The sequence below is a fragment of the Protomyctophum bolini genome, assembly GCF_963924005.1.
Source record: "Protomyctophum bolini genome assembly, chromosome: 2".
Taxonomy (NCBI): domain Eukaryota; kingdom Metazoa; phylum Chordata; class Actinopteri; order Myctophiformes; family Myctophidae; genus Protomyctophum; species Protomyctophum bolini.
This window is the reverse complement of record NC_137863.1, coordinates 23657524-23945881: the sequence shown is the minus strand read 5'-3', so window position 1 is coordinate 23945881 and position 288358 is coordinate 23657524. Positions and strand designations below refer to the sequence as shown.

General features: G+C 41.3%; 22 protein-coding genes and 2 long non-coding RNA genes across 45 annotated transcripts; 17 read left to right on the top strand and 7 right to left on the bottom strand.

Annotated features, from left to right (window-relative positions):
• Positions 1-335: 335 nt before the first annotated feature.
• b4galnt1b (beta-1,4-N-acetyl-galactosaminyl transferase 1b) lies at positions 336-9435 on the top strand (the record flags this gene model as incomplete). The annotated part of the gene is made up of 10 exons (XM_080783980.1): positions 336-550; positions 1030-1206; positions 5646-5752; positions 5928-5965; positions 6259-6439; positions 6672-6764; positions 6904-7091; positions 7984-8124; positions 8438-8675; positions 9218-9435. 10 exons carry the CDS (start codon positions 336-338, stop codon positions 9433-9435), a joined length of 1596 nt encoding a protein of 531 aa, XP_080640106.1.
• Positions 9436-18849: 9414 nt separating this feature from the next.
• Positions 18850-54972, bottom strand: arhgef25b (Rho guanine nucleotide exchange factor (GEF) 25b). Of its 2 annotated transcripts, XM_080783928.1 has the most exons (17): positions 54871-54972; positions 53700-53799; positions 36992-37314; positions 36774-36872; positions 32621-32748; positions 32261-32327; positions 30823-30926; positions 30202-30271; positions 26818-26907; positions 26597-26689; positions 26179-26229; positions 25967-26044; positions 25115-25306; positions 24298-24478; positions 23727-23941; positions 23195-23326; positions 18850-21568 (listed from the first exon to the last, which is right to left on the bottom strand). In XM_080783928.1, the coding sequence occupies exons 1-17, from the start codon at positions 54955-54957 to the stop codon at positions 21461-21463; spliced, it is 2118 nt and encodes a 705-aa protein (XP_080640054.1). In that variant the 5' UTR covers positions 54958-54972; the 3' UTR covers positions 18850-21460. The 2 variants fall into 2 exon arrangements, with proteins under 2 accessions (XP_080640054.1, XP_080640055.1); XM_080783929.1 differs by lacking the exons at positions 53700-53799; positions 54871-54972 and adding an exon at positions 50396-50824.
• Positions 54973-59125: 4153 nt separating this feature from the next.
• On the top strand, positions 59126-64195 carry ankrd33ab (ankyrin repeat domain 33Ab; the record flags this gene model as incomplete). The annotated part of the gene is made up of 4 exons (XM_080789621.1): positions 59126-59395; positions 61182-61311; positions 61488-61628; positions 63387-64195. 4 exons carry the CDS (start codon positions 59126-59128, stop codon positions 64193-64195), a joined length of 1350 nt encoding a protein of 449 aa, XP_080645747.1.
• Positions 64196-67052: 2857 nt separating this feature from the next.
• LOC308329581 (activin receptor type-1B-like) lies at positions 67053-76260 on the top strand. 2 transcript variants are annotated; one of them, XM_080783961.1, is made up of 9 exons: positions 67053-67198; positions 71129-71374; positions 71853-72119; positions 72560-72790; positions 73118-73285; positions 73746-73902; positions 74443-74567; positions 74676-74806; positions 74938-76260. In XM_080783961.1, exons 1-9 carry the CDS (start codon positions 67108-67110, stop codon positions 75061-75063), a joined length of 1542 nt encoding a protein of 513 aa, XP_080640087.1. In that variant the 5' UTR covers positions 67053-67107; the 3' UTR covers positions 75064-76260. The 2 variants fall into 2 exon arrangements, with proteins under 2 accessions (XP_080640087.1, XP_080640088.1); XM_080783962.1 differs by lacking the exon at positions 73118-73285.
• A 2095-nt stretch (positions 76261-78355) lies between these two features.
• LOC308329638 (5'-AMP-activated protein kinase subunit gamma-1-like) lies at positions 78356-87294 on the bottom strand. 2 transcript variants are annotated; one of them, XM_080784089.1, is made up of 13 exons: positions 87087-87294; positions 86020-86071; positions 85621-85721; positions 85455-85536; positions 85295-85353; positions 85136-85181; positions 84993-85047; positions 84551-84677; positions 83901-84066; positions 83770-83807; positions 81744-81890; positions 81137-81236; positions 78356-80970 (listed from the first exon to the last, which is right to left on the bottom strand). In XM_080784089.1, the coding sequence occupies exons 1-13, from the start codon at positions 87093-87095 to the stop codon at positions 80960-80962; spliced, it is 993 nt and encodes a 330-aa protein (XP_080640215.1). In that variant the 5' UTR covers positions 87096-87294; the 3' UTR covers positions 78356-80959. The 2 variants fall into 2 exon arrangements, 1 of the variants encoding a protein (XP_080640215.1); XR_013965417.1 differs by lacking the exon at positions 78356-80970 and adding an exon at positions 82592-82637 and having other exon boundaries at positions 81138-81236.
• Positions 87295-89454: 2160 nt separating this feature from the next.
• LOC308325500 (limb region 1 homolog-like protein) lies at positions 89455-91069 on the top strand. The gene is made up of 4 exons (XM_080778016.1): positions 89455-89601; positions 89922-90006; positions 90378-90409; positions 90938-91069. The coding sequence occupies exons 1-4, from the start codon at positions 89536-89538 to the stop codon at positions 91013-91015; spliced, it is 261 nt and encodes an 86-aa protein (XP_080634142.1). The 5' UTR covers positions 89455-89535; the 3' UTR covers positions 91016-91069.
• Positions 91061-96547, top strand: LOC308325492 (limb region 1 homolog-like protein). The gene is made up of 14 exons (XM_080778003.1): positions 91061-91077; positions 91552-91655; positions 91791-91865; positions 92992-93060; positions 93155-93228; positions 93317-93389; positions 93582-93662; positions 93747-93817; positions 93931-94008; positions 94486-94559; positions 94726-94816; positions 95030-95096; positions 95213-95374; positions 95471-96547. Exons 3-14 carry the CDS (start codon positions 91799-91801, stop codon positions 95554-95556), a joined length of 993 nt encoding a protein of 330 aa, XP_080634129.1. The 5' UTR covers positions 91061-91077; positions 91552-91655; positions 91791-91798; the 3' UTR covers positions 95557-96547.
• A 3426-nt stretch (positions 96548-99973) lies between these two features.
• On the top strand, positions 99974-105017 carry LOC308323932 (GTP-binding protein Rheb-like). Its single transcript, XM_080775807.1, has 8 exons — positions 99974-100426; positions 101070-101141; positions 101251-101318; positions 101508-101590; positions 102278-102334; positions 102434-102481; positions 103047-103128; positions 103215-105017. Exons 1-8 carry the CDS (start codon positions 100375-100377, stop codon positions 103305-103307), a joined length of 555 nt encoding a protein of 184 aa, XP_080631933.1. The 5' UTR covers positions 99974-100374; the 3' UTR covers positions 103308-105017.
• Positions 105018-106818: 1801 nt separating this feature from the next.
• On the bottom strand, positions 106819-117108 carry LOC308327253 (uncharacterized protein). 5 transcript variants are annotated; one of them, XR_013965175.1, is made up of 13 exons: positions 116920-117108; positions 116328-116554; positions 113569-115589; positions 113320-113411; positions 112847-112910; positions 112489-112584; positions 111793-112083; positions 111278-111389; positions 111109-111207; positions 110396-110682; positions 110077-110173; positions 109548-109634; positions 106819-108370 (listed from the first exon to the last, which is right to left on the bottom strand). XR_013965175.1 is itself a non-coding variant. In XM_080780529.1 (13 exons), coding segments are annotated over exons 5-8 (306 nt in total). In that variant the 5' UTR covers position 112584; positions 112847-112910; positions 113320-113411; positions 113569-115589; positions 116328-116888; the 3' UTR covers positions 106819-108370; positions 109548-109634; positions 110077-110173; positions 110396-110682; positions 111109-111207; positions 111278-111387. The 5 variants fall into 5 exon arrangements, 4 of the variants coding, with proteins under 4 accessions (XP_080636655.1, XP_080636652.1, XP_080636654.1 ...); XM_080780529.1 differs by lacking the exon at positions 116920-117108 and having other exon boundaries at positions 111793-111889; positions 111972-112083; positions 116328-116888; XM_080780526.1 differs by lacking the exon at positions 116920-117108 and having other exon boundaries at positions 116328-116888.
• Positions 117109-117267: 159 nt separating this feature from the next.
• LOC308327223 (zinc finger protein Eos-like) lies at positions 117268-131153 on the top strand. Of its 6 annotated transcripts, none has more exons than XM_080780472.1 (8): positions 117268-117703; positions 119856-119903; positions 120038-120142; positions 120965-121219; positions 122752-122919; positions 124467-124613; positions 125362-125487; positions 126575-131153. In XM_080780472.1, the coding sequence occupies exons 1-8, from the start codon at positions 117685-117687 to the stop codon at positions 127417-127419; spliced, it is 1713 nt and encodes a 570-aa protein (XP_080636598.1). In that variant the 5' UTR covers positions 117268-117684; the 3' UTR covers positions 127420-131153. The 6 variants fall into 6 exon arrangements, with proteins under 6 accessions (XP_080636598.1, XP_080636599.1, XP_080636597.1 ...); XM_080780473.1 differs by having other exon boundaries at positions 119856-119912; positions 124485-124613; XM_080780471.1 differs by having other exon boundaries at positions 119856-119912.
• Positions 131154-133235: 2082 nt separating this feature from the next.
• On the bottom strand, positions 133236-134826 carry LOC308326768 (small ribosomal subunit protein eS26). Its single transcript, XM_080779791.1, has 4 exons — positions 134728-134826; positions 133682-133859; positions 133448-133578; positions 133236-133328 (listed from the first exon to the last, which is right to left on the bottom strand). The coding sequence occupies exons 1-4, from the start codon at positions 134728-134730 to the stop codon at positions 133293-133295; spliced, it is 348 nt and encodes a 115-aa protein (XP_080635917.1). The 5' UTR covers positions 134731-134826; the 3' UTR covers positions 133236-133292.
• Positions 134827-135006: 180 nt separating this feature from the next.
• drc2 (dynein regulatory complex subunit 2) lies at positions 135007-140348 on the top strand. Its single transcript, XM_080779683.1, has 10 exons — positions 135007-135363; positions 136201-136431; positions 136584-136751; positions 136897-137066; positions 137165-137303; positions 137604-137801; positions 138625-138843; positions 139221-139373; positions 139462-139782; positions 140215-140348. Exons 2-9 carry the CDS (start codon positions 136285-136287, stop codon positions 139753-139755), a joined length of 1488 nt encoding a protein of 495 aa, XP_080635809.1. The 5' UTR covers positions 135007-135363; positions 136201-136284; the 3' UTR covers positions 139756-139782; positions 140215-140348.
• fkbp11 (FKBP prolyl isomerase 11) lies at positions 140108-142172 on the bottom strand. The gene is made up of 6 exons (XM_080779696.1): positions 141786-142172; positions 141605-141667; positions 140876-140963; positions 140701-140734; positions 140464-140534; positions 140108-140353 (listed from the first exon to the last, which is right to left on the bottom strand). Exons 1-6 carry the CDS (start codon positions 141924-141926, stop codon positions 140154-140156), a joined length of 597 nt encoding a protein of 198 aa, XP_080635822.1. The 5' UTR covers positions 141927-142172; the 3' UTR covers positions 140108-140153.
• A 1850-nt stretch (positions 142173-144022) lies between these two features.
• arf3b (ADP-ribosylation factor 3b) lies at positions 144023-146541 on the top strand (the record flags this gene model as incomplete). 2 transcript variants are annotated; one of them, XM_080773763.1, is made up of 4 exons in its annotated part: positions 144023-144170; positions 145289-145399; positions 145696-145820; positions 146380-146541. In XM_080773763.1, 4 exons carry the CDS (start codon positions 144023-144025, stop codon positions 146539-146541), a joined length of 546 nt encoding a protein of 181 aa, XP_080629889.1. The 2 variants fall into 2 exon arrangements, with proteins under 2 accessions (XP_080629889.1, XP_080629890.1); XM_080773764.1 differs by lacking the exon at positions 145289-145399.
• A 5142-nt stretch (positions 146542-151683) lies between these two features.
• erbb3a (erb-b2 receptor tyrosine kinase 3a) lies at positions 151684-182842 on the top strand. 3 transcript variants are annotated; one of them, XM_080786377.1, is made up of 29 exons: positions 151684-151966; positions 160733-160893; positions 163328-163514; positions 165350-165475; positions 165667-165732; positions 165828-165946; positions 166110-166251; positions 166418-166531; positions 166853-166970; positions 167508-167581; positions 168261-168351; positions 168774-168791; positions 169683-169900; positions 171048-171180; positions 171626-171719; positions 172457-172611; positions 172956-173009; positions 173125-173263; positions 173361-173480; positions 175795-175893; positions 176046-176231; positions 176717-176872; positions 177135-177210; positions 177809-177955; positions 178295-178392; positions 178620-178808; positions 179718-179786; positions 180367-180640; positions 181631-182842. In XM_080786377.1, the coding sequence occupies exons 1-29, from the start codon at positions 151882-151884 to the stop codon at positions 182383-182385; spliced, it is 4263 nt and encodes a 1420-aa protein (XP_080642503.1). In that variant the 5' UTR covers positions 151684-151881; the 3' UTR covers positions 182386-182842. The 3 variants fall into 3 exon arrangements, with proteins under 3 accessions (XP_080642503.1, XP_080642502.1, XP_080642504.1); XM_080786376.1 differs by having other exon boundaries at positions 180364-180640; XM_080786378.1 differs by lacking the exon at positions 168774-168791 and having other exon boundaries at positions 180364-180640.
• Positions 182843-186215: 3373 nt separating this feature from the next.
• Positions 186216-188280, top strand: LOC308324116. The gene is made up of 4 exons (XR_013964883.1): positions 186216-186252; positions 186353-186379; positions 186834-186856; positions 187940-188280. It is a non-coding gene; the product is annotated as an uncharacterized lncRNA (long non-coding RNA).
• On the top strand, positions 187191-187686 carry LOC308324121. Its single transcript, XR_013964885.1, has 2 exons — positions 187191-187312; positions 187344-187686. It is a non-coding gene; the product is annotated as an uncharacterized lncRNA (long non-coding RNA).
• Positions 188281-189489: 1209 nt separating the features above from the next.
• crbn (cereblon) lies at positions 189490-202626 on the top strand. The gene is made up of 11 exons (XM_080779663.1): positions 189490-189577; positions 190052-190164; positions 190497-190699; positions 191532-191681; positions 192466-192628; positions 194692-194754; positions 194880-194964; positions 195131-195246; positions 196298-196362; positions 198098-198229; positions 200459-202626. Exons 1-11 carry the CDS (start codon positions 189505-189507, stop codon positions 200640-200642), a joined length of 1347 nt encoding a protein of 448 aa, XP_080635789.1. The 5' UTR covers positions 189490-189504; the 3' UTR covers positions 200643-202626.
• Positions 202627-203501: 875 nt separating this feature from the next.
• Positions 203502-205485, bottom strand: avpr2b.1 (arginine vasopressin receptor 2b, tandem duplicate, 1). The gene is made up of 3 exons (XM_080773323.1): positions 205471-205485; positions 204133-205087; positions 203502-203874 (listed from the first exon to the last, which is right to left on the bottom strand). Exons 2-3 carry the CDS (start codon positions 204989-204991, stop codon positions 203693-203695), a joined length of 1041 nt encoding a protein of 346 aa, XP_080629449.1. The 5' UTR covers positions 204992-205087; positions 205471-205485; the 3' UTR covers positions 203502-203692.
• A 714-nt stretch (positions 205486-206199) lies between these two features.
• vhl (von Hippel-Lindau tumor suppressor) lies at positions 206200-210405 on the top strand. The gene is made up of 3 exons (XM_080784856.1): positions 206200-206685; positions 207302-207424; positions 208154-210405. Exons 1-3 carry the CDS (start codon positions 206466-206468, stop codon positions 208354-208356), a joined length of 546 nt encoding a protein of 181 aa, XP_080640982.1. The 5' UTR covers positions 206200-206465; the 3' UTR covers positions 208357-210405.
• A 4885-nt stretch (positions 210406-215290) lies between these two features.
• tatdn2 (TatD DNase domain containing 2) lies at positions 215291-222028 on the top strand. Its single transcript, XM_080773415.1, has 7 exons — positions 215291-215373; positions 216741-217050; positions 217153-217647; positions 218583-219638; positions 220643-220770; positions 221073-221256; positions 221676-222028. Exons 2-7 carry the CDS (start codon positions 216751-216753, stop codon positions 221814-221816), a joined length of 2304 nt encoding a protein of 767 aa, XP_080629541.1. The 5' UTR covers positions 215291-215373; positions 216741-216750; the 3' UTR covers positions 221817-222028.
• An 896-nt stretch (positions 222029-222924) lies between these two features.
• Positions 222925-229162, top strand: ccdc174 (coiled-coil domain containing 174). Its single transcript, XM_080779706.1, has 11 exons — positions 222925-223031; positions 223264-223368; positions 223603-223703; positions 223953-224011; positions 224207-224360; positions 225549-225647; positions 225869-226005; positions 226261-226355; positions 226683-226833; positions 227614-227760; positions 228409-229162. The coding sequence occupies exons 1-11, from the start codon at positions 222990-222992 to the stop codon at positions 229023-229025; spliced, it is 1707 nt and encodes a 568-aa protein (XP_080635832.1). The 5' UTR covers positions 222925-222989; the 3' UTR covers positions 229026-229162.
• Positions 229163-243236: 14074 nt separating this feature from the next.
• fgd5b (FYVE, RhoGEF and PH domain containing 5b) lies at positions 243237-284866 on the top strand. Of its 7 annotated transcripts, none has more exons than XM_080792260.1 (21): positions 243237-243438; positions 244743-247320; positions 252995-253136; positions 254605-254663; positions 255590-255620; positions 258191-258342; positions 258807-258963; positions 262117-262204; positions 262742-262792; positions 264177-264235; positions 264851-264922; positions 265515-265583; positions 268005-268088; positions 268196-268275; positions 268477-268573; positions 269577-269714; positions 270230-270332; positions 270772-270908; positions 273026-273154; positions 274969-275144; positions 283778-284866. In XM_080792260.1, the coding sequence occupies exons 1-21, from the start codon at positions 243429-243431 to the stop codon at positions 283812-283814; spliced, it is 4449 nt and encodes a 1482-aa protein (XP_080648386.1). In that variant the 5' UTR covers positions 243237-243428; the 3' UTR covers positions 283815-284866. The 7 variants fall into 7 exon arrangements, with proteins under 7 accessions (XP_080648386.1, XP_080648385.1, XP_080648388.1 ...); XM_080792259.1 differs by having other exon boundaries at positions 273023-273154; XM_080792262.1 differs by having other exon boundaries at positions 262114-262204; positions 273026-273127.
• LOC308335297 (ATP synthase subunit delta, mitochondrial-like) lies at positions 276167-276815 on the bottom strand (the record flags this gene model as incomplete). The annotated part of the gene is made up of 1 exon (XM_080792314.1): positions 276167-276815. Exon 1 carries the CDS (start codon positions 276647-276649, stop codon positions 276167-276169), a length of 483 nt encoding a protein of 160 aa, XP_080648440.1. The 5' UTR covers positions 276650-276815.
• Positions 284867-288358: the final 3492 nt, after the last annotated feature.

Genomic DNA, 288358 nt, shown 5'->3' with positions numbered 1-288358 from the left:
TATTCCTTTACAGATATGATATAATAACAATTTCAAGTGAATTGAATTATAGAGAAATTGAACTGCTCTACATTCAGCTAAAAACCACCTGGAACCACTTCAGGTGCCCCTGAGGGACCCAGGAACACTGGCCTATAATAATTATCTATTCTATAAATGGTTCGGCAATCATTTAATCACATTAACGAGGTTCTGCAACACGTAATTGGACAATATAGGACAATACGTGATTGTCCTATATTTATACAGATCATGTATATACAGTACAATTACACAGTTAGTGATGATACTGTATCTCTTGTTTGCTTTTGTGGGATATAGCTTTCAGGATCATGATGCGCTCCCTGAGAAAGACGCTGTTGCTGGCCATCTTGGTGTCAGTAGTACTGGTACTGGCCCTCCTCCATTCATGGTCCACCCGGGCGTACACAACGGTGGATGTGCGACAGCGACCGGGGCCAATAGTAGAGCGTCACCAAGAGGAGAGGCTCCCAGAAACGGACCACAGATTAGGCAACATCCCCTATCGCTTGAGGGAGAGTGTGGCAGGGTAAGGCTTAATAAGAGGTCCCTTTTTAAGCAGCGTTGGACTTTGGTAAAACCTTGGATTATATAGGCTAGCTGTACCTGGCCACAATTCTAAAAATCATACCCGTTTGAAGTGAGAGGCTCTCTTATCATCATGCATCGTCATACATCGCATTACGTGCTCAGCCAATCAAATCATTAGAAATTTAATTCCGGCCAATCACTTTTGGCTTCTTCACTTTTCTGTATATCTTCAATATGTACTTTGCTCCGCTATTGACAGCCAATGAAATCATCTCTATGGGGTGATCAGCCAATCACAACTTAAGCCAATGTTTGTGTTCGCACAAACCCGGAAAGCTGGGTTTGGGTGGTCAATCATCTTTACCTCTTTCTCCTGTCTCCTGACTAAAAACTTTACTGAAATATTAATTTACTTACTTATGATTTCAGTTCTAGTCTATACTAAATTCTGTCCTTTGTTTCTGATTAATCCTCCAGTCTGCTGTCACTTAATGGATGCATTTGTGAGGGTGAAAACAGCGGTGTTAATCTACCCTTTGCCCAGCTGTTTTTTCCACGGGTGTCGGCTCATCCTCTACACACTGCCTTTGAGGCTTCTGATCTGGAGGAAATGAAGAGAAGACGGGCAAAGGAATATCAAAGCTTTCAGATGAGGTAAATAGCCGGCTAAAGTGAAATGGTTCAGGTATCATTATGAAGCTGATCAGTGGATTACTCTTGCCAGAATAAAATGGTAATCGAACGATTAATATCAATCTATTCTCTATTAGTCCGGAGGCTTAGTGAAAGGATGGTGCAATTGCGGATAAAAGTGTAATTTTTTGCATGATTGTTCGTTAGGGTCAGTTATTGAATTTTAGCCTAGGAGCCCTTGTCAAATATTTATTTTAAATATGAAATTTCAAGACTATCAATATCAATGAAATATGTGAAATATGTGAAAATCCGCCTAGTATTTTTCAAACTATATGGATCATAAAATGATCAGATTACTTCCAAATGTGATAAAGTTGACTTATTTTGACTTTATTAAAGTCACAGAACATAAAATATCATCAATAACACATTTATTGCAATGAAGAATACACATTAATATGCATCATAGTGCGAAACATGTTATAGATCTGTTCATTCTGTCTTGCTGTCACAATTGCATTTGCAAAGTGGGGAACAGTCCAAATTTGCATTGCTGCATTTGCAGGTACTACAGTCACCTTTACAGGTACATCAAGATTGCCCTTTTTCACCTTAGAAATATTGCACGAATCAGAGCCTATTTGTCCTTGGACGATGCAAAAACGCTAATCCATGCCTTTGTTTTTTTCTCGGCTTGACTACTGCAATGCACTTTTTTCAGGACTGCCTAAGAAAACAACTGACAGATTACAACTTGTCCAAAATGCAGCAGCCAGAGTTTTAACTAGAACTAGGATGAGAAAACATATTACTCCAGTTTTGGCATCACTGCACTGGCTTCCGGTTGTTTTTAGGATTGATTTTAAAATTATTTTACTTGTCTATAAAGCTCTCAATGGTCTCGCACCTTCCTACCTACATTACTGCCTGACTAAATATGTCCCAAACGGCCCCCTGAGGTCTTCCACTGCTGGCCTGCTCGCTTTGCCAAAATAAATGGCAACTAAAAAATACGGGGAAGCAGCTTTTTGCTTCTACGGGCCGTCGGCATGGAACAAGCTCCCACTGTACCTTCGTCAGGCAGCCTCTGTAGACCCACTTCTACAACATTGCTTTTAATTGATCTTTATTGCATTACTGCTTGTTTTTTAATGTCGTTGCCTTGCTTTTCTTTTATTCTCCATTGTTCTGTAAAGCACTTTGAGCTGCATTTCATGTCATGAAAGGTGCTATACAAATAAAGTTTTATTATTATTATTATTATTATCTGATCAGCTCTCTGCAAGCTCTGGAAACCTCTGGAATGGTCAGCCAAACTGGCACCCATGACCCTTCTTTCTTGGCCCATCCATAGTTCTGTGGAGAAGGAATCACTTGGTGGCTTTGTGTGCTGGTGGCCCAGACGCCCGCTTGGTAGACTGCAAGTTTCACATGCTGGAGGAGTGCATACTGGGTGGGAGGTAATTTCTCCATCATTCGATTTCGTTCACAGAAGCGTTTCTTTCTTTTTTCGTTGATGGAGCTCAAAGGACTGGATTTGTCGTACAAGATGACCGTCAGTCTTTCAAGCTCCCAGAGGTGCTGGCAGTCAACATCTAGTTGCTGGAAGGGATGCTTTGCCAGATTGACGAATGTTTCTGTCGCAGTATCATAGGCTTGCCAGGCCCGCCAAGCTGACTTCTTACCCTTTCCATTAAAGGCGGATGTTGTGTCTCATCCGGAATATGCGGGAAACATAGGCAGGGCTCGAGATTTGGGTTCCCCTAGGCTTTTGCACATACTGTTGATGTGATCAAATCTGTATTTTCTGCCCATTCCAAAAGCCACCCAGATGTCAGTCAAAGGTTGAAGTACCACTAAATCATGGAACATGCCAGCAAGGATGACAATGACATCAGTGTCCACAGTGCGCACAAGGACAGTTTTTGCTCCATGCTCCAGTGCATGTTGTACATGAAGCCTAGTGTCTGCCTCCTCATGATTGCAACAGTCCATGCTACTGGAACCGAAAGATGACACAGCTTGCCCTGATGTGACATGCAAAGCTTTGGTGGGTGGCCAGCAGAACTGTTCAATTCTGGATGTCAAAAAGTCAAACAGCTCCTTCTTATTGATTGGGTCACGAAGAAAATCCATCCAATTTCCTGGCAGCTTTGTCTGTCCAGACACTTTCCTGCGAACACCTTGTCCTCTCTTTTCGCGGGTGGACTCCTTCAAACTGTCTGGGATGTATGAGTCCCATACAATATCCAACTGCTTGGTATCCTGTAGCTGCTTCTCCAAGTAAGGGATGAAAACCTCATCTGCATAGGCATCAAAGGTGCTCACTCTCACAGTGGGTAGGCAGTGACTGCCCCATCAAGGACTTTGGAGTCATAGGTTGAAGGTGGCTCTGATTGCCCTGGCTGCTCAAGACATTGCAGCAAGTCCGATTTGGTGCCTGTCAGGTGAAGTTTCCCAAAGTCGGAGAGGGAAGGAGGGAAGGACTGTACCTCATGTGCAAAGAAATGCAAAGAAATTCCTGATATTGTCTCTTCCCTGTCTTCTCCAAGATGAGCACTGTATTTACGACTGATTCATCTGCACATCTAGATCTTTGAAATCATGAATCACTAGATCTTTGAATTCATCCAAGAATGGATTTCCCATCCTTCACATGGTTTCAGATAGACTGAGGACCTGTCTCTGAAAGGTCTTCTGTGTTTCAAGACCCTGCTCATGGTGCTGGAAGCTCTCTTTGTCATCTTGGAGGTATTCTTTTTCAAATTATTTTAGCAATCTTGCCATCTCTGGGCCTGAGAGCATCCATCTTCGGAAAGCATCTGGATTTTCTGTGAGGCCAACTGCACCACCCGAACCTTTCAAATTCTTGTTCTCCTGTTCATGCGTTTGATCGAATGGGATTGCAGAGAACTTGTTGTAGGTCTTTGAAAGAACCCAGTGTGAATTATTCTCAAAATCATCCTTGACAGTGATGGGCAAAGACTTCATGTCCCTGATATGGACAGGCAACCATCTTGAATAGTTCACATGGTCCAAGGCAAAGAATAAAGGGGCCAGCGCTTCAAGCACTTTCCGCTGTCTGTGTGCCCTGATGAAGATGAGAATGAGGGTTTCATATCTCATGATCAGATCCCAAAACATGAAAGTAGGACTCTTCTTCAACATATAATTTCTCCAAGCCAGATCATCTTTGGGGCCTGCACTAAGCCTGAAAGCCTCCTGCTGTAGATTGTGCAGTGTCAAGACAGTTACCTGGTGTGCATGCCTGGTTCGAGTTAGATGCGATGCTTTCAGATATGATGCTGCCATGCCACTTCCTGCCACATCTGCTTCTGTAAGTGCTGTTGTCCAACCAGAGCCTTCCAGCAGATCACCCAGTGTATTCCAGAGGGCCATTTCTGTGTGTAATCCACCGAGCATGACTACATGAACTCTTTCACCGTGTGTATCTGGCCATTTCCATCGTACTAGCTTTGCCAGAGCAAACAGAGGCTGGTCAAACGTTGTGACGGGGATCTGCCCCGGATTCAGATACTCAATAGCCTGTCTCTGAACATCCATGCCATGGATGGTGTGGCTGATTTCTCGTAGAAGAGAGGAAGGAGTGCACTTCGTGCTGGGGGGTCTTCCACTGAAGGTTGTTTAGAGGCATGATAGGCTGCCCATGCAATTGCATCTTCAGAAGTCAGATCTGTCTTCTCTAGAAGTGGCAATGCTTGTTTGGCAATGAGCCTGTAACTGTATGTATTTCACACGCTGTCACAATCACAGAGGTGTTTTTCAAAGCTACAGCTGGTACACAGGTGTAACTCTCAGGAAGGGTGAGTTTTTTATTTTCAGTAGGTGGGATTTTAATGGGTGGTCTACACACAGCTCTTTACATAAACATAACACCTATTTTTTCACATTTTCGCCTATATTGTGCAGTACTTTATTGTGTGTGTACAGGTACCAGGTGTCTTGGTACTCTATTTTACACATCATTTTGGAGGTTTAATACTCAGTGGACAAATTAAAATCAGAATCACCTTCTTAAGTGGACAAAAAAAACCAATCTATCACCAATGTTCTTCTTATGACTCAAGAATGTATTTATTTCCTAATAAAAAAACTATAACTATGTTCTATATGGCTATTTCCAATATTTGCGTTGGGCTCCTAGGCTAAAATCCTTTAGTATGTTCTAAGGAAGCCTCATAAAAAAATTGGCGCTTTTATCCGCAAGTGCACCATCCTCCTAAAAAAGTGCACTAAGCCTCCGGACTATATAGATTGATCTGGAAAATATCTTTATCTTCTCTAAAATTATGTTATAATGTTGCTGTATCTGCACCAGATGGTTTTACTGCAAGTGATGATTTACTTGGTTTACTCTTACAAATCTTTTTCCGCTGTTCTGCAAGGACCTTTAGTCCTGCAGTATTGACTCTCTTCTGTAAATGCCTTCCCTTAAGGTCTCAGACCCCTGCAGACATACTCATAGTTGCAGAAGCCAACAATCCCTTGCAGTATCCAACACAGGGAGTAGAGGTGCGGCCGCTGAAAACAATCATCATTCCAGGTATGATTCCAGAAAGGAAATGTTGGCATCATGATGGCGCTGTAACATGTGTGTTGATTTTTTAATTTAACCAAAACTATGTTTAAGTGTAAGTAATTCATTGCTGCCTGTTTACTTAAGTGGAACTACAATGTTCTAGTAGCCTTACTAAACAATAATTCTCATATGCTTTTAGGGTTGTCCTTACAAGACCTCCACAGAGAACACTACTCAGTAAGTATTAAAAAAATCACACCCGTGTGAAGTGAGGGGCGCTCTTATCATCATAAGTCATCATACATCATCTCATTGATAATCACAATTTGCGTCCTCACTTTTGTTTTCATTTTTGTGTTTACACATGTTTGTGTTTACACAAACCCTCAAAGCTGGACATATGAGGGGCTAGCGCCACTCAATACATATTCTTGTAATTTACTGTATGTCAGTGTGTATGATAGAATATAGATTTTTAAGTTTGTTTGTGACTGCGCTTGAGTCCCAATAATATTTTTTCTGTATTATAGTTAAACATCAGTGCCACATTAGGAACGCTAAATGTGGCCGCAGAAGTCGAGGGGGTGAAGGTCAAAGGTGACGGTGAGATGCACATGGCCTTAACCAGCAGTCTCCTGCCCAACTTTAACCGGCAGCTGCAGTTTGTCACCTATACCAACACACTCTTTCATCCCAGCACAGCTGATACAGGTGAGGCCTCAGACCTTAGCCCTTTTTGATTGCAGCAAATAAATGTTTTTGTTTCCGCAGGGAAAAACTAAACAAACCCTTTTCAAAGAAAATAACTGAGCCTATAAATATAAATAAATTAGCCTTCCATTTATAAGCAGCTGTATCCAACAACTAATGCATAAATGCACTTAAGTTCTGCAGTAGTCGTTTTCTGCAGAAAGTATCGAAAGTATGTTTTGCTGTCTTGTAGTGCAGCTTGAGACAGAGGGACATCAAGCCACGTTTGTCATCAAGATCCGTCATGGTGTTACCCCCAAATTGTACAACACAGGACCAACAGGAGGTACAAAACAGTACTGAAATATGTACCTCAGCAAAGTGCCAAATAAAACACCTATGAATTTCTTTAATTGAAAATCTGCTGCTCTTCCCCAAAATACATAACTATTTGTGTTTTGTTTTCTGACCCTCTTTCCTTTTAGAATACAATGTCAGTGCCCTTGTTACCATAGCTACTAAAACATTTCTCCGTTACAACAAGCTCCAAGATCTCATCGACAGTGTGAGAAGATACTATCCAACAGTCACCATTGTCATTGCTGATGACAGTGAACATCCACAAGCTGTCCCTGGACCCTACATTGAGCATTACATAATGCCTTTTGGAAAGGTATGTTATTGACTGTATAGTACATACTACATGATAGTTTGCAGAAACGCAAGATGAACGTACTATTTTCGCCTCACAGCTGAGTATATATCAGGCATTTCAATGCCATACATTTTAGTGAACTAAATCAACTGTAGATTTGTCAACTACAATCTTATGGTATTTAGTCAACTAAAACTGAATGGAATTTTATTCAAAAGACTATGACTAAAACATTATATTCACATGCACGTGCAGGACTGGAGTGAAAACTCCACTATAATAGCAGTCCAATGAAAACTGCTTGCAGGAGCGTATGAACCATGATTTCTTTCCGATTCTACAACATCCGTGCACTTCATTTGAGAACACCCATGCACAGAATGGAGCGACGCAAAATATTCTGTGATTTTTCAATGGTAGGAAAATAATGAGTTAAAGTTAATTCGTACCCTTGCAGCATTTGTTCTCGAGCAAAATCACAAATGTGATGGTTATTAACAACAGTCGGACATGTGGTCGAACATGCACTGCTCCCGTGCTTGCGGTTAGGGTTAGGTTAGGCGTTATGGTTTGAGGTAGGTTGTCGGTCTAATGACAATAGTATGTCTAAACAAAAGCCTGTACCCGGTTATTATTTTTCATGCAAAACAAATGCTTACAAAGTTGCAATGGATTCAGAATCATGAAACCCCCCTAGTTTGACACATCACATGCTACTTAAATCAGAATTCAATTTTGAGAATTTGTTTTGTTCCACCACTAGGATTTCTTAGGACTTTTGTTGTTACTTGTTACTAACATATTTATGAAACAAAAAAAGTTTAAAGAGTTTGTTTCAATTTGTTTGAGGTTGACCCCTTTTTTCTTCCATAGATTGCCTATACTATATTGTCTGTCTGCTGTGTCCTAGGGCTGGTTTGCAGGACGAAACCTGGCAGTTTCCCAGGTGACCACAAAGTATGTACTTTGGGTGGATGATGATTTCATCTTCACATCCAACACCAAGTTGGAGAAACTGGTGGATGTTTTGGAAAGGACCACTCTCGATCTGGTGAGGGACACCAGATTTTACCTCAAAATGGGAATCAAGTTACACACATGGCATTACATAATAACATAAGTAAATACAACATTACTTGGCTCAGCTTTATTGTTTGTTTTGTCCTCGATTATGTATGAATGTACTTGTATTGTCTTGTATTTGCTGTATGTTGCTGGACCCCCTCGAAAACGAGATGATACATCTCAAGGGGATATCCTTTCTCAATAAAGGTTCATATAGAAAGTAATGTTGTAATGTAACTCATTACTACTTGACATTTTTAAAATAACCCTTCTTTTTTTTTTTTGTACCTGTGTGGCAGGTGGGAGGTGCAGTGCGAGAGGCAACAGGATATACTGCCACCTACAGGCAGACTATATCCATTGAACCAGGGGAAGAGGAGGGGGACTGTTTGCACATGAGGAGAGGATTTCACCACATCATCGAGGGCTTTCCAAATTGTGTCGTCACCGATGGGGTCATTAACTTCTTCCTGGCTCGCACTGATAAGGTCCAACAAGTCGGCTTTGATCCGCGTTTGGCCAGGGTGGCACATTTGGGTGAGAACTAGAGCAGGGACTGCTTCGGCCTACATTTTAATCATCAGCCAAAGTACTCACATTGTTTTTTTGGGGGGTTTGTTTTATTACATGAAAGTATTAATACTGCAATGTTACAAATTAAAAGTCTGTACTTGAGTAAAAGTACAAAAGTATGTATATTTATATATTTAGAAAATAACACAATGAAAATAACACAATTGTGAGCTTGTAGATCTGCTATTTTCAAATGGCCAAAATGTATATAGTAACTAACTAAAGTTTTCAAATAATTGTAGTGGAGTAAAAGTGCAATACTTTCCTCTGAGATGTAGTGAAGTAGAAGTATTGAAAATTGGAAATACTCCAGTAAAGTAAAAGTACCTCCAAACTTCACTTAGGTGCAGTACTTGAGTAAATGTACTTAGTTACCTTTCCACCACTGCAAACACTACAGTCAATGTGCATGGGATGGATGAAACCACAGAACAATATTCAAGTATTAAAGTATAATTTGTAAGATGTTTTAGCTAAACTTTTGTTTGTTTGTTTGTTTAATTAAGAGTTTTTCATTGACGGCCTTGGTTCGCTGCACGTGGGATCCTGTGATGACGTCATAGTGAATCACGCAACCAAAATCAAGCTCCCATGGGTCAGCCAGTCGGAAAGCGACAAGACGTACGCAAAGTTCCGCTACCCGCCAGCCTCCTCCGATGCCACACACACAAAAAATGGTCTCCTGTTCTTCAAGAATCGATTTCAGTGTTTGACTCATAATTAAAGAGGCAAGTGCCGCAGTCCTATTTCCTCCTAAATAATGATAACTGGATATTATCATTATTAGTAATATTATTATATGGAGGAAGATTTATTTTTTTTAAATTCTGTTCTTCTGTTGGAGACATTAAGAATTCATGTTGGGACCTTAGGACCACTCACTACATACATATTTGATATCTGCTGCTACTTGCGCAACACACTGAGGTACTCGGCCTTTATTTATTTATTTATTGCACACCACACATTTGTATTTAATTTAGTTTAGATATTTGTTATTAATATTAATAAATCTTCATATTATTGGTCCTCACTCCTCACTGGTCCTCATCTTGTAATGTAGACAGGAATGCCACCATTCCTGTCTAGTGTCTACTGTCTCTCTGAAAAGAGATTCTCACCCTTTTTAATTTAAAGGACTCCCAGTTTGACATGAATTGGGCTACGGCCCCCCATTTAATGGCATTTCTATCTCTGGGACCCCTATTTATATTGTAAAATCAGTGTGAATTTAACTCTGAGAGTACAAATGGAACCAAATGGGGTTCCATTTAAGTTAGACCCATAAGGGTCCATTTGGTTCCAAACGATCACTTAGCTGGGTAGTGGGGACCCTCTGGAACTCCCTCAAGGACCCCTGGGGGTCCCCGGACTCCAGTTTGGGAACCACTGTTATAATGGACATTAGTGAGAACCAATTCTATGAACATAATGTTGAAGATTTGTGAAGTGCTCATTTAATATGAAGGGAGGTAGTGGTACATGGCCCTCATACGTCAGAATACATTCTGTTTCTATTCACCTGTTGTTCGACAGAGAAGCTTGCAGCTTACAAAAAGACAGTGGAAATACACAGACATACTGTAGACTCCATAGATAGACAAGTGAAAAGCAGAAAAAGGTCCAAAATTGTGGCATTGCCTCTTGAACCATTGTTACCACCACACTTTATCTTTAAGATTCCTGCTGTTGCTGAGTTGCCAAAGAAGCTCTCTTACAATGTGTCTAGCCCATAGACTGTAAAGGTCTAGCCAGATAAGATCTCATACAACCATGTTATGCATCTCTCTTTGACAACGGCCTTGGAGGTATTACTTGAGATATATTGTTAAAGCAGCTCCGCAGAGCTTGTAAAAACAACCCTTCCAACAATTCCCCAAATGGAGTGGACTGCAAAATCCAAATACAAAACATTATAAAAACAAAGAAGATGGTACAATTCACTGTAAAGTGCAAACATTGTGTCATTTACATAGCTCTAATTAGCTGTTAACTGATGTCATCACCCTTCTCTTCTACTCCCCTGTGTATTAATGCAATAGCTCCCCATACAGTACTCTTGAAGGATTCCAAGATTGTAAGAAGATTATGCGTTGTGTGCCTCAAATCATATCTTCCCAAACTACACCGAGTACATTTTCTTATAGCAACCGAGAATGGAGAAAAGCTAAAACCCAACAGAGAGCCCAGTCCATTGACATTTTGGAAAAGGAATCATAAGTCACTTGAATACTGTTTTGAAGAGATCAGAGGTGGGTATAGTATGTCCTTCCTCATTCAGTTTGCACTATATAAAAAAGACTGAGTTGGTAGAAGCCACAGAGGTGGGTGCCGGGGTCTGAGAATGAGGACTGACCATCCACTCGGACAAGGATGCATCCCACTTAAGTGACAATCTGCAAGTCACAGAGCATAGGTATCCTTTTTACCAATGCCATATGAAGAACGCATTCATGCCATTCAAAACATAATGTATGTATGGGACCTAAGCTATGTGGATGGATGTGCCAAAGGTTTTGATGGTAGATTGGGGTTGTTTTAGTTTTTTTGCTCTGATTTCTTTGTGATATGGTTTTCTGCCCCTTCCTTCACCAGAATCCTTTGTGACATCCATGAGTGTTTTATGTTTAAGGAGGAGAAACGTATCACACCCATCTGGACCTGGTGTTGGCTGATCTCAGAAATAGCCTTGTTTTGTACTTGTCTTCCGCTGCGCTGCCTGTCATGTCCGCTGCCTGTCCAGTTTCTTCAGCAGAGTGGAGGAGTGTTTCTATCCATGCACGCCAATGTATGATGTTGAAAGTGATTGCATTTTTATGCTGCATAACAGAAAAGTTGGATTGACCAAAGTGCATGTATATATTTCCTCATCTTAAAAAAAAAAAGAAAAAAAAAAAGGATAGCAATGGAATGGAAAATATGAATGGTATTATGTTTGTGAGAAATGAGTACAGTAAATGGAAGGTTACCTGCGAATGACACCTAAATGAGTCAATTAGGACAGACTGGCAGGTACTAAGGCTGAAAAAAAAACATGTTTTATACTGACATTTCCTCTTATCAAGTGTTTGCTACACACACTCATACCTGGTAATATGATTATGCGTTTTTTTTATATCATGGCCTATGGATGGCTCAACTTGTATCAGAATATTGTTTCCTATAGGTCAAGTTAACTTAACACTAACCACTTTTTAAACCGTCATTATGAGCCGGAGGAGAAACAAAATAGAAAGTATTTTTTTCATTTTTAAATCAAGGATATTTTGAAACTATTTTGTGTGATATTTCTGTCTGCTATGAACATATTTTGCTTTAATCTTTTTATCCCAAAATTGGGATGCTAGCTCTGCACTCAAAATAATGAACCGATGGGTTTGTTTAAATTAAAGTATCTTGTGTGCACATTATGTAATGGAATTGTCTTTGTATGGTCTATATATTATATATACTGTGTGTGTGTGTGTGTGTGTGTGTGTGTGTGTGTGTGTGTGTGTGTGTGTGTGTGTGTGTGTGTGTGAGACTGACGTTTTGTGGCAATGTACAGTAGGCAGCGCTCAGCTATATAATACTTAAAGGTTTATTATTGTAAACATTATAACAGCTACATTATTGATTTAAGATTGTGCGGGTGTTTGGGTGGCATGGAGGTAAGTCACACTATAGGCAGCATAGGGGCATTGTCTACATATTTAGGGACATAAATAGAATAGAAACAACCCTATGGAAAGCCTGGCCGAAGGCCGGATGCTCCATAAAGTAGACAGGTCCACAACTACAGTCTGGGTATTTTTTTCTCTCCAATGAATAACAGACAGTGCAAGCAGCGACAAATACAAAACTACCAGGAAACAGAAATTAGGACTTGAAAATTACATTACTAAAACAAAACAGGAACTTCAGATACTGCTAACAGGCTATGCCTCCTTCCATGAGGCCCTGGCAGCTCTCCCCTGATCTGTAGCCTCAACTTTTCCTCACCTGCAGCATGAATGCCTGCTCTTAAACAGGTGGGACAAACCAAGCACAATCACAGTAATTGGTATCAATAACTCAAACAACAGACAAGGCCCCTGAGCTGATCTACAATTACATACTGCTTTTCAAACTTTTTTCAATAAATACAATCAAATACAAACACACACACACACACACACACACACACACACACACACACACACACACACACACACACACACACACACACACACACACACACACACACACACACACACACACACACACACACACACACACACACACACACACACACACAAAATATAATTCATTTTGCACCTTAGGTGCACACAGTCATGGAAAATGTTTTGCACTTTTGCAGCACCTTGTATGAATAATGTCAACAAATTTGAGGTGCAAAGAAGGAAAACATAATTTAGGACTAATTCTACTAGGGACATGTTATTTCAGCTGGTCCTAATTCCTGAGAAAGTGGTGCAGATGGTGTGATCCAGTGAGTTCCAGCTGTTCTGATATGAAGTTGTGCAGCATTATAATATGAGACATGAACAGGATGAGTGGACAACAGATGCATGGTTTTTCACAGTTCAAAGTGAAAGCAGGGCATTATTGACACCGTCTTCAAAGTCTCCCAATCAGGGAAGGTCGGGGGTGTGAGGGTGTGTGATGACTTGTCTTAAAGGATAATTTAGTTATTTTAGTACACACTGTACTCTACACCAAGAGCACACATTTACGGTGCACACATAAGTGACTCATAAACAGCTCTAATTGGAATCAAACACACGTATACGTTGTGTTTAAATACGTTGTGTTTGTATGAATTTTAATGTCTTAAATTGTCTTAAATTTAGTCAATTGTTCTGAATGATTAATTACAGTAATTTTGTAAATTGAGTGTTTACCAAGACATGGTCCTGAGCCAGCACACAAAAAATAAAAGTCTGTGCACACGTAACTTTGTAAAGCTATTATAGATTAATGTTTCAACACAGTCTTCATCATCATCATCATCAGAAGCTACTTCCATTTTTTATATTGCCTTATCCACTGCTTGGTCCTCCACCTCCACCCCATGTGCCAGTTATACTCTTCTCTCATGGTCCTGAGCACAACCATCACCTTTTCCTGCACTAGAGGTCACTATATACTAGCATAATATCAGTTGGAAATTTACACAATTGACTTGTAGCATAATATTATCTTAAATTATCTCCTGGACGAATTTCTTAACTTGCTCAATCACTCAGAAAAGAAGATAAATTCCTATGTTCTTGTAGGGTTCAAATTAACTGGTGGGTGATGATGTGAAGTTCCCCATGTCACCCAGCATCTGGCTGACATGGGCTGAACTATCAACCAAATAAATGATGAAGCCACAGAAGCCGAAACGTTGTTTTTTCCCCGCTTTGGTAATACCAGCATGGTGTGCAGACTTCTTCCTTCTCTTTAGTTTATCCCTTTTGTTCGAGCACCCGTTGATTTTTCTTGGATTATGCATACACCTCGATCCTGACCATTGAACCATCAATTCTTATATAGTCAGACTCATAATCATACAATTTCCATGAACACAGTGTCATGAATGTAGCCTACTACTAAATAAATTTTGGTTTGCTCCTGTACGCTGCATGTCTTTGGGGTCTGTGGTAAAATGAATGGACTGTGTGTCTGCTATTTTACAAACAGTAACAGCAATTGTTCTCTCACACACTGTTTAGGCAAATTAGGCAGTGTGGTGATATTTGATGTGGCTTTGTTTCTCCAGTCAAATATCTGAGAGAAAGAGGAAGAGTGCAGATGCAAAGGTTAAAGAATATTTGCGGGGGAAAAAGGGAAATAAAACAACAAACACTTTGTCTAGTGGACATTCTGAATGGCTGGTATATGAATCTAATTATTATTAAATATTTGACTGGTGATCCCAAAAGAGACAGCAGACCTACTGGAAGTGCTAGTTTGTCAGCTTTCAACCTTTTCCATAACAAACTCACTGATGCACCCATTCTTTGGGTTTAGGTCTACGCAGTTAGGAAGAACGTCATTGTCCACTTGGTACATTCATTTTGCTTTGCGTTTATTTCAAGTAAAGTGCATGGTACAAACGTCTTCCATGTTACTGGAAAAAAACATGTATCCACAAGGTGCATGAATTCCCCCCACAGGCTGTCCATAATTAACCCCTAGGCCTGGGAGGCGTGCCCGTCTGTGCCCACTGCCCAAACCAATAACCCAATTAACCAAGTATCTACAGAATATTCTAGGCTAATAAGGCTAAATAATAACAGAAATAATAATCAAAAAACACAGTGAAATGGCTTCTACACACTGGCCCCTAATTGTGCATTATATAAACAATTACTGCTAAAGAAGCCATTCACAAAACTAAACATATGGTATGTGGTATGTGCCATGTAATTTATCTTGACTGATTCTTCTGATGACACTGCAAAAGAAAGAAATAAGGGAAAGAGTAGAGAAAGAAAAGTCAGTTATCAGTCTTTATTCTTCGGTCCGTTGCCTCCAGTAGCAAACAGAGAAGGTAGGTAGGGCTTTCGGTTTACAGTGTTCATCTTTCTGGAGGGAGATGCAGTCAGAGTCCTGTTTAAGCTCCTCAGGTATCTTCTGCCTTTTGATAATTTTCTTTCTGGAGCTCTGCCACCTTAGTTTCCGCAGAGTCCGTTCTTTCCTGCCACCTTGGTACAATGGTACATGGTCAGATGTTTGTGTGGTTCCATTTATTTTACCACCACTGGCCTTTTGTGATGGGGAAGGATGTATTTCTCATTGAATGGCTCTCTCACCACTCTACACAGCCCTTTTGCAGTGGCATCCTTCTTTTCCTGCATCCTCTCTTTTCCAAACTTTCTTTTCAGGCTACCAAGATGCTGCTCTCCTATACAGCAGTTGTTTGGCAAGATGGGAGTTTCATTCCTGAAAGCTAAGTCAGAGGAATAATGACCACACACAGAGGGTCTGCGGGTTAAACCATTATGAACCCATTTTGGTCCTTACTGCATAGTGAACTGAAAGCCATTTCCATATATGCAGAAGTGATTTTTTGTTCATTTCCAAAGTGCTCTTTCAAAAGATGTTTTGCTCTTACTGTAGATATCCCTGTTGAGGAGGCAGATGCTGACAGTGACAGCTATGCACCATCTCCTTTGTCTGACCCCTGGTGTATTGTTCGAGGAAGTGCAAGCAGTCACCAAAATTTAATTTCAACACCATTTTCAAAAGCTCGCATAAAGGCATAATATTGCAGAGGATCACCATCAAACACAGGAATAGTTCTCACTGGAAGAGCAGATGAAAGATTTGGTTGAACTTGAACTAATAAAGAGGTTATTTCATTCTGTTTTTGCATTATATTGACGGAATTGACCATGTCGTGCGGTGCAAATGTGAACTTCAAAGAAAGCGCAGCCGCGCTGTTGATAGTTCACAGTGTCCGGTTCAGGTGCAAAAATCGCAAACCAAATGCCAAAATAAATAAAGGCAGTTTGTGTCATTAATAAAAGTCCGGCAATAATAATAACGGACGGCAATGCAGAAAACTTGTAACCAATAAAAGTCCGACAAAACATCAATAATAAAACAATGGACAGCAGTGCAGCAATAAAAGGTAGCGGTGAGTGACACACGAAAAATAAAATAACTCTGTAACCTGTACAGCCTTTTCGGTGTTTCGTTACATACCATACCATGGGCTTGATATTGATGAGGCTTTGTGCTGCGTGCTGCGCGTCCACTTGTTAATATTTTGAGTTTGTCTCTTGTCGTACTTGCACTCCTTCCAGACTCCAATCCTCGATCCGTAGGGCCTTTTCAAATGAATTTTCTTTGGGAGTCATCACGATGCCCTGTAGTTCCTGGTTAGAGTCCTCTTCGAATGGATGGGTTTTTACTGTTGTAAGTGCTATAGTCAGCTTTCAACCTTTTCCATAACAAACTGCACTGATGCACCCAGGGTTTAGGTCGTCTATGGTTTAGGTCTACGCAGTTAGGAAGAACGTCATTGTCCACTTGGTACATTAATTTTGCTTTGCCTTTATTTCAAGTAAAGTGCATGGTACAAACGTCTTCCATGTTACTGGTAAAAACCATGTATCCACAAGGTGCATGAATACCCCCCACAGGCTGTCCATAATTAACCCCTAGGCCTGGGAGGCGTGCCCGTCTGTGCCCAAACCAATAACCCAATTAACCAAGTATCTACAGAATATTCTAGGCTAATAAGGCTAAATAATAACAGAAATAATAATCAAAAAACTGTGAAATGGCTTCTACACCTACTAACCATCTATAAATACACAAGCCATGCAGCTTTCAAGTAATATGGCCCCTAGCCAATACAAGAGGACAGTTGATCATGGCCATACATCCATCACCAATCCTGCAAACTTTATGTATAGGCCTACTACGAAGTAGCCTACTCTTTTGTCTCTTGCCAAGTCTCCTCTTGGACTGGAATGTGGAAATAAATTGAGGTGAATCATTCAAACAAGATATAACATGTCAGCATTTCTTAATCACTTGTTGACGTCATTGCATGACAAAATAGGAAGCAGGTTTCTTCCGTTTCATTTTTACACCATTAACACATGTTATGACAAAGTGTTGATTTCAACACTTTTAATGACCTTGCAGGTATTGTTTCATAAGACCTCCTTCAGAGGCATGTGTGACCTGACCTCTCAGTATACTGAACCGCTTGTTTATTATTGTACAAGGACTAGTTATAGTCCTGAGTTTGACATCAAATATTGTTCATGGTACTATTATTGGACATAAAAAATTCATAATTCCTGAACATTTCAGCAATTTGATGGACCAATAACATTTAGCTGTGTATAATTTATGGAGTTAACAAAAAAAGGCCCTTTCCATAACTGCAGCATGCTCAGATTCCATCATATGTTTTTAATAAATCATGTAAAATGTAATGAAGGATTTGTGGCTGTGACTTCTAAAAAGAACGGCAATTATCACTGAAGAGAAATAAAACAGTCCCTGTTCTGTTCCAATTTTCCAAATCCTCCTATATATTAAATTTGGCCTAAGGGAGGACTTGCGGACCACATTGTCTAATGTCACGATGACGGAACCATGACCACCTAAGGGTCCATTTGGTTCCATGTGTACACTCTCAGAGTTAAATTAACAGTGGATTTACAATATAATTTGGGGTACCAGAGATTCCATTAAATCGGGGGTCCGTAGCATAATGTGTGTGAAACTGGGGGTCCATGAAATTAATATTTTGGAATCACTGCGAGAGCCGTAAAAACCCTCCCTTATCGGGGGTCACTGGCATATGTTTTCAAATGGGGGGTCCGTGGCCTAATAAATGTTGATTTGGGGGTCCTTGACACGAAAAAGTTTGGGAACCACTGACCTAAGGAGTTGCCAATGCAGCTACACCCAAATATGGAGTGTATTGTCTAACCTCAATGTGTCCTCATGCCATAATCAGTAAGCCCAACATACAGTATATATATATACTGTATGTATGCCTATATATATGCCTATATATATATATATATATATATATATAGGCATATGGATGACATCATGGATCTGACCAAAACAGATATCACAATATATGGGCAAGGGCATATCAGTTGGTTCGGTGGTGTGACGTATAGGTGTGAGGGCCACACAATTTGTTATGTGTGGTCTACTAGTTAATGTCAAATCAACTCCCCTTTTTGCTGCTTGGTAATTGTACTAACTATCATTACTGTACATTGTTACAACATCATAATATTGGCCTACAATCCATACTGCAATCCACCTCATTAACATCCCTTTATGAATGAATGAAGAATGAAGTTTGTGTTTGATGTCAACAAGGCTACAACATATTTCTATTGTCATTGTTGAAGTGAAGACCAACCAGTGTGTGTGGAATCTGGTCAAATATGTAGAAAACCTAAAACTCTATATTTGGATATTTGGGGCAGATGATTTGTAACTCCGGGTAATTGTCCTGTCTTGTTGTGACTATCACAGATATCACACAATGCAGCATTGCCTCATTATATATAAAATAACCTGCTTTCGGTAGCTTTTCGATATATATATATTTTTTTTCAATGGACATTCTCTTTATTTGAACAATGTGTGTTTCTCTTTGTGTGTACAAGGACAACATCACTCATAACGACACACTTTTTTATTGATACTGTATGATCCACTGCACATTATTTACATTCAAGATGACATTGACAGATGAACACCTCTCTTTATCTTTGTTGCCCTTTTCCTCCTTCTACTCCACAGTGAAGAGTGCTTTGTCTGAGATTGCAAGCCTGTTTTCTTCAGATAACATTTGAACAATGGCAGGGTTAAAATAGACCCTGAGAGGGAAACCATATTTATTGCAGGCACTGTAAAAATCCTGAGTATTCATTTAACTCTCTTGAGAGTCAAGAGTTAAAAGCACACTGAAGGTTTTACGGTTTTCTCAGATGCACAGATTCAGATCCCACAGTTAACCACGTGAACCACAATGCCCCGTATTCTGGGAAGAACATTCGCCAGAAATAACCGATCTACAAGTGCACAGGCTTGTAGATCTTCTATTTCTGGCGAAGAGATTTATAGAAGGAAACAAGAGAATAGTATAGGGTTTAAGTGGTTACGCCGTAATGAGTGTAATCTAGACTAAAGCTTTACACTTTGTTTTCGCCGAGCAACACCATCATGCAACATACGTATTAAGTTTAAATTAAGCATGACTTATAATTCTCCGAAAATAGCAGATCTACAAGCTCACAATGTATCTGCTATTTTCATGGCCAGACAAATATCACTGTGTAGATATTAGTCTGGAATCTGTGTGTGGAACCTGCATTTCCAAGGGGCGAATAAATAAAAAAGCCTCAGGTGATAAGCCCGCCCCATATTTGCATACTGGGCCCTGATTGGTGGACCGCAACCTTGAGGGCAGGGAAATCCAATCAAAACCGAGCGGGTCCAGACCAAATCTGTTGAGGGGCTATATACTTCCTTTACACTGGCAGAATCGTCTGGTTTCCAGGCTACACAACACCATCATACAACAGAGCGTCATTTGGGTATTAGGCTTGAGTCCACGCAATACTTGTCCAAGTGGTGGACAAGTATTCATAGACAGAACTGTAGCACTGTAGTCGTGCTACAGAATACTACCGTGTACACCAGTGGTTCTCAAACTGTTTTGGCTCAGGAACCCGTGTAAGTAACATTTTAATCCACGGCACCCCTACATCACATCATTACTTTTAGCACCTTACATTTACATCATATTACGGTACGCAAATATGTAACCCCAGTATCCCTATTCTTGGGGGAACATTCACCAAAAATAGCAGATCTGTCACTGTTGTGCAGCCTAACACACACATACATATTAACTGTATGATGATTTCAGGTGTATCAGTATAGTACAGTACAGTACAGTACAGTAGAGGGACCCCCTGGGGACCCCCACATGGTAACTCTGTCATTTCTCGACCGTTTCGGATGCGGGGCGGCTCGCCGGAACCAGCCCGGCACCCTGGGCGCGTTCCTGCGGGTCTGGAAGACCCCCACATGGAGTTGCACCACTTACTTCACACGGGTGTGATTCTTTCAGATTTAGGTGGAGATTCAAAATATTATCAAAGTATTGTGGAGGCAACCCTGAACATCACGGCACCCACTTAATTGAGAAACCCTGGTGTACATTAGGTTTAGCGTATAGCTACTGGACTAATACTGTACATACGTGGAAGAAAAACTAAAAGCTGAATAAAATCACTGCATGGTCCCTTATGAGAAAACAGCACACACTACCGAATTATGTGACAGGAAAAATACATCCAAGTAATTTTCAGTGGAAAGAATATAAGAAAATGTACAGTATGAAGGGGAATCCTTTTTTCACACATTTTGTCTGGTTATCACAGATAGATTACCGTCTTTCACAGACGAATGTATGTTGCATACATACACTGCACAAATGCTCATGTCTGCACATGTGCACAAACAAAGAATCACACACACACACACACACACACACACACACACACACACACACACACACACACACACACACACACACACACACACACACACACACACACACACACACACACACACACACACACACACACAATATGAAAGGTTGAAATTTCGATTCATAGTCTGCAGATTCTGCACTATAGTTGTAAATAAAGGTTTCAGCTGAAATTCAGTACAAAATATCATAACAAAGATATAACAATATCACAACGATAGCTGAAAACAATGATTTACAGTATAATTCTATCAACGCGGAGCACTTTCAGCTCCACCACGGCTCGTTGACAGGGGCCGATTAGGGTTGGGCAATATGATTTCCAATCAATATCACGATTATTTCAAACTTTTGCCTCAATTACGATGAATAAAAAAGTATATCTACAAGTTAACAATGAGTTGCGATGTGACATATGAGCTTGCTTTTTTGTACATCCCCATTGTACAACAAAATATCAAACAGGGTTAATAGTTTAATCTGACTAATTGATAAAACAAATCTGTTAGTATGTTTTCATGAAGATTTGTTGAAAGGGGAAAAAATAAATCAACCTTCTCAATTACTCGATTAACCTGTACGTGAGCAAGATTAAGTCGGTTATTGGTTATTATTGGTTCTAAATATCAGTTTCAATGTATTTCTGATTGATTGCTCAGCCCAATAGGGCCGACGTGCTTCTGAGACAGAATGGATAAGAGAGTTCAGGGGATCATTGCAGGTCATCTCACTGCTCATGCTCTGTCAGCTTATCCAAGTTGCTGGGGCGATGCGTGGCGTAGCCCCCAGTGTCGCTCGCTGTGGATCCATGGACACTGTCACTCACACCCTGACCCTGAGGAGGAGCAGTGTTTGATTTAGAACGCTGCCAACAGTGGGAATGGATTGATTGATTTTTGTCAAATTTACAAGCCAATAAGTTGATGACCGGCGGAGTCTCCGGTATAGTCGGAGACTTAAATATACCGATATACCATCCTACACCTCCTGTTCAACATCATCCGCTGACAGGTGCCGCCCTAGCCTGTAGGACTATACATATGACAAAGATCACCCTCGCCGCCTGGCTTACCTCCCAACGCTGGGCCACCAGATGCATAATCATGTTTTTGACCTGTGTGTAATTACGCAGATACCTCTAACTAATGCATCTGGCTTTGTCGAGCATCTACACACACAATTGGCCCGTGTTCTGGGGAGGGAAGCCAGGCAGGGAGGGTGATACTGGTCAGTGAATGTAATCCTACTAGCGGCAGCTGTCAGCACTGAGGGAGTGTTGGGCGGGAGGAGTAGGACGAAGGGTCTACGTCCTCCCGGTGGCATGGGGGCTCCTCACTGGTAGTTGAGTCAGTAGGATACAACAGCAGTGATAACACAGACATGTGTGTGGGGAGGAATCATAAATATCTGGCCTACACCTGAAACATGAAAATTGTTACATTTGGTGCATCAACAAAACAAAAATGTCTTCATTTCTAATCCACTCCAAAAACTTGTTGAAAAAATATAAATAATGAATAATCTTCTACTGTACATAACACAGGATGGAAAGTGCTCTTATAAAGAGACCTGATACACTTGTTTGATAGGAGAACCCATTTCCTCCTGATGGGGGAAGTCTGAGCAAATAAGATAAAACAGTAGATCACTGAGTTATTTTTTCTTCCATAAACTGAGCGGTCTATAGTACGCTGTCTTTGTGGACACAGGCAAGAGATCAGTTTGACCGGGTTTGTAAATCCACTTGGAAACAACAACAGGATGAGGCAGAGGACTGCCAAAGTTACAGTACTTCCCCTCATTATCAGTGATGATGAATCATGGTAACAGCTTCTGGTCAACACTAAACAATAGTTTCTCGTCTACATGGTCTAAAAAGCAGTATTCCATCTTCCACAGACAATATGATAAGATAAGCAGAATTTTACTGTGGACGACAGATGTTCAGCTCTCAACAATGAAACAATAATTAGTATACACTGGCTAATCATATCAAAAGTCCGACTCCTATTTCTGTATTAGTAGCAGAGTAGGTGACTCGGTGTTATTAGTATTAACCCATTTAGGACTGAGGAATATTCTAGAAACGCCTTCTAAATCCTGAAAAACTTCAAATATTTATTCAAAAATTACAAAAATGTTATGTTGCATAATTATGTATATAGCAATAAGAAGGGTAAAACACCAAAAGGGGTTCCCGACTTCCCGTCCTGAATTTCACCTCCGGGCTCCTGTGCATCCTATGGAACGCTCTATCTGAGCCTCTGAAAACTCACCTCTATGTTACCGGTAAGTCCTTTTCTTAGTATTCTTGCCACTTTAGTGTTCTTATTGATTTTATGTGTTAATGTTGTATGTATGTTTCTGTGCTATTTTGTTTTATATGATGTTACTATAAGTTACGTATAAGTTCATTATCACTATTCACAATACAGTAATAGCTGGACTACATGTACAGTACCTGTATGCTGTGCTGGCTGAAGCCATTGGGCATTCCATGGCGGTGTCCCATCTCTAGGGACAAACTGAGCTGATCAGGGATTGACAGTGGCAGGCGATTCGGGCGGGATGGCGGGCAGCTGGAGTTGGAGACCTGAATAACAAAGTGAATAACATAAAGATGAATAATTAATAATGACAGGTTGGAGGGTTTAACCACTTAAACCCAATATATGGCATTGACCACGGTACCCTAGGGGTCTGTACGCAGCCCCCTCCTTTTTCATCATAGGACATTTAACCACTTGAACCCCAGCATCCCTATTCTGTGTGGAACATTTGCCCAAAATAGCAGTTCTATAGAATTTATGTAGATGGGGGAAAAAAGTACAGTGCAACTGGGGTCCATTTGACAAACTATAGACTAGGGACTAAAAGTGGTTAAACTGAAGAGATATTGATAACTTCCAAATATTATCATAATATTCTGCGGCACCCCTGGATTTATGTCATGGCACCCACTTTGAGAACCCCTGTTTGTAGTTTACACATACCTTCCTAGCCGTGCTCGAGGGCTGGCCTTGGCTGGGCAAATGCAGAGAGGGCAAGGAGGTGTTGTAAGACAGCAGGCAGGGTGCTTGCTTCCTGTCCATGGATGCAGAGGAATGCGGCCGTAGGCCAGAGCTGGCTGCCGTGGGAGGTCTGATGGCTCTGCCAAGGCTGTGTGACTTGCTCTCCCTACGCTGGTACTCTATCGGGGACTGCAGGGCTGCGGTGGTGCAGAAGAGGGAGAGACAGAATCAACTTTGTTTCTCAACCTTTGAACCTAATTTTCACATTAATTTCAAAAACCTCTTCTAGGCCATTTAGACCTGAAGCCGATTTTGAAAAGGCCTTCTAAGACCTAAGGCAAAGACACGCTAAAACCTGAGGTCTTTCTGAGAAACTTCACAGAATTTAATCTGTTAATCCGGGATCGGGAAAATACAGACTACAAAACTACAAGGAGACGTTCACGAATTCCCGGCTTCAGAGATAAAGAAACGCTGCCAGGCAGCCAGTCTTAAGGGGAAAGTAACGTGGCGGCGGCAGCCAGTCTAAACGGGCTAGACTAGTCCGGGGTACCGTTAAGGAAGTTCCTCTGAGACTCCAGGATCTGGACCACATCGTTGGCCCAAGCCAGACGCTTCTCCCTGGACTCGGCCTGCATGATGAAACGTATGATGCTCCCGTTAGTCCTCCGGGAGGTCAGGACCAGACGGCATGGATCCTCCTCCGAATGTTCCTCCATGCCCAGGCAGCTGACCTGTAACATTATTATAGTTAACAACCAAACAAATGAACTAAATAAAAACTACAATAAAAAAAGTAAATGATAACTAACAGAAACTGTATTGTATGTGTTTTTACAAAACGGTGTAGACAAAATGCCCTTAGTTTTCGGTTGTTGGTGGTTCATCTGTAATGGAATACATTATTAAACCCTCTTGATTTTATTACACAATACCTTTTCAATCATGCACCTGACAAATAACCCAAAGTATAAAAAACTTAAAGCGAACACTAAAAATAATAAAAACTAACTAATACTATTAGCATTAAAAATATATATATAATAAAATAAAACTGAATTAAAAAAAGGGGGGAAAAAGATATTTCTTTTAAAGATAAACTGACGATGGCCCTGTGGCCCTGTGCATATACTGACCAATGGCCCTGTGCATATACTTCATTCTATAAACGTCATTGACCGGGGTCCTCCAGTGAGTTTCCCTCTACACCACATGCTGACTGATGTGCTATTTTTGCTGAATATTTCCCTATTATGACATGCCCAGAAAGGGGACTCTATAGCGTCCAAGTTAAGCCCTTAGCAAAAGTAGCTACCTCTAGCTTTCACCTCTAATGAGAGTAGGGTTTAAAATGCCAGTGTTGTTCGCACCTTGATGCTGTTTTTAAACGTGTACCCCGGCAAAGAGAAGCCCTTCTTCTTGTCGATTGGTTCACTGAAGATGGCCAGCTGCTCAAACAGGAAGACCTTCCTCTCCTTGGCTCTGGACTGGACACCGCCGTCCTGATCGCTGACCCAAAAGGTATCCTGCTGTAGCAGCTTCCCCTGAGCTGTGATCTTCCCCTGTAGCAGTAACATCATATGAATATTGATCAATGATCAGAAAGGATATCAACATTCACTGACGAAAACTAAAATAAAAATCACACCATAATGTGAAGTCGAGCGGTGCGGCACATTTGGAGTCAAGCACAGTTGTTGACTTAAGCACAGGGTTGTATTTACCCTTCCTTCCTGGTGTGTGTATGTATGTGTGTGTGTGTGTGTGTGTGTGTGTGTGTGTGTGTGTGTGTGTGTGTGTGTGTGTGTGTGCGCTGCAGTGGTCAGTGGGTGAGTGCTTAGTGTGAATGGCCCAGCATCTGTAGGTCGTAAGGTTTCAATACGTCCTACTCTAAAAATCTCCGAAAATAGCAGATCTACAGTACAACCTCACAACGCTTGTGAGCTTGTAGATCGGCTATTTTCTGCAAACAACCAAGTGAAGAATCTGGTATTACGACACCATTAAGGCCCACCAAAATACATTTTCATAGACAAAATCAACTGTAGATTTAGTCGACTAAAATCTTATGACATTTAGTCGAATAAAACTAGACTCAAATTAAAACCTTTCAGATTACTAAAATAAGACTAAACAAAATTTTATTGACTAAAACTAATTCAAAATTTGCTGTCAAAATCAACACTAATGCTAATAGACATTTTTATTTACATATGCCTCACCTCAAAGCCTTGGAGTCTGCCCACATTCATCATATCGTTGCAACGTTTAGGCACAAAACACATAACCTCCACCGCTTTCTGATTGAAAGAAATGGGAAGGATTATGACAGATAAACAACAACTCTAATCTTAAATTTACACAGAATAATTTAGCAACTGCATACAGTATATTCCAACGTGACGTGGGTGTGTTAAATTAAGAGGCCTCTCACCTCTAACTCGTCAACATCCATCCCTCCTTTGGTGTAGTACTTCAGAAAGTCCTTAGAGGGCCAATCAAACAGAGATTAATGTGCTGTAGGCCACGGTTTCCACAAACCTCTTTAGTTCCAGACCCAAAAGAGAAATTATATGTCTCGCTGGGACGTCTTTTCAATGCCTTCCTAAAGTTTTTATAGCCTCACAAGTATAGTAATAAAACGTGTGTGTGTGTGTGTGTGTGTGTGTGTGTGTGTGTGTGTGTGTGTGTGTGTGTGTGCGCGCGCATGCGCATGTGTGTGTGTGTGTGTGTCTATGTCTACAGTTTAACACAGTGCACATTACAGCCTCACAGTGCACATTACAGGTGGAATGTTCACAGTCATCCTAACTATGGACACATAATATACATACAATGCATAATATTGTTACCTTTAGAAGGAGCTGGTACTTCATAATCCTCTGGACAGGTTTGATGAGCAGGTCATTGAGTTGGAGTCTGTGGCCTAACTGCTGTCTGAGCTCCTGCCAGGTCAAAGAAAAGCGTTACGCACTAAGTATTGTTATATCATTTTAAACTCAAACGGATAGTGATAAAGAAAAAACGAAATACTATATACTATTTTTATGAGGAACAGAAGTTGAGCCCTCACCTCAAAGTAGTTCTCAATATACTCTGAGACAATGTGTTCTGACTTGGGTTTGTTCTGGCAGTACACCACATACATGTGAAGGCGCCGCTCCTGCATGTTCAAGAGGAGATGTCAGTGAAATCATTATTTAATTATTTAGTCGCGTGTGTGTGTGCATGTGCTGTAAAAAGAGAGACAGAGTGACATTGATCAAGAAGGGGGACAGGCAGAGAGTGAAAAGAGAGACAGAGTGACATTGATCAAGAAGGGGGACAGGCAGAGAGTGAAAAGAGAGACAGAGTGACATTGATCAAGAAGGGGGACAGGCAGAGAGTGAAAAGAGAGACAGAGTGACATTGATCAAGAAGGGGGACAGGCAGAGAGTGAAAAGAGTAAGACAGTATTAGGGTTGCTGAATTGAGCCTTTTGTTTTCCTCTCAGTGTGACTGTGTTCTCTAGTCCGCTAAAACAAAAAGCTTTTGAAGTCTGTTAAATAGGAGCAGGAGATTTTACTCCTTAAATAGTTCCAGTGGCTGAAAAATAATGGTTTATTCACCCATGGGGCAATAAAACATACTGGGGGCTGGACAGCAGCAACACTGAGCAAAGAGGAGCTAGCTTTCATTGTTTCAACGGTGTTATTTTGGGTCGTTACCCGTGCTGTATCTTGCAGGACTTCTCTTACTCTGTATCAGTAATTTAACTGATGTGCTGCCTCCTGCAGGACCAATAAAGGTCTATCTGTCTTAATACTGTACTAGCAACAAATCAACCATTCTCCATCTTTTATCTTACTTTATATTATTTTTAATGCTGGATTAATGCTTATTAATCAAATCTCGTAATCTGGTGAATGGCACCGTTGGATACAATAGCTTATTTATACTATAGGCATAACATGGATTGTATTATAGGGCATCGGCTAGGAATGCCCATATATGGAGATCCCTGATGTCATCAATATTAAGTCCATAAATGGGAATGTCAAGATATGGCCATATCGTGACGGTCTCATGATAACCAGTGTGGTTGCCGCGACACGAGTCACACTTGCAAAGGAATGTTGGTACAACACATGGATCATATGTGGAGCCGACTATCATCACCCGGATATATGAAGATCACGACACTGACCTCATCAAACCCTGGATAGCCATACATGGTTTGACATACTAGATCTGCATACAGTATATGGAGCCGGCCAGCAACTCTACATCTGAGCTCACTGACACCAGATTAATAGTTTAGCTCCTGCTTCTCAACTGTGCCGTATTAAGAATCTCTGTTGTTTCAGCACAACCTCGCCCTTTAGGGTTAGTATTGTAGACTGTTTGTTCAGTAACAGGTGAGGGCCCTGTCCCTTCAGCTCTTGATAAAACGTAAAATGCATTTTCAGGTCAGGATACCAATTTGATCCAATCAGGAGAGAGAACTCACGCAAGAAATGAGCTGACAAAATTGGAAGTGAAGCTGAAAAAAAAGAACAAAAAAAGAGTACTTTCTCCTGGCTGGCTGAAGATTGGCCACCCTCCTGAAAATTTTTCTCTTTATTGAGAGGTGGAGATGGATACCCCTCCTACTGAACAAACACTCTATATCAATGATTACTATCAGAATATAGTGCTTTCACCTTTTTGTTTTAACCAAAACATATCACTTACCCTACTAATATACAGTGTGCAGTGGGATCGGTTCAATTATCAATTTACCCCTGAGAGCGTAAAAATGCACTCGTAACTGTGAGTTAAATTAACAATCGTGATTTTACAGTAAACCAAAATATGACCCTCAGCTAGTGATTTCCTCTGGTTGTTTTCACAGACCGCTGAGTTGACTGCATCTTGAGCTCTGACCCCTAACGCAGGCTGCTGCAGCTCTGTTGTATACATTAGTACAGTGTTTCTCAAACAATAGATCGGGGCCCCATTTTTGGGATACAGAACTTTCAGAACTTTAGTTTAACTTTTTAAGTTAAAACCTTTTTCAAAAGAATCAAAAGATCTAAACAATTACATACTTTTTAAGAAATAGTGAAAATATCAGATCTGTTGGTTATTCTCAGTATTTCAGAAGAAATTGGGCTTAGTTCAGATGACTGCAATACGAATATTATATTATATTTTATTCAAAAGACTATGACTAAACTAAATCAACATTTGCTGTCAAAATCAACACTATAGCTGAACGGTTTGGGGGAGCCCTGCATCAGTGGAAGCTACTGATGACATGGACCAACAGTGTGATCATGCTGCCGAAAGGACATGCATTCTGGATGGCAGCGGGCCAAGAAGACTTTTATACTGAAAGAACAACATGCATCTGGATGGCAGCGGGCCAAGAAGACTTTTATACTGAAAGAACAACATGCATCTGGATGGCAGCGGGCCAAGAAGACTTTTATACTGAAAGAACAACATGCATCTGGATGGCAGCGGGCCAAGAATACTTTTATACTGAAAGAACAACATGCATCTGGATGGCAGCGGGCCAAGAAGACTTTTATACTGAAAGAACAACATGCATCTGGATGGCAGCGGGCCAAGAATACTTTTATACTGAAAGAACAACATGCATCTGGATGGCAGCGGGCCAAGAAGACTTTTATACTGAAAGAACAACATGCATCTGGAGGGCAGGGAGCCAAGAAGACTTTTATACTGAAAGAAAATCATACACATCTTAAGTACTGTAATTAAGTAAACTTTTTAGGTACTTTTAACTTATTTGAGCATGTACATTTTTCAATACTTGAATACAGTAATTATACTTCATTACACCATGACACGTTGTGAGTTTGTGGATCTGCTATTTCTGACAGATTTTGAAATTTTTTGAAACGTATTACATGGGACACGGAGTGACGGGACACATAGTGGCTACTTTTGCTTTTGGTACTATTTTTCAATGTCAATATACTTTTGCAATTGACTTTTACTGGTAACTAAGAATTTCTATTATGTGGTATTACTTTTACTTAAGTAAAACTTCTTCCACCGCTGCCTCAAACCAAAAACACCCAGAGAGAAGAACCAAAGCCAGCTTGTCATGCACATGGATTAAAGGCTAAGCAAAATAAAATCTCAGGACTGTGTCAAATAGCCCCTCACACTAATGCTGAATAACACGATATGTACAATTATGATGTTTTTGTACTGCTGTTCTACATACTGAAAACAAGGTGAAGAACCTTTGCTTATATGAAATATCTAAGAAGATTAGGGCTTTGGGGAAGATGCTTCAGAACATATTGCTAGTTTGACCACTTAATAAATGTATTCACTGCACAACATGCTTCCATAGAATACGCTGGCTTCTATGGAATCCAAATGATTGAAAACACGTCGTGGTGAATGACAACTTCAATCCATGCATGCAGCTACAGTACAGTACAGTATGCACACTCACATGCTTGATGAAGAGTTGGGCCAGTCGCTCTGGTTCACCCACACATTTCTCCAGCTCTCCCAGGAAGTAGCTGTGTGACACAGAGTGCCGAATGTCAGGCGGGAATTATCACTCGGCTAAACACATACTGTACTCATGATCTTGCACGCACACACGCACGCACGCACGCACGCACGCACGCACGCACGCACGCGCGCGCACACACACACACACACACACACACACACACACACACACACACACACGTTTGAAACTCAAACCGCAAGCCCTAAACATAATTATGTCTTTCTATAAATCCAACATGAATCTTTTCCTAAAATTATTTTAACCATAAAACAACTATTCCTGAGGACTCACACGCACACACACACACACACACACACACACACACACACACACACACACACACACACACACACACACACGTACACAGGAAGTAGCAAATAGTCGCATGGGACTTGACACACACATGCTGAACCACTAATGTGTACTCACACACATCTTGGCAGAACAGGAAAACGCTTCATATACTTTGTTCTTATGAAAACACACACAAAACTGCAAGTGAAAAGGAGACAGAACACGAGATAAGGGAAGTGGGGTGGTGGAGGCATGACTCACTCCTTGTGCCAGTCATAAATCTGGTGGATGTTTCCAAACACTATTTTGTCCCTCCCTTTCATGTCTTCTGGAACCCCTTGGTTTGCCATGGTGCCCATGTAGCCCTGTCAGATCACAATCACAATCACCTTTATATTTATATCACATCACAGGTGTGAAACAGTGGGTGAAATTTGTTTTTGTGCAAGCTTGTTGTTTCCAGAAAGAAAAGGAAAAAGAATAAGAGGGGGACAGCAAGGGGGAAAGAAATAATCAAAAACAAGCTATATATTTAATCATAGGCTGGCATATCCATGTGCATGAGGTTAGACATAAGGTGCAATCCATAACTTCTTCTAGTGAATAAAACATTATTCTAATAACCAATCATGTTAGAGCAGAGGTTCTCAATGTTTTTGGCTGGGGACCCCCGGAAATGCTTTTTTTTCTTTTTTTTTGGGGACTCCCTCCAAAAATAATTTGAGAACCCCTGTGTTAGAGTATGTTATGCAATAAGCAAGGGATAATTGACAGTTGACCGGTCATTGTTGAGAAAACTAAAAACATTCCTGAGAGCAACGATTAGTTGTAAATGGCATGTCATGTTGGTTACATCATAAACTTCAAGTGGCGCAGCAGGTGCTCTGAGGCTTTGATTGGACAGTGGTCCGTTATCGAGCCCATCGGTCATTATTCAGAAATAACACACCGCTAAATTAGCCCTTCGCTAAGTCCCTCCCCAACCCGTCCTTGTCCAATAGGCATGTTAGCAACAGTTACTAAGAGAGGAGAGATGGCAAGCTTTCCTTCTCACCCATTGAGATGCTTGTTACAGTAAATGACAGGATTTCTCCATATAAATAATCGATCATTTCAGTAGCAAGAGCTTCAAAATGTCTTCTAAATCTAGTCAACCAGGCATGCGGTAGGCTATACACTGGACAAATGTGCATGACATTATTTCAATAAACTAGAAATACGAGGGAGAATCAAATTACAATGTCCGACAGGAGTCTTCATGTAATGCACGGTAAGATTATAGTGATTACCGGTAGTATTATTGCCATCACCTGGGTGGTTCAGTCGTGTAACTTTCCCGATGTTAAGCTGTGTATGTGTTCAACAACACAGCCATGCAAAATAACATTGACAGCTATGAGGTGACAAACGCTTGCCATCCTTTTGCCATAGTTTCTAAACTATTTGGATTGCCATTGGACAATCGCTTTGGGGGTGGGGTTTAAGCGAAGTGCTAATTCAGTGGTTTATCAGAATCAAGCATTCAACCAAGCCGTGTAATAATACAATATCACTAACACAACTGTGGTGGTTGTAGTTGGTCTCCCTGCTCTTCCATGAGTAGGACCTATAATATCAGGCTTTATCAGTCAGCAGTAGACATTTCGACAAATCTTACAGATTGCAGCTGAGCATTTTCAGTGGCGGAGAATGAACATACCTCTACTATAAGTCCCAGGTCTTCCACGTACAACCGTTCCGTCTCTATCAACTCTGTCAGCACGTATCTGAGAATCATGAAGAGAAGGAGGGAGGGACAGATGATAAGCTGCATGAAAAATATAGTAGAATTAAATAAATATGAACAGAATCATTCATCCATCTATATGCACGACATCTGTGTCTGTTTCTCTGTCTCGCTACATAACGTGAGGGCCTTCCAACCGATGGACTTCAAACTTGGCATGTGTATCTCCATGAGAATTCAGTCGTTTGTAAAATATCTTCAATTCTTAGAGGTCTGGGTCTCTCCAGTAATGGTCTTAACTCTGTGTTTATGTAAAGGTTAAACATCACCTACATGCTCTTCTCTAAGGCTAGTCTTCTGTCCTCTTCACTGTCCACTGTAGCTGACCACCGGGTGGCCGAGTCATCGTCAATGGTGCAGCAGTCTTCTCCTAAGATAACATTGGATTCAGATTGATCGCCCTGCAAAAGAGGAAGGACATATAATGCATATTGTGCATACAATGGTGCAGTAAGTACAGTAATACGTTCTGCAACAGGACTGTATCAACAACACCGTTCTGGATGGAGTCGTGTTGATTTCGTGACGAAAAATGTTCTGTCGACTACCTATTTTCACTTACCAAAACGAGATAAAAACTAAGCTATGATGACTAAAACTATTGACATTTTTGTTAACAAATAAAAACTATAGAAAAGACAAGTCATTTTGTGTTTGGTTGCACAATGAAAATAACACGTTGCGCTGCAATACGTTGTGAGTTTGTGTAGATCAGCTATTTTCAGCATGCAACCAAGTGTAAAATCAGTCATTACAATGCCATCAAAGCCCACCAGAAGATTATTTTGTCAACTGAAATCATATGACATTTAGTTGACTAAAACTAGACTGTTGAGATGACTAAAACATGACTAAAACTAACATGAGAAGCCTCTGCGAATGGCCTCCTCCGACCCGTGGTATGAGACAGTGGTGGTCTGCGGTGCAGCCGGTGGGCACGGCCCAGACAGTCGCTGAAATAATTAAGCCGCATCAGCAGCTAGAATACGGCAACTTCTGATCCAGGAAGCAGACAGCCACGGGAGGGTGAGGAAATGAGAGGGACAAGCCATGGCAAGGAACTTTGTGGGCTATTAACCAGTCTGTTGGGTAATCCATCATTTATCATTTATCCCCCTTTGGAAAAATGCTGCCGCTCCAAACCCCAAGTAACCCTGCTGTATAGCAAGAATAAGGACTTTTTTCATGACGTTTAGGTTCTGCTGAGGCTCGTATACCATGTGCGTGCAGATAACGAAAGTGGAGTATTAGCCGTGATGGATGGAGTAGAATTATGAGCCGCTCTGAAACAATCAAACAAACAACGAGATAACTGAGGCTGTGTGAAAAGGTCTGGGCTGACAGACTATGTTTGAGAGAGAGTTATTGTACGCTGAATATATGAGTCGTCACCTATAGCTCAGTATAATCTCCTAATATGAATGTGAAGTGTAATCCTCCTCCCATAGTCTCCCCTATCTGTGCTATACTTTTCATTCCCTCCCTTTAGTGCACTGAAGGATAATCCTTCTATTCAGTCAGTTTGTAGGTCACAACTCACTCACACTGTGTTTTCTTTTTAAGTCTCTCACGCATTGCATATAAAATGTTGATTTCACCCAATCTTACCCTTAGTCCAGCAGCCAACAGGCTTTTTTTGTTCAAAGTGGGAAATTTGGTATATAGTTTTTTTTATTGTCCTGGCTAAAACATTGTCTATATACATACATTCATTCAGCAATTCAGCTCAATGATGACAGCCGATCAGCAGGTGGAATGTTACAGTATATAGACAATATTTTAGGCCAATAAAAAAAAACGATATGCCAAATTTCCCACTCCACGTCCCCGGCTGCCGGACTACTTTACTTACAGGCTTAACTGATTGACCACCAACCTGGCTAGCATTTCCCCAAATGTCATCTCCAGACATACATACTGTACACAGCAAAGTCCTGAGTGTTTAGTGCAAGAATGGACCCATAAGGTTCACAAACATGTTAACTACTTACTAACTAAAACACTTGACTCCTCTCCTACTGTAAAATGTGTATAAGCTCTTTTCTTCTAGATTTAAGGATGGATCTAAATATACAGTATGTCTGCCCAAAGAAACTTTACTTTACTTTAATTTAATTGTTATGCTTAATTAAAAATTGTCATACACCGGTGTCCCTTACTGAAAATAGACAATATACTGTACAAGCTTACAGAGCGTCACAGATCTTCTACTTTCGGCTCAGGACACCGTTATGACTATGAGCATAAATCACGCTTTACTTGCTGCCTCGCTAGCTGGAAAGAATCCTTAAGTTCTCCTTCCAGAGCCCCCTTAGCTTTTCACTCTCAACCTTTCCCCCTCAATCTTGAAGGCACATGGACTATTGTCCAAACTCCACTGGCCCCTTCCTCACCCTGCCCCAAGGCTTCTCCTGTTCTCCTTCCAATTTTGGTGTCTTCCTTTGCATCCCTTTAAACCCCCGGCAGCACCCCCACACAGCCCCCACCATGCACCCCCCAGCTCTGACCCTGTTTCTGCCTGCCTGCCTGCCTGCCTGCAGTGATCACTTCCAGATGCTGCCTGGAGAAAGGCCCACAGGATTGATTCCACCACACAGAGCTTTTGAAAGCTAATCAGCCCAGTAAAGAGTTTTTAGAGAAAGGTGGTAGTGTGTGCATTATGTGTGTGTGTGTGTGTGTGTGTGTGTGTGTGTGTGTGTGTGTGTGTGTGTGTGTGTGTGTGTGTGTGTGTGTGTGTGTGTGTGTGTGTGTGTGTGTGTGTGTGTGTGTGTGTGTGTGTGTGTGTGTGCGTGCGTGCGTGCGTGCGTGCGTGTGCATGGCTGTATGCATGCAAGTGCGTCCATACACACTGTGTGTTTATGCCTGAATGTGTGTGGTCTTAAAGTGTTTGGAAGCTGGGGCGCCTGCTGGCCTATAGTGGTCCAGGCACAACATGCCACATATAGGCTCTGTCCCGTTCATGATGACCTTTGCTGCATGTCTCTCCCCTTCTCACTCTCCCTCTTTCTTAGTCCGTCTTCACTGTGACTATATCAATAAAGGCACAAAAGCCAAAAAAATAACAAATCTAAAAAAAAAAGTTAGTTACGTGTACTTGCACATACATTGTGTAAGTGTAACCTAATTAATTGCAGATTGAATTGCAGAACTGCAGTGCAATGTGACTCAACTTAGTTAGTTAGTGTAATTAATTAATTGTATTTATTTTTATGACATTAATTAGTACAATATGTGTCCATAATCTGACAATAAACTAGTCTTTTTACAATTAAAAATGTATCAGTAAATCCAACAATCAGGATATTGTATAGTATAGTATATTAACCCATTTAGACCTGAGGCCGATTCTAAACACAGCTTCTAAATCCTAACTAAATCTAAATTCCTAAGAAACAAATATCTTTTTTTAAACAAGTTATGTTGCTAATGTGACACAGATGAAAGTAACAATGTATAGGTTTGACAGGTCAGTCTATGCTGTTTAGTCATTAGGAATTTGCCATAGTGTATAATGATAGTATGATATTCTGACTGTCTTGTTGATTTTCAAGATGTGACACAATTATATGATCACAACTATTTCTGCTACTGTGATGCAGGTGTCATACAAGAACCACGCTTAACTGTACTATCTGTCTCGTGTCTGACTGGTAACAGGTACGGTCGCCATTTTTCCATCTCGCCCCACTACTCTACCTAGCTGTAAATAACAAACATAATTCATGTTGGTGATTATATAAAAGGTATTATTAAATTCACTCTGTATATCCATGGGCTTAATAATAGCATGATGATGCAATTACAAAACATGGGCTACATGGAAGAATTGTGTTTACTGTTTAATAAAACTAAGTGGTTTACACAGCACTGAAAGAAAGCAGTCACCGTCTCTGTCTCATGTTATTCTTTCTTCATTTTACAGAGTAAGATCGACTACTATACAATCAAATAAATCTGTATACAAGATCATTTCAGATTCCATTGACGGTCACATTATTATTGTGTCATCAATATCGGTGAAAATAATCGTGATTATTTTGAGATCGGTTCAATTCCGATAAGGCTGTTTTCGATACGCTACCGATTATATTGTTCTTCTCTGTGTCATTGCGGCCCAATACGACCTCCACTGACTTCCAGTATCACATTATTAAAGTTTTAAATAGTAAAATATTTCAGAAAGTATCAAAACATTATGCGAAAATATGATACTAAAACTGTGTTTGAAATGGAGGCAGGTGTAAAGAAAATCACAATGTTGTTGTGTGCCTAACCTATTACTGACCAAAGCATAACAAACATGTGTATGCATTGCATCATGCCCATTCATGTGTATGCATTGCATCATGCCCATTCATGTGCGAGCAAGAAATGCATATCCAGGCTGAAAGAAAGAAAAAAAGAAAGAAAGAAAGAGTTCCATTACCTGACTGTGTGCATCTTGCAGAAGGTCAAATGAGGGTGTTTGACTGAGTGTTTGAAGTGCAGAAAGCGCTGTAGGAGACAGCGGAGCATCATGCCTCTCCTGTACAAGACAAAATCGACTGCCAGACATGAGAGACAACACACAACAAATATGCACAACAAAGTGAACCCCCTCATGCATCTTAAAAATAGGTTTGAAATGGTTTCACTGAATCTCACCGTGTCTGTCTGTATTATGGGGAGGATGGTATAGTTGTCAGGCTGTTCAATGGTCCTTCCCTGAGTTTGCCCGTCGGGGAGGAGGGCAGAGGGAGACTTCCCTTCTGCCTTGGTCATTAGCTTATCACCCTTACCCCCTCCTCCTCCCCTGGCTTCAGAGCTGAGCTTACGAACTGGGTTGGTGAGCCACTTCTTCAGGGCACTGACGGCGTGCCGTGATCCTCCCGGTGAGGACTGCGAGCTGGAGGTGCCTGAGGCCTGGAGAGGCATAGGGCCGACCGTGGGAGGGATGCTTCCCTCGCTCCCTGCTGCAGAGTAGGATTCTACCCGAGTGGGAGAGAGAAACAGATGGAAAAAGATCATGTGAAATTCTATGAGGGTGGGTTAAAAGTGAAATAGCTAATTATAGGGTATAGAAATGCTCTTAGGTCAGATACTGTAGACTGTGGATCTCTGTACAAAAATGCAGTTCAATTTCCTGCTTTAAGCCCTAACAGTAACTTCGGCAAATGCAGTTACTGTGCCTGCCAGGCCTGAATGATTAACAACACAGAGAAAATATTGCTCTGATAGGTAACATCTGGTATATCAAAGGAGTAAAGAGGCAGCTGAGTCCCATTTTCAAGTGTCTTGAAACCTTTGGTGGCAACAAAGTCGGTGTCAGGAGATGTGCTGTAATATCAAGCCAATATTCAGACGCGTGAATAATATGCCATATCTATACCCACTACTGCAGTGTATCTCAATTAATAATAACTTTAACATCGGCAAAGAAAAATGCATCGTTGAAGAAGTCAAATCAAGTCACATCTTATATACAAGTGAAAAGGTGTACCCATACTCATTCTTCATGCTCTATCTCCGACCGCCTATCTCCGACCGAACCACACTTTTACCACACATCTCTATATGCAAAATAAATTCGCCACCCTCCCCGAACTGACATAGCCTATTTTTTAGCCGTTCAAGTTTCTTATTTACTCTGCAAATATTACTTTTATGAAAATCACGATCGAGCCAGCAGATAAACGGGTGCCACAACACGCCGAGAAACAAGGAATTTAACCACGCTACTTGCATACACTGCAACTCGCTTACAATTCGCAAACCTGGCAACACTGCCTGCCTCTTACGTCACCAGCTCTGCTCCTCCTGGCCTCCGTAGTCCGTCGCGCTCACAATCTGTCGCAGCCATCTTGCTTTTCTTTTGGATGGGCGAGTGGACATTTAATGCTAATAAATTAATTATAGGTCCAGCAAGCAAATCATGATGGTCTGATTGTGCTCAATAGGTCACAATAACATTCCGAAATTAGGTGTTGTGTTTTGTATGGCATTTTCCCCAGTAGTAGTTGCATATCTATCTCAGCTTTTGCCTGATAGCACACATGCTAACGTCAGCAGCCATAGCAACATACAGTGTGCGCAGACATAACATGAGTTGTTTACAACACAAACACACGGCCTTTTCACCACGCAATACACACAACAGCTCGGGAGTTATTAAACCGAACGTGGACGCTGTTTCAGTGTTACATTTGCTGCGCATATCGGAATAATTGTAACGGCATGCATGATAAATGTAACAACGCTAAAAAACACCATTAAACATATCGTTTTCACCTTAAAGCTATTACATTTCATTGAAGCAACTCCTTAGCATTGTTTTCATACCATGGATGTGATAAGATAATGTATCAAACATAAGGGAAATATTAAATAGGATCGGGTGTACCAGTTTGGCCATTTCTTTTTTTTCAATGGGGCAATACATTGATTAAACAAACGTTTGATTGATTGAGTTGTACAACGTTATACAACCCTAAACTAATTTTAGAATACACTACACAATACAATACAATTTTAGAACATATTTTGCACGTTCCATTTTTTTACTCAGAGATCCCTTTAGCTACACATGTAATATTTCCAGGCAACGGACCTACACATGTCAGCTACCATAAACCACTTCAAGTTATTAGGACGAAATAACTGACAGGAGTGACGGTGCTGTGCTGTGAGTAAACTAATAGGGGAGAGCCGCCAAGGATGTAACATTTTGCACGTTTCATTCTTTTACTCAGAGATCCGTTTAGCTACACATGTAATATTTTCAGGCAACGGACCTACACATGTCAGCTACCATAAACCACTTCAAGTTATTTTTTTGATAAAACAGGTCGGGAGTTATTCAACCGAACGTGGACGCTGTTTCAGTGTTACATTTGCTGCGCATATCGGATCAATTGTAACGGCATGCATGATAAATGTAACAACGCTAAAAAACACCATTAAACATATCGTTCTCAGCTTAAAGCAATTACATTTCATTGAAGCAACTCCTTAGCATTGTTTTTATACCATGGATGTGATAAGAAAATGTATCAAACATAAGGGAAATATTAAATAGTATCGGGTGTACCAGTACCAGTTTGGCCATTTCTTTTTTTTCAATGGGGCAATACATTGATTAAACAAACGTTTGATTGATTGAGTTGTACAACGTTATACAACCCTAAACTAATTTCAGAATACACTACACGATACAATACCATTTCAGAACATATAATATTGGCCAATATGTCAAATATGTAAATATTACATATAATGGCATTGAATGGAAGCGGACCATTTGTAACACATGTTACAAATGACCCGCTTTTGCAAGTTTTCTTTGCAGTTGCTTACAGACCAGAATGAACGTGAATTCCGTCTAAACACGATGCAAACTAATGAAGAACATAAGCATGAACACATCCATGTGGATTTTTATTCACCAACACCAAAGACAAAAATTGTACCACACATATACTCCAGGTGTAAAATTAGACGCATTTTCAAGGTAAACACTTCAAACTTCAAACTCCTGGCCACGTAGAGTACGTTGCTGTACACATACTGACGCGATGGCGTCATGGTGGCGTTGACCAATCAAGATATAACGTCCATGTTACAACCGTGAAGCGTTACAACCTTGGCGGCTCTCCCCTACATTTGTTACTAACATTAGGTTGTGGCGAAGTAGACACGTGGCCAGCAGATACTGTGTTTTGGACAAACAGGCTAGGTATTGGTGTTGATTTGGGTCAACTGGACAAACAGCGTGGTGTTGTTTTGTGTCTGTGTTTGTGTTGGAGCGCCTCAGTGTGGCCGTACAGGTCATGTGCAACCTCTTCCACAGAGAGATGGAGACACTAAATCTCAGCTGGACAAACATGTTTGCATGCATGCATCGCTGCCTTGCATGCTGTGTGCTACTGTTGAGTCTGTCACTTACTTTGACTGATTTATGGCATTGTCTTTCTGTTAAAATCCAACTATGTTAATTTAAGAACTCTGGGCATATAGGTAATTGTTTATTCACTGTGCACACGTGTAGCCTATTGTATGTCAGACTGTATGTCTGTCCCACAGTCACAATCCTTTAGTACTTAGGCTGTGGAAATATTCAGGACAAAACAATGGTACATTTCCAATAACCCATTCGTTACTACATGTGGAGTCAACTCCCGCCATTTATTTCTTCCCATAGTGCGTGGCAAAGTCGCTCTGGGATGAGTGCGCGCGTAGCGCGCACGAAATTCTAGTGTATTTATATTTCATATATACAGAGCTTCAAAATCAACCATGACAAAACATATTTTGTCCACAATAGGAACTAGGGATGCATGGCTAATCGATCATCATTGGTATCATCAGTATTGGTCAAATGCAATATCGTATCGAACCGATATCAAAATAATATGGGTTTTAGCCAATATTTTATTCTAGAATATTTATTTGTTTGAATGGGAAGCTGAAAAAGCGAAAGTGATTTTTCTGGAAAAGCTTTTAAAAGTGTCAACAATTTGGAATTTTTTAAAATAAAATCAGTAATAATCAAGTAATAAGAATGCACTATTTATTATAATTCTGCATCTGCACCCAGAATCACAGTCACTGTAAGTTAAACCCTACTGGAAACTTGTTTTGCAATATCGGATATAATCGGATAAACGGATATCGGCCAAACTTTCAATATTGTGCATCCCCAGCAGGAACATATTAAATAGCTAATTAATTACATAAGATCAATTAAAACATAATGAATAAAGCAACAGTACAATAAAAAGGTAGTAAGAGTACACTTTGAACCTAGCTAAACGCTTTGTGAAAATAAATATGTTTTCAGTCTGCTTTTAACCCATTATAACTGGGAAAGCATCATCATTTTACCTTTTCTTTTTGCGTTCGCTTTTCGGAAATAGCAGATGTATAAGCTTGAGCTTGAGAATTCTAGAGAGTATAGGACTGTACTTATAGTGACTGAAGGGCCCATAACCTGTTTAGAGACCTTTATATCTGATACATTTGACGTTACTAAATTACATTACATTATATTACAGCATAGTATATTCTAATAGAATGTGGATGATGAGAAAAGCATGAAAAGAATCATTAAGCCAGCCAGAGAGAGGGATCAGATTCAGTCAGCACATCTCAGACATTTCCTGAATCCTGAACTTGTGTGATCCAAAGGTATTCCTGATTGACCTGTCATGTCCTATCCTCCTATAAACGGTCTCTTCATGCATGAGCCATCACTCGTTTACACCGCAGAAGGATTCAGCTTTCAGTCTAAAGCCTGTGGATTATGGAAATGGGTACAACAAGCTCAAACATACTGTTCTAATTAAATACCCTGACATTAACATTTCATTATATTCTGCTGAAGCAGACCGTTTCAGGAATCCTATGTTGTCACTCTAGCCACCCCCCAGAAGAAGCCCACATTTACTGTCAGCACTTTTATTTTAAAAAGAAAAAAGCCTTGGAGAAAAACTGAGACAGATATTTGGGAGAACATTGTCCAAGTGTTCAAGGAGGCACCGCATTGACAGTAAAAAGAAAGCCTATAATAATATGGGACCTTCTCTCCACTGTCATCATCTCAATTCTCCTCTTGCTTTATCCTGTGGAAAACCATGCCAGCGGGAAGTGAATTTCCTCACTGTCTGCACCCGACCCCATGGACATCAGTAGTGGTGGAAAGTAACTAAGTACATTTACTCAAGTACTGTACTTAAGTACAATTGAGGTAGTTATACTTAATTTGAGTATTTCCAATTTTCAGTATTTCTACTTCTACTCCCCTACATATCAGAGGCAAAAAAATACTTTTTGTTACGAAGGAACGTAGTGCCTCTCTGACATCACAACCAGGACGTCAGGGGTGACATCACCCCCGACATCCCAACGCCATAAATACCGGATGCCTACGCAGGGGTTAATTGGAATGAAGTAAGAAGAACCCAGATCACGTAACAGACCTCGAATACCATACCAGATCTCGCAAGTGACCGCCGGTTCGACCTGCGCTCAAAGGAGATAGGTTATCCAGTCCCTATCGGCATCCCACAGGCCTCGGTTACACTTTTACTCCAATACCTTTATTTGAAAACGTACTTACTAGTTACTTTGTAGATTTTGATTATTATTACAAAGTATTACATTGCATCGCAATGTGACGTGTCCATTGTGAGCTTGTAGATCTGCTGTTTTCAAAACATTTGAAAACTTTAAATGGACATTCTGCACAATGAGTACTTTCTATTTTGTTAATTTGAATTCCAGACTTTTAGTTGTAACAGAGTAGTTCTACATTGCAGCATTGATTTGATACTTTTACTTAAGTAAGAGACGTGAGTACTTTTTCCACCACTGATGATCATGTGTACTATTATGAAATATGGCCTCAGTTGCCTGACTGACAGTGACAAAACATTTTAACTGCATAGTGCATAAGCATATTGATAACCATGACACAATGATTGTCCACTACTGTATCAACTGACTGTATGCGCAATATGATATGAGATGTATGCTTGTTCCTGCTCATTGTGTGCTTATCTTCGTTTCCATAATCTGCTAGGACGTCATATTATCCACTGTCCTTACTGTATTTCTCTATGTGTGTAATAAACTTCAGAAGATATGTGTAATACATCGCTGAGTTGGCATGTTGGCACGGATCCTCACCCACCACCCCAAGGTTTAGAATGGAGACTTCTAGAGGAGTTATAGATGGTCGCCCAAAGATTACAACATATACTGTCTATAAACATGCTATATCACACCTTGGGTCACACACTAACAGTCTACTTCACAACACTGCAGTTGTCACTGGTGCTGTGGGTCTCAACCTTTTTCATCTCAGGTCACGCCTGAATTACATTGGTTACTTTATAGAACTTTACGTCAAATTACTGTATGTAAATATCTTTCCCCCTGAGATACAGTATACGTGGAACAAGGAAAACTTGAGGGAAAAGTTAGTTTCCATTACGGCAGATTGAAAATAACTTTATACTTGACATTTAACCACTTGAACCCCAGCATCCCTCTTCTGGGGGAACAAAAATAGCAGATCTACAAGCTCACAGCTTGTAGATTGGCTATGTTTGGCGAGGAGGTTTGGTGGTCCATCTTAATCAGGTCCATCAGGTTTAAGTGGTTAAACTGAAGTGATATTGATCAATTCAAAATATTATCAAAGTATTCTGTGGCACCCATGGACCCATGCACAGCTACTCTGATTAAAATGAATCCTTCATTACTTTGCTGTTGTCCAGTGAGCAACACAAACTCATTTCTGTAATGGGATGTGTAGAACAGCAAGCGGATTATGAGGGAGGGAGGGGAGGGACTGGATGGGTTTAGTGGCTGTGGTGGGAGTGCAGGGTGGTGGGAGTGGGTGGTGGTAGGGCAGTGGGAGTGGGAGTGGGTGGTGGGAGTGGGTGGTGGTAGAGCAGAGGGAGTGGGTGGTGGGAGTGGGTGGTGGTATAGGGCAGTGGGTGGTGGCAGGGCAGTGGGACTCGGGAGTGGGTGGTGGTAGGGCAGTGGGACTCGGGAGTGGGTGGTGGTAGGGCGGTGGGACTCGGGAGTGGGTGGTGGTAGGGCGGTGGGACTCGGGAGTGGGTGGTGGTAGAGCAGAGGGAGTGGGTGGTGGTAGGGCAGTGGGACTCGGGAGTGGGTGGTGGTAGGGTGGTGGGACTCGGGAGTGGGTGGTGGTAGGGCAGTGGGACTCGGGAGTGGGTGGTGGTAGGGCGGTGGGACTCGGGAGTGGGTGGTGGTAGGGCGGTGGGACTCGGGAGTGGGTGGTGGTAGGGCAGTGGGACTCGGGAGTGGGTGGTGGTAGGGCGGTGGGACTCGGGAGTGGGTGGTGGTAGGGCGGTGGGACTCGGGAGTGGGTGGTGGTAGGGCAGTGGGACTCGGGAGTGGGTGGTGGTAGGGCAGTGGGACTCGGGAGTGGGTGGTGGTAGGGCGGTGGGACTCGGGAGTGGGTGGTGGTAGGGCAGTGGGACTCGGGAGTGGGTGGTGGTAGGGCGGTGGGACTCGGGAGTGGGTGGTGGTAGGGCAGTGGGACTCGGGAGTGGGTGGTGGTAGGGTGGTAGGTGGTGGGAGTGGGTGGTAGTAGGGCAGTGGGACTCGGGAGTGGGTGGTGGTAGGGCGGTGGGTGGTGGGAGTGGGTGGTAGTAGGGCAGTGGGACTCGGGAGTGGGTGGTGGTAGGGCAGTGGGTGGTGGTATGATGTTGGAGTGTGTGGTGGTAGTATACTATATAATAGACTGTGTTGTATAGGCATATCTGCTCAGCTGGACTGCAGCCTTTGAGCAATAGACCTTGTAATATGTACTGGATTTGATACACCTGTTTGCAAGCTAGTGACATTAAAAGCAAGTGACATTAAAAGTCCACAGACTTGGCTGCCATATGACGTAACTTCTGAAAGCCAGACGGTGGGGATCAAGCTTGAATATTTCAGTAGCAATCCTTACATTCACTCTACACTGGGAACATAGCCGCCATGATAATAACCTTATTTTAACAATGTCAAAGGAATGCTACCGACAACTAGCCTGGGTTCCAGCCTGAACTCAAGCTAACAGACAACTGATTCCACCAATACTTCAACCATACTGAACAGTATTAATTTAAGCTGGATGTTGTCTGATATTTTTTTTGGAGAAAAGGGAGGCAGATATCAACATCTCTCTCAAAGATTCCAATATTCATATTTAATGTATCTGAAAAGGTATTTGATTCCACTGTCTTCACATGTTTTATTTTCTACTCTTATTTTACATTTCAAACTCCACAGTAGTGGTTGAAATGTTCCTTCTTGTGTATTCAAAATATATTTTTTAGAAAGATAGTATTACCCTGGATAACATCATCAACAATGTGCATAATTAATGCTTAAATGTAGAAAAATAAACAAATCTGCCATACTGGTGAAGTGGTGATGTCTGTAGTCGCTGATTCTGATATGATAGTATATATTGTATATCAGTCCAATATATCAGATAACCTCTAAGCATGTATGTTCAGATGCTTACAGTACAAATATCTCTTTTTATCACAACGGGCCAGCGGCTGTAATGTTCTCCTCTATGGCTTCCTCGTTACATTTGCGATGACGCTTTTAGTGTCTGGTCATATAAAGCCACTAACAGCCATCTTGTGACACAGCAGGACAGGTACCTCTGCTGTGGAAACGGTGCAAGGTTTTCCACAAACACATCAACATTCTCTATGAACCCACTCTTAATGGTGCTTAATGGTCAGTGTGACGTGCAAAGCAGAGCTGAAGAAACATGGTGAGCGACTCAGGCTCATGGTGTTTGTTTGAGGTGCTTATGTAATGGACCCTTTTCCCACACAGCAACAGCTGGATCGCCATATGGATCGCAACCACAATGTCAGCAGCGTGTGTAAGCTTGCTTGCTTGTGTAAATGCCACATGAGCATGTGCGTGTGACTGTGTGTATACAGTAGGCTATACTGTGTGTGTGTGTGTGTGTGTGTGTGTGTGTGTGTGTGTGTGTGTGTGTGTGTGTGTGTGTGTGTGTGTGTGTGTGCGCGCGTGCGTGCGTGCGTATGTGTGCACAAAAAACTACAAACAAACTAGGTTTAGTCACATAAGTAGAACAATGAAGGTCCGACGACAACAATGAAGGTCCTCAACGAAACAGAATGATTAAGAATGATGTATTATGCTCAGCATGCTCACTGTAACACGGATGGTCTGAGATGCATACTGTAACTGTACCCATTACCCTGCCAGTGTGACTGCATACTGTAACTGTACCTATTACCCCGCCAGTGTGACTAGCAGTCTGTCCTTTTTAAATTGGAAGTGGAACCTGTATTGTGACAGCGACAACCCTGTCCCCAACAAACCTATTTTTCAGATTGGTTTAATTGACTGATTGATTGAATACTCCATTAGCAGGATTGTTAAAACGAGTAGTAGGCTACAGTCAAAGGTTTATGCTAAAAGGATGACACAAGAACTTAGCCCCAGGGGGCTCGTTTTCATTGTGGTTCATTGTACTCAATTCATCAGTCAAATAGAACATACTGTATAATACACTGGTTCTCAAACACTGGGTTGGGATCAACCGAAAGACAGAGACGACCCTCTTGCGGTCTGAGATGTATGGTGGTCTTTCTCTACCACAGAGATGGTTAGGAGACACATCCACACAGTGCTCCGTGTTCCCCGCTCAACCCCCATAAATGGTCATGGTCAGTAACAGCAGTACTTATTTAGATGCTGTGGGAACTCGGAACACCACTTCAAATGTCGTGACACTGCCCAAGGTCTAATCATCTCTATAGCTCCATTGCACGTTGCGTGTCTGGGTTGCATTTTGTGGTTGTCCAAGTCCGATCCTATCATCCTATCCTATACCAGTGGTTCTCAAACATTTTTGGCTCAGGTCTCCCCTGTAAATAACTTTTTCATCCATGGCACCCTTGAATTACATTGTTATTACTTTAGCCTTTTGTCATATTAACGGTATTTAAATATGCATGTTTCCATTAGAACAGACTGAAAATAACTTACTGCTTTATACCAGCGTTCCAATTCCGAGGGGAACATTCACCAACATTAGCCTGTATATCTATTTTTGGTGAAGAGACTTGGTGTACTGCAGGCCCTAAAAGAACACACCAAGTACAGTTTAACTCTGGTCCGTTTTACTAAGCATATGCTATGTGGTTAAACTGAAGTGACATTGATGAATTTCAAATATTATCAAAGTATTCTGAGGCACCCCTGGACTTGCGTTAAGGCCCACGGCACCCACTTTGAGATGCCCCGTCCTATCCTACAAGTTACAACTGCACTACAGGCACAGACGATCTGTTGACCAGCTCTCTCCATCCCTCCCCATCTTCGGCAGCTCTCATTGCCTCACTTGAGTGCAAGTAGAAGTCTATAAAGAGGGTCAGAGCTGGTGCATGCCATTAGATGAAGTCATCATCATCATTGCAATGAAGCGCAGGCTTATTGGCACTCCAATTGCCCAGTCTCACTTCCTCTTGGAATCTTGCCAAGGAAAATACCTCACAGTCTGCACTCCTCTCATCCCTAAAATATATAGATTTCCCTATACATCTACTAACTGCTTGTTCTGTGTACAATGAAGAAACCCAATCAAGCCTCCATAGACCCACTTTAGAAGCACAGTTTACGTGCTCAGGGTTTTGTACACCACAGACCGGGTCTTTGGACTGACTCCATTCAGCTCACAACTCACAAGACTTGGCACAGACACACAAAGTCATTGACCATATTCGAACAGCGACCATTTTGCTATTACATCATACTCGGAGAGGGGTGGGTTGGCCACCATATGAATATGGTCAATTTCCTTTTTATTTGGCTCATTTGTACACATGATGGTAGTGATGATGACCTCACATGCACACTGTTGCGGACTAATGGACTATTAGTCACAGGGGGGCTTATGTACTAGACTAGAGTGATTTATGTGTTATGTGATGGTTAGACTGCTGCTGGAGGGACTTGAAATATTTTTCAGACCATGTCTCCGACACACATCCACACGGTATCCAGTGGAGTCTCACTATGTTTATAAACAGTACGCTGAATATACTGCCAAATGAAAGGAGGGACAGAGATGAGAGAGGGAACATTTATCGACGCGACAGTGAAGAGGGTTTAAGGTCTTCAGGATGAAAGTAGAGCATGGCCAAGAAGAGGAGAGAAAAGAGGAAGACAAGGGTCAAAAACGGAGGGAAAACATAAAATAAATTAAGAGTCTGACCACTTTATGTTCCTCCGGACTCCCTGCTGAGACTCTAGAGAACTGAATGGGGAAATAAAAGGCAGAAGAAAAATATATATATTAGATAGAAAACCAGAGTGTTGGTGAGATGGGTCTGTACTGGTTGTCATTGCAGAAGGTCACCTAAACTCTCACACAAATACACTCAACGAGTCCGACATATCAAAAGAAGACATTTTAACCTACTGGGGTGGGGGAAGCGGGATGCACATTCAAGAATTATAATAATAAATAAAAACACATCTCTCCAATAGCTTATCCATATAGATAAGATGAGTCGGTGTTCTTGCAAATAAGGTTAAGCAAGGCAAAATTGGTCGGAATGAATGTAATCCTATAACTTTCATTTAGACACATGTACACATGTGTTCCAATTGCAGAGCTTGTGTCTGTCAGTGAAACACAGAATAGAGAAGAGCTGTTCTATAATCACCCTCTGCCAACTGGAACAACAGAGGATTTAAACTAAAGGTTGGGACACTGGTGTGTGTCTGTGTGTGTGTGTGTGTGTGTGTGTGTGTGTGTGTGTGTGTGTGTGTGTGTGTGTGTGTGTGTGTGTGTGTGTGTGTGTGTGTGTGTCTGTGTGTGTTCTCGTCCTGTAACAGTACCAGAATATTGTAAAAAGGGGTAAAGAAAGTATTGCCTAAAATACTCGTTTACTGTTTACAAACGGTATAGAATATGAAAACCTATTTGACACATTGTTATGACTCATGAGTCAAGACTATACAACTATACACATGTATATAAATATACATTAGGAGTCATAACAGTCATTTCTATTTCTGTTTATTCTATTCTAAGTAAATGTACCATTAATGCCAGATTTGACTACTGAGAAACAGTGATTAGAGGCATCTCAATATGTGATTAAAATCAGGGGTGGATTGGATTGGATGAATTTAGGAAGAAAATCATATATCGGAATGGAATATGAAAAATTGGAATAATACATGTTCAGCACATGACTCCACAGATAAAACTATACATTTTGGACAAAAAGCGTGTTTTCAAGAAAATGCTAAATAGCGGAAAATGTAGTTGGGTGGAAATTAGTGTGAACCTTTTTTTATTTTACCACCTACGGTTCAAGACATATAGGCCAAAACATAAAGCATAAAGTCTGGTATAGCGCCACGGCGAGGCGGTACAGGGGTACCTGGTGGTAAGGCTAAAGCACTAATTGGTTTTCATCAGTTGACACCCCGATAGAGAGAGAACATTGACCTTTTATAAATGGCGGCCATTGAAAACATGGGAAATCCACCCCTGAGTACATGACATATGATCAAAATGGCCATTTGAATATGCTCAATAATAACACTTTTATCAACCGTCTCCAGAAATGTTGTCTCTTGTTTCTTTTCTGGCTGACCAAAATATAGAAAAGGAAGTAAATCAGTGTTGGCAATGGGCATGTGCGTGTGTGTGTTGTGCGTCTGTGCGTGTGTATGTGTGTGTGTGTGTGTGTGTGGGGGGGGGCTTCTTAAGCCTTGCTTTTTGAGGAAAGGAATGTTGAGAGTGACTCAGTGACTCCTGCGTTTCCATGATTCAATGATCCAAGAGCAGCACATTCCGAGACATTGCAGAGTTCCAGATGTTGGTCTGTCTCTCACTTTCTGTTTGGACCCGTAAGTTACCCCAGCGACCGGAGCTGTATATGTGTCACAGACTCACATACACAACCAAACAAACACTGTGTATACTGAAGTGTAAACACGGAATTCAAATGGATCTACCTCTGTGATCTTGTGATGGCTACTCAACTCTACAAAAGAAAAACGTTGCTCAAGAACACTTTCTCCTAAAATCCTCATCAATTTCCTCCTGAATTCCATAACTTAACAACATCCACCGCATAAAATGTTTTACACGTCACTTCTCTGTTCTCTGTCCCCTCTCATATCAGCAGCATAATAACCGGTGAAAGGTCAGAAAAGTAACTTAATGGCAAAAGCCGTTTAGGGGATGCAGTGCACTGGTTCCTCAAGGTCAGTAGTACTTCTCTCTGACTTTAGAAACAAGTCTCTGCATGACAGTGTGACACACTCCATCTCTGCATGTCAAATTATTGCACACATCCCCAGTGGTATCTGACCTATGAGCAGATGGATTAACGGGAAAAGCTTGACTCTGTATGATCTGCATATTCATACACTGGTGACATGCTGTGCTACATACTGCAAGCAAACTGCACTCAACTCCATCACACCACAGTGGCTGTGACTGATCTCTCCCTGAACAGTGGCACGTGCCATGCTTACCTGTGACACGGGCGTAGCAGCAGCCACATTTGGTGACAACTTTTTGGAACAGGTGTGGGCAGGCACATTCCCGTTTGTGACGACCGCCTTTCATGCTGATCCCCACCCGTTTGTCTTGACAGGGGCCGACATGGCACAGCTAGGGCACGACACACACGCCCGTGAACACGCTCTCACGCAATCAAAGGATGGTATGTATTCCTGTGGTAATCCTGTAAGAACTGGAACAGCCCCCCACACACCAAAGTCTTAACCGCTCTCCTCCACTCACAATGTTGTCCGCGGTGAAGACAGGTCTGAATGCTGTCAGGAGTCAGGACACCATCATGTTTTGAAGACAGAGATGGAATCAAAACTATCAAGACAAGAGAGACAATGCTCTCCAACACTCACTTGATTACTGACTCACTTAACCCACTGTGTGGTCAATATAGTGAGAAAAGGATTGTGAGAGGGAGCAAAAGTGAGTGAGAGAGAGAGATTGAGAAAAGCTGGGAGAGGGGCGGGATGACTCTCTCTCCCTGCATCCCGGTCCCACCTACTCTCACTGCTTCTCCCTCCCTTTCTGCTCTCACCCCTCCCATTGCCTCTGCTCTGGGTTCACCATGACCATAACGTCCATTCTCTTTTTGTCATCATAGCCTAGGTAGGTACTCTCATAGCATGTGTTAGTAAAGCTAGATATATTTGTGGTGAGCGTAAATAAAATGAAATCTGTCTGTCTGCCTATCAAGCAATAAAAGTAGAAACTCACACACACAGTTAACTGAGCAAGTAGATTGCAGGCAGGCTGATTTAATCTCAAAGCTCATAAGTAGATGCTCTTCCAAGCACAGCTGTCCAATCCTGTAGCAGCAGCATGTAGTGCGCTCCAATTAGATTTATGTATAAACCTATGCGACCCCTTACACAAGGCATGTAAACAGCAAAAAGGTTAACAGAGGTATAGTTTTAGGAATATGTCTAATATTTTCTGCTGTTTATGTTCGCATAAACAAACACACATACTGTACACAATGGGGCGGCAGTGGCTCGGGAAGTACAGTACCTATAGCTGCCCAAAATAATTGAGTGGTCATAGGAGTGCTGTCCTGTTTCCCACAGAAACCAGCCATTCCCAATGAATCAGCTGGGCAAGTGGGCCCCAAATAATTGTACAACGGCAGTCTTGGAATCCGAAGGTTCCAGGTTCCATTCCCGGCTCCTCCTGGCAAAGTGTCAATGTGGTTGCTTGCATGGTTTCCTCTGCCATCAGTGTGTGAATGGGTGAATGTAAACGTGCTTTGGAGAAAGGCGCTATACATTTAGTTAATTTACCATTTTCACACACACGCACCTCATAGGTTGACTAGCATAACCCTGCAATCACAATCTACCCAGGAGATTATAGCTATAAAAATATCAAAATGCTCTTGGTCCTTTGGTCATCTACTTAAGCCCCTTTAAAAGCCCTGCTTAAATAACAAACCCAGAGAGCTGAAAAACCCGGACCATGCCAAAATGTGAGCTGTGTGTGTGTGTGTGTGTGTGTGTGTGTGTGTGTGTGTGTGTGTGTGTGTGTGTGTGTGTGTGTGTGTGTGTGTGTGTGTGTGTGTGTGTGTGTGTCTGTATCTGTGTTGTGTTTACATTACATGCATGCAGTGTGTATGTCTTAAATAAAATTAGCCAATAGCTACTAGTGGATCAGTTCTCAGTTTCAGCCAATCCTTTCGAGCAGAGGGCCATGTGCGGCCCGAGAATTGATTGTCTCGTTCTGCACAGTAAATAAATAAATGAAAATAACTTAATAAATACAAGTACAAGCACGGAGTAAACAGTTTGATTAAACAGACCACCAACAACGTCTAACCTTCCAAATCATTACATCCCCCCCAGCAAAAGAAAGCAGCTTGCAACAATTAAAAAATAAAAAGCCATGTGTCTTTCTGTTGAAATAAAATAAACTCACCTGCTAGAAGATATGGTGTCTGGCATGAGAAGTTGATTAGACACAACACACGGTGACGACAAGCATTATGTAATGGTGAAAACTCTGCCACTGTCTCTCTCTCTCTTCTGCTCTGTGTCTCTCTCTCTCGTTTCTCTCACCCTGTTGCGCTATTATTTGTGATTTAATCCACCAACTATGTCAATTGAGCAGCCTTTTTCTGGCAAAATTATAGTGGTATTGCCATCTTCACTAGGATGCGACCGAGGCTAGGACAGGACAGGCAGCTATCCTTGCAGTGATCACTCAATCCTGTATGCACTGTAAAACATCTGGAGGATCAGACCATTCTTCACCAAGGAGTCTGCCCAGTTCCTTATCCAAGCCTCACATTCATCTCCAGGATTGACAATTAAATTGCAACTCCCTTCTTTCTGGTCTGCCAGCATGCTTACTCGAACGTGTACGCTGATTCAGAATGCCAAAGGCATACCACCTGCATAGTCCTTAGACTTCCCTAAACTTTCACATCTCCCCCTTCTGTGTTCCCTTCACTGGTTTTCTGCCTGCATCCAATTCAAAACACTGGTGATGACCTACAAAACAATCAAGGGCATGTTGACTTGTCTTGAACCCTAGCAAACCTACTTCATGACAAAACAGGTGAGCATTCTGCAAAAAATATCAGGTCTACAAGACCAATTAAACCATGTTGATGCAGGGCAAAAACGAGGGTAGGCCTACCAGACCCCAGCTGGGACATACCCCCAGGGGTTAATTTAAGAACAACACCCTTTCCCACACTTTGTTCAGCTAACAGAGGACGTCTGTCCCTCCCTGTGACAATTATTGTGAACAGCATTTTTGTATATTGATTTGAGTGTTGCTCAAATTATGTTTTCTGCTTGTCTTTGTGAATAGCCTACTGTAAACAAATGATAACCCAATCACCCTCGGTTGGATAAGCTAAGTAAATCTTGCAGTTTACAATTTGTAAAAGCATAATTATTCAAAACAGCAGCAATTTAGTACCATCATGCATGTCTATCTTTAAGTATCTTTTCGGGAAAAAATACATGACATAGGATTAATCCATTCCAACCAAGTTGGGCATCATTCTCAAGCAACATTGAGAGCCACGTGTTCTCAACTATACAAAAACGCTCTCCTGTCTCCCCGCCGACAGTGGTCATTCACTGGCCTCAATGGCCGCTCTGAGCCTCTGACTACCTAATGACTTCCTTCTAGTCAGATGCCGCCCCACTATGGATGAATTAAGTAGTGCACCTGCAGTCTATTATGCATTGCATTGTGTAGTAGAGCTATTTCGCTCAGACAAAAGATTTAAGTAGTAGTGTAGTGGCATTGCCGCATTACCATGATAAGGTGGTGCTTTCAGATTACTGGGCCTCCTGGTCCACTTGAGCCTCATCTCAGCAAGCCAACCATCCTCTCGATCACTACTGGTCTGTGAACTCTTCAAGACAGACAAAAAGAAAGACATGACAAACCTGTGCAACTTGCAATTGCAAGTGAATCTGTGTGAGTTAATATCCTTGCATGTAGTAGCTTTTCATGATGGGATGCATCTGTGCACAGTATTTATATATAGCATAGGCTATAGGCTTATTAGGCTACTTAAATTACCACTTGCAATGCTCGAGCGATCTTATCTCTTTACTGTTTTCTTTTTTTGTTGTTGCCTCAAGTAGTTTCTTATCTTATCTGTGGAATGTCTCTGAGGATAAACAAAACACCAGAGCAACCATAAATTGGAGTTCTAGCAGAAGTGCTAGAAATTGCGGTACTAGTAGGCTACTACGCTGGTAAAATGTGAAGCTCAGTATAGTCGCTGAACTACAACATAACCTAATCTAGGTTGCAGTATCAAGTTAAACAATATTATTCTGGACTGGTTGTCAGGTTGGGGTAATTAAGAACCAGTGGAAGGAAACTGAAAATGCAGTGTTTGGTTTCAACTTGCCTAGTATGCAGTGCAGTATATGCATTATGCTACATTTATTGAAAAAGTAACTTAAGGAACAACACAGCAAGTTAGCAATGTTTTTGCAGCCGCGGTTATATAGATGATAATAATGGATGTTAAATAACACGTTAAATGATTTCACCTTGCTTTACACATGTGTAAATTAGGCATAACAGGCAGAATAATTAATGTAGAGTATTTGACATCATTATTTTGTGTTTCATATAGGTTAATCATGATTCATGATGACACATGGCAAAATACTCCAAACATCTCATCTCCTCACCATATGGCATTGTATACACAGGGATTAACATGTAGCCTACCACCCAACCAACTCCACATCAATCAGGCACAGTGAAATCGCAGAGGCAATTATATCAATTGACCAAAGAAAATGAAAATTATAAACTTCTTTGTGGGGTCCATCACACCCAAATACACATCATACACAACAACATACTACAGACACCACATACATAATAGTTCAGCTACAAAAGTATACAAAATAAATATATTTCCAGTAATTTCCAATTTTACAATATTGTTCGTATAACTTACCCAGCGTTGGCTTCGTGAACCAAAGAATGTCATTCTATCAGCCATGGAGTCCAGAATCTTCCTTCCTTGCATTCCCTCAGTCTTCATTCTGTGGACTCCTCTTTTTTTTACATTTGTCCTCACCTCATATCCTCGTCAGTGTCTATAAAGTGTCTTGTTTTTCCTTGACTCAGTAATGCATCCTTGCCTTGTCTTTGTCACATGCCTCAGTTTCTTTCTTCAGAAGAAAACAACAAGTTCTGAGGTTTCAGCAGCAGTGTACGACGTGCTGTTGTGCTAGAGTTACTAGTAACTGCTTGCTTTGTCTCCATTGTGTCCTCTGGGCAGGACAGAACAGCTGTGCAGTCACAGTGGGATCCTTCCTCAGGGCCCTCTGGTCAAGAGGGGGTCAGTCAGACCCCTGGCAGGTCCAGTCTTGCCCCCAACACATTAGTCACGGTTCGTAATCACTTCAAAGACTTTTGTTGTTGTTGTTTCAGAGTCCTTGTGTTTTAACATAAGATTCAAAATGTCTTTATTACTGCAACGTCAAATAAGTACTTATAAGTACAAGTAAATTCATTATATTATAATATCTTTCTTTTTAATTTGTCATCTTCTTAGTTGTTTAAAAAGAAAATCTCCCCCATAATCAGCTACACTTATCTCATTCATTGTTCTTTTTATGACATGGCTCTGCAGGAGGCTAACTGTCTATAGAGGGTCATTCAATTTGTGTGTGTGTGTGTGTGTGTGTGTGTGTGTGTGTGTGTGTGTGTGTGTGTGTGAAAACAGAACCAATAGAACAAACAGAACCTTTAAACACTTAAAACAAGTGCTATTTGTGCACAACCTTGCAATAGCTTAACCCAAGCTACCTCCGCATCCATCCATCTATTTATTTAGAAATTCCGCTAGACTCGAGGATAGTCCCTTGAGTTGCAGAAACTCGTTTTCAAGAGGGTCCTCAAGGTACAAAATACAACAGGAACAATACAGCAACACAAAACAAACACAAAGGCTCTTCCCCCATCACAAACCCACCACAAACCCACTACATCAGTATATACATCAGAGGACATTAAGAAAAAATACTAATAAAAGTATACAATAAAAATATACATAATAAATACTAGAAATTAGACAATTATGCAAATAAACAAGTACGATGCCAATAGGATAATCTCAAAACAAAAAAATACAATCAGAAACAAGAACATCTAGATGTAAGATCTATCTATCTCCATCTGATGTCAGAACTTCTCTTCTGACAGGGTAGGTGATAACTTCAAAATGATGTCATTAAGAAGGTGGGATCCGCCCATCCGACATTCTGAATTACATAATTTTTAAGTCTCACAACTTTCTTCTGACGTTCCTGCACCCCTAGATGTTCTGTCTGAAGAAAGTTTGGACAGTGTGTGATTGATCAGAAGTTGGGTCAGTGTAATATTATTTTCTTTTGCTTCTGCATTCAGCCCATGCTTCATTCTGCCAGCAGTGAAAGCTGTGATAAGCCAGCCCCCAGTAGGTACCAACACCTCTCAAATCCCTCTCTTGTTGTGACCATGCAAAACACAGACTGTCGCAAGAAATAGCAAAACCTCCGTTACAAATGTCCCACCGCGTGACCCAGGTATTAACATCGCCGTCCTGACTGTACACAATTCTTCAGTGGCTCAAGATGATGGCGAGCTGCTAGTTTCTGGCCAGATTCATTGATTAGATTATTGAGTGGGTGGAGTCTTGCGTCCAGAATATAGAAACGGGTCTCATGGTCGCAGGCAACGTATTTCCTGTAGGCGGAGACGACATATCTGCGTTGTAAAGAGTCGGCTCTTCTACTACATTGAATGCGAAAGTGACTGATGTTAGTCTGCTCAAACGTTACTCTTTTACCTGCTTTTTACTAACACTAACTTTACAAAGATGCCCAGAACATACAACAGTAACAACAGTAGTGCCAACAGTAGTGGCAACATTCAACTTTGGAGAGAAACGGAATGTCAAAAAATACACCACGGAGAGACCAGAGCCATAGAATAATGGTTGAGACGAAGCAGAGGTATAAAGTACTGCAGCTAACAGGAGGTGGAAGTTCATTCCACAGCGTGGGCGCTACAACGGAAAATGACCTATCTCCCCGGGATTTCAGCTTTGATTTAGGGATCTTAAGAAGTGACTGGTCAGTCGACCTCAGGGCCCTTGTCGATTCTTTTGGGAGCTACAAGTTCCGATATGTTGACTGGTGCCAACCCATATACAGACTTAAAAACAGACTTTAACTGGATCTTGTAGCACACAGGGAGCCAGTGCAGGGAGACGAGAATCGGGGAGATGTGGTCTGGTCATACTTCCGTGCCCCTGTTAGGAGGCGAGCGTCCGCGTTTTGGACTAACTGTAGTCGTGACAGATAGGCTAGCTGGTTGATGTCACAGACAACTGATGTTGCAGGCTGGATGCCACAAGCTGGATGCCAAGTCCAAGATCCACATTGGAGCCACGCCGTTCCAATGTGGATACTGAGACCACTGGAGCCACGCCGTTCCCATGTGGATACTGAGACCAGCATGATAAGATCCACATTGGAGCCACGCCGTTCCCATGTTGTTACTGAGACCAACATGATAAACTCTTTCCAAGCATCTTCCTTTTATGTAGAAATTTATTTTATGTTGTAGTTTTATACAGAATATTCAAATGTAACTCACACCAACACAGTCTGACATACAGTACTCTTACCAGTACAAGTTCCCTGTTAAATTGTACTCGTTAAATTAAACACATTTATCAAGTTAAATTAACAAGTTTAACTCAGACTTTATGAACTCTTGCAGTGACTCATTATTTATTCAGGCTTGTTCCCGTTCCTATACTAGTCTCACACATAAGCTCCTCAAAATTTCCAAAAGACGACTTCCCTTAGCAGCTAGTACCCCTTTGTTATTGGTCTGAAAACACATGACAATCACAGTATGGCATTTATGCCTAGTATAGTATGTCATCACAGTTTGTTCCCTGCACACACATATATGTAAATAGCATGTGGAAATAAATAACAGGTAGTGTTAACTGTTAACCCTGCTGTTGGGTCTGGGCAGTAGTAGTAATCCTCTGCTTAAAGCTGTTATAAGTGGGATGAGATGACAGCACGGTAGCTGGACGGGAGTGGACGCATAGCGTGTATGTAAAGACTCAGCTTTGTGGAGATGTCTATGTCTAGAGCACGTGGATAGACAAGCCTGCTGGTGAGATCCTGAACTCACTTCTAAGCGTTTCTGAAGATAGATGTTGTTGCAGTCCTCTGCAGAGGGAGGAAAGTTGATTCTTCATGGAGATATTCATCTGTCCCTGGATACAATTTACATTTCCACAGGGGTGTCGGTTTCCCGTCGTTCCAATTTTATGGTAAGTATATTTTGTGTTTGTTTGTGTGCACGTGCGTGTGCGCGCGTGCGTGTGCGCGCATAACATTGTTTTACTAGTGTTGACATGCGAATGCTTTCTTTGTGCAGGACAATTACCAGACAATTGTGTTGACATTATGATATACTGTATACAGTATGCCATTATAAATGTCATAATTGATTGCATGATCTTTTAAACAATTCACAGAACAGTAATGTCATGCCTTTCCAATGTTTTACCTATTCTGCCCCTCCAAATAGCCATTTTCTTTGCGTTTACAGGCAGCCATGCTGGAAGAAAAATAACTATTACAAACATTTAATGCAAGGCCTCTTGAATTCTATTAACTGTTTATTTCCAGACTGATGTCATTGTGTCTGATGTTCCTCTTTTTGACTTTAGTTTAGGGTACTAGTTCTGTCATGAAAATTTATAATATTTCCATTTAGGAAAATTATATGAATGAAATTACGCATGGAAAAATATTTAAACAATAGTAGTCACTATCTTGGAGCCAAATGTTTACATGACAGATATTTGTTTTATACAGCGAATAGTTTCTGAGTTAAAGTTGGCTTTGTGATGAAGCTGATGAGGACCACGTGTAACTTTACTGAGACTATTCTTGAGGGGCGGTTGTTCCTCATTTAGTACAGTATAGCGGGGCTTTTAAATGCTGATCCAGTTAACAGTCTCAACAGTAAAGGCACACTGAGCTTACTTAGCCACGCCCCTTCCACAAAACTGAGATTACAGCCTCTGTGATCCTTGTCTGAGACATAATAGTTATTGTTAGTTCGTTTTTTTTTACAAATAACTTATAGTTCTAGCTGACATAATAATAATGAATTTACTTGCAGCATGATAGATGGCTACTGCTGCTCCTGATGACCCCCACCTGGGTGTAGGCCCTGATGAAGATGCATCAGAAATCTCTCTCTCAGGCAGTGAGTCAGATTCAGGAAGTGTACTCTCTGATGACTCTGTACTTCCAGACTATAAGCAGAAGACAGCAAATGGCCATGCAGCATCCACACTGTATGCCATATGTGCACGCAATGAATCTTACGCCCTCCGGAAGATTCTGGGGAGGGGAATCACAAAAGAGGAAGCCATGGAGGTGGACATCAATGGCTGGGTAAATCGTTTTCTTTCATAATGCAAACGTAAACATCTGAGACACTGTAGTTATTTGGTGGCATTGGTTATTGCACAGTGAAATTTAAGATGAACATCTTGAATTATAACCCTTCCCAAAATACCATCCTGTTTTTAGATTATGGAAAAGTGACCCAATGGTTTTCCACTAACCCTATTATCACCCTGTTATCAAATAACGAAGGAAAGACAATCACATGGTACAACTATAAACGACAAAGACATAAAAGTGAGAACCAAAAACCAAAGACAGTGTACTCCACGAATAATAATCACATTAGAGCACTGACAGTTTTACTATTGAACTATAACAGAGCACAAGGTGAGTTATTTCCTACCTGACCACAGGATCTAATTGTCTACGGTAAATGTCTGAATAAAAGAGCAAGGAGACCACTTCCAACCACAGCAGTTGTGCTAGTTATATTTGTACTGTTGTAACTGGTAAAGAGCCTGACTACGCCACCTCCCGCTTAATGAGGGGGGCAGGAGGAACCCCTAGAGTGAAATCCTAATAACTGACCAACTTCCCCTTTAACAGGAACGATTGACAAGAGGCATTTGTGTGGAAACCATATAACAACTTTATTTCAATTAACTACAGTATGTATATAATAGACAGAGGACGTTAGGGCAATATCAATAGGCAAGATTAAAAAAAAAAGAAAGTGACAGGTTGGTAATTAACTCTTAGGGAAGGGCGGGTCGGCCCGTGCACATAGTGAAATAAACTCAAACTAGGGAAGAAAAGGGGGACAGGCCTAGCACCAAAACTAACTAAAATCAAACAATAAAATCAGTACAAAACATGCAGTGCAGGGGGTTAACAAATACACACCAATAAAACCCAAATGTCCCACAGTGCAGTCCCAACAGAAGAGGAAAGTGCTGTGTGCAGCAGGCGGACCCGGCCTTTAACAAGGTTACTCTGTAACATAAATAGAGAGAAACAATTCAAACAAGCCTGTAAGAAAGTAAATCAAATATGCCTAAAATGCCCAAATCAACTCAAACAAACAAAACAAAAGGATTTCCCTTTAAGGAAACATAACATATTAGTGCCAGCCCTAGTAGTACACAAACACTATTCAAATCATTATTAAAAAAACAATAAAACCTACTTTGATTTGCAGTGAACAGTGCAATCAATGTAAGGGCAAGGGCAGGGGGGACATCAACAGCCTCACAGCTATAAGAGAAGACAGTGAAGTGATATTAAAGAGCTGCATTTAACTACACAAATAATGCATAGAATATATATACTGTTTTACCAGTCTCTCAATGTCTTTAAGCACAGCAGCAGATCACGTCACTTCAGTGTATTGAAGTCATTTGAAGACTGGAATAAACAAATAAATACATTTAAATAAGGTCAAATAAAACAATAGTGATACAGACTAAAGTGCTAAAACAATGGCCAAACGTGGCATGTGCTCTACCAAACAAATGCCATTAGCAGTATTAGCCGCAACAAACAGCTTTGGCCTACCATGCTTCACTCTGTGAGAAGGAAACACCAGGTCCTGCAGCAGAGTCAAAATGGCTCTCTACTAGGAGGAACAATGCTTTTGTACTTCCTGTTGGTCATGTGAATAGATCACATGAATGGTGCAGTAGGTGCACCATTCACCTCAATTCCCACATATTGTTTTAACATACTCTACCATAAATATTGGTTAAAATACAAATGTATTTACTGGAAAAGGTAAGCTTTAAAGTAACACTGAGGATTTTACTGTGTATTTCTTAACTGTCTTTATCAACAGAATGGCTTGATGGTGGCTTGCTGTAAAGGTTATTTGGATGTTGTGTACGGCCTTCTGAACTGTCCCTTTCTAGACATAAATCTACAGGACAATGAAGGCAACACTGCATTGATGATTGCTTCTCAAGCAGGTACTGCACACTGTACTTTATTGACTGGCAGTTCCTTGTCTATTTTCATAATCTACTCATGACTTTTTATTGTTGTGGAATCAGTTGCCAAAAATATTAGATTATACTTTACATACAATACTAACAATATCTAAAACATTGCTATGGTTGACTACCTTCTATGTTACCTATTACAGGTCATATCGGCACAGTGATGTATCTCCTGAACTACTTTCCTGGTATTGACACAGAAATAAGAGATTGTCGGGGCTTCACAGCCCTCATCAAAGCTGCAATGACAGGCCGCAATGACATTGTGTCTGCACTCGTCATGGCTGGTATGTAAGAGCCAGATCAATTTCTGACATTCTGGAGCAAATTATTTAAAATATTTAGTATTGTTTGACATATTGTACATATTGTGTGTACATATTGTGTCTTATTAAACAAGGCCCATTTTCAATTTCATATTCATAACTCATGCTAGATGTTCATAGTTTTATTCTCTAGTACTTCAATAATTTCTTGTTGTCTTTATTGTGTTCTGTAAGTAATTTGGGAAATTAACAGCTTTGGCAATAAAAACAACATCCACTGCTCTCTGACTAACCTCAAGAATGATTTTATGATTGACTTTATTCTTCAGTCTTATATGTCAATTGTACACGACATTTAAACAAACAATTCAGTTAGGTCTCATCTACTTTAAGACCTTTAAAATGGTAACTCCCAAAATTTTCATTTGTAGAAATAATATAATTCAGTCTGTCCATGTTTGATGCTGGTAATACTCCTCTTGGGTTGCTATGCACTGACGCCAGAAAGCTTAAGTATTCTTCCTTATTCTGTATATCTGTACAGTACCTTGACAGATGGCTTAACGAAAAACTAATATCCCCCCCCCCCCCCCCCCCCCCCCCCCCCCCCCCAAGCCACCCCCTCCCCCTCCCCCCCCCCCCCCCCCCCCAAAGTAAGACACTAGCTGTCACTTTACTTGAAGAATGGCAGATTTGAATCTGTAAAAAGACAAAGATTTCCAAGGCTTAACGTTAAACAGAAACAGACACTGTTTATGGCAGGAGATGCAACAAGTGTGTGGCTGAAGAACTCGGTTCTCTCAACTTACAATCTGGAGAAAGTGTCATACCTGTTACTTAGTACTGTAATGTAAGGGTGCTGTGGCTCAGGAGGTAAAGCAGGTCGTCCAATGATCCCTGGGTTGGCGGTTAGAATCTCGGCTCCTCCTATCCACTCCAATGAGTTGGTCGGTGTGAGCTTGCCACCATTAATGTGGGAAGTGAGGACGCTGGTGTCAACTGTTCGCCGCTTCACCTCCTAATGTATGAATGAATGAACCATTGTTGAGCACTTGGAAAAGCGCTCTAAAAATGCAATTCATTATTATTATTATTTGTACTGAGCACTGGACTGGCCGGGTTTTGTAAAACTGTCATAAATTCAAAATATCCAAAATGTATTTAAAGAAAAACAGCCTCCTTACAGACTCAGTAGGTAAATAAGAAAAAACAAGGTAACAAGAAAAACATTAAAAAGTAAATCTAAACAAATCTGAAACCAATGGCATCACATACAGCGGTGCATGTCGCATACCGACAATAGCAGATCTGCAAGCTCACAACATGTTGCGATTCATTGGTAGCATATAGATCTAAAAATGTTGGCATGCGACACCATCCAGAATAAATTACACATTAGTATCAAAAATTAACACACCCTTCAGTAATCTCACTCTGATTTACTATCAGAGTCTATGCTGCCTGGTAGAGGTTAAATTAATCCTACTATCAGACAACCAGCCTATTATAGTGTGTGTGTGTGTGTGTGTGTGTGTGTGTGTGTGTGTGTGTGTGTGTGTGTGTGTGTGTGTGTGTGTGTGTGTGTGTGTGTGTGTGTGTGTGTGTGTGTGTGTGTGTGTGTGCGTGCGTGCGTGCGTGCGTGCGTGCGTGCGTGCTCGTGCGGCTGTGTGAGGCACAGTTAAATTACCCCATTAACTATCTTGTTCATTACTTATTAACTTACTCTTACATCTGTATTGTGAAATTAATCTGGTTGTTTTGTACCTTGTTTCTCTGCAGGAGCTGACATACATGCTGTAGACTCCACACGTGGTAAATGTGTTCGGGACTGGGCACATAAGACAGGCCGTTATGACACATTACACCGTCTCCGCCGCCTTGCCCTGCGGCCAAAAGCAGAGCAATTCTGCGAGAGCTACGTCGCAGAGTGGCCCGAGCTCAAGGAGAGAGTAGCCAAGGCCATAGCAATGGAAAGAGGTGCCGGTTCAAAGATCACCCAGAGGCTCAAGAACACCTTTGGCTTCAGCATTCCTCGTGACCCCCAGGACAATGGCGTCATGGACCACATGGTGCGCATGACCACCGGCATCCACAGCCCCCTCGTAGCCACTGGATGCAGACCACTCTGCCCCACCAGCCCTCCGGAGGTTGGGAAGAGGCGCCTGGCTGTGCAGGAGCTGGCCAAGAAACACACGGCACAGGAGCTGCAGACCAACTCTGTGTGCCACAGCAATGGCTCTGTATCGAGCATGATTCCCTCCATCCGCTCATCAGAGACCACCTGCTGCGTTGACACAGAGCGACGGGACAGCATACTGTCCATAGCCTCCACCAAGGGTCTCACCACTTTCATCCCGCGCGGCATGGCACGGAGGAACAGCGTGTTCCCCTCCGGCTGTATCCCAAAGATTAGCATCAGTAAGTCTGCAGAGGCCACGCCAAAAAAAGAGAAGAAGAAGAAGACGAAGAAGCAAAAAGGCTTCCTAGAACCTCCCATGTGGAAGTACAAGGTGATCAAGGAGGAGAAAAAGAAAAAGAAGAAGGCTGAGCAGGAGAAAATGGACAAGGATAAGAAAGTGAAGAAATAGGAAAAAAGGGAGAGACATGTCAGTATGGGTATCTCCTGATCTCTAATGCCAATATTCCTTTGTGATTATGGCCATTCTGCCATAACCAAGTTACATCTGTTATCTCAAGATTAAATAAGAAATAGAGTAATGTTAAGAAGCAGAAGTATTGAAAATGCACAAAATACCTAATTTAGCATAGTCAAATGGAATAGTCAATGGACAAAACGATTGGCACAAGTATACATGTATGTAACAGAATAATTAATAGTTTTTAGTGTATTTATTTAAAATCAAATAATTGACTTGTGTAAATACTGGGGGGGGGGGGGGGGGGGGGTATACCTACCTCATCAATCACGTGAGACACTGCCAAGACGTGCAACAAGAACCCACATGCATGAAAATATACTGTACTGTAAAGAAACTGCTCACAAGCAAACATTGTATTAAAAATATAAAATATATTTTTTTTTATCTGATACTCCAGATCTTCTGTACTTTATTCTTGTATATATTTAGTTTGCCAACAGTCCTACATCAAAACACAAGGGGGTTCCACTGCGCCTCAAGCCTGTGGTAGTGTGGTAGGCTGGTCTGGTGCATCTCAGAAGCAGGACTGGTAGCAGGTAGAAGGAAGGTACTGGAGCATCTCAGACAGTTTGAGCCTTATCTATTCAAAAGGGTGCAGGCAATAAAATGACAACGTTTCGATGTATCTGTCACATCTTCGTCAGGTCATGAAGTCCTACATCAAAACCCTTTGATGGGTTGTGACTTTGATGTTCTTGAATCTGTACACTGAAATTGTTATATATCGGTGCAGCATATAAACGTATATGATATTTGTTTAGAATATCGGTAGGCTATGTATACACTGTATTCAATCAGTTGTGTGTGCAAAGGCTGTGGGCAGTTGAGTATACTGGAGAACCATGCATAATTTAAGTCTATAATCCCCATCTCATACAGTAGACCTGCTTATATGAATGACACAAGAGATGGCATGGTATATACTAGGCTATGAAGCCAGAGGTGGTGAGAGGAAATTAGTTCATCTTCTGACTACAATGCATTTGAAGATTATAGGAGTATAGGAGAAGATTTGTGCTAGATATCTTATTTAGCTTTCCCCCAAAAGTGCATCAGCTGACAGTAGTAAGACTTCATCAAGACAAAAGTTGTAATTTAACAATAAAATAAAGCTTAAATTATGTTTAATACCAAACATGGAGGAACAAAACAAGTGAGGCTATTTTTCATTATTATTGTTCTTTGTGTATGTCTTTTTTTTATCCCATGATTTTGCAACCCATTTTTTCACCCAGTGTCAATTATCTAATGTAATCCTTCCTCTGCCAACCTGGGGGGGCAGCGGACTGACCTCTTGTTTCCTTCTATGCATGAGGAGTCCAAGCTGCTTCTTTTCACCTGACGGGAGAGTTCCCCGGCCAGACGAAGTGTGTGGAAGGAACACGTTATTCCGACCAGTTCCTTTCCGCTCCATCAAGGCTGGCAAGGGGGAGGTAGTTTAGAGACCAGGATTACTGCATGTTTTTATGAGGGGGTACCTACCCTAGGGGACATGGGGAGAACATACAAACTCCACACAGAAAGGCCCTATGCAGCTATGCACACTGCACAATAGCACATTACTGTGCTATTTCTGTAAAATATCGTAGGCCACTTGAAAGTAATATTATCTTAGATTTTCAACGTTATTCACTTTCATAATTTCGAAGGAAACCATCAAACGTTACGTATATGTAGCCACTAGCCAGGCTACAAGTAACCAGTAAGACGCCTAAGGACGAGAAGCGTGGCTGCATTAATAACTTTGGGGCAGGCCCGTCTTAAAGTTTGAATGGATCAGTCAAAAGGGAGACATCGAAGAGGAAGGATGGATGGGAAAGGATCAACATATGGAATGTCAGAACAGGTTCTGACATAGGCCTATATCCATATATGGAGATCTAAGGGTTTGAGGTTTGAGGTCAGATGAGTTGCTAGCCAATATTGATGACATCAGGGATATACGGGCTTATACGTATACGTATGTCATATACGGGCTTAATTGTGACAGCAGGTCGCATTTATTATATGACATCAAGGATCTCCATCCCTGATGATGTCACGTGATGTCACAAGACCATGGGGGCATTCCCATGAATGGAGATAATGAGTGACTGCAAAGGCACGATTTTCCATGTCAAGTCAAGTCACCTTTATTTATATAGCACATTTAAAAACAACAGAAGTTGACCCAAAGGGCTTTTCATATAAAAATCAGAAAATACATAAGCAATATAAGAAAAATACAATAACAACATTTCAAGGAACATGAAACAACAAATAGATTTGATGTGTAGTGGGAGACTATTCCAGAGTTTGGGGGCAATTACTGAAAAGGCCCGGTCGCCTTTGATTTTTTGGTACCCTGGAGGCTGGAGGTGCAGAAACCAGGTCACAAATATATTCAGGTGCAAGGCCATTTTGGGCTTTAAAAATGAACAGTAGAATTTTAAAATGTATTCTGTGTTTCACTGGTAACCAGTGCAGTTGGGCCAGAACCGGGGACCATGTATGGAGTGACTGACAGGAAATGTACGATTTCATAGTAAATTAATACAAGTTATAAAACGGATGGAAGGATAGACCTACTGGATAGTGATCACATCACTATAACGTTTTGATCACAGATTAGGCTACTGTGCATTGTGTGCAACTAACTCAGTCAGTGTGTGTGTGTGTGTGTGTGTGTGTGTGTGTGTGTGTGTGTGTGTGTGTGTGTGTGTGTGTGTGCGCTGCTATGCTGCCTGCTGGTGGAGCGTGTTAGTAGTGTGCGGACTCGGAGTGGCAGTGCTGGCTGCCCGCTGTCAGCACGCCTTCCCCCTGCCTCTCTATAATAGACAACAGTTCAATGCGTTAATGCAATGCAATGCGCCGGGAATATATTGATCATGGATCATTTAGGACTTTTGCTAACGATCGCACTTCACGCCGCCTTGCAGTCAACGTGCAACGGTGAGTATAATGCCTTGTTTTTTTGTATAATAATGTGTGACAGCGAGGCTGTGCAGAGCAGAGCGCTGTCAACATGGCGCACGGATTCAGAGCTACCATTAGCAGGGTTAGCCATCTGGAAGACAAACAAGTGGCTTTGACCCTCATGAAATCAGGTCATCACACATGTACACGTGTAGGGTTGTGTGACTGCGTTTGTTTTGTCACGTAAAGCCAATGTCACTGCCCGTCATTATTTATGAAGTTAGTTACAGCCGGCCGACGGGTCCAGCCCTATATCCTGAATGAGCTGTCAGCTGTGCTTATGTAAACATATTAGACAGACGTCAACTACCTCACAGGTCAACAGACACGTAATAAACTATAAACCACTGAATTAATTAAGTCACTACAATCAATGCAACAAAAGGAACACACTTGCAGGTGATCAAAATGTGCAACAAAATAAATACAAAATGCAATAGGAAGAAATCGTTAATCCACAATGGATTTGTAGCTGATCGTTAATAACACATGATTAAGACTAATCGAGAAAGAAAGTATACAGCGGAGCATACATTTAAACCACCAGCATCTCCCTCTTTGTCTCTCTTCATGTGCGACACATTGTGGCATACATGGGGAATAGGCTACATTTAAATGCTCATAAATGTACGTGTCTCATTCCTCGGGAGAGTCACTGTAACAGCTAGGCTGGATAACAGCACACTCTGCTGCAACTGCTATTGGTTGAGGGAAAATACATTGTTTGCTTTTTTGTATTTTAATGTTTTGGTTGTGTGGCGCTCTTCTGGCATTTAATAAAACGCTTAGTGCGTGTATTATGAAGAGCAAGTCAATCATTCATCGCCTGTCTGTCTCTCTGTGTCTTTCTGTCTGTGCCTCCCCCTACCTCTCTCTCTATATGTCCTCAGTTGGCCTTATTGTATAACATGGCGATATTAAGTATAGCCTTATATATATATATATATATAATATATATATATATATATGCGCCTGTCCTCATTTGGCCTATATTGTATAACATGGGTATAACGTGATGTGACATATGTACACACACACACACACACTCACACACGCACGCACGCACACACACACACACACACACACACACACACACACACACACACACACACACACACACACACACACACACACACACACACACACACACACACACACACACACACAATTATCAGTGTAGAGATTATAAATGGCCAAACTCCAAACTGCATGGAGATTTGTGGCTCTAATCTGAAACAATAGTTTTACTGATATTCTTCACAGCCAGTCTTTATGATGTGTTTTTGTTTGCTAGTGGTGCAAAATGTGCAACCTTAAATAAAGCAACTGTTGCTTTATTATAACATTATAGCATGTATTGTGCCACGTACAGTAGGTCAGTATACAGTACCTTGTAATTCTTTTAGAATGCCATTGCCTAGAATGCCTTCCCTTTTTAAGAAATTACATACACATAATCCACTGTCTAGAAGTCTAGAAGTACTACTGCTAGTAAAACAAAAATAAACCTTTCAAACATTTCAATTGGTCAGCCAAATAGGTGGTTATCGGCATATAATAACATTGCAATTGCTGTTAAAAACACCAAAATTCATGACCTCAACTAAAATAACATAATAAACTAATTATATTACACATATATCCCTATTCAATTTCATACAGTATCTGCTGGTGATTTTCATCCAAATCATGCAGGCTTAAAAAAAGAATGGTCAAAAAATGTATTTACTGCACTATGGCTTTGTAGGGCAGTGTACCACACTATAAAATAAATGGTGCTTGCACAACAATGGTATTTTGGATCATAATCATAGGGTAGGGTACTGTACATACGTAGGGTACTATACAGTATATCTGTATAGCACTTTTATACCATTGGCGTTTATGGGTTTAAACTATAGAACTATACCAGAGAATCTTATAAAGAACCACAATTAACAGGTTCCTTGACAGCAGTGCTATATAGCATCCTAACCACCCCAAATAACCTGCACTGATGAACCGTTGAAGAACCAGTATTTTATTGTGTGTAAAAGTATTATCTTGCCCTTATTATTACGAAAACTATAGTATTGCTGTTTATCCTGTTTTATCCTGTAATGGATACACATTTGTTTTTGGTTTTGTTCTCAAACTTCTACATTTGGGAAATTGGGGCATACCAGAAAGAGAACAGTGACCCATATAAGCTTACTTACTAGTGACCCATTTAAACAGAATCTATAAAACGTTATAATAATAAAATAAAAGTAATAGATCAGACTTTGGGAAAGGGTAACTAGTTCCAACTAGTCAAATTCAGATATGGATTGTATATATACAACCCACTGACCCATGTACATTTTATAGTTTAGACATTCATTGATTTGAACTTTTTGTTGACTGACTACAGTAGAGTATTCCAGGAGTTTTATTCAGTGCAGAAAGTTTCCAAAAACCATTGAGCCTTCTAAGAAGATTTGCATAGCTCAGAAAAACAGCTTTCTTGACTATGTAATAATAACAGAACCCATACTGTAGTGCCCCACAAACACGCGCACACGCACTCGCACTCACACTCACACTCACACTCACACTCACACTCACACAAACACACACTGCATGCTTATATTCACTGTATTGATCTGACTGGATTAGGGGCAAGTGGTGCTGAAAGGAGTGTTGGCTGTTTTTTTCCCAGAGTCATCTGAAGCCTGACTTTATACTTTGTCGTACGACGGTGTTGCACATTCCTTTGGATTTAGGCTACTTCCTATTTACCTCATCTGAACTTGTTTTGAGTAGCAATACTATAGAATATAATGTACAATTACAGGCTTTGGTGTAGCATACAGTATGTGCTGTTGAAAGGTTGAAGATATTATTAAACTGCACATACTTTGCCTCGCCAGTCATGACCTGAATATAAGGACTTTAATTGTTTATGTTCCAAGCTAGCTCTATAAGAATATTAGTCATATCCCACATCAATATTCAGTTTGTTTATCTTCTACTCTGCCCCAAATGAAAATGAAACCTGATAAATGAGATCTGTGTTTTTTTTTCTCCCCCTTTCTCAGTGAAATTCAAGTAGCCTGCTGTCTACAACAGAAGCTACGTTTCTGGGAAACACATTCTGTGCAGTGTGCACTGATCAAATAAATTATGTCACATTTTTGTCTATCCCTACAATAACCACATTAACTCTGGAGTCTATATTTTAGGAAAAGTGAACGTCATAATGAGCCTCATTACGTCATATTGTCTCTTTATTGTTAATGACGTTTAGTGTTTGTGTTGGCACCGTTTGTTTTACATCACCTAATCAACATGAGTTAGACTTTAATATATTAGTGCCCCTCACTTCACACGGGTGTGATTTTGTAATAATGGCCCATCTGCAAGCTCACAACATGCCGTGATGTGGTGCATATACGTACAAAGTATGAAGTGGTTAATGACAGTAACAAACAGTTCCTCATGCCCTCACTTAAACTTTAAGCCAACCTCCTCCAAGACCCCTCCGCTCCATTACTCCCACGCCATTAGCTAAGGTGTGGATATGTACGGTCAACCAGTCAGAGTTCACACGCTCCCCCGCGGCGGGTGGAAAAGTATGCTCTATCCTTCGTTGCTCATTGTGCTTATCGGTACCATTGCCTATGTGAGTCTGATGGATGGGAGATAGCTTGTACAATGTTCTGGTTATTAATCCTTGTGTAATGCTGAGGAGGCGAGGGCAAGGTGCAACAACAGCTGCCCAAATATTTGTTTCAATTACTGTAATTGCCACTGCAATTTCACAATTTCATAATTGTGAAACAAAAATCGATCAACCCATTCAGGCAATTTCATTATAGGATGTACGCCCATTGACATGCACAAAATTGGTATCCATTGCCTCTCTCATGCCCTCCCTCTCCACAGCTATTTGGTGTAATTGTACCACTCTCCAGTGTGAGAAGTCTGGTTCCCAGTGTGAGACAGATGGGGCTTGCATGGCCTCCACTTCCTTCATCGATGGTCTGGAGCAGCATGTCCGCGCCTGCATCACGTTTGACAACCTCATCCCCCCTGGCCAGCCGTTCTACTGTCTCAGTGCCGAGGGTCTGCTCAACACTCACTGCTGTTACACTGATTACTGCAACAGCATCGACCTCAAAGTACCCTCTGGTGAGAAGAACCCTGGATGTTTCCCAGCAATCCACATATCTTTAGTCACTCACTCACTCCTCCTCCTACGCAATAAAGTCCTCAGGGTTATAGCCGCAATCCATACCTTTCTTTTTTTATGAATACAATTATATATTAGACGATCTGAAGATAGAGTATGATAACATCAAATCAAAGTTTATTTATATAGCACGTTTACATCGACCAAGGTCAATGTACCAACGTGCCAAGACAGAAGCAGAAAGATATTGAAGCAAAATAAGACAATCAAAGGAAGCCAAACAAGTTAAACAGATCACAAAAAGAAACAAAACATATGAGAGTATATCACAATATAACAAACGCAACTGCAGTGGTTGCAGTTGATCTCCCTTCAAGTGGCATTGACTGGATAAAGCAATATATCCTGCTATATTTGTCTATAAATGGCCTATATTTAACAGATGTTTCTCTCTGTGCCTGTCTCTGCTCCTTCCAGTGACATCTCAGTCAGGCCTGGTGGGAGGTCTTGGTCTGGGAGGGCCATGGGGTCCCGTGGAACTGGTGGCCGTCATCGCAGGGCCAGTGTTCCTGCTCTGTCTGCTGCTGATGCTGGGCGTGTTCCTGTTCCAGTACCACCAGAGGGCCTACAGCCACAGGCAGAGGCTGGAGGTGGAAGACCCCTCCTGCGACCACCTCTACCCAGCCAAGGACCGGACCCTGCAGGACCTCATCTATGACATGTCCACTTCTGGTTCAGGATCAGGTCAGTGCCAGTGTTTATTTTAACAGCGAAGTTTGATTTAGTTTTTTTTACTCATAGTCTTTTGAATAACATTCCATTCAGTTTTAGATTTTAGTCATATTTTAGTCATCTGAAAAGTTTTAGTTTTAGTCTAGTTTTAGTTGAAAATAGGCCTATCATAATATTTTAGTTGACTAAATCTACAGTTGAGGCGTTGAAATGCACTGCGACACATTGTGAGCTTGTAGATCGGCTATTTTCGGAGAGGTACACCTGAACACAACCAAGAGCATAAATGTACTTGTCTTAGTTCTACTGGATCTCTTCTCCACTAGTCCCTCCCTAACACTTTTAGTCTACAACATCTACAACATTTACACTGGTCAGCTCTCTCCAGTACACCTCAGTACCATCACACTAGTTGGTTTTACAGTTGATTGGCTTCTGTCTCCTTTGAGCAGGCCTGCCGTTGTTTGTTCAGCGGACGGTGGCGCGGACCATTGTCCTGCAGGAGATCATTGGGAAAGGGCGCTTCGGAGAAGTGTGGCGGGGACGCTGGAGGGGAGGTGACGTGGCCGTAAAGATCTTCTCATCCAGAGAGGAGCGCTCTTGGTTCCGCGAGGCTGAAATCTACCAGACCATCATGCTCCGCCACGACAATATATTGGGCTTCATAGCGGCTGACAACAAAGGTACTGTATGTATACACAGCATGTAACATGACAACAGTGTGCGCAGCAGTAGGGAGCTAGTGGTTAGTGTCCATTTGTCCAATGCTGGAAAGGATCCAGGTTCAGTCCCTGCTCTGTTTGAACATCAACCGTTACTTATCCTGTCAAAGGGTCTTTAAGCAAGACTAAAACATCTTTAAAATAAGCTAATGAACACCTGTTTACTTTAAATTACTGCTGAGTACCTGAATGGATAATAAATGACATATGCTAGTTTGCATGTCAAGAGCTATTTTCCCACTTTGCATCTTTTTATATCTTGTCTCTCAATTTCTGTCCGTTACTAAGACAATGGGACATGGACCCAGTTGTGGCTGGTGTCAGACTACCATGAGCATGGCTCTCTTTTTGACTACCTGAACCGCTACGCTGTCACCATCGAAGGGATGATCAAACTGGCTCTGTCTGCAGCCAGTGGCCTCGCTCATCTGCACATGGAAATTCTTGGAACTCAAGGTTGTGTGTGTGTGTGTGTGTGTGTGTGTGTGTGTGTGTGTGTGCGACTGTGTGTGTGTGTGTGTGTGTGTGTGTGTGTGTTTTGTGCTCACTCACATGCATGTTGTATTGCATGCCCTTGTATTTAAACATTAACCACTTAAACCTTATTTTTTATACCTTTTCCCTTTACACCAAATATATTTGTGCGCTTGTAGCTGCTATTTTCACAGAATGTTACCTTATTTTGACACGCCCAGAGTAGGGTCAATAGGGCTCAAGTGGTTAATGCGTATCCTTTCATGGCTTCCAACAACCTTTGTCTTGTATTTGATCTATCCATTTACACGGCGCTTACGCATGGAACTGTCTTGTTCTTCACAAATAACAGCTCAGAGTTCACATGGTCAATAATTAATCGGCTGAATCATGGCATTTAGAATTGGCAAATGATTGTGAGGCGGTTTTTGTCCCTGTGCAGGAAAGCCAGGCATTGCCCACCGAGATCTCAAGTCTAAGAACATCCTGGTGAAAAAGAACTGCACTTGTGCCATTGCTGACCTGGGCTTGGCCGTCCGCCACGAGTCTATGACCGACACCATTGACATCGCCCCCAATCAAAGAGTGGGCACCAAGAGGTACACTCATGCACAGTTGTCCACCTTTATTAGGGCTGGGTATTGCCTACAACCTCACGATAGATGCGTATCACGATACAGAGGCCATGATACGATTATGTATCGCGATTCATGTTGATTTTGAATAATGACTGACTTTGAACAATATATTGTCAGAAGTTTTCAAGTTTTTTAATCAATTTGAAAAACTTAGTTGATAACATTTAAACAAAAATCAAGGATTGATGCATAAATGCAAAAGATTTAATCATTAATAGATGCTAATGAAGTATTCTCTTTACATTTATTTTACTGCAACTCATATCTGAGTCTTACTAGACACACACAAACACACAATAGCTGATGTTTTTCTTTTAAAGGCGTGTCACACAGCATTTCCTGCCATATCGATATCGGTAGCCTCTGTATCGATACGATTATCGGCAAGGAATACGATACGATTATTACTGCATCGATTAATTGAGCACAGCCCTAACATTTATAGGTCCAAAACTATGTTTTTGAATCCCATACAAACTGGGATCATATCTCTTTACTCAGGTACATGGCCCCCGAGGTCCTGGACGAGAGTATCAACATGAGACACTTTGACTCGTTCAAATGTGCTGATATCTACGCTTTGGGACTGGTCTACTGGGAGATCGCACGGCGCTGCAACAGCGGAGGTCAGCCTATTCTGTTTCACTGTTTCACAAACACGCTTTGTTTTTGTTGGTAGCAGCGACTGTGAGCACAGCGCTGATCTGACCTCCACTTTGCACTTAAACTATCAGGTGTCCACGAAGAGTACCAGCTGCCCTATTATGACCTGGTCCCTTCTGACCCTTCCATAGAGGAGATGAGGAAGGTAGTGTGTGACCAAAAACTCCGACCCAACATCCCAAATTGGTGGCAGAGTTATGAGGTAATTGAAGGAATTGATGAACTTGTCAACGTACAAATGTTCTAAATGGCTGCACCATATTTTAACTGGCCATTTTCAGCACTATCACAGTTTTCTTACTGTTAAAACTGTTTCTGTTAACCCCTCCATAGGCCCTGCGGGTTATGGGCAAGATTATGAGGGAGTGTTGGTATGCCAACGGAGCAGCCCGCTTGACTGCCCTACGTATAAAGAAGACCCTGTCTCAGCTCAGCGTGCAAGAGGACATTAAAGTCTGAGCGGAATTGAGCAGCGCACTGATATGGACGACCCTGTCTCAGACTGTGGGACATTGAGAGAAGACAGGGTCTCTTCGAAGAATGCACAAAAATGAAAAGATGCACATACGACCGACAGTGAAATAAATCCGTAAACTATCTCAACCACAAACACTCCTGCCAGTTCTGAAGTCTCCGGAGTTTCAACAAACCCTACCTCGCTTTACCCAGCAACACTACTGAGAACACCTTTCCAGTCTTGTCCTCAAACACTCCAACAGCACCATCCCAGAGTGGGCCCCACTTCTGCTCTGCACGTCCTGCTAAAGCCTGAGTTACACTCAGTTATGTGCTGGAGTCTTGCACAGAAAATAGTTGATCTACAAGCGTACTGTACATCTGTCACGCAATGTCAGCTTATAGATCAACCATTTTTGGTGCAAGACTCCGGCACACATCTAAGTATAAATAACCCTTTACAAGGATGCAGACTCCAAATGAACACCTTTCTCTATTTGGCAACAATCTGCTGTAGGTACCTTTCCTCAAGGCTATTTTCGGAACATGCTAGCTCTATTTGGCAACAATCTGCTGTAGGTACCTTTCCTCAAAGCTGTTTTCGGATCATGCTAGCTCTATTTGGCAACAATCTGCTGTAGGTACCTTTCCTCAAAGCTGTTTTCGGATCATGCTAGCTCTATTTGGCAACAATCTGCTGTAGGTACCTTTCCTCAAAGCTGTTTTCAGATCATGCTAGGTATAAACATGTAACCAATAGCAGTAGTCTGTGTATTGTAGTAAGTTGTGGGAAGAAGTTTTTTATCTTGTTTCTTTTTCCCAGTGAGTAGATGGGATAATATATGGGTGTTTGTGTGAATATTATAACTTTTTCTTAGGGTTGTCATTGTTGTACCCAAATGCACAGAGGCACAGCAACAGTGAAACTGATGAGAAAACCCTCAAAGTGAAAAAAAGAGAATATCTCTGGTTCCTCTAAACATCAGCATGCTTCATTGTATACTGATTAACATGTAAGCATGTGAAATTCAGTAAGGTCATCCAGTGTAAATGCTGACCTAGGTTTATCAGTGAAGTGTATATTAGGCTTATGGACACCGGAGTATTCAGAGGCACCCTGCCCGCCAGACAGGAAGCTTTTCAGTCAGGTGCTCAGAGCTATTTCATTTCCATAAGCTGTTGTTGAACCTCAGGTCTTCAGTGTGCTTAATGATCTGCAACTTTATTTCTTGGTCTGTTTAAACCAAAACAAAATGTTAGCTTTAGCAACTGTAAAATTAGGACACATTTTTAAAGAGGGGATTTTTTTGTTTTACAATGATATAGCAATAGGTTAATATAGAATAGTAACGGCTGCTCCATGGCATGCTAATTGCAGGCACACATACCTTGTTCAATGTGACAGCTCACACATATTTGATGAATCCCTGGAGAGGTTCACAGCATGTCATGCCTGCCACTGTGACTGTGTGAACTTCAGCTTGCACAAGGTAGATTGCCAGAACCTCAGCCTTTTGTAGCACCCGTTACTATTTAAAGGGGTCTTTCACTTTAAAACACGATAAACTCCAAGCAGATAATGAGAAAACACTATGAAGACCTGATTATGTTTATTGTGATTATAGCCATTTTAAACATATGCTAACTCCAGGAATCTGAATAACAGTCGGCAGGTTTAAATTTCTATTTATTTTCTATCTCTCTCTCTCAGCACATCAACATTGTTTTTCCCTCAGGGCGTCTTCCCTGGCCAAGTATAACTACTGTACATGAAATAACTTTTTAAGCTCAAACTGTAAATATGTATTCCATTTTTTGGTTTGAATTTACTTTGATATTTAGATAATGTTTTAGATGATTGAATCTTTTCTACTAGCAACCTTTCTTGGTGAAATGAATATGGACGGTTTCTGTTTTTCTGTACTTTAATGACATGATTTACAAATGTATTTTCTGACCTCCAAAGCAAGACTGCGGTATAGTAATCACTGAGACAAGGATTGCTCACATTTAATTTCTCCAGTATTTTGCAATTTGCTACAGAACGTTATTTGAGTTTTGCTGTTTTTAATTGCTATTTTGAATCAATATTTCTGTCAATGTTCATATTCTAGTCACCACAATACCTCTGTTGATATGCAAATTGTTCGTATCATATAAGATAGTCAACTTTCTGTTAGATATCTTTAGCTCCGTGTATGTTTTTACCAGCACTACCAGGTACTACTGATGTGAAGTTGCCCCATTTTATTTATGTGTTGTGAGTCCCTATGAAAAGGCTGATTAAAGGCCATTATGTGCACTACTGACCTCAGAGCCAGAACCAAACTGCTCTTATCCCTGGCTGCAGTTTAAAGTATTTATTGAAGATCAGATCACTGAAAACTGAGAATGTTTGATGATTATGCATAATAACAATCTTAGTTCGCAGGAACTCATTGATTGGAGATTGCAAGAGGATCTGATGTCTCAAGAATTCTGGAGAAAAAAAAGCTTCTGTAGCACAAAATGTAACCTTATATTTGTGAAAACTACTGATACATCTCAATGCTGTCTCGCATGAAATGTGTTTGATCTGTATTTACTTCACTTACAATATCATGTTTGTCTGCGCTGTATTTTGTTAATTTATAAAGGTTTTGTCCATAGGACATTGTTGTGAGTGCACTTGATCCTAATGTCCTACAGTTAATGATCCTAACTGTTAAGAGTGGGGCCTGGGAGCACTTCTCTTTGTTTGTGAATGTTACCTACATTTATACCTAAGATTCGTACAATATAGTAATTGGCAAATTTGAACAAAGCCTGAAAATTTTTATTTCTAATTACGTTTTTTCAGAACAGAATTAATATGAACTCTGGATTGTAACTCAAAAACAGATGGTTGTTTTCAGAAGTGATGAGAATTCCCAGGTCTATGGCCAGATCTAGGCTATGGCAACTGAATGCATATAAAAATTACAACAAAGAATATTGCAATTTGTGTACGTAACTTCTATAGTAATAAATATTTGTTTTTTTAATGTACTGTCCTTTTTGTCTGTGAAGGAATGTGTGTGAAATGGATGTAAAGTTAAACAAGTGACCACCTCCTGCTCTTCGGGTACTTGTGGCCTTCAGTGTTCCACATTATCTGATCTAGTCTCACATTGCCATATACTCTGTGCTCCGCCTACTCTGCCTTCAGTAAGCGGAGTAGAGGGAGTCCTCTGAAAGCCTGGATATGGGAGACATCATCTGACCTGACCAGTCTAAAAACTGACATGCCCATACTCAACTATTGAAGCAATTAAACAAGTCTCATAAGAGTATTTATTGCTCATCCCTTAAATTAAAATCTCACATCAGATTAGTAGAAAACTGTGCATTTAAATATAGTTGTACACATTTTATATCATCGCATTCTGACTCCATGTCAGCAACAGGAAATGGGGCGAGTCACAGGAAATTGCATTCCAAGATTGGCTTAACAGGAATTGATTTTGATAACATTCTCATAATGAATGAAGATGAAAATAAAAATAAAACTGACTTGTTTTAGTGACATGCCATCCAATTTATCAGTCATCTTTAACACAAACCAGAAGACAGACCTTAAAAAGAAAAGGGACAGTAGCAAAACATTAATAACATTTGATAATTTGACCATGATTTTAAGCAACGGCTCACTGGTCCACTAACCAAGATTGTGCAGCAATGAAGCAGCTAATACCCTTTAATTACACTGAACTTCCACATAAGAGTAAGCCTGTTGGCCTACTTTACATTACATGCATGCCAGATGCCTCTTAACTATCTTCTGAACGATCGCCAACTGTCTTGAACCTCCTTATATTTGAAAACACAAGAAACTGAACTTAAGATTGAATATGTTGAATTTTAGATAATGCAAAACATCAAAAATGCAAATCACACAACTCATAAATATTCAGTGGTCGTGCATTGGGAAAATGGAATATAGCACAATAATGTAATCTATAACAGTACAGGTACACTAAAGACATTCAAAAGTTCGCCAGGAGCACATCATTCATTGTCTTAGGAGCTTCAAGTGGCATCCCAGGTTATGCTTAATTTGTACTCCATCGTACAGTGGTGTTGCTCATCGAATATAACAGAACAAGCTTAAAGCTAGTTTCAGCAATCAACACAGTTGTACGATGAAATATAAATCTTTAAGTCTATAATTAAGAGAACTTGCAGTAAGACCATCAATACTAGACATGTCTTACATGCCAGAATAACTAAAATATTACTGAATATCCAATTAACAAGTTTCCATCCAAATGTTGCAAAAAAAATTAGCGAATTTCGGAAATTCGGAAAAAGAAAGCTTTATCAACTATGTGAACATTCCATAGAGATCACAACAGGATGACCTATTCAATAGAGCACCAGCCAAACCCAATCAGTTATGAAGAGTTTGCAGTTACAGGAGACCCCGACCGATTTATCGCTCAGTTGTAACATACACTGGTGTATACATGTTGCCAATATATGAATATTTACAGGTAAATATAGAAATGTTTCACTTTCAATACATAATTTATCATAGCCGTTTATAATAAAAAATATACCTCTATGAGTTATAAATCACTGTATTACATGCAGCCGACCTGCAGTTCATTACAGTGCATTAGTCAACGGCAGATTATAATACATCTGATACATTCGCTTTGAACCATTACTGCATCTTGATGCCAACTTTCCCACTTCTGTCAAGTAGCATTCGTTTCTTTCCCCCCCCCTCCTGCCATTTCAATTAATTAGTAATTACACATATATTATTCAAAATTGCATTAAAACAGGTGGATGGAAACCCACCTACAGTCTGCAAGTTCCACTGTGCTTAAAATAACGCTATCCTTCGATTAAGTCGGTGTACTGGACATGGCAATGCTGGTAAATCATTTTCAGAATTATTTAGGTTTATTTAGCTTTCAGTTGTCTAATAAAGTGGTCTAATGGAGTGCGTAAACCAAATGAAACCTCCCAGGTCCATTTGGTTTCATTTTACGCTCTCAAGAGTTAAATTATTGTTAAATGTCTGCATTACTTAATTTACAAGAAGTCTACACATTTTGGGAATTATTTTGATCAACGTTTGCCTGTCATCTCTCCTAATGGTACCAACATCAATGCATCATGGAATTGTGGACAAAATATTCTTGCATTTTGAGAGGCTAAATCTCATCCGTGGTCCGTGGCTCAAATGTTGAATAAATAATAGACCTTGATATGAAAAGGGTTGAAAACCAATGGTCTAATAGGTATAACCTAAGATTAGATAAATGGGCCTCCTCTGAACACAGTAACAGCCAAAGCGGAGAAAGGGATGCTGGGCCACCCTGAGCAACTATAGGTCCATTTCAGAGGTCTTGTGTGCACTTTCATTTCTTTTGACTGGTTTGGAATTTGAGTTACAGGTTCTCCTGTATAACCTATAACCATGTTTTAATATTACTGAAGTGAAAGCTGCTGGACTTCATATGCTTGCAGGAAAAAAAAATCTTCATGTGAAAAAATAATGGGGCAGAAATATGGGAATATAAAAATACACTGCTGTCGAGGTGGTGTCCACAGAAAACGTTTTTGAGCTGCTAGTGCCTTTTGCCATGCATTTCTATGGCAGATAGGAGGAGCGATCTCTTCTCAACGCTGCACCCCGTGTTTCAGCGCTCTTAGCAGCCAATGTTTTTTGGCGGAGCTCCCTGGCCACTTCAAGTAGAAACTTTTTTTCAACCAACAAAAGCAAAAGAAGACACACAGTGCACTTTTAAACAAAATAAAAAAGCTTTCTGTGGACACAGCCCCTTAACTCCCTATATGTTTTGCCTTTCCTCTGGCCTTATTTCTTTCAAAATCCACATCTATATCCATTGTTGGTAGAGATCTTCCATCAAGCGGTTCCTGATGATAAAAAATATATTATATTCATATCTACTATATTATCACTCAAATATACTTTTTTTTTATTGAGAAGAAAAGACAAGAAATCAAATATATAATTATTACTTAATCATTTGGTCTAAAAGTGATGCATGTGTTTGAAGTGGGGGAAGAGATTTACACTTACCCTCAACCCCGTTAGTGAGCACCAGTGCCTGAAGAATATCTGAGAGGGAAACAATACCCTTCACCACCTCCTGCTCATCCACCACCACCAGCCTGTGAACCTGAGCGGTATAGATGACAAATGTTATCCGGCACGAGCAGAAGCATGTATGCAATTTAGACAGTCTTCAAATTCGATATCATCGTTGTTGGGTACAAATGTATCTTCAAAACAACCAAATATAGCCGATCTACAAACTCAAAATGCCTCGTTATGCATTGTCAGCTTGTAGATCTTCTATCATCACTATTTTTGATCATCTTTTGACAATGTTCACATATAATGATGCAGATGCATACATGTGTGTGTGTGTGCATATATATATACATACACACACACACACACACACTCTCTCTCACGTCTATACAATGTGCCGCAACAGGACATTCAGCACCGTTTTTCACATGGTGAAGTGAATAGGGAAGCTGCCGTTTGGGCACATCCGACACAGATGTGTGACCGGGCTTTAACGGTTTTGGACATACAAAGTTTCTTCCAATGACAAAGTTATACAAGAAGCATTGCCGACAGCCTCTCTCACTCCCACTCTCGCATGCCCCACTCTCACTTCAGCCTCCACCAGTCTGTTGATGATGGCCTCCAGTGTGTCGTGACTATTGCAGGTCAACACCCCTTCAAAATACTGAGAGCGGTGTTGCAGGGCCTTGGTCACAGTTATGTCCAGGTTGTTGTAAGTCTTCTCTGCTGCAAGATTCTACACACACACACACACACACACACAATTTTAATCTACAGCATTATTGCCTTACATATGGCAAGAAAATACAATTCAATAATTTGGCAGGATCATAAATCATGACTTTAGCCTGGATTTTGTTGTCAGCAGGATACCATTACAAATAAGTGTGACAGAGGGGGGGAAAAAAGAATTGCAATCAAGCAACAGAAAACCATAGTAAACATAGTATAATCTACGGCTTCTTTGGGAATTGGAAACACACCCACATAATGGGCAGAGGGTCACATTGTGGAAGTGCCAAAGAAAGGTGGCACAAGAAAATGTAACAAGTACATTTGGCCTGGCTCCCCCTACTTTCTGTACCCAGTAAAATTCTAAACAATCTCCAGGAAGCTGTAGACAAGATGCTCAGGAACCAGCAAGCACAATTCAGGAAAGATGGCTCATGCAGACCACATAGCAACACGCATCATCATAGTACAGTCTTGGAAGGGAACACGTCCCACATCAATCAACTTGATAAATATTTCACAGCTTAGACAGGGCCACACTATAGTGCCTAGTGGACCACTATGGAATTCCCACCAAGACCATAAACTCAATTAAGAACTCATACTGTATGACGAAACTTCATGCAAAGTCATGCATGCATGCATGGCAACTATTCCAGAGCTTTAATGTCAAGACGGGCATCAAGCAGTCATGTCTATTTTCACCATTCCTGTTCCTCCTGGCAATTGACAGGATCATGAGGGGAAACAACTGAAGGGAAAAGAAATGGGATTCATTGGAAAATGTGAGAGCTGCTGAATGACCCTTACTTTCCATACCAGTTCTCCTGTCTCACACACCAATACAAATACAGGAGAAAGACAGACTCTTGGTCTTGCCACCCAGTACAGCACAGACACAGGGGATAAAGCTCCGCTCCAAAACCAGTGTTGTGGACACCAATGAAGGGACAGATGCTGACGTAAAAAGCAGGTTCAATAGGGCTTGGGTGGCATTAAACATACTCGGGGGAAGAAATGTAGAAAACATGTGTCTGTCAATCAATACCAAAGTATGCATATTTAACTCCTACGAGAAACAGGTGATGTTGTATGGACCAGAGATGGAGAATAAAACGTTAAATAAAAAAACACCAAACTTGCTGCAAACATTCATTAACATCTGCCCTCAATACAAAACTTCTGGTGGACACACATAATTAGCAATGTGAATCTGGCAGAAATGTTCAAGCTGGGAATGGGATTCATTTACAAATAATAATATATAAAATATATAAAAATAAAAAAGTAGATTAGACTTTCTCTGCCATAAAATCTAATTACACCCGACAAGCCCAGAAATGGAACAACCAATGAACAACGACAAGAGTACACCCCAGGAATTGCTAGAGAAGAGAGCTCTGGGCAGAAATGTCTGGGAGTGGACTCAAAAGAACCACCAACAACCAATTGAAGTGGAAGACAAAATTTGCATCGAGAATGTTTTATAAATGATGGCCCAGCCAGAGCAGAGGAATAGATCCTTTTCCACACACGTGTGATGGCACTGTAAAGACAACTGCAGATAATGAGTAAGTATGATTTAAATGGGTCAAAGAGCAGCACTGACAACAACAGTCAATATGCTATGTGTACAACTGTAGTCCAGGGCAGACACATGAAGGTGTCATATTATGCATTTCCCATTCAAACCTACTGCCGAAGCCATGGGTAAATGAACTTGAACAGGAAACGGTAATGCCACCTTCAGGAAACATGGGACTACAGAGCCTAGAAATATTGTCATTGCTTGCCAAGTGTTACACTAAAATGGAACATTCAGTATGTGACACAAGATCTGCTCAGGTGCTAATAAATATTGAGTACAATAAAAGAATACTTACTATGACATCAAATTTGGAGTAAATGTCCTTTACTCGACCTGCAAGAGATAAAGTGCATCAATATGTGCCACATAATGCAGTAGCTGTCCTAGTCATTCATTCATAAAATGATCTACCCTGCTAACACATACCATTGTCATCCACAACAGGTAGGGCCGACACTCTCTGTTCGACAAAAATGCCAAGTGCTGTGTAGAGTGGTGTATCTGAACGCACCACGGCTATGTTTTGGAATGTTCCAATACTCAATTCTTCTAGGGTGTGACCTAAGAAAGCAGGTTTTGGCATCTCCGATATCTGAAAACAATAACAGAGATCACAAATGCGTAAAGTCATGTGGCTATAGAACAATAAACAAAGAGGTAATAACAGGTTATTAACTATGGCTAATAGATGGGGCTTTCACTTCTAGTCATCTAGACTAGTTGCCTAGTTTACTAGTCGACTAGTTGTTTAACTACCTATTATGTAAAAATAAATGTGTACATTTAAAAACTGTGTACATTGGTGACTATAACTATAATCTACCTGATCTTGAGGCCTACAAAATCGGGGGATTCATTTTTATTTTCTTATCATCTAGTCAACTAGTACAAACAAGGTCGACTAGTTGAATAGTCGACTAGTTGCTTAATGCCCTACTAATATAGACCATGTGTGTGCTGCACATTTAGAATGAAATATTGAGATGTGAGAAATAAAATGAATACAGAAATGTTGGTTAATAAAACTAGGGGGGGGGGGGGGGGGGGTTGAAAAAACAACAGAGCTAAATACTCACAAAAAGCTTAAGGAACTTGAGGATCCTCTTGTGTGTGAGAATATAGAGTGTGTTCCCTGTCAATGGGTCAATCACAGGCAGTCTGTGGATCTTGTTTTTCAACAGAGATGATACTGCATCATACAAGCTGGAACAGAGACAAATATCACTAGTTTGGACAGTAAAGCTTTAATGTTGAAAGACCAGCGGCCTAATTAAAAATCACACATGTGTGAACTGAGTGGTGCAATCCCCCCCCCCCCCCCCCTCTCTCTCTCTCTCTCTCATTAGAGACACAGCACTACCCCTCTCTCTGTTTCTGGCACCCCCTACTGCTATTAATAAGTCACATACTCGTGCTCATCCAGGTACACAAACAAACAGGTACACAAACAGGTACACGGACATTGCTGGTTGTAGGAGTGCACCACTCAAAAATGAAAGTAAAAGCAAAAAAATCTACCTTGCATTTGGACATATGCTGACCAGGGGTTTGAATGAGTCTTGAAGGTATACTTCTGTAATAAAGAGAAGATTGTGTTTCAAGTGAACCAGAGTAGATGATCAGACATACCGGTACAATAACCTATAGATAAATGTCCTTACCTCTCCACGTCTCTATTTTGTGTTCTTCCAACTCGTATATCTGGACCTGAAAATATTAAAAATAGGAGAAAAGCATCAACAACTAGGCCAAAAAGAGACTAAGATTACGAATGCCTCAAATTTGTGATGAGTATTTTTACAATGTTGATTTTTTCTTACCAAAGGAGACTTGTAGTAGCGATGCAGTATATTGATGAAGTCCGTGATAGTCAGCATACCTGCAAGAAAAGACGTTTAAATGGAGTCTCATTCATTACCGGTAATACATAAATGTTTTACTTTTAATTGTAGAACTGATCCAAACACATGTTGGCCTTACCAACAAAACACTGCTTTTTACTGTCCCATAGAGGTGCTGCTCTCACACCATTGGAAACTAGAGCAAAAAAAGCCTTCTTCACCTGTTTCAAAGACAAATAATAGAGTAATTCAAGTAATACCCGTCAGTGGGTAAGACGTTTTAACATTTGAGGCGATTGTCTTACCTGAAGTGATGTATCAAACACCACCAGTTTGGAGCTGGTAGGTACCAGGTCATAACATCTATGAGACTTCATAAACCTGGTATAAACATTATGCTCTGGGTCTGGAACGAAAGAAGAGACAATAGTTAACTGGATTTATACTTATAGACCTAGTTATACACCGTATCACACTAAAAATAGCAGATCTATAGGCTCCCAATGCTTTGCAGCATGACGTGTTGTGGGCTCCTTGTACTAGATCAGTTATTTCGTAGTGCAAAACCGTGTGCAACAAATTACAGTATATCAATTCTTCAACTGTGCAGTGGCACGGAATCAGATATCCGTTCATACACTATGTATTGTACATATGCGTTTCCCTAATTCAGTAACATTTAATAATGCAAAGAAAAAACTTGCCCTCTATGACCAAGTCTTTCTTGCCCTCAAGATCATCGAGAGCAGCTGGAATCTGAAAGATAAAATGTATTCTTCAGCGGACACAAGGACATACATTTACTGTGAGTGTTTGCCTGCTGCTATAAATACTATTGCCCGCATGACATGGCTAAACAAACATCACAGCCTGGGTTGTACAAGTATTGTTAGCCCTTGATACGTTAATGGGCCCAATTAAAGACCAACTTTTTGCTATTTGGGCATGATAGAAACAACTTACTTTTTAATCAATAGAAACATACTATTTTAAAGCACTAACATTTCACAACTTCGTAAGACCTCGTAAGCCTGTGATGTCACAGTTGACGTTATGACTATTGCGGTCGCAATAATCCTGGACTCCTTTAATTGTGTCATTGCTGGAGAGAAAACGTCTAAGTAATCATTAGGGAAATATAATTGTATAGAAACAGACGTTTGTGTATTCATGTAACTAACTATAGCTGACATTTAATTCAGAACTTCAGATCCAAGCATTATGATGCATTCATCATTGTTGAACGATGGCGTTTAAAGTGCATGACATCAAAACTAATTTAAGTTACAAGACTGAGGTTAGTCTCGGACGCGCTGCGGCGCTGGCATTTCATAATAACAACAAAAAATGAAAAATACCATCATTCTGGTCTACCATCACATATTTTGGCTGACTGGCGAAGATATAGCCATTGTAGTTAGCATAGCTTGCGAAGGTTAGCCAACCGCAGGTGGTTTATAAAAGTTATCAGAGCATTTCATGATTTTCATCCCATGTTAAACCTGGCTTCTGAATTAATTTCACTCTATATAAGCAGAGACTGAGTGCTAACATTAAGGTTAGCTGACGATATATAATATTATAGCATTTATTTCCAATGGGTATAGTTTGTGTAGCTTTGTAGCATGATCACATAAAGTTTGCTAAGCTAGCTCATCTCATTTTGCCTTTCAAATTCTACAAATCCTGCTCTGAAATCAGTACTCTATTGGGGTTTATGGTCTACTGATCTTTGTTGTTGTGCTGCTAAGCTAGTAGGTTAGCTACTTACACAGTCCATATTCCATCCACGGTTCCGTTCCGCCTTTCAGGTCGATATTAGGTCCTCCTGGTCTATCCGAATAGGAGATCTCTGGACGGATCAAATATGTTCGAGTTCGACACACTGTCTATCGCTATGTGATATTTATGTGTTCCCAGAGTGTATTCCTAATCTTTTCCTATCCTGTCCTGAGCGCCACCGTGGGAAAATACGGAGTGAAGAGCCCGAATTTTAACCAGTGCCATCCGGTGTGGAAATGACCGGATATCGGTTTTTTTAAGTAGGCGGGCTCTGAGCCGAGTCCGTCTACTTCAAAAAACGACATCCGGTCCTTTCACATACACATGCACACGATTTCCGTATCCATTGATTGATTCACTCCACTCCAGAGTTAGCCATGGTTCACATGACGCTCATGGTTATGACAGTCATGTTTCAGGGCTACTCCACACAGTCTCCACTGCTCCAGAGTCCAGAGTAGGGCCTACGCATGCAAACAGCATGGCACTTCGCCCAGCTGACTCCAGTTCTGAGTGCTCCATCATAGTCTCCACTGCTCCAGAGTCCAGAGTAGGGCCTACGCATGCAAACAGCATGGCACTTCGCCCAGCTGACTCCAGTTCTGAGTGCTCCATGCAGTAGCTCAAGGCAAGTTTTTTTGATTGATTGATTGAAATATTTATTAACAGTTTGTAGAATTACAGTACATTTCAAGCACAAACTCAATACAAAGACTGTTAACTGTGAGTGGACGACCCAATTAAGCATTACACTTGTTCGTGGTCCTTGGTCTGCCCCGGGGGTCTCCTCCCAGTGGGACGTGGTCCTTGGTCTGCCCCGGGGGTCTCCTCCCAGTGGGACGTGGTTCTTGGTCTGCCCCGGGGGTCTCCTCCCAGTGGGACATGGTCCTTGGTCTGCAGTGGGGCTCATCAAAGGGTCCACATTGTTCAATTCATGCAGTAGCTTGACATTGTTCAATTCATCAAAACATAAAGAGACATACAAATAGACACTTCTATGTAGTTAAGGAATAGAACAGGAATTCATCATATAGGAAGCAAAAAGGGAAAAGATACATATACAGTGAGGGGAAAAGGGGGGTGGGGGGGATTCAGATTTTACAGAGGCCAGTTTCGAATTGCAGCCATCCGTAGGTGCCCTTTGAGAGCGGTTTTAAAGGAGTCAAGGGATTCACATGTCTTAATGACTGTTGGTAGGGCGTTCCACATTTTGGTGGCATAGGAGCGAAAATAATGTAGTCCCTTGTTTGTGCCGAATCTGGGTTGTACATGGTTTGTTGCTCCCTCTGGTGTTGTGGGTGTGGACTTCGTTTACATTTTTTTTTTTTTCAACTTAAATTTTATTCATTTTTCATGAACAGAAATGACATACAAGGACATACAGAAAGTAAAAAGACAAACAATCGAACATTACAATATGTGTTGCCAACTCAGTAAATAAAAAGTAAAAACAGTAGATAAATGCTTGTGGGAGATGACACATAGACAGGATAATAATAAAATGAAAACATTATGTAAGCGTACTCGTACACACACACACACACACACACACACACACACACACACACACACACACACACACACACACACACACACACACACACACACACTCACGCATACATCCCCACACACCCTCACAGTCATACATACTGACTTCGTTTACATTTAGACAGGTACATGGGTATCTTGTGGACCAGACCCATTGCAAGATGCTGTACTCTGTCGTCGACCCTAAGCCATAGATGATCATAGCAGCTGATGGGGTTGATTTGACAATGATCGGTATAATTTTGTAATAATTCACATCCAAGGCAGTTTGATTGTGTTTTAAAAGCTGTTTCAGAAGATACACAAACAGGCAGTATAGGCTTTGGAAATGATCTACATTGACCATAAGGTGGCATAAGAGCACCATGCACTGTCAAGTGACTGGGTGGGTTGTCATTATTTTGGCCATACAAGGCCTGATCTGACCATAATCCATAGATTGATTGATCAATTGAATATTTATTATACAGAAATGCGAGCACTGTCATACACTTGGTCTAAAAGGATAACTTCAAAAAGTCCTGAGGACTTGTTTCCATTGAGGTTCTCCTGTATCACGGCACACATGGCACTTCAGTTCATACATAAATCCAAATTTAGTCATTCCAAAACTTATTTCATTTGAGATGTCATGATTGTTCTAAATAAAGATTTGTGAAAAAAACAATTACTAGAACAGGGTGGTAACGCTTGTGTGGGGAAAACACCTGTGCTTGCACTTCTCTCACCACGCCCACCACATAATAATAATGTGTTACCTGGCTGTCCCCTAAACTGCGATCACACAGCAGCAGCCACCAGAAGAACAATTTATATATGGTTGGTAGAGATAAAGAAAGCCTTCGTTCTCCCCAGCATATTAGAGCATATTCGACAATGTTTAAAGGAAGATGGAAGTATCAGAAGACATGTCGGTCCGGGAGCAGATTTTCTATAAACGGGTCAGGGAGACTATTGTGAGTATGGTCCTATATGTCCTTCAACGATGGAACCAGTGATGGAAGAAGTACTCGCCTGTTTTAATTTAAGTAAAATTACCAATTACTGGCAATGTAGATATACTCTGTATAGGCCTATGTCTATGTACCAAAATTATATGGAGATAGTATAGGAAAATTAGGATATCACTAAAACCATAGGCATAGGGCATAGGCGACTACAAATAGGCATTTGTCCATCAAGTTATGAATATTTACATCTGGATTGCTTATGCTGCATGGGTTCTCTATATCTGACATAGGCTATTACAAATAAATACCTCATTCCTAACCCACAGATCTGTATCCTACTTTTCATCTGTCTGTATATTGTTTCCCACCTGGTGATTGGCTACTACAAGAAGAGCTCTGAGTTCATTACAGGTTTGTATGTTGTTAAATTGGGAATTTGAACTGTCTTTTTGCCTTTGCACAGCACTCTATAATTCAGTCAGTGATTCCAACTAGTATTTTTGTTTTACTAAACAAACGTATGTAAACAAATATTCATTTACTTCATTTTATATAAAATTCTTCCTCGAGCAAACTTGCAGTTGAGTTTATTACATGCATTTTTGTTTCATAGTTTCTCCAGCTGTTTAGCTTACGGCTGTTTGAAAGAGTAGGCTGCCCTACACAGCATTGCACTGTTATGAGTTCAAGGAGATTGTAGTTTCGGCTTCTGTATGGTTTCTGGTCTGGCCTGTTTGACTTTAACATAAAAAGTATCATTAAAAGTGCTTTTGCCTTTGCAGATAACATTGAAGACAAAAAAGTCAACAAAATGGTGTGAGTAAATTAATCATCACACTATTTGCCAGGAAGGATATGAATAGGCCTATATAATATGGTTGGTACACAATACGGCTGTCACAGTTATTACATGCAGAATCATCAAAAACGTTTCCATTCACGTGCATAAATTAATGGTATCTGGTAAATCTATGCATACATTTTTAAAAAAGTTCATAAATAGTGGAAATAGCAGATCTACAAGATCACAATGTGTCACAATGCAACACATTGTGAGCTTGTAGATTAGCGGTTTCCACTATTTTTGAACATTTGAACAGTATCATAAAATCATTGGTTGAGGGGGATTATTGTATTATAAATTATTATCTGTTTTGGACGGTATTTGTATATATTTTGTGTTCCAATGTTCAATGCCAAAAATAGAATTAAATCGTTAATCACAAATATTTGTATACCGGTATAATATAATATATAACATATAATATATGTTAATAAATCATGAACAAAAATATCATAGTGGTGACTCCTGACAGCCCTAATTATCCTCTAATTTCACCAGCTTGTGGCTGTGTACGTTCTCTCTGTCTGTCTCTGTGGGTGCCGTTCTCCTGCTGCCCATGTCCATCCTGTCCAATGAGCTCTTGCTCGGATTCACACAAAGCTCCTACACGCAGTGGCTCAACGGGTCCCTTTTATATGGTAATAAAGTATTTTATGATTATAATAAACCCTACAAGTTATAACAATCAGGGGTAATTGGCACATCGCCATGCTGACTTGTGGTGGACATTTTTGCCACGGAAAGTCTGACCAGAAACATAAAGAGCTCGCCCTGAATGACCATAACAGGTCTGTAACTGATTGTTCAAATGGATTTGGTTTCCGTTTGTACACCATTTGTACACTCAGTTAAGAACTTAAGGGGGTCCTTGCAAATAAAACATTTGACACTAGTTGACCACACTTAATAAGTGTCATACATATTCTGAAGAAAACCTGGAGACTTGACATGCAGTAATTGGGTCTTGTGATTGAAATAAGAACATTATAATTGTGTGTAAAAAAAGAAAAGCTAAAAATTTGTCGGTGTACTGACATGACACCTGATAACAAATATAATCTAAAAAGATATCTCTTGATTTTAAGGTTGCATTTTCCATTCTACCATCACAGGATTCTGGAATTTAGTATTTATCTTCTCCAACCTCTGTCTTGTCTTCATCCTACCGTTTGCCTACTTCTTCACCGAGTCGGAAGGTTTGCCAGGCTCCAGGAAGGTAGCAATTTTGTTTTATGTGATAATAATTTTCTAAATGCTCACGATAAACATTAAAAAGAATAACCCCTAGTGTTGCTTTTAAAGGGTGTGATGGCGCGTGTGTTTGAGACAGGAGTTGTCCTTCTTCTCTTAGCTCTTCTGATGATGGGTTTGATGTGGGTGGCGTCAGCCTTTCTCCATGACAGCATTGCCAGAGGTGGTCTCTGTGGTAAGAGCCCCCCCCATTTAAGCAATACACAGTGGTTTTCAACCCTTTTTATATCAAGGTCCTTATTTATTCAGAGGCACAGACCACCATTTGATGAGATCTTTCCTCTCAGATCCAAGCAGACTTTGATTTGATTTTGTCCACTATTCCATGCTGTATTGATGTTGGTGCCATAGGAGATAACAGGCAACATCTTTTGTCATCAAGAGTCAAGACCCTTCTCTGAGCTAAATTTTTTTTTAACATGTTTTTCCCCCCGCAGTGACTTGAGCTCAATTTATATTCTATCATATAACATGGAACACACGTCTCTTAATTGTCGAAAGTATACGTTTGGGTCAAGACTAGAGTAAGACACCAATTACCGGTATATACATATGCACCATTCATAGCTTACTGATGACCATTGCATTTAGTTACATATGGACTCAAGGAAGACTGTCTCTCAATTATAAAGATTTGATATTTACCATTTGAGTACATATACATTACAGTTGCTTGCATCGAGTTAAATAGATTTAGATCAAAATCTGCTGCCTTTTTTCACTTTAATCCTTTGGGGGACCGGCCCGGGTTGAAATGGTCAAAGGGCTGGGTCTGGGCTGTATGTTGCCCAAGTGTGCTATCAAAATATAACACTTAGAAAGAAATATCACTTACACGACACCAGTGAATAAAGAGTGTTAAGTGTGAACTTTGACCACCAAAATAGGTACAGTTCAACCTTGAGTCCAAGTACGTTAGCAATGTAGAAATGTAATGGCCCTAAAAAATAATAACCATTTAATAGATTTAATTTATTTAATTCCAGAAATGTTGGTATATAATATATATATATATATATATATATATATATATATATATATATATATATATATATATATATATATATATACTGTATACACATTATTTCCATGTGTATACGCTTATGTGGAGACAATTATCTGCACAGCACTCATTCAGTATGCTGTTGTGATTTACTGGAGATATTACATTCACTTTATTTTTCAGGACAAGCTGATGACAATCAAAAACTGTGAAATTTGACAACTAATTCATTATCCAGTTTGCACTAATGAGAAATAAAATCTATTAAAGTCACAGAATGCATCTTAACTGTTTCTAGAGCTGTGGAAATATTACCTGCCACACTTCTACTCCAGCGTGTCTCTGTCTGGGGTACTATTGCTGTTATGTAAGTGCAATGAAACTATTCACCATTAATAGTTTACTATAATAACTGATACATTTATAGCGGAGACATGCTTACATTTCATTGTCTTTTGCAGTATGTACACCTTTTGGATTGTCACGAATGTTTAGCATCACAAGGAGGCTACTGGTCAAGCCACGGATGAGAGAAGTAATAGCACGTTATTTTGTTTTGTTTCACAGTTTTAGTGCGTGCATGCGTGCGTTCTAATGACCCAGTGACATTTGACATTTTTCAGTTACTGGAGGATATTGAAGAGACAATGGGCTGCATAGTGTTGGAGGAAGCCTCTCTCGTCAGGAAACTAACAAGTGAGTACCGTCTGTGTTCCTCTGTAATAATAGCCTTCTATAAGAACTGAGCTACAGTATTATATCATGGCAATGATGGCATTGCAGTGTTTTACTGCACACCACCCACACAAAGCATACTATGAGGTAAATAATGATGAACTCAGTTTAATGGCTCGCTTGACACTGTTTATCTCTATATTTCCTCCTCAGGTGGGACCTTTTGTTTGAACATAAATGCAGAGCTTCTGAGATATGAGTACCTCTCCACACAGATGTATCGCACCATTTTGGGTAAGGCCACTCTTAAAGTCATATTTTGATGAAGAGTATGTTATTTTATACAATTATTTGCAAACATCTTGCTTCTCCTGACAGAAATGCAGAGGACAGCACCCATATATAACCTTGTTTACCCCTTGGCAATGCTGCTGTTGCTTGCACTAACTGTAGGTAACAACTTAACTACTTGCTCAGACATGAATGATTTCAGTGTTCTTTTTAATTAAACCAGTTTATCGTGAAGTGAATGATGACTGACACCGTCTTTTTCTTTTCCCAGGTAATGTGTGTTCTCATAGTTTGTTTCCATGTGCTTGAATTGCTGTTTGATGAAACGGCTATGCCCCGGTGGGTGGAAGTGAGTGAATACATGTGTTATGCTATTTCTCTATAATATATTTGTCAATATTACTTATTTGACAGGTATTTGACAAAACTTCAACTGAACAGCAAATTCCATGACAATCAAACTCATAGTTTTTGAGTGGTGCAACCACTCCTACAACCAGCAATGTCCGTGTACCTGTGTACCTGTATCAGTGGTCATGAGCATGAGTATGTGACATATTATACCAGTAGGGGGGCGCCAGAAACAGAGAGAGGGGTAGTGCACCACTCAGTTCACACGGGTGTGATTTTTAAATATCTTTGGAAAGTGTTTGCTAGACCAGTGGTTCACTCCTGTAAATAACTTTGTCATCCACGGCACCCCTGGCCTGAGTTACTTTATAGCACCTTACATTTATGTCATATTACGGTATGGATATATGCAAATAATTCCCCCTGAAATACAGTCAGATATGTTGGATTACATCTATACTTTCTCCTGTCAAAGGACCCTCTCTTGGGCACTGCCTCATTCTCCATGTTTGGCTTGCTCGGGGCTGTGATACAAGTCATTCTCATTCTGTATCCTTTCAATATTCATTGGTTTCATAAAATGACGGTACTGCATACCTTTTCTATCTTGCACTTTTTATGTAATCGTTCGAGTTTAGGTAAGCTAGCCTACTCATCCTTGATGAACATATAGCAGTAGACAAGCTTCAGTTCCCTTAACTATATAACGTTATAGATATCTGATGACTTCATCTGTGGTGGGGTTCTACAGCTCCCCATTGTTCACTGGTCTACAACCCCGGATGCAGGATACTACTATAATACAGGTTATTCGCACACGCACGCACACACACACACACACACACACACACACACACACACACACACACACACACACACACACACACACACACACACACACACACACACACACACACACACACACACACACACACACACACACACTAACTTCCATTTTCCCTGTCTTTGTCTTTCCCTCAAAAACAATTGACCTTATAGAATGATGTCTTTTTCTGTAGATTATTGGGAACTGTGTATCTCTGCTAGTGCTCAGTTCAGCCCTGCCTGCATTCTCCAGGACTTTGGGTAAGGACAAGGACAAGGGTTACAGTTAGAGACTGGGAGAACCAATCAATTAGCAGTTTGTCTTAGGAGAGTATATCAACTAACTACACTAATTTGTGCTGTGTTTGATATTTTAGGCATCACCAGGTTTAATCTGCTTGGAGATTTTGGGCGGCACAACTGGTTGGCTAACTTCCACGTCGTTTTCCTCTACAACCTAATGTTTGTCGGGCTCACCTCTGCCAGTCTTATTGAAACTTTAACGTGGACCTTGCAAAGAGATCTGGCTTGGGCATTTGGTATGTACTGTATATGTTCATTGCACGTCACCCACTTACCCTCACAAGTACATAGCTATTGATTCCGCATTTAAGCATTGTTCTCTCTTTCACCAGGCCTGCATAAACCATCATTGATTGTGTCCCATTCCACCATCCCTCTCAGGAACTTGTTAGCCAATGGGATTTCCAAGATTAAATAATAAATCGTCAAAGTATGCTACTTCTGAAATTGGAGGTGATGAGATAGGTTGAGGTTCTTGTCAGAGTAAAGATGCTTTAAAGGACGTGAAGTTTGATCGTGAACCTCAGGAACCTCAGAGGCTACTATAAGAAACCATCAGCACTGACAAGACTTACACCTGCAGTCTATACATGGAGCGAGGTTATCCTTACATTTCAAGATTCTGCAGCTTAAATTCCCTTCAGAACATGTCAATGTGCAGGGTTTTCTATGTGGACATTTTGTACCGCTGACTGACATGGATGTGGTTTTCGATGTGATCTCGACATGCCCCTTTGCCCAACTAAGTATGATTCTGTTCCTAGTCCTAATCAATCATGCGGGTCCTAATAACAATAATCAGTAGCATTAGCCATTTAAAAAGTTGCCTACACTGCTGTGGACAATAATACAATAATAACTACAATGACTTTCCTAATGCACCAGGAAAACAGTTAATCACTGTTGGATAAATATGTTGCAGTGGGGAAATAATCTATCCTCATAAGATTTTAGACAGACATCAGTCTCAGGTGAGGAGAGGCTGTAGTGTAACCCATTTGAAATGATTGCAGATTACTCTATATAAAATCAAATAATGTGTCTGGTTAGGAAAAACTAAAAGCTGTTACTTGTTACGATACTATACCTACAAGCATTCACGTAGCTGGAAACCTAGTCCGATCATTTTAGGACTGTCAGCTATACTGTTAATCCTTGTACATTTTCACATCTCTATGCTTTCTTTTTCTTGAGCTAAGCTTTAATATTTCCCCCTTTGTTCTTAGCTTGTGAATGTGCCCAGTTCTAAATAATGATATCTTTACAGAAATATAATATATCATATAGTTAACTATAATCTATTCACATACTGTATATGTGGAGCATTTAAAAGTACGGTCAAACACACATCCAAAGGGATCACCGAAAAAAGTCCTTGCGGTCTAGTTTCCATTCAGGTCCTGGATATTCAATTCATAATCATGAAATGAAAAAATCATCACAAAATTCAAATCATCATAAAAAGTAATGAAATCACTCCTATGTGAAGTGAGGGGCGCTCTTATCATCGTCTTCAATGTTTGTGTTTACGCAATGTTTGTGTTTACACAAACATTCAAAGCTGGCCATTCATTGTCATTGGCATTCAATGTTTGTGTTAGGACAATGTTTGGGTTTACACAATTTACAAACCCTCAAAGCTGGACATAGGAGGGACTAAAGCCTATAGCGCCCCTCAAAAGTAATTAAAAAGGATATGTACGGTTGGGGGGAAATGAAGGGGGTTACTTATAAGGAGGTGGGGGGTAGTCATTTGACTAAGGGGGAGCAATAATTTCCTCTCCATTTGGCATGCTGAAAGGTGGATTTTCAGTCCTGTTTTTGTGTACATATTGGATAATATATTTTCAAAATAGATTTAGAACTGGAGTGGTTACACATGTATGTAAATACTAAATTAATTATGTAAAAGCAATATATATTTGTATTTATTGTGTGTGATAATAATATAAAATAAGAAAAAGAGGTTGCACATGAACAATGCTTTTTCTCAGTGGAGTAAACGAACAACGTACGTTTATTGTTGTGTGCAAATAAAATAAAATAAATCACACCCATGTGAAATGAGGGGCGCTCTTGTCATCGTACATCAATTTATGTTAGTGAACATTTGCTACATAAGGTACATAAGGTGGTCCCTTATTGGCCAAGCGCTCCCACCAACATCTGATTGGTTAGCTGATTTTCTTGTTTACATATGACGTAAGTTTTTCCTTCAATGTCAATGGCGTTTAATGTTTTGATGTTTAATTTACGTCATATTTAGTGGAAAGAATTCCACTTAAGTCATTTCTCCGTTCATTGTCAATGGCAAATATTGAGACGTGTGGGGACAATATTTAGTGGACATTTGACCTGAAATCTCCTTTCATTGTCAATTGCAAATCTTGAGACGTGTGGGGCCAAAAACTGTTTATAGAAGGGGCTAGGTTCCCCTTAAAAATGGGAATGTGAGTAATTTGTGCTAAGTTGGGATGTGCTACCTTTTGGAGATTTTCTGTAATTGCGACCGAAGGTTGCAGTTAACTATGGAATCGCACATTTGCCGTAAGTTTGTGTGTCGGGCACGTGACATCATCTGGGATGGGGCATGTGACATCACATGACATCATCAGGTATGGAGCACGTGACATCATCAGGGATGGAGCATGTGACATTACGTGACATAATCAGGGATGGAGATCAATATTGGCCAGTAACTCTACATTTGACCTCAAACCCTTAGATCTCTATATATGGAGAATCAGAATGAGAAGAGAAAGGCTGGAGAGCAACAACCTATCCAGTGGATGTTGGCTGCCGCAGCCATACTGTCCTCTTAACAAACCGCTTCTTGAGGGACATCGGCTTCACGGCACACTTCGCTACCTGGTGAGCAAGGGGCAAGGCCAGGATGGCTCTCAGCTGAAACCCTGACCAATTGACTGGTAAGACTGGTTTCAGTGCTATTTGGCATGACCCTCTACCAGTCTATAATACTGTAAAGTTGCATAAGCATATGACGCTGCATGTATGTATTAGGGGCAAAAGAAGAATTTTCACAAAACGGCAATTTTCATTGGCTCATAAAACCTAATTTTTTTGTGAATTTTGATCAAAGATCCTGGGAGGAGATGCATTATAACTGATTTTCATATAATTCAAATGGCTGGTGATCTAGAGGTCAGAGGTCAAAAGTAAGAGCATGAAACTTGTTTGGTATGTGGAGACACATATGTGTGTTGAGGTTTCATTGCCCGATGGTCAAACGGTTCATGAGCTATGCACGTTCAAAGTTTGCATTTTCAATTGAGTGCTATAGCACCACCCTTTGGCCAATGGTTGTGGGCTTCACATCCTCACCGTTTGGCATGGCTCTCTACCATATTTCAGAGTTTCACGAAAACCGACTACACGGTTCAGCCAGAACTGCTATTTTTGGCGTAAGGAGGAGAAGGAGAAGAAAAAAACTAACAAAAACAATAAAGGACCAACAATTTCAGGACTACTTGGTCCTTTAATGAGCACAGTCAGCGCCCTAGGAAATGGTCTCCTATGAATACAATATTAGCTACCTGTGAATTACTTCCTTTCATAGACGGCATAGAGGGCAGTAATTTAGCATAGGGATCGGCAGACTTTTTTCAAATATTAAAAGCCTACATTTTGTAGGCCTGGCCCTATTATTTTGATCAGCGGTTGAAGAAACACCAAGGCAGAACTGGGCAGTAGGTTTCCTCAGCTGTTCAAAGGATTTGCCAGATTAACCAGATAGCGTACAATGCAGCCGGTAGCACTATTTGAGTCAATTATATTATTGTTACTTACATCACACTTCCTCAACAACAATGCCATTAAGGCACTAAATGATACAATGTCTCGTTACTTGCGCAAGCAGAGCGCGCAAGTACTAGTTTCGCCCGGGATTCGTATGCACCGTCCCAGCATTTTCGATGCGTATGCACCGTCCCGGCAATTTTGATGCGTATGCAGTACCGTCCCAGCAATTTTGATGCGTATGCACCGTCCCAGCAAATGACGTAATGACTACTTGTGCCTGATACGGCAGTGGTGCCAGATTACATACATGTATACATAGGAGCATTACCTCTCAATGATTACGTAATAAAGATGTGGATTAAAGGACCCAATGCCAGAGTGTAATTGGTTTTCGATGGTGACGTAATGACGATATGTTTTAGTGTTGGGAGGATTAAAGGTAATGCTTCTATGTATACATGTATGTAATCTGGCACTACTGCCGTATCAGGCACAACTAGTCATTACTGCATTTGCTGGGATGGTGCATACGCATCGAAAATGCTGGGACGGTGCATACGCATCGAAAATGCTGGGACGGTGCATACGGCGCAAAGTAACCACAGTATACCGCTAATCAACTTACAAATTACATATACATATATAGAGGCAGAAACTGAGATTTGACAGTTTGTAGCGGTTTGTAGCGGTCGAAAGTACTTGCGTGCTCTGCTTGCGTGTGCAACAAGCAAGTATGCACTCGACAGAGTGCAGTTCTAGTTAAACCTGTTTTTAATATATTTGTCACTGTTGTCCTGCTTTTTGCAGGAGTGTTGTTGCTGTTTTGTTGTTACTGTTGTTATGAGACCGAAGACAAATTTCCACATTGTGGACAATAAATTAAACTAACTAAATAAAATAAAATACGACAATTCCGAATTCGTTCCCTGCAACGCCTTCCGAGGCTACCTGAAGACAGGTTTGGCATATGAGGAAAGGTTGTGAAACAGCGACCTCTGCTGGTCAGTGACCTGTGCCTGCAGCAGTGATGACGTAGCGGCTGGTTTTTTACGACGGTGTGCTTACACAATGTCAGTTTCCGTCAGTGTGACTTGCGAGGCGAACTGCGGCGAAACCAGCCTTTAGTTTATAGTTTCCAGTATAAACAACAGCTGTTCCGCGATTTTTAGACTATCTATCGGTGGCGATCGATAAGTGTGCGAGAAGCCGTTAGAGACCGAGTTATCCAACGAAGTACTCACCGAGAGTACGCATTATTCTTTCAATTTCAACTCAGAAGTTCAAACTTCGAGGCCCCGGCGGTGAATCCTCCGAAAAGTTTGTTGTTGTCACGTGACGCGAGGCGAATGTGGCGTTAAGTTTTTTCGTTTTGTTTTGTTTTTATTTTACTTTTTATTTTTGTTTTGAAATAACAATAACAAACAACTGGTACGCTAAGTTCCGGACCTACGTTAAACTCGTTTTGAAGAAAAAAAATATGCCTCAACCAAAATACAGAAAAATCGCTGTGATAGGCTACAGGTCTGTAGGTGAGTGGTACTACTGGTGATGCACTTTAAGCTAATGTTAGTTAGCCTAGCTGGCTAACAGACGGCTAACGTTCAGGGGCTTTTGTTGCAGCGTGGCGCGTTTATGGCTGCCCTTTGTTTACATTGGTTTGTTATGATTAAGTAGCACCCACATGTACACGTTTGATCGTAGTGGGGGTCACTGTACAGCATGTCTTTGACCTAAGGTACATTTTCAAAGACATGCGGGTTGGTCGTGTCAACCAGCCACATTGTGTGCGCGCGCGCGTGCAGAATCGTTCCTCAGAACTGATACCACAACCACAATGTGCTGTTTGCTTATTATGCTCTCTTTACATTTTAGTCCCCATGTACGAACCTCCAACGTTTGTAGACAGAATGTCCACGTAGTTATGAAACAAAATCGTGTCAGCCGCACCACCAATTAAGGCTATGAACCATACTTTATTTTTTTTATTTTTGTACACACCCAACATCTTGGCATGATGCGTATCAGTTGGAGCTGTTTGTTTTAGTTGAATGTTCCCACCAGGCCACCACTGTTCACCAGAGTTTGTTTTTCCATTATTATTTTAGATTAGGCTACTACTGACGGTTGGTCATGTTGTCTAATGTAATGTTATTTTTGTTTTGCCTTGCACAGGAAAGTCCTCTCTTACGATACAGTTTGTGGAAGGACAGTTTGTAGACTCCTATGACCCCACCATTGAAAACAGTGAGTTGAAATATTTGTAAAATGTTGCACCAGAGAGAAATTTATTTTAAAAAGTATGTGAAATGTAAGGGGGGAAAGCTCTTACCTAACCAGTTCTTCCTTTCTACAGCTTTCAACAAAATGGTCTCAGTCAATGGTCAAGACTTCAATCTGCAGCTTGTTGATACAGCTGGACAAGTGAGTTACAATTAAGTTACTTTAGACAGCGACAGTCATGGAATGAATGGTGATTAATAATAATATTACCGCAAAGTAAATATGTGATTTGTAATGTCAAATACATTGTTGGTCAAGTAGATGTTGTAGAAGTCTTAACAATTGTTATTTTACTCGGTGAACATCTAATATGGACAACTTTTTCTACAGGATGAGTACTCAATTTTCCCTCAGTCTCATTCAATGGACATCCATGGGTATGTGTTGGTATACGCAGTAACCTCCATGAAAAGGTGAGTGGGTGGTTTCATCTTATGAGTAATGCAGAGTAGTGGACTGTCATAAATACTGGACAACTCACCCCGGTGCTTAGGCTGTCTGCTGTCGTGAAAGTTTATAGTTAGAGAAATTCAAAGTCCAGCCTTCTGCTGTCCAGCCACCCTAGCTCTAGTAGTATGCACTATGCAGTTGGTCATGGAAGCCAAATGAAAGGCTTAAAGGAGAATTCCATGCTAGAAGGCTTTCTTACCTTTTATTTGTAGTTATGTCCCCACCAAAGAGGTCCAGGTGTTATTTTGTGCAAAACCTACTTATTGGCTATTTCCACTACCATAAGCCCTAAATGAATTGAATGGGGCTATGGGGTGTTGTGCTTCCATCGCTCAATCTTTTTTGTATATATCCTCTCTTCATGATGTAAATAATATCCCAAGCAGCACACTTTACTACTTAATTAAATGGGAATAAGCTAATTAGCATAACACTCCTTAGCCCCATTCAATTCCCATTCAATGCAATTCATTGAGGGTTTATGGTAGGGGAAATAGCCAAAAAAACACCTGGACCTCTTTGGTGGGGACGTAACAACTACAAAGAAAGGTAAGAAAGCATTCTAGCATGGAATTTTCCTTTAAGATTGACAACTACTGGTTATTAATAGTTATTTGATGGTTATGTCTCTGTATTTCAATCTCTTCCAGTTTTGAAGTTGTGCAGGTTCTACATGACAAGCTGCTAGATATGGTTGGCAAGATACAGTAAGTTTAATAATAATAATACTTTAATCTTTGAAATTTGATTATTCTTTTAACAATTGCCTATTTTAAAACTGTTTTATTTTTTCGTTTATTTTTTAGGGTGCCAACCGTTCTTGTTGGGAACAAAAAAGATCTCCATATGGAAAGGTATTCAAGATGGTTATTTAAATGCTTGACTGCTGAATAGAAACAACATGTATTCGATATATTATGTGTTTGTTATTTTAGTAAAATGGATAACATCCGATAATGTTTACAGTGCCCTGAGTTATGTTGGCAGGCAGAATATGGCAGGCATGGCTATGAAAACAGCTTTGTGTGACCTTTGTCACACATCCTCCCCTCTTCCTCCCCTATGTCTGTTTCCTGTTCTGTATCTAGGTAAATTATCCACAGAAAGCGTACCCTGATATTGTAATATAAAAGTATTTTGGCCACTAAATACTAAATACTTTGGCTACTTACTTGGCCCCCTCCTTATTTCTCCATACACCAAATCCTTTTGCTGAAAATAGCCTGTCTACAAGCTCAAATGCACTGTGATGCATATGATGTGTTGTGACATTGTGTGAGCTTGTAGATCTGCTATTTTCACTCAACATTTGCCTATTTTCCCAGAATTCTATTATAACGTGCCCAGAATAGGGATGCTAGAGCTAGAGTTCATGTGCTTAAACTCAAGCCAAGTATGTATCTCTTCTCTTTATCACAGAGTGATCAAGCCAGAGGAAGGAAAAAAATTGGCAGATTCCTGGGGTGCTGCATTCATGGAGTCTTCAGCCAAGGAGAATGAGGTAATGTATCCATTTCAGAACTACATAGTACACAACACCATGCATGTAACGCATGCAGACATAGTCATAACTCTTTTGAAATACAGACTGCAGTGGAGGTTTTCAAGCGAATCGTTTTGGAGATGGAGAAAGCTGATGGAAATGTACCCTCAGAGGAGAAGAAGTGTTTCGTGATGTAAAACCTTCTGAAAAGGACATCAGAAAGCTGATTGGCTGAAGACAGGAGGCACATGATCATCCGCTTCCAAACCCTGACCTCCTCGGCACCAAGGAGCTACATTGGCAATTTGCTACACCATTGTACTACAATATTGTTTTACATTGGCAGCCAATTGCTCAGGCTTTTTAAAGTAGTCCACTAATTGAGAAGTTAAATGACAGATTATTCTGAGTCCTAGACCTTGGAGCATTTTTCAATTAATAAAAAAATGTGAGACGTCTAGGACTAGGTATAATCCATATATTGACTTCAACCAAATGTACAGAATTCAGAATTGACAATATTGCCAAATATATTAGTCCCAATTCATTGCAATGAAATGTGTTTCATGAAGACATGATTGGCCTATGTCAACAATACCAGACCAGTCTTCTACAGTAGATACACAAGAAGGGCTAGTAAATGCCTATACATTATGCCTGGAACTTGGCATTTAGGGATTTTGCTGCCTGTCATATTATACCTTACAATGACCCACAGTTCAAATTTCTTAAATGTGGTATTGGAATATAACTATTATACAGAACTGGTTGATTTCTTAGTACATTCTGGAGTGAGATTTCTGTCACATAAGTAAGTGTCACTGTAACACTTATTTTTCATTGTGCACAACTCGACAACTTCAGGTGCTATTCACGTAGCCTACAAACTGTCAAATTACTGCCAGCAAAGAAATCCAGACACTTAGATTTTTACACTTTTCTGCCAAGCAGATTGGTGCTTTCACCCTTATTTTGTCAAACTTACTTGTCCTCAAATTGAGTGTAATAAAGCTGTCATATGATGGACATGCCCTTCTCTGCCACACATTTAGCATAGCATGGAACAGATCTCAAATATTTTGTGGCCTTTTCTTGCTATAGAAATAGAATCTTAGAAACTGGTTTGATAGTATTGTTTCTACCTTAAATGACGCCCCCCCCCTTGCTACATTAGAATATGTGGAGTTAAGTACATAATGTGTATAGACCACTGAATTGCAGTTTTTTAAACTATTTTTAACACTGTTGAATAGATCATGAGGGTTGCGGAATGAACTTTGTTAGTTTCACCCTCTTTTTAATTAAGCCTAGGTGGCTTGCATCCAAGTAAATTCATTTACAAGTTTACATCATGACATGACAAACACTATTATACCCTTGAGGCCCTTAATGACCTGTTTTACTCGGCATGTGTAGCCTTACAAAATGGAGAGTATAGAATTGCTATGGTTTAAATTCTCATTCTCATGTTTGACCCCTACTGGTTGTCATTTATTTTATTTTATTGAGAGCTTAACTGAGTAAGTAGCCTAGTTGTGTGATTGATGGTCGAAGAGAAGCTGGTGATACTGTGTCTTGTGCCTTACAGTTTCCATATTGCTTGATTTATGCTCTTCCGTACAACAGTGTCACGTGCCAAAAAATAGAAGATCTGCAAGCTTGTCAATCTGCTATTTTTTATGCACAGCCGCTCCATACATGATGTATAAATCGGGAAACCCCTTTTGCTTCCCTTTGTGATTCAAGGTGCTCTTAAGGGTTATTTTTTCCTTCTGTTGACTTGATCATGTGGGGATACCTGGTGGTGTTGTGCACCTGAACACCAATATTCCCTCCTTGGTCAATGTTAATTCAGAAATATTGCTGTAAACAGTTTTGTATATAAATAAATCCTTTACTCCTTTTGATTTGTCATATGTTATTGTTGGAACAGGGATGTTACAGAAATGCAATTTTGAGCCAGATAATGTGAATTGAATTCACATGATTGAATTTGATTGAAATATGTATTAACAGTTTGCAGAATTACAGTACATTTGAAGCACAGACTCAATACAAAGACTTAACTGTGAGTGGACGACCCAATTAAGCATTACACTTGTTTACAAGAGGGTCCACCATGTTCAATTCATCAAAACATTTAGAGACTACAAATAGACATGACCGGGATTGTTTCACAATTCACATAATTGGGAATTGTCCTTGCCAGTACAACTGTTATTTAGCCTTAGTAATAGTATTCCATTGTTATAAAGATGATTGCCCTCCAAGTAAATGTATCTTTAAAATGTAATTGATGAAAGACTTTGGGTGAGAACTGTATACGTGTGGGCACTTTGTGAGGGGAAGAGTGGCGCTTCATGGTGCCCTGCACATTTCCCTCTTCCTAGTTCCCAGTTTTCCTCCTAGTGCTCAGAATGTTTTGATGCCCAGTTGCCCACCTTTCCTTTCCTAGCCTGGCTTTTTGGCCAGACTCATAGTGATAGTCATATCACACGCAGGCATACTGTTACAGGAATAACGGCAGGTAAGAAATAATTTCAATTTTAAATTGAAACGATTTCTGATAACCTAATCAGACTCTTAACACCCGATCATTCATTATTATTACAATACTAATCAGACTGATGTAATGACAGTGGCAACCAACAACGTCGAGTCTGTGGGGGCTATGGGGCTGTAGCCCCCATGAAGAATTAAATAGCCCCTTTTAGCCCCCATGAAGATTTTCGTGGACATTTTATATTAACATTACAGATTTTCTGGGAATTATTGACCCTCTGTGACTCCGTCGCAAAATTCCGAAAATGTGAACCTCTCCGCAGGCTGTTCAGAGGTGTTAAAAGTACTCAAATGCTAATCAGGTTTCTTTTGTTTTCACCTAGCCGCAGGTATTATATGCCTACAGTACAGTGCCCATAGGCGGCGGGTGTGTAAGGCTAGGGAAGGCTTAGCCTTCCCAAAAATTATGCTGGGTATTTTTTTAAATATATATAATATATGTGCGCAGAATTATATAGAAGGCTATTGTGTGTGTAGTGTGTGTGTGTGTGTGTGTGTTGTTGCTGCTCCCTGGTGATCGGGTAGGTAGGCTATACAGCAACTGGCCTAATCAGCATATGATTGGCTACTATTGGTATGTCTGTAAACCTCGTCCGCTTCCAGTCGCTTTGTAGCAAACAGTAGCGCGCGCTGGTTTGTTTTGGGAAACAGCAAAACGCAAAATGTATTTTCCAAGGCAAAGATTAAGTAATTCAGAAGAAGAAGCTATGACTCGGCTGTCAGAACTCAGCACCACCACCAGTGCCCGCACGGTTCACACCACTGCAGCAACACTGACACGTTCAGCGGAGTGACTGCTGTCTCTGTGCCGTCTGTGAAGAGCCATGAGCCGCGACTCCCGGGAGGGGCAGCAACACCGCCGGGTAATCTACACAGACTATAGTGAGACTAAACACACTGACTCTAGAAAAGACCCATATCGTCCAAAATAGGCTAATCAGTCGTTGTCTGTGTATAGGCTAATTAATTGGTAAAAGTACGCTAAATAACTAATTTTTAGACCATTTGGGAAATAAATAAATCCGCGGCGGCGCGATCTAAGGGTAATGGACACATAACGGACACCCGGGTATAAATGCAATAATTTATTAACAAGAAAATAATGAATATTTACAGATATATGACATGTTAAAGAAATCTGTCGGTGAGCACTTATAACATAGTTGAAACAACAATAATGAGACAGACACAATTCAGAGTTTCAGAGTATTGGAATAGAATGTATTCGAATACGGAGACAGCAGTGACGCGTTACAATGGAACACCGTACTGACTCAACACATCTCAGTCAGGCTTTAGCTTAAATACATTATTACCCCCCCCCCCCCCAGGGGTGGGTGGGTCTTGTATACATGACATCAGAAGACCCCTTCAGAACCACACATGTCACAGGTCACAGACAACAGCTTCTCATGGCTTGGTTTATGACGTCCTTAAATGTACAAGCATTCCACATTTCCTTGACATTTCCCCCATTTATTCATTTAAGAACTCAAAACCAATATCACAACTCTCCGGACGTAGAAGTAGGCGAAACGACCCTGAAATCACATATCAGGTAAAAAAATTCCTACAAGGCTCTCTTTAAGTCTATCAGAGCAACCGCCCTCAGGCCTACGTTACACAGCGTCACCACAGTTTTATAACAACAAACAAGGCGAAGCCGTCCGCTCAGAACTGTCCACCTGCACACTTGACAGTGTGCTGCAGGCGTCACGTGGTTAAAACTGCACAGAGCAATCCAAACCGGCAGTCTTGTAGCTCCTGCACAGGGCTCAAACACAAAGCACTAGGCTATTGCACATCTCATCCACAAGCTCAGCTTGCAGATTGGCCATCTTGACAGAACAGCTGCAAACGTCACAGCTTTCCAAAGACCGGAAATTGTCACCGCACAGGTGACGCAGCATCATTCTTCTGAAGCACATGATCGCAGAATTCAGAGTCCAGAGTGCCAACAGCACTTATATCCCTCATTTAGGAAACCAGCGTGGAGACGTTCGCGGATAGCAGACTAGCCACGCAACAGCTGTAGTGAGTCTACAGTCCACCTGCCTGCTGGCAATATAGCCTGGTTGTGATATGTAGATGTGATTGATATTTTTTGTTTGTTTTTTTAAGTCATTCTATAACAACACAAAGTCATTGAATTTATTTTATGTATTAATTGTATTTTATATATTACTATGTTATTACTAATTTTATGTATAACTATATTACTAATTGTATTTATTTGATGTATTACTATGTTATTACTAATTTTACTTCATGCATTACAAATAGTATTTGTTTTATGTATTACTGTTATTACTCATTTTATTTTTTATGCATTTATTTATTTTATGTATTACTGTTATTACTAATTTTATGCATTACTATATTGATAATTTAATTTATTTTATGTATTATTGTCTATATTACTAATTATATTTATTTTATCCATTACTATGCTATTACTAATTTTAATTTACTTTTATTTTACTATTTTAATTTACTTTTATTTTACTATAATCTATTTTTTTATCGTTCGTTTTATCCATTTATTTATATTATTATCTAGTTATTTATATTGGTTTATTATTTTATTGTTTAGAGCCCTGATTGATCACATCTACATATCACCACTACCAGTCAGGATCTGAGTGACTCAGAACCCTGGTGACCTCCAGATGGAGCCACACAGGAGACCAGCAACGTCCTAAAGAAAAGAAAGAAATGCTCATTACTACTTTGTTCATAAAACAATATTGATTGAAATATTTATTAACAGTTTGCAGAATTACAGTACATGTCAAGCACAAACTCAATACAAAGACTGTTAACTGCAAGTGGACGACCCAATTAAGCATTACAAGAGGGTTTGCAAGAGGGTCCACCATGTTCAATTCTTCAAAACATTTAGAGACGTACAAAGACACTTCTATATAGTCAAAGAACAGAACAGGAATTCATCATAAAGGAGGTAAAAAGGGAAAATAAACGTATACAGTGAGGGGAAAAAGGGAGTCAAGGGATTCACATGTCTTAATGACTGTTGGTAGGGCGTTCCACATTTTGGTGGCATAGGAGTGAAAATAATTTAGTCCCTTGTTTGTGCCGAATCTGGGTTGTACATGGTTCGTTGCACTCCCTCTGGTGTTGTGGGTGTGGACTTCGTTAACATAAAGGAAGTATCTAGATAGGTACATGGGTATCTTGGTGGTGTATCGAATCTTGTGGACCAGACCCATTGCAAGATGCTGTACTCTGTCGTCGACCCTAAGCCATTCCAGCCTGTCAAAGTGGGCAGGAGTGAGGTAGGTTCGGGGGGTGAGGCCAAGTAGGAGCCTGACCAGTTTGTTTTGGGAGGTCTGGAGCCTAGTTTTAAGGGCCTTTGAGGTGCTGTGGTACCAGGAGGTGCATGCATAGTCAAAGAAACCTTGTACGAGGGCTCCTGTTAAGGTCTTCAAGGTGTTTTTGTTGACCAGTGAGGAGATCCTGTAAAGGAATCTTGTTCTTTGGTTGACTTTTTTGATTACGTTGGTGGCCATTTTATCACCGGAAAGATTAGCCTCCAGGATGGAACCTAGGTAGGTAATTTCATCTTTACGTGTGATAACATTGTCACCAACTCTAACCAAGAAGCCATTTGCCTTGCTGAGATTACTATTAGATCCAAAGAGAATGGATTCAGTTTTTCCCAGGTGTAAAGATAGTTTGTTATCAGCGAGCCAGGTGCAGATTCTACCGAGTTCAGAGCTGAGGGCCTTTTCAACCTGCAGTTTGTTCCTGTCCGAGACTAGCAGTGCCGAGTCATCTGCGAACAGGAACAAGTTGCAGTCACAAGCTGATGTCATGTCATGATCATAGTGTGTGTGCGTGTGTTGTATAGTTACCTTGCTGTGATGTAACTCCAAAGGTGATCAGAAATAGTTGCTCCATCGGCTAGAAACGTGCTCTTCACCGACATGATGATCTTGTTCCTAAAAAAAGTCTATAGTCAACCCTAACTGATTACAGAACATGATATAAAAAAACACAACTAGAAGGATTTAGGCCTGTCACAATTACCTAATCGCCAAGTATTTGAGATACTTTTTTTTAGAGATTAGTCATAATCATCTCCATGTTGAAAATGTTCATATATTGTCTAACATTTTAAAGAAATAATGGAAGCAACCGATCTACAAGCTCTAAACGTGTCACTTTGTAATTTTCTTCTCTTTTAGTGTATAAAGTTGTTGAATTATGCCATGTGCAGCTTTTTGTTTACAAAGCCTACAAAAGCCAAAGTTTTATTTAGAATGTTATGTTATGACGCAATTAAATTGTTACTAGTAATTTATTTGAGAAACAATTAAATCGGCCATTATAAAACCTCAAATTCCGACAGGCCTAAACGGGTTCCAGTGATGTCTACCGAACCTTCCAGCTCCATCCGAGCCTCCCAGCGACCCAGAAGTCCTCAGCGGAAACACCCAGGGAAAGCTTCGGATCTCGGGCATCGGCTGAGATCTCCATTCTAACAAAGAACGAAAGACAGACAGACAGACACACACGCACCCCAAATTAGCTTTGCTGTGTGTGTGGGTGTGTGTCCTGTCACAACATACACATGCACTTACAGTAACGTTTAAGAATAGGGATTGACCGATTATCGGCAACGGACGATTATTGGCTTTTTACTATAAAGCCTATAAAAAAGCCCCAACCCTAAAGCGGTTCGTACTGTCGAGTTCCTCACCGAAGTCTTCCAGCGTCTACCCAGATCTCCGCCCTCTGTCCTCCCATCCATCCAGGCCCAGGTCCGAAGTCCTCCAGCGTCTACACAGATCTCCGTCCTCTGTCCTCCCATCCATCCAGGCCCAGGTCGGAAGTCCTCCAGCGTCTACCCAGATCTCCGTCCTCCCATCCATCCAGGCCCAGGTCCGAAGTCCTCCAGCGTCTACCCAGATCTCCGTCCTCCCATCCATCCATGGACAGACCTGCAGATCTCTAGAGGCTCCAGCTGCGTCTACTGCCATTTCCATCCTGAGAGAGAAAGAAGAAAGCATTAGCTCTACAAGCTCACAACACGTTGCAACACGGTGTGAGCTTGTAGATCTGCTATTTTTGCTGAACGCTCCCTCAGAATAGGGATGCTGGGGTTGAAGTGGTAGTGTCATTAAGACTTTGATTAGCTTGGAAGGCTGACAGACATTCAACCACAGTGCCACTAGGAGGCCTCAACACATATACAGTCCTCAAGATCTTTTATCATTTTTTATTCAAGTGCTTCTAAAAGCAGATGAGATATTGACTCTCAAACTATTGTGCATTTATTATTTGTCATTTAGATTTATCATAAAATATTTAAAACATTTGGATGACTGTAGTAAATGATGCCATTCTTCGTGCCATAACAGTACAAAAGCAGTTATCCATCCTCAGAAACAAGCCATAACTATTCCTACTCACAGCTCATCAGAGTCCTCTGAGGAAGCCCCCGGGGGGGGGGGGGGGCTCTGGAACGGATCTCTGTCCGGGAACATCAGCTCGTCTATCGATATCTCCATTCTAAAAAAAACACACCAAATTAGCTTTGCTCTGTGTGTGCATGTGTGTGTGTGTGTGTGTGTGCGTGTACCCTGTCCAGCAGTGGCGTTCCAGCGACGTCTACCCAGATCTCCGTCCTCCCATCCATCCATGGACAGACCTGCAGATCTCTAGAGGCTTCAGCTGCGTCTGCCATTTCCATCCTGAGAGAGAAAGAAGAAAGCATTAGCTCTACAAGCTCACAACACGTTGCAACGCGGTGTGAGCTTGTAGATCTGCTATTTTTTGCTGAACGCTCCCCCCAGAATAGGGATGCTGGGGTTTTAAGACTTTGATTAGCTTGGAAGGCTGACAGACATTCAACCACAGTGCCACTAGGAGGCATCAACACATGTACAGTCCTCAACATCTTGTCATTTTTTATTCAAGTGCTTCTAAAAGCAGATGAGATATTGACTCTCAAACTATTGTGCAGAGTCATTTAGATTTATCATAAAATATTTAAAACATTTGGATGACTGTAGTAAATGATGCCATTCTTCGTGCCATAACAGTACAAAAGCAGTTATCCATCCTCAGAAACAAGAAAGAACTATTCCTACTCACAGCTCATCAGAGTCCTCTGAGGAAGCCCCCGGGGGGGGGGGAGCTTTGGAACGGATCTCTGTCCGGGAACATCAGCTCGTCTATCGATATCTCCATTCTAACAAAGAAAGAAAAGAAAAAAAACACACCAAATTAGCTTTGCTCTGTGTGTGTGTGCGTGTGTGTGTGTGTGCGTGTACCCTGTCCAGCAGTGGCGTTCCAGCGACGTCTACCCAGATCTCCGTCCTCCCATCCATCCATGGACAGACCTGCAGATCTCTAGAGGCTTCAGCTGCATCTGCCATTTCCATCCTGAGAGAGAAAGAAGAAAGCATTAGCTCTACAAGCTCACAACACGTTGCAACGCGGTGTGAGCTTGTAGATCTGCTATTTTTTGCTGAACGCTCCCCCCAGAATAGGGATGCTGGGGTTTTAAGACTTTGATTAGCTTGGAAGGCTGACAGACATTCAACCACAGTGCCACTAGGAGGCATCAACACATGTACAGTCCTCAACATCTTTTGTCATTTTTTATTCAAGTGCTTCTAAAAGCAGATGAGATATTGACTCTCAAACTATTGTGCAGAGTCATTTAGATTTATCATAAAATATTTAAAACATTTGGATGACTGTAGTAAATGATGCCATTCTTCGTGCCATAACAGTACAAAAGCAGTTATCCATCCTCAGAAACAAGAAAGAACTATTCCTACTCACAGCTCATCAGAGTCCTCTGAGGAAGCCCCCGGGGGGGGGGAGCTTTGGAACGGATCTCTGTCCGGGAACATCAGCTCGTCTATCGATATCTCCATTCTAACAAAGAAAGAAAAGAAAAAAAACACCAAATTAGCTTTGCTCTGTGTGTGCATGTGTGTGTGCGTGCGTGTACCCTGTCCAGCAGTGGCCGTCGGGAGTCGAACCCGCAGCACGCCGTCCGGCTGGCTTGGCAGCATAGGTGCCCAGACAGTTGAGCTAACCGTCCGGGCCACACTTAAATATTTAATTGCAATTTATTAGAGCGACAATAATCGTCCAGTAAAAAGAAACCTCATAATCGTGAAAGGCCGGTTCTTACCGTGCGGTTCCTCACCGGGCAGGCCCAGGTCCGAAGTCCTCCGGCATCTACACAGATCTCCGTCCTAAGAAAGAAAGAAATAAAGACTACATTAGCTTTTGTTGAGCTGCATATTCAGAACCACTTAAACCCTCTATAGATTTGATAAAACAGACCTTTAAAGAGAGCATTTGGTATATGCTCCGATTTCACTCTACACAAATTGATTTGCCAAACATAGCAGATCTACAAGCTCACAACACGTCGCAATGCGGTGTGAGCTTGTAGATCTGCTAATTTGGCTGAACGCTCCCCCCAGAATAGAGATGCTGGGGTTGAAGTGGTTAAAAAAAAGTGTCATTAAGACTTTGATTAGCTTGGAGAGCTGACAGACATTCAACCAGTGCCACTAGGAGGAATCATACTGCCATGCTATACTTCGTACCATAACAGTACAACAGATATCCATCCCAACAAGAAATATTCCTACTCACAGCTCATCAGAAGTCCTCAGAGGAAACGCCCGGGAGGGAAGCTTTGGAACGGATCTCTGTCCTTCCACGACGTCTACCACGACCCATCCACCCTAAGAAAGAAAGAACGAAAGATTAATTTAAGTGACCAAGAGCCAGATATATGTACATTGTGTCCTTTCACATCATACACAAAATGTATAGAGAACATTTAAAACAGAAGCAGACCATACCACTCGCAGTAATAGAAAAGTCTAAGTGGTTTCTTACTTTGAGCCGCCTTCAGAGCCCCCCATGCAGATTCATCCATGGACAGCGAGAACTGCAGATGTCCACCTGTAGGGGCTCCGGTTGAGCCTCGCAGCATCTGGAATGAAGACATGGTGGTTATAGTCTATGAATGGCTTTGCACATCACTCACTTGTTGCTGCTGCCAATAGGAATTTGTGATGTCTGTGTGGCGACAATTGCTGTGTGTCTGTTTTTTTTATAATACATACAATTTATATAGCACTTTTCAAGGTACCCAAAGTTGCTTCACAAAACAGTAAAAACAAATTTATTTGAAAATAAACTAGATTAAAAAGGTTCAAAACTAGAATTTTTTGGCATGTTTGTGAAGCTTTTCGGTTCCACACCAGTAACTGCTGTTCAACACTAACAGCTACATCCATGACCTCCCTGCAACAACATCAATGAAGTATGGCTATGCAGACGACCCGAGTACTGTGTCCCAGTCTGGAGCCGTAGCTCTCATGTCAAGAAGCTGGATGCTGCCCTCAACACCGGATGGGCCACCCCAAACAAACTGCCTGCCTGTTCTCGCTGGAATCACTCCAACAGAGGTCAGACGAGAAGCAGCCACGCTGGCCCTCACCGGGAAGGCACAGCTGAGTGAATCCCAGCCATCTCCTCCACAAGGTCGTCAGAGACATCACAGCACACGTGCCTCAAGTCACGGTGCCCTTTGCCACAACACACACACACACACACACCAAGTCACGGCGACCTTTGCCACAGCACACGTGCCTCAAGTCACTGTGCCCCTTTGCCACACAGGCCCAGGAACTGCTCCACACAACACCAGCTGACACCTCCAAGGCATCCTGGGTGAAGGCAAGACAGAGGGACCAGTGGAATACATTGAGGACCCCAAATATGTTCTTTGCCAGCACCTCCCCTGCAGAAGTGGGACATCTCGGACAGTGCCCACTGTGAATGCGAGGATCCACTACAGACTGTGGAACACGTAATGACCATTTGCCCCAAATACCGGCCACCGAATGGTGATCGTGGCTTAGGTGACCTAGACAATGACACATTGTACTGGCTTGCTGCAACAGAGCTGAAGTTCTATGGACATACGGCAGAAGATGTTTAAGAAACTTATTTTTTGTAATTTCTTCATTTTTTCGGCAAACCTTTGTGGCATTTAATTTATGGAACATGTGGATGTTTCTTTATTTATTGGTGAAGTTTTAGTGCCACTTGTGGCATTCTTTGAAATGTATTGACACGTTTGATATATGTTTTTGTTAGGGATGTCCGATATTATCGGCCGATAAGGCATTAAAAATTAATAACCCTAACCCTTAATTTTACTTTATTTATTCTTTTACATTAAAAACATCTATACAAGCTCACAATACAATAAGACACATGTGAGCTTGTGAGAGATTAGATCATTTTAGATGAGACATTTTGCATGAGTCATTATTAATAATTACTTTTGGTATTTTAAGTACATTTTATACCAAAACCTTTGTACCTTTACTCGAGTACATGTTGAATTGTAACGGAGTATTTCTATATTGCAGTATTGCCTACTTTTATTTAAGTAAAAAGTTTGAGTTATGTTTCCACCACTGGAAAAAGCCTGCATATCGGTATCTGTTGATATCGGCAATTAGGAGTTGGACAATATCCAACACTGACTGTCGGACATCCCTTGATTTGTGTGATTTTTGTGGAGCTTTTAGTGAGTTTGTGGCATTTTGTGCAGTTTTTTTTTTGTTTTGTTTTGTGAACGACCAAAGAGCACACCCAGTATGTATCACAAGGCTATTCCACCAGTCATCTACATCTCATAAGCGGCCATGAACTAAACACCACAGATATCACAATTTGACTTTGGCAGCAGCAAGAAACGACTGATATGCAAAGCTCTTCAGCCATGCTTCTCTCTATACAAACACTCATAATGTCCACATGGACATCTTAGCTGTCAGGATGGGGTGGTTCACACAGGAAACCAGGTTCAGTGTTCTAGCAGCATCTACGGTCATCTCCATCTACATTAGAAAGAAAGAAAGACATCAGAAGCTGACCATATCACTCACAGTAATAGAAACATTTTAAAAAGATCTCTGGCTAATAAGACAAATATTCCTTAACATTATACTTGCCATCTATAACTAAAATTGTAAAATATAAACCAGTTAAATATTTTATTTCTTTCATATAATCTTTTACTACATAGGAACTGTTCCCGTCGCAGGTTTATGATGTCCATGTGTGGTCCAGCGCTATGGAATGCACTTGCTAATAAAAAGTACTTAAAATATTGCTTTGATGCTTATATCAATTAAGCTGTTTTTGTATTAGCAAACACACGGACAGGCCTCTTTCATACTGGAGTAGCCTAATTCATCCGCTTCATTTACAGACATCAGTAAAACGTGACGTGACGTCCGTATTTAGAATACAACAGCAGTGCTTATTTTCCAGATCCAAACTTAGCGTTGCACAAAGCTTGCTTAATAGCGACATCAATTCATTCCAATCCACATTAAATGTCGCGATCTGCGCGTTCATTCATCCGTATGGTATCGCTCATTTCATTAGCTTCAATAGCGTGACACATCCATGGTTAGATCCTTCCAATCGATCCAATTTCAATACGTGTCCGTATCAGAGTAAAGATTTCAACTTGAATGTAGGGACAATATGCCTTTCTTTCTTTTATCACCAGAGATATACGGTTTAACGTGCTCACACTTTGGGACTTGGGCGTATTGTTGTTTACTCACTTGTAGTCGTTTGTCGATGGTGATTGATGATGACTGTCAAGTTATTCGGGATTTTCTTCAGAAACCTTTTTGCCCAAACTTGAAAAACGGCTTAGCCGACAGGGGGAACTGTGGTCAACTCAAAAAGACAACTTCTTTCCTCTTTTGTTTGTTTTTACTTGAAATTGTGGTACAGGTAAGTACAGTTGTTGGTTAGGTATTAGGTATTTAGGCATTAGGTTGAAAACCTTAAACAGAGAAAAAGACAAAAAACAAATACAAGCTGTCATTAACTATGTAAGGTCATACTTAAACAAAAACAATAACTGAAATTCACTCATTTCACTCGAATAACCATAGTTACTAATGTAACCTACATGACTGAATCACTAGTCACTTGGGTAATCTAAATAAACAGGTTGTTTTAACTCATATTTCTTCCATAATTCAATTCAAGATCATCACATCAACTTAGCAAGCCTATATGCAACTTAAATCAAACTTATAGCTAATTATAGCAGTTAAATTTGGCCTAGCAGCACAAAAACATAAATAACTTTTATAATAAATTTAAGCAACAAAATAAACTTCAATGCAGTAACAATTAACGCACCAGTGGCATTCCCCTTGATGGCTTGAGGTTTCGGTCTTCCCAGCTCCAATGTTTGCAGTTCAGTTCCATGCTGTGTTCTCCACTGCTGCTGCTCTCATACTGGACAAACACTTCCTGTTTTCAGTGCCTCGCCCCAATCAGTGATTGTCACCAGGTGCTGACTACTCATGATCAGTGATTGACACCACTGGCAACAAGACATCTCACCCCTTTTCCGTTTTCCTCCCGGAATTTTCCCCAGTGAGGGGTGGGAGTAGCTCTGGTCCATAGCCTTCCTGCTTGAAGGCTATGGACCAGAGCTAGGGTGGGAGAGGCTGGACTTTGAATTTCTCTAACTATAAACTTTCACGACAGCAGACAGCCTAAGCACCGGGGTGAGTTGTCCAGTATTCATGACAGTCCACTACCCTGCATTAATCTAGACAAAAATAAATATTAAATAAAAGGATCTGCTAGTTTGTATTCCTTTTTGGGGATGGGTTGATTATTATTATTATTATTGATATAATGGCATGCCCAAAATAGGGACACCGGAGTAAAGTGGTCAATGGAACAACTTGGTGATGAGAAGGATGATGCATGCCATGGTGAATCGGTGATGATACCTCGCATAGCGTTATGGGTAGACGTAGTTGGTCCAACAGAACCGGAACTTGTTTTGCAGTTGGAGGTGAACGCTGCTGGCTGGTAGGCGATATGATGTCGTCATAAGAGAAAACCAGCAGAGCAAAGAAAACAAAAGAAAACAAAAGATTACATTAATCAATGGAAGCGGCCGAGACAGGTAAGAAATCTCACCGATGGAAGAGCCGCTGCATGGCTGGTGTCATCATGCTGAAGTTAGATCACACGTACTCACACACTTATGACTGACTTGTTGTGTATGTGTAGATAGCTAAGTTAGCATAGCATTTTGGGAAGCAGTGGGTGCCATAGCAACCGTTTAGGAAACATTGGCTGTGATTATAAGCTAACGTTAGCCTAATGAATGCTCGTTTTGCTGTGCTAAGTGAAACGTGGTTAATTTCTACAGGAGGGTCAGTGTATAAATCAGCTGCTGGTCTACTAAAAAGGTTCACGACGTTTAGCCACATTAGTGTGATAGCAGCGTTGAAGTGAACTTCACTGCAACTTTGCTCCAGTAAGATCTTGTTGTGTGTCCGTCTGGCTAACTTGTCTGCAGTTGACATACAGCATTAGCATAACGCTAGCCTATTAAAAGGCCAATCAACGACGCTGGCTGGACGGACAGGCGACTGGACAGTGGACAATAGCGTTAGCTTAGCAACGTTGTATGCTATTATTTTCAGACAAACATGGAACACAGACAGATCTGTGCGTGTTAATGCTAGCTTGTTTAACCCTTGTTGCTGTTGTTGTTTATCAGCTTGTCAGCGGAGCCATAGTTGTTCGCTGCCAGTAGCAAAGTTGCCCAGGAAGCTATATGGTTGCTAATGCATGACATATTATAATTATATTGTTATACATGTGTTGTGTATGTGACGTTAGCAACGATCAGCTAACGTTACAGGTTGAACACATTTTCAATGTTGGCCTTGCGTGGAGTGGACAGTGGCGTGCATTCACAATCACAATTTGACACCCACGCCACGGCCGCTGTACGTGTGGTGTCATTTAAGGTAATTTTTTTGTTCACGATAGCAACACAGCAACGACATTATTGTGCTATATTAGATTTGTGATATAGCTCTAGATTTGTGAGTAACTGACACATAACGTTTGTTTGGTATGATCGACGCCAGCACGCTAACTTGAGTATAGTGGTTTCTTTCCCCCTGCAAAACATAAAAGAGCATTTCTGTCCATAGTCATAGATTTTGATCTGGCATTTTGTTGTTGTAAGAGCCAAAAAGGATGTTTATACGGTATTTATATGCTATTTACACTGCCACTGAATTGGATGTGATGAGTGGAGGCACCACATTGACACTCAATTGGTGGAAGTTTCTTTAGGCTGGTTTGAACTTGGAGTAGCCCAAATTTTTTGATTCTCGTAGAGGTTTTTTTCGATTCTGACGAATCTCTCTACGAGAGTCAAAACGCTAGCTCCGCCCCTAATGTCGGATAAGCAAACTGATGCCTTTAAATCACTCTTACCTTGTACAAATGCAAAATCTAAGCTGCTTTTCATGTTGCCCCACTTGTTTGTGATCTCTGCGGAAGCATATTAAACTCTGTCAATGCTTATTTTTCAATAAAAAAGGTATTTTAGCCATCTTGCTTTTCTCTCCATTGTAAATGCGCAAGAGAACCCTGGCCGCTAGGGTCGCGGGCAATATTCTGTGCGCCGTTTACCGCATTTACAATTCTGTTGCGCCGTTTACCGTATTTACAATGGAGAGAAAAGCAAGATGGCTGCGGGTGAAAGAAATACTCAGAAACAGAGTTGACTATAAAACGTTTTTATTGAAAAATAAGCATTGACAGAGTTTAATATGCTTCCGCAGAGATCACAAACAAGTGGGGCAACATGAAAAGCAGCTTAGATTTTGCATTTGTACAAGGTAAGAGTGATTTAAAGGCATCAGTTTGCTTATCCGACATTAGGGGCGGAGCTAGCGTTTTGACTCTCGTAGAGAGATTCGTCAGAATCGAAAAAAACCTCTACGAGAATCAAAAAATTTGGGCTAAACTTGGAGCTGGGAGAGATATATTTAGTTGATATATATTTGAAATTGTATTAATAATATTTGGTGCACTGTCAAGAGAAGTAAATCATTTTAAACTTGGACGTGAGTCTTTTTACTGGTCAATTCACTGGAGATTGTTCTTTATTATTCTTTATTATTATTTTTTAAATCGTGAAAATATTTATTTCAGAAAACTGGAGGATTTAGAAGAATTATTTTAAATTTCGAGGTCAGGCCTAAATGGGTTAAATCTTAATCATTCATTTGCTATTTTTTCACATTCAGCTATGAGTATGGATGCTGATGACTGCAATGGCCGGTCCTACATATCAGGTGAACATTGTAGGTCTTTTCATGACTATGAAAAAGAGTCTGCAAAACAGACTGACATCTCTTCTACAGTAGTCATGTCTTTGAAGTTTGAAGTGACTACATCACATTATGTTTTCTTTCCTTTTGGACTGCAGCTAGCGGGGACTCCTCGATGGAGAGGGAGTTTTCTGGGCCCCTTGGAGGTCCAACAATGAGCACCCCCAACAGCCAGCACGCTTCTCCAAGTCGCCCCCTCAGTGGTCAGTGTGTGAACATGAAGTAATGCATAAAACATAGAACAATGAATAATGCTGCAGCTGCAGTTCATTACAATCTTTCCTTTGCACCATATAGAGCTGCAGTGCCTACTACTTGATTTCTTAAGAGAGTGACTAATGCGGTTAGATCTGTTCAGACTTTTTATTTTATTTTTAAGATTGGTTTTTGGCTTTTGTGCCTTTTATTGATAGTTACAGTGAAGACAGACGGGGGAGAGACATGCAGCAAAGGTTGTCATGAACGGGACTCGAACACGCAACACGCTAGAGCCTCTATGTGGCATGCACCTGGACCACTTGGCCAGCGGGCCCCCCAGACTTTCTTCTTTTGTGTCATGATGACATATTCCAAATGTAATGGATATGTATATGCAACATTTTATTTACGTATTATCATTATTTAGAATAACCATTTTGATGGTGCTCGGGTGGCACAGTGGTACAATAAAGACCCTGCCCACAACCACAGAGGTTGTGGGTTCAAACTTTGCATTGCATGTATTCTTACGGGCTGTGGCAGCAGCTGTCAGTAGGGACTAGGGAGTGTTGGGCGGAAGGAGTAGGATGAAGGCTCTATGTCTTCCCGGTGGAGGCTCCTGCCACTTCTAACTGTGTGTGGGGAGAAATCAATTGGCATAACGACTAAATTGGGGAGAAAAGTGGATTCAAATCTAATTGGCTACTAAAAAGCAAACACAAAAAAATATTTTAATCTATGGGTGTTCTGCTACTTTGTACTTTCTTTGTACCACAATGTCGCTGATATCTGTCCTTTTTAATTTAGTTTTCCTCTTGTGGTTCTAGCCAACTCCATTAAAGTGGAGCTGTACAGTGATGAAGAGCCAAGTCGTGGTACAGAGGATGTGAAAGGGGAGTGGGCTGAAGAGGGCGGAACCGAGCAGGGTGGTGAGCCTGGTGGCGGCTACAGGGAGCTTACCAGTACTGAGGTCTTGTCAGCGGGAGCAACCAGGCTGCCAAATGGGAAGCTGAAGTGTGACATCTGTGGAATGATCTGCATTGGGCCCAACGTCCTCATGGTGCACAAGCGCAGCCACACAGGTGAGTGATCAATTAATTGATTACTTCTTACATTGTAGGAACATACAATACAATACTGATTGTGAAGTTGGTCTTTATTTAAACATCATGCTATTGTCATTTTATTGACGGCAATATAATTGGAAGCATTAGCATATAATTTGTGGATGGTTTTGAGTTGGGGAAATGGAGAAATCCAGTCACAATGTAGTTATATTTTATTATTTGTAGTTATAATTACGATTAAACCATTAAGACCTGAGGCAGATTCTAAAAATGTCAACAGTGTTCTGCCAAATGTATGTTGCTGTACAAGTGGTTCTCAAACGTTTTGATGTCAAGGACCCCCAAAGTTGTATGTATTTGGCCATGTACCCCTCATCTGAAAATATTTTGTTCCTGGAACCCAGACATTTTGAGCTAAATATATATTCAAAGCAAAAATGTTCATGATTTTTCGAAAATAGCAGATCTACAATCTCATAGTAGATCTGCTATCTTTGAATAGACAAAGTATAAAATATGACAAACATTGTATCAATCTTACGCATGCACACACACAGTGGTGTAATGGTGTTTTGTTTTCCCCCGGGGGAACGGTACGTTAATGACGTCACATACACGAGCACGCGGGCACGGCTACATAATCTATGTGATTAATGTATAAATAGTAGTAGGAAATTATGAATACATTTTATTCCTTTGTAAATCTTCTCGAGGGATGTCTTGAATTATAGGAGGTGGCTGAGGCACGAGTGCCGAATGGCCTTCACGTTTGTGTAAGGACGTGCTATGATTGGCCAGCGTACTTGTGCAAGGACGCACAGTGATTGGCCAGTAGCCACTTTGAGTGGTAGTCAGGGAAAACCCTCTCACCCGAACATGATTTACTATTCTAATTTCTGTCCATATCGAGTCGCAACTTGATCGGGGCTTAGTCGGCTAAGCGATGTTCACTTGAGACAGCGCCCCACCGTCGCGGCCTGAAACTGTACTTAGGAGGGGGGCGTGCCCATTTACTCTAACGCGAAGACCATTCGGCACTCGCGGCTAAGAGATTGTTGCTTGCAGATAGGATACTGGCAGTGGCAGCAGCCCTACTGAAGCCAATATGCTGTGTTGCTTACCGTGTAGTATCATACTGTACACAGTATATGCAAGGTGTGAGGATGCCATTTTGGGTTCCCATTTACTTGGGTCATGAATCGAGGGGACACATTCTAGCGTGTACACTCGTTTACCGTACCGTACCTGCGCGTGAAAACAATACTGGCCACACCCCGTGGTACCCCGTGCTACGACCAAAACACCACTGTATATGGTATATATCTCAAATCTAAAATGACACGCAACACGCATGCTTTCCCGGTATTTATGGGTTAAAGCTCATTCTTTTTTCAGCTGACCAAATTATTTTCCAGCTATTTTCGGTATGTGACTGACACGGCACAACTAAGTGTAAAATAAATCACCCTCAACTGGTGCATTGCACTGATGAGACATCACACCAGACACCTTCATTCGATAAGTTCATAGGTTTGATTTACCCACAGGTGAGCGGCCATTCCAGTGTAATCAGTGCGGCGCCTCCTTCACTCAGAAGGGTAACCTGCTTCGTCACATTAAGCTGCACTCTGGGGAGAAGCCGTTTAAATGCCCATTCTGCAGCTATGCCTGTCGTAGACGGGATGCTCTCACTGGACACCTTCGCACTCATTCTGGTGAGAGAGATTCTCACATGTCCAGACACGTTCAAATTTGTGTTCATGAAACTAGGTGTGGCTGGTATCAAAGGTATTTAGAAATCCACAAGGTATGCTTTTCAGTACCGTCAAAAAAAAGACAGTCCTCTGTATTAATACAGAAATGCAGTATTAAGGTGATGCAGTGCTCCGCATCATTAAACTATTGCCACATATAACGATGATTGATTGAATACTTAACAGTTTGCTAAGACAAACACAGGAGAGTTCAATATAAGGTCTGTTAATAGGATTTTGACCCAAGAAAGCACCATGGCTTGTCTTTCGTACTCAACTCATCAAAGATTATTTCTACTACTAAAGCAGTTTATTAGCCACATGATTTTATTCAACTCACAGTATGCAACCCAGCCCGCTACCAACACCCACATCTGTCATCATTTCTGTTCTGCCGAGCCCCACTGGTGTGTTGATCAAGGACAAACCAACACTTGTTGCTGTCGCAGATACTGTACCAAGGCTGCTTAAGACATGTCTTAAGTTTGTAGCTTTATTGTTTTTTACAGTAATGCTGTAAACAACTTTTATCACAAGCAACTCTGCTTTCACACTTTTCCCCCTGCACAAATACCATCATTCCATGTACCCTAGTGAAATGCAGGAAGGTTTTAAAACATAGATATAACCCATGCCTACATGAAACATGTAGGCCTAATTTCCCACCAGAGATTTTAGTTCCACAATGGTTTAAAAAGTTTGTTTTCATGGCATCATCTGTGGACTTCTTGAAGCTAAATGGGGCGTTGTAGCTGACATGTTCTGTATATTATACAATACTAGTTGATGGCCCAAATTGTGGTATTTATAAATCTGTTTATGAATTTGCTGCCACAAATTGTGAACATAGATTGGTCTTCATGATGATGATGATAATGCACTATAACATTAAAGCATCAATGACAGCTACCTGTTTGATGCCTGTCAGAGAGGCGAGGGGGGAGTAGTCTCCCTTTTTAAGCACTTTAAAACTAATTTACCAATTGCTTTATGCAGTGAATTGATCAAACAGAACAGGGAAATAAAATGGAAAATGCAAAATCAGTAATTACAACAATATACTGTAGATCGTACAGAATACAAAGCGAATAACATCAGAATCATCTTTGTTACCGCGCAAGCAACATTTTGTTGTGAGACTGCCACACTGCTGAAACTGAAAGAATAGCCTTGGAGCGGTCTGGATACACATGGCTGGGCGAAACTAAAAGAGCATGAAAGTGAGGAGTGCATTATTGGGGCGCTCCGAACCAAAAATGTGTACGTTTTGTTATACACAAATATATATACAGTATATATTTTGATTCTTAAAAATAGAATAAAATCTAGGCTTGGTGGGCTTTATAAGCTTTGCCATATACTGACCATATTGTTGTTAAGTGGCTATTATTTGTGTGATTGTTATTACTGTATGTGGAACTGGCCACACATATAGCACTTAAACAGTGATCTAATTTAGTTTTTTTTTGTTGAGTAAATAAATGCAGTGCCATTTGTCTTGTTTCCAGTGTCCTCTCCCATGGTAGGGAAACCCTATAAGTGCAGTTACTGTGGTCGCAGCTACAAGCAGCAGAGCACCCTGGAGGAGCACCGCGAACGCTGCCACAGCTACCTACAGAGTCTGGAGACCCTGCAGCCTGGGGCTCACACTCCAGGTACACTGTTCAATTCAAAGGAGCTGTATTGGCATGAGAAAACATAAGTTTACATTTCCAAAGCAAGTGTCAAAATATAATAAACAGAGCTATGTAACATCGTGTCATTATATACATGATACTGTGTATATATACAGGGTATAAAGCTTTATGAAACAAATGGGAACAAATGTCACTTTGGGACAAATGGCAGCTTTTTTTATCAAGATTATTTAAATGGTATACAAAAATGTGTTAAAAGGTAGCAGCTCTGTTTACATGTGCAGTAGGTCTAGAGGTCAACTCTGTACAGTTGGTAGTCCTTAGGGTGATTGTATTCCATTGGCTAATCTTCTTTTGTCGCAGTTCACAAATCTTGCTGCTGTGGTATGGGAGTTGTTTTGGAGTCATGTTTTCAAACTCACTTTGGGTGTGTGTAATCTCTGTGTCTCTGATGTCTTGGTATAGTGGGCACTGGGCAGGTGGTTAGAAAGTGTAGCTCTGTTTCTGTTCATGCCGCCATAGTGATGTAGCGCAGCGAGTCAAGGCAGCGCTGCAATACACATCTCCTCTCACACAAAACTATGATATGTATATATATTTATTTTAAAACCAAATAGCCCCTAAATATGTGATTTTGTATTTCGCAGAATCCCTCTCTGTCACTAATTCTATGTAATTCCGTTCCCCTTTGATCACAATCTAATTTAATACTATTAGAATCAAATTATACCAACAATAACATAGGATGTTGTCATCCCCTCTGCAGGAGAGGACATGAGGGAGCTAGAGTTTATGCCAGAATCTCTGTTGCAACCTTCCTCAGACAAGATGTCATTCATCGATCGGCTTGCAAACGCCAAACGCAAAAGATCCACACCACAGAAATTTGTAGGTGAGCACTTGATTTCAATCAGGGAAGCAAGGTGAAACTGTTTACATTTTACTCATATCTTAACTGGCGATTGGGTGAGGCGAGTCAAAGGTTTAAGCTTCTATAGCTTTCTATACACACCAGTATGTATGTAAGTATCAATCAGTATGTAATGACTGCCTGGGTGTAAATAGCCAAATTGACTATACCACCCTGGGTGCAAAAGGCATTGTTGGTATATGGCATTGTTGGCTACTGATACCTAGCATCTGCCAAGAATCTATTGCCTCTTGGCTGTTGTCGGTCAAGTTTGAGCCAGGCAGCCTGCACTTGAGTTTTCATGTAGGGAAAGGGTCATGTGGCAGAAGCAAAATTACGTTCTTTGTTGTTGATATCATGGAATCATAATACATTGATTGACACGACTACTAAACAAAACTATAACGTAAATACTTAAAGTCCTGTATTCAAATAAAAATCTATTTGACTACAAAAGTTCACATTACTGTAGTATCACACCATTTTTGGTTTTCAAGAGAATAATCGGTAGCGTTTCGATCAAGACTTTGATTCATAATTAATCCGTTCAGGAGGGTTGCAGTGCTGATGTTACACATTTCACTGGTATTATGCTTTGATACGATGATATGACTTAGAAAACAGTGCACTAAAGTTTGTTTTGCCCAAGCTAATTTCCCTAATGTTATTGGAGCCATACACCATGTTCCTCCTTAAGCCCTAACCACACCAAAGGGTCACCATGCAACTCCTTGGGTCCAAACGGTTGCATGGAGTTAACGCATCCATTATTTTTCAACAAAAGAAAAGCTTTTCCCTTTACACTTTTTTGTATGTTTTGATTGTTTTCTATTTAGACACGATGGCCAAAGGGAGCTGTCACAACCAATCCATGAGCGTTATAATTTATACTTCTATAAGCGATCTATAAGCTGCTTTGTACATTGGCTATTTTTGTGTGGCTAATATGTTGAAAGATTTTTAAGACATAATATAATAATAATTGTAATAATAATATAATCACATGGTTAAATTTACTTAGAATAGAGGATTTCTTAAGTCAATTTAAAAATGTGTTGCTTCACTACAGGACAGAAGCATATGCGCCTCAACTTGGAAGACGCACCATATGAGATCAGTGCTGGTTTTGACAAAGATGCGGAGATGCACCACAGTGACCTGGGATCTGGGACCTGGGAAGCCGTAACGGACTCTTTGCGACCGTTACGGCTTCCCACCACTCACCCTTCTTGTTTATCAGAGATCAGGCCGGTCATTAGCTCTATGGTTCCTCTTGGCCCGAGGTTGGACTGTACAGGGTCTGGAGCCAGATTGGGAGCTATGGTGGGTGTTGTGGGAAGGGAGGCAGCAGAGGGACACGAAGACCTGCCTACAGGCCGAAGTCATGCCCCCTCACCGACCAATGGTTGTCAGGACTCTACGGACACAGAAAGCATGCCAGATGAGCCATACAATAATACTGCTCCAGCTCTGCCCCTCCACAATAACAGCCACCATCACAATCTTCACCTCCCCCACTCCAACAACCACAACCCACCGCCGCATCCTCTCCTGCAACATAGAAGCAGGGAACGACACAGTCCTAGCCCTGCCAAAGACAGAGATGTGCAAAGAGAGGACGGAGGTCACCCAGCTGCCCTGCCGGCCACCCAAGCTCCGACTCCCAGCTCGCCCACTGCTCCCTCCTCCACCTCCAGGGAGGCTTACCGGGTGGTAGACGGAGAGGGGCGCGCTATCCGTTCCTTCCGATGTGAGCACTGCCGCATGCTTTTCCTGGACCATGTCATGTTCACCATTCACATGGGTTGCCACGGTTTCCGCCAGCCCTTTGAGTGTAATATCTGTGGCTACCGCAGCCAGGATCGCTATGAATTCTCTTCACACATAGTCCGTGGAGAGCACATCCTTGACTGAGGAGGATGAGAGGTTGGACTACCTGCGTCAGCTAAAGCTCTTTTAAAGTTGAGACTATGACCTGGCTGGGTTTGGTCTGCATAATACAAGGGGTTTAAAAGGGGTCTGGGTAAGTATGGACCTGATTGTGTGAGTAGGCATTGCTACTGTTAGCTGGAAACACTTGACCCCTCTTATGCATGCTAGAAAAGCTCAAAATGTGTAGTTTGTTAAATTGAAGAATAATTTTAATGCACTTTGAACAATGGATCAATTTTGCACTTTCCAATTAATTTTATTCTAAAGTAGACGAAGAGTCAATGCACTTTGTTTTTAACCTCAGAAGTGCCTTGCTCTGATGGTAGTCTACCGTTGCTTTCTATGAATCCAGGATTCAGACCTGGTGCACAACATACGCTATACTAATGTGATTTATATCTGTGACCTGAAATGTTTCCGTCTTCTGCACTTTAACTGAGAATGCAAAAAAAAAGGAAAAGAAAAAGCTGTACAAACCTGTTAGTGTTAGTGTGCACTTTGATGGGCTTGCAAATGACAACAAATTGAATTGCTACAGTAGTGTACTTCTTAAAGCAAAAAACACCTTTTTTCAAATTCATTCCCTAACGCACCTTAAACTCAATCTTTGAGTTTGGTGTTGTGGTGAGCAGTAGATTGTGTTTTATAGTACCAAATGTGCAGACCAAACTCAGAAAACCAGGTCTATGTCAAATGGAGGTGTTGGAGGGGGTGACCTCAAATTAGAAATGCACTTTTGTTTGTATGCAAGTTGAGTGTGAGGCTGCATCTACACTAAGACGTTTTCACTGAAATATTGAGTTTAAAATCAAAGCCATCTCCGTCCACACGAACAACAATGTTGTTCATGAATGTAGGCTTCATCCACGGGCGCCCCATTTGTGTCGTTCCCTCCTTCCCCATGTGGAAGTAGTCTTAATAGCTTGCCTCCTGCGCATGTAGGTAGTAGTACAGTAGTATTATACAATAAACAGCTGCTTAGCCTTGCTTAGACAACATGGTCAGTATAATGCCTGTAATTTGAATTCACTTCTGGTAGTCAAAGGATGTGGATGTCTGTGTCATTGTTTTCAAAAGGTCTCCATTCCCGTAGTCTGGGTTCCAGCCTGATTCGCTGCGTTCCGTGGATTTGTTTTGTCACTCGCTATTGAGTGACAAAAAATCCACGGAACGCAGCGAATCAGGCTGTAACCCAGACTACCATTCCCGCCCGTCCACACCAAAGTGCAGTGCCGGTATTTTCAAATCAAAATGGTGTCAGCAGTGTTTTCAAATGTCTCTGTTTTAGGGGGTCAAAAACACCTGATAGTGTGGATGGTGGGTGCAAACAGTATGTGTTTTAAAACAAAAACGTCCTAGTGTATATGTAGTCTAAATGTGTGTGAGAGAGGCCCCATGTTGTGTTTTAAGTAAAGTGAAAAATGAAGGCTTTTGTCCCTTGTGAATGTGGATTGGTATGGGGTGTTAAAATGTTTTTGTCTATGATGGCTTTTGTTGCACTGATACCTGCCAGAATACAATGATTATATTAAACTATTTTATAGAATAACATTTATGACCTGCACATTTCTCAAACAAATGTGAGCAAAGGCATTCGCTATTAAAAGTATCACTGCCACTATTTTGGAGATTACTTAATCGAGAGGATAGGGTGTTTAATATTTATAAAGGTCTCCTCGAAATCTCCCCTTAATTTACTACATGAAACAACAAACCAAAACTATTATATTTATGTTTTATTTAAAAGTGATTTTGGTGTCATTTGTTTTGTCATTGTATTGTGCCTTTCATGACCTTGACCTCATTGATAAGTTTGAAGGAAATGGTCAGTGACAGATGTTTTTGGATGATGTGATTGTTAAAGATCATGAGAAAAAGGCTTGACCAAGTACTATAGTAATCCAGATAATCAAAAAGTCCCATGATTAGGATTTTGCACACTGTTTTCCTGAGGCCTATTCAAGTAGATCCTTGCTTCGATTGAAATGAGTATGTGAGGGGAAAGAAGCACTTTTTGTATTTATTAAAGATTGGGTGCATGAGATTTGGCACCTGCTGCTATGGCATGAATGAGTGCAGTGTTGCGTGGTGGTTGACCACTGTCCTCACAGACTAAATTGAAATTAAAATGCTTATTTTACATTTTTATATTCTTACTCTTACCATCCTTTAGCCTATTTTATTGCTACAAAGATGTGGGAAAGTTGAGTGAAAGATGTTTCCTGTCTAAGAATTACTTAAAACAAACAAGAAAGATGAAGATGACATGAGCCAAAGAGAAGACCGTCAATTACAGATATCACTATCTGCTTGTTTACATGCTACTGTAAACCATAATATTGATGTGGTGTTTTATAGTTGGTAACTTGTGAATTGTAATCTTTATATGTGTATATAGTGATTTGCTCACGTGTGCATTGAACACAATAACAGCATGAAGTTTGAGGCCCATCAACCCTACTAGAGGCTTGGTAAAGTTTTAAATGGTGCATCTCAAATTGAAAAATACAATGAATCCAGGTCAAATTGGTTAGACCTCAAATCAACATTTAAGCTCTATTTTTCTAGCATTTATTCTCTAAATATCTGTACAGTGAGATTATATTAACTTTAATTTTAGAGATTGGGATGACAAACTCTGTACTGAATTTGTAGATAGTCATCAAGGCAGCTTTAAATTGAGATTGTCCTGACAAACATGAGGTTGAACTTGGGCTACAGTATTTGCTCTCTACGGACAGTATATTCCTGTTGTGTTCCATGGGGAAATTAGAAGTAAGCATTAGAAGTAAGCATTTGTAAGAAAATAAAATTACTCAATCTGTCATAGCAAATGTTTTATCTGTATTTAGGAGCAAAATTAAGTCCTGCCCCCTTTTAATAGTCAGTTAACAGATCCCATACTGATTTAAACAAGCTATTAGTGGTGTAGTTGATCTTCAGTACTATTCTGAAAAAAGCTGGAAAGAACGTGAAAATAATGTAATACCAGTAATATCCTAGTCATGTGTATGGGTTCCAGACTACAGTATATCATGCTTAATACATTGGCTATTGCTAATGGCCAGGAGTCAATTATCCTATTTATCACCACTCAATTACAATTTCACTTGACCTTCTCACTGCTGTTGCTGCTATTTCATTAAAAAAAATCTTGAATACATAACAATTGAACACACACACTACCGGTATATATAATATATGAACCAAAATTAGAATAACCAGTGGTTTTATATTGAACCAATTTGTTTTGTGGGTCTAAATCAACCCAGCCATTCTGTATAGAATATCATGGTTCTTTGTGGAATTGTAATTTCACTGATGTCTCCCACCATACAGCACAAATAATATATTTAGTGGACTGAAACACAGCTGTATAGTAACTATGATCCAAATAAACACAATTTGATACTGTTATAAGCACATTATTGAAGTGAAGGAAATGGATTCATAGGTTTAATGTTAAAGCAGTCAGAGCAGGTAATATTTCCTCCAAGTTTTCAATGTTTTTCTTTTAACAGGATCTTGTCTATTGCAAGAGATATGGTTTCTTAAAATGTATTTAATTATGTTGTAGAAACGTATAGGTAATGTTGCCCCTTTCAAAATAAATGTGAAAGATTTACCTCAAATATTACCTCTTTGGGTCAAGAGCGATGTTACATTTAACAAGTTATAATACTACCATAATTAAGTGGTTGGTTTGTAGTTTTTAAAAAGGTGTGTGTCCCACACACTGTCAGAAACAAAATGTTGCTCTTTATTGGTCAACGTTTCGGTCGATTAGACCTTCATCAGGACAGGCAGATTGTCTGTCTTGAAGGTCTAATCCAGGGATACTCAAATAGATTTACCTGTGGGCCACATTACAAAAATGGCAAGGGGCCAGGGGCCAGTAGATAAAATTATGACATTAATGATACTTGATAACTTCTCTCTTTCAATTGCTTTATTTTCGCAAAATGTATCAAAGTACAATGTGCATGCACACAATATGTAAATAAATAAATCTACCTGAAAATAGATAGCTATAAGTGAAGAGCAATTTCCGCAATTACCATTTCCGCAATTTCCATTTCCGCAATTTCCTCAATTTCCATTTCCGCAATTTCCATTTCCACAATTTCCGCAATTACAATTTCCATTTCCAACTATTAATGGCAGCTGGGTTTCATCATTCAAATAAAATAGAATTCTGTCCGTTTAGCTATAAAATTATGTCAGGGAATAGGGATACACAGTATATGTCTTTCATTTGCATTGCATCTCCCCCCCCCCCCCCCCCCCAAGCTTTTATTTTCGTTCGAGTAATAGTACAACTCTAATAGTATTACTTATAATAATGTAATTAAAGATAACTTCATTCAGATTTATTTATTTTTATTTCATTTTCCAGATTTTCTTTTCTTCTTTTTTTTAGATTTTCATTGGTGGGCCAGTCATAATGGTCCCGCGGGCCTGAGGTTGAGTATCACTGGTCTAATCGACCGAAACGTTGACCAATAAAGAGCAACATTTTTGCCAAGTTTCTGAAAGTGTGCAGGACCCTTGTTTTTTAAAGATAACCTTTTTAAGTATGCTTTATTGCCCTACGCACCTGTCACTAGCCTTCTGAGGTGTGCATCGGCCTTTTGCTAATATGGTTTGTAGTTTTGGCAGATTTAACATTCTGTGGACCATATCCCAAGAAACTAGGCTCCAACTTAAAATGCTTTCCAACTAGGTATTGTTTCACCCACAAATAGTATGCCTTATTAACCCATTTACTGACTGTTAGGTGAAGAGAATACAATATCAACTTGACTAGTTTTAGATGTAAACCGATTTGGCACATTATTATTTGGCATTAGTTGATAGAACATTACCGGTAAGTGACATAAGATACCAAAGTTAATTACATATTGCTTGATATCACTTGAACATGTTATTTTTCATGGGTAAAAGATTACTCAAATTTTGTTTTACACATTCACTTCACTGTGTGGATTCAGGCTACAATATTTTACTTGCCTCCTGTTAATGTGATTTATGTGCAGTAAATATGGGTTTTCTTCAATTTGCCTTTGATGTTCCATAATTCTTAAAACCATTCTTGCACAATTGTGTAATTTATTTTGACCATCGTATGAATTAAATATTGTCCATCACTAACCCAATCATTAAGATCATAAAACAGTTAATGGCCACAATCCAGTCATTAGTATTTGGTCATAGCTCACTCAAAATAAAGCCATTATGAATGGTAATTTGAACAAATCATCCCGTTAATGGCCAGCCAACCCTGCATTAACCAGCTTTGTGCTTTGAAATACTACCATGTACTCAAATTTCTCTACACTAGTCAGTGGTATTGCTTTCAAACCTGGTGCATGTAGTACCGATGTTTGCCCGTCTATCCTGTACATCCATCTCATCTTCCTGAATAAGGATAACCAATTGAAAGCTTTTGCATTTCTATTCAATTCATAACTGCTTAAGAAATATATTTGACCAATTAGTACTCATTTTGTGGTGATGTTTAATGTTTTTCTATTTAAGTTTCTCTATTGCACTGTTACCTGAATCTTAACTCGGCTTTGACCTTCCTAACTTTGTAAATGTTCTTATATCGCTTTAAATTAATGCAGAATATTTTTAAATGTATCACAATGTAATTAGCATTTGTGTAATCCCCAATCTGAAAAAACTACTGTAAGTTTTGTACTGTAGGAAATTATTCCAAATAAAATACTTGACTGGTTGGTCTTTACTACAATAGCCTGATATACCTTTAAATGGAAGTCATTGAGCCTTGCAAGTAGGTTTTATAAACTTTTATTTATTGATGGTGTACAGCCTTTAGTTTACACACATCTTTACATGGGCTTCGGAGCAGGTCTGGGTGCACCACCCTGTGAAGAGAATTATGAGTACGTTAGACTTCACATCAACAGGATATATCTGAACAGGATTTAAAGTAGACCTTTATTTATCCAGGTGATTGAAATGTCTTTAAGAAGGTTTACAATACCTGAGGCCTGAACCTGGGAGGTGGGGTGCGGTCCTTCCTTGCCTCACAGGAACGGTTCCTCACCACCTTGCTGTGGATGGCACAGCTCACACAGTAGTGGAGCTTCACGTACAGCTTGGGCAACACGTACGCTGTAAAGATAGAAGACATACTACTTTAGGTCCATTTTATTGTGCAACCTTTAACCACCATGTAAGCACAAGGGTTAAATAGTCATGCCTTAAATATACTCACAATCAAAGACGCTGGCCTCCGAGATGTCCCTGACCGCTGCAGCCTCAACGATGTTCCTGATCACGAACTTCTTGATGGCCTTATCCTTGGGCACACAGCGGGCACAGTTGGTGCAGCGGATGGGCTGCACATGCCCACGGCCCTTCTTTGCACGACCGTTATTCCTTCTCTTTTTTGTCTATAAAAGAGAGAAACACATAATTACTTGTAGATACAAGAATGTGAAGAATATTATATACCATTAATACTTCCTGAATTACTGTTTCATTTCAACAGTATTCACACTCAGTTAGTCATAAAGTTTCAATGATTAATTAATCTAGAATGTTTATCAATATTGGAGCATCATGTCGTGTGAAAACACGTCATGACGAAAAATTAGTTTTTGACTGACTGTATGTTGATGTACAATAGCACAACGCATCAACATTTGTAAATTAACTTGCACCCCATTGTATTTAATGGTACATCACAACCAGTCTCTCAAATCACCAGTAAAGTGCTTTAATAATAATTATCGACTCACGAGCCAAATGTGCTCTACCGACAATCATTTAAGACTAGAGATTGACGGGTGAAAACTCACACCAAGTAGTTTAAATAGATATTTATTTTTTAGCAATTTACCACAGCAGAAAATATAACGCGTTTCTAGTCCTCAGGCCTACGGCGTATTCTGAAGGATTGAGTCATAAATAGAAGCCGAAAAGCGTCATTCACTCATATGATAAAAGAAAACACACAAAGATGTATTTTGCGAGTGCGGACTGTTTCTTATTTAAGACGTATACTTTAACCCTGAATGTCACATTAACAGGGACCTGCTCAGAGAACACATGCAGAAGGTAGCTAGCTTAGCTAACAATGCTACCAAAAGGCCCGGTCTTATCTTTATCCAATATGCTGCATCAATACGAGATTATCTCGAATAATACGAGTTATATGTGTTACAATATATACGAACTAGTCACATTATCCTTTCTATTTTAAACATTTGGCCAATTTATGAGTCTTTGTCAACAGGAGCGCCTCGGCGCCGCACTCACCATGTTGACGGTGAGATAGAAAGAGGACCGGAAGAGGTCGCACCACAACTATATTTCCGTTTCCAGTTTCCGCCTTAGAGTATCTAAGGTTTCCACCCGTGATATATTATTCAAATACAAAAATAATTGCAGTGTCCCCCATTTTAATAAAGTAAAGCATCCAACACAATATTCCATGCGAAAACAGTTATATAATTAGACTTTCTTTGGAATTAAATTGATAAATAAATAGTTTGATAGCGGGTATGCGCACGCGCAGACTGTATTGTGGATGCGTGTTTTAACACTAAGAGTGGTTCGAGTGGGCGGAATCGGGTTTTAACCTTACTGCGGTCATGGGCGACCCGGGGCGGCCAGGGCTTGGGCCACACGTAATTGCCAAAACATGCTAGTGCTACCTCGTTCTGTGACTGAGCGTGAGTTAAATGTATATTTATTAATATACAACAACAACAACAACAACGGTAAATTAAAAACCTTGACACGGCAACGTTACATTGCGTTGTTTTCGATAACTTCCATCATAATTTAACTTTTTGCAAAAGTAAAGGAAGGAGAAAAAAAAGACAATGTTGCTAGGAGACCATACACAGCACAAACAGAGACGATGCGATGCTCATGGTGCTCACATCACAGGTATTATAATGTCACTATGATTGTAACTGTAAGTGATATATTTGTAGCTATATATCATTAGAATGTTTCTGTAGTGTAAAATCTCGCAATCATGCAATATACAACTCGCCTTTAACTAATTTTAGCGGTCGCTTTTCTAGAGTGGTGGGGGGGTGAACAGTTGTGGTACCGTACAGTTGAACGAAAGTAGAGGTCAATACAAAATCTGCTACGAGGATAAAACCAGAAAAAGCACTAAAGACTTGTTTACATCAGGATGTGTGACAGAATGCAGTGTTGAAGTGTTGATGCTGATCATATGTTTTTTAATTTTAAAGGTGCTTTTGTTTACTTAAGATCTGTTCAAAACAAATTCATAATGAAGCAAATAAATGTTAGGCTACTGTGCAATACTGCTGTTACCCTACCTTCTGCCTTTGGAAAAAACAAGTTACCATACAAGAAATCCAATTAAATTGGTTCCTCGTTAGCACATACAAAAAGAGAACATAAAATCAAACTACATGAAAATTTGTACTCGAATACATTTGACACCTGCTGCTATGGCATCACGAATGAGTACAGTGTTGCGTGGTGGTTGATCACTGTCATATGATAGGTTCACATGACAGTCGAGAAGGAAGATCCCCCCTCTCTCTATCTCTCTCTATCTCCCTTGTGATTGATTGAAGTATTTATTAACAGATTGTAGAATTACAGTACATTTCAAGCACAACTCAAGAAAAAGAGGGGGAACTTAATTAGCTAGTGCTTATTGGCTTGCATTTTAATATATTTAAACATCACTGTTTGGTTGTATACTATGAACTAAAAATAACTTTATATTTTTCTTTTCAGGTTGAATCACTCACGATTAGTGACACATGTGCTTCAGTGAGTCAACACTAAAGCGAGCCTACCTGAGGGAGGGAGGGAGAAACTATGCCAAAGAAAAGAGTTAAAAAGGGTGGTGGGGGGAGGCAGGGTGGGCTGACCGAGGAGGAGAGACTCCTTTATACGAAGCAGAGAGCCCAAGCAGAGGAAGAGATGGCTAAAAGGAAAGAGGAGATGCTTACCCAGTTCCTCAAGGTAGGCTAGTACTTACTTTATCACACAAACACAGACAGCAAGGATCATCATCATCATCATTCTTTTAGGCTACATTTCTACTTGTTTGGTTTTTGGTCCTGCGCATCATCAGCCCCTTGTCTGTTTCAAATGTCATGGCTTTGTGACACCAGGATAAGTTGCAGAAGGAAGAGAAGAACAGCGCTGTCAACCTACACAAACTAACCCAGCAATGGCGGACTGTTCTTCGCCAAACTCGTGCGGCAGAGTTACATAAGGACATTGATGTGTCCATGCAGATCTTTGAACGGGTGCTTGATCACAAGAATAGTGTTATTAAGGTGACTTCATCCTCCTTCAACTCATGATGATTTTCCAAATGTACATTTTTGATTGTGTTGTTGGTTCTATTTGCATTTTATGCGTGTGTAACAACGATACCTGTGTCTGTCTTTTGCATGTATAACCTCAAACCTTGTGATTCAGTGTTTGGTGAGCGATCTTCATGAGGCAGAGCAGCAGTCAGCCCAGGCCCTGCGCTCTCACCTGTGCTTTGTAGAGTCACTGCAGGCCCTGCAGACCGACAGACTGGCATCTCACGAGGAACAATGGAATGATGGCCAGCAGGAGTTGAGTTCTGAGTTCAACTCTGAGAGGTGTGTGTGACTGTGTATGTGTGTATCAGCCACTTAAACTAGTATCAATGTCCGTTGCATGGTAATTCATTTGAATCAATTTACTTTGTGTTTGTCAGAGATAAGTTATTGTCATTGCATCAGCAAGAGTTTGTCTACTTGGAGGATGTGACTTTTGCGATGGAGCAACGCTACAGTGAGGTGGTCGGTGAAGCCCGGCAGGACTACCAGAGCACTAGAGATGAGATCAAAAACAGGGTACGGTACCTTGTCAATCCCAAATCCTAACTAACCCAGAGGGACAACAAAATATAATATGGGAAAAACACAAGCATTGTGTGTGTCACATTTCTAAACATAAGATTGCATCCATGCTTTCATAGTCTAAAAATATTATTTAAATTGGTTGCACACAATGTCAGACTTTGTGTCACACATGATGATGTGATGCGACACAGCATCACGACATAGTTTTAAACTTTTTATATAACTAAAAAAATATGTAGATTTCAATGAACCACAGTTTTATATCGTATCTCCCAATGCTAATCTGGTCAGCACATCAAAGAGAAGCATGACCTACGGAACCAGCTGGAGGGATCCGTTAAGACTCTGTGGTGCCAGTACCAGCAGGCCCAGCAGAGTTATAAGGAAGCCACTGAGGATCGTCGCATTGCTTATGAGTCACTGCGTGCCCGTGACCAATGCAGTGCACAAGAGATTGAATCCCAGACCCATACATTGCAGAAGATGCAGGTTAGTATTTAGTACTGCAATGGTTGCGTGACCTATACAAAAGGACTATACTATAGCATAATTGCGAACGCAGTGAGCACTTACTATGAGACCTAGCAGATCATGTCTGTGTGTCTGTCTGTCTGTCTGTCCCGCTTTTGTGCCCATATATGGAGCTGAGTGGTTACGTCACCATGACTCAGCCATAACCATATAAGGAGTCCCCAAAGCAGCTATACGTCCAAAACCCAAATATGTACGAGCTGCGTTCGCTTCCTGTGTTTGCGCGTCTTACTGTTACTATAACTATAGTACTATCTCAAGCTACATGTGTGCTCCTTTCCCAGGTCTCCTTCATGACATTTATTACATTGATGATAAAACTCTAAGGGGATCTTAATAAGAGTCAGGATTTTAATTAAGCTGTCTAAAGGGCATATCAAGAAACATAACGATGTTGTATAATGGTTTTGTTTTCATTTATAGTTTGCCATTCTTGATGTGGACGGCCGTTAACAGGAAATGCTGCTGCAATTCTTTTCACCATTTCCCTGCCACTAACCATACATTTAACTGGCTCAGTCAGATGTAGCTGTTCCTTCTGGTATTAAACTGGGCTAAGACTGCTACAGAGAGATATCGGTTATTGGTGTCATCACATAGACATCTCCCCGTAGTCTGCACTTTCTTGCTTGAAACTTTACTTATTTGAAACTGCAGTTCAGAAAGTGTTATGCATGAATTTCGAGGTGAAAAGAATCGCCGACCCTTGTCGGGCCTTGTTGACTTATCTATAAATGCTTAATTACCACGTTAAAAAACATGTGGTATTTTCTTTTCTTAGGACTCTATCGCCACGCTACGTGCAAGCCTGAGCTCTAACCAGAGGGAGAGCGAGGACGCAGCCCGAGAACTGAGAGCTGCCAGAGAGAAGGTGACCCTCCAGACTCGCCAGCTCAAGGCTCAGATGAGTCGCGCTCATGCCTCGGAGAAGAGCCGTCTCACTGACCTTGTCATCCACAGCAATACAGCTGCCAAGAAGCTGCAGGACATTGTTGCTAAGGTGGCTATCATTATCTGTCTACAGTTTGTATTTCTATCCATTCATGATTTAACACATGGGTGCCCACACATTTTTTACTTAAGAGCTACTTTCAAAATGACCAGCTCAACAAGTTGCATGCACCCAAAATAAATTTCCATTGCTGAAAATAGTTTAAAAATGTACCTGAATTTGCTTGTACCTGCTGTACCTGCTTTGGAATATGGTGGATTTGGTAGTGTTTTTTTGTATATCACTCTTGAAAACAAAGTATAATTGCATTGTGGATTTGAGCTGACTGGCCCCTTTGATGTCAATCAATCAAATCACATAACGAATAACAAACAAATAACAAACATCATTTAACCTTCACCCTTGCATCCTTTGGAATGACTCAGGGGGAGAAGCTTCTACGTCGAGCCGAGATGTGCAGCAAGCTAGAAAGTGAGCGGGAAAAGGTCCTGCCCTTCTATATGTCCTCTCTCACACTAGAGGAAGAAGACCAAGTAAGAGCTCAAGCAATGGACCCTCCAGGCGAAGAACTAGCAAAGGTGAGTGAGTTATTTTGGTACAGTGGAATTGTAACATACATGGAACTGTGTTATTACTTAAACATCCCATCTGTGACTCTGACTTTAGGCAATGACTGACTACTGGGATTTGGAGAGATTCTGGCAGCGTTATAATAAGGTCCTTCTGGAGCGTCTGAGTCTGGAAAAAGAGGAATCGGTTCTGACGCAGGAGAACCAACAGCTACAAGCTCTACTGCGTCAGTACCTGGATGGCATCTCTGTCAGCGACAATGTCCTCCGCCAGCGCAACCCTCTGCTCATGGTGTCGCAGCACACTCTCACTGTGCCAGCGATTGCAGAGAGACAGCGGAAACGACACACTGTCATTGAGGCAGCACACGTGGTGCAGCACACGCTGTAACATGGAACACCTACAGTATACCGTCAGGTACCATGCCCCAAAACTCGGCTTACACCATATCATTGCTTATGGCCTCCAGAAACCACAGCGGTGGCAATTCCAATATTTATTTTTACTTTAATTTACCTATCAATTTACTTGTTGACCACTTAAGCCCTTTCCCTTTCTTTTTCTTTAAAAAACAATATATATTTATTTTTGACATAAAATAGCCAATCTACAAGCTCATATATCACAACTCTCAAATAGCTTATAATGACCTGCCCAAAATAGGTACACCAGGTTAAAAGTGGTTTACAATGGTATATTGTATCATCAATAAATAAACTCAAATGACATAACAACAAAATCCTTTTTCCCCCCTCTTTGTTTTATTTAAATAGTTTTGTGCCTTGTACTTATTTCTTCTTCTTCTTATCCTTTGCCTTCTTCTTGCCTTGGTTGCTGGCCTTTTTATAGAGATAGAGTCCCACCATGCCTAGCAGAGTTGGCACCAAGCCCAGACACACTAGAGGAAACACATCGTTCACCATCTTCTGCCATGGGGTCTGCTGAGTGAGGGACACCACCTCCACTTCAAACTCAAGGGTAGCGTCACCTAGGACAGCACGGAAACTTTGTCAGGCTGTGGCTGTGTGTGTGTGTGTGTGTGTGTGTGTGTGTGTGTGTGTGTGTGTGTGTGTGTGTGTGTGTGTGTGTGTGTGATACCTGGAATTGTAGGGGGGTATCCTCGTTTTCCATATGCAAGGTGTGATGGAATAGTGGCCTTGATTGTTTGTCTGTTGTGTCATGAAATACATAAGCAGCATTCACAATAAATGTTATAAGGGAATTGCCAGATTCCTTTACTAAAGCAAAGCATAATTAATCACCATTTGTAAAAGTATGTAGTGTAATTGTGAATATAAATGTGTTACTTTATTATTATTTATTTATTTAACTTACCCTTCACAAACGCCAACTAAACTTTGCTCCAGACCTGATAAGAATGTCATATGTATAAAGTCAATAAAGCAAACACAAATGGCTGGACTTATGTACACGCTAAATGTAATCTGATGAAAAGGTGTGTGGTAGCAAAAAGCTGAGCCTACACAAAGTATTTAACTGCCATTTTTACCAGGAATTACTGTCCTCTTCCCCAGCTCAACAACAAGGGGGTCCCGGGATAACGATGAATCAATCACCTTGCCATCTATCAGCCTGCCCTGTTTAGTAAAGTACAACATGAAAATAAAATAAAGCATTTTAAATCACAGAACAGTCAAACCAAAATGTAAAAAATGCAACACAACATACCTATATGCCTAATGCCTGCATTATGCATATGAACAATTTGAGCCATCACATGGGTGTGTAAACAGTTTGGACTACTACCTACACCTACACTGACACTGTAGTGACTGAGTATGAGATTGCTGACGTGTTGCACCTCCCCATCACACGACGACACCACGGCATGCCATAGTAGTAGCCTACTAGAATACTAGAATGTCTGGCACTCCAAAGACAGACATGTTTCTGACGCATCGGTCAAACAGAGCCAAACGACCATTCAAACGCACAGACAAAGAGAATGACATCCCGGCGTCTGATCTTAACATACCACGCTCTTACATCAAATAACGGTTGACGTGATTCCTGATGATGTTTAACTCACTGTGTCCATGCAGATGTGCCACATAGACGAGTGTGTTATAGTCATCAGTAGTTACATGTCACTACAAATGTATTGTACCCGTTTGTAGCATGCAAATTAATCATATAGTCTATACTTTAATCATTCACTCAGCCACAACAATACACGAAGTGTAATAGATAACAACGTGAACGTCGTTTTTCCCCATACCGTGTAATGGATTTGCAGAGTGTCTCCCATTTCCGAAAGTACAGAGCAAGTTTCAGGTTTCACCTATAGAGCCAACACAACAGTTAATCCAGCTGTTCGTTCAGTCACAATAACTCACCGAATGCATCGACAGATGTTACATTGTTAACGACTGTCTGTGTCACTGTGCTACTATGCTTACCAGGGTCTCCACCAATAACTCTTGCGATACATTTTCTTCGTCCTGCGCTGTAACACAAGTCAGAGCAGCAAACAAGAGCACAACAACTGCAGTCTTCTTCATTGTAAAAAGTAAAACTTTCTGCGGAAAAAGTACAACCATCCAACTTCCGTCTTCTCTCTTCACAATGCAAGAAGACTGATGTGTGTGTGTACGTGTGCGAGCGTCGAGTGCTGCACGCAATCAGTTAGGGCTTAGTTAAACTGGACGTCTGGGCCCTTGCCAGGTAATGCTGAGGTGTACAGTGATAAGGATAAGGGACGGGGGGTCGACTCGGCCGCCCGTGGACGCTGTCCACCCAGATCACGCCGTGGCGTGTGCCCCCGCCGCAGACATTCCGCCAGCATCCACTCGTGGTGGGTGGAAAACGGAAACGTCGCTGTTACCTCTAAATGCCGCTCGAGGGCAGTGCAGGACTAGGTTTTGATGATCTAATACTTTATTAGACAGAAGTACTGTCAAACACTTTGTCTAAAAGGTTAAAGGATAACCAATGTTTCCGTGCACATAGAGGCCCTATGCATGCCTAGCCTTGGATCAAGACTAGTCTATCATAGAAGTAGTGTTCACTTCTTGATCTAGCCTCCAGGGTTAATTTACGCGCGCGAGAGAGAGGACATTTGGAAAATTATTGATTTAGCGTATAGCCTATATATACTACTGTCTACTACTAGCCTATACTATATTTAAATACTGATTTTGTGTAGCATATTAACTGTTAACACTGAACAGACAAGATCAAGGGTAATTAAAAGTGTTTGACGAGAGCCGAGACCGAGAGGACGGTTTTATGAAACCTTATAGCGCATGCATTTTGTATCGCGAGACCTTTGTGTTGTGTTCTGGCCGGACTGGGAAAATATCGTGAGACATTTGTGTATGACTTCTTTCAGCACAAGGTAAGTGAAGATGCTGGCACCATTAATCTGAACAAATAGAATAAAGCTTTTTGCGTATATTGCTTAAAGGTTATCTTCACCGAATGTTTGACTTGTCAGCTTTGGGAAGCTGATTCCAATTGAACTATAATGTGCGGATGAATAGGATGGCACTGAATGACCGCACTGTCTTCATCCATCACCATACTGTAGAAATGGAACGGCTCTGATCAGAAGGACATCAGGAACATGGTACATTCAATTGATTGGTAATAAGTGCTGGAGAGATGGTGTTAACGCTAATAAATGGAAATTCGTATAGGTCCAATGGCTATAGCTGACAAAGCTAGATCATTTGCGTATTAAATCTCCCTATCCATGTCTTATGTTAATTCACAGTTAGCCTACAGTTTCATTGATCATATTTGAAAATGAACGGATTATGTCGGAATACGGTGATAGTGTGGCAATCACTTTCAGGACCATGGACAGTGCTCTGGTGTGCAGGACGCATTGGGGGGCACCTATAATATCGTGGCCTGCCCTATAGGCTACTATCACGTGGACTATTTATTCAGTGAGCTGATTAGGTGAGAGTTGTAAAATGTATTGGTTGAGAGCTAGATTTATTGAATACAAAATCCATAAACTATAGACAAACAAAACAGACAATAATTTACAATATCTGCATGTTTTGGGTTGTCTCAGACCAGATTTGATCTCAAGAGGCATGTGGGGGCGTGATCAATATGACTAAGATAGGCCTGCTATTATAGGACATTTTGCATTCATGCAGCTCCAATGGTCTTGTGATCTGGGCTGGGGACTAACATTTGCAGCATTAAACGGGACCAGGGTTTGAACAGATTGTGCTACAGCCTGGAGTCATGTGGCACCAACGTAGTTGTCCTCCACTTGTGCCATGATTCTGAATGTGTGTGGGGAAATTGAATAACCTTGCACCTGTTGTGCATGCTTTTGTATGCATATGGTGTTCTTGCGTCACGTGTGTACAATGGCAAATGGCCTTTATTTGGGTGGTGTGTAGGGAATGATAAGTATTGGTGAGATGGATCTGGTCTAGGGTTGGCTTTTGTGTGTGGTTGTGTGTTATTACTTACTTTTTAGCTGGTCAGTATAACCTAATTTGCAACAATTGACACTGACTCGTGAGTTTTGCTTATTATGCCATATTTATTCTATTTTCCTTTCAGTTCATTCCCAAATCATCCCCACTATTTCATTGGACTGGGATTTGCTGTTGAATTAGCCTTCGGATTGTAACTTCACATACTGAAGCTGAAGAGCCTCTGCTGAATCATGGGGAACATTTTCGGAAATCTGTTGAAGAGCCTCATTGGAAAGAAGGAGATGAGGATTTTAATGGTGGGACTCGATGCTGCTGGAAAAACTACAATCCTTTACAAGCTCAAATTGGGAGAGATAGTCACAACAATCCCAACGATTGGTATGTGCAAAGACAAAGTGACATTTGTTCTACCATGAACCTCTTATCTCTTAACCTCTTAAGCCCTATGTACTTTGTTATAGCCAAAATAGACTCACATTGCAACACATTGTGAGCTTGTAGATTGGTTATTCTTTCTATTTCGTGGAAATTTATCATTAAAACATTTTCCAACTATAATAACATGCCCAAACTAGAAAAAGTTTCCTGGTGGCGCTATAATAGGCTAATGTGAAAAGGGTGCCATTTCTTCTTACGCCTTGGATGGCAGTTGGATGATTTGAGGCATTTTGTTCCAAAAATGTGTTTTGCAAAGATCCACCTGTTGGTGGCGCTATAACAGTCCAATGTGAAAAGGGTGGGATATATTCCTCAGCCTCGTAGGAAAGTCTTTCACGTAAATTGCACGCTGCGTTCATGATTTGAGGCATTTTGTTCCAAAAATATGTTTTGCAAAAATCCACCTGTTGGTGGCGCTATAACAGGCCAATGTGAAAATGGTGGGATATATATCTCAGCCTAGGAAAGTCTGTGAAAATGTTCACATAAATTGCATGCTGTGTTCATGATTTGAGGCTTTTTGTTCAAAACGGGCCAATCGTGCAAACTTTGAAAGCCAATGTTAGCCAATTAGGATGGAATATGAAATATCGGACACATCCGGCTTGAACACATGACTATAGAGATATTAGTGTAACAATTTGTGGACAGAATCTGGAGGAGTAATATTAAAAAAAATTCAAAAGGCGTCCTGGTGGCACTATAACAGGCCGTTCTGGAAAATTTGGGGCAGAGCTTCATCGTTGGTATCGACCGGGTTAACGATGCTGGAGATTAGCTGTATACAAATCTGAGTTCAGCTGTATACAGACGGACGGACGGACGGACACACACACACACACACGGACACACGGACAGAGTGCAAAACATACTCTCTCCCCAAGCCTTCAGCCTGGTGCAGACAAAGATGGACGCCAGGTTTAAAGTGGAACTCAAGCAGAAATTGATAACCTAACAATAACATACCAATCTTACATTATCTTAGATATTAGTGTAAAATATGTTTACTTTACACATACAGACATACATCTTATGTGCATGCATGTAACTGTTGTTAGGTTTCAATGTGGAGACAGTGGAGTACAAGAACATCAGTTTCACTGTGTGGGATGTTGGTGGGCAAGACAAGATCCGTCCTCTCTGGAGACACTACTTTCAGAATACACAAGGTGAGTACAGTGAGTCCACTATTACGGCAACAACTATTGAGACAACAACTGATCTACAAGTTCACTATGTGTCACCAATCACGATGCAACGTGTTGTGGCCATTGTGGGCTTGCAGATCTACTATCTTCACTGTGCCTAAATGGTAAAATATGGATGCCAGGTTGAATGTGGTTAATCAGGCGTGTAGCCACATGGAATTCTTTAACTCGACTCAATATGAATTAGCTTCCACTCTCACTAAAAGCACATATTTTTTACCAATCTCTGCATTGATGTTGCTTTTTCATTGTTTCAGGTCTCATTTTTGTGGTGGACAGCAATGACAGGGAGCGTGTGAACGAGGCGAGGGAGGAGCTGATGAGGATGCTGGCAGAGGATGAGTTGAGAGATGCTGTGCTCCTTGTGTTTGCCAATAAACAGGTCAGAAGCCTTTACACTACATAAATACTTTCATACGCTTGTACACCAAACATTAAATAATTTATGACTGTCACATTTAATTAGGGCTGAAGCACACTGTTGAACAAAAGATTCTATGCTTTGTTTACATATTGTTTTCTTCTGTGCTCAAAGTGATTCAAAGGTTTTGTAATAGGAAAGCAAACTCTCTCTGATTAATGTTTCCTTCCTGCCTTTCAAATCACCAAACACTGATTAATAGTTTTTCCATACAATAACAATCAAAGAAGTCTTACTGTAAGTAAACACTTGCCATCAATTAACTACTTTCAACTGGTGTCATTGTAGGGGACATTGGGCATGTCATTATAGGTGAAAATTGTCAAGAATTCTCAAACATAACAAAAATAATATACAATCTGCAAGATCACAGTGGATTGGCTATTTTTGCAGCACGACACCATAGTACAAAGACATAAACTAGGGCTTAAGTCTTAAGTGGTTCTGGCCTTGTCCACAATATACCTCCAAGAGTGATAATGCTGCACCATTAAACTCCACCTATTTACCTCTGTGACAGGACTTGCCAAATGCCATGAATGCTGCTGAACTTACAGACAAGTTGGGCTTGCACTCCTTGCGCCATCGTAACTGGTATATCCAGGCCACCTGCGCCACGAGCGGAGATGGCCTCTATGAGGGCCTTGATTGGCTGGCCAATCAACTCAAGAACAAGAAGTAAGATGGGAATATAGCAGGAACCAGCACTGCAGTGTTTTGGTGGGTATATGGGGTGGGATATATAGGTGTGAGAGTCTGGAGATGACCTCAAAGTGGTTGTGCTTGATACAGTATAGGTGTGAGGTAAAACTCTACAGAGGTTTGAGGAGATTTGACTATTATTTGTATTTAAACTTTAGCTTTTGTTGAAGTTGTGAACAATTGTCAGCATTAATTGAAAACAGATTATCATGTATTCACATTTAACCACTTACTCATACACAGTTGCACAACTTACAATAACCATAAGCAAACGATAGCCACTTGCTTTCCCTGTGTTCATATCTTGCTAGTAGGTGCTAAGTGTCTCTATTAGTCTCTAGGTGCTATAATGAGTCAATTGTGACTCCCCTGACTCCACAATGAGTCAAATGTGACAACTAACTCCACAATGAGTCGAAATGGACTCAACTAACTCTCCAATGAGTCTAATGTGACTTTTTGTTGTATTGTATTTTTCAATTGTCAGTAACATTCCACATGAAGTACTGTTCTGTGCAAGTTATCTTTTCACAGCAGAACCACCATTGACAACAATCACTGATGGCAAATTTGTGTCATTTTAATTTATATATAGATGATTTTATTTTGTTAATGTTTTAGTTGTTTTGTTTTGTTTTGCTCTGCTTTTGTTGGCAACTTAGATGAATTAGAGATGATACATTGATGATTGCTGCTGATCTAATGTGTATGTGTGTCCATATACAAGCGCACAGCCTATAATTGCAAATATGAACAAACCTCTTCTAAAGCTGGAAATCAGGGAATTTGAGAATTAGGTTTGTTTTTACACTTCAGTGAGCTTCATATTATGGTGGTATGGGTATCATTTCTAATACATAAAAAATACTGTTTAATGATGTGTGGTTTAGAAAACCTGGTACACTTCTCTCTCATTCAGTGATGCAGAATAAACTGTTCTAGGGGTGCAGGAAGAAGAGATGAACAGACTCACATTGTTGAATTGCACTATCAACCACGCCCTCATGTGCTGCAAACAGCCAGTGATGTGCCGTTACTTCTCACGACTGCTTTCCCAACAAACTCAAACTCGACATAGAAACTTCAAGTATGCAAGTATCCAACAAGGGTCCAGCTGAACTGTCTGGGCTAGTCTTATTATGTTGCCTAAGGTTATGATTGCATTGATAACATTGTATATTATATTATTCTATCCTGATCCTATGGATGTTGTTGGCAGTGTAGGTGGGGAGCTGTTCAAAGTGTTCAGTGTAGTGCAGTGTAGTTTGATGCAGGTATTGCTGTATTACACACACACACACACACACACACACACACACACACATGCGCGCGTGGCCGCGTGCGCACACACACACACACACACACACACACACACACACACACAGACATTGCTGTTGCCAGCTTGTGTGCCCATGTGTGATGATGTGAGACTGAATCATCTTTCTCTCGCTTGTCTCTAATGTTTCAGTGTGAGTTAAATCTCTGATGGGAGGATTTATTATATATCTTACTGCTATGTGTAACCGAATGTGAATATCGTTCATGAATCTATAAATCGCTGAAATTATATTTATTTCACATACACATATTTATTTATTTTTGTCAGGGTATATGTATAATTATTTTTGCACACGGCAAAGCAAGCCGAGTGAACAAGTGAATCTCTTGGTGTTAGACTTTGCCAAGATGCATCAGCATTCAATTAAAAACAACAGCCTAGTCACACTGTTACCACTGATACCAGCAGAATACAGAGGTTTCTGTCAATGGAAAAAAAATCTTTGTGCCATATCAGTGCCATATCAGTGCCATATCAGTAATCTTAATGATATAGTACACTTGTTATAGTTCAAGATATTCACTTATCATACCAAACAGTACAGTATTCATATTCTGCATCTATTGTTTAATCTATGTTTAATTATTGTTTCAATTGTTTGGTTTTTGTGGCCTTATATTTAGTCATTTGGGAAGAAAAAAAAAGTGATTCTTATTTGTCACATATATTTATCCATAAAGTATGATTTATATATTTAATCCTCTGTGCCCTCAAAGGGCTGGTGTCATTCAAGATGAATAGGAAAAGTATTTATTCTATTATCTTTTGTTTTGCAAATATACAAATTGATATTTGGTAGTAGAATCTTTGGTGTTTTGGGAAGGAAAAACAAGAACATAGATTGTGTCTGTAAAATGATGATAATCAGTCTGAGTGTAAACGTCTTTCTTGATTATTCATTATGTATAGTTATACAAGTAGGTTAAAGTGGTGAAGGCCATGTTTCAATGCTGGATGCATGCATGGATACACCTGTATGTGACATAACAAAGCAACAAATAAAGCAAACTATTCAAAATAAAGCCATTTTCTGTACAGCCTGTCTCGTGAACTTTGTGTGAACGTTACTGTTGGGATCAGCTAATATACAACTTACATTTTGTGCTAAAGTTTTAAACTCTTCCAGAGGCTATGGCTTTGCAGTCACATACATTATTGCTATATCAACCTTTTACCAGAAGAGGTCGGTATTTACCATCATGATTGATCAAAGCATAGTCAATGATTTTTGTTCAGAATAAAATTGATACATTAATAATCACCCTGAGCAATAGCAGCTATGGAATATATGTTATATGTGTGCCTGGGGGGTGTCAGAATTTTCTTGAAAACATTTGTTCATATCTTCTCTATATTTCATGAAAATGATCTTGGGCAACAGCTTGTTAAGCTTCTTGGTAGACCCTCGAGTGGTGAAATATTAACCATTTGTTTTGGCACCCAACCTAGTTTTGAAATGACATTGTCTGCAAATCCCCTGTAGAAGGGTTCCTTTATGCTCCAACTTGTTTTCAAGTAGTGGGGAGTGGGGACACATTTCCTTTTATGTGAATCATTCTGTCATTTATGTAGACCCATGTAGAAAGACAAAAAAGAAGGAGACTGGAAGTGCAGGCAGAGCCGGTTGCCAGAGCAGTCTGGCTGGCTCACCCACTACAGACAGACCATGTTTGCATAATGCTCAAGTGACAAACTAACACAGGACAAGTGACGAGAGACAATTAGTCATATATCTGTGTCTGTACTTGTAGCCTCTTTCTAGTCTCTCACATCCACTCTTCCTAGTATGTGCAAAATAGCAAGTAATATGTTAACCATTTGAGACCAACAAACTAAGTGGTATGAAAGTGATGTGACCGTGTAGACATGCTGTTAAGTTTTTTTATAGAACATAGTCCTTTTGCACAACTACTGGCCCTGGGACAGGTGCGAAGGACCAGGCAACCATTGTAACATGAGAAAAATGGAAGTCCCACACATTGTCTTCACTTACAGCAGCAGTTTATTTGCAGTATTAATATATATATATATTTGTACTATTTTTAACTGTTTTTATTTTTGAGCGGCGCTTCCGCTCCATTACGGAGCTATGTGTGTCCCTATGTGCTATGTCCATGTGTCCCTGCACGTGTCAGAGCATAGAAAGCTGCAACATGGTAACTCTGTCAATTCTCGACCGTTTCGGACGCAGGAAGGCTCGCCAGAACAGGGCCGGCCCCCTGGGAGCGCCTGTTCCTGGGGGTCTGGATCTTCCGGGGACCCCCACGCGGTAATTCTGTCATTTCTCGGGCGGGCCATCTCGGTGAGTTCCTGGGGGTCTGGATGTTCCGTGGACCCCCTGGAGACCCCCACACGGTAACTTTTCCCAAAAAGAATCAAAGTAGGCTACAGTAAAGAGCACAGTACAGTAACTATAACAATAAATGTATAGTTGCACCGCTCAGTTCACACAGGTGTGATTTTTATTTATACTCACATTGTGTTTGATATGAGTCTCTTATGCATTCTGAGGTTAATTTTATGAAAGAAAGTAACTTGGTCCGCTCACTGGACTGAGCTCCAAAAGCTCTTCTTTTCTCACCACAGGGACATGACGTTTCGAGCCTCACGGCTCTTCATCAGACCACTTTTGGAGCTCAGTCCAGTGTGCGGACCTTACTTTCTTTTATATTGTTTGCTTCAGCCCATGGCACCTGGCGTTCAGTTAGTGGATGAGCGTGTTCTATTGTTTCCTAAGGTAATTTTATGCACATTGAATGCCTTAATTGTTGAAATGTGCTATACAAATTAACTTGCCTGGCCTATAGGCCTACATGCATCAAATCTAAACATCTTGATGGATATATTAAATGAGGACCGTCCTTCTGCAAATTGTAGAACTATAGATCATTATCAGAAGTTGCACAGGTAAACAGCGAGGAATGGTTCAAAGTTATTTTGACCTGTGGACTTTTGCTGGCATTGAGACAGCTCTGCTCTGCAGCACCCTTCAAAGAAAGAGTGATTAGACTAAGCACTTCCTGGTGGGACTGGATGGATACAGTAGACAACAATATGTCCCTTTATATGGTGAATAACAGTGCTTTTCTGTGTCAAGGACCATCTATTTGTCAAGTAGAACTGACCCATCACAACGTTAAAAACTTGTGCATACTTTTTTTGCCTTGGTTTTCAGTCTTTATTCAATGTATCATGTTTATATAAGCATATACTGTGTGTGTGTGTGTGTGTGTGTGTGTGTGTGTGTGTGTGTGTGTGTGTGTGTGTGTGTGTGTGTGTGAGAGAACCTATATGCTTTTTTGAAAGACACACACACACACACACAAAGTGTGTGTGTGTGTGTGTGTGTGTGTGTGTGTGTGTGTGTGTGTGTGTGAGAGAGAGCCTATATGCTTTTTTGAAAGACACACACACACACACACACACACACACACACACACACACACACACACACACACACACACACACACACACACGTCACGTACGTCTCACACACACACACACACACACACACACACACACACACACACACACACACACACACACACACACAAACACACGGTTATAGCGCTACGCGCTACACAACTGGTGTAGTGCCTTGCAGCACGACTGGAAAAACAGACGCTCCTGTTTCTGATTGGCTAATAACCCCGCACCAACCAGTGACTTGTAGTGATTTTACGCACTGAAGGAGAGCTTGGCAGTTAAAGTATGAAACAGCATGGAGACCTTTTACAATATAGCGCGGATTTATTAAAGAACTTGCCGCGCGTCTGAGTCAGAGCGAGAGGCGAATAAACTGAAGGAAACGTAATGAGCTACCGTCCGTCGAACATGGCATAATCAGGATTAATGACGAAGACTAATTTAATGAATTTAATGGACTTTCTCAGACTAAAGCAAACGATTTCCATGTCAAGCAGACTTCTGCACCATCGTTATGCCAGTCTAAACATCATACGGCAGTTTATTTGATTGAGGATGACTACCCCTCTGAATGTGTTTGGTCTCTGCGTCTTGTTGCTACCATGGTTTCTCCATCACACCTGTGCTCAGACCCAAGAAGGTAGGCCTATACGTTTGGTTCGTAGAACCGCCTTGTATGTGACAATATGCCGCCAGCTGCTTTTCTCGAGGATAGGCTATAGGTACATTTTAGCTAATTTAATTTAGCCTAAGCTACAAGCTATATATCTCCTACAAGACCATGGTTATGAAACGGTTTCATGTGAAGGACCACCATAACTCTGAGTGTACTTCAGTGCACTGTACTGTACACATGGAACCAAATGGACGTGTAAGGATCCATTCGGTTCCATTTGTACACTCTCAGAGCTACAGAGCCTGTAAGGGTCCATTTGGAACCCCCTCAAGGAACACGGGTCCCTGCCTAGACCCCACTTTGAGAACCACTGTCCTAAAATGTAGTCCTAATAATCTTAATCACACTGACCACAGTGACCAGTGACCACGCAAATGAACCTGCTAGGCCTATATATGCCTATAGCTAACTAAATCTGCCTTCACTAGAATCACTACATGCATCAGTTAATGTGAGCTACAGGCATCAGTTCAGTCCCTGACAAGAGGGGAAAGAACCTGTTCTAGAACTTCGAGAACTTGTTTGCTGTGAGTCAATGACACCTCCCAGGGCTGTGTAGTGCATACTCATGTCTCAATTGTCTGACTCTGTTGTGATAGCGCAACAATGTGAACACACTCCATCTCCACCTGTCTTTTTTTTCTTACACAGAGAATAACATTATGTATCTTCATATGTAATTATGTACAGTACTGTATGTGTGTGCAGAGAGAGTTGTTGTGATTTGAATCTAACTCAGTGAACTTTGGTCCCCTGCAGTCACTGGGCGGTATGAAAATAAGGTGGTGCTCAGTTTGAGAAAAACAATGTCAGGTGATGGAGTTCAGGTATAGGCAACTCAGGTGTGACTGGAATCAGTTCAGGGAAGTAGTGAGATAAATAAACCCATGTTGACCAGTGGTTCAATGTAACTAAGTACATTTACTCAAGTACTTTACTTTTACATTTTTATGATACTTTATAACAGGGCTTGACATTAACTTTTTGAGGCATTTGTCCTTCGGACAAGTACATTTCCCATTCAGTTGTCCAGGCACAAAAGTCACTTGTCCGGAGCATGAGCACAGACAAATACATTTAAAATCAACTAACTGTAAGTTGGTTTTGTTGAATACATGTTCAATACTAGATGAATATTCTCAGTTTACAAGTTAATATCCCTAGAATGTCTGTGATCTTATACATTTAGTAAAATATCACCACTTTTCCACAAGCTGTACAGCATGACATTCTCTCCGATGAGGGGCCCGGAATGAATGCTGCTGGACTGAACACATCAAAACTTCCTTTAGGAAGAACAAATGTATGGGTTACACAAAATAGGTGGTGTGATCAATTACCCCACACCAATCGCAACACACCTGTCAATTGTGTGCCCCATACGTTTGTGCTTCCCAAACATCGACTGTTCCCAGTCCAGCTTTTCCTTGTGGTAAAGTGGCGATATTTTACTTAACACACATTTTCTGCCAGAACTTTCAAATGAATATGAAACTAGAAGACAATATCTGACTCCAATCTTGGGAATTAATTACTGGCTTGTACACACGCAGTTTGTACTGCGTATGTAGTTTAAATGCCAACATGGTCGGTCTGCTAAACCTCTGGGACTGATCTATGGTATGGCTGTGTATTTGGAATACATGAAATGTATGTAAGATCACAGCCATTCTAGCACTATTAACAATATTGGGACGGTGCATATTAGGAAGCCACACAATAGTGCCAGACAATATTGTTGCCTTATAGGAGAGTCACAAAAATGTGAAATCAAGAGTCACAAATTACAGAGGCTTTATATTTCAGATATTCCAAAATATCTGATTATAGTTTTCTAGTTTTCCAAATTCTGAAAACATTGAGTACTTTTACTTTGGTACTATATGCCACATTTGCCAATACTTACCAGGCCTTTTACTTAATCTTACCAGGCCACTCTCTTGGTTGGGACACAGCTTTCTTGGTAAATGGGGAAACAGATCATGCATAAAAAACAAATAATAATACTGTAGTAATAATAATAATAACATGCCCCCTCCACTGGCATATTTCAGACCTTATAAATTAATCCTACACAATACAGTTGAATGTACAATCGCTTTAAAATGATTTTCTTAGAAAGTCCAAGTTCAAGTCCAAATAATACTGTCTGAGTCAAGTCCAATCACAGACAGTTTCTTTTTTTCAATAATATTTTTATTGATTTTTACATTTTATGACAATGACAAAGACAAGACAGGAAAAAGCAAACAGAACAAACAAACAAAAACAGACAGCTCAGCTCAGGCACGTTGTGGAACAAAGGACACAGTTATACACATAAATACCAAAAAGTAAAATACAAAAATAATATACAAATATGGACACATTCAGTTTGGTGTTTGAAAGTCTAGATGGGTTATCAACTCCCGAGAAAATTAAAGAAAATAAAAGATATTAAGGTTAGTGGCATCGCGATTAGTGGCATCGCTTCTGTCCAGGAACCCTATGGTCAAGGTGGTAGCTAACTGAGGGACAACAAATATCAAATATGGGTCCCATATTTTATAGAAGGTATCTGTGGTGGAGCGTAGCAGGCAGGTTAGGAATTCCAACGGCATGCACTGCATGATTATTTTGTGCCAATCTTTTTTTGTTGGTGGTTTCTCATTAATCGAAGACAACAGAATATTTTTCCTAGCAGCATAAATTAAGAGATTAAACAGACGTGTATGGAACTTGTTAACAATCTTGTCATGAGGCAGCCCAAGAATCAAACACATAGGGTCGGGTTCAAACTCCATATTAAAGATCTCATTCAACTGCTGCACGATACCCAACCAGTATCGTTTAATCTTATGACATGACCATATACAGTGAATATAATTTCCCTCTTCAGTTTTACACTTAAGACAATTCAATTCAATTCAAAGGGCTTTATTGGCATGAGAAAACATACGTTTACATTGCCAAAGCAGAAAGAACAATACAACAATACAGCAATACAATCAAAACAAAAATGATGTACTTTGAAGGTCAGAATCTTCAATAGATCAACTTCTATGTACCAAGATCACTCGATGCAGGTATAGTGCAGGAATATACACAATGATTAGTCTTTAGGGTGGTTGTGTTCCATTTGATATCCTTCTCCTATCACAGCAACTCACAAATCTTGCTGCTGTGTTTGCACATTGTTGTACTTCGCCCAGCAGATATGGGAGTTTTTTGTCATACGGGATACAGGTCTGCCTATGACGGCCTTTCTCGATCGCGAGACTGTGCTCACTGAGTCTGTACCTAGTTAAGATTTTTCTTTGTTTTGGGTCGGTCACGGTGCTCAGGTATTCTGCCACTGTGTATTCTCTGTTTAGGGCCAGATAGCATTCTAGTTTACTCTGCTTTTGTGTTGCTTCTTTCCAATGTGTCAGATAGTTTTCCCTTTGCTGTTTTATAATTTGGTTTAGTCCAATGGGTTTTCTATCTCGTGGCTCTGTTTGTGTTTGTGCCCGGAGTTCCAGGGCCAGCTGGCTGAGAGGGCATCTCTCTAGAGTTTCACTGTGTGTGAGTACCTTGTTATGGAGTGCATCTAGGTCACTTTCTTTTAGGTGGTTGTAGAACTTAAGTGCTCTCTTTTTTATTTTGATTATGAGTGGGTATCGTCCTAATTCTGCCCTGCATGCATTATTTGGTGTTTTTCGCTGGGTACGGAGAATGGATTTGCAGAATTCTGTGTGTAGGGTCTCGGTTTGGTGTTTATCCCATTTTTAAGACAGAGAGGAGATAGAGTAGGATTCATTTTATGGCGAAGGCTAGGTGAGATCTGTAATCGGTGTATGGTTCTTAGCTGAATCGACCAAGCTCTATTACACACAGAAAGTTTTTTGGCATTTTCAAATATTTCACACCAAACCTGAAATTTCAACCTCAAGATCACTTTCCCATTTCCTCTTAGCATCTTGTGTGTCAACAGTTGTTTTGGATCTTAACATGCCATACAGAATACTTATAAACCGTCTTGTAAAACCCATTGTCAGCACTCTCTCAATTGGAGAGGTAGTTGAATTAGTTCATAGCGTCTGAGAATGAAATCCCTCACCTGTAAAATTCTGAAAAAATGTCTGCGATGTAGGTCATATTTTTGTTGTATTTGATCAACAATCACAGACAGTGAGTCCAAGTCCATACGTCATTTGTTACTGTGACTCAAGACAAACATATTGACCGTGCGGCATGCACTATTCAGTTGTGACTTAATATTAAACATTCATTTGTTTAGTGCCACTATTTTCTATGGTCAATGCATGTTAACTAATGGAAAATTCTACTCTTTTCAATAGTTACATTTTCAGTTTCAGTTTTGAGTGGTAGGTAAGGTATCAATGCAGAAACAGAAATGGACCACAAGGTGGGGTTTAATATGCCACTTTGAAACACAACAACATTGTGGCATTGGTTTACTCTGCTTTCAAAAGAAAACAGTTTGTACCAAGTTGGTAATTGCATCTTTGACTACATGGCTTTACAGGTGTGGCTTCTGTTCAGAGCAAAGCTAGGATGCGTCAAAAGGCAAATATGCTGTCGCTCCAGTTTTGAAAACATGTCGCATGAGGTTAAGCAATCTCTATTGCTTTCTCTGTCAGCCAAAGTAAAGTAAGTGCAAAATAAGGAAGCATTTCTGAGCTCAAGGAAGGACAAGGAGGGAGCAGGAAGAACGTTGCGATTCACAAAGTACTGTATGTGCAGCTGTAAGCCATGAAAAGGAAATGATACAGGTGCTCAGGTGTCTGTCTTTGTGCTTGCCTGTGTGTGTGCTGTGCGCGTGGTGGTGTGTGTACATGTGCACGTGCTGTAGTGAGTCAGAGGTATGCGGTAATCTCTTGCCACCCTGTGCCAAGTTTCTGTTTACCTCCAATGTTCGTCTGTACTGCTTTAATGAACTTGTTTATCTCCTCCCTCCCTCCATTCTATTCTCTGTTTCCCTCCTCTCTTCTTGAGCGTGAAACCTTGGTAGCAACTGAATGGAAATGACAGCAAAACCCGATCCCAGTCCAGTCCACCTATACTGTGTAATGTTTTCTGCACGCGCGTGTATTGGGTTACACTATAATGTAGGTAACAATAACGCCATTCACCCCAGTTCATGTGTACAGTATGGCAGAAATACGATTTGAGAAAGCAGAGAGGAGTGTTATGTTAGTGGCGGAATGATTATGCGTGTTACATGATGATGCCGAATGTAAAGACTGAGAGCAATTAAAGACAGAAAGAGAGAGGGGGGTTATGGTGGGTCAGAGTGGGCACAACAGACAGTTTTGTGTGTGTGTGTGTGTGTGTGTGTGTGTGTGTGTGTGTGTGTGTGTGTGTGTGTGTGTGTGTGTGTGTGTGTGTGTGCGTGCGGGCGTGCATGCGGGCGTGCGGGCGGGCGGGCGTGCGTGCGTGCGGGCGTGTGTTGAAATTCTAAGTGGGTTTTTTGAGTGTGTGTGTATGACAGTGCTTGTGTGTGGGCTCCCTATTAACCCTCCTACCAATTCCATTTTCTTTGTATAATCCATTTGCCATGACAGTGCCCCTTTGAGAGAAAACCCACTCATCCCAGCCCACAGCTGCAGCATGTGTATATTGTCAATGTGGCCTCTATACCATTCACATACACACACACGTGCATGTATACACAGCAGTGCACAGCAGAGCTCTGACCCTTAAAGGTCCATTTGTACACTCTCACAGTAAAATTGACACCCAGGATTTTACTGTGTACACAGTTGCTTTCCAGTTATTTGTTGTTTTACATTTAACTACTTAAAGATTTTTTTTATTCTGGGGCTTTTTATGCTAGTATAGTACAGTATAGGTAGACAGGAAAGGGGGCGAGAGTGATGGGGAGCGACACACAGCAAAGGCCGTCGGGATCGGGACTCGAACTAGGGAATAGTAGGGATGCTTAATGTTGATTTTCTAATCTCTAGTGTGTAACATACTTGTATGCATTCTGGGTGTCGTGCATTGATTGAACCCGAGTGTACATGTGCAGGTGTTGAGTATTTCCCAACAGGTAATTCAACCTCAAGTAACAGCCCAAACAATCCACTGATAGCAGTGAACGACTACTCTCAGAGTTTCACTTAGATAAAGAAGGTTGCTTCTTGTGCAATCAACCTAATTTCAGTCAGATGGCTTTCTAATGAGCAAATACCACTGAACGTTCACTGAACTCTCAAGTGTAATCTGGAGACTTATTTAGCTCTTTGCGGGAGCTTACAGTAATAGCGAGAGTGTCTTCTCTTATAGTAGCTCACATTTAGGGATCAAGTGCTTACAAATGTCCCTCGTTCTTGCAGACACACTTGGCTATGCCATAAAAGCATATTTAACTCCTGATTGAACCTTGACTTTGTCACAAACATAATAAAGTGTGTGTTATCTGAGCTTTATGGCGGTAATGCGTACCTATTGCACTGTTGTTCCTTTCAATCACATCTCTCCACACTCACCTGCTGCGTGTTTAATGTCAGGTTCAAGAATTTATGTGCTTAACGCTGATTGATGTGGTTGTCGGGGCAGCACTGGGTCAGGAGGAGCAGTGTTCATTTCGTCTACTAAAACTGTGACGAAAAATGTTCGTCGACTACGTTTTTTTCCACTGACGAAAACTAAATAAAAACTAAGCTATAATGACAAAACTATGACTATAAATATATTGGCAATTTCCTCAACAAATACAAACTAGACTAAAACATTAGGGAGGGACTAGTGGAGAAGAGATCTAAGACATTTTATGTTTGGTTCCACTCGGGTGTTGCACAGATCTACAAGCTCACAACACGTCTCACTGCGATGCGTTGTGAGCTTGTAGATCTGCTGTTTTCAGCATGCAAGCAAGACGCCATCACAGCCTGCCAAAGAAATCTTTTGTCGACAAAATCAAATACTGGTCAGGAGAGGTAGAGTCTTGGAATGGGGCAGTTCCTGGTTTGCTCTCCAGCTGCTCCTGGCTTCGTGTCCTTGAACGAGACTGAAATTGACCCCTGCTCCCGATGAGCAGGTTGGCACCTTGCATGGTTGCGCCATCGGTGTGTGAAAGGGACAGCGTGAATTTAATTCGGAGATAGGGCTGAAACTATAGATTTGTTTCTCAACTGTTTGGGTTAGTGTTAGTGATTAATTTTTCAATTCATCTTTTTTTCTTCACATATTAACAAATCAATTAACCAGCGTTAGTATTATTGTTCTTCATCGCACAACAGTGTCATAAAGTAGTGATAATATATTATTACAAATGGAACCCATTTGTAACTCTGGGTCCATTTAATTCCATTGGTACGCTCTCAGAGTTAAATTTACAGTGGGGATTTCGCAATGTATGGATAGCAAGATAACTTTCAAGTCAGCCATCATCATGAATGGCCTTCTACAGTCCCCTTTCTTCCCTCCATTTTCTCTCTGTCTTTTCATCTCTCTCTCTCTCTCTCTCTCTCTCTATCTCTCTCTCTCTCTCTCTCTCTCTCTCTCTCTCTCTCTCTCTCTCTCTCTCTCTCTCTCTCTCTCTCTCTCTCTCTCTCTCTCTCTCTCTCTCTCTCTCTGAGATTTGAATAGCAAAGCAGTCACTTGGTTCCAGTGACACATAGTGACTGAACACCTACAGTCTATAAACAAGGCCCTGTATGTTTGTCTCAGAGAACGGCATGCCCTGCCTGTATACAATTCTTAGCTTGTTTCACTCTGCTACAATGCTTTCATTGATATAGTGAGAACAGGACAAAGCAGCTTGTAGAAAATTGCTGTTATGTTAAATACCCGGTACTCTATATTCATATTGCATAGAACTTTTCAAAAGCAGAGTTAAAGTGAAATAAATAGCACATAGGACAAACATAGGAGATAAATACATGTCAACAAACAAACTGAAGAGGATTAAGCATTAAACGTAACTTTAATCAGTAAGCTTGATCTCAGGCAGGGCATTCCAAAATGTATGAGCTCTATTTGCAAAAGGCTGGTCTCCTTTTGCTTTTGTTATGAGTTATTTAAATGTAAACGACTATTTTCATAAAGTCGATCTACACTATGGCTACTATGGTAAAACATTTTTCTCATCAGTTTAGTTTCATAGGTGGTATGCATTTCATTTATTTTGATACTAGACGTTTTGAGACCATTGGATTTGTGTCTCCTGCACAAATTAGGTTTGATTCACATCATTTTGTTTTTTGTATCCAAAACTATAAAGCCAAACTCTTGCCTCATCTGCATTTTATCACATGTTTTACCTTTTAACACTCTGCGTCTTCCCCTCATGGTTGCAACAATTATTAAAATTATATTATCTTAACAACAAGACGTACTGTAACAATACAGAACCTTGACTTTGAAACAATGTTGTTTGTACACTTTCTGTCAGAGTTAAAGGAGCACTTCACCCATTCCAAGCTAATAGAAACTTCATCCTTTCTCTTCCTGCAAAGTTAGCATGCTGATATAAAAGCCATTGTTCTGCCTTCTGAACTGACCACAGCCACATAGAATGAGTAGACAGAAATGGTGCCATCTTACAAAGAGCATTATAGTGGACCAGTTATATGAAGATTGGTTGAAAATGGGTGAAGTCAGTGCTCCTTTAAATGAACATTCAGAACAATACAGAAGGTATAGTGATGGTGCACTATAGTCATTAATAACATTCAGAACAATACAGAAGGTATAGTGATGGTGCACTATAGTCATTAATGCAAACCGTTTTCTCTTTACCAGTTGGTATGGTGTGTTCCGGTACCCAGAATGCTCTGAGTGTGACAGGAACATCAGAGATGCAGTATAACCTAATGAAGGAGAGGTACACGGACTGTGAGATCGTAATGGGGAACCTGGAAATCACACAGATGGAGCACTGGAGAAACTTCACATTCCTACAGGTGAGGAGTCAGCAGGAACATTTGTGTACATATAATCATTATTTCAGACAGAAGTCACAGAGATGTTGCCACAGACATGTATACAACAAGCGGGGGCGCCCGCTGGCCTAGTGGTCCAGGTGCATGCCACAACATTGCCACATTATAGGCTCTGGTCTGACAGTCCCGTTCATGACGACCTTTGCTGCATGTCTCTCCCCTTCTCTCTCTCCCTTGTTGCTGTCCGTCTTCACTGTAACTATCAATAAAGGCACAAAAACAGACATACAACAAGCAGATAAAATGACCAGAAACACATAAAGAGATAGCCCTGAATGATCATACAACAGGTCTGTATTTCTGAGAGTGTTCAAATAGATTTTTAAGTGTACTGTAAACTCTCAAATCATGGTGTGTAAAAAAGAAAATCTAATATTTGCCACATAAATAAAGACTTTACATGAACAACATAACTTTCAATCCATGCTATATACCACATAGATACTGTACATATCACATGATCACATTATAATCACAGAATCACCCATTACAGAACTAAATGCCCCAGTGAGGAGGCCGGGGAGGTGAAGGGAATTTGAACGCTGACATCTGAACAACCACGGTGTCAGCTAGCATGTAGAGTGAACACAGAGTAGTGACTGCTTAAACTTAAAAGGACTACCTGATTGTATTGTGCAGGGCGTGAGTGAGTTAGCTTGCAGCGAAAGAGAAACAGACAGACTGATTAGAGGGAGCATATTCAAATTAACTATTAGCGAATGAATGGGGGGGTCCATGTCCTAATGAACTATCGCTGCGCTGGATTAGTGCAATAAAGGTATTATGGTGCAATCCTACCTAATCAGCAGAAGGTTGCTGAGCCAGTGCTTGCGAAGCCTGGACGTGACCCGATAACAGCTCATCACTGGGTTTGTTAGAGCCACTATAGATGATGCTGTTATTAGACACCAGGCGCCACATAAACTTGACATCAGTTGCCTTAACAGTGCCTCACTCACAGGTGGGGTATACCAGCAGAAGTAAACAATTGACTGGCACTATGCCTCCTGGGAACGCCTCATGGCTCATTGTTGTATGCCACTTTGAGCTCTGCATGCTTTTCACTCTCTAAGAGGAGCGTGGCATGCTCTGAACAGTGCATGTTTTACGTTTACAGAACAGAAAAGTGAGAGAGAGAGAGAGAGAGAGAGAGAGCGGCATTTGAGAAATAGAATACTGGAAAAGTGGATTTCCTGTCCTCTCTAGATCTCACAAACATGATGCTACCTTTTTTGGCAATATATGTAATGTCATGTTCTTTGCCATACTGTGAGCATATCCTCAATAACTGTTGTTATTGAGGATATGCTGCACCGCGTTGTGAACTTGTTGATCGAGGAAATCCTTCCCCACGATAAAAAGAAGACAGAAAATACACTGGTATAGAAGTTATTTGAGGGACTCCGGCCCACCCGTGCACTCATGAAAGCCACCTGAGCAGCCATCAGCTGGGTGAAGCTATAAAAGTAGTTTCAACTTTCTCTTGACCAGAAAATGCTCCCTTTCCTTTCTTGTATTATATCAAACGAATTAACATAGACTAGAGCCTATAAGGAATATTGATATTGCATGCATGTATGGCATTTTCAGACTGTTCTCAGACGTCCCTGTGGCACAAAGAAACACTAAAACAAGCTTGTTTCTTATCACTGTCTCCATTGGGTGATGTCACTGTCTGCATGTGTACAATGAGTTCCCTCATACGTGATTACGTGTTCCCTTGAAAAACACTTTACTCTATTACACACTGTTGAACAGCCTTTGTGATTAATGGAACAATCAAGACAAACGCTTGTTGCCAGGGTGTGATATTAGTTAATAACAAATAGGCGTGACAAACGTCTATGGGATTATCTGTATCAAACTAGAGTGACTCTCAGGACACCTACTGTATGAAGAAAGAAATATCTGCTACTGTATACAGTATGTTTACTATGCAAAAATATTACAAATACATTTTATTTTATTGAAAACACAAATTGTTTTTAACAAGCGTGAGATCTATTGATTTGCTCTTTATTAAATTTACGTTTTGGTCGTTAAACCCTCATCAGGAAAGACAACAGACATGTCTGTCGTGGCGACCAAAACGTTGATTTTATAAAGAGTTATAAAGTTCCAGACCTCTTTCTTTGATTTTATTATCAGAGATCCCCTTCTGAACATTTGCACCTTTGTCCTACGCACTTGTCACCAACCTTTGAGATGTGAATCGGCTTTCTTCTAAAAGTTTATACTTGTACCAAAATATCAGTGCAGTGCGACTTGTTGTTAGCTTGTTGCTGCTATTTTCGGTGCCTGACACACTGGTATATATAACAGGCCTGTTATATTAAGTCTTTAAGTGGTACAATCTGCATTCACTCCATCACCCTATCTCTCTGTTCCACTTCAGTCTATCAGAGAGGTGACAGGTTACATCCTGATCGCTATCAACCAGTTCAAGCGCCTCCCGCTGGACCACCTGCGTGTCATCAGAGGAAACACGCTTTACGACGAACGCTTCGCCTTGGCCGTGCTGGTCAACTATCAGAAGGATGGACAACTAGGACTGCAGGAACTGGGCCTCACACGCCTTACAGGTGAACAGACACACGCACGCACGCACGCACACACACACACACACACACACACACACACACACACACACCCACACTTTAACCATTTATTTATGTCCTGCACAGAAGAGATGCATACAAGGACACAAATATTTTAGGTGCAGTAGGGTTGTCACTCTATGGGTATAAGTAACATTTTGCCTCCTTTTTGGGCATCCCAGGTTGTTGGAACCCTCTAACAACCAGTCAGGGGCTTGGCCAGAGGTTCTCAACCTGAGGGTCGCGAACCCTCAGGCCCGGGGGTCGCCAAAATGTTTTTTCTTTTTTTTTTCTTCAATGGCCGAAAAATGTAAATTAAGAGTTTACTTATAGTTCACATAGTACATTCACAAACTTTCCTTAATGATTATATCCGGTTTCAGTATTGAAAGAGTGGTGCCCGTTTTGGAAAGATGCAAGTTGGAAATGCATGCCCCACCCAGTTGTTATGTGGAGTTCTTTGTGAAGAACAGGCCAGCTCCATATATGAAGATCTAGGGGTGATCAGGTGTGATCAATTGGCTAATTTGGCCCTGTCCAGAGCCGGGGGCGAGACATGGCCAAAGCCTTTCTGGGGGTCCCCAGACAAACTAGCCTAGGGTCAAAGGTGCAGGCTATCTCTAATACAGACACTTCTCTCATCAATCACAACAATATCTGGTGTATTAGCTGTCAGAGATGTAAACGTGTCTGGGTTATCAGTTGAAACCTGGATGGAATGACACTGGAATGTTTCTACATTCTCACTGAGGATGCATAATATTTTGATATGTCCTTTGCTATGAGTTCCACTATTCTATCATGGCGTGCTATCATGTACATTCCTTTGTATGCATAACAGCCATTCACACACACCTATTCAATTTGTTTTTGAATAGGTCTAGAGTCTGTCATTCTTCTAAAGTGCATGATGTAATGATGTTCTGTTCTTGGGGTTTTCTTGTATTGTTTTATTTTGATCCTGCCTCATTTTAATTTGTTCAATGTTTTGATCTTACTGTTTTTAACCTGGTTTAATATTGTTTCATTTATTTTCTTGTGTTGATTGTTTTTTATGTACAGTAAAGCACTTTGGGCTGCTTTTGATGTCATGAAAGGTACTATACAAATAAAGTTTATTATTATTATTATTATTATTCACGACACACTTCCGACAGGATGGAAATGAAAATTGGCAAGCATAATTACAAAATGCTTTGTATACACAGAATAATAATAAGATTTTGCTTTGTAGTGTCGTTTTATTGGCATATTTTCAACATTTTGCCCCCCTCATACCTAATGGAATGTGTGAGGGTGTTTTTCTTATGTGGGAGAATGGAACGAGTACTATGTTACCTTTGATGGCTGTTAGTGTTGCCACACCCTCGTAGTGCTGCCTCCTCGCCCACACACCTGTCATCAGAAGGAGTCACAGAATAGACTTTAATGGATGGAGATGATGGGAAGTCCCTGGATCTTCTCTCTCCTGTGGGCTTTGTGTTTGTCATTAACATGACAAACACACAAGACTTTGGCTTAAAATTCAAGTTCAAATATCAAATGACATTTCACACGCCGACTCACCTGCCTGTTACAACTTATTGGTTATCTTCAGTGTGTGTGTGTGTGTGTGTGTGTGTGTGTGTGTGTGTGTGTGTGTGTGTGTGTGTGTGTGTGTGTGTGTGTGTGTGTGGGATGCACAAATCGGGGCAAAAAGGCTGGCAAAGTACTGTGCTGTCTGATATAATTGGCAGCTGCCACATATGACGGAGACGCTGTTACTTGAATATAACCTTTAACTGTACCTTTAATATTGTGTACATGTATGTTACATACAGAGATACTGGAGGGAGGGGTCCAGATCATCCAGAATAAATTCCTGAGTTATGGCCCTCAGGTCAACTGGCTGGACATAGTGAAGGACGGCTCATCAGAGGTTGTCATTAATGACAATGGGCCTCAGGGTGAGTGTTTCAGAGGCATCTCATAGTAATGACATCCATGTCTGTATATTACACAGTTAAATGGACCAGTTAAATTAACTCAGGCTTTTACTGTGTACATTTCAGACTTATGATATAATAATAGTCTTATAATAAAGTTGGAAATATAATCAGAAATGATGATGATGATAATGATGATGGTTACTTTTCAGAGCGTTGTAATGAGAGGTGCAAGGGCGGTCCATGTTGGGGGCCAGAGAGTGACGCGTGCCAGATCTGTAAGTCACATCGACACATCTCCTCTTTAAATGTTTTTTTTAAACCTTCAGTGTGTCCACCTGCTGAGTCTTAACACTGTCCTCCTCTCTCGTAGTGACCAAGACGGTGTGCGCTCCTCAGTGCAACGGACGCTGCTTTGGACGAAGCCCCAGTGAGTGTTGTCATATAGAGTGTGCAGGAGGCTGCACGGGACCACTGGATACAGACTGCTTTGTGAGTATAATGGCTAAAATCATAAAACCATGAAACCATAAAATCATAAAATCATAAAATCATACAATCATAAAATCATAAAATCGTAAAACTCATACAAAGAAACAGAGCAATAACGTATTGTATACTGTATGGTGTGTACGACATGATGTTCTTTGCACAGGCTTGCAGGAACTTCAACAACTCAGGCTCCTGCGTGCCTCAGTGTCCACAGACCCTCATCTACAACAAGCACACGTTCAAGTTGGAGCCCAACCCCAGTGCCAAGTACCAGTATGGCTCCATCTGTGTGACCCAGTGCCCTGGTGAGTGCCCCCTAGCAAAGTTTGTGTTGTTACAGCATTCCTTCTTATGACATTAAGTCAAGGGAGCAGTTTTTTTTTTAACTTTTGAGATTTATAATTTAATTAAAAAATCCTGCTCTTTTAGTCTTGTCAACCTCCTTTCTCACTCCGTCTCCCCCTTTCACAGCTAACTTTGTGGTGGATGGCAGCTCGTGTGTGAGGAGCTGCCCTTCTGATAAGAAGGAAGTGGAGAGGAAAGGAGTGAAAAGATGTGAGCCCTGTGGAGGGCTCTGTCCAAAAGGTACTCCGGAATACAGTCATTTGATGTCTGAATGCATGAATGAACGTCTGAATAAATGAATACATCTCTGAAACACTGTTACTGCTCCTCACTGGCTGCACCAATCTCTCTGAATTTGCACACAGGCATTTTCACACAAAGCCCTTTTTTCAACCTACAAGCTTTGTGCCACGTTGTGAGCTTGTATATCTGCTATTTTCACTAGTTTGGGTCTCTGCAGACGTTTCAGTCCTCTTTTGAGTCTTGAGCTGAAAGGTTTTTGGAACCACTGCTGTAGGCTGACCCCTCCCTTTCTCATTCCTCCCATCCTCCTCCTTGCAGCTTGCCGCGGCACAGGAACTCCCAACAGACAGACTATTGATGCCCGCAATATCGACAGCTTTGTCAACTGCACCAAGATCCAGGGCAGCTTGCATTTCCTGGTCACTGGAATCAAAGGGTGAGTAATATACCGGCTGTTACTGTTTGAACCTTGTGATGTTTTAAATGTGTTTGTTTCTATTTCTCTTTATTCTCCCCGGAAATGGTTTGACTGATAGCATGTTATGATGTTATAAACCTTTTTATTTTATTTTATTGAATACTTTATTAGATAGAAAATAAATGTATACAGCAACAGACTACAGTACTTGGTCTAAAAGGATAACACCAAAAAAAGGTTCCTTTCAGTCTTGGTTCCATTTGGGTTTCATTCAATTCACCAAAAAAAAGAAACATAAAATGATAAAACATAATGACAAGATTTAATATCATCACAAAATATAAAATACGTATAGGTAGGATGAAAAAAATAAAAAAAAGAGTTGGAAGTGAATATATTACCTCACCCTTTGGCCTCCTGAAAGATGGATTTTCAGGCCCATTTTAAAGGAAGCCATAGTCATCCGCATTCATCATGACAATGTTTTGTGTGAGTTTTCTTTGTTTGTTTTTTGTCAAAAGTCCTTATTTTTTACTCTCCAAATTCTGTCGATAGAGATGCATACAACAAGATTCCAGCACTGGATCCAGATAAACTGAAAATCTTCAACACTGTGCGGGAGATTACAGGTGTGTGCGTGCGTATATGGGTGTATGTTTGTCCATGCATGTGCCATTTTGCATGTGCCATTTTTTATTTTATTTTAGACATTCCCTTTCATAAGTAACCTAGATGTTTTATTATGTACTGTATATATATGACAGCAGTACTTATAGTGTTACTGTATTCCAACCATAGACTGTAGAAAATATGGACAGAGCATTCCCCGGGTCTAACATGAACGTAAAATGAAGCCTGTCAGTCCTTGCAATGGAAGTCGCCATCTTTCTAGATCCGTTTGGGCCCAGCTGGCCCATTGGCTGGCCCAGACAACGAGGCGGGACTTCCCCCCTTCTTCTTCGTTGGTTTTTATTTTGACTCGAGTGGGTTCATAAACTGTAACGGTAGCCACGCCCCTCAGAACATGCGCGACTTTATGGTAATTTTTTTTATAAATGGGACCATAATTCTCCAAAAAGAATATTATGACATTAGAAATGAGACTTTAAACTAGTGACTGGAAGCAAAAAGTATTCATGATCATGTTTATTAAGGTAATACAGTCTAGGTGAAGTTGACAGCGCCACAACAGGCCATTATATGAACTTTCAGGAAATCCCTATTTCCTTGTGGCTTCACAAAATATCTGTCTGACTGCCCCCCTGATTCCAACCTGAACAAACTGGATACATTGGATTTAATTTGCAGATATTCTCAGCATCCAGTCATGGCCAGAGAACATGTCTGATCTGTCAGTCTTCTCCAACCTGCAAACAATTCAAGGCAGAACACTTTATAGGTGAGCTCTTATTTGTTTTTGTTTTTAAAATGTTTTCTTTATGTAATGGCCGTTCACTGCATCTCATGTCACCATCTGTGCTTAACCACAATGTATACTAGAACTAGATCAGTGCCAGTGGTTCTCAAAATTCTTCATAATGATCCCCAAATTAATCCGTGGACCCCCCATCTGAAAAGATTTTGTGCCAGGGACATGATTTGCACTTTTTAACTATACCTTTTTCACAATGTGTGGCATTGTGAGCTTGTGTATACAGTAAAACTGATTTTGATACTGTATTAAATACTTTTCCTGGGGGTTCCTGCATGCAGACGCCACTTTGAGAACCACTGCACCATGTTATATGTCATCATCCCTGTCTCATAACCCTTTAACATAACATGTGTGTCCTCTCTCTGTCTCTGTTTGATCCCATTTAGAGGAGTGAGCTCTAAAAGGTACAGTCATGTGTTTTCACTCGTGCTGAATGATGTCTGATCACATTTCATACAGAACAGTTTTGCTTCAATGACAATTTTCCTTCGTTTTCTTTAGCATTTAGGCCTAATTTACCCAATTAAGCACTATTCTTATTTGTACAGCAAACGAAAATAGTCGACCCACAAGCTCACAACGTGTTGCAATACGCAATGCATAGTGGTTAATAAAGTCTATAGACTACCATCTATGGACACTATCATATACTGTTGATTGTGTATTTCAGTTAATTGTTGCCAGTTATATCACATTCTGTAGAAACAACAATATTTATGATACAATCCAAAGAGACAGTGAAAATGTATCCCCTGTCTGCCTGTTTTGGTGCTCCTTCAATTCACATGAAGCACTGGCCTGGCAAAAAACCTACTGTAGTGTATGTATGGCCATCTTTACAACACTCTGATTTACAGTATATTCTTTGCCATGCGTTGTGAGCATTATTCATATAAACACAGAACAATGAAGGTATAGTGGGTAAAAAAGAGGAATTAAGGGTGGTCGTCTTCCCATTTACAGATTGTGACATCACTGGGGTAGACTTTTCAGCAGTTTCGGCAGCAGTAATGGAACATACATTACAAGAGATATCTAGAGCAAATGCTCAATGTGCTGTCGCTTTAAGTGCTGGGGTATAATGATTCAATCATTGGTGGTGGGGTTTCTCCTGTAAATGGTATGTACGGTATGTAGCTTATCTAGAGATGTGACTGATTGGGATCTGAGTAAACACTGGGTTAATTGGTTAAATTTTAACACAGGCACAATATCACTCTTGCTATTTAGTAACCATATGAGAATAAGTTTCTTTCATTTAATCGACAATTAAACCCCACACCCTGCATTTTCAGGGGTTACTCTCTACTGGTGGTGAAGATTCCATCTATCACCTCCCTGGGCCTGCGATCACTACGCAGAATAAACGATGGCAATATCTACGTCTCGGGAAACAAATTGCTGTGCTACCATGACACCGTCAACTGGACACGCATTTTTAGCGGCAGCTCCCGGCCCCTGCGACGTCAGAAGAACACCGACGTCAAGGAGAATCAACCACATAGCCAATGTGGTAAGTCACGTCACGTTGGAAGCAATTGACATAATTACGGTTAGACTAACATGTCAGTCTCTGAAAGGTCAACTGACTCAACTAGAGACTGAAGACAAACATAGAATTAAACATCAATCCAAAGCAGTGGTTCTCAAACCAGTTTGGCTCAGGGGGACCTGTAAATAACCCTAAATCCACCCTGAATTACATTTACAAATGTAAATCTCTAAAACCAAAGACAATATTGTGCCCAGTAGTGCCACCCTGCTTCAAGGGTTGAATAGGATTGGGAGTAAAGTTGCGTCATGTCTAGTAGGTTTACTTGTACATCATGGCTGGGGGATGTACCGCCTCACGCTACAGAAACAGAAGATGATTAGGTGATAAGGTGACTATCGAAAACAACAACATGACATCATGCCTGGGTTCGATTCCCGCTCGGGGGCACTGTGGGTGCTGGCGGCGTGTTTCCTCCTCCGCGTCATCAGTGCCCATACCCGAAGGCGGGGGTTGGCGAAAGGGCCTTTCTGTGTGGAGTTTGCATGTTCTCCCCGTGTCCCCTAGGGTAGGTACCCTCACAAAAACATGCAGTAATCCTGGTCTCTAAACTGCCTCCCCCTGGCCAGCCGGGGCGCCTGATGGAGGGGAAAGGAACTGGTTGGAATAACGTGTTCCTTTCACGCGCTACGTCCAACCAGAGAAACTCCCCCCTGTCAGGTGTAAAGGAGCAACTTGGACACTCAAGCATGAAGGAAGCATGAGTTAAGTCCGTTGCTCTCCCCAGGTTGGCGGAGGGTGTGTAGAGCCCAGGATCACAGTAGATGATTGACACAGGGGTGAAAAATGGGTTACAAAATCGTGGGATAAAAAATATATTTAAAAAAAAACATGACATCATGCCGTGGTGATAAGTGTTACCCAAACACATCTCTCTTGTTTTTACTAACAACCGTTAGTAAGAGCTAAAATAAATAGGCCTTTAGTAGATGGTGTCACGCAATGACAATAGTAAAATATGAAAGCTCACGCATCACGCTACAAAACATTGAGAGCTCGTACATCTCTCTTTTCGATGAGTGACTGTGACACAATTTGCGCAAATTGATGTTCAATTATTGTAGTCTCCATTCCTCATCAGCTTTGGTCTCATGGTGTGTGTGTGTAGTTGCAGAAGGTCATGTGTGTGACCTGCTATGCTCCTCTGATGGCTGTTGGGGTCCTGGACCGGACCAGTGTCTGTCCTGCAAGAACTACAGCCGAGGAGGAACCTGCGTGCAACAGTGCATGTTCTATACTGGGTCAGTCTTCAAAACGTAACAATTAGAAAACTGTGTTTTGTTTTACAGTATGTAGCCCAGGGGTCATCAACATGATGTTTGATTTTCTTTTTTTACACACCATTATAATGTTATTATGTTGATCATAACACCCAATTACAGAATGCCAAGTCTCCAGGTTTTCCTCAGAATATGTATGACACCTACTATGACTACGCTATGGCATATTTGTAGTCCAAATAGTACTAGTTGGTCTCAGATGTTTTATTAGCAAGGACACCCATAACTTGAGTGTCCATTTTTTATGTCCATGGCAAAAATTTAATTTTGACCAAAATGTCCAGCATGGCGATGATCCCTGATGTAACTTATATCTTTTTTCATTTTCTGTATATTGGCTTCCCCTGTACTGTGTTTTGACATAATATTATGTCTCTCGTCTCTGTCTGTCTGTGTGTTTATCCAGGGGGAGGCGTGAGTTTGCCACTGCAGAAGGCGAGTGTATGCCTTGTCACACTGAGTGTGCAGTGCAAGAGGGAAAAGTGACCTGCACTGGGCCGGTATGTGCCTCACCTTCACCCTCCAGCTAACTGACGCCATTAGTTTGACAATCAGGTTGAAAACTAAGTCAGAGAACAAACAAAAGTCAGGTTCTACAAGTATAGTGATTGTTAGAACAGGAGAATTGCTCCCACCTAGTGGCAATATGTCAGACACATATTTTATGTTAACCACTCTCAAACCCCTGCTATTATTCTATTTCTGTTGAAATTATTGAATGACAGTATTGAGAAAATAACCTTTTGGGGATATCTTGGGGAAAAATGTTCATCTATAATGACAGATTGAAAGCGGTTAAGGTATACAGCACAGGCAGATTAATACATGAATCCCCAGACATAACTTAGAAGTTAACTCTGGTATAGCTATTTCCATTGTTCCTATCCTTTGCAGGGGTCATCAGTGTGTCACGGACAAATGTACTTGGCCTGCCCTTGTCCGTCTTTACATAACATTATAATGTTCTTATTTTGATCATAAGACCCAATTACTGAATGTCAGTCTCCACTTACTGATTTACTATGGCACATTAGGAGTCCATTTAGTTCCATTTGTGCACTCTCAGAGTTACAGAGTTACAAACCTGTAAAGGTCATTTAAGCTCTTTGTGTGTTTCTGCTCATATTATTGTCCACTCATTTGTACGTCCATGGCAGAAATCGACTTTTGACCACAAGCCAGCATGGTGATGATTGATGCTGATCTGTTGTTCCACTGCTCTTCCTCCTCTCTGCAGGGAGCAGATGAGTGTGTGGCGTGTGCCAGTCTCAGAGACGGTCCACACTGTGTGTCCTCTTGTCCCGAGGGAGTGATGGGAGGGGAGGGAGTCATATTTAAATACCCCAACAAACAACAGCGCTGCGAACCCTGCCACGCCAATTGTACCCAGGGGTATGTGTGTGTGTGTGTGTGTATCTGCCACGCCAATTGTACCCAGGGGTATGTGTGTGTGTGTGTGTGTGTGTGTGTGTGTGTGTGTGTGTGTGTGTGTGTGTGTGTGTGTGTGTGTGTGTGTGTGTGTGTGTGTGTGTGTGTGTGTGTGTTTGTGTGTGTGTGTGTGTGTGCGCGCATGCGCGTGTGTGAGTGCGTGCATGTGTGGCTGTATGTTAGTTTGATCATTTTCATCATGTTTTCATCAACTTTGTATGCTACAATGTGTGTTGATATGATTATATGAAAATATGTGTCTGTATGTGTGTTTTGAATTTCCCTTTTATTCTGTATTTTGCATTCAGATGCTCAGGTCCAGGAATCGGGGACTGTTTGGGTCCCTCCAGATCCATATCGGGGTAAAGACCCTAGCTCCTTTCAAAGAAAAAATGAATTCACATTGACATCGAAATAAATAACTTACAAAGTATCGACTGCTGATATTTACACATTCCTTGTTTTGTCTCCATCCAGTCAAACTACAGGAATAGTGCTAGGAGTGATCGCGTTGCTCTTTGTTGGATTTGCCATCTTTGCTTTGGTTATTCTGTACCGCCGAGGTCTGGCCATCCGTCGCAAACGAGCCATGAGGAGATACATGGCGAGTGGAGAAGTAAGTCCGAGTTCTGTTTGCATTTCATTATGCTGCAGTCAGCGTTTAAACTGGATTAGTGTGTATTAGCATGCATGGTCTCTTTTATACATAATAGAGCTTTGAGCCACTGGACCCGAGTGAGAAAGGAGCCAAAGTTCATGCTCGGATCCTGAAGCCTTCAGAGCTGCGTAAGATCAAGCTGCTGGGGAATGGGATCTTTGGCTCTGTCCATAAGGTAAGATCAAGCTGCTCTTTGGCTCTGTCCATAAGGTACTGTCTGACATCAACCGTCCTGTACAATGCTCTTCTCATTCCTAACACATTTTAACAGTGGTGGAAAGCAAGTACATTTACTTAAAGTACTGTACTTAAGTACATCGCACATAATTTTGAGGTATTTGTATTTTACTTGAGTAATTCCAATTTCCAATACTTTCACTCCTACTCCAACACATCTCAGAGACAAATAATGTACTTTTTACTCGACTACAATTATTTGAAAACTTTAGTTACTAAACAAACATTTACCACTTCAGTCCTATTTAAACTTACAAGCTCACAACACATCACGATGAGCCTGTAGATCTGCTATTTTCAAACTGTTTTATCTAATTTAACATTTGTGGAGTTGGTCACCTGACCAAAAGCGGTTAACAAAACTGGTCGACATGTTCTGTTGCCCCAACACGGGCAGAAACAAGGCCTTTTAACCAGGCTACTTACACACACTACAACTCGCTTACAATTCGCAAACCTGGCAACACTGTTCCGTGTTCTCATAGGCCCTCCAGGCCCGCCCCCACAGCTACTTTTCAGTCTCACAATCGGCCATCTTGCTTTTTACTTCGATGCGCGAGTGGACATTTAATGCAAATACATTAATTATAGCTCCAGCAAGCAAACACAAACACCTCAACTCCATCTCATTGTGAATAAGAATTCCGAGGGGAAAAATAATTTTTGGAACGCCACTTTCACCCAGTATGAAGCTAAATGTGGAAGCCGTGTGTGTCACACCAACACTGGTGACCCAGAGAATCCTGTGCCGATTCTCAGGCATCTGGCCTGAGGCACTGCCTGCGAGTTGGCTCTGCGTGCGCTTTTTCCAACTCTCACTGATTTATCCAGCTCACACGTCAATCACAGTCAGCAGCTCTCAGCCTGCACACACACGCACGTCTGTCTTGCGCACACGCGCACACACACACACATACACACACACACACACACACACAGAGACACAGAATAGGCATGCAGGCTAAGGCGAGTGGCAATTTAATGCAAATAAATTATTTATAGGTCCAGCAAGCAAATCATGATGGTCTGTAGGTCACAATCACATTCCGATTTGAGGGGTTGTGTTTTGTATGACATTTTGGCCAGTAGTTTTATATCTATCTCAGCTTTTGCCTGATAGCACACATGCTAACAGTGCTGACCACAACGTTAGCAGCATTTGATGACAGCTTGCCATAGCAACGTACAGTGTGCGCAGACCTAACGTGAGCTTCTGGGACAGAAACTTGCGTTTTCATGACAGCAGCAGCTGCTGCACCCTGTGATAGATACTGTGCTAAAGATGCTAAAGCAACACAAAACAACATCCACACGCAAAACAAACCAGGGACCAGGGTTGCCACATATCGTGGATGTGAGAGTGAAACAAGCAACCAGGTCTATAAAAATGTTAATAGGCCAGTTCAAAGTAGGTAAATCAGAAATGGTCCGGAAATTAGTCTTAAAATAATCAATTATAGTGTTGACTGTCACACTTTGTTGTCTAATGTTGTTTCAGAGCAGTGGAACTCAAACATTTCCATGTCAAGGACTACCAATAGATAAACAAGTCCAAAGTAGCTTATAATGATCAGACTTGGCAACACTGTCTCTAGGTTGAACGTTCGACTTTACAAGCTCACACATATGAAATATGTTTTTTTGAATCTTCAAACTGAGACATATTTGATGATAATACTGTTAGCACAGTCATCATACTCCAAGAGCATACAAATGGAACCAAATGGACCCTGATTTTCCCAGAGAGCAAATGGTATCAAATGGGGGTCTGTGGCCTAATGCATTTCAAACTGGGGCTTCTTGCTATTATATTCTCTGCATATCTTATCAACTTGGGGTGAATATTTCACCACAATACTTTACTGAATATTTCACAAGAATATAACACAAGAGTCAAATGTACGGTCAAATGTAATCACAATATAGGCTACAGATGTACATATTTATGACACAGTAAAATGTCGAAAATTAGTGCTATCCCCCCCCCCCCACACACACACACACACACGACAGGCAAGGCTGTTGTTTGCATCGTTAGCAGGCAGCAGCTACCTTGCCACTGCTCTCTGTGACTGTAGTTGTTTCACCATGTTTGCGTATTTATGAGAAATAAAAAACACTTTCTGTTATTGCAACGACACTGGGATGAGCCCGGCGAAGCCGGGCGAAATTCTAGTGTTTAACATTTTAGACTTATGCTAACTTGTGAAACAGCACATTCTTAAGTAAAACATTTGAGTACGTTTTCACAGGGTATTTGGATTCCTGAAGGCGATACGGTGAAGCTTCCTGTGGCCATAAAGATCATTCACGATCGCACTGGACGACAGACCTTCCATGAGGTTACAGATGTGAGAGAACCCACCCTCCCCACTAAATTAACATTTAATAGTTAATTTGTAATTTTTTATTTCATTTTACATTTTTATTATTATTTGTTTTTGTAATAGTTATTTAGCCTAACCTTTAAACAGTATCTGCTTTTTGCTTTTGCCTACTACAGCACATGTTGGCCATAGGCAGCCTGGACCATACTCATGTAGTCAGGATCTTAGGTATCTGCCCGGGTGCCAGTCTGCAACTTGTCACCCAACTCAGCACGCACGGATCTTTGCTGGAGCACATTCGGAAGCGTAGGGACTGCCTCAGCCCCCAGAGGCTGCTCAACTGGTGTGTGCAGATTGCAAAGGTAACATGCTAATAACACTGAGGAATCCATGGTACTGCGTGTGTATGCAGTGGTGTAAAGTAAGTACATTTCCTTAAGTACTGTACTTGACTACAATTTGGAGGTTTGACACAACATTTGTGTTGTATGAGGGGGAGGGGGGCAGTCGAAACACAGCCGAAAGCCATACAACAGCTTGTATCCAAAATGTTGTATCAAACCATGTGACTTCCATTGGAAATGCATTGGGGCGGCCATGACACTTACTGTACATCTTGCTTACATCTAGCATGCATCAATGTTGTATGCTAGATCGAAAGGTGTGAGTGAGGCCTATATGAATGTACCATTGTAAAGCGCTTTGAGCACTTGGAAAAGCGCTATAAAAATGCAATTCATTATTTACTTTTACTCAAGTAAATTTTGAATTCTAAACGTTTACTTGTAGACTAGTATTTCTATATTGCAGTATTGATACATTTGAGTACTTTTTCCCACCTCTGCAGGGCATGTATTACTTGGAGGAGAACAGGATGGTTCACAGGAACCTGGCAGCCAGAAATGTGCTCCTGAAGAATGATTACATCGTCCAGATCTCAGACTATGGCATCGCAGACTTGCTCTACCCAGATGAAAAGAAATACTTTTACAACGAGGTCAAGGTGTGTGTCTTTCCAATAAAGATATGGTAGTTTATCGTGGTAGGCTGAAGTATCAGATCAAGGTCCACGAGAGTCTTTGACACGGATTCTTGATCTTAAAGATAGTTGGCAGATAAGCTCTATTCTAATGTAGTTCACTGTTAAAATCTCCAGTAGCAATTATCTGCTGACATTCCTTGACAATTCATGCATTCGTTATTTATTTAGTGTGTGTTAATGCTATCAATACAATTATTATTTAAAATATATATTTATATTTTAGACCCCAATCAAATGGATGGCTTTGGAGAGCATCTTGTTTCGCAGATACACACATCAAAGTGATGTCTGGAGCTATGGTGAGTGTTGTGCTGATCTCCTTACTCTATTAAACTCTATTACAGCTTTATTGTCACATCACTGGTTTACAGGTGTAAAGAAGTAGGTCAGAGGGAGAGTACAGAGAGAGAGAGATAGAAAAATTAAATAAGCATGTCAAAGAGAACATAAAAGGATGAAGCTATCCACATGTACACACACATAAAACAAAGTTGATCAGTATGTACTTGAGGTTACGCATGCAAAGGTGGTAACACATCATTGGTAGGTCCACATAGCGGCAGGTTGTATACAATATATATGATTAGACATAAGGTGCAAAAATGAACCACTTAGAGTTCACACAGACGAACATATCCACATGAACATATCCTCATGTAATATGTCATGTATATCAGTGCAACCTCAAAAGGTTGGTGACAAGTGCATAGGACAAAAGTGCATATAATAAAAGGGTATCTTCAGGACGTCCCGATGTCCTTCCTGATGAAGGTCTAACAACCGAAACATCGAATTAATAAAATAAAAAGCAAACGTTTTTGCAAAGTTTCTGACAGTGTGCGGTTCCTTTTCTTTGTTTTTAAGATACCCTTTTAACCTAAAAATATCTTCGTTCAGGTGTGACAATATGGGAGATGATGTCATATGGGGCAGAGCCGTACGCAGCAATGCGCCCTCAGGAAGTTCCTGATCTACTGGAAAAAGGCGAGCGCCTGTCGCAGCCTCAGATCTGCACAATCGATGTCTACATGGTCATGGTCAAGTGTAAGTGCCCCACCCTCCTACATTGTCCTCTATTCAGCTGTCTCTGTAAATGACACCAACTACATGCATAGGTGTTAACTACAAATACAATACTCTAAGGGAGTATTTACATTTCTTATAGACTTTATCATTAGCAGAAAGAATTTCTGCTTTATATTTGTCAGCATCTTGGATGCAAATAGCCCCTCCCTTGTCTCCCAAGTCTTTAGAGTCCATAAGTTCCTTTAATGCCGTTTTCTCTGCAGTTGATAAATCATAGTTTCTGAAACTCATTATTTGTATTGGCTGAAACATCATGGTATTGATGGTCTAACTGTGACATATGACTCTTTATTCCAGGTTGGATGATTGATGAGAATGTCCGTCCAACCTTCAAGGAACTGGCTAGCGAGTTTACCAGAATGGCCAGAGACCCGCCCCGCTATCTTGTAATCAAAGTAAGGCACATCCTGTCAGCATCAGCACATACAGTATGTAATGATTATTTTTCATGAACAGAAGCCATGTTAATGTAGCACAGGCACAGGCACACCCATTAACACTTGATGAAATCATGAGATTTGTGTTAGAGGGGAAAGGGCGAACCAAGTAGAGAGTCAACTGAGGTAATGTTTACCAAGTTTAGAAGCTTTAGGCGGCTTTAATAATCTCTCTACTCCACTAGGGGGAGTGCAACACACAAGACCCGGCCCCAGATGAGCAGCACCAGCGGAGTGTGGACCTGGATGACCTGGATGGTGACCTGGAGGACCAGAACGAACCAGGACTGGAGGATGGCATGATGACCACGTCTCCTCACTACTTGGCACCTTCCAGGAGCTTGTCTCGTCTCTCTAGAATGGACAGTCACAGAGTAGGTGTAGGAGCAAAATGCTGTTTATATTTAGGGGCCAAGCCCGAAGGACCGAAGGCCCCTGTTGTTTTTATACAGTGTTTTTTTCTTCCGCCACTTTTTGCAGTGGTGGCAGTTCTGTGCTGTCGCTTTCCACGGAATTCGGCAATATGGTAGAGGGTCATGGAAAACGGTCAAGAACTGAATCTCACACTAGTAATTCGTCAAAAGACCTCTGACCTTTAGATCTCCTAATTATATGATTGTATCAATTATAGTCTGGACCCTTACTTTATGGCTTGGCCCCGTCTTATCGCTACTTGCAGCTATTTTTGTATTTGTGCACTGATTGATTAGTTAGTGATAACGGTAGGCATTGGTGGGAGTGTCTCTGCGGGTGGCTTCCAGCAGGTTACAAATGACGGTTCTCACCTGCTCACCTTAAAAGGCTGGCTTGGCCGTGGGGGTATAGGGTGAGATGGGAGAGATATTTTGTGTTGACCGCATTTCATATTTTGCTCACTGTTAAAGGACCACTTCACCACTTTTCAACCTATTTTCATATAATAGGTCCTCACTAATAATCATGATAAAATGGCACAATTTTGTCTCATAGGAGGGCTGTGGGCAGTTCAGAAACCCGTCCACCAGTGACATCATCGTTAGGCAGATGTTTTACAAAAATGGTTAGAGTTTTATTATAGTGAGAACGATGGCTTCCATTTTCGCATTGCAACTTTTCAGGCCTAGAAAGCGTCACACACCTTTCTTCTCCCATGCTTAGACTGCCGGCTGATTGGCTTAATGGGGGTTGCTATCAGCCGCAATACTAGGACGAAGACAATAATGACTTGTTTCTATTAAGGTTTGTCCTTGTGACAATTTTCCCCTCTGTCTCTACCTTTCTCATAATTATTTCTTCTTCCAAAGGTGGTTCTTACACCGAATATGGCTGGATACCTACCTATGACCCCAGGTGTTGATAACAACCCAGGACAGGTGAGTGGTTTGCGATAATAGTGGTGAAGGGAAGACAAAATAAATTCCTGTATGTCAAACAGACTAGACTACAGTCCATTTTTCAGCTGGAAGCCATGTCATCATAAAGCACTTTGTAACCATGTTTCTGAAAGTGCATTTTAAGTCAAGTTTATTATTAAGTTTATAATTTAGCCCCATTTGTATTTATCAGTTTTCCTCATTCAATGTTTATAAACAAGTCTTGTCAATATTGGTATCATTTAAGTTGACGATAAATCATCACACAAATAATTGCAATTACATTATTTAATTGCGTTGTCGTTGAACATAGGAACATTATGAATCATTATGTTTGGTAAACAAAAGGTGGCCTATACTTACTTATACTACTTATACCGATACTTAAAAAACATTAATTCTGCTATTTCCACTATATTTTTTAAATGTTTTAAAATAGATGACACTTTTTCAACTGGAAATGGACGATTATGCAAAAAGATAATTGTGATTAGATAATTATGTGACAGGCCTACATCTACAGTAAGTGTATGTCAATCCTTTTTCCCTAATGCACATTTTCCTTCCATTTCCTTAGCAGTCCTCCTCTTGGCAGTCACGCTCCCGGCTCGACTCAGCGCGGACCGTGTCCGAGAGCTCGGAGGGCCGTGGCACGGTGGTGGAGCTGGAGATGACCGAAGACCTGTCCCTGTCCCTGACCGGCAGCCCGTGCAGGAGAAAGCATCACCGCGAGGACAGTGCCTACATGTCCCAGAGGGACAGCATGTCTGGTGGACCATCCGAGACTCCGTCCCCAGACATGGAGGAGGAAGACCTGAATGAATATGTGCTCCCTGGAGACAGCCCGGAAAGAGGTGTGCCTTTAAACCACGTTAACCCTAGCGTCTCACTTTGTTCATGTCACATTATAGGCAAAAGGTTTCAGACATTTTCAAAACAACTGTTGGAGTGGGTACAGCATTGTGTAAACAGAGTTATGTCATCATTGCGTCGTTATATACATGTATGTTATACTACTTAACATACAGAAAAAGCCTCAAATTTAAAATGTGTTTAAAGGTAAATGTATATATACAGATCTGCAATCTCACAAAGCATTGCATTACGATTTATAGATCAGCTATTTTCATATATTCCTTATCATACAATGACACAATGAAGAAGATAGGGCTTAAGTGGTTAAAATCTGATACAGCTCATGGTCATCCGGTATATATAAATGCAGTTCATCTACCATTGTAGAATGGACAGCAAATCACAGAACAGAATCACATTCATTTACTGTATTTCAGATGTTGTTTTCTAGGGTAGCTCTAAGGTAGCAGCCGGTTCACAATCTTTCTTGGCCTTTACTAACTTTAGTTTTGTTTATTGCATATAACAATGAGAATACATGGTTGGATGAAAATAAAATGTACATTACAGAGGAATTGGTAAGGGATTTGAATCCTTACAAAACAAAACAATGAATAAATAACTATAATAACACTATATCAACATTTTATAATAACCAATTTATAATATATTGTGTCGGGCGGAAACCTTTTGGATCCAAAACTATTAATTTTCAGGAAATGGGAGAGAAAAAACGTTCCAATTGATCTAATGTATTATTATTTAGTTACAAGCTCTTATTAATTATTTTCATTGGTATATTTATGAAATTCACCAACACACTTTACCACTTTCACTTTCGAAAGTTCTCAATAGTGAAAATAGCTCATCTACAATTTGGAGATACAAGGTTTCCACCCGACAGTGGCGATAGATTATAAATTATATAATATAGTAAATACAGTATATTTTATCAAACTCTTTATTTATTTTTAACTTTTTTTTTCTAGACACCCTGCTATCCAGCTCCCACGCCACGATGTCTCATGACAGGCTCATAGGCAAGGCTTACTCTCCCTTGAATGACCCAGACGAAGAAGAATACGAGTATATGAACAAACGGGTGTGTGCAGCATCTCTCCAAACCAGACATAACAGTCTGGGTCGCAGAGATAACAGTCCCTGGCTGAAGATGAGCAAGAGACAAAGCTCCTCTCCCTCCGTACTAGACGGGGCAGGGGACAACAGCACAGAACGCACTTTGGATCCAGAGCCGCAGACCTCTCGCGATGTGGAATACGAATACATGGATATCAGAGGATCTGAATCCGAGGACAACTGTCCCCCGACACAGGACGCCCCTCACCCAAAGACAGTGACCCACAACAGAGAAATGGAGGACGACGACTACATGGAGAATGATGCCTATCAGTACACGAACAGACAGCCAAAGCTGCGGCAGGCTCTCCAAGACAGAAAGGGCCTGAAAGTGCAGGGAAGGAGAGAAGATGATGCGTGCGAGTACGAGGAGATGGACTCCCTGGTCGTCCCTGAAGCTGGGGAGACAGTGGAGTATCAGAACATACAGGTTGAGGAAGACGGGGCAGCGGGAGGTACGGAGGCATGGGCATCCGGTTTGGACCCTTATGTCAAAGTGCACGCTGGGGTTGGAGTCAGTGATCCGCGTGGCAGAGATAGATCTTTTGACAATCCAGACTACTGGCATAGCAGGATGTTCCTGAAGGAAAATGCTGTGCACACATAAGCTGTCGTTTTGGAGTTGGGTAATGCAGTATGTAGCCTCTATCTTCCCTATAAAATGTGTAAATGAAGGACTGTGGAAGGCGGAGCGTGATCAACAGCCATCTTTAGGCTTGATTTATGCTTCCTTGGACCACAAGCATAAATTATGCATTATACCGTAGCCAATGACTCACGTTACAATAATAAGTCAACACGTGACTCACAACTTTATTGTCTGTTACAAGCTGATACTATATTTTTGGACATAGGTACATAAGTACATAAGACATAAGAGTATTTTCAGAAATAATGGCACTGAATGTTGGGGACACTATAATAGAAATGGCCAGAATACAAGCTCTGTATTTTTATGTTTACTTGTTGAAATGAACAAATTTTGTCTTTTTTTAGAACAATTTCATTGTATCTATACTTTGTTGATGATGATTTATCTGCAGAATAAAATATAATTGAAAGTTGTGGTTGTGGTTTATTTAACTGGTTTAGTTTAGTTGACCTATAACCCTATTATCATTGTTATATTATTATTTATCATCATTATTATTGTACAGTTAAAAAAATAAGTCAAAATTAGTTATCCTTACACCAGGACATTTGTTTGATTGATTGAATACTTTATTAACAGTTTGCAAATAGTACAATGGTAATTGGTAACCGGTAACAATTGCTAAAAGGATAACAGAAAAAGTGTTGTTTCCATTTTGATCCTGCTGTGTATTCAATTCATCAAGACATTTAAAGACATTTTAGCTATTTTGTGAATGACTTGCTTGTATGATCTGCTAACCAACATAAAGTGGTTAAAATTATTGTGATAAATGCTACATTAACTACATTTTGAGACTACGACCCCATTTTGAGAATCACTGGACTAAAGAACATCACTGAATGATTGCAGTCTTTCAAAAAGTCACAAAACATAACAGTCATAAGCTCCCTTGACCCAAACAAAAGGTGATAGTTAACTACATGTATGTTGCCACACCATGCCTTAAAGGGCTATGAAATATTACAATTAATTTGGTGTGTTTGTATAAAAAGCTGTCACTTTGACTCTTTGTAATTATGTATTGTTATTTAAGCAACACTTTGTACAGTACCAGGTTGGAAGACAGCAAGTGTTGTCATTAGATTGACTTTTGGGAACAAGCAGCTACATTTACTGCCATGTCCCTTGCATTGGTTTCTTCACAAATGAAACTAAATGCTGCTTCAAATATGCATATGGGAGGTCAATCAAATCTAGAAACAGAAACACTGGGTCACAGATCTTGTCTATTTCAGCTTTGAGGTACACAATCAGTGTAGTTCCAGGTCCCAGGCTAGTTGTTTCATCTACAAGAATTTAAATGTTACCTTCTATGGCTTGGATTATTTTGTAGATTTTTGTACGCATTTCTAAACCTATATAGTTTGCTATTTGTGCTCCGCTGTATTCTGAGCGCCATCCAGTGCCAATTTCAGACCCATTTTTGTCTAGTAGACACAGTAAATTGTCAAGCTCTGAAAATTGCCTTTTGTTGTAAGCCAAGAAGTGTACTGCTCGGAACACTTTACAGGTGGCTTCTTTCTCTTTGTCTTGTATGTGTTGTGCAGCAACAGTGACCATCTGAACTCCCCTCCACTTTGCTAGAGTCAGGAATCGTAGTAGAGGATGAGGGTAGGGATATGATCGTTTCAGATGTGCAGCTACCATCTCTCAGAAGAAACATTACCATTAGGAACTGGGCTTGCACAATATAGGCTATTGTTTCAGCATCAACATCACAATATACACACGATACTAAAACTTCCCATTAAAAAGGGATAGTTCACAATTTTTTAACTTAAGTTGTATGAAATACTTGACATTAATATAGTGGTTGCAACTGTATTAGTTCTGCTCTGGTTGTGGTGATTATTAAGTAGTTCCGGTCATTTTGTGGGGGGCACTTATTAAACGTAAATTAATTCACAAAACGTAATTGAACTATTTCTAAAATATTAGCGGAACTTTCGTTCAACTTTGACCCCACTATCACATGGAACAATTTTTTGGGGCGTAGTGATATGGACACAAATGTATGTAATGTATAATGGCAGGAAGTATACGTATTACAAAACACAATTACTTAACAGCATTGTTTAGGGTGACTAGATCCGAAGTGTTCATTTGAGGTAGGGGCAGAAGTATCACTTGGTTGTGGGACAGGGGGGACGGGACGGGGTTAGCGACTTATTACTTAAAACCTTTGATTCTAACATGTAAACAACATTAAATAAGAAGGTTGACTCTGGCTATATCACATTTTCCCGATTTTGATTCTGAAACGTTATGCAAAATCTGGTATGTTTTCCTATATAATGCCTAATTTGCATATTTAAATGTAAAATTTCAGTTTCATGGTGATAACAATTTCTTAAAATGTGTCATCCAATTCACCTAGGTGAAAATAACATGTAAATATCAAAAAACTCATGTGGAAGGGTCATCATACAGTACTTTACTTGAAACAGTTTAATCTATATTAACCCATTTAGGCCTGATGTCGAAATTTAAAAAAATGTCTTCTATGGCTTTCCTACTCATTTGGTAATCTTGTCTCGAAAACTCCTGGGAAACCAGATTAGGTAATCATAGCCCACATTTGGAGCTCTGGCTCATGGACTTCTGACTTATGTTGGTATTTTAACACCTGAATGCAGCCTGACCAGTAATGTAAACCAACCAGAATCTCAACTGAGAATACAGGTTCTGTTTCAAGCTCCGTCTATAAAGAGACACAATTTGGCCATGCAGTTCAAACCTGTCACCCTGCACTGAGCCACTATAGACCTCATAGACAGCAGCTACAGAACAACAGGAAAGCCCTCGATGACCTTTTAGTGACCAGAATTAGATCCAAACTGATGTCTCACATTTTGTTTTAAATGCTAATTTTGGTCATGGGTGGTATGGCCGACTTGGTACCATAGCCTAGGGGATATTTCTCATGTTATTTTAACAGACATAATAATAACACATCTTACAGGAACGCCTGAAAAGTCCTGGCAATGAGGGACTGTCCCAGGCAAAGGGGGACATCTGGTCACCCTAGCATTGTTATTTTATGCAAAGCACGTGGGTGATTATCCTCTATTGTTATTGTAATACAAAACTTCACTATCCACACATGGAAAGACTATTCCGTAAATGTGTCACAGTCATTCAACCCTATAGTCAATAAAATGTTCTTCTTCATCATTGCTGATGCTGCTGTCATTTAGTTTGAATGTCTATGTTGTATTTTGTTTATATACAGAAGAATAGACAATTAAATACCTTTAACCACTGTATTAATGGCAAGTATTTTCTACAGCTTTAAGTAAAACAAAAGAAGAAAAAAAAAACAGAACACCCTTTAATATCTCTATGAATATAGTCAGGACCTGAATGGAAACAGGCCATGGGCTTTTTCGGGTTATCCTTTCAGCATCCTTTTGTATAAATCTGTATTCTGTACTAGCCTACTGTGCCTTTTATGCAAACTGTTATTTAAGTATTCAATCAATCAATCAATCAATCAATCAATCAATGCAACGTCTTGATACAAATGTCTTGATAGTTTAGGCCCTAAACTATGGGCAAGCATAATTCTAATTTGGATATAATTTTAATTTTTTAATTTTACTTTAAAAACTTTTATTACAAACTTAGATTACATGCTTTCCTGAGTACATGCATGATGAAAAAATACAATAATACGAAATTAGAATAATTGCTTCTCAACATGGACTACATTTCCCATTTAGCTGAAGTATTGGCGATTGAATATGATGTCATCTCTACTTATAAATAACGCCCTCTCCCTCCGTCACTTCCTCTTTCAGCTGCTCTCCTTGCCCTGAGGTAAGGTTGGATTTTTGGCACGAACTGAATCCAAATTAATCTACACATTTTCCAAACCATCCATTGTATTTAATAATATTTTCTCATTTCTCTTTCACAGACCCGTCTCCACAAGATGAGAGCGAAGGTGAGTAAAGGGAGATAATTTGATTTTTACACGCCCTTCCCCTTCAATCCACAAATAAACAATGCAACTATGCATTTCGGTAGCGTTAGCTAGCCTCTGAATGCAACGAGTTCGCCACCTCGTACTATATTTGTACCACCTGTACAAGTATATTACGAGTATTATGCTATTGGTATCGAATTTGACTTGGCCACTGTTATACTTCTACCGTGTTGTGCACATGCAGGCCTGTGCCGCCGCGCTAGCCCTTGCACCAAATCTTAGTTGAAAATGGCTAACGGCGTCACTTCAACTGGATGGAAAATGCTTGTTTCCACGACTAATATTTATAATTATTAATTACCTGAACTAGATGTGTCCCCTGATAGCCTTGCGGGAGCAACTTATTAACATACCGCTAATGCCGTAAGCTGTGTATTTGTGTGCAATAATTCACATTTGTTTTATCTTTCAGTGGAGGAAGAAGCGTATGCGTAGGTAAGACATATGCTATTTATTATTGGGGCTGGTCTGGCCATTTAGAAAAGCCACAACACTTGGACCCGTTCCTTTAGTGCTACAGAGGGACGTTTTGATGGGCAAACAAATTATTGAATTTTCATTGTCTTACTTTGTACCGCCTGCATGGGCAGCTTCTGTCGTTTTTCTTAATGCTGCCACACAGTAATGTCTAAAAGAAAATCAACTGGGCTATTTTCACTTCCAACATGTTTAATTTAACATTTTACTCAGGCGTTTGTGTGCACGCTTAATTTGGATTCAAATATTGTCATGTGAGAAGCTGTCTTTTTCAATTCCTTATATTTTCTGGCCCCCTCACAGCACTATCTGTAACCACAACCCAACAATGGTGTAAAGATTTGTTCTAAATGCACATGGCCATTCTGTACAGTTGGGGTACTGCAGTGCACATGGCCATTCTGTACAGTTGGGGTACTGCACATGGCCATTCTGTACAGTTAAGGTACTGCACATGGCCATTCTGTATATTTGCTGGTACCGCATTAGATGTGATTTGACTGTTTAATCTACTTCCCCAGACTAGTTGGCTGGCTATGATTTTGCTCCGGGGTGGGGGTTGTCATGCACCACCCTATTTCAAAGCTATTCCATCCAACTTTACATGCACCTGCCCTTTAAATTGGCTCACAGTGAAATGGCACATAAATCTGATACTAGAATATTGGCCTAGCTCCAGTACAGAATGTAAAGTCAACCTCTTGCCATACAATCTTGGGGGTGGGCGATATGGAAAAATATGTCATGCAGTATGATACATATTTTATAGTTTTTAGGGTTATTAAAGTTACTTAATGGTACAACCTACAAGGTAACAGAAACTAAAAAAAGTAGAACATTTAGTTTAGTCCAATACTTTAAAAAGTATTCACTGTATCATGATATATACGATATTTCTGAATATCTTATCACGACGATATTTATCACCCAACCCTACTTGGAAGTGTCACTTAATTTCTCATCCTGAATTTAGTTAATGAACCTGGCAGTCAAGGTCACTGTTTTTCTCTGACTCATGTCCTTTGTCTGCTTTGTCCACAGGCTGAAGCGTAAAAGGAGGAAGATGAGGCAGAGGTCCAAGTAGACTATCGTCTCTCTTCACCTGCAGCTGATCCTGTCTGAACCTTCAATGATGGCCGACGCTAGCAGCCCATTGATGTTCCAAGCACTGAAGTGGATTCTTTAGAGCTGTCCTCATTGAAGGCACGAAGGCTGAATCCTTGTTCTAACTTATGAGTACACCATGCTTCCCATGGCAACCAGCTATGGATGTCTCACTGGAACATTGCAAAATGACTCTTGAGGATTGATCTCTTGTTCATAACATCAGAACAGCTGTCTTTGTCAACAGAACGTAATAAAACCTGTTTTACAAACTGAAAGATTGTGGTATATTTTCAACTATTGTGATGCATCTAATTGTGAACTTGAGGGTCGAAGTAAAAAAAAGGGGGGGGGGATTTATTATAATACCATGATGGTTAGTGAGATTACAAGGTTTTGTATTTGACAATTTGGTGTAAGGATATTAACATTTAAAACAATAGGAAAGCCTACTTAATCACCTTATACAGGGTATGCGCATGCATAAAGTGAATGGCAAATCGAGTGGTGAAGTTACAGGCTAATTTAATGTTTAATGCAATTAGATATGACTTATCTGTTTGGATGCATGGGCTGTCAAGGCCATGTAGTTTTTTTGCCACTCCGTAGGCATTCCTGGCATAACTTCCTGGTTTGATAGCGCATACCCTCTATTGGCTGGTTGACTATTTGAAAACTGACTTTGTTACTGCATTGTTTCAGTATAACAGCTGTGCTACAGCTTGTTAGGGTTATGCAACAGGCATGGTAACTTAATTTGTTATACACAATTGTTCAATGGCTTTGTGTAACAGTAGCTGTAATACATTTGGTATACTATAATCAAATCCTGGCACAAGTGGCATGCCATGTGAGCATGTATAAGGGTAAGATGAGTCAAAAGTCTACCATTACTGTTTTCAGATGTCTGCTAGAACAGGGATTGGATCTTCAGTGAGTAGATGTATGGCTCATATAGCTCAGTCCTGGACCCTAGTGTGCTATTTTTATTTTTAACCACCACCCACTGTAAAAGCGTTCTAAATCAGTGGTTCTTAAACTTTGTTTGTGAGATAGCCTGGCTAATAGCCAGACCGAATCATCCGTTGGCAAAAAAATCCCTGCCAGCAAACTCAGTGTGATTTCAGTCTGTCTTATTAGCCAGGCTACAGACCCACTGCGCTTCACCTCATGCGTGATCCATGCACGCACGCAGCATTCCATATCAATTACATTATTAAAGTTTATCATTTCATAACATTGGATAGCAAAGCTATTGTTCTTGTATTGTCTATTGCGTTGCATGTATCAATACACACACTGACACCGTGACACACAAGTAATTTAGATTGCAAACTGGTATGATTCTCCAGATTCTAGACAACAGGGCACATTGGTGCAGGCTAAGTAAATATATGTATCTGCTCATACTGTCCCATTGGGGGCGACCAGGAGCCATTTATTTGTTGCAAGCCCAAGACACCGGGGCGCAGAAGAAGTAGGTGGATTGTAAACAGAAGGATATGGCTGACGATGAGGGTGGAGGTGGGCAGAATATAGACGAAAACATGGGAAATCAGCTACAACTCTTACCTGGTAATGATCTGAACGAACTATTTTTCTATTTTGCGAGGCGTTTTGCAACAATGATACATTTGCGAATGATTTATACTTGCAGTTAGCAAGCATTAATGCACAACGGGCGACTCTGAGTCTGATCATAACATCTGATGATCATAACATCTGAGCTTTTGTTTTGCTTCCTGGAGAACACTGGCTCATACCTAGCCATGGTTCACATGACGCTCGTACTTCATGATAATCATGACAGTCATGTTTCAGGGCTAGCTCATACCAAGCTTACACTTACATGAATGTAAGTGGGTTTGATAGTCAGTCATAAAGCTCGTTAAACGTAGTATAGGAAGGAATAATGTTAGTTTTGGTTAATAGCATTAACTTCTTCTAACGCCATGGACCAGAGCATAGGAATATGTCATGACCTTAAATGAGACTGCATGCCAGGCAACACTACACATGAATGGTATTGGTATCCCATTCCCATTGCAGAAAATGAAGAAGAGGAGGAGTATGGCATGGAGGCTGTAGAGGACCGGGACAGTGAAGATGCAGAGAAGCCTACTACCATCAACTTTGACTTTAGTCTTCCCACATCACATGCTGTGCGTGATGAATTTTGAATTAATATAATGCCTAGCTAATACCTCAACAGATTTTCAACAAGTCACAATATAGGCATATATATATATTTTAGAGAATGTTGCAATATCATGAATTCTGCCAAATGCAAATATAGAATAGTGTTTTACAATATCACATACTTATTAGGCTTTCTTTATGTTGTAGCCATTTATCATCAAGTTTGTTATTATCTGCACACACTATGAAATACAGACAGAAGACCTCCCCTAGAAGAAGGGGGAAAAGTATGTGTCATTGCAACAGTTTTGTCTTATTGATTTGCTCGTCTATCTCTGGCTCACTGTGGTAACAGTACTTGGGAGCAGACATGGAGGAGTTTCATGGTCGAACAGTCCACGACGAGGACAGCTATCAGACCATTCCAGTGCTGCCACACACAGCTGTCATGCTGGTTCCAGGACAGACGCTGCCTCTGCAGCTGTTCAGACCACAGGAGGTCAGCATGATGCGCAGCATCATTCAGAGAGATCGCACCTTTGCCGTGCTTGCACACAGGTACGGAATATTGATACAAGAAGAGTGGGCACTAAGGAAGAGTTGGCACCTCAATGTAAAATTTGCTGTTTTGTGCAAAATGTAAAAAATATATATATATTTGAAAAATTATCATTTTAGTAATGTAAAGTATACATGATTTGAACATGCACAGTACATCATTATCAGACTTAAATTTACCCTTCAACTTCTTGTCTATGTACAAAAAGATTGTATTTTGATGTTTTGTAGAAATGTTACAAATATTAGACCATAAATGTCAAATGTTCAATCATGTTCTAATTGTAAGTATCAATAAATAATATGAATACTTAAGTAAAGTACAGGTACTCACAAAGTATACTTAAAGCTGCCCTATGCTTTGCTCTTCTACCTCGGATTTGACATTTGAACCTGGTTTTCTGCGCAAGTGCTGAAATTTTTACCGTTGATCTAACAGCCTGGCTGTTTTCTAAGGGGATAAATTGAATCTTGATCACGTTCAAATTTGTGTCAAATCCTGTGTCAAGGTGAGATATGACTACAAGTCAATGTCTCAATAGAGGAGCAGCGAGACCCCAATTGTACAAGTTATATTGTACCATAGGTATATACTCACTCAGTCACTCTACAAATAAAATTAATATATATTTTAAGTACAGAACTCAAGTTAAGGTACGTAGTTACTATCCACCTCTGTTGATTGATTGAAGTATTAACAGTTTGCAGAATTACGGTACATTTCAAGCACAACTCAATACAAAAACAGTTAACTGTGGACGACACCATAAACCATTACATATTATTGTTCATAAATGTATGGCACCCGTCTATATCTCAAATCTCTCTACAGTGGCTCAGGTGAGCCGGAGGCAGAGTTTGGGACAACAGCTGAGATCTACGCATACCGTGAGGAGCAGGAGTACGGGATTGAGACGGTCAAAGTGAAAGCTGTAGGGAGGCAGAGATTCAAGGTCCATGAGATAAGAACGCAGGCAGACGGGTAAGCTGGAAAACAGAGGTCTTCATTGGACAATCCATCTTTTCAGTTTGAAGGAGTACTGTAGCTGTTGTTTAGGAAATGGTGGCATGGTTCTTTAAAGATTGAAGACAAATATAAAATAGATTCACAGTTCTCTAGATAATCATGAGGACAAGTGATTTTTACCACTAATGGAAATCTTCTTTTATTTGGCTTAATGGATTTGATATTAACTCTTGCAGCTAGGGGGCAGAGTCACTCTCTTCATAATCATAGATCTTTCCAGGGAGGAGAAAACCACTTAAATTCACCTGTATATTCATTGGCAGGTTACAGTTGATACTTGTATTATGTAAGAGCTGCATAATCCACAATAACAATGCAAATATGCAGCACATCATGACAAACAGACAATAGACATTGGGAGATATAAAAGTGTAGAAGATAGATAGTGTAGAAGATCCATAAAGTAATCAAAGGCAAACAAGATATTAGTGATTGATATTTGTTTTGTCTCTAGGGATATCCTCTCTCTAGGGGAACTGAAAGTTGTTTTAAGGTGTGGAAATTGTCACACACACATTGGCTGTTCACAATAGGTGAACAGTGTCAAACAATTGAACCTAGAATAAAGACTTCCAATGATATAAAACTTGTTTTCTTTCTTTTGAATGAACGATCAAGTGAACATTTATCATTTCATGTACATAATTGAGCCAGCACACAATCCAATCTAATCATACAAATCTTTCCTTACTATACTATTATATCCCCTTCTGTTTGTCTTTCTTTCGGCGTCTACCAGGATCAGACAAGCCAAGGTGCAGATCCTGCCAGAACGTGTCCTCCCAGACCCCCTCACTGCTGTGCAGCTGACACCTGTCTCCAGGCTCCACAAGTATCCATCTACCAGACCACCCACTCAGAGCTCCAAACAGGCCCAGTGCTGGTGGGATACATACCGCCAGGTGTGACACACACACACACACACACACACACACACACACACACACACACACACACACACACACACACCCTTTCAGTGAAGTTTCGAATACATCTTAGTTTGACTATAAAATATTGTATGCTGGTGTTTAAAGAAGAGTAGGGGTGAGATGGAGGCAAGGAAAAGTATGCTCGCTGTACAACTTAATTTAAAGACTGCAGACATCTTTCTCTCTCTTGGTGCACACTCCTGCGAGAATAAATGACTGATTCTGTCATCATTACCAAACTAGATCTCCGGGCTCTGCATTTAGAATCAATTAAAGTGACGACCTGTGATTCACTATGTTCTGTACATTCAGTACAGCAGTGGGTTCTGCCGAGTCAGGGTTTGTCTATCTGTGTATAGCAAGGGAGGGGTGTAACTTGAAGCTGCTTTCAATCTCTCAGACTGATGACTGATGTGATCTCACGAGACCAGCTGCTGTGTGAGGTTACAGGGTCCTAGGGCCTGTGAGAACTCACATTACAGAGCTTTTATTTTAGTCTTGATTTTCACCTTCAAATGTTGTTTTTAATATTCAAATATAGATTTGAATATGGAATACACACTGCTATACCTTCTGTGTGGCATCCGTTTGCTCCATGGTTAGTTTGGCATTTGACCCTTCGTCCATTCCTTAAGGGTGGGTACTCGGAGACCGGTCCCCCGGAGGTGTCCCCCCAGAGAGTCCCAGTGGTGCATGGCCGGGTGTGGGCACACTCGGCCGGGCAGAGGCCCCCAGGGTGATGCCTTCCTTTCATTAACCGTCCATAACTTAGCAACAACATTTTGCCTTGTGTCGTTACTGAGACAGCATTTCCTTGTTTTTAACCGTAGTGCCACAGCTGGGCCGAGTCCCAATCATCTGATTCTCATCAGCTGTGATCAGCTGGCACAATGTATTCAATAGGGATATTAGGGATGTGCCGAATCTGCCGATGAGACATTTTGGCCGTAATGAATTGCTGCTATGGCCGATAACTGATATAACTGATGTCGATATGATTCTGTATTGAAAAATTATAATAATTTAGTCCATTCTGAAAAATACATGTAACAGGGTGGCTTAGGCAAGTCAGATTGAATTTAAATACCTTTTTATATTTAATATTGTGAGCTTGTAGATCTGTTCAAGCTGTTACTTTGGGCTTGTTTATCTGTAAAGACAGACCGATTAATCGGACCAATTAATTAATCGGTCTGATTGATTAATCAAACCGATTCCGATGAATGAAACTAAAATCGTCTGATACCGATGTGTTTGCAGATTAATCTCCCATCTCTAGTATTCAAATTAATGGACTTCCTGTTACAGTAAAATCGAGAAAACGGGGCGAAGAGCACAGTTTCGGGCCGCGCAGGGGTCGACATGCCAAATGGGAAGGGACGAGGCAGAGGCAAACGAGACAAAAAAAAAGACAGCCGGCGATTGCCCCTTTTTATTGACAAAAGTAATATTCAACCATTGTATTCACACATTTTTATTGAATTTACATAATCTCATGTGACAGTTTACTCAAAGGAATACACCAGGCTACAGAGTAATGTGATTTACCTAGGGATAGGAAATATCCATTAATGCATTAATAATTAATACGTTTTAATAAGCTTATCGATTGATTAACCAGTTAGTTGATAAGTGGCGTTTAAAAAAACAATTGCAGAATCTTAATTTCCCTCAATGTCTGACATAAAAATCTAAACTTTGCTGATATACAGAAAGAATACAAAAGGCATATTATATTCCTTAATCAAATATGTATTTGACCATTTGCGATACAGGGCCAGGCATCTTTGTATGAGAACGAGAATCAAATGAAAAGTGCACCGTCTTGTCTGTCACATCACATGCAAAAGCAGAGATGTTTCGATTAATTTGATTACTTATTCACTGTTAAGTTTAACTGACTAATTTCTTAACGGTGATTAAATGATTAACTATTAACATCCCTAACCTCAATAATCTGCTGATATAAAGATTTGTTTTAAATGTCTGTTACAGTATGTGTGTACAATCAATATGTTCTTTTTTCTGCACTTCAGAGGAAGTTCCATTGTGCAAACCTGACACCATGGCCACCGTGGGTCTATGCACTCTATGACTCTGTGAGTACTGGAGGATACAGTTATGTGGCCTATTTGGAACTTCCCAGAATGATGAACATAAACACAGCTCAGCCACGTCTTGGGCAAAGCCATTTATTAAATAATCTTCTTCATTTACCCCCCAGGAGTCTCTTATGAACCGAGTGAAAAAACAGCTCCATGAGTGGGATGAGAACCTGAAGGATGACTCTCTCCCCACAAATGCCATTGGTTGGTTTCCGCTTACATTATCATAGAAGGATCACAGGCGCACACGCATACAGAATATACATTACACACATTCGTCTCCATTTGTGTTATTCTTTCTTCCCTTACGTCCTCTAATCCCCCTTTTCCGTTTCCCCCCCGTCTGTCTGTCCTGTCTGGTTTCCGTCAGATTTTTCCTACAGAGTGGCTGCCTGTCTGCCCATAGACGATGCTCTGCGGCTCCAGCTGCTGAAGATCGGCAGTGCCATTCAGAGACTACGCTGTGAGCTGGACATCATGGACCGTGTAAGGACGGCCTTTTGCTACACATCAGTCCTGCGTTTTCTTTACAGCATTTTCTTTAACCACTTAAACCCAATACTCGTCCTTCTACACCAAATCTCTTCACAGAAAATAACCGACCTCCAAAGAATCTCACAGCGCCTCGCAACACGACATGTTGTTAGCTTATAGATCGGCATTTTTTGGCTAATGTCTCTCACCCCCCCACCCCCCACCCCAATTATCATGATTCTGCCCAATATACTGTCACTCTGATGGTGCAAATAGTGGGCTACAGTATATTCCTCCTGTCTAAGTAAGTGCTGAACCTGCAGTGATATTACCAGTCATGGTGGTTGGCTTTTCACAAATTAAAGGTATATTCAGTGAGTTCACTTAATTCAAATATCTTCTTGTTGTGTGTCGTCGTCTCCCCCCCCCCCCCCCCCCACTGTAGAGCACAAGGTTTTTCCAAACCCCTGAATTTTTCTACAACTAGTAAGAATGACATCAAAAATATTTCTGTTCATCATAATTTGAACAGGATGCTCCCCTTGGCATTGTGTCCATTGTTTGCTTACTGTCTACCAGAGCCGTCTGCATACCACAGAAGTCATGGGTGCTAGTGCCACCAATGTTTGCAGTGTCTGTTATAGTGTGCCATACTAGGGCAAATAACAATGTTGCCAGTCAGGGAAGTACAATTAAAATATCAGTCTTTACCTTTTACCCATTTACGTTTACTTTCTTCTCTGTGTTGGTACCTACATCTGTGCATTATTCTTAACCTTTTACTGGGGCCAGTTTCAAATTGCAGCCACCTGTAATTGCTCTTTTAGAGCGGTTTTGAAAGAGTAAGGATTCACAATTCTTCATGACTTTTGATAGGGCGTTCCACATTTCTGTGTCATAGGAGAACAAATGTAACCTTGTTTGAACCTGTACCATGAGGTGCATGCATAGTTGAAGAAACCTTGAACGAGTGTTCCTGTTAGTCTTCAATGTATTCTTACTGACCAGTGGGGAGATACTGTACAAAAATCTTGCTTCTCTCTCTCTCTCTCTCTCTTTCCAGTGTACCTCCCTGCGCTGTAAACAATGCCAAGACACAGAAATCACCACTAAGAAAGAAATCTTCAGGTGAGTTTTGGTGTACATCTTGAAATTAGTCCGTGGTGGAGGAGTATGGTGCCCCCCCCTCCCCGGGGACCCCCACACGGAGTTGCACCACTCACTTCACACGGGTGTGATTTATTTTGGGTCTTTTTGCCTTTATTGATAGATGTACAGTAGGTTGACAGGAAATGGGGAGAGAGATGGAGGGGAAGACACCGGGCAAACATTGTTGGGATCAGGATTCAAACCCGCGGCACGCCGTCAACTTTACCAGCCTAGGTGCCCGGACCGTCTCTCTTTTAAACATGGAAAGTTTACTTGGGAGTTCAATCCCAGTGTAAATTCCTTTACTGGGGATGGCGTAGTAGAGCAAGCCAGCACACCAATACATGTTCATATATTAAATATTAATTGTACTTATTTGACGGGGTCCCCCGGGGCTCTATACGTTGTTTGCGCCTTTTGACCCTCTACACCAAATTAGCCGGCTTAGTAGATCAGCTATTCTCACATATTGTTCACCCCACAATAGGGACATCACAGAACCCCAAAATGTCACGTTATAGGCCCTTTAATATAGCCCAAATGTATGGTGATAACTAAGTGTGGTGATGCGACTCACACACACACACACACACACACACATTCACTGCACACACCTGCAAAATATGTACTGGGAGTACCGCTGTACCACCTACTGTAATATGCTGCCTGATCACCTTTTATGCAACTGGCTTTCTGACAGTTGCATATAGGCTAGCTAAGTTCTCACTTGTGTAATACATTTTTGTAAAGGTGTTTATTCCTGTCCAGCACTCTGCGTGTCAAAAGAGGGACACACAGAACCATGTCCAGGTCCATGTACTGTATAAACTGTTCTGCTGTGTGTTGTATTGCTTGAGAACAGCCAGATGGTCTACAGTCAGTGTATTGGTGACTGATGATTTGAAATGTTTATTACTGTATGTGTGAAATGAGATGCTGCTTGGTGATGAAAACTACTAATGCATGTTGACTCAAACGCCCAATATAGAATTGGTGTGCAGCACTCCCTAGTCCCTACTGTAAGCAGAGCAAGTTTTATTCTACTTTTTTATTTTTTTATTGTTTATCATCTTCTAAACATTATGTTCCTCCCTTGTGCCATTTACTATACAATCATGACGGCTAACTATTTAACCCATTCTGACCGGGCACCCATTTTGGTGTTAGCATCATGTTATGCTTTAGCTATTGAAAAATAGCAGATCTACAAGCTCATATCGCGCCACCGAGTGGCGCGCTACGAGCTTGTAGGTCTGCTATTTTTGAAGAATCGAAGAACGACTGACATTTTTTTGAATCTGATCTCAGGTCAGAATGGGTTAATCAGACCAGTGTGTGTCCAGTGGAAACCTCGTATGAATCTGATCTCAGGTCAGAATGGGTTAAATGTATACACACACACACACACACACACACACACATCTGCAAAATGTGTACTGGGTGTAATGGCATCTGTTTTCCCTCAGAATGCCCTGCTTTTCTGTGCATTCTTCAGAAAACAAAGGACCACAAAAGCATGTGAAAGATTTAGGTTGTTGAATTCATAATTATGCCGTCATTCATTTGACAGTTTGGCATGCAATGTGTAAAATACCTCCGTTCCTACTCCGTGTCTGTTTCTTGTAATTCTTTGACAACGCTTGGTCTGGTGTTTCTTGTCATGGAGATATGAATCAGCATCGCTGATCTTTTGGCTTTCTTCCTCTTCCTGCAGCCTGTCTCTGTACGGCCCCATGGCTGCCTACGTCAATCCTCATGGATACGTCCATGAAACCCTGACCGTCTACAAAGCCAACAACCTGAACCTAATCGGTCGGCCATCCACCTTGCATAGCTGGTTCCCAGGGTAAGCTCCCCCTTTATTAGGATGTGACATGTGATTTTACACAGGTACGGACAGATGAACCAACAGCGGTATTTTGGATGCTTTCATATAGCCTGGCTTTAGCCAGACTAATAACGTGGATTCGCTCAGGCACACATTCCTCCACGGATAATGCCAGGCTAGATTTTATTTCCCTCTTGAGGACTTAGTGCAAAATGCAACTGAAACACATGTCACTGATGTCATAGGCCTCACTCACACCATTGCATCTAGCATACATCATGCTAGATGTATGAGACTTGTTTACTGATGCAAGCTCCCAGTGCATTTCCAATAGAAGTCACATGGTTTGACACAACATTTTTGTTGCTTTCGGCTGTGTTTCGACTGCCCCCCTACCCCTCATACAACAAGAATGTTATGTCAAACCATGTGACTCCCATTGGAAATTAATTGCGAGCTTGCATCAGTCAATAAGTCTCATGCATCAGCTATACATCAATCTGTTGTGCATGTGTGAGTCAGGCCTTAGACATGCTTATGATTTCAGTATTGGGTCTAGTATTGATCAACAGTGACTGAACCTGACAAAGGCTTTAAATGAAAAGCCTTTGGTCTTGTGTACATGCAGTTTGTTAAATTAACACACAAGATTCAATTTGCAATTGGGCTGTATGAAAAAGGGCATGTTGTCTTCTTTTGTTAGTAATCTGGTGGACTGGTGTGGATGATGGGTTGTTATGATGAATTGAAAATTGTGGACCCTAATGTAAAGGGGTGACTTATCTGGAGAAAGCAGTAGGGGGACTGCCTGTGACAGAACTGTCTCTCCCCAGGGTTCTCTTACACAAGTACTTCTTAATGATCCATCAAATCCCTCTTGGCATAAAGGGTGCCCAGTGCCTTTTCCTGACACAAATGTGCCATTCTTAAATCTGACCTGCCATGTCAATATTATGGCATTCAATCACCCCTGTCTGTGACTGTGTGTTTGTGTCTGTCTCTTTGTTTGTGTCTGTCTGTCTTGTCTGTCTGTCTGTAGTTGTTTATCTGTGAATGTAAAAAAAAAAAAAAAATCACATAATCTAGTTACTCAACATTGTTCTTGTGAAAGGGATATTTCACTTTCAAATAAAAAATATAAAAAATAAATGGAGAAAGTAATGGAAAAATCAGACATTCTAATGTGTGAGGGGGCTGTGATGACTTTTTTCCATTTATTTTTTATATATTTCTTTTGTTTGTTTATTTTATTATAAAGTGAAATATCCCTTAGACAAGCCTGTAAAGTGCCTACTAATTGCGTTCCATTATACTTAGTTCTAACTAAGAACTTGCAAAGTTCAAAGCTCACATTCATTGTGAATTCAGAGAGGATTTCTTTTGTCAGGATTTCTTTTGTCACATTCATTCAGTGTGTAGACTAGAGGTGTTTCGTTGTTTCTGTTCAGACGTTTCTAAAAGTCAACAAACTACTGATGCACCTTGGAGACGTGTCATGTACCAGGCAACAGAACGCCTCGTCCACAACTTAAATTATAGTTTGAATATTTCACTGATCCAAATGTGAACTTGCAGTACAAACCGCTTCTGCATTCTCTGGCTCTGGTAAAAAAGAAACATCTGTCCACCCAGGTGCATAACCTTCCCCAATCACCTGTGCCCACAAATAATTCAATAAACCAATAATCAAAATTCAAAACTAATACTAATAATAATGACAAACTGTGAAATGGCTTCTACAGAGACTTATACATCTTGATCACATGACTTCAGAAATAATGTGTACCGATTTGTGTGAGTTTTAGACAAAAGGTGTAGGAGTTAAGAAAACGCAAAATTATGGAATATTTATTTGGTACAAATGTTCTGGGCCTTTATGAGAATTTGCATCAGAATCCAAGAAATTCAGGGTAAAGGGATTTTGATTGTGCCACCTACGGTTCATCAGTTAAAGACTAAAACGCTATAACGCCACCATGAGGCCAATTTGAAAACTTTGGGGAGGAGGATATCCCTTGACCTGCTGGAGGTGTGCATGCAAAGTTCCTCAGCACTTGAACATCATCTATAACATCTGCAGAGTAGGAGAGGCCAGTTTATAGTGTTTGTTTCGAAGTACGAGTACATGAATGTTTAGGAAATAGTTCATAATTCCTCCTATTTCACTATAACTGACGTGATTGGACCACATCACCATGTGTACATGCCTTGCTATCTTTTAAGAGGTTACTTATTTTCCACCCTCAGATATGCCTGGACAATTGCCCAGTGTCGTTCCTGTGGGTCTCACATGGGTTGGAAGTTCACGGCCACAAAGAAGGACATGTCACCGGCTCGCTTTTGGGGGCTGACTCGCTCGGCCATGCTGCCCCGTATCCCTCAGACTGAGGGGGAAGCAGGCGAGGAAGGCTCTCGTGTCCTCTGCCTGTGACACCGGACTCAAGTTTGCTTCCATGCTACCTGGGTCATCAATCAACCATCCACTCTGGGGGGCTTCCTTTTAATAATCAATATATCACAACCAGCTTAGAAACCATGACAGTGAATTCATCATATTTGTGGAAAAGTCATTTAGCCTTTAAATGACACAGTAAAGGCAGATTTATCAAATTAGTCTAGTTGAAAGGAATAATTCTGCAAGATGATGAGGATATCATAGTCATGGAAAGATGATACCCTCCTGTTTCTGTGTGTCCAGCCACTTTATTGCTGAAGACACACACACGCACGCGCGCGTGCGCGCGCGCACACACACACACACACACAGAACTGTATTGTCTTGTTCCCACTGTACTATGGAGAGTGGGCAAACTGGGCAGGTGAGCTGAATATTCAAACAGTTGTAAAATTAATAATAACCCACTTAGGTTTCAGGTTGTTCGTTATGTTTTCTTTCATTTCATTGGCATTCTTTCATTGTATAAAAGCAGATGGAACACGTGTGTAGAGTATGCCACTCTAATAAGACTGTTTTTGATCAATACGATAAGAATTAGTATTTTTGTATCCATTGACTGAGATTGGAAAACATTTTCCCCATGTGTGCAGACACATGCTTCATATGTCCCACCTGTTTTTCTGAAAACAGACTATGACAAGAGGAGTGTTCTATTTTGTAAAGAAAGAAGGCTCGTTGTACAGTAAAATACATTTGTGCCTCTTGTTGCTTCATATGCACATCGGAAGGCTAGAGTTTGCTTGTTACCTCATGTCGAATGGATCCTGATTGAGACAAGTCTAAGGGCCGATTCATACTCCTATTTTAGACCCAATTAAAAGTCGGTCCGGCTCTGTAGAGCCTACAATTTGACGTCATTTGAGGTTCGGGGGGGCGGGTACCGTCCTAAAGTCGGCTCTTCTGTGCTACTGAAAATTTCTGACGAGCCGAAATCATTTCGGCACTATAGTGCCGAAACAGCGGTAAAATAGGAGTATGAATCGGCCCAAAGCTGAAGCAGTGAATGCAGAGAGCAAATGCTGTATCCCCCCCCACCCCCAATCCAATATTCATGTTGTGTGTAAAATGGTGTGCCTATGCTGTGGCTCAACATCTTTGATTTGAGTTTAGTAAAATCAGGTTGTCCACAGACACCAGTGAAATGTTGTACATTGAAGCGTGGTAACTTATGTCATTTGATTTAGTCATGCTTTGTGAGATTTAAGCTCATTTTCCAGAAGTGTATCTGTTGCTAATGTCCAAGGTCGTTGGGCTCATGTTTGTATAGATTTAATTGTACATATAGTGGCAATGATTTGGTGTCGTCCGACATAACATTAGTGGTGTTCTGTGTGTAGAATCTGAAAACTCCTATCTCATTTGTTTCCAATATTGAAGCATTATCAGTCTGACTCATCACCAGGAAGTATAATTTAATGCAATCTTCTGTTTTGGAAATGATAAATGGGCTACTGTAAAGTGTAGTGCAATTGGGGGAATAATTATAATGAAGAATTATTAGGCCAGTTAATAATTAAGATTGTCTTTTAGCCCCTCATTCGGCTTATGGCAAAAATAGCCGATCCACACATCTTCTCATTGTAATTACTGCTACTTATGATGCTGTCATGTCTGAATAAGTTTAAGTCTTATAAACACAATATATATTAAACACCACCTTGAACAAGCTCACAACCTATCACGATACAATGTGTTGTGCGCTTGTTGATCTGATTATTTTGATGATGGGACTACTACTGGTGATGTGTGCTAATCTACAGACTCTTCTAGGGAAAAGAAACTAAAAAGTGGTGTTCTTGTGAACACTGTCCTGTGTCCTGGGTTCCTGTTATCCCTGTCAGATTTACATACACCCCTGACAGTTGTGTGCTACACTGAAGGGATCATTCAATTGCCTGTTTCCAAAGCTGGTTTTCTCCTTTTAAGTTACCATCAAACCAAATAAATATACACTTATACTGCGACTCCCAGAGTATCTTGCCTGCCTTTGTCAACTAATAAAGTGGCGTGCTGCTATGAAAACACAGAACAAAAAAATTGAATACAGAACTAAAACGACTAACTAGTAGTACAGCAAGTGATATTGAGCGACCTTTCCCACAATGCTTCTTTGTCAAAGCATAAATTAGACTATGGCTATGCTTAAATGTGACAGTTCAGACAGGACTGATGTCCTGAATGAGATGACTGACAGCGACAGGTGAATGGATGTGTGATCATCTTAATTCAGAATGAATATAGCCTACTCGCATAGCCAGTCTAATAATCTGGAAAAACTAAACGTGTCTCTGACAAGGGGTTTTGCATAACCAAGGGGCATGCATTTTCAACGGCACTGCACCATAGTCAAATGTAAATATCAAACACGCCAGGCTACATCTACGTCTACATTTCCAGAAAAAGAAAATGCATTCATTTAATTCAGTCTGATCAGAAGCAGGGATAATTAAAAATACATTCCCATCCCCCCCTATAAAAAGACTATAGAGGGGAAATATCAAAGGCAGAAGCATGGATCACCCCAGCAAATCAAATGCTGCCTAATGCCTACAGTATGTGTGCATTTGTAGGCAGATACCCTTAAGAACATGTGGACAGCATGGTGGACAGCATGGTGTTTTTCTTAATAGCATCATGGCCGGGGGAGTTAATGAGACATAGTGTGTGTGTGTGTGTGTGTGTGTGTGTGTGTGTGTGTGTGTGTGTGTGTGTGTGTGTGTGTGTGTGTGTGTGTGTGTGTGTGTGTGTGTGTGTGTGTGTGTGTGTGTGTGCGTGCGTGTGCGTTTTGCAGGCGTGGGGGTGCGCATACCGCATACTGTACACCAGCCCATGTGAGTGCATGTAGCCTATAACGGCCAAGCTACACCAGGCTTTTCTCGCCCGTTGCAAGGCAATTATGGCTCATTATTTCCCATGCATGCATTAAGAAAGCATTAATATTGTTCCCTAAAATTAATGATATGCCTACTTAAGTTGGAATAGATTTTTTCCAATAGCTATTTCCTTTATTCTCTTTTTGACAGCTATAGAGTGAACTGAGTGACGACCGTGCTTTCATCACGCGATGAATCCATGACACCTGCATGCCTCCGACATAGAATTGCCACCACTTTCTTGGGCATCTGGCCGCTGAATAACAGGTAAATGCAGGGGTTTGCGCAGCTGTTCAGGCTGGCCAACAGCATCAGGATGACAAAAGTCGCAGCTGGAATGACATGACAAGAAGAAAGTGGCACACTGTAGCCTACACATGTTCAATCAAAACTCTAAACACAAACGCCCGTTTGAACATGCATGATCAATAGGCTATGTGCGTAAAAGGCAAAGCTCTATGCGTAAAAGGCAAAGAATTGCTGTAAAAGGCAATGTTCTATTTCAAGCTGAATTTATGCATAAAGAAACAAGTTTTGATTGTTCAGACAGTAACTTTATATTTATGAATTGGCCCCCAGTGGGAACTTACTTTCTATTGGCGCACTTGTGTCCCAAACGGACCAAAGCTGGACAGTGAAAAACGGGCCCCAGCAGATGATGTAGGAAAACACCACAACCACCGTCATCTTCGCTGTCTTGATTCTGGCCTTCGACATCCCGGCTACACTGCTGGCTCTGTGGGCCAGTAGGCCTACTGGAAGAGCCGCGCCTTCGCGACCTTCTTGGCGCGTCTTGTGGTAGAGGTTTGCTTGGATGGCACGGCAAATGCGCACTTGGCAAAACACAATGGTGACAATGGGGAGGATGAAAATCGCCAGTGTGATCCAGGTTACGTACGCCTTCAGACCCCATGGCTGCAGAAAACTTCCCCAACAGTCAAAGACCCCGGGGGCCACTTCGATCCGGGAGAAGATGAAAACCTGCGGCAAGCTGCCCAGCACAGAGACCCCCCACGCGAAGCACACAGGGAGGTAGAGTTGCGCGCGTCCCCTCCTGAACTTTACCATGGGGTTGCATATGGCTTGGTATCGGTCGATCGTCATCGCCACGATCATATAAGTGGAAGAAAACATGCCGAGAAGCTGGAGGTATTTCACCAGGCGGCACAACATGTCCGGGCCGATGAATCTGTCCGTGGCGTCCCATATGAGTTGAGGACACACCTGGAAGAACGCCACCACCAGGTCGGCTAGGCACAGATGCAGCACGAACACGCGCATCCTGGACGCCTGCTTGCGCTGCGTCCAGAGCAGCAGCAGTAGACCGCTGTTGAGGATGGTTGCACTGACGAAGATGACGCTGAGCAACGCGATCTCCACGGTGGCCAGGTTCTCATCTCTGGGCACGTCCTCCACAGTCAAATCACTGCCATTATTAACACGGTTCATTTTCTATTTGCTGAGATCGGGAGATGATGATGATGATGATGATGATGATGATGATGATGATGATGATGATGATGATGATGAATTCAGATTTCCCACCTTGCCAAAGGCATACTGTTGAGAAATTGCAAAATTGATTGGGCTATCATGTGAAATAAAGCATTTTTGAGTGATAAGGCTGCATGGTTTCAGAAAGTTTAGTCTGTTTTTGCATGGTATAAAAAGTTAGGCTGTAGTAGGCTACTAGTTTACGACATGTAACTGTAACGACATACAACTTGTCATTCCTAAACATTGTGGCTACACACAGTTTCAACTATATTTTGAAAAACGTTAACCTCAAATTCCACGGTGAGCTTTTGACTTTTTATCATCTGATTTAGCCTAATTTCAAGATATGCCTGATGCCTCCATTCACGAAACTCATATCAGCTGCAAACTGAGGTTGAATAGCCTGCATTATAGTAGGCAGCTATACTTACCGGTAGGTAGGCTACTGTGTTCAGTTTGATAATCTGAAGAGAAGCGCTCCTATCATGGTTCTATGTTTTATCCTGTGGGTGGAGCTATCCTTCAGCACCATACTGCGTAGCAGCAGCTCAATTTAATTACAGTAGTAGCCGCAAATGGATGGCAAGGGCCCGGGTGTTTAACCGACTGTGGGCAGTGGGGTTTATTTCCAAAATATATAAAATGAAGAATAAATGTACTGTACCGTAGCCTAGGCTATATGATTTGAACATGCTTGAACATTTGACATTAGACGGCTAATAATTCAACTATTTCTATACAAATGGCTATATTTTATGGCATAAGCAATGGATAAGGCGCTTTGGGGAAAACAAGCTAAAAAACACGAGATTAATAATAACAATGGAAACCACTGTTTGCGCGCTCCCGCGGTATTGGACAGTGCACGGCACAGTTCGGCCAATCAGAGCACGAGACCGATTGATGTAACAAGACCACTGTTGCCAGGTCTGCTTATTATAAGCGACTTTGCGTTTTTCTGTAAAGTTGCTTGAAAATATTGGTAGTCGCGGGTTGCGGTTTTTTGGGCTTGTTTCCTAATGTTGTTTATAAACCCACCTGATAAACCAGATACCGGTAGTTAAGTGGTTCTTCTTCTTTTGTCCTTGTTTTCATATACTTGGTCGCTCATTTCTCTCAAAGCATCTGGCAACACTGAACAAGACTTCCAGCAGGAAGACAGAAGAATGTAAATAGAAGAGGAGAGAAGGAAACAACATCAACTCTCTAGCTTATATAACCTATATGACAATCCATATGTTATTATTTCACAAGCTGACGAGCATCCTGGACGTTCATAGTGGTTGAGAAAAGCAGATGTTTGTTCACTGTTCTAATAAGATTAGAGTCTGATCTTATAGTTAGCCATAACTTCCAGCTAGCCAGACAGCTAACTAAGGTAAGGTTATCTCTCCTGGGAGTGAAATCCACTGGCAGAGAGTCTGCGATGCCCCAGGAGGATCCAGAAGAAGGAAGGGGGCGAGGGGAGCAGCCACGTCGGCCACTCTACTTCATCCGATCCCTGGACAGCCAAGTACCGGTCCAGGCTGTGATATGTAACCACAGTCCTCGCACAGTGCGACCTATGTGGATCGATTATAGAGGAGAACTGCATTCGTACGGTGATCTAAGGCCACGGACGGGGAGAAAGATGAACACATTTGAGGGTAAACACACTGACTTAATACTGCCTATTTGTTAACTCTAGCATGGTATTCCATATAGCAGCTTTTTCATGTCAAGGACCCCCAAACTGATATACATGTAGCTGGGGACCCCCATCTGAAAATGTTTTGTGCCTGGGACAAAATTATTCTAAAAGTTCCAAACATTTCAATAATTTTCAAAAATAGCAGATGTACAAGCTGCAGTGTGAGCTTGTAATTCTGCTATTTTTGAATAGCCAACATATAAATGGATAAAGTGGTTAACATGATTGTGACGCTATATGCTATGTTAACTGTTTTTGTTGGGGACCCCCTCTGGAACCCTCCTAAGGACTCCACTTTGAGAACCAATGTGTGTGTACACTACAGTATATATGTGTGTGTGCAGATGTGTCTTGTATTCTGTGTGTTGAGTTTTGGGCCAGAAATGTAATCCAAGACAATCTTGTGTAAACTTGTTTGTATGTCAGTAGCTGTTATAGTTGTGTTTGTACAGTTCTGTGATAATGTCCTGTCTGACTGTGTGTCTCTCTCTCTACTAGGTCACCCATGGATGTTCTGTGATGATGCAGTGTGTGATAATGTCCTGTCTACAATGTGTCTCTCTTTCTACTAGGTCACCCATGGATGTTCCGTGATGCAGTGACCGATGACCCGCTGAGGGTGAATTGCAAAGCATTGTTTCTTCCCAGGGCAACACAGGATGGGCAAGCTGTAATCGCCAGTATCACATTACCAGGTGAGTGTACAAAAGATGTATAGTGTTTGTTTTTCATTTGTGCATCGATTTTCAAACATAAGCCTAGATACAGTACACTTTGTAGTGGTTGCGATTCTCAGAAAGTTTAAGGTCAATACATCTATAAACTGAGAGGACAGAACCCCAGGAAGACTAGGTAACACAGTGTTGGCTAATCATGGGGTTTTCCAATATGACAAAGTGGGTTGGCCATCTCTCGCAGTTCGTAGAGATTAACACCATTTATTAAGCTAAGCTTCCTTTGTATCTATCCTCACGTTTAGAACCAAATGTTACTGGACATTCAAAACGTGCACAGACCCAAGACATACAGTATCAGTCCACGTATGAAGTCCACAGTGAACAAGGAAAGACTGCTTTCTTTTATCCACACAAATGGAACAAACTTCATGACTCTCTGAAATGGGTTTGATTGGTCTCCATAGGGACATAGTGAATGCATCTGTTTCATGTAACCCTATTTATTTGCATCTGATTTGTTTTAATGTAGTTAAAATGTTTGTTGTTAGTTTTTTAATTACATGTATTGTATTTTATAACTACTTGTTTTCATGCTGTAATCATGGCATCCTTGAAAAAGCTGTTCTCAATGGGCTTCCCTGAATAAATCAAGGAAAAAGCAAGTAAGATTGATAGATGAATGCAAACGTGCAAAATCAAGATTTGAGATGATAACTTAGATGTGTTTGTTTTGTTTTTGTTTTACAGTTTACAGCCTCAGAGAACGTTCTCTCCAGGTCGTTCGGCACCTGGTCCGACCAGAAGACTACAGGAGGCTCGAAATTGCTCGGTCTCTCCATGAGGACCTGGAAGATAAACCTAGTGCATTGAAAGACCTCCAGCGCATGAACATGACAGTGGTCCAGCACATGAACATGCAAGTAGAAATGCAAGGCCAAGAAGACACATGATGTTTTGATGTATCACTAAGAGACTCAGTGGATTATCCATAAGGTGATGTTTGAATGTCCTGTCTACTCTAGAAGACCCCGTCACCCCAGGAAGAATAGTACTTACTGCGGCTTTAACTAACGGGGATCCTAAATAATGACAATATTGTGCCCTTGGTAATGTGGACACTTATCCCACAGACTCTTAAAAAGCAAACTATATTTTCACTCTAGATTTGACTGTGTAACTGTAACTTATTTTGGAACATACTGTAGCAGACCAAATTAGTGAACTGTATCCACAACCATTCAGCAAGAGCTGTACTGGTATGTTTGAATTACAATAGTAATTTATTTTGTCTAATCACTTTGTAATCACCAAGTTCAGATTTTGTATTATTATTATTTTCGGGACACAGATAACTGCTCAGAAGGAACTATTTGGCCAAGTTGCCTACAGTACCTTCCTAGCTGTGACACTGCAGATTTTTGTAGAATGACATTCTACTCCAATATGTAACTATACACACTGATGCACCAAGGCATTATTTTCCTTTTTTCTTACAATTCCAAAAACAAGGCAGGATATTTAATGCATTTTTCTGACTTGTCCTGTGTAGAATCAGGGCGAATCAGATAATGTGCCACATATTACTGATGATGTTGGAGATGCTACAAGTGTACTATCTTATCAGTGATACCGTATTTTGATGGGGCAATGTGTGACATGTATAGGTCTGACTGTCTGATGTTATTTTCATACAGTAGGAGTTGATACCTCAGAAGACTTCCATATGTTCGCTGTTTTGTGTAACATAATCGCTGTCTCAGGGTCATTTCAGTGTCATTGTTTACATGTACACACAATGTTAGTTATGCCACTGCTGTGGTGGCAAGCTGTTCAGCTTTTATGGTTCAATCATACCCTTGTTTTGGCCACCACACAAATCACAGAGGAGCTCATTTTACTGGTGTCGTAGCACACCACTAACACTGCTTTTATTCACCATTGTACAAAGACATTAATAAGACAATTGGGCATGGAGCAACATCAGCGTCAAAGTTGGATTATCTGGCCTGTGCCAAGGAACGGTGTTTATGTTTTGACGCTAGCTGTGGCGGCAGCTTTGTGTCTCCCAAAACATCAACATTACTGGGCAGCGAAGCCAGTGCACTCTTTAAACCCCTGCCTTCTGCAAGCATGTTTATGTGTCAAAAGTGAGATTACTGTCTAATTACCACGCACACACAAAAAGTCATGACAGTTGTACATTTATTTATTTCTAAATTTGCCCAATTGTGCCTTTTTTAATATAGCATTAAAATAAATCATTGTTTGAAGATCTAGATTTTACATTTATATTTCATCTAGAATTTAAGAGTGTATTTTTTTATTGACTCAGTAGCTGCATCCATGACGAATGACGATTCATTTGGAGAAGCCTGTATCATTAGAATCTCACATAGTTCTGCATCCACAGTACACCTAATATTACCTGATCCTCAGCCTAGCCAATGTAAAGTTCATTCTGAGAAATCATTTGACCTACTACTAGTAGGCTACTACATACTGTAGGTCAGATGCCAGGTTCATGTGTAGACCTGGCATCCTACTATGTGTATAGTTTCAATGTACAGATTGTTGATATTTTTGATATACTGTTTAGACTGATTATAGGTTATTGGTTTACCTTTGACCCGAGATTACTATTTATTTTATATGCATTTGATGTATTACCTCGCGTTTACCTTGATTGCTGTAAAATGCTCTGGATTAAGAGTGTTTGCTAAATGCCTACATTGTAAATGTAGGCTTGCAAATCAGTGTCATATTTCATTGTCTTGAAAGACATTTGTTAACACTTTCATATATTTTATTCTTCTATAACCATTTGCAATTAATTTATGATATTGATATTTCTTCAATATGTTAATTATGTATTAATTATATAAACACAAGTTATTTTTATATTACTTTGTCAGCCACCAAACCGTTGGTTGTCAGCACTGTAAATACATATTCTTTGGAATTGGAAATGCCAGATACGTTCTCCTACAATAAAAACATACAGAACAAATAATCAGTCATACCCTAAATGTTGTGTTGCATTGTTATTTTTTTGCATTCTAGATCTTTATTTTCCATCAGTCTCCCTCAATCACTGTCCCTCTCAGCTTTCCTCCAGTCATTTCATTAATAATTCTGTGGTTGGTTCCAAATTAACATTAACAAGCAGTGATGTAAATAGGTTTTCAATGTAACGGGTCCCGGGACCCAGGGGTGGTCTTTTTAGATGGGTTCCCGGGATCATTTTACGAGTCCTAATTAATTGACGTTAGAGTACAGTACTGAGTACAGTATTACATCCCAGGACACCCGGAGGGTGACATGATTGTTTATTGAATGGATTGATTGCGTCCTTTCTCAATTTAGTGAGTCTAAGGATGCAGGGTGCAGGCTATTTGCATCACTGAAGTATAGCAAATTTCCCAAATTTAAACCATGTTGTCATTTATAGTTGTAGAATGTTTTAGACTAGTATGTTGCAACATCAATATTCAAATTGGATCCCAGATTATTTTCTGTAGTGGTGTTGTGGCGGACAGGAAATAAACTTGGACGCAACTGTTCCCCAGCTATGGAATCACACTGACAACTATACGGATCAAGATAAGTACTGTAAGTGTTTCATGTCTGTCTTCAATTGTATCCCGCCTTCGTATTGCCAGAGAAGGTATACTGTTGCTCAACTGTTGCTAAGCGACAAAGAAACACAATCTATCCTTTCCTGTGTGAGGCTAGCTAGTTGAAGTACAAATATGTCATTTGGAGAAAAGAAGAGCACTTGGAGCTCAAGTCCCTTCAGGCAACAGCAGTGAGTTATCATTGAGCTTTTATGTAATTTTATGCATTTATTATAGCCTATCATTTAATTGAATAGTTTTTTTAGATGGAGAAATGACTCACATTCAGCATTTGATATGCTTCGACAGCATGACATTTTGGTCAAGACGTAACCCAGTGATGGATCCACATCTCCACACAGACCACTGGGCCAAAATGAAAACAATGGTAAGAAGACCAGTAGCTTAAATGAAAACTCACCCCTCTGCCTCACAGGGTATATAATGTATATGTCTCATTCACTATTTAAATAAATGTTTAATACATTTCTATTTTATTATTTTGCTGTATCTTCTGCAAATTGCCTTGGTTTAAAGTGTATAGTCTTAGTGCAGATTGAGCTGTAAGAATGTCTCTGCTGTTTATTTTATTCTTCATTTTTGGAAGTTTTGTAGGTTGTAGATTTTCTCAGTTGGTCATCCTGAACTGGAAATGGATTGCATGATTCATCTATAATTCTTTGTACACTATAGGTATATATTTTTTGGCGCCTGAGCTGCCTAGTCAACTTTGCAATGTATTCCATTATTTCAAGGTACCAACTTCTCTAGGGTCACTTCCAGCAGCGTTGTTGACAGGAAAAGGTTAGTAAAAATCGTACACGACCACAAGATACAGGAAGATGACAAATGTAGGCTACTGTCAGACCAACCATTCCATGAAAGCTGCACCAAACACTTGTGTTCAAAGATGATATTGATATTGTTTGGTTAAAAATATTCTGATAGTAATCATTGCTATAATGTCTTCAGGTCAGTCTCTCTGCAAAGCTGCGGAATCTGTCGGTTTAAGAAAGACTAGAAGCATCTCGAGTCGGTGGAGTGGAGTTGTGGTCTAGACTCTCTGGCGTCCATAGACTGGAATTTAAGCCGATAATACCTGGGTCCAGACTTTAGAGTAGACCCAGATATTATCGACTTAAGTTCCAATTTTGTCTGCTCATTATTTTCATCCGTTCAAATTGAACTTCTTTATGTATCATCCTGATTGGATGAAATTGATATAAATGGTAAACTGCATAGATTGTGCTGCATTACATTCACCCATTCACATTCATATACTGATGGCGGAGGAAACCATGCAAGGCACCAACCTGCACATCAGGAGCAATTAGGGGTTCAGAGTCTTCCTCAAGGACACTTCGACACTAACTGTGGGGGAGCCCGGGTTCAAACTCAGAGCTAGTAGCGAAGTGACGAAACAAATCACAGAACGCAGCGAAGCTGGCTGAAACCCAGGCTATAACAATGATTGCTATGGTAATATAGAGCTATTTAACACAAACAAATGAAAAGGCATTTAGCTTAGACCTTTGCAAAGACTTTTGTGCAATTATGCTGAAAAATCCTGTAGTATTTCTTTGTTTGTTTTTTGACTCCCATATTGTAATGTAGACACTCAAGGCTGTGGAAAGGATGGAAATGTTATAAGGTGGACAGGCGCCCGTCTTCTTCCCCCCCTAGGCCATGGTACTACCACTGAGACTCCTGCTAATGACTTGATCCCTTCCATGGGGCAAGGTATTCTCACTTAATACTGTATCAGATTTCCACTACATTAAACTTTGACATATGATTGTGTCTAGGGTGACCAGATCCAAACTGTTCAAATGAGGGACATAAGTATTGCTTGTGTTCAACCATAGGCTTAATATTACCTATTATTTTGTTATTAAACCCCTCTGGTGTCTCACATTTTGTTATAAAATGGGTCATGGGTGGTATGGCCAATTTGGTAGCTGGTACTGTATGGTGTAGCCTATAGTATAGGATATTTATCATGTTATTTTAACAGGTTTAAAAACATCTTGCATTAAAAGAGACAGTGAGAGAGCTTTACAACAGAAAGCCAACTATTAGGGCCTGGGGACTAACTATTAGGGCATTTGAGCCTGCCAGTCACAATGTGGGACAGGGTCTCAATTTGTGGGATGCCTCATTATGCCTGAAAAGTCTTGGAAAAGAGGGACTTTCCCACACAAATGGGGGACATCTGGTCACCCTAACTGTGTCGCAAGTAAATAACTGATCTACAAGCTCACAACGTGGCCTTTTTTTCTTTTCTTTTTTGCAGCTATGTGCCAAACCCCTCTAAGAGTTAGCTCCTCATCTCAAAATATGCCTCAGTACAGGAATGAATACAATGACCGTGCCAGGATGGACTTCTGCTATTGGCTTATGGAGAAGAAAGCCCCAAAATGTGAGCATCACATCTTCAGTGTTCATTTAGCTTGAGCCCTGAGTGCTGACGGGCCCATTTTAAAACTCTCAGAGTTAAATGAATGCCAAGAGTTTGTGAAGCATGCAAATTCACTCCCTTCAAGGACCCCTGGGGGTCCTCGGACCCCACTTTGAGAACCACTGCTCTACTACCAGACAAAGATAAAGCTTCAGCTTGTGCTGATTGGCTGCTGCCGTATAATGTAAGATACAGCAGCTATCTTATCTATCTACAGCAGGATATGTCAAGAGTCAAGACGTGTATTATTCTAAGTCTGGTTATCTATAAGTCTGGTTATCTACAGTATAGGATGGATGTATTCTTCTTCTAATTACTATCATATAGGTGAGGTGACTAATATACTGGCGTTTACTTTTCAGGTCATGCGTCCACCTTTGGAAGCTACAAGACATGTCTAGGATTACCAAGACTCTGAGAACAAAGTGGTGAAATATTTGCAGATTGAATTGTATCAGTGCTTGTCAGTACTTTTACAATATCATAGACTATTTATTCATGGAACACCTGGAGGATGTGAAACCCTATGACCTTAGTTTTCACCACTGTAGCAGGACAAATGGGACATAAAACATCTAGGATCTCCGAGCTATAGGCCTACAGACTGACTGCCACTGCCTTCCTTCTGTTTCTTTTTCACATCATATTAGGATATCCTTTTCTTACAGAGAGTTGGCTTTTTATGGAAAGTGGTTATTGAATAGCATTACCAATTCTCAATATGGTTGTTGTATCCTATCTGCATGGAAATACACCATTGCTCAATCAATGCTTCCAAAGGAAAAAATCCTAATGATTCAGTCCCTACAGGCTTACACTGTCTGACCCTGACGTAACACAACACTGCCATCTAGTGGATTACGTGGATTAAAACTTTTCATGTAAAAGTGAGTTCGTTGTAACGTTATCAAACGTCTGTTATATTGCTTTGAATTCTGTATTTCAATTGTGCCATGTTTGCTAATACCCCATTCGTAATCAAATATCTAAATTCGTAGACCTTTTCCCCTGTTACATTTCCATGTGGGATTGATTAATTGAAGTATTTATTAACAGATTGGAGAATTACAGTATATTTCAAGCACAACTCCAAAACTGTTAACTGTGGGCGACACCTTACAGTCTGAGTCTATGGCGATACCATACATCATTACACTTGTTTACAATAGGGTTCACCATGTTAAATTCATCATAACATTTAGAGACGTAAAAATATACACTTCAAGCCAAAAACAGGAAATAATTCATAGAGGAGGTAAAAAAAAACCTTAGGAAAAAACATATAGGAGAAAAGGGGGTGGGTGGGGGATTCAGATTTTACGGAGGGCAGTTTCGAATAGCAGCCGTCATATAGGTGCCCCTTGAGAGCGGTTTTGAAGGGATTCGCATCATGTGACATGTCTTAATTGATTGATTGATAGAAATATTTATTAACAGTTTGCAGAATTACAATACATTTCAACTCAAGCACAACTCAAATTAAAGACTGTTAACTTAACTGTGAGTGGACGACCCAATAAAGCATTAGACTTAATTGTTTACAAGAGGGTCCACCTTGTTCAATTCATCAAAACATTTCGACGTACAAATATCAAATAGACACTTCTATATAGCTAAAGAACAGAGCAGGAATTCATCATTAAATAATGGCAATGTCTAAGTAATAATTAAACATGATCTATCCCCGACCGTCAGGCCCCCACCCGGGCTTTAAATTAACAACAACAACAACAACAACAACAACAACAATGGTTTCGACATTCGACTGTACAGTAGGTTTCGATTCTGGGTCACGTGCGCGTTGTCTTCAGTAACCTGACATAGGAACGTGGAAGCAGCAGCTCGTTGTGGAGAAGCGTCTTGTCGTTGTGACTGGAGTCACTGGACTGCAGAAGGTAAGAACTTAAGTAATAGAACTAGAAGTTATCACACTCTTCTATGCATTTCAAACCTGTTGAATGTAAATGCAGCCATCGTATTCATACGAGATCATGATAATCATGATCATCATCATGGCAGTCATGTTTCAGGGCTAGTAAATGCATGTGTGATATTACTGATATGCGATATAGTATTCCACATAAAGACAAATTAAGTTTCATTCAAAGCCAAGATGCAGACGGTTCCCATTTAACTAGTAAACATATCCTCACTAAGAATAATGCCTCTATATGGCACATTTTGGTATGTCTGAAAATGAACATTTCGAGGGTCCGTTTTGGGCAGACGATGAAGAAGCCTGCCCTGGAGCCAGGAGCTTATTTTTTAACTCGAGAGTCGAGAGTTAACCTCACCAGGCTGAGGCTTTCCACCTCGGAGGACTTTAGGAACTAGTTAGTGCGTAACCCGGACCTTCCTGAGTGCAACACGTATGCATACCTGGCCGCTAAATGGCACTGAGACACGCAAGTAACATTATTTTACTCTAGTTGTCATTATTTTAATCACTCTTTATCCCCATTAAGACACAATTGAGCTACCATTTTCACGCAAGAGCTTAATTGTTGTAACTTAATATCTTCATCATGGGTTCATGATATAAACCATGTAGCCAAAGTATCTGTAGAGCAGTTTCTGGTGTTAACTTTTCAACTAGACTATATAGAATATAGTAATATAATAATATCCATATATTCCCTTAATAACTATAACTCTTAGATTCTATGATTAATATCTGGAATCTGGAGTTGCCATTACCAACCCATAGCCTACAAAGTACAAACAAGTCTAAGTCCTATCTGATTGCAGTCAACTCACCAACATTGCAGCTGTATGGAAAATTTGAATTATCCTCTATCTGCAAAGTTTTTGTTTCATAAAAATCCACCATAGACTATAGACATAAATTATGTGAAGGTGAAGTTTGGAAGCGCTTGTTGGAAATTGCGTTATTGAAAACAAATGCTTCCAAACTCCAACGCAATCACCTGCATGGAATGTAATAATTTATTGACAGAAAGTTGCTCATAGCATGTCTACGGTGGATGTTCATGAAACAAAAACAGGTAGAGATAGAAAGTTGTACGGAAAGCTTGAATTATCCTCTTGTTTGCCTGTATGGGTCTGTCAAGGATTTGGTATTGAACTATTAGACTCCAGATATTAAAAATGGAATCTAAGAGTTGCTTGCGGCTAACATTACCTGATGTCAGGGAGCCTCAGGAGTCAGGACTCAGAGCTGTTGTGGTGATTTTCAACCTTTTGATAGGTCTCACAGACTTGCACACTGATTTTCTTTTTCTTTCTTGACCTTTTTCTTTAGGATTTGTAACATGGATAGTAACAGAAAGAGGGCGAAGATTGAGTGGAAATGCACAACAATCAGCTCTTCCAATCGTCAGAGGAGTGATGATGTCCCCTGTACACCTAGTCCTACTCGCTGGAGTAGCTCATCCCACTCCCAACCTTCCCCTGGACTTAATGAGTCTACAGGATCTGTTACCCTCGGAGAACTCAGCCTAGGCACACCCAAGCGAAAGTCAGAGAATCTGGGTGAGGATAGCACGTCCGCACGCAAAATCAAACTAAAGAAGCTCTCCAGAAAACATTTTAGAGCACTCAGTCCTTCCGAGGTAAATATGCACACCATATACTTTTTCCACCAAAGATCAGTTCTGTTAATTGTGTTCTTAAGTTAAATATTCTATTAGTCACTTGGTATCAACTCTTGTCAGGGAGCATCTATGGACGACACATCCAGGCGAGAGTCCACGGAGACTTCAGAAGTATCTCCTACAACGCCTACATCTCATCATTTCATATCAAAGAAGACGACCCGGACACCAGAAGATGGATCAAAGGCCATCTACTTGAGAGCCTTGACTGCAGCCATTGGCCAAGGAGGGAAAGCACGGCATCGTACTGCTATCCCCAGCACCAGGGGCACCAGGAGCAGTCCTCTCTCTAAGGTAGCTTCACAGCTGAGCTCCTCGCCGGTGGTGGCAGAGGTGTCTATTTCAGAGGAAGATAAGCTGAGCTCCTCACCGGTGGTGGCAGAGGTGTCTATTTCAGAGGCAAATTACAGCGAAGTCTTGAGAAGCTTACCACAACCTGACAGTGAATCTGAGGATGGCACAACTGTTGACGGATGTGGTTGTTCATTCGCCCCGCTGATGTTCGAGGACACAGGAAGTGAAGATGACATAGCAGACCTTAAAACGGACACACGGGTATGTTCCACTTCCACCTAATGCCTTGTAACCTTTTGGATATTTAGCCCACAGACTGACTCATATACTTGACATTTTCCTTTGAAATTGTATTCCATTCATTTGAGTAAAAACAAAAACTTTCAGTCTCTTGAAACTTTGCATGTTTTTTGGCATTATTGTCAAACATTGAAATTTGAAAAGCAACATTTTTCAGCCAACACTGGCCTTCGTCTAGCCTTTGTCAGGGTAAACATACAGTATTAAAGATATTCACAGGGGGCATACATTTTGGTTTGCAGCGTCGTACATTTACTTAAGTAGTACTGTACTTTACAGTACAGTACAATTTCTTTTGAAGTATTTGTCCTTTACTTTTACATCTATTCCACTACATCTCGGGATCCAAATATTGTACATTTGAGAACTTTAGTTAGTAGTTACTCTGTAGATTTTGATTATTGTTACAACATACATTAACCTCTTCAGCCCTATATACATTTTGGCCATTTGAAAATAGCAGATCTATAAGCTCACAATGCGTTGCGATGCATAAGTAAAAAAAAATTAGTACTTTTTCCACCACTGGTTGCAGCTCAATTGGTGGAGCCCCACAATTATTCAACTACCAAAGATTTAAGCATCAGCATGTAGTGCAGCTCTATTCAGACAATAAAATGGTATTACAAAACGGTATTACAAAACAGTACATTACAACCTACTAAATGTAGTACTGTATACACAGAAAAAAGGGGAAATCAACAGGTAACGACTGCATCATACAAACAACATTAAAAAGAAATGCCTATGGCTAATAAAAAGTAGGGCTCTGTTATGATGTTGATTAAAATGTCTAGGCATGGGATAACCATGCATGTCAATATTTCACTACTGAAATGATACAAGTTGCTATCATTCCATATCAATTTGAGTACCTTCTATGATTTGTGTCTCAGAGGGTGGTGCTGAAAGGAGAGGATTCACCTGAATGGTCTGAATGGTCTGATGATGAGGGCTGTGTGTTAACGAAGACCTTCTCCCAAGACGAATCTTCCAGCCCAAAGGAAAATAAAAAGCCTGAAGTCTCCTGTTATCCTGTCCCCTCTGTGACGCATACCCAGAACCACTACACAAACAGCTGGAACCACAGCAGTTCTCCGGTGATTACACAGGGGATTCAAAGATCCTCTCTCTCCACTTCATCTTCTGAATGGTCTACAGTTGACACCCAGGCAACAACAGATGCCTCAAGTTTGCTCTCCCCAAACTCAAAGAGGACAGTCTCTATTACAAAGAAATCTCCAAAGACACCCGTGCCCACTCATACTCCCAAAAGTGACCCGTTCAAGTTACCCAGGGCTGACGGGAAGGGATCCACCAGAATTAGTGACTCCTCACTGGACCCATTTGCTTTACCTGTTTACGAAAATAGAGCACGACCATCTACATCAACAACCCCTACTTTATGCAGCAATCAATTTTCTCCCCTTTACACATACTCGGACTCCAGTGCACGCAGGTACTCCGATAGTGTTCGTAGCATGCTGCACCCCTCCACCCCTTCCTATAACACTGGAAATCCTAAAAGAAGAATGTCTGATGGCTCGGAGCCAATTTGGCTCAGTGATCTCTCCCAGGGCCCTACAGATCAGATTGGTTTCATAGACACACATTGTCACCTGGACATGCTGTACGGCAAACTAGACTTCCACGGGACCTTTAGCCGTTTCCGCAGTATGCACCAGAGCAGCTTTCCTGCGGAGTTCCACGGGTGCATTGCAGACTTCTGCAACCCACGAATCATGGTAAAAGATGCATTGTGGGAAGGGTTTCTTGCCGAGGACTTGGTCTGGGGGGCATTTGGGTGCCACCCCCATTTTTCCAAGGACTATTCAGACATCCATGAGCGCAGTATACTCATGGCTATGCGACATCCTAAAGCTGTGGCATTTGGAGAGATTGGCCTGGACTACTCCCACAAAAACTCCACCGACTCCTCTGTGCAAAAAGTGGTAAGATCTTAAATTGATTAAATTGGCTAAAGCTCAGATAAATTGCTGTTGCGCTTATTGACAAATATAATTTAATAGCCATAATAAAAGTAATTTATAATCTGTTCTTACGTTGTAGGATGGGACTATATAAAAATTACATGTCACGATTATTGTGGCAAAAATATTTGCTATTTACGAATACAATATTGAAAAATGTACTATTTTTGGCAAAGATTTTTTTGTAGAGAGTGAAAAAAAGACTCAAGTTCTTTACATGTTTTACCTAGCTCTGATCATAGCTCTAATGCCTTCATTAGAGCTCTGCTACTCTTCTCTTCCTGGCTTGCATGAAACGCAGACCAGCCTCTCCTCTGTTGTGGAAATAAAAATAACGTTTTACCTACTCACCAATACAAAAGGTGGCTTGTGTTATTAGAAAGCCTACTTTCCTTAGTGGACGCACTCTGAGCCCCCCACCACACGTACAGTATAAAATGCACTTTCTGGCCAAAAAGTAAATTTTATACGTGTGGTGGGGGGCTCAGTGAGTAGGTGAAACGTTATTTTAATTTTCGTAACAGAGGAGAGGCTGGTCTGCGTTTCATGCAAGCCAGGAAGAGAACGGTCCCATAGCCTTAATGCAACGGCAGCAAAGGGCATTAGGGTTATGGACCAGAGCTAGGTTTTACTGGGCACCATTCCATTTCGGGTTCATGAGCCGGTCGGGAGCGGATGATATCGCTACGTCATGTTGTAGTATTGTTTTGTAGTCTGCAATCTTCCGGAACTTCCTTTTCCCTCAAACCGATTTTTCTCAATAAAAGCTACAGGCTATGAGAGGAGGACAATTTCACCATAAATTAAAATCTCCACGATATGATTATTGTTATTTTGAGTGTTTTCTTATCACGATAAACGATAATAACGTTTATTGTCCCATCCTTAATCTGTTTGGGCTGCCTGATATGCCATATATTTGACATTCTGTTGGTCTCGTCCTGTTGTTTTGGTACCCCCTGAAGGTGTTTGAGCGGCAGCTGCGTCTGGCCGTGGCCATGCAGAAACCTCTGGTCATCCACTGTAGGGATGCAGATGATGACCTGCTGGAGATCATGAAGAAGTGTGTTCCGCACGACTACAAAATTCACAGGTTGTGTGTTCTTGTTGTGGTTTAGCACTGGGGGAGGGTTAATTAATAAGAGAAGGCAACATTTAGTTGCCTTTAGTTTTTCTTTGCACATCACTTTTGTTCACTGCAGCTTCCTTCACCCATGAGCACAAAATTATTCAATTATATTGATAATTGTCTTCAATACCTCTTGGTTTTACATTGTTCTCTTTTTTTAATAAGAAATCCCAGTGAATGCCCAGAGAAATCTAATTACAGCACTAGTTATTTCATTAATCTGTTGAATGCTTACAGTTTCTCTGGCTCTTTTCTGCTTACTGCAGGCACTGTTTCACTAACAGTTATCCAGTGATTGAACCCTTCCTGACGGAGTTCCCCAACCTGTGTGTGGGCTTCACGGCCCTCATCACCTACCGGGGAGCCGCAGAGGCACGAGATTCTGTCCGCAAGATCCCTCTCAACCGAATCCTGGTGGAGACAGACGCACCTTATTTCCTGCCAAGACAGGTACAAACATCAAACAACATTTTCAATTAAAACATTATTCATTTGACTTTATTGTATTTATTTAAAAGCTGCACTATGCTTTCCTCTTTTTTCACCATTGAGCTACTAGAGCCTGCCTCCTTGCTCAGGAGATAAATTGAATATTGACCATCAGGTCAAAATTTGTGTCAGATCCTGTGTCAAAATCTAAATGTCTCAATAGAAGAGCAGGGAGACAAATCAAACATTTGTGTCGATTCGTTGTGATTTAAAATTTTAGATACCGTTATATATTTTTAAAAGTGATGCATAGAATAATCACCAAGAGGAAAATCTATAGTTGCAGCCCTAATCCTTTGTTCTATCATGCATACTTTGTTGTAAAGTATAAATATATCTGGCTTTACTCAGTCATTCTCCCGTTGCTTCCTTTCCTGTAGGTTAGTAAAAATGTGTGTCGGTTCGCCCACCCTGGAATGGCTATCCACACGTTGCGTGAGATCAGTCTGCTAAAAGGAGAGGACTTTGACACAGTGTTGACCACCATCCGACACAACACTACTCAGCTGTATGGATTGTGACAATGGCAGCACACAAGCCAGTGTGGAACGTACTGCAAACTAAAGAGAAATTAGACCTTTACAAATAGTCCTTGCCAGTTTGTCACAGGAAGGATGTCCAATGTTCAGATGGACAATTTAAAAAGAGTAATATATCTTTTCAGAACTGATTTCTTTGCAAACCTAACTGGGCATTGTTTTCTTTAGCTAAATCGGCTCATTAATTATGAGATTGATCATTTATTTTTTGGTTGCTGTGTTGTGTTTTGATGAGTTTTGTTTATGGATGTTGTCTTGCTTGACGTTTTTAAAGAACACACACATAAACATACTTTCCTTTCATGTCTTATCTGTGTGATGTGTGTATTCTTTGGCTCAGGAACAATGCACTACATTTGTAAAGTAGGTCCTTCCTTCAAAAAGATCAAAAAGATATTAGGCAGTCATCTGAGTTTCATATTGCTTATTCATTACTCTGACCATGTAATAAGAAATACTGTGCATGAATAGACGCTAGAATATTCTGCACTATTAGAAACATCTGTACAGTTGAAAGTATATCAAATATTGTCTGTAGTGCAGAGTAGTGACGGTCACTTTATTTGTGATTTGGGGTAAAAGCAAGATCCACTGCAATATCTTGTAAAGAAGTTTCCATGAGATGGCTGCATTAGCATATGTTTTTAGTACAAAATGTACTTTGGTTGGTGTTTTTATTTGAATTAATGTCTTCAATGAAGCTTTCTTTTCCATCGGTTTTCCGAAAAACGCGTCCAGTGTGCAACCACTTTTAAAGGTCAAAAAACACAATTTTCTGGACTTACACAAAAACAATACAATCACTGACTACACAGGAAAGCTTCTGTCACATCAGCTACAACTGACCAATATCTAAACAAACAAGCAGAGTAAGAAGTCTAGTCAATAAACAACTAAGTAAATAGTAACATAAGATCGCAGAGAGAACAAAATAGTCATGCATTCACAAGGTGACCTACCTACTCGAAGTTCCATGATTTAAAATAAATTCAATATTATGCTTAGACTTGACTATAGAACAATTCTATACTAACTACAGTAGGTGGCGGTAATGCTCCATGAAACACAATAACCCAACAATAATAGAAGAAGAAACTGCACTACAGAAGAACATGTTGACGATTTAGCTTCACTTCACTGACAAGAAAAACAAACATGGATAAAAAGAAAAAGCACTTCAACGTGACTGCTTCATCGGTACACAATCATGCTTTTCTCACTCCGTTCCATATTGTATTGTGGTAAATTGTCTTTCATCTGACTAATAGTCAAGCTAGATAATGTGTAGTAGCAAAAGTGCTAGCATGCTAATTGCTAATGCCAATCGAGATTAACAACTACAGGCTATTTAACGTTTTGTCAGATAATGCAAATATATATGAACCTTAGCTGTGTTTTTAAACTAATAATGTGGACATTTTTCTTACAGTTAGTTGATCTAAAAGCTGAACTCTACAGGAAGCAGGAACAATTCAAACAAGAAAAACTAGGTCAAGAACATGGTTCTGGTTCCAAATCCAAAATCACTGTCAAGGTAGGCAGGGGAAAGACTCGAGATGTTTATTGTCACAAGGATGTGGAAGTACATGCACCGTGGAAAACAAACCTAAGTTGCTCCATAATAATACATATAATAGATATATAAACTGTAAATAATACAAAACTTATCGAAAAAGACAGGTTAAAAATATGTGATTGTGTTATTGTGATATGTGTGTGGGAATTGGGAAAACTTACCAACATGTTCTGTTTCCATGGAACTGCATAGAAACCTAATATCTGGAGCAAACAGAATGCAGGGGTGTCAGCACGGGCTGAGAAAGATGCCGAACAGGTGACTGAAGAGGAGAACAACCTGGACAAGTCCAGGTGAGTTCTACACCTCAGGATATACAGGAATGGAACCTGAGAAGTCTGATTAATTTCAAGTTTTATTTCACATGAGTATGCAGAATGGGTACATTTCAAATTAAAGCACAAGTTTGGCCACCTTAATAAAAAACTTTTCAAACCGTAGGCTAATGTGTCAATTTGGGGGTCATTGACATAAAAAACTAAAGTACCACTGACATAGAGCTACTCACGGTCAATGTTTCACTTGCTTTTATGTTCTAACAGGCGCAAGTTGGAGGAAAAGGCCAGACTCTATGAACAGATGACAAAAGGAGATTTTCCAGGTTTGTGCAAGACCAGTAATGTTCTTGTTTGTGGATATATCCTGTTAAAAGCCATTAACTGACATCATGTTGCATGCTGCATTTGAAGAGCTTATATTGGCCATATAAATAATACACAATGGTTTGTTTTGTTGACTGAATAAAGCCTGAATTATGCTTTGTTAATGTTATTATCATACATGTTTTCTATGTCAGATGAAGAGACAGAGGGCCTGTTCCTGGTTGATTTCACTCAGAAGATAATTGACAAACAGAAGGAGACACACTCACAGAGGGAGAGAGAGAAAGAAGAGGATGAGAGAATCAGCTCCTCTCCCATCCCGACTCCTTCGGATCCAAATGAGGAATGGTAAGAGTTGACATGCAAGCACCTACGCATCTTTTTGATAAAAGTCAAAGTCAAGCTGCAAGTGTTCAATCAGACCATTCATTCCAAATTGAGATATTCTTCATGCATTTTCCATGGGCAAATTTTTTTATACTCTTGTCAGTTCTGCTTTGAGCTCTGAACAATCAATTAAGACCCCTCCCATTCAGTATGGAATATGAATGTTGTCATCCGCTGCAATTTTAGCTAGTTAGAAAATACTGGAAATGCCAAAAAGAACGTTTTGTTTGTTTGGTTATTTGCTTTACTCAGCAATCACAGCTTTAAGACCTTGCCGAAATATGTTTCCACAAGAATTATGATGCAGCCTTAAAGGACCACTTTTCAACCTATCTTCATATAATAAGTCCTCATTAATAATCATGATAAAATGGCATGATTCTTTTCTACTCAGTCTGTGTCTCATAGGAGGGCTGTGGGCAGTTTAGAAACCGTCTTCCAGTGACATCATCATTAGGCAGATATTTTTTTAAACAAGATTTTTTTTACAAAAATGTCTAGATTTTCATTATCGTGAGAACTATGGCTTCCATTTTCGCATTGCAACTTTTCATGACTAGAAAGCCTGCAGTTTTTATTAACTTGTATTCCCCATCGATGATGTCACTGGAAGACGGTTTCTGAACTGCCCACAGCCCTCCTATGAGACTGAGTAGAACAAAATTGCGAATTTTTTTTCATGATTATTAGTGAGGACCTATTATATGAAGATGGGTTTAAAAGTGGTGAAGTGGTCCTTTAAGGCCCATACATCGTCTTCGGATGTCTGGAAAACCTTCCGTTTCGGAAAGTTCTGAGACCACCTTTCCGAAGCTGGGGTTGATGTCAGTGTAGTTATATCACCTCCACCTACAAAGAAATGTTCGGACAGGAGTATGTATTAGGGCTGACATGATGCAAGCACCTAAACATCTGTTAGTGGCAGTGTTGCCTGATGTCTCTGGTATGGGGCATATGGAACAATGTAATCCAACAAAGAAGAACAAATTCATGGGAAAGAGAAAGACGGTGCTTTTGTACTACTACTGCCACTTTTTGGACTGTAATGTAATAATAAATTAATATATAATTGTGTATTTAATTGTTATATTCACTATATTACTACTAATATCATAATATAAATATCCAATTCTACTGCTTTATCTATAGGGTGGACTATGTAGATGCTTTGGGACGATCTCGCAGATGCATGAAGAAAGACCTTCCGGGATTTAAGAAAATGGACCAAGATCTTAATAAGGATAAAATGTAAATATTAAGACAGCCGCTTAAGCTATTAAATGTTCCATAAATAGCCAGATCAGCTATTTTTGAAAATGTGTTTAATTTTTTTAGAAAACATTTAAAAAAGTGCCCAAAATGGGGACACCAGGGTAAAAGTGGTTAAAACGTAGCAAATATGTTAATTTGGTTAGTGGATCTTTGTTGGATATGATCTTTGTTGGATATGATTTCTTCCCTACGTGCAGAACCACCCCTGCTGAGAAGACCTTACTGTCCGAAGACATGAGACGAGACCTGCAGAGGCAGGAATGGGAGCGAGAGGAAGAGGAGGCCATGAAGAGGCCTGTAGGACCAATCCACTACGAGGACATCAGGGAGCAAGGTTCGCCTCATAGGAATTCCATAGAATCTTCTGTACACTGTATTTCATTTATTTATCCTCTTAAACCCTATTATACTTTATCTTTAGTCAGCTGAACTACAAGCTCAAAACGCTTCACAGGCCAACAGTGAAAAGGCCTAGTTTTGACCTACAATACAACACACAACTAGAAAAACCTACAATCAATGAATGTTTTATTGGATGGTTCTCAATCCACCAGAATATACAATTTCCTGTGCTTTTTGTTCATCTCAGAGGCCCGGGAGCTTGGCGTGGGGTACTTTGCCTTCTCTCATGACCAGGAGCAGCGTAGAAAACAGAGAGAAACATTGGACATGCTCAGAGACCAGGTGAGCTGCTGCTTGTTGGACCAATAGCTGCTGTGTGTGTGTGTGTGTGTGTGTGTGTGTGTGTGTGTGTGTGTGTGTGTGTGTGTGTGTGTGTGTGTGTGTGTGTGTGTGTGTGTGTGTGTGTGTGTGTGTGTGTGTGTGTGTGTGTGTGTGTGTGTGTGTGTGTGTGTGTGTGTGTGTGTGTGTGTGTGTGTGTGTGTGTGTGTGTGTGTGTGTGTGTGTGTGTGTGTGTGTGTGTGTGTGTGTGTGTGTGTGTGTGTGTGTGTGTGTGTGTGTGTGTGTGTGTGTGTTGCAATTAAATGCTGTGGATCCCATTGCTCATTTCAGACAACAGAACAGCGCGGTAAGAGAGAACAGCTGAAGGAGAAGAGGAAGGCGATACTTAAGGCCCGACTGGCAAAGATAAAGCAGAGGAAGATGAAGAAGTCTAAACTGGATGGCACTGAGGAGGAAGACCTAGGAGCAGAGGATGGCCAAGGTTAGAATGCCTTTAATGAATCCATAACCACTTAAGCCCTATAGACTATAATTGTTGATTGGTGAACCCAAGAGATCTATTCTTGGGCCACCTCTACAAATCCCTTCACAGCCCTGTGAGCTTGTAAATTTGCTGTTTTCACAGAATGTTCAGGCTTTTTTGTTCACCTATTATGATATGCAGAATAATTATAAGAATGCTACGATTGAGGAAACATTATAATCGATAACAATTTTCAACATTACATCATTTGTTGTAAAGCTTGTAGCCGTAACAATATGCTGCCATAGTTGAGCAAAACAATGTCCACCCACTCTGTGGTAGCAGAACTTATCTTGTGTTCCCAACCAATCAGAGCCGTGGCATTTTATGAAGTGTCTGCGACTTTAGATTTTTCCTGTGGTATCATGTGACATCAAAAATTGACATCCTCTGACACTTTTGTTTTGTTTGACTTTTTTACTTTACTTTTGGCAGGCTTTGCTGTTTTTAGACACTACCCTTGGTGGACATGACTTTAACCTTTATGTTTAAGGCAAAGTAGCAGTCTAATATAAGAAAATAACTAAGAATCAGGTTGATGTAATGCCCAGTCATAGACCGAATGGGCATTCGGCCGGTGCTTGCCTTCAAACTACATCATGGGAACTGTAGGAACATGGAGAATGGACATTTCTCTATCAATACTGGTTGTATCATAAATGTTGTTTCACTATGCTGATATTACGAAAGAGCCTGCTTGCCTGCTAGTAATATATTTGTTTTGTATTGTTATTTTAGATGAAGAGGAGGATGTGATTGGGCCCCTGCCTGCATCAGAGGAGCCTCCAGAGGGCAGCAGAGTGAACAAGGTGGAGGTGGAGGTCCAGGAAAGGAAGGATTCCAAGCCTGGAGTTCCCCATGTCAGAGAATGGGACAGAGGCAAAGGTACGTCGAAATAAATCACTCAAATGGCTAAAGCAGTGTTTCTCACACTTTTAAATGTCAAGGTGTCCCCTTAGCTCTGACAGTGTACAAATGGAACGGGTCCATTTGGTTCGATTTGTATTCTTTTATAGAAATGAATGAGACTCCCCAGCTATAAAGGAACCCACAGACTCCAAAAGTCTGATGATGTCATCTAGCCCCTAGCCCTGTCCCACAGAGAAGTGTAATACTAAATTCGTCATTGTCTGCTCTTGCCAGCTCATAGTTAATTAAGTAGTTGGGATTTATACAAACTAACTGGACAGGAGAATATCCACACCTCTATGGATACTCTGACCCATGTGCACTCACATTTTGGAGAAGGTGGAAGTAATGCACATATACGAGTTAATAAAGCAGTAAATCCACTAGAGGTAGCTGTTAACCATAGGTGCTACAATGGCTGAGACCCTCTCAGCCACAGACATGCTATTTTGGCTCGTGTGCACACAATATGGAATCGACACAGTTTTATAAATGATACCCAAGATCTGTTATAGACAGGCTTTCATGTTGTAATGGAGACTTACCAAGCCTCTGATTACTCTTTTCTCTTCAAAACAGAAATGTCTTTACCAAAAGTCAATTATTTTTCCTTTTGTCATTCAGAGTTCTTGCTTGGCCAGTGGACGAGCCGGCGTCGGGACGAGCGAGATTCAGAATTCGCTCCACCATCTGCGTATTATGCTGACGAAAAGGCAGCGAGGCACAGAAGGCCCACGGATCGAGAGGAGAATAAAACCAAAATGTCTTTCAAGTGGTCAAAAGACCCACGTGGAGGCACCGGGGACAAAGACGATCCTCAGTCAACTCCTCCACCCCGAAGTGCCCCTTTAGATTCTCAAGCTGGGCAGCCTGCTCCGACTCCCACGCAGCCACAAACTACATCACAGTCTCAGCCTCACAATCCCCCCTCCACCTCTGAGTCAAATCCCCCTCTATCCCAGTCTTCCTCGCCAGCAACGTACCCTCAGTTTACCCCGTTCAGCCTCCAGGTTCCTCCTCCTGCGTTTCCACCACCACCACCTCCTGCTCCACAGTTTAGTGGAACATCCTCAATTCGTCCTCAATTCCCCCCTCAGTACACTAGGCCGTTTGCACCCCATGTGCAGAGTCCATCCCTACCTCAGCCTCCACCTCCACCTGAGAGCGAAGCCCCGAGACCACCCCAGACCTCAGCTCAGAATCTGGATGCAATGCTCTCCTTCTATAAGAACTCCACTTGATCTCAGAGTATTCGCTTTGTCCCTCTATGATGAGTTTTAATATATTTTGAGAGTAAAATACTGTATCTACCGTGCTCTTTGTTTCTCTTTGCTGGGAATCGAAGAACTCTGTTCTGTAAGACTTATTAAAATGTTTGATTTTATCTCAACATTGTTCTCTATTGTGTTGACATGGGATCAACTGTTGTTTTTCATTCATTTCTTTATGCTAATCTCTCATGTGAATATAGTCCCTGTCACTGCCAACCTCTACTGTTCGTCTGAGAAGGGTGTGCAGTAGACGGACAGTCGGACACCCTCCCGGTTATTCCCCCCGCCTTTTTCTAGCTGAATGTCTGCCATAATGAACACATTTGTTTTATTTCACAGTACAACGCCTATCGACACTGAGAAGTGTGCATGGGTGTTGCTTAATTAACCAATGATAAAGTTTATATTTGTTTGGTTGCTGTAGGCAACCAAAGGGACATCCTGCTTCCCAAGGTGATCTTGTGGATAGGGTTGTCTGCAACTCTCATCAGCCAAAGGAGCAAATCAGACTCCCAACTCCATCAAGGTCAGAGTAAACACAACTGTTAGTTCTAAAACATGTAAAGAAACACCAAATGAATATGTATTTTGTTGTGCCAGGAACCCTGGCACAACAATGTTTAAAAAATGTCCACACTTCAATATTTTTAAGAATATTTACACACAAATATATCTATTATAACAATAATGTATTTTACTTTGGGGAATACAATAGGGAATACATCTGTTGATGTAGATGTAATATGGGAATCTGTATCCCTGCGACATTATGTCATCGTAATACGTCATGTGATCCATGGCTATAGGTTGTCTGTTGCTTAGGTAGTAGGAACCTTTTGTAACAACTAAGTGACACAGCAACCTGTTAATGGTTGCACCTCTGTTCACATTTCAGCTGAAGAGCATGATGAAAATGTATTTAACTCTTTCCCAGTTGGATGAATTCATAACCCTGACCCAAATAGGTAAGACATGCATTATTGTTTATTGCTGCTGCTTCTGCCGCTATGCAGAAATGGGGTGTTAAAATGTGTTGGTGAAACACTGTCTTTCTAGTATGTAAGTATGTGAGAGAACATTTCTCCAAAGAAATAAATAGAAATAAAATGTTAGAAATTTCATCATTTTACAAATAATCTAAAATAGTGCAAGTCTACACATCAAAAGAGGGTTGACTTGTGAGCTTATAGATCTTCTATTTTTGCTATTTCAGAAATGGGTCACTTTCTTTGAACAAAAATGTAAAATCTTAAGTTCACAAACATTCCATGATGTGCGAGTCACTGTCACTACATAATGCTATGGAAGTATATTCCCACCAACTTCTCTCATTTATTTTGGGTATGTTTTCTGACATGTTCTTTAAAGCTGGCAGCAGCAACACGACTCTCCTCTTACCCTCGGCTGATCATGTTGCGTCTAATGGTCTGGAAAACTGGATTAGGCTACACCTGATGACCCCAATGTAATGTTTGTGTCTCTGTCAGAGGCAGTGCCCAGCCGTGTTCTCTCGGGTGAAATATGACGCGGACACAGCCTCTGCTCTGGCCTATAGAGACCACGTGGAACCTGCAACTTGTCTGGTATGACACCGATGGGGAACTGGGGGGGGCTGTTTTATGGGGGATAGAGTGAACATTGAAAGCTGGAAAGTGGAAACATAACTTGACCACGGATGAAAGACCACCTCACTCTATTAACACATTAACCTGATATTTGGCCTGCTTTCTGGCTCACCTATTTCCTCTCTCCAGCAGGAGATGAGGTTGTGTGTTTTGTGGATCTCCTGTATTGAAGGGGCGCGTCTCTTCCTGGTTTAGGTGGATTGCTGACCCCCATGTGACCTTGATTGCACTGTTTTTTCCCCCCTTTGTTTCGATGACCTCCAGTGAGATCAGTCCAGGATGGGACCCTCCTGTGTGTGTGTGTGCGCGAGCGCCTGTTTGTTTGCTAGTGTGCATTTCCGTCTGGGGATATACTGTATGTGTGTACAATTATGTTTATCATGCATTTCCATTGAGAGCGCCTGAGCCAGTTTGCTGCCAGGCTAAATGATGATGATGCAGTGACAGGGCCTCTCAGAGGAATGGTCATATAAGGGCTTTTTTATATGCACATATCACTGTATACTGTACATATATCTATACATACATGCATATAATGCAGCTTGGGTCTTAACACCCACACCAGTAAAGAAAAGCCTACATTTTAATTAAAGGCATGTGTGTATTATTCAACCTTAATAAGAGGACAGCGTGTTGGCATGTTTAGCTGTTAGCGTGGAGATACTGCTTGTCGTAAACGGGGAAAGGATGTGACCTCACTTTAATGATAGCCGATGTCAATACACTGAATGTGTTTATGGTTATGGCCTTTATTGTGTCCTTAGTTGTTTTCAATTAATGAAAAGATGCGTAGCAGTGAAGTGACTTACCGTAATCTTGTTCTGTATTTTTTGTGTGTCATGGGTGGAAGCTGGTCTCCACCGTGGAGCTTTTGGTGTAATTATACATCAGATAAACAAATGGCTAAACCACAGTGTCTTCAATTCATCCCTTCCGCCGACAGCAGCGAAACCTACACAATAGACTGTGTAAATTTATATTCTGTCATTATGGTGTAGTTTGTGGGAATAAAACAATGTGACTCAGTGTAGCGTTTCAAATATCGATCAATACAGAAAGAGAGAGGGAGAGAGATCGACATTTAGACAAACTGGTAAACAAAAGACCAACCTCCTTGTGGGGCCTATAAGACTGAGATTGATGTGTATACTGTATAGCTTACATAGACATCCTTTTGTTGTTGTTGTATTGTAGAGTTTATGAGACCGTGGATGGATCCTCCTCGATCCCGGACCAGAACATTTCTCAGTGCTCCTGCTCTCATGACCACAGGTTGAAATCTATTGGTAAGCACACAGCACGCATGCATGCATGCATGCATGCGCGCGCACACACACACACACACACACACACACACACAGTTTCTCCAGGTCACTCGTACGGCAATCTGAGCAATGGATGATTCTAGCAGGATGGAGCAATGCAGAGCGAGACAACATAATTTGTATGTAAATTCACCAGATCATGATAGAGAGGCACAGACAACCAGAGAAGGGTTGTGCATCCTCTTGGCTCTAATCTGACTCCCCAGTTTGACGGCACTAATCAGTTTCATGAGCAAGAAGATGGGTCGCATTGACAGGTCTGCATGACCTCCTCCAGGATCAGCTGCATGGCATGAGCAATGGTTTATACATTTTGTCTCTGCAGTTTAATTTTACCAAGGTTAGGAGTAAATGGCCGGGATATTTAGCTAATAGAAAATAAATGACTTTCTGAGTGATTAAACCAGTCTAGAAACATTGCAGTGTAGCCTTACTGTCAGACACACATTTGTAGATACTCTTTTCAGTAGCACAGCTATAAAGCCAGTCCTGTCATAATGCAATACAGGAGCTAATGGAGCCTTTACGAGGAGTGTTATGGGTTGACGATGCTGCCTGTCAGACACCTATTCCTCGGTGATCCCAAGTCTTATGTCTTCTAGACCATAAATGCTCTCTTTATAGCACGGCAGGGCTCTCATGCTGGGAGGGAGGAGCAGGGTTTTTCCAACATGTTTTCCCCCTTGTGAATGTAATTTTTTCCCAGAGGAAAGAAGTAGTATGAGAGGTCGTAATGGCAGTTATATCCCTCAAAAGAAAGATCCAAATGTTGTGGCAAAAAAATTATCCCTCAGCTGGAGGACCAAGAAGGGAACAAGAGCCAGAAGGCTTCAGTTACACGCACTCGCAGGGAGCTACAGTGTAGAGGTGGAGTTTTACTGCAGGGAAGGTTATATTGGACAGTCTTGAGCTCCTGGATTATGTGAGAATTGATCTTCATCTATTACAGCTTTGTCTTTACAACCCTTTCAAAACACATTGGAACTAGGCCACCGGCCAGCATTAGTAGCAGCACCGTCAGGAAGATGATGAGGGAACTGTTCAAAGAAAAAACATCACAATCACGTTATGAAAAGCAAAAGCAGTGCCATCGAACTGAGAGCAGGTGCTTGGGCATGTGTTCAATTGAAGCACTGTGTTCTTGCCAACTTCAAAATGTGAAGTTAATCTGAGTTAGATTTTAGAAAAAAAATTACTGTTTCTGTTTACGATAAGGTGTACCAATTTGGGTGAGTTTTAGACCACATCTGCCTTGAGTCCCTTAGTCCCTATAATATTTTAGGCATACAGTATTATCATTGCAGGCGAATATCTCAACTATAACTTTTTGACTTGCAACTTAAGTGCACATACTGTGAGTATTGCACCTAGGAGTTTAGTGGCCTTACATTGGCTGATCCAGCTGAATTTTAAATCAATTTTAAGACTTGACAGATTACTTAAAAAAAGTCCAAATGACTTGCCCACAGCTAATATCTCCCAGCTCTCCTCTCAGTGTTCTGTGGGCTTACAGAGTTATAGTTTTATAGACTCAATAATATAGAGCGTCGCAGTCCCGCCCCCTACCAAGGCCCAGGAAATGATTCCCCGTTCATTTTCCTCATAGACATTTCAAAAAGTATTTACTTAAAGACCTTTTAAGCCTCGTACAAAGCCAACTCTTGTCGTGACAAATCATGACAACAAACACAATTTTTTGGGCCGAACAAATAAAAGAACGGCAGGTTACAACACTTTCTTTGTTGTTTTTCTTTCTTTGTAATTATTAGTTTGGTCCAAAATATTGTGTTTGTTGTCATGAGTTGTCACAACTAGAGTTGGCTTTGTCCACGGCGTAACCGTCTTTTTCAGAAGAGTGTGAGTGAGCATCTATCGAGGCTTTTAAAACACTCCTTAAGAAATACAATGAGTAGTTTTTTTCTCTTTTCTATATTGTGCTGCAGAAACGCAGTAGATTGTCTGGAATCTCTGTATATGATTTTCTGAATTCTGCTGATATGAGTGGGCTTTAATTAGTTAATGGCATTACTGAAGCCTTGCCTTCAATATAGCCGATTATCTATTCTTTTTTTTCTTTAAGGAGAAATTGGTGATTTTGGTGAGAAATACATAATTCCAGCATCTTAGTGGGGTTGTGGAATGCCAAAGTGTCATATTTTAACATGAAAATTAGTTGTTTAAGTGTGTGAGTGCGTGTGTGTGTGTGTGTGTGTGTGTCTGCGTGTGTCTGAGCGTGTGTTTGTGAGACTTTTAAATACGTAATGAGATATTGACTTAACTGATCTCTTCTGTTGGATAGAACTGAAGCTGTAGCTACAGAGCTTTGGAATAGTTTGATCTGGTATGGTGCCCCTTTAACAATGCAGGGTCCTTGTGGAAATGCCAGCTGATTAGATATTTGATAAGCAGTAGAGAGCAGAATTCAAATTAATTCAGGGTTGTATATACCTGTCCCCAGAAGTATAACTGGGGTTAATACACACAATACACATACTGAATACAAAAAGTGACCTTTGAGACTTGGACGGATTCATTAACGGGAGATTGCGGTTTTAGCATTTAATATTAGCATGCTGAGGAATTCCGTTCCCAGTTTTATCACCACGCTTTCTAGTGTGCTAGATAAGACCACAGGGCACGCCATAAAAACTGGAATCCGTTATTGCCTCCGACATCCCACACTGCACAGCGAGAGCACTGTTTGCTGTTGCGAGATCCTTTAATGGTTCACCCATGATTCGATTTGTCACAGTGGCATGTGGTACTACCACCTCCACATTATGAGAGAGAGGATGTGTGATTCAGATGGTGCATGGCACAGCCTCAGCATCACCCCACTGTGAGCTATAACCAGCCAGGGTGTGTAATGAGAGCTAATGCTGCCACTGCTGGTGCCACTGGGCCTTAATGCCCCCCTGCTTGGCTGTGTGACACACAGCCACATGTAACACAGACTGGTACTGGTGCGCTGAAAGGGAGACTTGCGGTGGGGGTCTCCCCAGGAGCAGATGGGTCTGAGTCTGAGAAACGGGGACAAGGACCCTGTGGATTCTTTGATGACTACCGTTGGCTGTGATGCAACTCACAAGCACAGAACCGCTCAAATTGATGTGGTAAATAAATATCACGTTCACTCTCTGACAAACACATGCTGTTCGGAGTTTAATCCATCGCTGTAGATCCCAAGTCACTGTGTTTCAGTGCAGTGGCATACAGCAAGGTGCATTGTAGGCCTATTGTTTTTTCCCACGGCACATTGGCTTACAATTTAATGCGAAATTGAGGATAGTCATGGATGAAAACTAAATAAAAACTAAGCTATGATGACTAAAACTAAGACTAAGTAGGCCTATATTCGCCATTCACTAAATTTAGTTGACAAATAAAAACTAGACTAAAATGTTCGGGAGGGACTAGTTGAGAAGAGATCTGTAGATCTTTGCATTTGGCAGCCAGCTGTCAGTTACTTCCTTAATAAAGAGCACATAGTTTAGGAAAAGCTTAGGTTTCATTGATTATTGAAGTTGTGATCTAAATTACAGAGGGCAGTTAAAACGTGTTTTAAATACTGAGACATATCAAATTGCCACTGTTGCACCCGTGTGTGTGTTCAGCTTAAATTGGAGGCGGGTGGTCTATTTGTCACCTGGGCAGTCGCCTGACACAGCCCGTTCCTCTTGGTGGCGGATAAAGAGATTAGCCAAGTGCTGAGTGCTGTTGACACTGCATGCTCACTCGTAATGGACTCATAAATTCTGCCCGTGTGAAAGGGGGAAAGCAGGAGGAAAAAGAGAGAGGAGGCTAGAGTAATGCGAATGTGGTCATCTCTCAGATCCTATATCCACTCATTTAGAACCAACCAGCATTATACAAGTACATTGTACAAGCCTAATTATAACTTGTCATACGATGTTGATTATATAATAATAATAATAATTGTTATGCAAGCGAAATATGAGTTGCATCGATTAGAGACACTGTAGAACAAAATCATTATTTGATACTGAAGTAATTGAGTAACATGCACACAGTAGCCTATAATGATGTACTGCATAGTACCCATGTTGATGATGATGTACTCCCAGCTAATATTCCAGTAGTCTACACACTACACAGCAATGTCCTCAAGTGGTTGGTTCAGCATCTTAATTAAACATGCAAACAAATTAATTTGTATTCCAGACCTGTCTTTTATGGTATGCTAAGTCCTGCATTCAGCAATGACAGCATTCTACTCAGTTTGTGCCTGAGAGTGCAAGACAAGTTGGAGTTTAAATGAGGTTTAGCGTTGCAGAATCAGTTTAATGGTCTGGATGTGATAGTGATTCATGGTCATCAGCTACTTCGCTGCAGACTAGAGGAAGATAGGAAGAGACAAATGCTCCCTGGCAGCGTGGATGTCACACTCAAGCTATAAACGTACATAGCCAGTATTGATCCTAAGATTCCAGTAACTGTTTGCATTTCCTCTGATTCCACATTTAATGTGCATGGTTATTCGCCAAGACAATATACATGCGTAAATAAAGTAAAGTGCCATAAAACTGGCACCAGTACCTATGTTTATAATGGAACTTTCTGGAATCAAATTTCATATATGTAGAAATGTTTTACACAGTGTTGTGAGAAAATCTAGTAATCATCTTGAAAATAAATATGTGTGTTACCCCCCCGGGGCCCCGGTACAAGAAACAACTTTAACTGAGAGAGTGTGATTGTGTGATAATGCCAGATAACATTTGTGCTGTTAACCCTTTCTGGTTTTATTGTACCGGTACTTGGAAAACAAATGTCACCCTGATTTATTTTTTTATCTGACAAATGTGTGTTAATTCTGCCATGAGGGGGTCTGAAGCTTTCTCTGCATGAACATGCTAACATAAACAACAACATCAATCCTAAATGACCCCCATGTTCCTTCGCTCTAATTAGTCTTGCAGGTCTTTACTGAGCTGCTGTGAGTTTTCATGCTACTGTCGAACAGGCATTTTTCACCTCAACATTTCAATCTGTCTAATTTACACACGTGCACACCTACTATTATCGAAGACACATAACACTCATGACAGGGGGTCAATTCAGGTTAATCCAGCGTGATTTTATGGAGAGAGGTTAACTGTGCTTCCATAAATTTAGTCATTATGCTTATTGGCGTTCAGCCGTCCACAATAAGATCAACGCAGAGGTTATGTTGTTCCATTTCAATTACTAGCTGTCATTTAAATCTACAGTGATTAATTTGCTAGAAGTCAATACCATTAAGTCTCAGTTGAGATTTTATCACACACTGTTACTTCACTTTAGCTTATGACATGTTCCATCATGTTAAATTACATGATGAAATTTACCAAAATATAAGAAGCACCATCCTAATAGGCACAATACGTCATCTAATGTCTTAAAAAACCTTCTTCAACCCGTCTCCATCTCTTCGAGACATTCCATGATTGACATGTATTTAATACCCTGGCCTGAATCGATAACAGACCATAGCTTTAACCGGGCATGTGTCTCCCATCCCTGCATCTTCTTACAGTACACATCTTGGCTCTGTGATTGACAAGGATCTAATTGTTGAAATCAATAACCTGTAATGGCTGTCACCTGGTAAATCCATCTCGGGAGAGAGCTTGTGTTCCTATTTCCTAATGTTTACACTGGCAATTCTGTACATCTATTTTGTATCTGATATTTTTTTATCTGCTGGTTTCACAGCCTCACAGTAACACAGATAACAAACAGATTGAACAGCATTGTCAAGATCTGTTCTAAGATTATCGGATTGAAAGTGAAGTCCAGAGTTCTTTCTGTAGTCAACAAATGCTCCAGAAAGCTGCGAGCATTTTGACTTGTCCAGGACATGTTTCAGTAGGGGAATTGTCTCTGTTGCCATTGGGTGTAGTGTTATTACTCTGTAGTGTAGGCCTACTGTATGTCTTACCTGCTTATGTAATACCAACCTTCAACTGTAGAGTTGTACTTGACTAAAAAAGGATATAGGGTAGAGCGGATACTATAGAAGAAACTATGCAGTGGGGAAAAGGACATTGGGTAGGCCATCCGTCCTGGTAGAGATATGCACTCTGCAAGCGGAGCACCCCTTACCCCTTACTACCCCTATACTTTGGAGTGTTTAAGATCATTACTCCACATTCCACTCTTTGGAGTACTTGTTTGATGGTACTGTGTGTGTTCCTCTGTCATAAGCTGCTCAAGACTAACTGCCCCTAATGGGATTGATAAAGGGTAACGGGTACGGTCGCCCCTTTTACATCTCGCCCCACTACTCCACATATCTGTAAATAACAAACATAATTCATGTTGGTGATTATATAAAAGGTATTATCATGTTAATTTATCATTGTTAAGTTCACTCTGTATATCCACAGGCATAATAGCATGATGATGCCATTACAAAACATGGGCTACATGGAAGAAATGTGTTTAATAAAATGACTGCTAGAAGGTCCTAAATTAACTTAATTAAGCAGTCACCATCTCTGTGTCATGTTTATTAATTTTACAGAGTATAGAGATCGACTACTATACAATCAAATACATCTGTATACAAGATCATTTCAGATTTCAGAGAGGGAGGGAAATACTAAATGAACTGTTAACTACATGGTAAAGGGGCGAGTCGTTTGGTATTCTGATAAAGCTCAAGCGTTGACTGAATTATTGGGCCTAAGGCGTAGACCTTCTGTACTGGTTCGTCTGTGACCTCTTTTTATATTTGGTCTTAAAACTGAATGCTATTATTTGATACTTTTTTAATTCATAGATCCCCTATACTTGTGTTTCCCCTGATTATGTTTAATCTAAGTAGGCCTATGCTTTAAATATATGAAATCTACTTAACATGTATTAGATACAAAAAATGTCAGTACAGTGCATTCCACAGGCAGTCCATACTGTACATATTAAATGAATTGAACAGATTCTTAATCTACTAACCAAATAGAAGCCTGTAAATGAAGATGATCATTAATGGTATTTAAGAACCTGTCATACAGAGATTTAGGTATTGTTTGTGGTCATTGCACAGGAAGGGTGTCTCAGAAGAAGAAAAACAAACCTCCAGCAGTGTTTTCTTCCTGGCCATGATGTGAAGTGAAGCTATATTTACACTGCAATGACACAATAGTTTGTTCCTGCAGCCTAGTACTCCATAAACTTGAAAGGTGACAAGATTCAGACTTACTGAAGGCAACACAAGCCATACAGACTTTCCACAGACTTATGAGTTTGTTTACATGTTCGCATTGTATTGGCCTGTACTTTGGGAGAAAGTAATTTGAATAGGCACAATCCTACCAGTCCTAAGAACACACCTTGAACCTTAAATAGCTTTAGTGCCTAAAAAAACAGAACAGTGTAAAAGTTTAGCCAAATTAACTTATTCCTTAATTAAGGATTTGACCGTTTTACTGTGTAAAACAAGTACACATTCCACAGATAAAGAAACCTTAGAAACTTAATGGAGCCCAAGTGAATGCAACACTGGGCAACATACAGGGAAGAGACAGAGAGAAAATGGTCACTCCATTCTCCTTGTTCTAGTTTAGCTGAAAGACTTGAAAACAGTCACAGGAAGGAGTGCATCAAGATAGAGATCCTTTTTTAAGCCACAGTCTCATTGTTTTACCTCCAAACAGGAGAGAGGAGAAGCACTCTTTTCTACGCAAACAGGAGACAGATACTGTAATGACAGTGACAGATGGACCCCAAACACTCAAACACACACACATGTTTTGGTCCCCCACTTTATTCATAATCGTACTGCTTTCGAAATGTCACCAAAAATCTACTGACATCATATTTTTTGTACCGTTTCAGTGCAATGTATTATTATTATGTTTATTGACTGTGTGTGTGTGTGTGTGTGTGTGTGTGTGTGTGTGTGTGTGTGTGTGTGTGTGTGTGTGTGTGTGTGTGCAGCAGAACCCCAAAACATTGCCTTACAGCGGTTTGTTTGTTTGTCAGGAGGTCTGTCATGGTTCTCTCATTCTGCCGACCACATCGCCCACCTTCCTCCCCTTTATTGACTCAATATGAAAACACAATTATTCTACCAACAAAGGGGGTCAGAGGTAGAGCCACTTGATGTTTTTCAATGAGCTAAAGTTTAGCATGCACACACACACACACACACACACACACACACACACACACACACACACACACACAATGAATCTTGAAGAGGGCAGTAACAGATTGTTTAGCTTCTGTTACTGCAAGAGTGGCACAGTACCGGAAAGAAAAACAAAACGCTCCCTTGATGAATGTGCAGTCAGAATGCTGCAACACAGCCACAACTGTTTTCTTTTCCACATCTGATCATTCTTAAAGTTTTTTGGTGGTCTTTGTTGAACAGTGTAAAGATGTTAACTTGTGACTCATGTAACGAGGTACATCATGTTTTGCCAGTGAAGGCATCATGCGTGGTACAGTATGTGTAACTGTTTGCCTATACCTATTTTAATTAATTTCCTCCACATGTTGATGTCTGGAGTAATCCCCCGCACAGCTGCTACTTGGGTTTTTGACCTTCAAGTGCATGTGTCGAGTGAGGACTGGACACACATTTGTCCTTGTTGCCCGTCTGATGTGCACGGTCGGTCACAATGGGGTAGCCTTGCCTCCGCTGCTGGGGAATGCTTTAATCTCTCTCTCTGAATGTCCCCTGTGTTGCCCTCAGGAAGAGTCTATACACCGCAGCGTGCTGTCTGATTTGTTCACCTCACTTTGAGCACTCTCAACTCAGTCTGGGGCCCTCCAGGGGTCCTTCAGGGAGTTCCAAGGGCCCCCCCTATAGGTAAATGATTGATAGTTGGCAATGGAAACCAAACTGACCGTATTGGATCCATTTGCAGACACGGAGGATTTTAGATTGGGGTAGCAGAGGAAAGAAACCTCAAATGGGTGTCCGTGGACTAATGCATATCAAACTGGGGATCCTTCAAATTAAAAAGGTTAAGAATCACTGTGTTACGCATGGGGAGATATGGTAGGGATGAGGCCAGTACATCTGTCATGCCACAGACAAACTGGAAATAGTATTAAAAGTATTCCCATAATCTGTCAAGATAATTTCCTCCTGTGACAATTGAAATGGCTATGTCGGTGATTAAAGTGCCAACTAGGAGACCTCTTTTCAACCATCCAAGACTCTTCAGATGAAACCGGATTACTTTACTTCATTAGGAACAATTCCCCACTACTCCAACGACGGGTTAAACGTGGTTGTGATGTCCATCAGTTGCTAAGGAAGTGAAGTTGGGTAGTGCAGGAAACGGGGAGAACCATTTCCTGTTATGTAAAGGTTTTAAGGGACTGCTATAGACCAATCAGCTGTCAGATGAGTGCAGGAAAGGTTTGGATGTAGACCTATACTGTCAAATGTCAGTGTTGGACTACTGACCTAGGATCAGTGATGTTTAAATTCACAGTTGGTCATCCTCCTTCAGCAACAGACCTACAGTATAGGATCTGTGATGTTTAACACGTTATCTGTTGATAGCTCATCAGCAACAGATCAGATACTCAATATGTTCAGCTTTAACACAGAAACACAGACATTGTGTAAACACAAACATTAAAGACAAAAGTGTGTAAACACAAACATTGAATACAAAAGTGAGGACGCAAATTGTGATTCGCCTGAATGAGATGATGTATGATGATAAGAGTGGCCCTCACTTCACACGGGTGTGATTCACATTTCTGCCTAACTATGTGATGCAATTATGCTATATGAGGCTAACTTATTTAGGCAGGATTTATTTTGAATGTAATAAGCATTCTGATAGGCTGCAGAATGAATCTGTTAGGAGTATAGAGTTATAGGCAGAGATAAATCAGGGCTTGACATTAACTTTTTGAGGCACTTGTCCTTTGGACAAGTACATTTCCCATCCACTTGTCCGGGCACAAAAGTCACTTGTCCTGAGCATGAGCACACACAAATACTTTTTAAATCAACTAGCCTAACTGTAAGTTGATTTTGGTGAATACATGTTTCAATATTAGATGAATATTAATAAGTTAATACCCCTAGAAGGTGATCTTATACATTTCATGTATTCCACAATTGTGTAAAAATCCTATCCGAACAGAACACGGTTACTATAATGATCTCATCAGCATTTAAACTTGTACCACTGCGTCTGCAATCACCCAATAATGAATTCCTAAGATTTGGAGTCGTTTTGGGGACTAGTTTCATATTCATTTGAAAGTTCTGGCAGAAAACCTGTATTAGTCAAATATCACCACTTTTCCATGAGCTGTACACGGACGACATTCTCTCCGGTGAGGGGCCCGGAATGATTGCAGGACTGAACATATCAAAACTTCCTTTAGGCACATGAAAGTGCAACACACCTGTCAATTGTCTCAAACATCAACTGTTCCCAAAGGACGTTTTCATATTTTCAGTCCAGCTTTTCCTCCTGGAAAAGTGGGGATATTTTACTTAACACACGTTTTCTGTCAGAACTTTCAAATGAATATGAAACTAGAGGACAATATCTGTGACTCCAAGTCTTTGGAATTAATTACTGGGTGAGTACACACGCAGTGCATACTTTAAATGCTGACGTGGTCAGTCTGCTAACCGTGCACGGATAGGACCGATCTATGGCTGGGTATTTGGAATACATGAAATGTATGTACGTAAGATCACAGAGGGCTAACTATCTAGGGCTATTAACAATATTGGGAAGGTGATTATTAGGAAAACCAGACAATAATGCTTGGCTGCTAGGAGCGCCACAGAGTCAATTTGAATGCACTTGTCCAGAAAGATTTATTACTTGTCCAAGACAAGCGGACAAGCCTTAATGTCAAGCCCTGTAAATAAAGACAGATAAACATGACTTTAGCTAAATTTGTGTGTTGACTGAGGCACTTTTTGAATAAGTCAGACTAATTTTTATTTTTTTCCTATAAGTCAATTTTTCATTTCTTCTTTCCTGAAAACCTTCTTGATCCAAAGGAAGGCTATCCATCATGACATGAAATCAGTAGCCTACTGTTTCCTGTCACTTTTCTCCCAGCTTTTGTCACTGTAGACATTGCTGCGCGCTGCATAGATCTATTCTCTACCAAAGAGGAAACTCTGAGGACTGAGGAGCGGCTCTGCTCTGCAGTCGCACCACACCACCACCCGTCCACCCTCCATACTGTACCATGTTGCACACACACGCACACACACGGTCAGCGAGCGGAGCAGCATAGAGTGAGGAGGGCTGTTGTGTTGTTGCTGCTACAGACTAACCACTTCATTTAATAAGAGGAATCAGGAGGACTCGGAAGAGTCGAGGAGAGCGCACATCTGTCGTGAGTAGGTTAGCCTACTTATACCAGAGTTACAGATTTTTGGGAACAACTGTGAAGCTGGTCATGGTTGCGACACTAAAATGACTACAGGTAAGAATTCATAATAATATTGAAATGTGAGAATTTGACACATGGTAGCTATACTAACTATATGCTTTTAAAATTGAGAGTTAATAAAGTTACAGCAGAGAGAACAGAGAAAGAGACTATAATGAATTGGACTGTCACTAAATACAGCATTGACTGATTTAGGCTATTATTGTTGTAATTGATATTGCAATGAGGCAAAAGTCAAGTAAGTCACAGCGACAGCTATACAGATGGTATCAGGTAGGCCTACTTCGCCCCTAAAACATCTCGCCCCTCGATTTTTTCCGCCGACCACACGCCGACCGCTCGGTGCCGCGGGTGTGGTAGACCTATTTATTGTTTTACTGAGAATAAGGTTATAAAAAGTTTAGGGTTAGGCATATGGGTTAAGTTTAGGTATAGACCGTTTTAGGCATAGTTTTACTGAGCTTATAATGTTAGGAATAAGGTTACCGTTTAAGCATAATTACTTAGGTTACTTTAGAAATACCAGGCCGCGCAGTTCTGCGCGCGCGCGTGTGTGTGTGTAAATTAAATCATGTTTTTTTAATTCAAATGGTCAGTTCAAGTGTTGTGAAGAAATGTAAAGAAATGGTAGTGTATATTGTCCCCGGTCATCTTCCTATTACATTTTCATTCATAGGCTACACTTTTAAATCTTGATCACATCGTGATAGTGTGTGGACTCTGCCATCAATGAATTATTGAACCAAGAAGTATTGGTCTTGGATGATGTCAGTGCCAGTGGATTCAGGACTTTGACTGTATTGTGTAAATGAATGCTTACATACAGTAGTAGCCTACAGCATACCGTACAAATCTCGTCCTTTGTTTTTTGTTCCGACCTTGTCTTTTGTATCAGTAAAGACTATAGTCTAAAAAGGGTTTCTCTCCAGTGAATCACAGGAAGTGAGTCAGGGAAACCCCTTATTGTTGAAGGTTGTGTTTCTCAAAGAGTAAAAATCCAGTTCCCAGGTACTTTATCCTATTTATGTAAAAATTGGAGACTCTAGAATAGCATGACTAGTCCTTTCTGTGTTAATTGTGTTTTTACACAACATTTGCATTTAGGATTATTATTCCAACACCTACATTTTAACATATTTTTAATCATGGCATTTTACTAATAATAGTTTATCTGTAACATGTAATTGCAAATAGTAATTGCAAATGTATCTGTGGCGGGCATGTATAGCTCATAATATTTAGACAGTTGCAGAGCTCAGTAATAGCAATAGTACAAAATATCCATAGGTTATTTTAAACTGTAATCTTACAATTTCCTTTTCCTGTTGTTCTTTTAGACTACACCAAGCCTCCCCTTGCGCCGAAGCCAAGACTCATTTGTCACGCCAGCCTCAAGCTGCCTTCCCCTCTCATGTCAAGAGCCTTTTCTGCAGCCAGGGGTCCCAAACCGCCTATAGCCCCTAAACCCAAGGTTTTACATGATTCTAATTGGAGGGACCCTGTGGATCTAAGCACCCAGGAAGAGTGCATTAATGGGTCTTTACTGCCTTCGGATGAGGAGCTGGATCAAGAGAATGAACCAGAGGAGTCTCTGAACAAGACTATCCAGGCCAGGTCACCTGTGGAGCTACAGTTTGGCATCTACAGCCTCAGCTCAGGACAGATTGTCTCATGGGAGCAGGAGGAAGAAGAGCTGAGCGCACTGCAAGAATATTCAATTCAGGAGACGGAGGAGAATTGGAGATTATCTGACACCGGTGTAACAGAGGAGGCAGACTCTCTGGAAGCAATGGAAGTCAGTGATGCTGGGGGTTGTGACGCAGGCGAGGCACTAGCCGACACGGATGGCCTCTCAGTCGGGGACCTTTCTGTTATCAGCACTGAGGATGAGGCAGGCTGCTGCTCCTATGATGGAGCACCTAGGAGGGAGGACAGTGAGATGACAGAGAGTGGAAAGATTCAGAACGAGGAGGCAGAGGACTCTGCGGCAGATGTCTCAGCCGAGTCTTTCACAGAGCAACCTGTTATTGTTCCCTGTGAGAATAAAAACACCAGACAGGAATCGTTCTTGGGGGGAGAGGAGGTAGAAGAGAGATCACCAGATTTGACTGATTGTGGCATCACTTGTAATTCCCTGAAGGCGATGTGTACTAGTCATGAAAAAGCCAGAGGCTTAAAGATGTGCTCTGTCAATGATGAGCAGCACACTCATATATCTTCCATTATTCATGGGCAGGAAAAACTGCTCTTAAACGCAGATGATGGACATCTCTGCATAGAGGTTTCTCTTCCCCTTGAGCCTTATTACATTTCTTCTGAGGACATTATAGAGACATTGTCGAGCCCAACCGATGACAAATCTCATGAACTACCTGAAAATGAGCAGGGATATTCACTGGCAAACAGACATCCAGCATCGCTCTGTGAATATGAGGCCATTAGTGAGGAGGATTCTGTAGACAATACACAGATAGAGTGCATGTCCTCTGAAGATTACGTGGACATAGGAAATCATTTGGAGGACAGCAGTGACAAACATGCAAAAATACCTTGTCAGAAACGCTCTGTCCAAAGTGAGGAATGCCAGTTTGACGCGGCAGAGGCTTTCTTGGTTCACTCCCAGTCGAGGTTAAGGCTGGTATCTGTCTCAGTGCCCAGAGAGGCTAGCACCTTCCTGACATATGCTCATATGTCAGGAAGCCGGCTGCTCTCCCCAAATGACTCTGACGTCTTCAGGGATGACGAGGACCTGGAGGGTCACATCGTTCCGTTCCTCGATGACACCACCACGGACACAGAGCAGGACCTTAGCGACGAGCATGTCTACGAGGAGGCGGGGCACGACTCAGAGGGCGAGAACATACTCCCATTCGACAGACGCTCGGCCATGGTGATGCGCTCCCGCTCGCTGTCGGCCAAAGTACCGTATTATGTGACCCCACGTGAGAGAGGCTCTCAGGTCAACTTTCAGAAGCTGTGCTTGGGGGGATTTGGCCAAATGGGACCGGCGATGAGCAGCAGCCCTCTGTTAAACATGCCCAGGAGCAAGAGCTACTCCAGGCCTCTGGGTGTGTCCATGTACCCCCGCTCCTTCTCCATGGAGGGACGGGACGCACCTCTGGGCGCGTACAGGGGCAGGGAGCGAGGGGACGATTACGTCATCAGCTCCTCCGTCAGCAGCCTCTCCCAGCGCTCGCCGCTTCCATCCACACCTACGTCCGTGGTGGACATTCCTCCCCCCTTTGAGCTGGCCTACATCACAAAGAGGCCCATCACCAAGAGCTCCCCGTCCCTCCTCATTGAGACCGACTCCCATGAGAAAGACAAGAAGAAATCCTCCTTCAAGCGCTTCTTGATGCTCAAGTTCAGGAGGAAGACGGGAAGTAAACCTGTGGCGGACGTCAACCCTTCGTCCTGCAGGCCCCCGTCGGAGCCCGGCCTCCACAGCGCCCCCAGCAGGCTGGGGGGGGCCTCGGACAGACACGGTGCCAGAGAATCTCCGCAGCTCGATGGCCACTCCGCTGCCAAGCCTCCGGCAGCCTCGGAGAGCCCCTCAGTCTTCCTGTTCTACAAAGACGGCAAGAGAAAAGGGGGCTCCGTCGCGTTTCTCAATCGGGGCGTTGGCCGCGTGGAGTCATTCGAGGACCGCTCCCGCGTGGCCTTCACTCCTCTTCCTCTGACGAAGCCTCGCTCCATCTCCTTCCCCAACGCCAGCCTCTCGGACTACGAGAACATTCCCGCCATCAGTTCCGACTACGAGAATGTTCAGGTGCCACGCCAGAGGCCCGTTCCGCAGTTCTTTGACCACCCCATGCGGGGACTGTCGTCCGCTAACGAGACGGACGGTTATGTGGACATGAGCAGCTTCCCGGGGTTTGAGAGCAAAACGCAGTCACCCGAACAGGAACCTGAAAGGTATGGATAGTTGGATACCATACTCTTCTAAATCCAGGAAGTCCTAAAGTGTTCTTTGTATGTGTGTGTGTGTGTGTGTGTGTGTGTGTGTGTGTGCGTGAGCGTGTGAGTGTGCGTGGGCGCGTGCATGCGTGCGTTTGAGGGAAGAGGAAAGGAAGATAGAATGCATGAGAGTACGTCCCAACATGGATGGATGCTCCTAGAGGTAATATTAGTGATCCATGCCACCTTTTATACTGAGCAGTAGTCTTTTTTATTACTGTTTGGCCACTGGGTGTGTATACTATGCCCCTGGGGTAGAGGATTTATAACTATTTATTATAGAAGAGGGTCCCTTGCTGCGGTGACCACAACAGGCATGGATTGTGGTGTGTGTGTGTGTGTGTGTGTGTGTGTGTGTGTGTGTGTGTGTGTGTGTGTGTGTGTGTGTGTGTGTGTGCGTGTGCGTGTGCGTGTGCGTGTGCGTGTGCATGTGCATGTGCGTGTGTGTGTGTGTGTGTGTGTGTGTGTGTGTGCGTGCGTGTGCGCATGTGTGTGTGTGTGGTAGGAGGGGGCAGGGTGTAAACAGAGTGAAATACTGTATACCTTCCTTATTGTATTGTACTCAAACATATATTAGGCTCCCAGGGACCAGATGTTAGGTGTGTGTGTGTGTGTGTGTGTGTGTGCGTGCCTAACTCAGTACATGCGATAACTACTCACATTGTAGAGACATCATATTGAATCGGAAATTATAATATAGGCTGTGGACTTTTCTTAGTGCCCGGCTACAATCTGGAGTGGGGTGTTCATGCGAATGTTACACTTGCTGTAAATGAATAGTCTTTTTCAGATTTGAGTGTGTGTTACGGTACCTTCTGTGATCTCCCATACAGGCATGCATGAACCCATCCCCCTGTATGGCTGCTCGCACACAGCCCCTATCATACACACCTCTCAGGATGATTAATAGTCGGAGCATTTTGGAGTCATTGCTCTTCCCTTTAGCCAATCAGGCAGAAGTGGGGTGGTGAGATACAATCTTAGTGTTGGTTTGTACTCTAGTCAGCTGTTGTTTACAACCAGGCTTGTTTCTGTTGCATGTTTACCATTTTGCTGGTTTTGGCCCCCCCAAAAAACTGTGAAATACTGTTCTGTGTAAAAACTATAGCCTATAGAGCGCCGCAGTGACGTCAGAGCCAGACCCAGAAGTAAAAATCCCATTCACCTGGACCATAGGGAATTCTCGTATCAGCCATAATATCGTAACAATTCCATGTACACTTACCATTGTGGTCGTGGTTGTAAAATGGTTCTATATGCTCCTGTAGAAACCCCAAGCATGCATGCTATCACTCTAGTTTTAGTAAAAACGATCTTTATGCGCGACCTCACGGAGAAGTACTTCATTACCCAGAATGCTAAAGTCCAAACATCCGGTGATGTCGACGTCTGTGATTGGTGGAGGTTGCGGTTTCCGTGGAAATCGTTACTGCCCCCTGTTGACCCGCCATATTAGAACACTAGTATTCTAATACCGTTTACAGGTATACGTGCAGGTACAATGATTTCTTTATCGAATATGTTACGGTATTTTAAAAATGAAGAAAAGAGTGTCCGCCGCGGTGAAAACCACTATGAGTCTGGCCATGTCCTGGCATGTTCTTTTTCACAAGGCCAGCTTATTGGCTCTGTAAGAGCCAGTATGAAGAACAAGACATACAAAGTTATGGTGAGTTCAGAATTAGTAACTAACGTTTATCTCTCTACGTCTACATAAATCAAACTGACTCAAACAATTCATGTTATAGTGGGAATTACAAATGAATTAACGAATTAATAAACAGCAGGGGAGAACACAAGTACCAGCCAGAAGTAACAACATTATTTATGATGACTGATGTTAAAATACAGTAGTGTACAGCAGGAGATCTCACACACACACACAGTCACACACACACACAGTCACACACACACACACACACACACACACACACACACACACACACACACACACACACACACACACATTAATATTTTAATGGCCAGTGGTGCATGTACTCAATTTGTTTTAGTAAAAAAAGTAAAAGTATCAATATTGCAATGTAGAAATACTCTGTTAAGTACAGTCAAGGTAATCAGAAGTTACTTGTAGTACTCATTGTGCAGAATGTCATGTTTCACAAGTTATTATATGTATACAATTTATCACAAAACAATGAGACATGTTGTAAGCTTGTAGATTGGCTATAAGTGTATATTTTGTAATAATAACCAAAATCTATAAAGTAACTAACTGCCTGGTAACTAAGGTTTTCAATTAATTGTAGTCGAGTAACACAAAATACATTATACATTATTTAAATCATGAGGTACCTTTGGATTTATATAAAATGTAATGATTAGGTAAGAACATATGCTATCCATTACATTGAAGCTGTGATTGTTATTTTTGTTATCAAGTATCAAACATTGAAGCTGTGATATCATCGTATACGTCTCGTCCATAATGTGAACGCCGACTTGTTCTTCGGGAAAGTGTGGAAACGGCAAATATTGACCCCAGGCCGGTGGTTGCAGTCGGGAACAAAGCACTGCACCATACTTATGTTATGGTACAAAAGAACAGATAAACTTTTTAATGTAGACTAGAAACTATAATCAAAGAACAAACACTACACGACTGACGACTCCAGTGCACAACGCGGGCAATTTCTCATTCCAGCCTTCCAGGAAGTGAACGTCAGTCGCAATGCTTCATGGGAGTGTAGTTTCAGCATTTTGGACAAAAAGTATGTACACAGTGTTGTACCCTGCCCCTTTTTTCTTCTTTCTGATTATTTATTCGGTGCAAAAAATTTAGTTTATTGTCATGATTTCTCACGACTCGAGTTGGCTTTGTACGAGCCTTAAAAGGTCTTTAAATAAATACGGACTGAATTGGCTATGACTGAAATGAATGGTAAGTTACTTCCTGGGCCGTTCGTCCGTTCTGAGAGGGGGAGGGACTGCGACGCTCTATAGACTATAATTATAGTCCAGAGCGATTTACAGTAAGCAAGGAAAACACAAGGTAATACATCAAATGCATAGACAACAGTATCATCAATTATTCGAAAACGCCAACGTGGACTATACACAAAAAGCCGAAGCTTGTTGCCATGTCGCATAGACATATTTAACTAGGATTACGATTTGTCTAAAAATAAATCTATAATCTGTGCATTGAAACACACACACTATAGATAATATTCCTGGCCACGCCCCCAGGTCTGCCAGGTCTGACCTGTCTCACCTGGCTGGCATCTGTTTACATAAAGTGCCATCTACTTCCTTCTACAACTGTGTCTGTCAATTGGTGAAAATAGCTGATCTACAAGCTCGGAGTGTCAATTTTTTGTTTTACATTTTGAAAACATAAAATACTGTGATGCAATGTTAAACGTTCATGTTTGTAAATATGTGACAGCCAGGATTTGGGCAAAAATAGCAGTTATTGAATTGAATGATTGAAACAGGTTCTTAGAGGTTGCAGTTGCAGTATGGTTATGGCATATTGGGTAGCTGTGTTGATTGTATGTGTTGTCTGAGGGAAAGGTGGATTTACTGGGGATGGCATGCTCATGGCTGGATCTGCCCCCAGTCTCTCTGTAGTAAAATACGTTTGGGATTAATTGGAAAGACCCCAGTTCATCAGGTTTGGGTGCAGACTGCAGAGATGTTGAGCTTTTGGCACAAGATACAGTATTTTGTTCAGCTGTGGTGTTGTTTATCTCTGCTCCGCTAATGCAGTGGTTCTCAACCTTTTCTAGCCATGACCCCCAAAAGAATCATATTTGAACTTGGACCACCACCCTGACAAACACTTGGAATGTAGGAGTTGAGGCACAACATTTTGTTTGACGCTGTGAGGCGTTGTAAGCTTGTAGATCGTCTATTTTCACAATTTTCCCCCAACATCTGGGGACCCCCTTTGGGTCCCGACCCCCAGGTTGAGAATCACTGCACTAATGTACTGTACTAAAGTAGTGGGGAACAGACAGCACTCACACAATGGGGAATCCCCCCTTGGTCAAAGGCAGATATTAGGTTTCTGGACTTCAGGCAGAGCAAATTATATTATAATTAGTATTATAATCCACTACTAGAATAGGATATTATTTTTATGACATTCAGTGAGGTTTTATGACAGAATGAGCACCATTCTATATACATTGATGCATATTTTATTTGAGAATATAGTGAAGCAATATCTTCTAGACTGCCAGTGGTTGGTTGCTAGTGGCATATGTTTCTGCCCACAGACACAATTAGAGGACATTTGGAAAGAACACATCTCTGCTTCAGTGGTATCATCTGAACAAATTGGCTCACTAGAAAGCCTAGGGAAAAAAGGGAGAAAAATAATCTTTTTTTATATATCTTTGTTTGTAATGTATCACTTTCAATATAGCCTTTGGGCCTCATAAGCCTTCACATCAAAAAGAAGAGTGGCAGGGGCCATGATTCAATGCCTGAAAGCCAAAGGCTGGAATGGCCTGAAAGTAAGGAGTTTATCTTAGTGTTACTAGTGAAATATCTTGACGGCTAGAAAGGTGGAAACTCAGCATACAGTACATTCTGGTGAAAGTGGTTTAAATACCCCCTGGTACCCCAAATAAAACTGGATCCCATTACCATTAATGACCCATGAAGGACCAATATGTGTTATACTGAGATCTGAACTGCTGATCATGTGTAGCTAATTTCCACCTCAACATTGCTAAATCCACAGGCACTTGCAGTAAAGCATGACAATCATTCTGGCACAACATTCAGTGATAGATTTTTCATTTATAAGCACATTACTGGGAGCCAGTGAAGTTGTGATGTGGTCTCTGAATCGGGTTCTGTCGAGTATGGGTGTGATGAAGGGAAGGCATGGATGTATGTATCTCTGTAGCAGTTTGCTGCTTGTTAGACGTTATAAAAAATAGCAAAAACAGATCTATAGCAACATATTTTGAGCCTGTACATTGGCTATTTTTTCTACTTGAGTGTGATGAAGTAGGACATTGATTTATGAAATAAATAAAATAAAATAATAATAATGCAGTCCTTACTGTACGATGATTAGAGCGATACATCAGCATAGGTACATAATGCTCATCTCATTGGTTGAATTAGATGAATCTCTCCTAGATGGAGAGAACAAAGTATTCACACGATACAAGCCGTTAACTTAAATGATGTCTTGAAAACTGAAATACAAGCACAATGTTGCTACATGGTTGAATCACTCATCACACATTGCTCTTCTCCATAACAGATGATTTTAATTTAACATTAATGTTGCAGGCAGTGCTTAAACTTTATTAGCATTCATCAGGGCTAAACTACAGGCTAGACGGTGTAGTACAGTTCGTATTTCTGTGTGTGTGTGTGTGTGTGTGCGTGTGTGCGTGTGTGCGTCTGTCTGTCTGTCTGTCTGTCTGTCTGTCTGTCTGTCTGTCTGTCTGTCTGTCTGTCTGTCTGTCTGTCTGTCTCTACAAGTGTATGGTACATTTCATTAACCACTGACGCCCTGATTTATACAGTACTTTAGACTTTACTTACTATACTTTTCTTTACTTACTTTTGTACTTCATGACATTGTTTTGAAATGGGACGCCAGATTGAAATGGTCTAATGTGATGTGATGTGACCCTGTCCTCAGTGCCTACACAGAAGCCTACACAGTGTGCTCTGTGGCTGCTAGCGCTGCAGGAGAGGCTGGGAAGGAGTCCGCAGGTGAAGAAGAGCAAGGGCGTACCTCAGAGGAAGAGGAGGGAGGCATGGAGAGCACTTATGATAAACAGGTGAGTAATTAGAACTGTCTACTACTTCATGTCTTCCCCCATCTCCCTTCCGTTTCCTGTCAGCCTACTGTCTGTCCCTTCAAAACACCAATAAAAATAAAAAGGCGTAAGCAGCAAAAAGAAATATCTAAAAAAAAAAAGAATATGAACCTGGCTGAGAGGTGATGGCAGAGTAACAGAAGAAGGTAGGATGTCCGCACACCGTTCTTAAGCTCCCAATAGTTTATTTAAGATAGAAGGACTCAACGTTTCAACCCTTCCTTGTCTTCATCAGGAATGAGTGCGGACATCCTACCTTCTTTCCATGTATATTTTTGGTCGGCACCCATCAACATTTTCTGAGATGTGTCCCTTTTAGAGTAACAGATTGGGCTTGAACACTAGACAGATGAATGTTGGTTTGAATGTTACATCTAGAAGCTATAGATAGAGATTGGCCATATCATTATTAATCGTGGGGTTAATATTCTGTCAGTGAAACTAAACCTTTAAATTTGAAGGACTGACAATTTGACATGTATTAGGCCAGTTGTTCTCAAAGTGGTGTCCGGGGACACCCAAAGGTCCTTGGAGGGGTTCCACATGTGTTAATATAGCATCACAATCATTTTAAACACTTAGTTTATCCATTTAAATGTTGGCTATTCAAAAATAACACATTTACAACTGACATCACTTCGTGCTGTGCTACGAGCTTGTACAACAATGTCGATTTTGTTTTACATAAATATTTTGTTCTGAGGGTCCCTTTTTCGGATGGGGTTCAGCGGCCATATCAATTTGAGGGCCCTTGGCAGTTGGCACAAATACGTTTGAGAACTACTGCATTAGGCTATGCAACCCCATTTGTTATGATTTTTTTGTTTTCTTTATCGATCTACACTGTAAAAATGTTAAATTAAAGCTGCACTATGTAACTTTCTTCCTCTTCCACCCCGAATTTGAACCTGGTTTCCTGCAAAAGTGCAGACATTTTTACCATTGGAGCCTGCCTGCTTGCTCAGGGGATAAATTGAACCTTGACCATCATTCAGGTCAAAATTCAGATCCTGTGTCTAGGTGAGACATCACCTTTGACACAATCTAAATGTCCCAATAGAAGTGCAGGGAGGCAAAACACAACCACCCCAGTTGTATAAGTTGTATTGTAAGTTTGTAACATACCATATACATATTGGACAATTTATTAATTAAAAAAAGTTACATAGTGCCGCTTAGTGTACAAATGGAGAGTGTACAAAGTGTAGCCTACAAACACACTTAAGCCCTAACCACACCAAAGGGTCAAGACGGTTTTAGCGTTAACTCCTTGCAACCATTTGGACCCAAGGAGTTGCATGGTGACACTTTGGTGTGGTTAGGGCGTTAGAGTTATAACGGTCCATTGGTGGTCTCCGGACCCAACATTGAGAACTAGTGTTTTAGATCCATACACACCAAGTGAATACTGTAATTTTATTGTTTACAGCCCGATGGTCGATCGAGAGCCTTTTACATTGCCAAAGAGCTGGTGGATACAGAGAGACTGTAAGTGACATTTCAATTCATGTTCATTATCACTTGAAATTCAAAACCGGTCATGTCATTGTCTGTGCACAGCTGTGGACATATCAGTAAGACGCGTGCTGCGTGCTGAAACAAGCGTCTTAATATGGCACAGTTGAGAAGCAGGAGTTAAAGTATTAATCTCGTGTCATGAGGTCAGATGTAGATTTGCTGGCCGGCTCCATATATGCAGGGTTTGATGAGGTCTGGCCATATGTAGCGTGTCTTGAGTGTACAGGGTTTGATGAGGTCAGATCGACGTCACAAGGCGTGACGGACTGACGGCGTGATGGACGGACTGACAGGTTTTGCAGGTTTTCATAGTAATCTGCGAGCTACAATCACAATTAACATACAGCACATACATATATATATAGTTTTTCCATTAATGGCTTTATAGTATTTTTTGTCAGTCATTAAAACGCTACCAAATTCACCTGAATGATTAATAATAATAACTTTAATTTAATTAAGTCAATGTTGGCTTTATTTCATTTCATGCTTACAATTAGAAAGACTAGTTACAGCTAGACTTTTCAAATCAGTCGAGTCCATGCCTTAAAATGCATTAAAATGCAACGATAATGCCAAAAATAATTGCATAGTGATATCTAGCGTGTTAGATTACCTACAGTACTAGTATCTCAAGTAATCTTTGAGTTGATCTTCATCCAGTACTGAAATGAATTGAATCCAGTGGCTTCCTTGATCAAAGTACCGGTATGCTTTGGAAAATGGTCTGTGGTAATGTCCAGTTGTCATTGAATTGTCCTCAAAAGGCTAAACATGGCAGACCACTGGTATGGTTCTATAATAAAACATATTTCCCCGTTCGTTAACTAATTAAGTCTTACTACCACATTTTTATGCACTGTCATTTTGAATTCTTTATCTATCTCTGTCCACAGACACGTGAAAGCTCTCAAGCTTCTTCAGGAAGTAAGTGACAAATGATTCATTTGTAATTTATATTGTCACTGTCAGACAGACACCTTGTATGTTCCACTGTTTTTTAGGCTCACTTTGATAACTGTTTGAGGAGAACATAGCTGTGTATTATGTTGTAGGTTTGTTTCCTTTGCTAAGCAAGAGCCATAACTAAGTAGCCTTGCCGAGCCATGAAGCCCATAGGGCAGGAGACTATCTCCTGTTTCTGTAGCGTGAGGCAGCTTGATGTACAAGTACACCCCCTGGACATGACGCTATTATGTCGCAGGGACTTACCCCCAATCCAACCCTTGATGCTGAGTGTCAAGCAGGGAGGCATTGGGTCCCATTCTTTCCCAGTCTTTGGTATGACCCGGGCGGGGATTGAACCCCAACATCCCAGTCTCAGGGCGGACACTCTAACCACAAGGCCACTGAGCTGGTACAAGCAAGAGCCATGCTGCACCACTTTTAGTTTGTCTGGTCAGCTGTGTTCAGCTGAGGTCAGTTGTAGAGCATGTGAAATATGGATACATGCAGTATGACGTAGAGTTATGCAATAATAGAGCGTTCATATCATTTAACTACTCTGACATATGAACAGTTCTGTATGTTTTGATTTAGTCTTACGGTAGTTAGATCAAAATAAAAAAATACTGTATTTATCCGCTAGGAACTTAATTTGTGTGAAAGGTGTTAGACTAGACAACATATTGACTGACAACAAGTTCATTGTGATTCTGAACATATACAGTATGAGTGTAGTTTTAAACTGTTGAATTATGCTGCTTACCCATAGGTAAATATAAATAGTAATGAATAGGGCCAAGCACCCAGGCTAGCTCAGGCATATTAATGAGTCTAATGGAAGTCGTCATAAAGCTTGACATACTGTACCCTGCTTGGTCTTCAATGGGAGTGACCTGAGTGCAGCTTGAGGGTATGTCTGCCTTGGCAGTGACCTCATGTTCTGTCTGCTTAGTGGTTCTGGGTTCAGTCCAGTCCAATGTTTCTTTCTGCTCATTCCGTCTCTTTTGTTGTTGCTCGTAACCTGGGGATAAAACACCACTTCTTCACAGTCAAAAAATATCCTTGATATGAAAACACGAGACATAAGAACATAGATTGTGTGTCTACGGTTTTGAAAAGGCCCCCACTTGAGTTGATGGAACATTTATGGTCTGTTTACAGAGACACCCCTCACGGCACTTAAGGAATTATCTAATGTTCTTTACTTTGTACATCTATCTGAGGAGATAACTGCATGGTTGCTTCACGTTATTTACTATTAGTCACTCTAAAAAATGTCTTGAATTACAGATTTCACGGTACTGTCTGACAGCATCGCAATATGTTCGAGATGTAGAATATAGTTTGATATATGAGTGTATTAGTCAAATCATTTTGTAATTACTATGTGGTGGTGGTGGGGGGGGGAGGGCAGCATGTGTGTATGAGAGAATCAATATGCATACATACATTTCTCTTGTTTTATGTTGTGTGTTTTACATGACATTCCATTTAACCAATAATCAATCACAAAGTATGACAATTGTATTGTATTTGTATTGGTAAGTACTAAAGTTACAGTATTTGTGAATATTAAAGATTTATGTTTAATACATACAACAAACACGTGTATAGAAACCATTAGAAAACTTAGTACCATGGTCTGAGCTGTATTCAGTAGCTGGTTTTGGTAATCATGCATGAATTAATTGATTATGTATATTTTCCTTCATTCATTAATTCCATTCATTGCTGGTGTTAGAATTTGGTTGGGGTGGCCTGGGCCGGCTTAGCGGTCCAGGCACCTTGGCATGATAGTGTGTTACGGGTTCGAGTCCCGATCCTGTCTACCTAGTGTACAACTATCAATAAAAGGCAAAAAGCCCCCCCCCCCCCCTTCCCCCCCAAGTAAAGAACAACTTTGCTTTAACTACCCACAAACTCATTTCTTGGTAATAATATTGTCATGCCATTAGATGGCCTTCCCATAATGTGGCCCCCAGGAATACAGATATATTATTTACTGATATATTTCAGCTGTTACAATTCCAATCATGCAAACATGACACACTTTAATTAGTCTATTTTAGTAGCTTAATGACTATAGCGTTACAATTTCATTGTCTTTTTATGTCCTATCTATTTATATTAAAGTTCATAAAGTTAACATAAGTAAACTAAATGCATTTGAAATTAAATAATAAAATAACTTTTCAGGATTCCAATTACAAAATAGCAGATTTACAAGTCTGTGCGACACATTTTGAGCTCGTAAATCTGCTATTTTTGCTACTTTTGTGTGACATAGAAAGCAGAAAGTATGGCATTCATTACGAGAAAGTTAAAATACGGAGATATGAGGGTTTTTTGCCTGACAGTGTATGCAATGTGGCCCTCTGGAGTGATTGTGGAAATATAGTGGCCTTCTCCATCATCAAAGCTGCCCACATCTGCATTAGAGACAGGGGACAGCATCGTGAGGCCACTCAGGTGAAAGTGTGTCCTGAATTTCATAAGGGACGAGCTGGCAAAAAAAAGAAATCCCATCACGGTCACGCTAATTTTCCACACAGGACTTCCGGGAAGCGGTGGGGGCCGCGGTGGGGGAGGAGGGAGACCCTGTGCTGGATGAAGAGAGACTGAGGGAGATCCTCAATGAGCTGCCTGATGTTTACTCCCTGCACCGCAAGATCCTCACCGAGCTGGAGAATCGAATCCGCCACTGGTGAGATGTCGCTGATGTTCCGCCGTGCTACACAGTAGCTGACTGCCTGATTTATAGTTTCACGTGCATTGTGTCGTGATCAAAGACTAGGCAATCTATAAGCTCACAGCGCTTATAGATCGGCTATTTTCAGTGGGCAACACCGGCCTGCAATTATATAAAAAATGAGTGTTAACGCACGCACGCACGCACACACACACACACACACACACACACACACACACACACACACACACACACACACACACACACACCATGAATCAATCACACATGGGGGGACAGGGCATTACCAGTACCAGTTATCTCTTGCTTTACATCGAGGCAGTGCTTCACTGAATACATGCATTACCGGTACGCATCTCGGCGGCAATCCATCTTTTACATGTGCATGCCTCCTGGTGCGTGTTAAATGTCTCTCCCATGGTGGCTACTGGGTTTCACCCACTGCTGACCCCTGGCTGCAGGGAGGAGAACCAGAGGATCGCAGATGTCATCCTGGCCAGGAGGGCAGAGTTCCTGGTTTTCACCACGTACATCGGTCACTACGACCGCAGCATGAATCTTCTGGACGACAGCTGCAGGACCTCGCCTGCCTTCGCCACCATCGTCCGCCAGTTTGAGGTCAGTAGTGTTGATTTCATCGACGAAAAGTTTGTCGACTACTGTACCTTTTTTCCCTGACGTGTGTGCGTGTGAATATAATGACAGAGACAAAGTGTGCTCTAGTCAAGGAGATGAGGCAGATATGCTTGGTTTGGTTTACTGTGCGAGTCTTAAGCTACACTACACTACACTAAGCCAGTGGGTTGTGTGTGGAAATCAATCCTCCCACAACATATCAAGCTCAGCCTCTTATCGGCAACTGTAGGGTCTGTTCTCCTACTGGCTGTGAATGCTGGACCCTGAAGCATGCCCCTACAGACATCTTTTTACACACATCTCAATACAGTCAATACAGGTTTGAAGGGCACATGGAGGGTGAACCTAAATAAATACAGAAATGACCAAATTTATCCTCTGGCTACCACAGTATACACCGAAGGCATGGCAAGCAGCGTATAGTAGTTGGAAATATATAAAAAGACAGATAGAGTCAAGACCTGAATGATTTATCCTGCGTGCATCAGTCCAATTAATGGAGCTCATTGCTGAAGTTCAGGAGCAGGGCCACACCTCCAACGCAGCTACCTCCACCTCCTATCAAGCCACCTCCAATCGGGCCACCTCCACCTGTGTACATAAAGCCCATCCAACCCCCGGTTCTCCCCCCGTTCTCGCTTTCGTCGTCCCACCCAAATTCTCATCCTACTCCCTCTAACATCTCCTAACAGATCCCTAAGGGGGGTCTGACGTGCCTCAGGAGCATGCCGGATCCCCGAAGCTTCCCCACCTCGGCTCAAATCCCCGACGCCGTCGATGGCCCGTCGTGGGCCATCACCACGTTGTGGTATTCATGATCATGTCCTTCTTCCTGTTATCAATAAACCTGTCAAACGTTTTCATCGGTGGTGTGGTCCTTGATAGTGAAGTTTGAGTTAGTGCCAGGTGTGTGTCTGCTTAAAGCAGCCATCTCCTGTCCAACATACATCTAATGGAACTAAAGATCATCAATCTGTTTCATTATGTGTCTAGTTTTTTTTTATAGGGACCTGTGTTTAGACAATATTCTCAGATAGCTTAGGACAGTTTATTTATTTGTTTTGGTTTAAGCAAGATGCTCCAGTACATTCATCTATCCACACACGTTTCTGAGACTGACTGGTTTGGCATGCACATATTAGTGAATGATCAACAACTTTATTATCCTCTGTGCTAAAATGATGCTTTAATATATTCTCCAATGCTGAGAACAGAACAGAAGGGGGGCAGAGAAGCTGACCATGGCTAATTAGACGATGCACATGTCTTTTTACCGTACCTGTCCCATCAACATATTGCCCTGCCAGAAGTGTGACATTGATTTGTGACCGCTTGAAGTGTGTGCTTGTGAGTGAGTAACCTGGGGATAAAACACCACTTCTTCACAGTCAAAAAATATCCTTGATATGAAAACACGAGACACAAGAACATAGATTGTGTGTCTACGGTTTTGAAAAGGCCCCCACTTGAGTTGATGGAACATTTATGGTCTGTTTACAGAGACGCCCCTCGCGGCTTAAGGAATTATCTAATGTTCTTTACTGTACTTTGTACATCTATCTGAGGAGATAACTGCATGGTTGCTTCACGTTATTTACTATTAGTCACTCTAAAAATAAATGTCGTATTAGTGAATGATCAACAACTTTATTATCCTCTGTGCTAAAATGGTGCTTTAATATATTCTCCAATGCTGAGAACAGAACAGAAGGGGGCTAATTAGACGACGCACATGTCTTTTTACTGTACCTGTCCCATCAACATATTGCCCTGCCAGAAGTGTGGCATTGATTTGTGACCGCTTGAAGTGTGTGCTTGTGAGTGTGTGTGTGTGTGTGTGTGTGTGTGTGTGTGTGTGTGTGTGTGTGTGTGTGTGTGTGTGTGCGCGCGTGTGTTTGTGTGTGTGTGTGTGTGTGTGTGTGTGTGTGTGTGTGTGTGTGTGTGTGTGTGTGCACGCACGCACGCACGCACGCACGCACACACACACACACACACACACACACACACACACACACACACACACACACACACACACACACACACACACACACACACACACACACACACACACACACACACAGTTGATGTTCTGCAAGGCAAAAGTGCTGACCAGCATTCTGTTATTGGTCCCTTCACTTTTACAACTGACCTGTGATTGTGCTGAAAGGCCCTTTGCTGTATAATGTTCTATTCCCACTGCTTCTCTCTCTCTCTCTATCTCTCTCTCTCTCTCTCTCTCTCTCTCTGGGTCTGAAATCACTACAGTATCCTTCCCTACAAAGCCAAAGTGCAGTAAGTACGCTAAAAACACTTTGAAGTGTTTCAATTGGCCAGCCAAATACCGATTCGGTATATAAGTGATATTGCACTAATTGTATATCTCATCTCTTCATGATGTAATTGTTTATCCATGTCATTGTCTCCAAATATGTAGTTACTGCACTTTGGCTTTATAGTGATTGATTGCGCCATTTTGTAGTGGTGTCTGAATGTAAAGGTACAGTGATAATTTTATTATACCCTATGGATAGAGATTGTGAAATTCCTGAAAAGTAGGGTACAACCACCTCCTCTATTGGTATAACCAAGGGGCTGGCCCAGTTCTGGAACGGTCGAGAAATGACAGAGTTACCGTGTGGGGGTCCCTGGGGAAATGCACCCAGGGGGCCGGGCCGTTTCCGTCAAGCCGCTCCACGTCCAAAACGTTTGAGAAATGGTGAAAACCAACCAAGCTATTTTCGTGCTTGGACAGACAGACCCAGGGACCCAGAGACAGACGGCACACATATCTGTGTAATAAAAAAGCTTATGCAAATAGTTTATAATTAAATCTACAAAGTAGCTAGTAACTAAAGTGTTCTAATAATTGTAATGGAGTAAAAAGTATTTGCCTCTGAGTGAAATGTAGTGGTGTAAGTATAAACAATTGGAAATACTCCAGTAAAGTAAAAGTACCTCAAAATTGTACTTAAGTAGTACAGTACTTAAGTAAATGTACTTTGCTTAGTTGCTTTCCACCACAGCTGAAATGTGAGTTAGGCGTTGCATTTGTGTGTGTCTCAGCAGCATGTGTGTGTGTCTCAGCAGCATGTGTGTGTGTCTCAGCAGCATGTGTGTGTGTGTGTGTCTCAGCAGCAGAGCCCAGCCGGGGAGAACATCTCTCTGAAACATCAGCTCCTCCAGGTGGTTGTTCGCGTGGCTCAGTACCGCATGCTCCTCACCGGTGAGTCTTCACCTAGGACTGACCTTCACAGACGGTCTGGTCAATAGGCGTAGAGCAGTGGTTCCCAAGCGTTTTAGCTTGAGTCGAGACCCAAAGAGAAATGTGACTTTTGCCCGGGACCCAAACTAGTGAAAATAGCATACAGTATACAAGCTGACAACGCGTTGCTTCGTTGTGAGCTTGTTGATCTGCTATTTTCACTACTTCTTTTTTATTTATTTATGGAAATTATAACATTTTCTGGCTATATTTACACTTTTTAAAATCTTTTGAAATAAGATATACTGTATATAGGAAACGGGAAAAAGGGGATATTTACCTGCGACCCACAAAAATCATTCTTCGACCCACAAATGGGCTTCTAACCCACTGTTTGGGAAACAGTGGGTAAGAGACATTCAATCATTAATCATTATAACTATTAGACTAACTGGACACTGTCTTACCACTATTGTACTGATTATTATACTTCATTAGTGGCCTTAACTTTATGATTTGCTATTGTGATTCGCTAATTTAATTTGCCTCTTTTTCCAGATTACCTAAACAACCTCTCTCCAGACTCCAAGGAGTATGAAGACACCCAAGGTACAGCAGCATAGCTCACGGCAGAGAACTTATCATGTCTCTGTCGGCCATTAACGGGAGAAATTAAAGCTCGCTCTGCATTCTCTGTTATTCATTTTCTGGTTCAAAGTGTTTACGACCTCACAGGGAGTTTGGCATGTATACACAGTCAGGAGAGAGACATTTTGAGTCTTTCTTTCTTTCTGTCGGTCCGCCCGTCCGTCCATTCTTCTATTCAATTCAAATTTATTTAAGTGTCAAATCACAAGTTGTCTCAAGACACTTTACATATAGAGCAGAAAACAAAGATCCACTCCAGAGCAAGCAATATTGCGACAGTGGCAACGAACAACTCCCCATTAGGAAGAAACGTCAAGCAGAACCCGACTCTGGGGTGGGCTGCCATCTGCCTCGAACCTGTCGGGGCAGAGAGAGGGGAGAATAGAAAGAAAGAATTGAAGAAAAATAGACAGGGAAGGAGATACAGGCAAATACAAGTAGTAGCAATAACAATACTAGTTGAGGCTCTCTTCTACCTGAGCACTATGTGTAATTAATTTCATGTCTGGGATTTATGGCAACTGTTTGTTGTTTTGTGTGTGTTGTGAATTATATCCATGCTGTCAGAATGGCAGCCTCTGGTGGACATTCTCCATTCCCTGCATCCACAATCACACATGTGTTTTCCATCACACCACTCAACTCATTAGCCAATCACAGTTTAGGTGTGCCACATATAACCAGCAACTCACTCCACACTCCTCACTCAGTCTCCAGCCAGGCAACATGCAGCACCTGCAGAGCTCCCTGAGTCGTCCCACTACTCCAGCCATGCGTACTTAATGACTATAAACCACGGCTTAATGGAAATACACTGCCACATTGTTGATAAGTTACTTTGGTGTCACAATCTCTCTGACCAGGGATACTTGGGTGGTCAGCTCATAATCCAACTAAACACAACCAGCAGAGAATATTTAATAGTGTGGTTGTCTATTTGTGGGTTGTTCATTGTTTGTTGTTTTTATGTAAATTGTCCTTGGGTTCATGAAAGGTGCTATATAAATTCAAGCTATTATATTGTTAAGTTGTTTTTGTGATCTCATATCCCAAGCCAGATGCTTAGGCACTCCCATTATATTGTCATTATAGGTAAAAGTTTAAAACACAGTTGTATGTATTTGTTTGCCTATATGTTTTAAATAGAAACTTGATTTCAAATATATCAGTCAAAACATTGGCAATCAGTGGTCTGCAATTAAGTACAAGAATGGGTTCTGGTCAATTCCCAAGCGGAGACAGACGAAAGATGTGGCACAACACAAAGTTTGATTATAAATCCTAATCACCTCGCTCGTGACATAAGGTCTCTCCCTCTCCGTTTCTCTTTCTGTCTCTCTCACAGCTGCTGTGGTGACAGTGTCTGGCATTGCGGATCAAGCCAATGACAGTTTGAAACACGGGGTGAGTGTCAGATGCGGGCACTTGATTGATTCATACATTGCCTTGTTAAACATAAAACCATAGAATACTGAAGTTCTGATGTCACTCGCTCATCCACATGGGTCACGGAAGTTTGTCTCTGGAAAATAACATTGGGTCATCTTAGAATCATCTCACAAAAACATGCAGTAATCCTGGTCTCTAAACTGCCTCCCCCTGGCCAGCCTGATGGAGGGGAAAGGAACTGGTTGGAATAACGTGTTCCTTCCACGCGCTACGTCCAACCAGGGAAACTCCCCCCTGTCAGGTGTGAAGGAGCAACTTGGACACTCAGACATGAAGGGAGCATGAGTTAAGTCCGTTGCTCTCCCCAGGTTGGCGGAGGGTGTGTAGAACCCAGGATCACAGTAGATGATTGGCACAGGGGTGAAAAATGGGTTACAAAATCGTGGGATAAAAATATATTAAAAAAAAAAGAATCATCTCATTATGAATTGTGGTCCAAAAATAAACAAATTGTCCCGGCGATATTGTCAGGGAGGTGGTTCGGTATCATTTAAACTAGTCCGTCACTCATCTTTGTCCTCTCTCTCTCTCTCTCTGTCTGTCTGTCCCGCTCTCATCATGTCCTCTCAGGAGAACCTGTTGCGTCTGGTCAACATCGAGTACAGTGTCCGTGGTCAGAGGGGCCTGTTGCAGCCTGGCAGGGTAGGCTATGATAACAACATTGTCTCTCTGCCATCATACTCCCTTCCCTCCTCCACCACCCCAGTGTTGCCCTTTCTTTATCCCACCAGCTCAGCTGGGAATCCCCTGCTTCTCTCTCTCTCTCTCTCTCTCTCTCTCTCTCTCTCTCTCTCTGCGCGTTGGGGTGGTTGGTTGGTGGAGAGCAGCTGGTCCAGAGGCACGATTTAACAGCTCTGAAACGGGCCTCCCCCTGTTTTGGGCATGTCATTGTACACAAAACATTTTAAAGAATGTAAAAAATAAAATAAATAAAATCTACAGTTAAAGTCCTTGCAGACAGACTGATTCTATTTTTCAGAAAAGTGGCGGAAGAAATCCGAAAAACGCAGCAGTCTGCAGGGACCTTTACAGTAATATTTAGGCTATAGCCCTGTTTTAGCATGTGTGTGTGTGTGTGTGTGTGTGTGTGTTCACTGTATGTCGATGTGTTCCCAGTTATTTATAAAGGTGTGTGTGTGTGTGTGTGTGTGTGTGTGTGTGTGTGTGTGTGTGTGTGTGTGTGTGTGTGTGTGTGTGTGTGTGTGTGTGTGTGTGTGTGTGTGTGTGTCCGCAGGTATTTATAAAGGAGGGAACACTGATGAAGGTCAGCAGGAAGAGCAGACAGCCTCGCCATCTGTTTCTGGTAAATGCCACTTCCTGTTTGCAGCGTCACGCTGCTCGGTTAAACACATGAAGTCACACTAACTAACCAGTGGTCACACTGGTTACTGCTGGTTATGCTCTTATTTATTTATTCTGTAATTATCTCAACACCTTCTATGTGATGCTAAGTTAACACATTTTACTTGATAGCTACGGTAATAGTGGTGTAAAGGCTATACATCTTTTCTGGACGCTCTGTTTGTATGTCTAGACTATGGGATCGAGAGCAGGGTTTCCTGTCAGGATGTCGCTGAACGTCCACTTCCTGTGAGCCAGGTCTTTATTGACAGCACAGGGAAGGTCAAGAGAAACTCCTTAAGCCTAATTTATACTAGCTGCGTCGTTCCGCTCGCCGCATCGCTACGCTCGTCGCATTTATTGTTAGCAGTCTAACAAAGCAGTCTCATACTCTGGAAACAGTCTATAAGCTTACAAGGTTGTAGATTAGCTATTTTTGTTTAGGCCAAGTATACAATAGGTTAGTGTATATTTTGTAATAATAATCTAAATCAGAAAAGTAATTAGTAATTAAGCTGTCAAATTAATATAGTCTTTAGAGTAAAAAGTACAACATTTGCTGCTGAGAGATGAGTAGAAGTAAATAGTATTCAAAAATCACATCCGTGTGAAATGAGTGGTGCAACTTCGTGTGGGGGTCCCCGGGGGGTCAACGGAGGCCGCCCCGCGTCCGAAACGGTTGAGAAATGACAGAGTTAACATGTTGGGGTCCCTGGGGGTCCCCGGGGGGTCCCCAGAACATCCAGACCACCAGGAACGTGCCCAGGGGGCTGGCCCGGTTGCGGCGAGCCGCCCCGCTTCCGAAATGGTAGAGAAATGACAGTTACCGCGTGGGGGTCCACGGGGGTCCCTGGGGGGTCCCTGAAACATCCAGACCCCCAGGAATGCGGCCAGGGGGCCGGGCCATTTCCGGCGAGCCACCCCACGTCCAAAACGGTTGAGAAATGGTGAAAACCAACCAATCTATTCTCGGACAGTCCCAGGGACCCAGGGACACACATAGCTCTGTAATGGAGTGGTTACACCACTCAAAAAAATTTAATTAAAAAAATATATATATATACTTAAATACAATGCACCTTACCTTCCACCACAGATTGTTAGCTTGTATTGCTTGTTATTTTTGGCGAGTGACATCATTGTGGGATGAACAATAAACTTTACAGGCTTTAAACAATGACCAGCATGGATCGTGTGAACTCTTACCTACTAGCTTAGTCAAATTCACTTTAAGCTAAGCTAACGTTTTAAAAAAGGCCTACATATTACGACTATGCATATAGTTCCACAAACTATGTTGAAGGTGTTAAAACACATAGACGATTCGTTATGCAGTCGCAGCCCCATGTGCTTTTGTCAAATGACTGTCTCCCTTCACCCCTGTAATATGACTACTGAGAAAACAGAGAAGAAAGGGAGAGCAAAGGGATGTAATTTATAAAGTCATAAGACTAAACAGAATAACAATGTGAGACAGGTGGACATTCTTTATCGCCAGGCAGGGCGAGACATCTCTGTAGCTTTGCATTCTCTAGAATCTCCTGACCTCATGAGACACACACAAAGATTGAGAAACAAAGACAAAGACGGCAGTTTGTACTATACTGTAGATGCACGTTTTGCGATTTTTATATTGAAATATTTTTTTTTCATTTCCACAATCAGAGAACACTCCCCTGTACTCCTCTGTCATGTCCAATACAAGTTCTATACTCCAGACTGGTCACTAATAAAAAATTTAAATGCATCTTAACAACTTATTATTCTTAGTAAAACAGAGTTACAACTGCTTTTTTTGTATACACCAAATCTCTTCGCCAAAAACAGCCGATCTACAAGCCCACAATGCAAGCATGTAGATTGGCTATTTTTGGCGACTGTTCTACAAGAATATGCATGCTGGGGTTGAAGTGGTTAAAGAAAGCTCTTATGTCTCTCAGGAGGTCACAAGCAACGGTAAATATGTAGCTTGCATTCCTATAAACTTACAAAAAACTACCGGTAGTCAGTGTCCCACACTGCAATGAGAAGTAAGGATAATAGTGGGATGTATTGTGCTAAGTTGCTTTTACCATCTAAGTTAAGTGATTCAAAGTGAAATAGTTTACATAAGATACGGTGTCTTTAGAAGGACATTGCAGGAGCTTTGTGAAGATCTCACTATTTTGTCTAGAATAAAATACAAAAATGTGTTATTGCACTTTTTTGTTGCATATTGTAACATTTTAAACAAGATGCTATGTTGGAAGATCAAAGTCTAGCTTAGAGTGCCACCAAGTGGCAACGTGCTGCAATTGCACATACACAGTAGCCATTGTTGAAACTGTACCATCTGAAGCAATCTTTTCTTTCAGGTGGTTAAATAAGTGTGTGTATCTTTCAGATGAACGACGTGTTGCTGTATACCTACCCCCAACAAGATGGGAAGTACAGGTTGAAGAACACGCTCTCACTCACAGGGATGAAGGTATAGCTTTGAATAGCAGTTTGCTCCCCCACTCTCTATTCTTCACATGTTTGGTCTCATCACGTCTGATACATCTGATACATAAATACAACTCACTGATATTTCAGGTCAGTAAACCTGTCATAGACAATGTCCAGAATGGCCTGAAGATTGATGCAACAGACATTTCCATCACATTGTCAGCAAGGTGCGTCGTCTGTCCTGTTTCATATTCTATTTTAGTACTGTAGTGTACACAGTCAATTCTTGTGTTAATTTGTGCATCTGTTGCATATCTCAGAGTGTACAAATGTAACTAAATGCACCCTACCATGTCTGTCTTCAGCATTAAATGAACGCTGATGTTTTGACTGGGTAGTGAGGCTGTGCTGTGCTGTTTTGTGTTCAGCTCGTGTAACGAGAGAGAGGACTGGTTCTACACCCTGAGCCGGACTGTAGCCGACCACACAAGAGGACCTGTCGTTTTTAATAGCTGTCCAGCCGAGGTGAGAAAGAGCACCGCCTGTCTGTCCCTTTAACCACTTAGCCCTTCTATACTTAGTAAATCGGACCCTGCATTCTTTTTCCGCCTACAAGAGTCTACTAAGTCTCTTCACCAAAAATAGCAGATTTACAAGCTCACAGCACGTCACAACGTGACACCTTGTGAGCTTGTAGATCGGCTATTGTTGGTGAATGTTCAGCCAGAATAGGAACGCTGTATAATCAAAGTTATTTTGAGTCTGTCCTAATGGAAACCAGTAAGACGAGGGAGGTCGCACTGAAACAACAGAGCTTCTTAATACAGCACAGTTGAAAAGCAGGAGTTAAACTATTAATCTGGTGTCAGTGAGGTCAGATGTGGAGTTGCTGGCCGGCTCATATATGCAGATCTAGTATGTCAAACTATGTATGGCTATCCGGGGTTTGATGAGGTCAGTGTCGTGATCTTCATTATGGAGATCCAGGTGATGATAGTCAGCTCCACGTATGGAGATCCATGTGTTGTACCAACAAGTATACGTGACTTAGACTTGCAAATGAACCAAGTTGGCAACCACAGGTTATCATGAGACTGTCACAATATGGTAATATATTGTACATATCGACATATGGGCTTAATATTGATGACATCAAGGATCTCCAATTATGGGCATAACAGGGATTGTATTAGGGTATCGGCCTGGAATGCCCATACGGTCTACCTATTTTCTGGAAAGTACTTTGGGTCAACTGCTGTTATGTGCTATATAAATAAAATGGACTTGACTTGACTTGACTTGATGTGTTGTCACGTTGTCATGTGATGTCAGGAGGCATGACCATATATGGTCGCAACACATATTCTCTCCAGTTTTCCTTGTGACATACTGACTCTTTGGGGGAAAGATTTACATACATACATTTATGTACCGCTCTATGACAGAAGGTGCTGTGTGTGTGTGTGTGTGTGTGTGTGTGTGTGTGTGTGTGTGTGTGTTTGTGTGTTTGTGGGCGCGTGTTTTCCAGGCCAGAGATCGTCTGTGGTTGTCTCTAGGTGAGAAGGCTCCGACACTCGTCCCGGTGTCTCATGTGATGATGTGCATGAGCTGCAACTCTGATTTTGGCCTGACTCTGCGTAGACACCACTGCCATGCCTGTGGCAGGGTTAGTAACGCACTCGAAAACACACACACACACACACACACACACACACACACACACACACACACACACACACACGTACGCACACAGATCAAAGAGTCCCAGGCTTGAGAGCTTAAAATGAAACTAAATGGGGTCCATTTGGGCAAAGTCCATGGGCTTCATTTTACACTCTTGTACAGCACTTTGGTTGACCTTCTGGTCTTTGTAAATGTGCTCTAGAAATAAAGTTTGATTTGATTTGATGGTACCACATCAATACAGAATAGAGCATGAGCGAACTCTTCTCCAACGAGTCAACAAAATATTGTACGTTAAATCTCATCAAATGGTAGTCCATGGCTCAAATGCAGAATATATAATTGACCTTGATATGAACAGGGTTGAAAACCACTGATCTATGACATAAACAGTGCCTCTGGACAGAGCATTGACTAGGGACGGTGCGGGTGGCGCTGCGTTTGTTTGTGTCTCTTGTGACTGGAACCTACATGAAATGTCCGTTTTGCATGATGTAGATTGTTTGCAGGAGCTGCTGCCGGAACAGGTACCCGCTGAAGTACATGAGAGATCGCTTGGCCAAAGTGTGTGACCACTGTTACAACCAACTTAATAAGAAAGGTACACACAAGTAACTGTTACTACCAACTTAATAAGAAAGGTATACACAAGTCACTGTTACAACCAACTTAATAAGAGAGGTACACACAACTCACTGTTACAAGTTAACCAACTTAATAAGAAAGGTACAGAACTCACTGTTACAACCAAACCAAACTACAATCCTGAACCTGATAAATAAGCAAAAGTGTAAAAAAAATATATATATATATATATATATATCAAAAATCTAAACTAATAAAAACCAGCAAATCCGCTCTAAAAACGAATTAAAGCTAACTGAATTCAACGCCACCCCCGGTAACTAATAGAGGGATGGCAGGATGTATTTTACGGTATACCCATTTAACACTTATTTTAACCAAGGAAAATATAATTTACACACCGTTAACTCTATCTCTCTCTCTCTCTCTCTCTCTCTCTCTCTCTCTCTGTGCAGGGGGGGATGTGTCTGCATTGACAGCTAAGAACAGTCCTCGGTTAAACCGATCCAGTCGTCCTCTCTCCGCTGTGTTCCAGAATATTCACCCTCCTACCCTTTGGAGACATAAGAAAGGCACTGCCTCGCTGACCCAGGTATAACGCAAGGGGGTTCTCGTTCAGCCTGCTGCGCCTATTAATGGTTCAGCAGAAGCCTACCGTTTGCAATACATTAAAATCTCAATGACGTTTTTCACTTGATTTTATAGTAAACCTTTTCATAAATACAGTTCTTGTATGTTTAGTCTTTTTTTTTTTTTTTCAATCTTTTTTTTGTTGTTGCTTTCATGCCTTTATTGATAGGACAGTAGACTGACAGGAAATGGGGAGAGAGATGGGGAGTGACATGCAGTAAAGGTCATCGATATCGGGATCAAACCTGGCTGGCAATGCAGCCTAGGGTGCTCGGAGCACCACACCGGTGACCCGGGCCTAAAGCCTTTTTTAAATCGTCATGATATGCGTTTAGTAAATTATGATGTCCAATTGTGAAGACCCACACAGCCAATACCAATAATTTCTGGTTGTATTTCGGATATAGAAAGATGGCGGATTTGAAATCGGTGCAAAATAGGCTTCATTTAAGGTCTGTAGAAATCAATGGTGTCCGTTTCAGTTGACAGTTCACTTTGACACCTCGGTTCATGAAAAATGCTACTATTTTGGGGAATGTTTTTTAAAAATGTTTTCAAATAATAATTAATACAAAATAAAATGTAGGAAAATAAAGGGACCCATACAAATGTGTCCGCGACCCGCATATGGCTCCAGCAGACCCACTGTTTGGTGAGCAGTCCTTTGACTTTGTATGGTATTACTATTTTCTGATCCAGCACCAATTTTTAGGCGCTGTGTGTCTTCTTTGTTGATTGTTATTTGACTGTGGGGTTAACATATGGGGGGTTAACATATACAGTGACCAGACGTCCTGGTTTGGCTGGGAGTCCCGGTTTCAAGCTGGGAGTCCTGACAAATATCTTTGAGACACTAAATGTCCTGGTTTCACTAACAGTTATGTTTTTGAGTGCTTAAATGGACGTTTATTGTGTGCTGTTCTGTTCTGTTGAATGGTCAGTCACTAAGTGTGCTGAGCGCTAAAATACATTTTGATTTACTAAAATAAATTTTGATTTACTAAAATGCCATTTAGTCATATGAAATGTTTTAGTTTTAGTCTAGTTTAGTTGACTAAATACTAGGGGTGTAACGATACAGTAACTGCATCGATAAATCTATTTTAATTTCAAGAATTTAAGTATATCGATATGTAAACAGCAACATGGTACCGTTTGACTTTGGTATCGAAGTTTTACAGTGCAAATAATCAATTGTATCGATACCTAGCCTGGGCACCATTGGGGCGCCGGGGCGGCGGTGGCTCAGGGGTAGAGTGCCTGGATGGGAACCGCAAGGTTGCCAGTTCGAACCCGGGCTCCCCCAGAGTTACTGTCGAAGTGTCCTTGAGCAAGACACTGAACCCCTAATTGCTCCCGATGTGCTAGTTGGTGCCTTGCATGGTTTCCGCTGCCATCGGTGTGTGAATGGGTGAATGTAATGCACAATCTATGTAAAGCGCCTTGGATAAAGGCGCTATATAAATGCACCATTTACCATTTACCATTTAGGGTATATGATCCTGTCGGGAGTGGATGATATCGTTACGTCATGTTGTAGTATTGTTTTGTAGTCGACAGGCAGGAACAACAGGCAGCAACTTCCTTTTCCCTCAAACCGATTTTTTGCAATAAAAGCTACAGGCTACGAGAGCTTTTATTGAGAGGGAAAAGGAAGTTGCCGCCGCCTGTTGTTCATGCCTGTCGACTACAAAACAATACTACAACATGACGTAACGATATCATCCGCTCCTGACAGGATCATACGGACTTTTGAAACAGACCAGGCTTTCCTCCGAGGTGGTGGAAAGCCTGGTGAGGCGAGGTTAATCGATACCAAGTACTTGTGCGTTGTATTTACCGTCGTATTTACCTGTGCCGAAAATAGCAGATCTACAAGCTCACACCACTGCGACACGCTGTGAGCTTGTAGATCGGCTATTTTCGGAGAGCGACACCCATGCACAACCAAGCATAAAATGACTTGATTTGGTTTTCGTCTGTGAAAAAATGCTAGTTTTAATTGACGAAATCTACACTGGATTAAAGTGGTTGATGTTGTTAATGTCCCTCATGAGAGCTCTCCTTGTTGCCCAGCAGGTGGCGGTGGCGGACGAAGGTTCCATAATAAGTGGCAACCTGCAGCGCAGTAAGAGAAGCAAAAAGAACTGGAAGAGACTGTGGTTCCTCCTCAAAGACAAGGTGCTTTACACCTACCGGGCCCGAGAGGTGAGGGAGGGGGAACGTACACTCCCCTTATACCCAGTGGTGGAAAGTAAATAAGTACATTTACTTAAGCACTGTACTTAAGTACTATTTTGAGGCATTTGTACTTTACTTGAGTATTTCCAATTTCGAATAGTTTTACTTCTACTCCACTGCATCCATTTTACTCAAGTACATTTTGAATTCTGGACTTTTACGTGTAACGGAGTAGTTCTACATTGCAGTATTAACACTTTTACTTAAGTAAAACATTTGAGTACTTTTTCCACCACTGCTTATACCTAAACAACACTACCCTAACCCTCCGCAAAGACATGCGCTTTACACCATCGCTTATCGTCTTTACACAGATAAACCATACGGAAATCGTATCAGAACTATTAAGGGTTGTAACGTTAGATACAGTAACTGCATCGATTTTGATTTCAACAATCCTAGTATATTGATATGTAAACAGCAACATATCGTATCGTTTGACTTTGTCTCGTATCGTATCATTTTGCAATGCAAATAATCAGTATTGAATCTTTTGCAATGCAAATAATCGATTGTATCAAAGAGGTGTTTCATTACTTTTCCATTTCATATCGCTACACTTCTGTCGGTGTTCATGTCAAGGTACGGGTTTGTACACGTAAAAACCCGTACCTATGTGTTCAAATACAATATCCATGTATTTGCCAGAGAATCACTGTTTACTTATTTATATCCATAATGATGAATCTTTCACTTAAAAAGCTTGCACTCTCCACAAGTTTCACACAGATTTAATTTCTTGGTTACTGTGTCGATTTTAAATCATTGAATCGAATCATATCACCATAAATGGACCAATATCGCCCATGTATTGTATCGTCAACCAGACGATACAATACAATAACGATAGAGATCAGTGCTTCCCAAACACTGGGTTGGGAACCAATTTTACGAAGTAGTGAAAATATCTACAATCTCACAATGCGTCGTATTTCATCACATCGGCTATTTTCACTAGTTGAGGTTCCGGTCCCCAATATAAATCTCTTTTGGGTCTCAGCTTTCTCAAGCTAAAACGTTCATACAGAATCAAGAGAATCCAGGTACAAGCAGCTAAATGTTGATGTGTCATGTTCGGCAAGACGGTGAAACATCAACAATCCAATGTTTGATGCTTTCATTCGCGGTGTAATATCAACCTCTTTTAGAATAAAAATTGCATTGCTTTATTACTTTATTTGCGTTCTGTTGATTGACTTATTTTCAGTAGGGGTGGGACGATTCACTTTATTTATGATTTATATTGGGATTCTGAATTATATTGCGATTCTGCGATTCAACGATTGTTGTAATCCGATATTACGATATTTTTATGATTATTTTCCCCCAAGTTAATTAGCTTTTTGTTATACTAGAACATTTTAAAACCATTACCCCCCCCCCAGGGGTGGGTGGGTCTTGTACACATGACATCAGAGGACCCCTCGAGACCTCACAGGGCAACAGAAAACAGCTTCTCATGGCTTGGTTTATGACGTCCTTAAATGTACAAGCATTCCACATTTCCTTGACAAACAATATAAACCATTAAAAGTTGAATCATGCACTTCAATGCAGCCAGTCATGATGTCGCTCCTCTGTGAAGCGTCCATTTGGTTACATTCGTAGACTTTCGTAATTACAAATGTAGAAATGGACATAATATTGTGTATTTGTGTGGTCTTGGTCCAGGAGAAGGTGGTTGTGTATGTTTGTGTTGGTTGTGTAATGTTTGATTATTTGTGTGGTCTTGGTCCAGGAGAAGGTGTTAATGTTTGTGTATTTGTGTGGTCTTGGTCCAGGAGAAGGTGGCGTCTGAGAGTCTGCCCCTGCTGGGCTTCACAGTGAAACACACTGACAGACAGGCCGGGGGCCGGGCCGGGGGCGGGGCCCAGGAGGAGACCACCGAGTTCCAACTGTACCACAAAAAAACTCTGTATTACACCTTCAAGGCTGAGGATAACCACACAGCCCAGAGGTGAGAACAATAACAACAATAGAGCATTATTTTTTTGATTTTTCTTATTTATCTTTTTGCCTTAATCTCTGATGCCGATAGCGTGTCCCGGGTTCGATTCCCGAGCCCTGTGGCCGATTTGTAGCGTGTCTCACCCCAGCTATCTCCCCTGTTTCCTCTAATTCTTCACTGTACTAACGTGATAAAGGTGAAAGGTGACAAAATTATGTGCACCGTCGGTCACACCGGGAGGTTTTCAGTTCCTTCAAAGCAACACACAAGGTTACCACAGATCTACTCCAGAGCCTTGACCATGGCCTTGACCATGGCTTCATTGGCCTCTATAGGTCTACTCCAGAGCCTTGACCATGGCTTCATTGGCCTCTATAGGTCTACTCCAGAGCCTTGACTATGGCTTCATTGGCCTCTATAGGTCTACTCCAGAGCCTTGACTATGGCTTCATTGGCCTCTATAGGTCTACTCCAGAGCCTTGACTATGGCTTCATTGGCCTCTATAGGTCTACTCCAGAGCCTTGACTATGGCTTCATTGGCCTCTATAGGTCTACTCCAGAGCCTTGACTATGGCTTCATTGGCCTCTATAGGTCTACTCCAGAGCCATGACCATGGCTTCATTGGCCTCTATAGGTCTACTCCAGAGCCTTGACCATGGCTTCATTGGCCTCTATAGGTCTACTCCAGAGCCTTGACCATGGCTTCATTGGCCTCTATAGGTCTACTCCAGAGCCTTGACCATGGCTTCATTGGCCTCTATAGGTCTACTCCAGAGCCTTGACCATGGCTTCATTGGCCTCTATAGGTCTACTCCAGAGCCTTGACCATTGCGGCTTCATTGGCCTCTATAGGTCTACTCCAGAGCCTTGACCATGGCTTCATTGGCCTCTATAGGTCTACTCCAGAGCCTTGACCATGGCTTCATTGGCCTCTATAGGTCTACTCCAGAGCCTTGACCATTGCGGCTTCATTGGCCTCTATAGGTCTACTCCAGAGCCTTGACTATGGCTTCATTGGCCTCTATAGGTCTACTCCAGAGCCTTGACTATGGCTTCATTGGCCTCTATTCTGACCTGAACCTCTGCCCTGCCCGCCTCATCGGACACAACAGACATGTCGAGCTGTGCCTTCTCCAGGTTGGCCTTTGCAGCGGAGATATCCAACTGGTCAAGCGGCATAGCCTCCTCCACTAGCAGCTGTACGGAGGAATCTTCGTTGACTGTCACCGACCCACTGCTCACAAAGTATTTGGCAGAGGAACTATCATCACTGAAGACCGTGACGACGCCGGGCCTGAGCACCTGCAGGGTGGGCACATGGGCAGGGAGGATACCAAATGCACCGGTCAGTGTGGGCACGTCAACCTGTTGTACTCTGGCTTCTTTGAAGAACACCTGGGTTGGAGAGGCGAATGTGAAGGACATCTGAATCAAGCCTGTGGCGGCTTCGCCGTAGCAGCGCGCGTGCCTCAGCGTGGGGAGAGAACAACGGAGAAACCTTGCTGCCATCATATTAGGGAAATTTGTTTGTTATTAGTGCCGGGATTCATTTAAATGAAAGTCATCCACAAGGCCTTGCATAAAGTCAGTCAGTTGTGTGCATGATCACTATGATGTCATATTGATGTCATCAGGATATTCCCTAGGCCCATGGCTCTGCCTAGGCCTATATGAGGATTTGTGGGTTAATCAATATTGTTTTATACCTAACTGTTTGCCTGCTGTCCCTTTATGCTCATATATGGAGTTCCCTAATGTCAACAGTATATGCCCATATATGGTGATATCGGTGAATCGGGACAACTGGATCCCTATAGGGTATATATTGGTCAGATCTGCGGTTATGGATAACCACCTATCCGACCGAATTCACAACTTAAATCACAACTCTTTGTTTAACTCTGCTAATAAACAATTGTCAGAGCACAAATTTCTTCGTAACACGAGGAGGCAGAAATTTGAGTATTGGAATTTGGCTATAAAAACTGACTTTGTACCTTATTTCACATTCACCATTTCCAATATCCTGCTACCCTAATAGACAGGGGTACATGAGCACCTGGCCGTTCATTCGTGCTCTATCTCCGACCAAGCCACACTTCCACCACACATCTCTCTATCTCTCTATGCAAAATAAAACCTGCACACTCCCACAAAAGACATAGACTACATTGCATTCGCCAGAAATGTCTTATTTACTGTTTAAATATTACTTTTCTGAAACACGCTATTCTTGCTCAACCTCAACAGCCTACGTCAGAATCGTCATGTTGGCGTCTACTACGCCAACTACGTTCACTTAATGGGGCCAGTCCTTCACAGTGACACACGCGTTAGATCAACCACGCGACCGGGATGGTTTCTACCCCTCAATGTCGTGCCTACTCTACACTGCCATCCGAAGGCCCCTCCCCCTTTCACTGCTCCTGTGTCGCCAACTACGTTCACTTAATGGGGCCAGTCCTTCACAGTGACACACGCGTTAGATGAACCACGCGACCGGGATGGTTTCGACCCCTCAATGTCGTGCCTACTCTACACTGCCATCCCAAGTCCCCTCCCCCTTTCAGCGACTCGAACAGCAGCTCCGTCCGAAAGCCGACAGCACTGCACAGCCCCACACATGTCACACACCCAAATGAATCGAATGAATGAATAAGGCGCTTATATCGCTTTTGCTCAGTGGATGGGACATTTACATTAAAAGCTATCGGATGGACGCGTGGATAACGGCATCGTTGTGTGCACTCGGAGGGAAAGGTTCCATATAGCTTCCATGCTAGCTGCTTCAGACACAGGGGAGGGGAGTGAGATTGCCCGCCTCACGGGACTCCAGTGCGAAATAGCGCTTATGCAACAATTACCCTAAAAACAACACCTCAACTCGATGTCATTGTGAATACGAATTTCGAGCGCAAATATAATTTTTGGAAGGACACTTTCACCCAGTATGAAGCGAAATGTGGAAGCCGTGTGTGTCACACCAAAACGGGTGCCCTATATAATCCTGTAACGCCGTGCATTCTGTGCTTGCGTGCGCATTTCCCAAATCTCAGTGATTTATCCACACATCGCTCTGTGTGTGTGTGTGTGTATCACTACATTAGTTGCCTGTTCAAAACTAAACTACACTTTATGAAATCATTGTTGCAGCCTACACACATATATTCAGGCCCATTCAGAACACATTTCCCAAATCTCTGATTTATCCACACATCGCTCTGTGTGTGTGTGTGTGTGTGTGTGTGTGTGTGTGTGTGTGTGTGTGTGTGTGTGTCGCGTCGCCCTCCAGCTGCAATTGCGAGTGTGCGCTGTGTGGGCTCCGTCTTATGAGCAAATTTAGAACTTCCTGTCTGAGAGCTAGCAGATTTAAGACATCCGGTTGCTTTCAGAATAAAATAAGGTTATTTAATTCGTTAAGTGTGTGTGCGTGCGTGCATGCAGGGCTGTGTGATGCGTAGTGCAGTAGGATAGCAGTAGTGCTTGTAGTTAGTGCATGTTGTGCATGTTGCTTCTGCTTGCTACTCTGCTTTCAGCTACTGCCGCCGGCTAGCCCTCCTCGCGGGGGGTGAAAAGAGGAGCTGAGCTGCGTAAGTCTCCTCCTGCCGGTACACAGCCTCTCCACCGCCAAGACTTCTGCAGTGCCTCCTCGTGGCCACACACGGTAACTGGGTACCTTGCGGTCCCAGGCCAAACTGTAGAGGATCTCGGAGCAACAGTGGGCCCCAGAGGCAAGGCGTGCAGGCCCACCGGTGTGTGGACACGCCCTGGTGCCTGCCAACCACTGTCCCAGCTATGGGCAAATAGCATGGGCAGGTGGGGCTCATAGCCGTGGAAGGCAAGGCAACCGATCTAGGAGAAGGACACTCTGAATTAAAACCAGGACTGCGAGGAGTTGCGCCCCACAGTCCTTAATTAGCATTGTAAAGCCAACCATGAAGTACAAAGTCATCCCAAATCCTATACTTCCAGCAGCGGGAGTCTGCAGGAACATCGCAGCGGACGGTGGTGTTGGTCCTCCTCCCGGAGGACATCATGACGATAGGACCTTAAACCCGCGAGGGAGGGCCCTGTCCGATCACAGCACCCCGTCCAATGCACTCTTGCGTTGTCGGAGACCATTTCTTATGGGAACCTTCAACGCATGTACAGTAAGAGAAGATGCTAGACTGGTGGAGCTAGCACACTGTGCTGAGGAAAGGGGAGTGGAGATCCTGGGGATCCAGGAACACAGGAGAGTGCACACTGAAGACCGGATCGTGTACCGCAGAGTGGAGAGATGCACGTTCATCACTTCATCCGCGTGGCGAAACGAGGCCCAGGCTGCAACAGGGGGCGTAGGGCTACTGCTGGGTTCTCGGGCGCGTAAGGCTCTCCGTCGGGCGTACCATCACACCGACAGGATCCTTATCGCAGAGTTCTCAGGCAACCCAGTAACAACAGTCATAGTTGTGTACTCGCCCACCAACGTGGCACCACCTGAGGAGGTGGAGAAGTTCTACGAGGACCTTTCAACAGCGGTTCAAGACGTCCCAGCGCACAACTTTCTGGCAATCCTGGGGGACTTCAACGCAAGGCTCGGACCAGAGGACGCGCCCTTCCCATATCATGACTCTACCAACCGCAATGGTGCACACCTTGCCTCCCTCCTCATGGAACACCAGCTACTGGCAGCGAACACCATATTCAGGAAGAGATCAGGCAAGAGATGGACGTTCCAAGACCGAGCCTCAGGTATGCTACGACAACTGGATTATATACTTGTGAGGCAAAAGTGGAGGAATTCCATCCTGAATGCTGAGTCATACAGCACGTTCAGCTCTGTGGGCTCTGACCACCGCGTGGTCTCCATGAGGGTGCGACTGAGCTTCAGGGTCCCCAAGCCAAGCCCTAAAATCCGCTATTACTGGAAGGCATTCTCAACAGACCCTGGCCTGCAAGCCAGGTACACAGAGGAGGTCACAAGGCGCTTTCAGCTGCTGGATGAGGGTGAGGAGCCCAACAATGAATACAGGCGCTTCGTTGTCGCAAATGAGGAGGCAACCAGGCTGTGTGTGCCCGTTCTGGTTAAATCCAGAACCACCCTGTCCAGGCACCCGGAGGTCGTGGTGGCACGAGGAAAGGTGGAGGAAGCACGGCTTGGCTTTGTGCGAGAGCCAACTGCGGAGAGACGTGGGCGACTGAATGAAGCCAAACGGCTTCTATTCAGAACCTACGATAACATCAAAGGGGAGGAACTCATGGAGAGGGTGCATAGAGTCCAGGAAGCGCAAGGTGAGAGGCAGTACGGTGAGGCCTGGAAGGTCATTAACGAAATGACTGGACGGAAGAGGACCAAGGAGGGACAGGTGGAGGGGCTCAGCCCTGAGGAAAGGGTGAACACCTGGTTCAACCATTTCCAAAGGTTGCTGGGAACAACAGTTGAGGGAGTGGAGGAAGACATACCACTATTACTCCAGGACCTTGACATCAATGATGGCCCCTTCACGGTCAGTGAGTTAGCCAGGGCGAAAGCCACACTGAGAGTGGGCAAAAGTGCTGGGCCGGACGGCATACCTCCAGAAGTGGTAAAGAACTGCGGCTTTGACAACGTCATCCTACAGTTTTGTAACCTCGCCTTGCTAAACAACAAGCAGCCTGACATTTGGTCTCTGTCCAACATCATCCCTGTGCCTAAGGCTGGGGACCTCTCGAAGCCAGACAACTACCGAGGCATCAGCCTGACATGCATCTCCGCAAAGGTCTACAACCGTATGATCCTGAACCGGATAAGGCATGCCATCGACCCTCATCTGAGGGAGAACCAAAACGGTTTTCGAGAAGGGAGAACTACCGTGGCCCAGATCTTGGCCCTAAGGAGAATCATTGAGGAGGTCAAAAGGAACAACCTGACTGCCGTGTTGTGTTTTATCGACTTCAAAAAAGCATTTGACTCAATACACAGAGGAACGATGATGAAGATCCTTAAGGCCTACGGTGTCCCTCCCAACTTACTCCGGGCAATAGAAACCATGTACGCAGGAACAAGGGCCAAGGTGTTGACTCCAGATGGCAACAGTGAGGAGTTTAACATCGTGGCTGGAGTACTGCAAGGAGACACCCTAGCCCCCTTCCTCTTCGTCATAGTCCTGGACTACGCGTTGAAGAAGGCCATCAATGGACGAGAGCAGGACCTTGGCCTCACCATAACACCAAGGAGGTCGAGGCGACACCCAACAGTAGTCCTGACAGACTTGGACTACGCGGACGACATCAGCCTGCTCTCTGACCACGTGGAACAAGCGCAGGAGCTCCTGACCAGAGTGGAGTCAGAATGTGCCAAGGTTGGCCTCCGGCTGAATGCCAAGAAAACTCAAGTTATCACTTATAACATCCCATCAGAGCATCCACCTCTAACAACAACAGAAGGCACTGCTTTGAAGGAAGTCAATGACTTCAAGTACCTGGGCTCATGGGTCAACTCCACCGAACAAGACCTGAAAGTGAGGAAGGCCCTTGCATGGAGGGCCCTAAACGGCATGGCCAGTGTATGGAACTCCAACCTCCCCCGTCAAACCAAACTAAGCTTCTTCTACGCAACGGTAGAGTCCGTTCTCCTATATGGCAGTGAATGCTGGACCTTGAAGCCAACCCTGCAGAAGTCTCTCGATGGTTGCTACACCAGAATGTTGCGGGCAGTACTCAACATCAATAAGAGCACACATGTTACAAACACAACTCTGTATGATGGAATGCCAAGGGTGACCCAGAAAATAGCATCCAGGAGAATGAGACTAGCAGGACACTGCCAAAGACACCAAGAGCTGCCAGCCAGTAAACTAGTGCTGTGGGAACCAACACACGGGCACCGGTCACGAGGACGTCCCACGCTAACATACGTGGATGTACTCAAGAACGACGCAGGAGCACAAAGTACCAACGAACTGGCCAGATGTATGGAGAACCGGGATGACTGGAAACGACGATGGAGGGCTCGTCTGAGGACGACCTAGAGAGAAATAAATAATTTTTACATTACATTATTAGTATTATTATTACATTACAGTTATTGTAAAGACACACATTATGTTTCTGTGTAAAAATAAGTAATTAAATAACATAAAAAAGTTATCTAAATGGATAAATGCTATTCACTGGAGTGCATGGACTTTAGAAAGTGGACACTGGACAAAAGGTCCATTCTGGGTCCAGAAACGGTAATTTCTTTGCATTGACCCCAGTAGAAGCTCTGCTGCTGTGAATTTTACACCTCTCCCGCTTAGCGGAGACTGTGGGGTGGTAGAGGACATCTCCCCGGACGCGTGGGTATGTCCAGATAGTTGCCTCGCGGAGCCGTCTTTTGTCCAGTGTCCATTCTGGGTCCAGAAACGGTAATTTCTTTGCATTGACCCCAGTAGAAGCTCTGCTGCTGTGAATTTTACACCTCTCCCGCTTAGCGGAGACTGTGGGGTGGTAGAGGACATCTCCCCGGACGCGTGGGTATGTCCAGATAGTTGCCTCGCGGAGCCGTCTTTTGTCCAGTGTCCATTCTGGGTCCGGAAACGGTACATTTCTTTGCATTGACCCCAGTAGAAGCTCTGCTGCTGTGAATTTTACACCTCTCCCGCTTAGCGGAGACTGTGGGGTGGTAGAGGACATCTCCCCGGACGCGTGGGTATGTCCAGATAGTTGCCTCGCGGAGCCGTCTTTTGTCCAGTGTCCATTCTGGGTCCGGAAACGGTAATTTTTTTTGCATTGACCCCAGTAGAAGGGCTCCAGCTGTGAATTTTACACCTCTCCCGCTTAGCGGTGACTGGGGTGTGGTACAGGACATCTCCCTGAACGCGTGGGTATGTCCAGATAGTTGCCTCGCGGAGCCGTCTTTTGTCCAGTGTCCATTCTGGGTCCGGAAACGGTACTTTTTTTTGCATTGACCCGAGTAGAAGGGCTCCAGCTGTGAATTTTACACCTCTCCCGCTTAGCGGAGAGTGGGGTGTGGTAGAGGACATCTCCCCGAACGCGTGGGTATGTCCAGATAGTTGCCTCGCGGAGCCGTCTTTTGTCCAGTGTCCACTTTATAAAGTCCATGCACTCCAGTGATGAGCATTTATGCATTTAGATAACTTTATTATTACTATTATTATTATTTAATTACTTATTTTTACACAGAAACATAATGTGTGTCTTCTAGCATCATATAGCATCATTTAAATGCTTAATTTGTAGTTTCAATGTGCAAATGAAACTTCTTTTTCATACTCTAGAGGGTACTCTTATTTTGAAGAGATCGTCCACCCGAAGTCTTAAATCTGTTCATTAGATCTGTTCACTAGACGCTGCCCGCTGTGTGCAGGGCACACTACTGAGTTTAAAAACACAGCTGAAACATGAAGTGGAATCTGTCAACTCCCGCAATTTCCTTCTTCCCATATTGCGCTGCAACGACACTGGGATGAGCCCGCCGAAGGCGGGCGAAATTCTAGTTTTTCTAATACAGGACCACGTGTTAAAAATATCTCAACTAGTAGCTGTCATCTGTTATGCTGACAGGCACAGGACCTGTGGGGGTTCACACTAGGAAGCTATATTTTTTGTTTGCCTGAATTATTCACGTAAATGCCAGGCATAATAATAATATTATTAAATATCTTCTTTATACAGGTGGGTAAACGCCATGGAAGAAGCCACGGTTTTATAGCACCGGTCATTCACCAAACATGGATCCGAATGCCCATCAACTCAAGTTTGTTACCTTTACTATTCTGCAAATGTTTTTCTCCATGCAAATACTCTCCCTGAATGTGAAGAGAAAAGGGGGAAGATGAAGGACAATGAATATAGTTAATGTTGAACTTGATGGCGATACTTGTCTGAAGAAAGGAAGACGTTGTGTTCTTTGAGAAGGGACACGATCACCTACTTTGCCGTGTCACCCTCCAGTGTTTACAAGCGGCCATTGCTCCTCAGGCTGGTGTAATGCTGGGAGTCAGGAGAGAGCTGGTGGCCCAGATATGTAGCCATGTGGAAAGTTCCACTAAGGTGTCCTGTATTTTCCCCCTGAAGTTGATAAACTTGGATTTCTCATCTAAATTCCCTGGAAAGCTGGTAATTGTGTGTGTGTGTGTGTGTGTGTGTGTGTGTGTGTGTGTGTGTGTGTGTGTGTGTGTGTGTGTGTGTGTGTGTGTGTGTGTGTGTGTGTGTGTGTGTGTGTGTGTGTGTGTGTGTGTGTGTGTGTGTGTGTGTGTGTGTGTGTGTGTGTGTGTGTGTGCACACGCACGCATGCATGTTTTAGCACATTGATTAACCACTTAACCACTGAACTACAAAAAAGTCTACATTCTTTCAAAAATAGCTGAAAAAAGGTCTAAAGTCTTAACTTCAGCATCACATCACTACATTGCAGTTTTACTGATTTTATTTTATTTGAGCTTGCCTAAAACAATTGATCGTCATTTGACCTGACACCATTATGTTGCCTGATTGGTGAAGTTATCTGATTGTCAAAGTTAAGAGATCAACTATTTTGCCTTTGTTTTCACCACACCATTTCCCACCTACGATAAAAGAGTACATCAATACCTGATATTTTGAATCACAGGTGCTCGCAAATAATTGATTGTTATCTGTATAGAGATGTTTGTATGTCATGTATTGTATTTCAGATGTCTTGCAAGTAAATGTCTAAAGCCAGTAAATGTAATTACATACATTTAAAGGCTTGATTGATTATTTGCTTTATTTGCACTGACATAAAAGAGAATAAACCTCAAAGAGTAATCTATAAGTCTGCCATTTATCACTTACTGTATATCTGTGTGTGCCAAACTCTGGTTAGTTCAAATCAGATTTTTTTGTTTGTTGGTTTTAATTGTTTGTTTTAGCACAAAAGGTCTATTTTAAAACATTTACTGTTGGTTGGCTTGGAGTGAAACAACTATCTTTGCAATCTGTGTCATGTCGATGCTGGAAATGTAAAAGTGGAATTCCCTGATTATTCTTCCTTGTGTCCTCTAGATGGCATATTGAGTGCTTAATTTCCAAAACATAGCAGATCATCGTGATGCAACACCATGGACGCTTGTAAATATATATTTTCACTTTCCGCACGATACGCAAATCAGGCTTCAGCATTGCAGGAGAACTAGCCTTGGTACCCAGGCTTTTACTCTGTCATGACAGCAATTGTAAAATCACTAAATCAGTAACGGTATAGTAACATAACGCTAGTCAGTGTGTTGCAATCCTCTGTGCAGTCCATCTCTCAGCACGTGCATACAGTAGTACCAACTATGTCCCTATCAGACCAATGTCCTTAAGTCTATTAGGAAATGCATGCCATTGTAACGCAATGGCCTATTTAGACCCACCCACCCACATGGTTGCTACATAAAAAAAACTGCCACCAAAGGAGAAGTGAGATGCGTTGGTGAATTCACTTGGTATTTCAGATCACACTTCAAGGTGTTAGGCAAGGCGCAAAAGGTGGTTTGGATACACTGACTGTGAGCTATGCACGCAGGAGTGGGTGGCATGCAAAGACCAGGCCTGTTCTGTTTCTCATCTTCCCCGGGGGCTTGGTGACCCAGAATGGTGTTACACTGAAAGTTTTCTTTCGAAAAGTTCCTGAAAGTTGCAGACACCTCGTCCTACATAGAGGATGGACCATTTATCACTGTGTGCTTCAGTTCTATCTCCCACGTTACCCATTTCTCTGGCCCTGCGTCCTCGCTTCACCCTCCCCCCAACATTACAGTGATCTTCATAATCATTATTTTGTCTGACATGCTATGTCATGTTCCGCTTTTAAAGTCTGTATATTCTGTTCTAATAGTCCGTTACATAGTAAGAAATAAATATTATAATCAGTTGGGTGGGGAGGGGCGTTACTTGTTACAGGGGCCAGTTACAACCTGCAGGTGATCTTTTTGAGCGGTTTTGAAGGAGGGTAAGGAGTCACACTCTTATGACTGTTGGTAGGGAGTTCCACATTCTGGCAGCATACGTAGCAGTAGAACGAATTTGACCACATTTTTGTGTCGAAACTGGATTCGGTGAGATCAGTGGGGCTCCATCTGGTGTTGTGCCACTGTGTGACAGCATAGTATTTGATCAGTTGGAGATAGACGAAACAATAAGACACCTCAAATATGTCTAATCTAACTGACTGAGATGTCAACAGAAAGTGGTGATGTTCAAATCTGCTCTAGTGTTTTAAAGCGATGCTGCGTGTTCTGTATGACATTCTGTTACAGCTCTGAGAGGTGATGTTTGTTTGTGTTTTATTCGTTTTTCAGGTCAGTTCACTGAATTAGTTTTTGTTTGTTTTTTTTACAGTGAAGGGAGTACGAGGCAGCAGTGCCATACCCCTACACACTCACACACCTACTATGTCACTACCGCGGCAGGCACACACACACACACACACACACACACACACACACACACACACACACACACACACACACACACACACACACACTGATTTTGCTGTGCAGCCCCTTTCAGCTCCATTGTGTATGCTTTTACGTTTTATCTCTTGTTCTCATCAAAGGAAGTATAATCTGTTTAACATTGCTAAAGCCCATTTTCTGTGCAGGACTTCCTCATCCTTGCCGACCGCTGTGGCGTTCTGAGAAATAATTTTACTTCCCTTTAAAATGATAACTTCACACTAATGCACAGACATGGTCAGCTGAGGTCCGGTTGTCTTCAACAAGGACAAAGAGAGAGAGGAGAAAATAACTTCCCTGTCCCCTTGACATTGGCTTGAGATTGCTGGGCTCGCAACTTCTTGTTTTCCTCTGCACCCCCCTCCAGAGAGAGAAAAGAGAGAGTAGGAGAAGAAGGTGTGTAGCAGTGTGGAAGAATAGAGGGACAAGCTCTTGTGTCCTACTTTACTAACTCTGTAGCCCACACTGAAAACCATTCCATCTCCCTCGCTGCACTTTTAGAACTCGCTCTCACTTCATGGGGAGGAAATATTATGGAGAGAGAAAGAGAGAGAGAGAGAGAAAACACACACTTCTCACATCAACGCCCACTGAGCATGTCTTCTCTTATGTTATCTGTAAATAGAGAGAGAGAATGTGTGTGTGTGTGTGTGTGTGTGTGTGTGTGTGTGTGTGTGTGTGTGTGTGTGTGTGTGTGTGTGTGTGTGTGTGTGTGTGTGTGTGTGTGTGTGTGTGTGTGTGTGTGTGTGTGTGTGTGTGTGTGTGTGTGTGTGTGTGATGTGTGTCATGGTTTCCTTGGCTCTTGGGTCACCACTCTGTCATCACCACCAGTACTAGTACCCATCCACAAAATGGAGAAACAATCATAATGTGTGTGAGCTTGGCAACTATAATAAAGTAACAACTATTCTGAGCTGTAGGTGGGCAGCTCCAGCTGGAGATGGCGAGGCGCTAGCGTGCCTGTTCCTGGTGGTGAGATACAGCCAACAAAAAGTAACTCATAATTGAGATGATTTCACAACGATGCAATGTAAGTACCAATTAATATATCCAGCATGACAGGGGCTTTATTTCCACTTTCCACTTTCATCCAGCAATTCATGGTCACTTGTAATAATTTCACATGGATCGGCCGAGGACAGTGTATAGGCCTACCATTATGGGTCCATTTACAGTGTCCATCTCAGAGTTAAACCAACACCACTGAGGATTCTGCTGTGTATCAAAAATGATACATGAAGTAATCGAGGCACAACAGGATAAATCAGTCATCTCCACAAACATTCAGAGAGAGCCACTGTCCAGACAGAACACCATCTGCTCTCCCAGCTGAATTCGTTTTGTAGCCACAGGATTGTGAGATAGTACTACAGCATAATATTATGGCAAGCAGCATCCTGTATGGCTACTTTTGAAAATAAATAAAGTGCATCTGTGTCTGATCGTGTTTGGCTTAGAGGCCATCCCTAGCTTTTTTATTGGCTTAGAGGCCAGCCCTAGCTTTTTATTGGCTTAGAGGCCAGCCCTAGCTTTTGTATTGGCTTAGAGGCCATCCCTAGCTTTTTTTCCTTTTTCTTAGAGGCCAGCCATAGCTTTTTTATTGGCTTTGAGGCCAGCCAGCCAATCATGAAAAGGACTGTTTTGTCTCAGTGGAGAAAGGCACAGCTTGAGTGACAGGCTGGCCAGGCAATGATGAAAAGGTCGCCACTATATCGCGACTACTATGGGCGATTGTTGACAGGCTGGCTTTTCAAGCCACCTGTAAAAACAGTATGGGTTTTGTGATCTTGAA

Coding starts and splice junctions, on each gene's coding strand:
- erbb3a (XM_080786376.1), top strand. CDS start 151,882: ATGACTACCCCTCTGAATGTGTTTGGTCTCTGCGTCTTGTTGCTACCA. Junction 160,894..163,327: donor GAAACTTCACATTCCTACAG/GTGAGGAGTCAG, acceptor GTTCCACTTCAG/TCTATCAGAGAGGTGACAGG. Junction 173,264..173,360: donor GATACATGGCGAGTGGAGAA/GTAAGTCCGAGT, acceptor TATACATAATAG/AGCTTTGAGCCACTGGACCC.
- LOC308326768 (XM_080779791.1), bottom strand. Junction 133,579..133,681: donor GGAGGCCAGCGTCTTTGATT/GTGAGTATATTT, acceptor CTATCTTTACAG/CGTACGTGTTGCCCAAGCTG. Junction 133,329..133,447: donor CTCCCAGGTTCAGGCCTCAG/GTATTGTAAACC, acceptor TTCTCTTCACAG/GGTGGTGCACCCAGACCTGC.
- LOC308327253 (XM_080780526.1), bottom strand. CDS start 111,206: ATGGAGATATCGATAGACGAGCTGATGTTCCCGGACAGAGATCCGTTC. Junction 110,683..111,108: donor TCAGAGGACTCTGATGAGCT/GTGAGTAGGAAT, acceptor TTTCTCTCTCAG/GATGGAAATGGCAGTAGACG.
- avpr2b.1 (XM_080773323.1), bottom strand. CDS start 204,991: ATGAACCGTGTTAATAATGGCAGTGATTTGACTGTGGAGGACGTGCCC. Junction 203,875..204,132: donor CACAAGTGCGCCAATAGAAA/GTAAGTTCCCAC, acceptor ATGTCATTCCAG/CTGCGACTTTTGTCATCCTG.
- LOC308325492 (XM_080778003.1), top strand. CDS start 91,799: ATGATGGGTTTGATGTGGGTGGCGTCAGCCTTTCTCCATGACAGCATT. Junction 94,817..95,029: donor AGGATACTACTATAATACAG/GTTATTCGCACA, acceptor CTTTTTCTGTAG/ATTATTGGGAACTGTGTATC. Junction 95,375..95,470: donor AGATCTGGCTTGGGCATTTG/GTATGTACTGTA, acceptor CTCTTTCACCAG/GCCTGCATAAACCATCATTG.
- LOC308323932 (XM_080775807.1), top strand. CDS start 100,375: ATGCCTCAACCAAAATACAGAAAAATCGCTGTGATAGGCTACAGGTCT. Junction 102,482..103,046: donor AAAGATCTCCATATGGAAAG/GTATTCAAGATG, acceptor TCTTTATCACAG/AGTGATCAAGCCAGAGGAAG. Junction 103,129..103,214: donor CTTCAGCCAAGGAGAATGAG/GTAATGTATCCA, acceptor TTTGAAATACAG/ACTGCAGTGGAGGTTTTCAA.
- drc2 (XM_080779683.1), top strand. CDS start 136,285: ATGCCAAAGAAAAGAGTTAAAAAGGGTGGTGGGGGGAGGCAGGGTGGG. Junction 137,304..137,603: donor GAGATGAGATCAAAAACAGG/GTACGGTACCTT, acceptor TAATCTGGTCAG/CACATCAAAGAGAAGCATGA. Junction 139,374..139,461: donor CAGGCGAAGAACTAGCAAAG/GTGAGTGAGTTA, acceptor CTCTGACTTTAG/GCAATGACTGACTACTGGGA.
- tatdn2 (XM_080773415.1), top strand. CDS start 216,751: ATGGATAGTAACAGAAAGAGGGCGAAGATTGAGTGGAAATGCACAACA. Junction 217,051..217,152: donor GAGCACTCAGTCCTTCCGAG/GTAAATATGCAC, acceptor AACTCTTGTCAG/GGAGCATCTATGGACGACAC. Junction 221,257..221,675: donor CTTATTTCCTGCCAAGACAG/GTACAAACATCA, acceptor CCTTTCCTGTAG/GTTAGTAAAAATGTGTGTCG.
- LOC308329581 (XM_080783961.1), top strand. CDS start 67,108: ATGCAATGCGCCGGGAATATATTGATCATGGATCATTTAGGACTTTTG. Junction 72,120..72,559: donor CACTTCTGGTTCAGGATCAG/GTCAGTGCCAGT, acceptor TCCTTTGAGCAG/GCCTGCCGTTGTTTGTTCAG. Junction 74,807..74,937: donor ATTGGTGGCAGAGTTATGAG/GTAATTGAAGGA, acceptor ACCCCTCCATAG/GCCCTGCGGGTTATGGGCAA.
- fgd5b (XM_080792257.1), top strand. Junction 258,964..262,113: donor CCATCGTCCGCCAGTTTGAG/GTCAGTAGTGTT, acceptor TGTGTGTCTCAG/CAGCAGAGCCCAGCCGGGGA. Junction 262,793..264,176: donor GGAGTATGAAGACACCCAAG/GTACAGCAGCAT, acceptor TCTCTCTCACAG/CTGCTGTGGTGACAGTGTCT.
- LOC308327223 (XM_080780471.1), top strand. Junction 119,913..120,037: donor CTACATATCAGGTGAACATT/GTAGGTCTTTTC, acceptor TTTGGACTGCAG/CTAGCGGGGACTCCTCGATG. Junction 120,143..120,964: donor TCCAAGTCGCCCCCTCAGTG/GTCAGTGTGTGA, acceptor TTGTGGTTCTAG/CCAACTCCATTAAAGTGGAG.
- LOC308325500 (XM_080778016.1), top strand. CDS start 89,536: ATGGAAGTATCAGAAGACATGTCGGTCCGGGAGCAGATTTTCTATAAA. Junction 89,602..89,921: donor AACGGGTCAGGGAGACTATT/GTGAGTATGGTC, acceptor CCTAACCCACAG/ATCTGTATCCTACTTTTCAT. Junction 90,410..90,937: donor ACAAAAAAGTCAACAAAATG/GTGTGAGTAAAT, acceptor TAATTTCACCAG/CTTGTGGCTGTGTACGTTCT.
- arhgef25b (XM_080783928.1), bottom strand. CDS start 54,957: ATGAAGACTGAGGGAATGCAAGGAAGGAAGATTCTGGACTCCATGGCT. Junction 37,315..53,699: donor GAAAGCACCACCTTATCATG/GTAATGCGGCAA, acceptor CCACTCGGGTAG/AATCCTACTCTGCAGCAGGG. Junction 25,307..25,966: donor GCAGACTCCAAGGCTTTGAG/GTGAGGCATATG, acceptor TTACTGCTACAG/GGGAAGATCACAGCTCAGGG.
- LOC308329638 (XM_080784089.1), bottom strand. Junction 85,048..85,135: donor CAAAATAGAGACGTGGAGAG/GTAAGGACATTT, acceptor TCTTTATTACAG/AAGTATACCTTCAAGACTCA. Junction 81,891..83,769: donor ACTCCAAATTTGATGTCATA/GTAAGTATTCTT, acceptor GTGTGTGTGTAG/AATCTTGCAGCAGAGAAGAC.
- vhl (XM_080784856.1), top strand. CDS start 206,466: ATGCCCCAGGAGGATCCAGAAGAAGGAAGGGGGCGAGGGGAGCAGCCA. Junction 206,686..207,301: donor AAAGATGAACACATTTGAGG/GTAAACACACTG, acceptor TCTTTCTACTAG/GTCACCCATGGATGTTCCGT. Junction 207,425..208,153: donor CGCCAGTATCACATTACCAG/GTGAGTGTACAA, acceptor TTTGTTTTACAG/TTTACAGCCTCAGAGAACGT.
- ccdc174 (XM_080779706.1), top strand. CDS start 222,990: ATGGATAAAAAGAAAAAGCACTTCAACGTGACTGCTTCATCG. Junction 223,704..223,952: donor AACAACCTGGACAAGTCCAG/GTGAGTTCTACA, acceptor ATGTTCTAACAG/GCGCAAGTTGGAGGAAAAGG. Junction 224,012..224,206: donor GACAAAAGGAGATTTTCCAG/GTTTGTGCAAGA, acceptor TTTCTATGTCAG/ATGAAGAGACAGAGGGCCTG.
- fkbp11 (XM_080779696.1), bottom strand. CDS start 141,926: ATGGTTGTACTTTTTCCGCAGAAAGTTTTACTTTTTACAATGAAGAAG. Junction 140,964..141,604: donor CTCTGCAAATCCATTACACG/GTATGGGGAAAA, acceptor TTTACTAAACAG/GGCAGGCTGATAGATGGCAA. Junction 140,535..140,700: donor TTAGTTGGCGTTTGTGAAGG/GTAAGTTAAATA, acceptor ATGACACAACAG/ACAAACAATCAAGGCCACTA.
- crbn (XM_080779663.1), top strand. CDS start 189,505: ATGGCTGACGATGAGGGTGGAGGTGGGCAGAATATAGACGAAAACATG. Junction 190,700..191,531: donor TTTGCCGTGCTTGCACACAG/GTACGGAATATT, acceptor ATCTCTCTACAG/TGGCTCAGGTGAGCCGGAGG. Junction 194,965..195,130: donor TCTCCCCACAAATGCCATTG/GTTGGTTTCCGC, acceptor GGTTTCCGTCAG/ATTTTTCCTACAGAGTGGCT.